The sequence below is a fragment of the Equus przewalskii genome, chromosome 25 (assembly GCF_037783145.1).
Source record: "Equus przewalskii isolate Varuska chromosome 25, EquPr2, whole genome shotgun sequence".
Classification (NCBI taxonomy): Eukaryota; Metazoa; Chordata; class Mammalia; order Perissodactyla; family Equidae; genus Equus; species Equus przewalskii.
Genome location: NC_091855.1, coordinates 7,633,656 through 7,876,985, shown reverse-complemented (window position 1 = coordinate 7,876,985; position 243,330 = coordinate 7,633,656). Strand labels below are relative to the sequence as shown.

Below are 243,330 nucleotides of genomic sequence, written 5' to 3'. Positions count from 1 at the left end.
ATGCCTTCAGAAGCCAGGCAAGTAATGTAAATAGAGGAAGGCAATAAATGGTAAGAAGTGTAGGCAAGTAATGAATTGAAGGCCTCAATCCTTTCCTAAAGGCACTTAAAATTGTTTTGAAACTCAACCCAAACTTTCCTCTGCAAGGCCTTGGGTCTAATTCAGCCAGGGATTGCTAGTTTAAAACTTCAAATCTTCTTCCCCTCCCTCCCCTCCAAGTGAGGAGTAGGCCGGTCAGGGGTCAGCAAACTCTCTTGAAAGGGCCAGATAGTATTTTAGGCTTCGCGAGCCATAAGGTCTCTGTTGCTTCTCAACTCCACTCCAATGTAGTAGCCCAAAAGCAGCCATGAACTATACATAAACACTGTTCCAAAAAAACTGTATTTATGGACACAAATTTTAATTGCATACGCTTTTCACGTGTTAAAAAGTCTATTATTGTGGCTTTTTTCAACCTTAAAAAAACATAGACACCAATCAGCTCATGGAGCATACAAAAACAGGCAGCAGCTGGATTTGGCCAGGGGTCCATAGTTTGCCTTCGCCTGATCTAGGTAAAGAGAATTAATTTGCAAGTAGGAATAGAATTTTTCCTAGTACTGTACATTGATGTGCTAGGTTATGAATATTAAGTGGGGGTATAAATGTTCTTATAAATGATATTCACACAGATAAAGTGGTAAGATTGTTGCCTCCATTTAGTCATCCCTTAGACAAAATATGCAGTATATATAATTGTAAAGAAAAGAGAATCTTTAAAAGCTTCTATTAACATTTTAGCCCCTCCCCCCTTTTCCCTCAGAGTACTTAAGTGAACATGTCTTATTAGATTACACATGGTCCCGGACTTAGAATGATTCCACTTAGGATTTTTCGACTTTACGTGATGCAAAAGCAATATGCAGACAGTAGAAACCGTACTTCGAATTTTAAATTGTGATCTTTTCCTGGGCTAGCGATGTGCGGGCCGATCCTCTCCCTGATGCTGGGCAGCAACAGCGAGCGCAGCTCCTAGTCAGCCATGCGATCGCCAGGGCGAACAACCGAGACACTTACAACCAGTCTGTTTTGTCACTTTCAGTACAGTATTCAGTAAATTACATGAGATATTCAGCACTTTATTATAAAATAGGTTTTGTGTCATTTGATTTTGCCCAAATGTAGGCTAATGTAAGTGTCCTGAGCACATTTAAGATAGGCGAGGCTAAGCTGTGATGTTCTGTAGGTTAGGTGTATTAAATGCATTTGTGAGTTACGACATTTTCAATTTACGACAGATTTTTTTGGGATTTAACCCCATTGTAAGTCAAGGAAGATTTGTATTTAAATCTAGGCCCTCTCTAAACTTTTTCATGTGATACCTGGTAAGTGAACTCTTGATGAATCTATTAGAAAATGATAGCTAGAAAGCTCATTAGATACAATTTTTTGGTTTTGTTAACTTTTTGTCAAGGTTTCTGCCACCTTAATTGGATTTTGAAATGATTTTCCGACCACCTATTGACAGCTTAAAGATAACTTGAAGAGAAGCTTAGATCAACTATGTATTGAATGAAATTAAGGAATACTAAGTAATAATGCATCCTAACTACGATGTAAATGTATTCAATACCATTAATAGCTGTTCAAATCATGTTCTACATGTGAATTTCTGAGAACTTCTCTCAAGGATATCAACAAGGTTATTTAGTTGATGTCATTTATATCCCATAAAAGAACTAGATACTTGATCTGTAAAGTTCCCTGGGAATCTTAAGGAGTTTGACTCCTCGGACTTGGTTTTCCAAGCTGTTGTGTGTAAGTTTACAGTTTGACGGTCGTCTCTAGAGCATGGACTCTGGAGTTTGACCCTGTGGGTTCAAATCTAAATTGCTATTTTTAAGTTATTTGTGGGTCATTCTAGTTGTGGCATGTGGGACGCCGCCTCTGCATGGCTTGATGAGCGGTGCCAGTCTGCGCCCAGGATCCCAACAGGCGAAACCCCGGGCTGCTGAGGGAGCGCACAAACTTAACCACTCAGCCACGGGGCTGGCCCCTGCTTTTTTTTTAAAGACTAAATACCTTACTTTAGCAGTTGAGTACAGCAAAGCCTTAACCATAAATTCAATGTTCTCACTATTCTTTGAACAGGTTTATTGATTGTACTTAAAACACTAAACCTCAACTGGGAATACTAATAGATATGAGAAATAGGATGCAGCCTGGTAGAATACAGGTAGAACTAGACTTAGATAAGAAACCTGTATTCTAATTCTGGCTTTTTACTAACTTGGTATATCATCTTGGCCTACTCAATTATTTGATGCCTTGGTTTTCTCAATTATCAAAGCTGGTTGGAAGTATTGTAAAGAAGAACATGTACCCCTGAAATTAATACCTCCTTAGTCAAATAAGATGGAGTTGTTACATATGAATATTTCACCCTAATGTAACCACAAATCTTGTTTCACATAACTTTCCACCCATAAAAATAACATCTGTTATAATAGAGATATGATACGAAATCCTTTAATTTCCTTGAGAAACTATGTCCCATATCCAGTGATCTATGTAACAGACTCGTAAAAGGTTGAGATGCTACAAACATCCAAACTCTCTCTCTTTTTCGTTTTCTGGGGTTTTTTTGCTGAGGAAGATTCGCCCTGAGCTCACATCTGTGTCCCTCTTCCTGTTTTGTATGTGGGTCGCCGCCACAGCATGGCCACTGACGAGTGGTCTAGGTCCACACCCAGGAATAGAACCCAGTGCCAAAGCAGAGCACTCCAAACTAAACCACTAGGCCATGGGGCCGGCCCCCACACCCAAACTCTTTAAGCAAAATCCTGGGTATACTAAAAGCCTTTGAAGTTTCAATGGAAACTACACAAGAGTCTGCAATTACTCATAGGGAAATTTCATTTAAAATGTATCCATTCCAGTCTCCAAGGTTTCATCATAAAATGAGCTCACATTTGAGGTGAAAGGTGCCATTTAAGTATTAAATTTTATTAACTTACTTCTTTGAATTTGTCATTAAAGCAGGTTAATACTCTGCTCTGGCTTATCCTGAGTGTAGCTCACAGCTGGGAACTGTAACACCTGGATCAAGGCTTGTCTCACTTTCCACTGCTCAAAACAGGCGCTGAGTCCTTAAAATTGAGACAGTGACACTACCACAGGTCAGGCTTTACTTGCCACAATCTGTTGGTAGAAGGAAATATATCCACTTGTCTGGACTAGTATTAAGATGATATTGGGAAAAAAAGGAACATTTTATGAGAAGAAATAATAGACTTGGATATTAATACTAAACGTCGTATTCAAAATGGCATTTTAAAATGTGTTCAAGTAAAACACTGTAATAAGAGAAAAACCACAAAACTTAATATAAAGTCTAGCTTTATTTTTAAAAAGATTTTACAAGTCTGTCAACCTCAAACATACATAGGTGAATTATTCATATCTTCTAACAGATGAGGCTTACAGCTTCAATCCCTCTCAGAAAAATATAAGTAAAAAATAAATCTTTTTCGCAAAATTTATCCACTATATTACTCAGCTTAGTTCTGAAATTTTCTCTTTATAAATACTTTAACACAGCTGCTAGTCATAGTACTGTTGTTGTGCAGCTGCATCTGGCTATCATTTTACAAGTCTGCTTTACTTTGCTAGCTCCTTGGTTCGTCTCCAAGGTCCAAATCTTACACAGGAGAAATAAAGGTTAACTGGGCTGCCAGAAAAGCCCACTGAATGCATCCTGTAGTGCTCGGTGACAAGCCAGAGAAGAAGTATAGCCTCCAGCAAGGTCCTGTGGAGAGGCGGCTCTGACATGGCTTAAGTACCTAAAGCAAAACAGAAAGTGCGCAGTGAGAGAGAAAGCACGTATAACTTGGTAACATTTTAAAAAGCAATAGTAAAACATTCAAATTTTAAAGAGGAATTCTCTTTAAAAGAAATTGAAATTTTCAGACATTTCCGACATTGAAATGTTCAGACTTTATAAATGGATTTTTACCTTTTAAAAGGAAACATACCAACTGTACACAGGGTGCCTAAACTAGTACTAAATTATAAAGCAAATGACATTAAGATCTAAAAACAACTCTGAAAAAGGTTTCAAAATAATACTTGCTATTAAAATGTTCACTTCCCAATTTTCAGAACTAATTTGTTTTGTTGGCTGTTGTTTGGGTACCCAACTGCCGCTCTCCTTCCTGGCATACTTTTTTTTTTCCCCCCAAGAAGATTAGCCCTGAGCTAACATCTGCTGCCCATCTTCCTCTTTTTGCTGAGGAAGGCTGGCCCTGAGCTAACATCCGTGCCCATCTTCCTCTATTTCATATGTGGGATGCCAACCACAGCATGGCTTAACAAGTGGTGCCATGTCTGCACCCGGGATCCGAACCAGCGAACCCTGGGCCACCGAAGCAGAACATGCGCACTTAACCTCTGCGGGCCAGCCCCTGGCATACTCTTGATAAATAAATACACAATATCATAAGACTACTGTATGACTAATATTTTATATAAATATTGAATATTTTACATCAATATGTTTTGAAACAAATACCTAAACAAATGGAGAAAGCGAGAGAACATACTAGTTACTTCACAATTACTTCACTATTACAAAAATGTATTGTCTCCTTCCTTATAGGAAAGGAAACCTTAGAAAACTACATGTCCAAGAAATCTCTGAGACTGGGCCTGAGTTCAAATGAATGTTCCAATTAATAGATACAGAAGAGTCTTTCAAACTGATCTCAAAAGACAGCATGACAGACACTATTTTCCTTCAATCAACACCTATCATTTAGCAATTAAAACTTTCTACTTTGACAAAGATAGACAAACAGGCCTAAAAAATGAGAAAATCCTAAGAGGGGGCAACTTGTTAACATGACTACCAGCACTACTGGAAAACAAATACCCAGCTTTGCTTTAATGCCTACTTTAAGAAACCGCATTGTTCCTTCAGGCCTCAGGAAGCAAAGGAGCTTCACCCGCCTTAGAATTATGGGTATGGCAAATGAATAAATCAGGGACCAGAACATTTTAATAACCTGGAAACTTTTCTACTCATTCATTCAAACTTCCTGTGTGTCAAAGTCTTGATGCATGAGCAACTTATTATTTCTAACATAATAACAAGTCTGTTTTTCATTTGTATCCATGTTTAATAAGCTTGTGTGATTAAAAAATATATGGCAATATAAGAGGCCAAATAGAAAAAAACGGTCACAGTAAGACACAGCGTAAGCTCCTGGAATTGACTATAATTTATTCACCTTGCCACAAATCAAGGTGTTAACTCAACTCTTTGCTTCTCTGCCAAAGGTGAAAGGGGAAAGTAGAAGGAGAAAGGAAATTAATATTTATTGAGCAAGGATCTCCAAACTTTTTTCATAGTCTATTTATAGCAGTAAAAAATATTTGAGCATGCATCTCCAAAATTTGTATACTTATTTAAAGGTTTTATACATATAGTATTACTGTATTATATACTGCTTTATAATATATAATTTTATGTAATATACTAATATAGTAAGCATATTATAAAATATATATCGATAGACATATTTAAAGAATGAGATAAAAATATTTAAACAAAAGTTCTCATATTTTCTCCCTACATCCCATCTTACATACCTTGGTGGGTTCTATCTGACTTCGGAGACTACTGTTATTAGTCATTGTCAAACGCCTGATAGAACCTTAGGTCCTACAGGAATTAAGAAGGGATTCACCAAACCTACCTCATGACCATACAGGTACCTGCTTATTACCTCCCAGGACATGATAAAATGTCCACTGGTAAGACTCTGATGCACGATAAATGAGGTAAGTGATAAATCACCTCGGAAAGGCTAAAAATCAACTGGGAACAGCATAAAACCAGTTCCCTTTCACAGAGAACTCAATAACTATCACACAAATAATAAGTAATATTTTTACCAGATATCTTAGAAATGAAATGTTCCACTCCTGAGACAAGTTTCTAGCTAATTTTTATCTATACGCTAGATAATGTTCTATCACCCTTTTTCCTTTTCTCAGACCCTCAAAAGAAAAGCATAGTCTTAGCTCCAATGGCTCTTCACTCATGGCAAAATTCTAGTACCACAAGAGAATGTCTGTCAACCTTAAGAAGCCAACTATCATAAATGAGAATTGGTTTTCATAGCTGTAATACAAACCACTGTGCAACTAGCTGTTTTGATCCATCACATTTTCGTACTGCTTGCTTCTGGGAAAGTTGAGTCATACCATCCCTGGCTTGGCAATTCAAGCATAAACTTGCAATGTACATATAGATTTTTATATGTTATCCTGAGAAACCTGAAACAGCTGCACTGCTGGCAGGAAAACAGAGGACCACCAGTAAAATATCTAAAACAGTTGCATCTTTTAATTTATGACTGCGCACTGTTTCCATAAAGAGTATATAAAACAGTTCAACTTTTTATAGGTAAAATGTAATAAACAGTCATACTCATTGATGCCATAAATGTGTAAAAAAAAAGTTTATTTAAAATGATTAATTAGTGTTTGAAAATAGTATTTCTTGAACACAGTTATAATCCAGAGCAATGAGCAAATATTTTTAAATTTGAGTTATTAATGCTAAGTTGTAGATTCTCACTGCCAAAATCAAGTCAATTAACATTTCTTTGCATAGCATGGAAGAAAATGCATTTCCCTTCAAGCAATCATTTACATTAAACACGTCTGTGAGTATGCTGCTTTAAGGAGTCCTGCTTATTTACATTGCTGTTTTTGATCTCTAGGGCTGCACAAAACAGTTACTGTTAAATATTTCAACCTACCTTCACCATGGCAACCTACATTAATTCCAATTTTAAAAAAATAAAACATAGTTCATTTTGTTATTTAACTGTGGGCTTTTATTTTCTAGGTATCTTAACGTAACGTTCTTAAACTCTTTAATTATTGTGGTACACCAAAGTATTTTAAAGGATCTGCCACACTGAAACCACACAATGAGAATTTAGTGTTTTGCCTACTTTTTCACATTAATCCACATCTGTGTTGTTTTAATTCTTTCATGACCGTTACAAGTACATTACTGAATAGGATTCCTGGGGTTTCTGGCAGAGGTCAGTATCATTTCATGCACACCTTTATACAACAGAATGAGGAAGAAGTCTTAGCCAAATTTACTTCCAAAAGTCAAGCTCAGTTGGATTTTGGAGCCTGGAGGTAATTGCTGTATTTAGCCAATCCCAGGACAGTATTTCTGTTTTTCATGGGTTTATTTTAAATACCTGTAAATCTTATAAGCAGAAACCAGGAAAGAAAAAAAGAGGTTTGCTTATTTTGGTAACTATACCTTATTTTTACTGAAAGCAGACTAAACTCTAAGATTTAAAAATCATACCTTTGATTATTTTCTTAATAAAGCTAAAAAAAAAGTATGTTTTCAAAAGCGTGTCTAAGATAATTCCTGTACAAAGGGCATCTTACACCCTAACTTAAACTCTGTCTAAAATTGCCTTCCTTTGTCATTACCAATCAAAATCTCTTTCAAAAAGACTTTGGAGAAGGAGGAGGGAAAGGAGGCAATGGATCCTGAGAGTGGAGTAAGAGAGGGTGAAGCATTAGAAAACCACACTTGAAAGTTTGTTCCTGAACTTTGATTTCCTACACTGTCATTTTCTTCTGTTACATTTAGCAGCTTTTGCTCCCAAAGAAGGTGGTATAATTTACACTTAGCTTCAGAAAGGCTTCATTTTCTCAGTTCTTTAACATAAGAGAGTTCCTCTGAGATTACTCTTTTACTATTTCCCTTCCGTTAAAAGCCCTATATTGACCATCTGGCCGGAGTCTTAGACTCAGCTCTCTTTAGTGCTATTCCACAATGCTTTGCGTTCTCAGCGAGGGGCAGAGGCCAGGGGTTGTCACTCAAGACCAGGAGGCAGCAGCGCTCTTCCCCTCCAGTCATAACCTCTTCATGATAACTGGGAAACATTTTTGGTTCCAGAGAATCAAAGAATCTCAGAGTTTAAGATGTAAGGAAAATGTGAAGTTCATATTAATTTCCTTCACCTCAAATTACCAGGCCCTATGGAGAGTTAAAAAAAAAAAAAAATCAGTCCAGGTTTTTTACTCCAGTTTTAAACCTGGACTGGTTCAAACTAAGAAAGAGAATGAACTCTAGAGACTAAGCCTTTCTTTTTACAAGGTGGCCCATTTTTAAAGTCTGCTTTTAAAGCCATCATGCATTAAACAGACCAGTTCCAAGTAGTTCTGCCTCCTAGCCTACAAAATTCAAATCTAAGTGTCATTAAAGAGAGATCAGCCAGCTGATCTCAGCTGTCAAGACCAAAAGCTCTTGTAAGAAATTCAGCCAAAGCTATAAAAGATTTACATTAACAACCTGAAGTCTGTCTCAATGAGATTTAAAAACAATCAGAGCAATAGTGTGCTCAGACAATTATCACTAAAAAGCAGAAACATTCTGAAAACTGAGGTTGGTGCTTAGGTGTCCTACTCTAATCACGGTGACAGAATAATAGAAAAATTGTCTACAGAGGGGAAGCGATGATCAAATATTTTAAGATAAATGGTGAAAGCACTACAAGTCAGAACTACTGTCCATAATTTGGAGGGCAGTTTGGTTATAAAAACGTATGGCTTCATGAACTCCAAACAAAAATATAACAAACCTCCACATAGTCATGATGTTACTCTTCACTTTATTATCTGGCCAGCAAGTGAGAACACAATTTGAATATTAAAGCTGATTTCAGATTTATACTAACACCTTGGGAATTGAGTGAGCAATTATTCCAAACGTTTAGACCATCCAAACACCAAAGCTCAGGTTTGGAAATTAAAAGCCACATGGTACCCAAGTGTAAAGCTGAATACAGACTGCTCAGATAAGCCTTTCTGAATTACAACTTAACTATGCAAATTTATTGCTATGGAAGAATACATAGGCATTTCAGGACAGGGTAGCTATTACTGAAAGTTAGTGTAACTACACAGGGAAAAGAACACTTCTTTGATCTGACTGTGAACTACTGAACACAGAGAAGACAGAGCTACTCGAGTGTCACATTTTCTGTGAACAATTATTGGAGTTCTGGCTATCTCAACTGACAGACCTCTAAGGATAGATTCCATCTATATGATACAGACAAATAAGGAATATCTCAGGAATCAGGTGCTATGAGAGAAATTTGAATGCAGCCATGACAACAGATAATAAACAGATCAAATGATTTTTTATAAATCTTAAATGCACTTCTCAAGATTAGACAATGTTTATCTCAGCAACAATTATTACGTTTGACTAATTTCAGTATCGTTCTTATATGCTTAGGAAGAGATTAAGCAGGAAAATGGTATAAATAATGTTTTTACTTATCAATTCTTAAAACATTATGATACTTATTCCTATGAATTTATTCAAGATAATAACCAGGGAGAGAGGAGAAGGCACAGTTTCACGAAAAATCAAAAATAACAAGTCATATCAGAGTAATATAAAAATAGAAAATCATATTTTTTTTTGTATATCACAGCAAGGGACAAGTGTCACTTCTGTGGTGGAAATACAGTAGATGTTATAAAAATAAATATCCTAGTTTCTGAATTTCTTAAATAAAGTTCCTAAAAGGTCTAGTGCTTATTCTGGTCTGTCCAGCACATTTTTTACTATGAATTCCATGCTAATAACAGATGTATGCCAGAAGTTTCATCAAATCTTTATAAAGGCAGGATGAGTGATTTTTCCACAAGGGTGGGACAGGCAAAATGCAGAAGTTCATATGTATGCAACTCATTTACTCCTCAAAAAATTTTTTAAAATATTACTGAGTGCCTACTATGTGCCAGGTATTGAAGCATAAATGAAACAGAGAACAAAGACTCCATGTTCTCATGGACCTTATAATTCAGCAGAGAAAAAAGATGTTAAATAATGAATATTATGAATGAGAAAATCAGGGCTCTATCAGTGTGGATAAAAAGGGAAGCCAACAGGAACAAGTTCAAGAAAGGGCTGCCTATGGAAATGACAGTTAAGCTTAGACCCAAAGGATGAGAAAGAGTTAGTCAGCAAGGCAAGGGAAGCAGAGCAGTGACCCAGCAGACATAAGAGCATATGTGAAGCGGCAAGGAGCCACAGCGCATATTGAGAATGTAGGGGAAAGGTGGTCCAGCTCAGAATGACACTAGAGATGTAGGCAGGAAGTATCCAAAAGATACTTATATCTTATAAGGAAATGTTAAGAACTGTGAATTTTATTCAAAGGGCAATGGGAAGCCACTGAAAAGTTATTGTTAGGAACATGATAATTTAAATAGGCCACTTTGGCTGCACAATGGATTGGAGAAAAGCAGGAGTTGATTATAGAGAGACTCCTCATGAGAATGTTTCTCTATTTCAGGCTTAAGACAATGGTGCCTGGATTAGGGTGGGGGCAATGGAAATAAAGAAAAGTATAGGTTGAAGAGATATTTAAGGACCAACTGAGTGAGTGGATATGGGGATGGGAAGGGAAGAAGAAAGTAGTGTTGAGGTCAACTTCTAGCTATCTAGTCATGTGGAACAGGGAAGATGCCCTCACAGAGATAATGGAAAACTGGAGGAGGAGCAAACTGGGGTGGGGCAGAAGAGAAGGGAAAGATGATGAGTTTAATTTTGGACTTGAATCTGAAGTGATTATAGAAGAGACATATGAGTGGGCATGCAGAGTGGCAGCTGGATATATGGTGTCTCTGGGAGAGAGAAGCATTTGAATTGATGAGCTGAGTAAAACGGGTGGCCCTCCCCAGTGTGGGTGGGTATTATCCAATCTGCTGAGGGCCTGAGAATAACAGAAAGGTGGAGGAAGTTTGAATTCACTTTGCCTGACTGAGCTGGAACATCAATCTTCTCCTGCCCTTGGTACTCCAGACTGGCGTCTAGACTTGGACTGTCATCTACACCACTGGTTCTCCCTCAAGCCTTCAAACTACACCACCGGCTTTCCGGGGTCTCCAGCTTGCAGACGGCAGACTGCGGGAATTCTCAGCCTCCATAATCGCATGAGCCAATACCTTATAATAAATCTCTTTCTCCCTATCCATCTATCTGTCTCTCTGTGTACCTTTCCTACTGGTTCTGTTTCTCTGGACAACCTTGACCAATACAGAAGCTAAGATATTTTGAGGTGTTCAGGTGTGGTAAATGCTGCTATCCCCTGCCAAGACCTCATACACGCTCTTCCCCTAGATTTCCAAGGGAGGTATAAGCCACTTGGAAAGGAGTCAGAACCTGCTTCTTGTGCCTGACCCCTTCTTGTAATTTTACGGAGATGACAATCGCAGAGTCGGCGACAGGAAACCTATCAGACTTCTCCATCTAAGGGCTCCAAGGGGCTATTTATGGTATTTATAGCAGTAGTATTTCTTATAGCAAAAGAACAAGAGAAACAACCCAAATTTCCACTGACAAGAGAATGGACAAATAAACTGTTATCACTTATACAGCACAATATTATACAGTGGTGAAAACAAAGGAGCTACAGCTACATGCACGCATCAACATTGCTGAATCTCATAAACAATACTGAGTAAAAAATAACAACAAAAAACTAGTTATAGAACATATGTAGAGCACAGTCCATTTATATAAAGTTCTAAATATGCAAAACTAAACATGGAATATATAATATGACCAAACTGTAAAGAAAAGCAAGGGAATGCTAATCACCATTTTCGGGTGACTGAATCTCTGATGTGAGATGGGACCACAGTGAGGGGAAGAGGAATGTACGCAGGGGGCTTCACAGCATTGGTTGTGCTCCGTTCGCCTAAGTTAATGAGTGGAATTCGAAATACAGGACTTGAAGGAATAGAGGAAGGAAAAGCAATGAGAATGGAAACAATTCAGCAATTGTCTTATTATTATTCTTTGTAAAATATATATTCTCTATATATTTTCTATGTAGGAAATATTTCATTTAAAAAAAAAAGTAGGGCCAGCCTCAGTGACCTACTGGTTAAGTTCAGCACCTTCTGCTTTGGCAGCCCAGGTTTGGTTCCTGGGTGCCAAGTTGCACCACTCATCTGTTGGTGGCCATGCTGTGGTGGCGGCTCACACAGAAAATAGAGGAAAATTGACAATAGATGTTAGCTCAGGGCAAATCTTCCTCAGGGGGGGAGAAAAAAAGGTAATGCATAGTCACAGCTATAGCTGTCATTAATCCAGTCAACAATCTGCATGGAAACACTGTTTGAACCATTCTTAGTTAGCCTTGGTTTCACCAAATATTACTATAGTTACTTTGATTCCATTTGCAATATTCATGTTAATTATAGTAATTCATCTTAAAGTGTATTTAATACTAAAATACGATACATTCATACTGTTCTTTCCGTTTTAGAGGACTCCCTGGTTTCCATGTAGGGTCAACACGTTAATTTAAGATGGGAAAAGTTAGTAAAATCAGATTTATTTGAAAAGAACCCTTTGAAGATTACACATCTAAATAGCAAGACTAAGTACTGATCAGTAGTCAAAAAGCTGATCCACCGAAGTAGCAAAAAACAAAGTAGGAGATGCAATCAGTTAAGCGGTCAATGAGACCTCAGCCACAGCCCCGATAATCTGGAATTTTTCCCCATGATAATGCTGCAAGTTTCTATTTCTTTATCAAAATGAAACATACTGAGCTCTCTGTGGCTAAGATTAAGGTAACAGCCTAGATAGAGAAACAAAGTCAATGCCTCTCTCCATCCAAGGCAGTTATTAAGCACCCTCCTCCGTTTGCAGAAGGAAAACTCAACCCCTTGGTGTGATTTTCTGCTGACTGTGGACTCTCTAAATTAAGTATAAACAACCTCAGTCTTCTCCCCTGTACCATTTCCCTTTTGTTCCCTGTACCACGTAAATATATACAGACTTCATGATTTAATGGAAAGGACAAAGATTTTAAAAACAGATACATTTTGGGGCTAGCCCCGTGGCTGAGTGGTTAAGTTCGCGTGCTCTGCTTCCATGGCCCAAGGTTTCGCTGGTTTGGATCCTGGGTGCGGACATGGCACCGCTTATCAGGCCATGCTGGGGCAGCGTCCCACATGCCACAACTAGAAGGACCCACAACTAAAATATGCAACGATGTACTGGGGGGCTTTGGGGGAAACAGCAGAAAAAAAGATTGGTAACAGTTGTTAGCTCAGGTGCCAATCTTTAAAAAGAAATTTAAAAAAAAACCAAACAGATACATCCGTCCTTGGACAGTTACTAACATTATGATTTGGAAACTGCTTTTATTTTTCAAGCCTCAGTTTCCTTATCTGTAAAAGGGAGACAACACTATCTCATAGTATTTTTTAGAGGATTAAACGAGAAAAAGTATGTGAAGTGTGTGGCACAAAACAGACATTCGATAAAGTGCAGTGTCCTGTCCACCCTACATATTCTCTTTGATACTATTAATACAAAGTATGCTTTCACAAGGGATATGCCTTTCATAGCTCAAATTTCCAAAGTGCTTTACCTTCTGCTAATTAGTATGTACCTCTCCTTTCCCAGCTCTGTGACCTTCCTGTCTATTCCCACATCTATTCCAACAATAATAATGCTGCCCTCTCTCTCCCCCCTCTCACACTATCCCAATTATGAAGATCTAAGTTAAGGTTTTGTTTTGGTTTTTTAAAATGAGATAAAAGATAAGGAGTAGTCCTGCTTGTTAGTCTTTGATCATAGGGTAATAGAGTATTCCAAGGATGCCAATACCTATATATTATAAACAAACAGGAAAAATTTATACACATATGTACATATATATAATACATTATAAATACACACATGTATAGATCTATACTGCACAAAAACTATGCACATCCTAGTTTTATTTCAAAAGTTGAATTGCTACATTTTTCCACTCTCACTGATTTTCCTTCCTCTTTTTCCTCATATCTTGTATTTTGATTCTTATCACCCTTAAATGGCCATTTCTCTGTCCTTGTCCTCCTCAACATCTTCCTGACCTCTCTAAATCTGGAGACAGCCTCTGGCTTCCATAACAATGCCTATAATTTGGGCCACACTCCTACTGCTTTGATACATGATTCCCCAAATTTCTCTTCTTCCACCTGTTTCCTAATTACTACTAGTTTTCTTCTTGGCTCACCTCCTCCTCTCCTAGTCTTGACTCTATCTCTGCAACAGATGGCTTCATTTAGCACCTCTGTTCCACTAAACCATATAGTTCTATCTTTTGCCTTTCTTTCTTAGTTATAGCCCAGCATTTTTATCTGCTTGGGAGCCCTTTGCACTTGGGTGTCCCACTGGCACTACAAATTGGTATTTTCATAACTGAATTCATCTTCCTTTACAATCCTACCCCTTTGTCTACATCTCTTAATTTCTCTCAATAGTTTCAACGTAACTCCTCAGCGTCATCTTGGAATCTTCTTTCTCCTGCATACCAATGAGAAAGCTATATCACAGTATCTCTCTACAAACATCTATTTGCCTTTCATATAATCTTCATGGCCACTACTGTTACCTAATTTCAGCTTCTATTACCTCTTTGATGGACTAGTTAATAGTCCTAACTAGTTTCCATATTTAAGGTATGCTCTTTCCATTCTAACCTATTGATGGTTACCAAATTAATCTTCCTAGGGCAAAGCTTTGCATCACTCTCATACAAATACATTCACTGGCTCCCTGCTGTATGTAGAATAAAGTCCAAATTCCTTCTAACTCAAGTACTAACTTGCTTCCAACCCACCTTTCCAATCATACTGCCCATTAATCATCTCCACATACCCCGAACTTAGGCCCAAGTCAACCATGAGGTTTTCAGTTATTCCCTATGAAAGCCTCATAACTATTCACTCCATATCTTTGCTCACACTGTTTCATTATCTTGGAATGCCCTCACCATTGCCTGTCTTACAAAGCCTTGGTTCAAATGTCAACCCCTCAATGCTGAACAGAGACATGAGAAGCTTCCCTATGCAACACAGAAATATTACATATACTATAACAAATAAAACTAATAAAATAAACAACTAAGCTTTAAAAGCGGGAAAAGAATTCCCCACAAGGCAGCAACTTACAAGCCACCGCCAGGCCTACGGACTCTGGCCAAGTCCCAGACGAGGCAAGGGGCTCCCAGAGATCCCGTGAGAGTAAAGTGGGGCAGAGTAGAGCTCCAGTGAAATGACTACGTAGCCCAGGGGGGAACTCCAGGTTCCTACAGCAGCCTCAGCAAAAGCCTCTGCACAGCACTAGTGGAGAGGATCCGACTGGCAATCGCAAGATGGGAAGGCCCTGGGGCAAAAGCAGCACAGCTAAGTGAGCTAATGACACACTGAACAAGATACCCATAGCTCTGCTGGGACCTATAGTGGACAAGAGTGATCTGGTGGGCTCTGTTAGGGACAAAGCGGAGATTATAGGTGATCCTGCTCCTGGCTGATGGGAAAGCCCACAACACAGCTGCAGACCACAAGGAGGGAGCGCGTCTAGGTGGGCTGCAACAGTAGGCACCAGCAGCCTGAGGTCCCCTTGCGACAGCCCTCACAACCGACGAGGGACCCCACAGGACCACTGTGGCTACGAGGAGGGGTCCAGACCCAGTCAGTAACAGCTGACAGGGTTCCTGGTTGGGGCAGTCTAAACAGCTGCCCCCACACACACACCAGTCGCAAGAAGTGGAAGCAGCGACTAAACGTTATCTCTATGCGGAGGCACAAACCCACGCCATCAAGCAGTATGAAAAAATATATTAAATCTCCAGAACAGAAGGAAAATGATAAGCATCCAGAAAACAATCCCAAAGACAATGAAATCAACAACCTGAATGACGATGATTTCAAAACTGCCATTATGAAAAAACTCAAGACCTAAAAGAGAATTCAGATAGACAACTCAATGAGTTCAGGAGCTATGTCACAAAAAAGCTTAACACCATAAAGAAGAACCAATTAGAAATACTGGAGATGAAGAACACAATGGAGGAGATTAAGAAAAATCTGGACTCTCTGAACAGTAGGGTCGATAATATGGAGGACAGAATTAGCAATTTGGAGGATAGGAATATAGAAATGCTGCAGGCAGAGGAGGAGAGAGAATTAAGACTAAAAATAAATGGAGAAACTCTCCGAGAATTATCCAACTCAATTAGGAGATACAACATAAGGATTATAGGTATACCAGAGGGAGAAGAGAAGGAGAAGAGGGCAGAAGGCCTGTTACAAGAAATAATAGCTGAGAACTTTACAAACTTGGGAAGAGAGACGGAACTTCATGTCACAGAAGCCAATAGATCTCCAGACTTTATTAATGCAAGAAGACCAACCCCAAGACATATAGTAGTGAAACTACCAAAAGCCAACGACAAAGAGAAAATACTAAGGGCAGCCATGCAGAAGAAAATAACTTACAAAGGAAACCCCATAAGGCTATCAGCAGATTTCTCAGGAGAGACCTTACAGGCTAGAAGAGATTGGAATGAAATACTCAAAACTCTGAAGGACAAAAACCTGCAGCCATGAATACTCTACCCAGCGAAAATATCCTTCAAATATGAAGGAGAAATAAAAACTTTCCCAGATAAACAAAAGTTAAGGGAGTTCATCACCACAAAACCTCCTCTTCAAGAAGTGCCCAGGAAGAACCTCATTCCTGAAAAATCAAAAAAAGGAAAGGGGTTAAAAAATCCAGAACAAAGGAAATAAGCAGAAGGACAATAACACAAAGTAACAGCTCTCCACCAGGACAAAATGCAAAAGAACCGGAAAACCAGTGATAAAATGGCAACAGTAGGCCCCGACGTTTCAATAATCACACTAAACGTGAATGGATTGAATCCTCCAATCAAAAGGCACAGAGTGGCAGGATGGATCAAACAACAAGATCCAACAATATGCTGCCTCCAGGAAACACACCTCAGCCCCAAAGACAAACACAGACTCAAAGTGAAGCAATGGAAGACAATACTCCAAGCTAATAATGAACAAGAGAAGGCAGGTGTTGCCATACTTACATCATACAAAGTAGAGTTCAAAGCAAAACAGGTAACGAAAGACAAAGAGGGGCAGTATATAATGATAAAAGGGACGCTCCACCAAGATGACATAACACTCATAAATATATACACACCTAACATAGGAGCACCAAAATTCGTGAAGAAACTCTTAACAAAACTAAAAGGAGACATCAACAGTAATACAATAATAGTAGGGGACCGCAACACCCCATTAACACCAATGGACAGATCATCCAGACAGAAAATCAACAAGGAAATTATACACTTAAATGAAAAATTAGATCAGATGGACCTAATAGATATATATAGGACACTTCATGCAAAAACAGCAGGTTACACATTCTTCTCAAGCGCGCATGGAACATTCTCAAGGGTAGACCATATCTTGGGAAACAAAGCAAGCATCAATAAGTTCAAGAGGGTTGAAATAATATCAAGCATCTTTTCTGATTACAATGCTATGAAACTAGAAATCAACTACAAGAATAAACCTGGGAAAGGGCCAAAAATGTGGAGACTAAACAACATGCTACTGAACAAACAATGGATTATTGAAGAAATTAAAGAAGAAATCAAATATTACCAGGAGACAAATGAAAATGAAAACACACCGTACCAAATTATTTGGGACACAGCAAAGGCAGTCCTAAGAGGAATATTCATTGCAATACAGGCTCACCTCAATAAGCAAGAAAAATCTTACATAAACAACGTCAAAGGACACCTAACGGAATTAGAAAAACAAGAACAAACAAAGCCCAAAGTCAGTAGAAGGAGGGAAATAATAAGAATTACAGCAGAAATAAATGACATTGAAACAAAAAAGACACTAGAAAGGATCAATGAAACAAAGAGTCGGTTCTTCAAAAAGATTAACAAAATCGACAAACCCTTAGCCAGACTCACTAAAAAAAGAAGAGAGAAGTCTCAAATAAATAAAATTAGAAACGAGAGAGGAGAAATCACAACAGATACCAAAGAAATACAAAGGATCATAAGAGAATACTATGAAAAACTATATGCCAACAAATTGCACAACCTACAAGAAATGGATAAATTCCTAGACTCATACAACCTACCCAAACTGAATCAGGAAGAAATAGAGAATCTGAACAGACCAATCACAAGTAAAGAAACAGAAACAGTAATCAAAAACCTCCCCAAAAATAAGAGTCCAGGACCAGACGGCTTCACTGGAGAATTCTGCCAAACATTCAATACCTATCCTTCTCAAACTGTTCCAGAAAACAGAGGAAGATGGAGCACTCCCTAATACATTCTATGAAGCCAACATCACCCTGAGCCCCAAACCTGACAAGGACAACACAAAGAAGGAAAACTACAGGCCGAAATCACTGATGAACATAGATCCAAAAATCCTCAACAAAATTTTGGCAAACCAAATACAGCAATACATCAAAAAGATTATACACCATGATCAAGTCGGATTTATACCAGGGACACAGGGATGGTTCAACATCCGCAGGTCAATCAACGTGATTCACTACATTAACAATATGAGAAACAAAAACCACATGATCATCTCAATAGATGCAGAGAAAGCATTCGACAAGATCCAAGATCCATTTATGATAAAAACCCTCAATAAAATGGGTATAGAAGGAAAGTACCTCAACATAATAAAGGCCATATATGACAAACCCACAGCCAACATCATACTCAATGGACAAAAACTGAAACCCATCCCTCTCAGAACAGGAACAAGACAAGGGTGCCCACTTTCACCACTCCTATTCAACACAGTACTGGAGGTGTTGGCCAGAGCTAGTCGGCAGGAAAAAGAAATAAAAGGAATCCAAATAGGCAACGAAGAAGTAAAACTCTCGCTGTTTGCAGACGACATGATCTTATATATAGAAAACCCCAAAGAATCCATAGAAAAACTATTAGAAACAATCAACAACTACAGCAAAGTTGCAGGGTATAAAATCAACATACATAAATCAGTAGCATTTCTATATGCTAACAATGAACTAACAGAAAAAGATCTCAAGAACTCAATCCCATTCACGATCGCAACAAAAAGAATAAAATACCTTGGGATAAATTTAACCAAGGAAGTGAAAGATCTATACAACGAAAACTACAAGACCTTCTTGAAAGAAATCGATGACGCCATAAAGAGATGGAAAGACATTCCATGCACATGGATTGGAAGAATAAACATAGTTAAAATGTCCATACTACCTAAAGCAATCTACAGATTCAACACTATCCCAATCAGAATTCCAATGTCATTCTTTACAGAAATCGAACAAAGAATCCAAAAATTCATATGGGGCAACAAAAGACCCCGAATTGCTAAAGCAATCCTGAGAAAGAAGAACAAAGCTGGAAGGATCACAATCCCTGACTTCAAAACATACTACAAAGCCACAGTAATCAAAACACCATGGTACTGCTACAAAAACAGATGCACAGATCAATGGAACAGAATTGAAAGCCCAGAAATAAAACCACAAATCTATGGACAGCTAATCTTCGACAAAGGAGCTGAGGGCCTACAATGGAGGAAAGAAAGTCTCTTCAACAAACGGTGCTGGGAAAACTGGACAGCCACATGTAAAAGAATGAAAATCAACCATTCTTTTTCACCGTTTACTAAAATAAACTCAAAATGGATCAAAGACCTAAAGCTTACGCCTGAAACAATAAGTCTTCCAGAAGAGAATATCGGCAGCATACTCTTTGACATCAGCTTCAAAAGAATCTTTTCGGACACCATAACCCCTCACATGAGGGAAACAATAGAAAGAATAAACAAATGGGACTTCATCAGGCTAAAGAGCTTCTTCAAGGCAAGGGAAAACAGGATTGAAACCAAAAAACAGCCCACTAATTCGGAAAAAATATTCACAAGTTATTTATCCGACAAAGGGTTAATCTCCATAATATACAAAGAACTCACACAACTCAACAATAAAAAGTCAAATAACCCAATTACAAAATGGGCAGGGGACATGAACAGACATTTCTCCAAAGAAGATATACAGATGGCCAACAGACACATGAAAAGGTGCTCATCATCACTAATCATCAGGGAAATGCAAATCAAAACTACACTAAGATATCACCTTACACCTGTCAGAATGGCAAAAATATCCAAAACCAAGAGTGACAGATGTTGGAGAGGCTGTGGAGAAAGGGGAACCCTCATACACTGTTGGTGGGAATGCAAACTGGTGCAGCCACTATGGAAAACAGTATGGAGATTCCTCAAAAAGTTAAGAATAGAAATACCTTATGACCCAGCCATCCCACTACTGGGTATCTATCCTAAGAACCTGAAATCAGCAATTCCAAAAGTTCCATGCACCTCTATGTTCATCGCAGCATTGTTCACAATAGCCAAGTCATGGAACCAACCTAAGTGCCCAGCAACTGATGACTGGATAAAGAAGTTGTGGTATATATATACAATGGAATACTACTCAGCCATTAAAAAGGACAAAGTCGTCCCATTCACAACAACATGGATAGACCTTGAGGGTATTATGTTGAGTGAAATAAGCCAGACAGAGAAAGACGAACTCTGTATGACTCCACTCATAGGTGGTAGTTAACATATGGACAAAGAGAACTGATCGGTGGTTGCCAGGGGAAGGGGGGTGAGGGCACTAGGGGTGAAGTGGTGTACCTACAACATGACTAATAATAATGTGCAACTGTAATTTCACAAGGATGTTAACTTTTATAACCTTAATAAAAAAAAAGATTAAAAAAAAAAAAGCAGGAAAAGAAAACTCGCAGGTGCCAGAAATTATACAGGAACTCAAAATCAGAGAATGAGCAAGGGCTGAAATTCAGGAAGATGTTGGGTACCAGTGATTCAACACCCATATGGAGCAGGAGACAGGCCTCAGTCCTGTCTGAGGTAGGAAGCCGGAACTGGGCTTGGCCCTCTGCATATAATCTGGATCTACAAAATGCTGTCCCATCTGTAAAACAACTTATAGGAAAATTTTGCTCACTTTCCTGGGGATAGTCACAAGAAAATCATACGAAAATGCAGAGACATGGGTAGAAAAGAAATCATACATAAGAAATCACAATACCCAAGCCTATTCCACCCCAAGAAATTAAGAATAACAACTGGTCCAGATTCAGAAAAGCCATCAGGAGTTTGGCAGAAGCATATGTGAATGTCTGTTCAGTATGCCTTCACAATCCAAGGATCACGAGAAAACAACTCCCACTAAAAAGGAGTTCATAGCTAAAAAAAAAATGAAACGAACCTCACTTACAACAGAGTCAGAAGACAGAACCAATGGCAGGACTAACACAAACCTAGAGATAAGAGAATTTGAAAGAAACGTTAAAAGAAGTATTTTTTATGCTAAAAGAGATGAAGAAAGAAACAGATGCCATACACAAAAACAGACATGGAGATCAATGGAACAGAATTAAGAACCCAGAAATAAAACCACACATCTATGGACAGCTAATTTTCAACAAGGTAGCCAAGAGCATTCAATGGAGAAAGGAGAATCTCTTCAATAAATGGAGTTGAGAAAACTGGATAGCCACATGCAAACGAATGAAAGGAGACCATTATCTTACACCATACACAAAAATTAACTCAAAATGGATTAAAGACTTGAATGTAAGACCTAAAACCATTAAACTTCTAGAAGAAAACATAGGCAGTACACTCTCCGACTCAGTCTTAGCAGCATATTTTCTTTTTTTTTTTAAGATTGGCCCCTGAACTAACAACTGTTACCAATCTTTTTTTTTTCTTCTGCTTTTTCTCTCCAAATTCCCCCAGTACATAGTTGTATGTTTTAGTTGTGGGTCCTTCTAGTTGTGGCATTTGGGATGCCACCTCAGCGTGGCCTGATCAGCAGTGCCATGTCCGAACCCAGGATCCAAACCAGTGAAATCCTGGGCCACCGAAGCAGAGCGCTCAAACTTAACCACTCGGCCATGGAGCCGGCCCCTTAGCAGCATATTTTCAAGTACCATGTCTGACTGGGCAATGGAAACAACCGAAAAAATAAACAAATAAGACTATATCAAACTAAACAGCTTCTGCACAGCAAAGGAAAACATCAACAAAAAGAAAAGAACAACCATACAACTGGGAGAAGATATTTGCAAACCATGTATCTAATAAGGAGTTAATATCCAAAATATACAAAGAAATCATACATCTCAACAAAAAAAAACCCACTAACAACTCAATTAAAAAATGAGTAAAACATGTGAACAGACATTTCTCCAAAGAAGATATACAGATGGCCAACAGGCACATGAAACATTGTTCAACATCATTAACTATCAAGGAAATGCAAATCAAAACTACAATGAGATATCACCCTCATGCCCATCAGAATGGCTATAATTAACGAGATAGGAAACAACTGTTGGAGAGGATGTGGAGCAAAGGGAACCCTCATACACTGCGGGTGGGAGTACAAACTGGTACAGCCACTATGGAAAACAATATGGAAATTCCTAAAAAATTAAGACTAGAACTACCACATGATCCAGCTATTCCACTATTGGGTATGTATCCAAAGAATATGAAAACACGAATGTGTAACGATATATGCACCCCTATGTTCATCGCAGCATTATTCACAATAGCCAAGACTTGGAAGCAACCTCGGTGCCCATCAAGGGAAAAATGGATAAAGAAGATGTGGTATATGGACACAACAGAATACTACTCAGCCATAAGAAACGATGAAATCGGGCCATGTGTGACAACATGGATGGACCTTGAGGGTATTATGTTAAGTGAAAATAAGTCAGAGGGAGAAAGTCAAATACCATATGATCTCACTCATAAGTAGAAGATAAAAACGACAAACAAACATGTAGAAACAGAGAGTGGATTGGTGATGACTGGGGGAAGGGGGAAGGGAGGAGGACAAAAAGGGTGACTAAGCACACATATGTGGGGATGGACTGTAATTAGTCTTTGGGTGGGGAACATGATATAATCTACACAGAAATTGCAATATAATGATGTACACCTGAAATTTATATTACGTTATAAACCAATGTTACTGCAATAGAAAAAAAAAGAACAGACTCCATAAAGAAAAAGACAACATGAAAAACAAAACATTTTCTTAAAAAAAAAATAAAACAGCAATTCTTGGAATAAAAATCTCAATGGACAGGTTAAGCGGTTGATTATCCACAGATGGAGAGAAAATTAGTGAATTGGAAGATATGTCTGAGGAAAATACAAAGAATTTAGCAGAGCTAAAAAGACAGAAAATGTAGGGGCCAGCCCCGTGGCATATGGTTAAGTTTTGCATGCTCCACTTCGGCAGCCCAGGTTCACGGGTTCAGGTCCCAGGTGTGGACCTAAACACTCGTCAGCCACGCTGTGGCAGTGACCCACATACAAAATAGATGAAGAATGCCACAGATGTTAGCTCAGGGCTAATCTTCCTCAAGCAAAAAAAGAGGAAGATTGGCAACAGATGTTAGTTCAGGACAAATCTTCCTCAGCAAAAAAATAAATAAATAAATACAGAAAATGTGAAGAACCACTAAAGGAGATATTACAGCAAGAAGGAAATTAAACCCCAATGGGAAGAACAGGATACAAGGTGCAAAGATGGACCAGAAACACTACCACCACCAAAAACTATTTCGGTAACAAAAACAGCAAGGAAAAAAGAAGCAGAAGTCTAAGGTTAAGCATTCTACGGCTTTTGTTTTGTTCAGAAAGTGGAGAAATGTTACCTTTAGATTTCTCAAAATAACATTTGTTAATTCTGGGTGGCAGAATTATAATATTTCTTTACTATTTTACTCTCTATACTTCTCTCTGTTTGAAATATTTAACAACTTTTTTAGATGCCATCTCCTCTGGACTGCCCAGGTAAAATTACTTCTTTCCTCCTTTGAAATTGCACAGCATTTTATGTCTCTCTGTCTCATAAGTACCATGGCTATTTATAAATGTTATACATTCTCTATTAGATAACTTTCTTGATAGCAAGATAAATATCTATTCACTAAATAGCTATCACTTGAAAAAAATCACCCTAACTTGTTAGCAGAGAATATAAAATTTTTTAAATTAAATCAAGATTCCAGCTAGTTAAGATATAGATCTAAAGAATGGTCATAACAATAGATGGCAAACAAAAATACAGACGATATGAAAAGAGTTATCACCACAAATTATGAAGCTGTGGAGGAAGATGGCAGAGGACTGAGACCGTACATCAGTCACTAAGGAGACCAAGAAGGTTTCCTGGCAATTAGAAGATGCCTATAGCAATGACAGAGAGCCGGGGTATACTGGATAGTGTAAAATGGCTTTATTTAAAATATAAATATTTGTATTTTCTTAAAAAGGTATATTTGAAAATTGCTTTGAGATTTTATCATCCTCTGTCTCATACGCTGAACTCTCAGTGTGTTAACTAATTTTATACTCAAAGGTATATACTATAATGGAATACAGCTATGAATGCAAAGAAAAACAAAAAATTCAAACAGAACTAGACACACCCAAAGCTAGATATTTTGTAAGATATTTATTTTTCTATTCAAAGCACCTTCTCAAAAGTTCTATTTTATACACTGGAATCAGAATCATGTCAACAACTTAGGTAAATCTCTAAAGCAAACAATAACAAGCAGAGACAAAGTCAAGAGGATAAAATAACTGATGTTTTCTCTTAATTATGGAAACTTCTATTTTCCAGCAAGTAAAAACAGGTTTATAAAATATCTACACAAGGGACTAGTGACTATAAGCAGGAAAATATGAAAAAGTCCCAAGAGTTCTGCTTTAATGTATAACAATTTCAAGTTTTTAAGAAGCATTTTTAATACTTAAGCTCACAGAAAACTTGCACTCTCTTCCAAAAGCAAAACCACAGCATCACTTTGGGAAAAAAATAATCTATGCCCATTATCATAAGTAATGCGCTAATGCAATCAATTTTACCCAAAATGAAGCTTTTCTGGAATAGAATGCTTCAATAGACTAGTCAGTTAGTTGGTTAAATATCATTTGGACCAAAAACTTCATGTGTAAAGAAAATATTTTCCTCTTATTTAAAAAATTATGGCATCATTTTCAGTATTCTGTTTTGCTTCCAGACTACATTTTTTGGCAATGTGTTATGACTCTGCACATGCGGGTATAATATTTTAAATAAAAACACATTCTAATCAGTTACATATGACTTGTTTTGAAAATCATAAGTTTTAAAAGTTTAATTTTACAGAACCTACTTGAATACATTATAAAAATTCTTTATAGTTAAAAAAAGCCTAGATTTCTTATTTCATTACTTTAAAAGGTTAAAAGAAAGAAAAAAAGTCCCACTGTTTTCTTGAATTCTACCTTTTTGGAGAAAAATTATTTCCACCTGTCATTCCAGAGTGCAGAAAATAAGCCACAAAGTTTTCTTATCTCTAGATCATGCTTTAGGGTGGAAGTGCCAAATGGGTCAATAGAAAATGAAAAAGCAGCACAATCCAACCTAAGATTATTCTTGATATATTTTGTTCCTAATTGGCCTCCATTTGTAAAAGCTAATGTTTATGGAACTAAAGACAAAATAATTGTATGTGAAAAGACATAAAATAAATACCAAGGGGATCAAATCCCATTCTTTAAAGAGGCACTTAAGATTAATCCTACATATGGTTACTGAAAATAAATTTTAAATGCTCTGCAAAATAAATGAGAAGAACAGTAAGTATAGACACTACAGTAAGGGAAGTAACACAGAATCCTAAAACTGGAAGGGAATATTAGAAATCATCTTATCCCACTGCCTCATTAACAGATGAAGCAGCTGACACCCAGATAGATTAAAAATCTTATCTTCTTTGAAATAATCCATTTATTCAATGAACATATCTTGAACATTTACTATGGACCAGTAGTGTCCTAGGTGCTGGATAAGAAGACAGTCCTTGTTCCCAAGGAGCTTAAAGTCTAGTGTGATGAAAATAAACAATTCTAAAATATAAGAGAACAGCCTGAAGAAGTCAGGAGAGTGTTTGCAGAAAACATAATGCATAAGTGATATAGGAAGAGAGAATGATAATTTCCCAGGTAGATAAACAGGCAAGGGAGGGTATTCTAGAAACGAGAGTATACAATGGCTGGTGGCCTGAGAGAACACGTTGTATTCTGAGTGTCAAATTTGAAGGGCCTTGTATACCTTGAATATTTTTTAAAATAGATAATGGGGATCTATGAACAACGTTAGTAAGTGAGTAATGCAATCTGACCTGAATTTTAGAAGTCTTCATATGAAAGACAGAGTGAGAAAAGAGAGGGTGAAAAAGGAGGCAAAGTATGGGCCGGCAGAGTGGCGCAGTGGTTAAGTTGGCACGTTCTGCTTTTCAGCGGCCTGGAGTTTGCTGGTTCGGATCCCGGGTGTGGACATGGCACCGCTTGGCAAAAGCCATGCTCTGGTAGGCGTCCCATATATAAAGCAGAGGAAGATGGGCATGGATGTTTGCTCAGGGCCAGTCTTCCTAAGCAAAAAGAGGAGGATTGGCAGCAGTTAGCTCAGGGCTAATCTTCCATTAAAAAAAAAAAAAAAAAAAAAACTAGCCAAGAGCAGGTAAAAAAAAGAAGAAGGAGGAGGCAAAATAAATGATTATGAGCTCCTCAAGGGGCTATGACCCCAAGGACCTTAATTGTCCAATTATATGTAAGAGAGAAGCAAGAAGAAATCTTTAATAACTCTCAAGTCTTGGGCATAGAAGATTGACTGGGCTGGGAAGTTTCACCATAACAGGATGTACAACAGTTAGAATAGGTTTCGCAAAGAAGATAAGTTCCATTTGGGACATAAAGAACTGAGGTATTTGTCAGATGTGCAGGTAGGAAGAAATGTCGAGGATCCAGCTGGAAATCTAAGTTTAAACTAAAGAAAATAAATACAGGCGTGAGATTTAATATAAATCCCTATACCTTTTAAACTGGCTTTCCCAGTGTTTCAGGATCTGAGGAAGTGCCTTTAGGATACCATGAGGTCAGAATGGGAAGGAGGGCCAAGCTGGACCTGTCACTCCCACTGTTAACGGAGTAGTTCTGCTTTCATCTGTTTTATATTTTGGGGTCCTAGTAAGATTTTTTTTAAAAACTATTCTGTTTCTTTAAAAAGTCTGAAAACTGTGGCCTGCCTGGTGGTGTAGTGGTTAAGTTCATGTGCTCCGCTTTGGTAGCCCAGAATTCACCGGTTCGGATCAGGGGCACAGACCTACAAACCACTCATCAAGCCATGCTGTGGCAGGTGTCCCACACATAAAGTAGAGGAAGAATGACACAGATGTTGGCTCAGGGACCATCTTCCTCAAGCAAAAAGAGGATGATTGGTAACAGATGTTAGCTCAGGGCCAATCTTCCTCACACACATACAAAAAAGTTTGAAAACTATTACAGCTTTAGAATCAAACAGATTTGGTATTAAATCCTGACTACCTCCTTAGTAGTGAACTCACAAAGTTACACGGCTGTTCAGGGTTCTTATAAATTGTCAGGAACGATGTACAAGAAGTGCCTAGGACAGAACTCAGCACATAGTAAGTACTCAATAGCAAATGAGACCAAAAGATCAAGGAAGGACCTTGCACAGTAACAACTTTAGCAGAGGAAGAGAGGTGGCCAAAAAAGATTTAGAAGGGAAGTCAGAGAGGATGAGAGAAAACTAAAAGCAAGTAATGTTGAAAAGCAGAGGAAAGACACAGTTTGAGAAAAAAGACAGTGATTTAACAGAAAAGTAAATAAGATAAGGACTACAAAATAACCCACCAAATTTTGTGATTGGGAAGTCACTGGTGAATTAGCAAAATCAAATTCTAAGTAAAAGCCAAATTGCACTAAGTTTGGGGAAAGAATCAGAAATAAGGAAGTGGAGATAGCAACCATAAAAACTTCTCTCAATAGTTTGTTGTTGAGTTTAGGAGAAAGGGCAGTAGTTAGAGGAAGATTCAGCGTTGATGAAGTATGTTGTTTCAAGATGAAATCTGAATACATATGTTCATGTGGTAAATTAAAGTTCCAGTGGAAAAGAGAAGATCTGAAAGAGGGGTGGAGGCCAACCTGATGGTGTAACATCCCTGAACTGAAGGGCAAAGTAGACCACAGAACACAGGACGATGGTTAGCCTCAGGTGCAGGACAGGCCCCCGTGCCTCTAGGGATAGACAGAAGGAGTTAACAACGGGTGAAAACACAGAAAGCTTACAGTTACAGTGTGGCTTTTGAGGGAACAACTTAATACCTATATTTTCTCTGCGTAGTGAGTTGAAAGGTTAGGTGCTGAGTGTGAAAGAGCGAAGGTGGGAGAGACTAGGGACAGTGGTAATCTGGGAAAGCCATTGTGGGAAAAGAAAGAGGCCAACGATGGGCATTGTGCAAAATGATTCCTGAGCGGCAGCAATCTGCTCAGTTGTATGATTTTCTACAGCTATATTCCGCAGAACTAATTTAACAATAATTCATCTATTTAAAAAAATACTTCCAATTACTTTTTGTATATAAATGTCATACTATCACAATATAATTAAAACACTAAAAATACTTGTGTGATCTTGATTCATAAAGAATAAAACATATGCTTATAAAGGAATTCTAGAAAGTACCCCAATGGTCTACACCCTTCTTGTAAAATGTTTCTTGTAAGAAACCTATTTTGTATTCAAATTTATTCCAAATAAAAACAAAGAATATACCTACTGTTAGAATTCCTTCATATAAAGATCCTCTATCTTTTTCCTTACAAAGAACTCTAGACAGGGGTCAAATTACCTGACTCTTCTCTTGCATAATAAGTTTCTCATGACACATTATTGACTCAGAAAATGGATTTTAAAAAAGTGAAAGTACTACCTGTGTCTCAAGAAAACATTTCTGAGCACAGGAGGAGGCTATAGATTTAGAAATATCCTTACTCCTAAAGAAGTTTACCCTGAACAAGAGAGTACACTGCGGAGACTTGAGTGAAAAGCACTTGAGCCTACATGATGATAGTAAGCGGTACTTAGTAGCTCTGAAACTCTGATTCATGTCATCATATTAGCTGCTTAATTGCACTGACTGAATATTTCATTAGCTGATCAAATACTATTTTATTGGCTTTGGGAAACTGTTATAATCATATTTACAGTAAGAATTTTCTAAACACTTATTTCCCTACAGTGAACAAAGACTTAACACTCTTTAACAGCTGTTTGCATGATAACTCCTCGAGTCCTCATTATTTATTTTTCTATGAATAGTTAAACAATAAAATGGTCCTGAGTACGAGCCAGAAAACCAGACATAATTTCTCATAGAAAATTATTAGTTCTAGAAACCAAAATTGAACTGCCTGGCTTATCAAACTTTGTAGTTTTACAATTCTCATTGAATTTAGTAATTCTTAAGGAATCAAGAGGAAATGAGCTTTTATGCTGGTATAAACCAATATATCCAACAAACTTAAAAATCAGTCATATGAGTATACAATGAAAACTATAAGACATTACTGAAAGAAATCGATGATGACATAAAGAAATGGGAAGATATTCCATGCGCATGGATTGGAAGAATAAACATAATTAAAATGTCCATACTACCTAAAGCAATCTACAGATTCAATGCAATCCCAATCAGAATCCCAATGACATTCTTCACATAAACAGAACAAAGAATCCTAAAATTCATATGGGGGCAAGAGAAGACCCCAAATAGCTAAAGCAATCCTGAGAAAAAAGAATAAAGCTGGAGGCATCACCATCCCTGACTTCAAAATATACTGCAAAGCTATAGTAATCAAAACAGCATGGTACTGGTACAAAAACAGGCACACAGATCAATGGAACAGAATTGAAAGCCCAGAAACAAAACCACACATTTAAGGACAGCTAATCTTTGACAGACGAGCCAAGAGCATACAACGGAGAAAGGAGAGTCTCTTCAATAAATGGTGTTGTGAAAACTGGACAGCCACATGTAAAAGAATGAAAGTAGACTGTTATCTTTCACCATATACAAAAATAAACTCAAAATGGATCAAAGACCTGAAGGCAAGACCTGAAACCATAAAACTCCTAGAAGAAAACATAGGCAGTACACTTTTTGACATTGGTCTTAGAAGGATCTTTTCGAATACCAGGTCTACTCAGGCAAACAAACAAAAAAATAACAAGTGGGACTTCATCAGACTAAAGAGCTTCTGCAAGGCAAAGGAAACCAGGAACAAAACAAAAGACAACTCACCAGCTGGGAGAAAACATTTGCAATTCATATATTCGACAAGGGATTAATCTCCAAAATATATAAAGAACTCACAAAACTCAAGAACAACAAAACAAACAACCCAATCAAAGAATGGGCAGAGGATATGAACAGATTTTTCAAAAGAAGATATACAGATGGCCAATAGGCACATGAAAAGATGTTCAACATCACTAATCATCAGGGAAATGCAAATCAAAACTATACTAAGATACCACCTTACACCCGTTACAATGGCTATAATCACCAAGACAAAAAACGACAAATGTTGGACTGGATGTGGAGAAAAGGGAACCCTCATAGACTGCTGGTGGATTGCAAACTAGTGCAGCCACTATGGAAAACAGTTTGGAGATTTCTCAAAAAATTAAAAATACAAATACCATATGACCCAGCTATAATACTACTGGGTATTTATCCAAAGAACTTGAAATCAACAATTGAAAGAGACTTATGCACCCCTATGTTCACTGCAGCATTATTCACGGTAGCCAAGACATGGAAGCAACCCAAGTTCCCATCAATTGATGATGTGGATAAAGAAGATGTGGTGTATATATATAATGGAATACTACTCAGCCAGAAAAAAGACAAAATCGTCCCATTCTCAACAACATGGATTGACCTTGAGATTATTATATTAAGCAAAATAAGCCAGAGAAAGACAAACACTGCATGATTTCACTTATATGTGGAAGATAAACTAACACATGGACAAAGAGAACAGATTACTGGTTACCAGAGGGGAAGGGGGCTGGAGGGTGGGTCTAAGGGGTGAAGGGGACATTTATATGGTGACGGACAAATAATAACGTATAACTGAAATTTCACATTGGTATAAACTATTATGACCTCAATAAAATAAAATAAACTATAAAAAAAGGGGGTCACATGTTGGCTAATTTGGGCAAACATTTTAGATATTACCTAAATATGAAACTAAAGCTCTCACATTTAATACTTTAAAAATAGCATAGCATGCTCAAATCAACAATTCTCATATAATGGAGTATATAGAAATGTGCTCATGTGTTACAAGTAAATATATATGAAACTCAAATATTTAATTAGCTATACTACATTAACGCATGGGTGAGGGGAATCCTGCAAGAGGATGGCAAATCACTTAACATACATTAGAAACAGTCAGAGACTGAATATGGTAAAGTATGTCTACGAAATAATTCTGTTATTTCTACATAAAATAACATTATATAAAACAATCAAGACCATAACATGTGAAATATTAAAGTACTGAAATAATTATGTACTAGGGATGTTTTAACATTGCCCAATAATAACAGACAGTACATTAAGTAGAACTTAAAAGGAATGCAAGGATATACTTTTTCCCATAAAGTACATTATACCTTTAATTTTCATATAAAAGCAGTCTTTTAAATAACAAAAAGCAGTAATGTACTATAATAGCAAAGCTGATTTTATACAAATATGTCAAAGCCTATCTCCTCATTCCTATTGCATGTTTTTCTCTAAGAGGATAATACTTTCAAATGGTTGACAGAATGTCTTGGGGTGTTGTGTCAAGAAAATGGAAATTTATACAACTATAAAGAAAACAGAAGATTAAGAATGATCCCTAAGACACAGAAAACTGAGTACAGGTTTTTAATCAATCTATGTTTTAATACTCCAGGTAATTGGAAATGTTTAAACTCAAATTTGATTACAAAAGATTGAAAGAAGTTTGATGATGTGAGATCTCCCCTAATTTGCTTCCTTTTCATTCTTTGCTCAAGGGTAAGCATTTAAGTCTGCAGTGATCCAAAAAATATGCATGTTCTGCTGTAACCATGATTTGCTGACAAAATATGTGGGACAGAGAAGAGATTCACAGAACTCCCTGTTTAACTTACTTCTACTTAATTGTTCTTGAATACTCATATTTCAATGACAAAAGAAAATAAGCCATTGATAAGGTTCCATATCAACAGATTATATAATCAGATTAATTTTACAAAAATATTTTCATGTTCATTTTCTTCTTGAGTCTTCATAAGAACCCAGTGAGGGAGGAAGTAGGGGAGGAAAGAAAACTATCCTCAATTTGTAACAACAAGTCAAGGCTCAGAGAAGTTAAATTTGCCCAACATAACAAATACTGTCACTTCTGTCTACCAGGAGAGAGTAATAGAAACATGAACAAGACTATTTAGAAAGTGACTACATAATCGTGGTCAAGGAGACATAAATGAATTATAGAAGTGAATAGGGGGAGGGTCCCCTGCCCCATGGCATAGTGGTAAGTTCAGCATGCTCCGCTTTAGCGGCCTAGGGTTTGCAGGTTCAGATCTTGGGCACAGACCTACACCACTCATCAGCCATGCTGTGGCAGCATCCCACACACATCAATAGAGGAAGACTGTCACAGATGTTAGCTCACAGCGAATTTTCCTCAGCAAAAAAAAAATTAAAAATAAAAATGAGGGGCCAGGACATTAGGAGAATGGAGGAACAGGCAGCTCCGAGCTCCCATCTTGCCACAGAAACACTGAAAACAAGCAAAAAGTGTCAGAACCAACTTTGTCAGAACTTTGGAAAATAGCTAAAGGTTTATAGCAACTAAGGGAATGCTGAATCAAGAAACAGGCAACTGACCTATCAGGAAACATCTGACTACACTGGCTTGGGTTTTGGATCATGTAACACTTAGGATTCCAACTAAAACAAATGGCACAGTCTACTTAGGATAACCTGAGGAAGGTTTATTTACAAAAGGACTATTTACGAAGTCAAGATGTAGAGAAATACAAGGGATAGTTCAGTAATCCAGGAAAGCAGCAGAGACACTGCCACTCTAAGTGTAGTTCTAAGAGCCCAAAAAAGAGAGAATGGTCTAGAAAGGGCTGTCTTGAATACAGTGGTGACTTTTTGTTGAAGGACACAGCCAGTGTACAACAATCTGGTATGGAATAAGCACCTCTGTCTCACTCCCCTCCCTCTCTGATTTCCTGCTGAAGCTGCCTATTGCCCTCCCCACCCCCATCACCCCCTTCTGCTCCAACCTGGAAACCAAAAGGCACAGGAGCCACTGATATAGTCCATACACGTCAGTATCCTGGGGCATAGAGCAGGGTACAGATGGGAGAAGAATGGATCTAAAGGAGCTAACAAAAGATATCCATCATGAAAAGTATTCCCAAGTCCTATGTCCCATTCCCAGATCTCCAACCAAGAATCCTAAGCCATTAACCCAGTTCCAGAAGGACTAAGATATCAATTCTACATACCTTGGATAGTGGGTGAATGTCAATCTTAGAAGAAGTAAATTAAAACTACGGTAGTGATACTTTTGTGTAAACTGTGATTACATGGATATATACATAGGTTCTGTATTTTTTTTAATAAGCTGTATTGTATATACTGATCTTCTTTTTAAAATGTTTGAACCACTTAAGGTAATTTGATTTACTTAATTTTTAAGTCATTTATTCCATAGACAAGAGTTGTTTTGGGTTCTTGGAAGATTTTGTTAGATTCGTAAATCAGCTTTATTAGCAGTTTGATGTGCTTTAAAGAATCAGACTTTTAAAATTTGTAGTTAGAGTTTGAATTAAACTTGAGTTAATTGAACATTAAGGAAAAATGATGTTTTTAATATAAAAATCACTTGATTCGTAAGTAAAATAAAATCTCTAAGTTAAGATTAAAAGCTTAAGAACAGTTAGGTTTATATTTATAGTTTTAATAAATTGTATAGTAATTTACACATAAGTGAATGTGTAAATTCCTTCTAATGCATAACAAAGGCAATGCATATTCCATTTACAAGTGATATAAAATAAAACCACACAGAAAAGAAGAAATTGAAAGGATTTCTTAAAATCTCACACATATGCAAATACTAACAAGAAAGAAAGCTGGTTTAAGATATTGCTAATAGTCTATGAATTTCTTTTCTTTTCTTTTTTTTGAGGAAGATTAGCCTTGAGCTAACTACTGCCAGTCCTCCTCTTTTTGCTGAGGAAGCCTGGCCCCGAGCTAACATCCGTGCCCAACTTCCTCTACTTTATATGTGGGACGCCTACCACAGCATGGTGTGCAAAGCAGTGCCATGTCTGCACCTGGGATCCGAATCGGGGAACCCCAGGCCACCGAGAAGCAGAACGTGAGAATTTACCCGCTGCGCCCCTAGTCTACGAATTTAAAACACAAGCCATTATTAATAGGAATAGATAGGGAATCTCCACAGTAATAAAAGGAGCAATCCTCTAAGAAGATTTAATAAATTTATATGCACCCAAAAAGTAGTCCTAAGTATATAAAGAAAAACATCTGTAATATCTCTATACATATACTAATTCTTTTACAGTAAATAAGACAAACTTGCTTTAGATAACAAGTCACTTATAAAATGTGACTTTTTATGAAAACTGTAAAATAGTGAGGTTTTAAATTTTTTAATTTACTTTTATGTTTTTTATTTTTTAAATTTTTTTAAAGATTGGCACCTGAGCTAACAACTGTTGCCAATCTTCTTTTTTTTTTCTGCTTTTTCTCCCCAAATCTCCCTAGCACATAGTTGTAGATTTTAGCTGTGGGTCCTTCTAGTTGTGGCATGTGGGACACTGCATCAGCGTGACCTGATGAGCGATGCCATGTCCACGCCCAGGATCCGAACCGGCAAAACCCTGGGCCGCCAGAGCGGAGCACAAGAACTTAACCACTCAGCCACGGAGCCAGCCCCCTTAATTACTTTTAAAGCAGAAAACATAGTAGATAATCTCTTTCTCTTACATGTCATGGTATTACCTTCTAAACGTGTTCGGAGATAAACTTCCCATAAATATCAATGATTAGTAAACTAGTCTCCCTTGCCTTCAGTTTTGCCACCCACACCAATCCAGGTCCCTGACATCCACACAGTGCTACACTAGTTATCTGTCTACAAAAGTATTTGATCGTGTCACTTCCCTGCTTAACACCTTTTAGTTTCCCATCACGTATATAATAAAATCCTAACTCTTCAGCAGGAAACAGATTAACCTGGCTTGTCTGTTTCTTCAATTTCATCTCCCAATGTCTCTCCTCTCTGCTGCTCCACCTTCCCCAATATTTTCTAGTATAGCAGTAGCAAAGAACTTGTAATTCCTGAAACACAATCTTGTGGGTCAGGCTTCTGAGCCTTCACCTATGCTTTTCTTTCCCCTAGAATGTCTTTCTCCTTCTAAGAGTCAGGTAAATATCTAGTCATCTTTTACACTGTACTTAAGCATCACTTCTTGCAAAAGTTTTCCCAGATCTGATTTCTACTCTCCTTCCAAAACAAACATCAACGATTGCCTCTTATATACTGTTTCTGATTTTTATCCCACTTTTAACATAATTCTATTTCTGCATTTATCATATTTTAAAGGGTCTGTAAAATAAGCTTGTTTTTTCCTGCTTTATCTCCCCAAATCCCCCCGATACCTAGTTGTATATCTTAGTTGCACATCCTTCTAGTTGTGTTAAAATAAGCTTTTGATGTGAAAATCCTTCTATCAGCTTCTATTTTCTATTTCGTTTCTAACATAAAATGCTTAAGACTTGCTTTAGCTATGAAACAATGAACAAGAAAAAAGAAAAGAAATAAAGAGGTAAAAAAAAACAAATAGTTTTAAGACTGGATATGAAGAAAACAATCCCAGTGTGGCATACTTATTAAATAATGACAGAACATATTTTGATAGAAAGGAGGGCTTTATTTACTGAGTGGCCAAAAAGGTAAAGCTGAATACTTCTTACATAAATGATTTATGACACTTTTTTAAATGAATAAACATGTTTTCTAGTATATTCTACTTTTTACATGTCTATCCATTTTAGAAATGAACATTTAAAATATACTCTTTCTGATAAACAGAAACCCTTTTATTAATCAATTTCAAGTGAAGCATAATTAGACGATAACGTGGATATTTTATTAAATTTATTATCTTTTTCTAAGCTACTTATTTTTAAAGTATGTTAAAGTTTAAATATAAAAATATAATCTCCCTATAATATGCAACAAGAAAACAGCCTTCAATGTTGTTTTTAAATACCAGAAGCAGGTGCTTTTCTTGCAATAGATTTCTTGCACAATATAATTAGTAATGTAAAATTAATTCTTAAAATTTCTAAAATTCTTATTTCTAAGAAATCTATGTCATGGTAAATTCTTCTTTTATCTACAAATGACTTCCATACTGCAGAACTGTATAAATGGAAAGTCTTTGATGAGCAAGGGCACCTGGCTGACCATTTGTCATTTTCTTTAGGATAAGAGCCAGTTAACTGTCTACCTTCTCAACACTACAATACTGCCTCCCTCAGTAGTTAATACATTCTGCTTCACTCAAATTTCTAGGACCAAATCACCAGATGTACTAAATCATGAGCTAATCATAGAAATGCCAGGAACAACTGTAAGTAAGCATTTTAACACCCTTGCATAGCTTCACAAAGAGCAAGGACACTGCAGTCCCAGCTGGAGATCAGTAAGAGCTCATTCTATGTGCATAACCTGTATGCATAACATTTGGAATTCGATGATACTGCAGCTACATTTAGTCCATGACTAAGACATGCTTAGTTTATAATTAACCCTGGAAAATTCACTGTTTGAAAAGACACAGCTCCACACAGATTTGACCCTGTTTTAAAACATTTAACAGTCTTCTTCCCCCTCCCCACCCAGCATAAATTTGGAAACTTAAAAAGCTACTAATTAGCTGTAGGTGCCCCAGCAATCAGCAACATGGAGGGCAGAACATAACGCATTTATCTGCTTTGGATAATTTTATATCTCTTGTAGAAATGTTAGAAATAAAAAACAACTCCTTCCTCCCCTCCCCATCTCCCACTGCCCAATAGCTGGACATATAATTGATCCTAATGAGAAGAGAGGAAAAACAAAAACAAACAGTTCAAAGATTAGGCAGAAGGTGACATCCTAATTCTGTTGCCTATAGGCCACATGGCATGAAGCAAATGTCTTTGCTGTAGTTTCTCCACATGCAAAATGGATGTGACAACAATTAATCTTGCCCTGCTTATCTCCCAGGATTGTAGTTCAGAATCAAATGTGATGATGTGCTTTGAATTGCGAAGTGCTCTGAAATTACATAACATTGTTAGTATTAGTGAAGGCACATTTACTCAGTTAATTTACAATTATTTCCAGTAGCAGTTTATATAGTAACTCACAGATCCATAGTAGTTAAACTTGAAAGGTGAATAATATATTCAACATGCATCAGAAGAATCACATGTGCTTTACAAACCAAACACACAGGATTCTAATTCAATTAATAGAAATTTATGGAAACTCAAGTGACAAAACAACTAAGAGATTACCAGCAGATTAAAAATACATCTGTAAATAAAGCACCTCAGGACTTAATTCTACTGAAAAGAGCATTGCGTCAATCAGGACAGGCTCAGTTTTGTGGTAGTAATGAATAATCCCAAAATTTCAGTGGCTTAATCTAAAAGAGATTTATTTCTTGCTCACATGGTCTGTCTAACGTAGGTCAGGAAGGGAACTACCACTCATTGTAATCATTCAGGGACCCAGGCTGATGGAGACTCTACCTCACCTGTTTCCATGATCACTGAGCCAGGAGAAAGAGAATGTCTTCCAGTCAGGAAAGCTTTTGCTCTGAAAAGCTCACGTTTCATTGGCTAAAGCAAGTCATGTGGCAAACTTCAAAGGGGACAGGGAAGAGAAATTCTATGTGTGTCCAAACAGGGTATTCTAAGTTGCCCTATGGCTACCACAGATATCAAATATTAATTCATTAAAAAAACACACACACATGGTTTTCATATGTTTTCCTTTTTCCCTTTGCTCTATATAGTGAAAGATTATAATAATAATATACCCTTCTGAATTATAATTTCAATTTAAAACATATGCTACTTACTTGCCATTTAGTATTTCTATTGCCATTTTTTATTTTTCCAGGGAAGGAATTTTTACTAGTACTTATATTAAAGGCTTAAAACATATTAATAACATAAAATCAAGTTTCACTTCTTTGCAGGAAGTACTTGAAGAGTACATTTGGAGAAAGCATTTCCCAATCTCATCAAATTTTTACTATTTTGAATCTTTATAATATTCAACATATGGAAGAGAGAGAGACTATATTTAAATGGATTTCACTGTTCTTATAAAAGTGTCAAATTTGTCATTTGGAATAGTAGGAACCAAAAGAGTCAACAAGCACAATTATCGGAATTAACTTTTTTAATGAAATCAGAGGCATCTCACCGAGTGCACCCTGGGATAATCAGGCTATTAAATTTCTGGTTAAAAAATCACTAACAAAAACCTATTCCTAGCATCTCATTTATAACCACATTATATGTCTGGTACTAAGATCTTGAAAACCTAACTATCTTTAATATAAATAAAGTAGAAAGATAAATGTTGAATACTGATAATCAGGATTTAAATTTCAGGAATGGGTGAAAGTTGGAATATTTGGGATTATGAAAAACTAATGAATATTCAGACCTCTACAACAGCAATGACCGATCTTCAGTTGGGATTATTTTTGGGGAAAAGCACCAATATTTACCCCTGTCCCTGACTCCTACATGTGGAAGACGTGCCAATAAAGCAGGTAGAGGGAGAGAGGCCTCGCTGCTGCTGTGACCCCTGCTTGCGGGGACCCTCCTCCCCTGACACTGGCTCTACGAAAAGAACCGAGGCTCTCTCCTCTCTGTTCCTTTAAGGATTTGAAAAAAACCCTCCATTATTAACACGAGGAGAATAAATACATCATAATTATTTGGCTTATTTTTTCTATTTAAGGAGACTGAAAGATAGCATGTGCTTATTTATTTTTGATGATGTTTTACGATGTGGACAGTGCAATTTTATCTGCTTCAGAAAGCTCATTTCAATTATGACTTTGATATATTTTTCCCCTTGATATAACATATGTTTTTGAAATCATGATTTAAATTCAACTCATTTTTTAAAATTCCACTTAACATAAATAATCACTACAACAAAAGAGGCCCAAATGAGACACACTTAAGCATTCAAAGTCAAGCAAAGAAAACCTTATTATTTTGATAGTTGTCACAGGCTGCCTTAGGCAGTACTGGCGGAAAAGCAAACGTCAGTACTGCAGGACTACTTTTTGAATATTACTTATTCTAAAGAAGACCGGAAGAGTCCAAGTTAAGAAAAAAGGGGGAGGTGGGTGAGGAATGAGGAATAGTATCAAGGCCCTGCTTCCTAAGACTGTGCAACTCTTCAGGTCAACGTCTGATTTTGGCATTGAAGATAAAGCTTACAGAGCCTCAGGAAGTTAGCATTTCGCTTCTGGGCACTGCTTGAGAACAAGATAGAAAAAGTGCAGAATAACAAGTTTTCCTATACTATGACTAGTGGAGTAAGAATAAGAAACAATTGTTGAATGAATACAGATGTACTGTTTTGGTTGAACTCTCTAAGAAAGGCAATTAATGACAAAGATTTCAATCACAGACACCATTCCATTTATGAGTCTGTTTCCCTAAAAGTGCTTTCATCAGCTTAAAAACTTTTTAGTATCATGTAGAAAGAAGATTTGAACTAACCACTCCTGACCTTTGAATACAGGAGCAGTCTTCATTTATTGACTTTTAATAATATGCCTGTTCTTCAAACTCAACTAAGTGAGCAATTAAATAATACACATAATGTGTTTATACCTTATCAGAATCTATTTTTTAACAATAGAAATCTTTAAGGGGAACAAAGTTTTGTTTCCTCATTCTAGCTACAAAAATGTAACCTTACATTTTAAATTATTTTACTGAGAGCATCCTAGTCAGTTGTATTGCCCATTCATTAATACAAGTTTCTAAATCACAGGGACTAAGAGATCCAGGGAAAAATGAACTAGACAGAGAAATATTTTCAGATGAGATATAAAGCAATTATACAACTGAACAAATTTTTGATTTGTTCAATTCTTCATTGTTTATTAAACATCACATAAAATAATCACACTAAGAACTACATACTATAAAAACTAGAAATAAAGCAAAGCTTCTATACACTATAAAATTAACTGGAAGTTAGTTAGTTGTTTTATCAACATAAACAACATGCAACAATAGCATCCAGTGTTCTGTGTGCTTGTCTCTGCTTTGCTGCTTCCCCTCCACGCTGTAACATACCTGCAGAGCGGGCACTTGGGAATTAGCAAAGTGCTGGTGATAATACAAGATTTAATTAAACAAATTTACATCTTCTTCCTAGATTGCTTTCCGGAAAAAATCAATGAATAAAACCTCATATCAAAATACACATATATTAACTTTTCAGATTAGCAAGTAAAGCAGATTATAGAATGCCTGCTTTAATCTGATTAACTTTTTTCTTAAAATGCCATTTTCTTGACCTTTCTCACTTATTTTTAAAACTCTTTCTTTATCCTAATCAAAGAATTTTAAATTATTCTTCATATTTTTGTTCTTACCTTTGGATACGACTTTAATTCATTACACTGTATGACTTCAACAAATCATAATCCTTTGGGACTTCAATTTCTTCATCTCTAAAATAAGGATGATGATGATGATGTCTAAAGGATGAGGGAGATGATGTCTAAAGTCCCTTTTTTCTTTAAAATTCTATGATTCACTCCTTGCCTCACTGTACTCTCTAAATCTTCTCCTAAGCAGTATGAAATAAATCGAGGATGTCTCACCTCAAATTATAAAATAGTGCAAATCAAAAATGAAAGTACTGGGCCAGTTCAGTGGCATAGCAGTTAAGTTCACATGCTCCACTTTGGTGGCCTGGGGTTCACTGGTTTGGATCCACGGTGCGGACCTATGCACCACTTATCAAGCCATGCAGTGGCAGGCATCCCACATATAAAATACAGGAAAATAGGCACAGATGTTAGCTCAGGACCAATCTTCCTCAAAAAAAGAGAAAGAAAAGAAAGTACTTCACAAAATTGTGAGTATTCCAATGACTCCTGAAGAAAGTTCAAATTCCTCAACTTGATACAATCTAACTCCAACCTTTGTCTATCTTATCTTCCACTATTCCCTTTTCTGCAACCAATTCTGCACCCAAGATTCAATAGCATTATTTGCCATATATGCTCTTTTGCTTTACCCTAAATCCTTGCCTGCTCATGCTCTGTAACAGGAAGGTCGTTCTTCATTTTTGCATACCAAAATCCTACCTATCCCCAGCTGAAATTCCTGAAAAACTTCTAAGCTTACCTGGATCTCTTCCAAAGAGTAAAAAGAATATACACTTTTGAGTCAGACAGTTCTAGGTTTAAAGCTTATTTCCAAAGCTCCGTGACTTTGAAAAGTTATTTAGCCTCTTTAAGCCCAGTCTCCTTATCTATAAAATGGTGATGATTTACCTACAGATCATACGGTTGGTGTGAAATGAATTAAGGTAATAGAAGTGCTTAATACAGTGTCTGGCAGAGAGTGGGTATGTTCAGTATTCCATGTCAGGAACTAGGACTGTATATGCTCAAAATTAGTTTCCCTTCTTTATTCCCTCCTCTGAACCCCAACAGTACACTATATCTACTTTGCTATGGTTCTCATCACCTTCTACTTTGTAGTTACTTATTTATATGACTAGTCTATAAGCTCCGAGAGCAGAAGCCACATCTAATGTATCTTTGAATTTCTCACAACGTCAAATACATTGCGTACGCACAATGCACTCTAGTATTTGCTAAATGAACTAAAAATACTGGAAAATAAGAGAAGATACTACTTCATAATTAAAGGGAATAACAGCAACACGTCTGGAAGTTAACACAAAATAGTTTGCATTTCCTTAAACTAATGGATAATGAGTATCAGTAAGAATCAGAATGCCAAGTTTTCATCAATGCCATATCTAAGTACATTCTTGTATTTTAATAAAGTATTTCAATATCAACTATGTTTTTAAAAAAGGCAGTTGCCTGTTAAGTAGCCACTAACTATTTACATAACATAACACAAATGATCCTTCCTCTTCAGGAGACTATTTTTTACTAGATACAGTGGCCCTAATTGACAAAAAAAAAAAAAAAAAAAAAAAGAAGAAGAAGAAGAAAAAAAGGAAAACAACATTTACCTAGATGATTTCTGAGGTTCATTTAAAACTCAATTAAATTTTTTACAATATACATGACAAACTGTAAGACTATAATAAACATCGAAGTGACAAACCAGAAAAACATTATTCAATTTGGCTTTTTCCAAATCAATACTATACATTCTCATTACATCATAATCTAAGATTGTTTGGCACATATATTTTTTGTTGGTATCAATGAGTAGACTGTTAAAGCATTTACCAGACATGTCTCCTTTTAAAGAAGATGACTAACTACAGCGGGTGTGGCAATAGGTGGTGGTGGTGATAACAGCAAGAGAAGTTACTGTTTAATAAGGGCTTACTACACGTCCAGTATTGTGCTAGGCCCCTTTACACTTTATCTCATTTGTTACACACAACAGCCCTACAAAGTAGGCATTATATTTCTCATTTTAGATGCGAGGAAACTAAGGCTTAGAGAGGTTAAGCCACTTACGAAATGTTATACAACTCATAGGTGATGGAGTGAGGTTTAGAACCTACTAAGCATGTCAACTCCACTGTCTCCCCCAAATTTATGCCTTGATTTTCTTACAATCTAAAATACAGAGGAGGAGAAATAACTAATAAACAAACATAAATACAAATGTACTAAGATACAGAAAATTTTACTTTACCAAAATTCCTTTCAGGCATGATTTGTTTGGAAGAAAACCCTTGATAAACTAGGGAAGAAGGTGACCCAAACTGACCCTGAGGGCAGTTTCTCCATGAGGTAAGGGAAGGAATTTCTTTACGTTAGAGAGAGAAAAGAAAAAGGGTGAACTCAACAAAGTAACACAAGATTATAGTTGCAGGTAGGTGATATGATCCCTCCTTTTGTAACCCTTAAATCTTGAGGAAAATGTGAGTAGATTTTTGGGGGCATCCACAGAAGTGACACAGTTCTGTATCCAAGGTACCACAGGGTCGGACAGTGCCTCTTACAGGAGTACCACAGCCCAGAACCAGAGCAGGGAGGTAACAAGGGAAAGCAACATGACTGCACTTAGGAGGAGGGCTTCAGACTGTCAACAGCTATGGAACTGTTGAGATCCACATTTTAGATGTGATTATATTTTTTATTTATGTAACAAACATGGGCATATTATTTCCTCCTTTGACAACTAAAACTGTCTTTAAGGCAATAAGTGGGGAATTAGTCAATCAAGCCCCTACTCTTTTTCTTCATATTGTTCCTTAAACTCTTACCTGTGATTTTCCCATGGTTTTGTTAGGAGTACAAATGAAATCACTGGGACAAAACTTCTTACCTGCTACTTTGTCAATTTCAAAACATAGAAAACCATTACAGTTTTCCTCAGAGATAAACTAAATTTTTACTTCAATAACTAGAAAACAAATGCTTACACTTAACTAAATGCCAAAACTATAAGGAAGAATGGCAATACAACCATTTATCACTGAGTTGACATCTAATTGATCAAATTAGGGAGGAGAAAAAAGGAGAGAAAGGAAACATAAGAAAATTCAATAGACCTAAAAACAGTATAATACAAATAGATTCTAAGAGACTAGACTTTCCATACTGTACTTTCATATTCTACCAGTCAGTATTCTAAGGCCTTACTTATATTTCATTTAGGACTCAAAACAACCCTATAAGATAGGTGCTATTATCTCTGTTTTATAAAGGAAGAAATAAAGACACAGAATGATTAAGTAACTTGCCCAGGATTATAAACCAAGTAAGGACACAGTCAGGATTTAAACCCAAGCAATGTAACTCCAAAAACCCTTCACACAACTTCATACTGTACTGCATCATTATTTTTTACAAAGTCATTTATATGTCTTTAAAGATTTGTTTTTAAGATTACTATTTACCAAATCAAATTTTCTGAAAATACATTACAACAGTGTATGAAACTATAGTGCAAAATCACTAATATTTAGCTATTCAGAAATGAGCATGACCTCTGACACATGGCTTTAAAAAATGACAAATGCTAGAGCACAGGATAAGAAATAGTTAAACAACAACTGTATGGTTTGCCTAACTGCCTTGGTAATTAATGTCCATAGTGCAGACTAAGATTCTTATGTAAGTGACATTAAATATGGGTATTATATATAGTTAACCCCTTAAAAGTAATGTTCTAAAGGGGTAAACTAAAATGTATTTAACGTTTAATGAAGAATGAAAAGTAAAAAACAAATAGCTGAATACCTGCACACTTCCCCTGTGGTGTTTCCTTGAGCCATATTAATCATTATTTAACCATATCTCTAAGTAAGGAAAAGAAACCTCCAAATTATCTAAAACTGATAACCTCTTCTTAAAAATGAAATGGAATGCTATACTAAGTGGAATTACATTTCTGGGACCCACGTCAATTTATAATGAACCAACACTGAACGCCTATGGCATAATTTAAGGTTGCTGTATTTTTGCAAGAAAAAGGAAAACCAAATAATATTCTCTTAAAAAGTGTTTTACAAAAAATGAAACACACTTCAAGAAATAGGAATAAGAAATTAATTTATCAGCCTAATTTCAGATTTCACTTAAGAAAAAAGGTAATAGGACTTTAATAAAACTTGTTTGAGAGAAATCATTTCCCAAAAGTTAAGGACATAATAGTAAATTTCTGATGTCACTGGGCGGCAAAGTATTAGTACTAAAAGAAAATGCCTGAATGCTTTTGATAAGAAAACCTCATTTTTCCCATCTGCAACTAGAACCAATATCATGCCAATTTGAAAGTATCTGTCTTTTATAAGGCTACAAAGCAAGAAGCAGAAATGAAAAATGCAGTTGAGTCTATAAAATGAAAAGGATTCTCTATCATTTTTTTCTATTTGATATTTATTATCAAATAAGTTATAGAAAATAAAACAGTAAAATAAAAAGTGAATGGCAATCAACCTACTGATCATCAGAAAAGTAACACTAACATAATGGCATAACTAATACTGAGAGGTTCAACTTGTTTTTAAAAAATGAAGCTGTGATTTTTAAAGACTAAAGCAAGCTTATACAGGTAGAAATACATCACATGATTGAAAGAGATCATTCCATGTATAAACATGATGGGGACTGGCTCTGGTTACCCAAGGAAGATATTACTGTTCTCCACCAATTAGGAAAACAGAAGCAGAAGGGTAGAGGGCAGGTGGGGAATGTCAATCTGATAAGAATAAAATATTTTGTGCCACTGACTGTATATTTTACAAAAATGACATGCTTGTGCCTTAGATTACCAACAAGCATAACCAAATAGAAGGATAAACTCAAAGACAGTCTTTGAGAAAGCTTTTTTTCTCCTCAGACAGATCATGAGCTGCAGAATAAAGAACAAAATAAAGAGACAAAGCAAAAATTAAAATTAAAAAAGAACTACATTTCTAGACAAGAAAGCCCAAAGAGCTTGTACAAAGCAAAAATAAAGACATATACTACAAGGGAAAATAATTGATAATTAAATACAAAATGGATGAAAAGTAGATACTAGTATTCACTCACACTGACTAAATCACGAATATTAAGAGTTACAGCATATTAAATGAACAATTCAAGTCTAAGATATATATCTACAGAAAGATTTTTTAAATAAAAGACGTCAAGACAAAAGTTGAAGAAAATATTATGAGTACAAAATTTTAAGTTACATCCAATGCAGCAATAGGCTAATATTAGGACAGAAGCTTTCACAGTCTACCTACACTTCAGCCCAGCCCAGCAGCTGTTACAAGTGGTGGTGGTGAAGGAGGAAGTGGCAGCTGCACATACTCTCTGGCAGCAGAATAAATGCAGTCCCTGTCCCCCACCAGGGAGACTGCTCTCCCTGGTCCTCCCTTGACACAGCAGGCAACAAGAGTGAGCAGTGACCAAAAAAAGCCTGAAGCAGCTGCCTTAATCATTCAGATGCTTGTTGTAGCTCTCACACACACAGACTTGTGTCCAAGTCTCATATTGTGTAAGCCATGCACAGCTCTGAAGGAGGCCTTCTCTCTATGAAAGTCATCACAGAACCAGCCAGACACTCAAGCCAAAAACCTTGGCATTTTCCTTGACTATTCCTTACTCTCCACATGAAGTCAACTGCCAAGTCCTACTAATTCTCTCTCTTAAATCTCTTGAACTCATTCTTTTAACTCCATCCTCACTTTTTAGACCTTTCTATTTTTGGATCTCTACTTTTTTATTTCAGCCTACTCAAATATATCCTCCACACTGCTGCCCTCAGAAGTATTTTTCTAAAGTATAAATGCGAATATGTCACCTATTAAAAGTTCTTCAACAGCTCCCTACCACCAAAAGTGTATGGGCCAGAGCCCAGCTATAGAGATAACAGTTTTTCAACCTTGATTTAAGACACACAGAAATACAAACGAGAAAACATATATCATCCAAAATACTTAATATGGCAAATACGACTCTTCATGATCCAGATCCCAACTTGTAACTCTCTGTTACAAACCTTGTGCTCTAGTCAGAATGAACTGCTCCTATTTCTGTCAGAAGCACCATGCTCTTTCAATTCTCTCTCCCTCTCCTCTAACAGAATGGTCTACGCATGCTACTGGCAGACTCAAATTTATCCTTTAAAATGGAGCTGAAGGCTTCCTTGACTCTCTCCCATATAGGAGCAAGCTCGTTTACACAACAGTCTCTATTTTCAGATGCCAGCTCTTGAGGGAGGAACCATGGATGATTGGTATCCATAATTTTAGCACCCAGCATGATTACACTTAATATATTTCAAAAGGAAGAAGAGTTTTGACACTTGGCACTATCATATCTTTTTCTTCTGTACCTTTTAAATTCTCTTCAGTGTAAAAAGTCACTTCAGAAACAGTTGTGCCTTCAGGGCACTGTGGGATGAGATGTGATGGAGTGGAGAGAGGTGGAGAAACAAAAATGAATTAAGAGATGTTCCCAGATTTAGAAGAATTTACACTCGAGAGGAAAACAGACTTAAAAAGATAACAAAGGAAGATGAATCTTTAGTACTAAGAATTTTGAAGGAGGACGTCTTCCTAAGCAAACACTCTAGAATGAACTCTAGAATTAAGTGTTTGTAACACAGCTGAAACTAAACACTGCCTCAACGACCTCTAAGTTTTGACCTGGAAAAGTAATTAAGGAAGCCAGTTTTGCTTTACTAAGGCATGTTATTTTTCTGACCTCTGAATGCAAACATTTTGAGTTTGAAGACGGAAACAAAATTTAGACCTTTTGGCATTAGAAGGTTAGGTGTTTGAGGATGGTTCCTGTCAAAATGTTTCCTGACTTAAGAATCAGAGACCCTACTGGATCTAAAACAGCAGTAATATTTATTTCAAGATTTAATTATAAATTGACAGGAAAGATGTGAAATGTTTCCTGAGATTTTTCACATTTAAAATTAAACATTCCTCAAATTTAATACACACTTCTGTCTCTCTCCAGATAGGCCCAAAGCTAAAAATCTAATTCAGAAAAAGAAAAGACAGTATTCCTCAAGAAAAAGTTCAGGACTCAATAATCACAGAGCTTTGCTTATAGTAAGAATTACTGAGAATGACATGCAAGACACATGGTTTTAAAGGGAATTCAACAGGGAAAAAATATTCTTTTTAACAAATGGTATTGAGACAAATGGGTCTCTGTGTACAAAAAGATGAACCTGGACCTGTATCTCACACCCATACACAAAAATTAACTCAACATAGATCAGAGGGCTAAATGCAAGAGCTAAAACTACAAAACTTTCAGAGGAAAACATAGGAGGAAATCTTCATGGTCTTTGGTTAGGCACAGCTATCTCAGATATGACACCAAAAGCATGATCTGTGAAAAAAAAAAAATTGGTAAGCTGTACTTCATCAAAATTCAGTATGTTGATCTAGCCCTAATGGCCTAGCAGTTAAAAGTTCAGCGCTCTCCGCTTCGGCAGCCCAGGTTCAGTTCCCAGGCACAGAACCACACCACTTGTCTGTCAGTAGCCATGCTGTGGCAGCAGTTCACAAAGAAGAACCAGAAGAACTTGAAACTATATACAACCATGTACTGGGGCTTTTGGGGCGTGGGGGGTGAGGAGGATTGGCAACAGATGTTAACTTAGGGTAAATCTTCCCCTGGAAAAAAAAATTCAATATGTTTATGCTTCAAAAGACACGATTAAAAAATGAAAAGGAAAACCACACTCTGGGAGAAAATACTGACAAGTTATACATCTAATAAAGAATTGGTATCCAAAATATATGAACTCTTGTAACTTAGTAAGACAAATGACCAAATTTTAAAATAGGCAAAAGATCTGAATAGACATTTCAACAAAGAAGATATTTGAATGGTTGATAAGAATACCAAAAGATGCTCAATATCATGAGTCATTAGGGAAAAGCAAATTAAATCTTCAATTAAATACCACTTTTCACTCACTAGAATGGTTATTACAACTAAAATGACATGGACCATGCACATACCTAGGCAAAAGGGCAACAGTTTCTCAGAAATTTATTCTACTTTGGGGATAGGAAAAGTTTTGCATCTTTTCAAAAGCTAAACAGAAGCTCACCCACCTCTTCCTGACTCCTACCCCTACCCTCTACACACGTTTAAAAAGAAAAAAATGACAAGGAATAAATATTGCCAAGGATGTGAAAAAATGGGAAACTTCATGCTGGTGGTGGGTATGTTAAATGGTACAGCCACGTTGGAAAAATAGTTCCTAAACCTATTCCTAGGTACACACCCCAAAGAAATGAAAACATATGTCCACACAAGGACTCACATGTGAATGTTCACAGCAGCATTATTCATAACACCCAAAATGTGGAAATAACCCAGAGGCCCATCAACTGATAAATAAGTTAAATAACAGTTAGATAAAATGTAGTATATCCAAACTATGGAACATTATTCAGCAACAAAAAGAAATGAAATACTGACATATGCTACTACAACATGAACCTCAAAAACATGAAAGAAGCCAGACACGAAAGACCACATATTCTATGATTACATTTATATCAAAGGTATAAATAGGCAAATCTATAGAGACAAAAAGGAGATAAAAATGGCTGCCCAGGTCTGGGGATGAGAAATGGGGATTAATTGTAAATTGGCATGACAGATCTTTTTGGGGGTGACGGAAAAGTTCTAAAACTGGATTGCAGTCAGGCTCAGTACAAAATAAAAATGTCCAAAAAGCAGGTTTTTTTTCCTTTCTTCTGTGATTTCTCTAGACCTGTCATGGTACATTGTCTTTGCTATTTAATGTTGTGCTCCCTTAGGCATGAGAATACGCACTGGATGAGTGCAAACTCTCACAGGCATGCAGGCCACATACATCTAGTCCTGATCTTCCCTGTGTCCACAGCCCTGTTGCAGGTGGCAGCAGCAGCAATGACTGAGCAAGGGCAAAGAGCGGATGGCCAAGAACTTGCGCGGGTCCAAGTGACCCCAAGCTCCTAAAGTATGCTCCACTGTCCTATCAGACTTTACTTACAAAACACAAATTCAAAGATAAAATTATTATGAATTTCAAGACGATGACCACAGAGCATTATACTCCAAGCACAGAGCCCGCTTTTGAGCACAAGGCCCTGTGAGACTGCACTGGTCAGACACACATGAAACAAGACTTGATTGTGGTGATGACTGCACAACATCGCAAATTTACCAAAATTCACTGAATCCTATACTTAAAATGGATGAACTCTATGGTATGTAAACTATACCTCAGTAAAGTGTTGTGGGGTTCTTTAATGGCTTTACGTCTTTGGTGGCAGCACACTAAAATTTACCAAATGAGTAAAGTATCAGAATGCATGTGTCTCTACTTCACATCTAGGCCTAAGTGTGTATCCCAACCCGAGGGACTTTTCCAGAGCCAAATAAGCAAAAGGTCCCCTCTGATAAATGAACTGTATCTCAGAAAGCCCTACACCAGGTCAGAAGACATAGTTCTCGTTTTGAAGGTGTAAATCGACAACTCTGTAGGTAGAATAAGGGTGATTCCCGAGCTAATGAGTTCATCTCATAACTGAAGATCTTTTAAATGCTACAGGTTTGTAACCAGAGAGTAGGGCCAAGTGAGCAGCATTGTGATTAAAGTCCACAATGAAGACTTAATCTCCATCAAAAGATCTCCTCTTACACATCTCCTCAGCCTCTTTGAGTACTTCCAACTGCTAAATTGTTTCTGACTGAGCCTACTCTGATTGAGTGAACCACGGGCCTATCCTCTATGTTGCCATTTCTGTGATAACATGATATAAGTGTTCTTGAAAGATCTCACCTTCTGCAAAAATGCATACTGAAAAATTATGGGTAAAATAGGATTGAGGCAGTCCACACAAAACTTAAGTAAACTTCATAATCAGGGCACTAACAAAAACATTAATAATCCTCCCAAAAGTATTAGCGGAGTTTATTTTAAAAGGTTGGTTACATTCCAAATACATAGATAATACAGTAAATATAAGTTTCATTATAAAGGAAGAAAAAAGTGAATGCAATTTGATGAGAAGGAGTTGTAAGGAAGAGGTAAAGTTCCCATGTTATGAAAACCAGGGCAAAATGCACAAAAATAGGGGAGAATTCCAAAAATAGCATTTCCAAGAGACAGTGCATGGCAAAACTAAGCCAAAAGGAAGAGCATGACAAGAATGGACATTCTGTAAGTACTCTATTCATTCTTTTGTGGTTTGCTGCATTCAGCTGTGTTAATGTATCTGTATCTCTGAGTTCAGCAGCTATTTCTCAGTAAAGCAACACATTCACCTACTGGGGAAAATCATGTGCAAGCCAAAATGACTTTCACATTATATAGATATCATTCCCCTATTTACCATTCACATACGAGCTAATTCGTGTAACGGATATGTGCCCTAGAAACAGGCAATGTAACACGTCAGACTACATTTGCTCTACTGCCTGCTAATTTGTGTCCCAGTTGTTTCCCTCATCCATTCCCAGGCTTGCTGTACCCAAGATCCCCAATGTTGGACACCTTTCAGTGATCATATTTGTGGAATTCTCGCTCACATTATTTTTCTCTGTATGGATTTAGCATTTTATTTTGAGAGTCAGGGAGGTAAAGACAGTGTTTGTCGGGATGGTTTTATAATACAGTAGATATATTCCCTATTTCTTAATTCTAAAACTGTATGAATGAATATTTCATTTTTTTCTCAAATTCAAGAACGTCTGAACTTAATTTTTCTTACTATAGCTCCAGACAGAAAAAACATTTCCCCATATTAATCTATACCACAGTTTTGCTATTTCCAAGGCATGAAGTACAATTTTTTCTACTGAGGTTATGATAGATTACAAGATTGTGAAATTTCAGCTGTACATTATTATTTGTCAGTCACCTTATAGGTGTGCCCCTTCATCCTTTGTGCCCAGCCCCCACCACCCACCCCCTGGTAACCACCAATCTGTTTTCTTTGTCCATGTGTTTTTTAATCTTCCACATATGAGTAAAATCATACAGTGTTTGTCTTTCTTTATCTGGCTTATTTCACTTAACATAGTACCCTCAAGGTCCATCCACGTTGTTGTGAATGGGAGAGTTGTGTCATTTCTTATGGGTGAGTAGTATTCCATTATTTATATATACCATATCTTCTTTATCCAATGATCAGTTGATGGGCACTTAGGCTGCTTCCACATCTTGGCTATTGTGAATACTGCTGTAATGAAAATAGGAGTTCATAGATCTCTTTGGATGGCTGATTTCAAGTTCTTTGGATAGACCCCCCATAGTGGGATAGTTGGGTCATATGGTATTTCTATTTTTAGTTTTTTGAGGAATCTCCATACTGGTTTCCATAGTGGCTGAACGAGTTTGCATTCCCACCAGCAGTGCATGAGGGTTCTCTTTTCTCCACAGCCTCTCCAGCATTTGTTTATTTTTATCTTGGTTATTCTAACAGGTGTAAGGTGATATCTTAGTGTAGTGTTGATTTGTATTTCCCTGATGATCAGTGATGTTAAGCATTTTTTCCTGTGCCTATTTGCCATCTGTATATCTTCTTTGGAGAAAAGTCTGTTCATATCCTCTGCTCATTTTTTTTAATCAGGTTGTTTGATTTGTTGTTGTTGAGCTGTGCGAGTTCTTTATATATTATGGAGATTAACCCTTTGTGGGATATACGATTTGAAAATATTTTTTCCCAGTTGGTGGGTTGTCTTTTTGTTTCAATCTTGATTTCCCTTGCCTTCTAGAAGCTCTTGAGGCTGATGAAGTTCTATTTGTTTATTTTTTCTTTTGTTTCCCTTGTCCGAGAAGATCTGGTGTCTGAAAAGATCCTTTTAAGACCGAAGTCAAAGAGTGTACTGCCTATATTTTCTTCTAAAAGTTTTATGGTTTCAGATCTTACCTTCAAGTCTTTGATCCATTTTGAGTTTATTTTTGTCAATAGTGTAAGAGAAGGGTCTATTTTCATTCTTCTACATGTGGCTGTCCAGTTTTCACAACACCATTTATTGAAGAGACTCTCCTTTCTCCGTTGTATGCTCTTAGCTCCTTTGTCAAAGATTAGTTGTTCTTAGATGTGTGGTTTTATTTCTGGGCTTTCAATTCTGTTCCATTGATCTGTGTGCCTGTTTTTGTACCAGTTCCATGCTGCTTTGATTACTATCGCTTGGCAGTATATTTTCAAGTCAGGGATTGTGATGCCTCCAGTTTTGTTCTTTTTTCTCAGGATTGCTTTAGCTGTTCAGGGTCTTCTGTTGCCCCATATGAATTTTAGGATTCTTTGTTCTATTTCTATAAAGAATGTCATTGGGATTCTGATTGGGATTGCATTGAATCTGTAGATTGCTTTACGTAGCATGGACATTGTAACTATGTTTATTCTTCCAATCCACGTGCATGGAATGTCTTTCCATTTCTTTATGTCATCATCGATTTCTTTCAGTGAAGTCTTACAGTTTTCACTGTATAGGTCTTTCACTTCCTTGGTTAAATTTATTCCAAGATATTTTATTCTTCTTGTTGCAATTGTGAATGGGATTGCGTTTTTGAGTTCTCTTTTTGTTAATCTGTTATTCGAGTATAAAAATGCAATTGATTTTTGTAAGTTGATTTTGTACCCGGCAACTTTGCTGTAATTGTTGATCATTTCTAATAGCTTTCTGATGGGTTCTTTAGGGTTTTCTATATATAAAATCATGTTGTGTGCAACATGTCCTTGTTTGGCTTTGGTATCAGGGTAATGTCGGCCTCATAGAAGTGTTAGGAAGTGTTCCATCTTCCTCTATTTTCTGGAATAGTTTGAGAAGGATAGGTATTAAGTTTTCTTTGAACATTTCATGGAATTCTCCAGAGAAGCTGTCTGCTCCTGGACTTTTATTTTTGGGGAGGTTTTTGATTACTGTTTCAATCTCTTTACTTGTGATTGGTCTATTCAGATTCTCTATTTCTTCTTGATTCAGTTTTGGGAGGCTGTAAGAGTCTAGGAATTTATCCTTTCTTCTAGGTTGTCCAATTTGTGGGCATATAGTTTTTCATAGTATTCTATTATAATCTTCTGTATTTCTGTGATATCCATTGTAATTTCTCCTCTTTCATTTCTAATTTTATTTATTTGAGTCTTCTCTCTTTTTTCCTTAGTGAGCCTGGCTAAGGGACTGTCAATTTTGTTTGTCTTTTCAAAGAACCAGTTCTTTGTTTCATTGATCCTTTCTACTGTCTTTTTTGTTTCAATTTCATTTATTTCTGCTCTTTTATTATTTCCCTCCTCCTACTGACTTTGGGCTTTGTTTGTTCTTCTTTTTCTAGTTCTTTTAGGTGCAATTTGAGATTGCTTATTTGAGATTTTTCTTGTTTGTTGAGGTGAGCCTGTATTGCAATGAATTTCCCTCTTAAGGACCGCTTTTGCTGCATGCCAAATGAGTTGGTATGGTGTGTTTTCATTTTCACTTGTCTCCAGATAATATCTGATTTCTCCTTTGATTTCTTCAATGATCCACTGGTCGTTCACTAGCATGTTGTTCAATCCCCACATCTTTGCCCCTTCCCCAGCTTTTTTCTTGTAATTGATTTCTAGTTCCATAGCATTATGGTCAGAAAAGATGTTTCATATTATTTCAATCATCTTAAATTTATTGAGGCTTGCTTTGTTTCCCAACATATGGTCTATCCTCGAGAATGTTTCATGTGCCTTGAGAAGAGTGTGTAACCTGCTGTTTTTGGATGGAGTGTTCTATACATATCTATTAAATCCATCTGGTTTAGTTTTTCATTTAATACTACAATTTCCTTGTTGACTTCTGTCTGGATGATGTATCCATTGGTGTAAGTTGGGTGTTGAGGTCCCTTACTATTATTGTATTGTTGTTAATATCTCCTTTTAGGTTTGTTAATAGTTGCTTTATGTACTTTGGTGCTCCTGTGTTAGATGCATATATGTTTATAAATGTTACGTCTTCTTGGTGGAGTGCCCCTTTTATCATTATAAACTGCTCCTCTTTGTCTCTCTTTAACTGTTTTGTCTTGAAATCTACTTTGTCTGATACAGGTATGGCGACACTTGCTTTCTTTTGTTTGTCTTTAGCTTGGAGTATCGTCTTCCATCCCTTCACTCTGAGTCTGTGTTTGTCTTTGGGGCTGAGAAGTGTTTCCTGGAGGCACCATATAGTTGAGTCTTGTTTTTTAATCCATCCTGCCATTCTGTGTCTTTTGATGGGAGAATTCGATCCATTTACATCTAGAGTGATTACTGGTCTATAAGGGCCTAATGCTGCCATTTTATCGCTCATTTTCTGGTTCTCCTGAATTTCCTTTGTTTCTCGTCCCATGTATTTCGGACTACCAGTTCAGTTGGGTAGTTTTCTATGCTGGTTTTCTTAGTTTTCTCCTTATTTATAATTTGTGTCTTTGTTCTAATTATTTATTTAGTGGTTACCATGTAGCTCATATAAAAAAATCTCATAAATTAGATAGTCCATTTTCTGATGGACTCTTATTTCCTTAGACTAAGCTGGTTCCATCCCTTTCCTCTTCCCCTTCTAAGTTGTCACTGCCACATCTTATTTCATCTTGTGTTGTGAGTTTGAAGTATAATTTTTTTTAAAAAACAGTAGTCACTGAATTTAAATAGCTCTTTAATCCTGGTATAAACTTAGTAATACAAATTTTTGTGCATATTGTAAACTCTATGTGTACATGACATACCAATAGTGTAATATGGCAACTATCTCCCCCCAATTTTTTTTAAAAAGCTATTACTCTCCAGAAATTTCATTATAGTTACACAGATGGAAATAAATGTTTTTAATTTAGAAAAATCTACTGGTCAAACAGGTTTTCACCATTAAAAAGATGCAAGCTATTGAGCCAATGAGAGGTAAAACACTTGTTTCATGCAACAAGTTTTATTTTACTTTTAAAATTTCTTTTAAAATTTTAAAATTTACTTTTACAATTTACTTTTTAAAATTTAATTTACTTTTAAAATTTCCTCTGTCTCTTTTAAAGTGGTGGTCATTATATTTATTAGTGTTCAAGGGCCAGATGTCAAAAGTCATTTAGCCTCAAATGGGCCTTAGAGACATGTCTATCCTTCAATCCAGGGACTTTGCTAATGAAATAATTGAAAGATTTCACAAAAATTTAGTAACAATCAATTTATAAAAACAAACATATAAAACAATCTAAACGTCTAACAGAGAACTGGCTAAATAAATTATAATATGGAATACTTTTAAACGATGCTATTGATAAATATGGAAAGACAGTCAAAATATGTTAGTAAAAAGAGGTAACAAAATAACATAACATGAACGTTCTCGTAAAATGTACATTATACATGAAAACAGGTAAAGGTCTAGAAGTCTATTTACCAAGGCTAAACCAGTGGTTCTCGGAGTGCAGTCCCCAATCAACAGCAAGAGCATCACTTAGGAACTTGTTAAAAATGAACATTCTGGGGCCCTACTCCAGTCCTACTGAATCGGAAACCCTGGAGGCAGGACCCAGCAATCTGTGTTTTAGCAAACTCTCCGAGTGATTCTGATGTATGCCAAAGTTTGAGAACTATTACTCTACATCCTTTATTGGGATCAAGATATCTTTGAGACTGATGAAAATTGTGAACTTTCTCCCAGAAAACTGCACATTTGGACAAATGCTCAATTTTACATATTTTTCAAAAACAAACATAAGGCAGAGGGTATTTGCAGTACAATACTATTCCCAAATGGAACATATCTACTGAGCCCTAGGACTCTTTATCTACAACAAATAATGCATACTTATTGCATGTAAGCTGCCAAAATTAAATTGAGAAAAATGAAAAAACCAGAAAATTGTAAACCAATCCCTCAAGTCTAGCACATCAATGTTTCTTCTGGTTTGTCTTCACTTACTCAGATTCCAAAGCTGACACAAAATCTCCCGGGTTTAACTTTCCAAACTTCTGAACTTTACTGAGTTTATAGGTTGAACCTGTGGCCTTTGCAATGGAGAATGCTTACATGATCACTATTGCATTTGACTATCAATCTGTACTTCCTTGCCCTAAGAGAAAAACTTTCTGGAGAAGTTAAAAAAATTTTTTTTTTAATTTTTGAACAATCTGAATGTTTTAGAAAGAATGGGGCATAGAACTCACATGTCGTCCGATTTAATCAGATCCCTGATTTCCTTTTAGCTTATAGTAAGAACTAAGTTCAAACTATAGAGACTTCAAGTTATAGCTCCATAGAAAAAGAAAGGCTAAAAGTTAAAAGATTTGATTAGGCAGTTGGTAGTCATCTCCTAATTTTATTTTTCCAAATCAATTGCAGGTTTCTGTGGTAACATCTGCATCTCCTCTGATAATGAATTTTAACCATATAAAAACAATGTTATTTTAAGAAAAATATTCCAACTCTTTTTTTAAAAACTCTATATGCACACCTGCTATTCTCCTATCAATCCAAGCAGGAAACCATTTCTCCTCTACATCATGAGCAATAGAAAAGTACTTATTAAAACATTAATCACAGCCCATTATATTCTGACTCACTGCCAAAAGTTCCCATTACATCACTGAAAATATCTATTAACCAAAACCTGCTTCTGACAAGTTACAGGAGGGTAGTGTTTAGCATTTAGTAACGTAAAAGTCAGTTTAAAAAGAACAGTTACACAATTGATTTTGCAGTGGCAGCAAAAACAATTAATTTTTTTCCAACATTTATTACCACAAGGTTGATTTAACTGGTGTTTCTACTGTAAAATTATTTAAAAATTATTTCAAATTTCACCCAGCATTATTAAACACATTTACTATGAAAGTATTAAACACAGATGACTGGTTAAAGAATTTCAAAATGTGCTGAATACACACACCACTGTATGGAAAACTACACTGTCTTGTGTAAATATGGGCCTTGTTTACAGCCATGTCTCACAGGAAATTGTAGCAAATGAAAACCATCCCCATTTTTCCACTCCCACTCTTTAGGATTTATGTTTTTATATTTAAAACCAGTTATGAGAGAAACAAAAAAAACACGCCAACATTACCTTTGAATCAGAATAATGACTACTTTGGGAATTCTTATCATGTTAAAAGCAGTGAATATTATTAGAAGCAAAGCTTAAATATATTTTGATTCTGTACCAGCAGAACCAACTCTCTAGTTTTCGCTTGTTGGATGTTTGAGGAGTGGTAACACTGGCTTCTTCCAAACCAAGAGGAAAGAGGTTGACATTTAAGTAATAACGCACTAAGAAAAAAGGGGATACGGGTAGTTATTTGATTTTGAATACTGAAAAATAACAATAACTCAATAGTAGAAATGTGGGTAATTTTTCTTCTGTTTACTTACATTTTCAAAATTTTTCTATAATGAACATGTTACCTTTATAACGGGGCAAACTCAATGAACGTATTTAAGAGAAGCTCTTAAGAAAGCTACATACGACTCCAAGAAGATTGGGGGAGACTCTTAGAAAAGAAAAAGCTAACTTGTCTTAATGCATTAAATTGTATGTATTTTCTTTCAAATTTAAATTTTCATAATCTCTATTCTTTCTGAAAATAGGAGTGAATGACAATTTCTAATAACTTGTATAAAAATCTAGTGTTTCTTATGCTCGATGCTTAATTTAGTTGGAAAATTCATGGTAGAAGGATTTAGAGAAATTAAAAGCATGAATTATATCTTAGTTAATAAGAAAACAGAAAAAGAAAACAGACCTGGGTCACAATCACAGAACTTGATAACTATAAATTAGCAGTGTTCTTTAACCCTAGAACCAGTATGTTTTTCATTTGAAAGGTTAAAAGAGTCACCAAGCTACACATGTCTAATAATTTCCTAACAACTCAATCTCCAGATTATTTTTCCTTTTTTTTGAACTTTAGTCTCTTTAAGCGGAAATAAAATTTCTACATACCTAAAGAAAATATACTTATGTTTACTTAAAAGTGGTTGTTAAGAGAATATGAATCTTTCAGGGCACATCTCAAAATAGTCACCTGAATCCTAGTTCTCACCAAGGAAATGAAGAATTCATACGTGACTGCATACTTTACAGTATCTTCAATTAATGGGTTAACCAACAATTAAAAGAGATTCTTTTCTTGCTGATGTTTTTAAAGACCCTCACTTCATACAAGCACAGACATATTATCCCCAATGTGAATATAAATCTTCAAGCGGTTAATCTTTGTTCTACATTTTACTACTAAAATCATTATTTACAAAACTCGAAACTGCCTCTAAAAACACTTAACATTTTCCATTAAGTCTTCTTTAGAACAACTACAAGCAAAGATCAATGACAAAGACCTACTAGCATAATCATCTCACTTACTTCTTCCTTATCTGTTTAATCTTTTAACACGCATTCCTGGCTTACTATGTCTGTTATACAACACTGACTAGGGAATAATTCTCCTTAGTATGATATGTGTAAATTATGTATTTTCATATTTGTCTATAAATTTCGATAGAAAACAAACTACAGGGTACAATTATTCTTAATAGGTCTTTAAAAATCATAACATTTAACAAAAAGTAGAGATTATAGAAGTAGAAAGAGTACTTAGATTAAAAATAAAACAATTTTGAAAAAGAATCAAATTCATATAAATCACACAGGACAATTAAATGACCCAGGCTACATAATTTGACATTGTTTTCATATTAAAGTAACTTTGACCCAAAACTGCAATTTGATAATCATAATGAGAAAACAAAATCAATTAACAAAGTTAAACTGAATTTAAACTTTAAAAATAAGTTTAAGTTCAATAGTCAAAGAGCTCACTACATATTAGCAATATCCCCTGTAACAAATGTTAACTCCAATGGTAGCATTTGCTACTCAAATAGCTAACGATTATATAGCGCTTACCATGTGTCAGATATTATTCTAAGGGGTTATATCATTTATTAACTCATTTAATCCTGAAAAGTCTATGAGATAGTTAGTACTAATATTACGCACAGTTTGAAATTGAGGAAACTGAGACACAGAGAGATTAGTAAAGTGCCCAGTGTATTAAAACTAGTTAATGAAAAACCCATATTCAAACCCAAGCAGTCTAGCTCCAGAGTATGTTCTCTTAATCTCTACACTAAAAGGTTAACGTGATAATAAACCTTTAATAGTTTGGTATTGTTGCCATCTTCTATTTTATAAATTGACAGAGGAATAGACGACATTATTCCCACAGATAATTTATCATCCTGGTGATACTGATTAATCACACTGATTTTTCATTAGGTGGAGGCAGTATGTTATCCCAACTACTACAGAGCATTCCTTTTGTCTATGTTAACTAGCCCCCAATCTTGGCCAATCAAAATTAGACTCATTTAACCAGTGTCCACCTCCATGAACCCTTTCCCTTGCCTCTAAAGCCAGATGCGACCTCTACATCTTCCTTACTCCATAAAATCTTCTTTACTATTAAAACAACAACAGGTAACATTTATTAAATATTTTCTAAGTATTAAAAGTACTATGCCTTAAGTGCTACAAATTAAGTTATACAATCAAAACAATCCTGAGAGAGAGATTCTATTATCATCTCCATTTTACAAATAAGAAAAATGAGGTTCAGAGAGGATAAGTTCTCATAGCTAAGGAACAGAGCTTGGATTTGAAGCCAGGTATGTTTAACATTAGAATCTATGCTGCTTAACCCTGTGCGAGGCACAGTGACACTATGGGAACAAGAATCTCATACTGCATTGTATACTATTTCTTTATAAACTATCATACCCCTCAACTCTATATCAAGAATTCTTTGATATAAATCATGCTCTTTGACCAAAACCATGTCTTACATACTTTTATTTCCTATAAATAAATTGGGCTTAATAAACACCTCATGAATAAATGAATGAGTAAACAGAAGATAACTACAAAAGCTGTATATCTAATGAAAAATATATATAGCAAATTAGCAATTCTCAAACTTTTTGGCCTTAGGACTTTTTCACATTCTTAAAAATTACTGAGGACTTCCAAAAAGCTTTTGCTTAGGTGGGTTATATCTACCCATATTTTCCACATTAAAAATTACAACTAAAAAATTAGAAAATACTTATTAATTCATTTAAAAATAACAATTAAAGCCCATTACATATTAACATAAATAAGATACCATGTTAACACTAGTCAAAAGGACACTGGAATGGCTATTTTAATATGAAACTAATAGATTTCATAGCAAAGAATATTACCAGGAATAAAGAGGATCATTTCATAAATATAAAAAGGTCAAGAAATTAAGAGGCTATAACAATCATAAATGTTTATGTTCCTAATAAAAGAGCACTTGCAGATGACATGATTATTTACAGAAAAAATCCAATGGGCTCTACAAAAAACTACTGGAACTAACAAATGAGTTTTGCAAAGATGCAGGCTATAACAACTAGAAGGGCCCACAACTAAAATATACAACTATGTACTGGGGGGATTTGGGGAGAAAAGCAGAAAGAAAAAAGAAAACCAAAACAACAACAACAACAACAAAAAACAAGAGGTTAAAGTTGCAGGCTATAAGATCAACACACAAAATTTTATAACTATATCCCTTCATTCCAGAAATAAGCAATCATAAGGTGAAATTTTTTTAAAGAATACCATTTATAATAACATTAAAATGTGAAATACTTAGGGATAAAACAGACAAAATATATGCAAGACCTGCACGCTAAAACTGTACATTGATGAGAGAAATTAAATAAGACTTAAATAAATGGAAAAATATACCTTATTCATGAATCAGAAGATTCTACTTTTAAGACAGAGACAATTCACTCCAAAGTGATCTACAGATTCAATATAATCCCAATGAAAATTTTGGCAGATCTTAGGAGCAGTGATAGCAACAAGCATACCTACAGCACAGACACTGTTTTCTACTACTATTCTCCAACAAAAGAAACCAGGGCTTCTTAAGAGAAATGGCCGATTGTGGAAGTGGGTCAGGAAATATATATATGATGAACTTGGAGCATCTTGTAGTGCCAGAAAGTAAAGAAGTACTTTAAAAAAAGAAAAAAGAAAAAAAGCACGATGATGGGGAATGGCAAATGGGCACCAGAGCCAACTAAAACACCTACAATGGCTGAAACTGGATTGTAACATTCCTGAGTCCTTAGTGATAGAAAAAAAATGATTGAATAAATAAACAGACAGTGTAGAAGAGACAAATCTCCCATGTAGAAGAATTCCAAATAATTTATGTAGATACCACACCCTCAAGAAAGTTAAGCATAACTCCTCACTCCTTAAGTGTGGTCTGTGCATAGTGATGTCTTCCAAAGAGTGCAATAAAGAAGGGGAGGATAAGAGTAACTTTATAGTGGAGAAACCTGACAAACACTACCTCAGCCAGGTGATCAAGGCTAACACCAACAATGGTAAGACATGTTGATAGCAGGCACCTTTGATATGAAGTGAAAAAGTGGCACTTTACCTCTGTGGTCTTCCCTGAAAGAGCATATAATCCCAGTCTAATCACGAGAAAAACATTAGACAAATTACAATAGACCTATAAAATATCTGACCACTACTCAAAACTGTCAAGGTCATCAAAAACAAGGAGAATCTGAGAAACTGTCACAGCCAAGAGGAGCCTCAGGAGACGTTGACTACTAAACGTAATGTGGTGTCCTGGATGGAATTCGGGAACAGAGAAAGGACATTAGGGGAAAACTGAGGAAACCAGAATGAACTATGGACTTTAGTTAATAAAAATATATCAATATCAGTTCATAATTGTAACAAATCTATCATACAAATGTTAGGTGTTAATAACAGCAGAAAGCATGTGGGGTATATATAAACTCTCTATACTATCTTTGCAATTTTTCTATAAATCCAAAGCTATTCTAAAATAAAAAGTTCATTTTAAAAAAAATCCCAAGAGGCTTTTAAAATTTACATGGAAATGCAAAGAACCTAGAACAGCCAAAACAACTTTATAAAAAAAGAATAAACTGGAGGACTGATGTTCAGACTTATTACAAAGCTAAACTAATCAGGACAATATAATTTTGGTAACAAGATCAACAAATAAATCATCGGAACTGAATAGAGCTGAGAAACAGATTCACATATATATGGAGAACTTATTTTTGACAAAGGTAAAAAGGCAAGTCATTGGAGAAATAATAGTCTCTTCAACAAATGGTGCAGAAACAACTCAATATTCATAAACAAAAAACAAAACACTTCAAATTATACCTTTTGCAATATACAAAAATGAACTACAAACAGACCACAGACCTAAATGATATTAGCCTCCAAAATATAGAACTTCTAGAAGAAGACACAAGAGAAATTATTTAGACCTTGGGTTAGGAAAAATTTCTTAGACATAACACCAAAAGTATGATTGATAAAAGGAAATAAAATTGATAACTGGACTTCATCAAAATTAAAACTTCTGCTCTTCCAAAGACACTGTTAAGAGATTGAAAAGATAAGTTACAGACTGGGAAAATATATTTGTAAATCACATACCTGATAAACACAATATATAAAAATTTGAATCCAGAATATATAAAAAGCCCTCAAAACTCAATAAGAAAACAAACCCAGTAAACAAATGGGGACAAGATTTCAAAAGACACTTCATGTAAGAAGATATATGGATTGCAAATAAACTCAGGAAGATTCTCAACATCATTAATCACTAGAGAAATGAAAACCAAAACAATACACTACTACACATCTATTAGAATGAGTAAAATTAAAAGGCTGGGGATTCCAAGTATTGGTGAGGACGTGAAGCAACTCAAACTTTCATACACTGCTGGTAGGGATGTAAAATGGCACATCCTCTTTGAGAAACAATTTGTGAGTTTCTTAAAAACTTAAAACATACATCTACATATGATACAGCCAATCCACTCTTAGGTATTTACCCAAGAATAAAAGAAAGTATATGCCCATATACAGACCTGTACATGAATGTTCATATTAGCTCTATCATAACCAAAAACTAGAAAAAACTGGAAAAAACCTAAATATCCAACAACAGAAAAATGGATAAGGAAATTGTGGTATACACATTCAATGGAACATTACTCAGCAATAACAAGGAATGAACCTTTGATACACACTACAACATGGATGAATCTCAAAATAATTACTCTGAGTGAAAGAAGCCAAACAAAAAGGGACAGATCTTACATAAGTCCTGAATTATACAACTAAAAAAAAAAAAGGGACACATCTGATTCCATTTATATAAAACTCTGAAAAATGCAAACTAATCTATAGTTATAGAAAGTGCACGAGTAGTTTCTTGGTTGGGGGCTGAGATATGTGAAGGGGAAATTACAAAGTGACACCAACAAACTTTTGGGGATGATGGATTTGTTCATTATCTTGATTGTGGAGACGATTTCATGGTTGTATACATATTTCAAAGCTTGTCAAAACATACATTTTAAATAAGTGCTGTTTATTGTATGTCAATTATACCTCACCAAAGCTGTTTAAAAACAGAATAAAATTAATTCTAAATTGCCATAATTAAATTACCAAATAGGTCCATTGGACTCTTTTATTTTTTTTTTTTTTTTTTTGCGTGACATCATTTATTTATTTATTTATTTATTTATTTATTTATTTATTTTTTTTATTAATGTTATGATAGATTACAACCTTGTGAGATTTCAGTTGTACATTTTTGTTAGTCATGTTGTGGGTACACCACTTCCCCCTCCGTACCCTCCCCCCACCCCCCCTTTTCCCTGGTAACCACCAATCAGATCTCCTTCTCAATATACTAATTTCCACCTATGAGTGGAGTCATGTAGAGTTCGTCTTTCTCTGACTGACTTATTTCGCTTAACATAATACCCTCGAGGTCCATCCACATTGTTGTGAATGGGCCAATTTCGTCTTTTTTTATGGCTGAGTAGTATTCCATTGTGTATATATACCACATCTTCTTTATCCAATCATTAGTTTCTGGGCATGTAGGCTGGTTCCACGTCTTGGCTATTGTAAATAATGCTGCAATGAACATAGGGGTGCAACAGACTCTTGAGATATCTGATATCAGGTTCTTAGGATAGATACCCAGTAATGGGATGGCTGGGTCATAGGGTATTTCTATTTTTAACTTTTTGAGAAATCTCCATACTGTTTTCCATAGTGGCTGTACCAGTTTGCATTCCCACCAACAGTGTATGAGGGTTCCTCTTTCTCCACAACCTCTCCAACATTTGTCGTTCTTGGTTTTGGATGTTTTTGCCAATCTAACGGGGGTAAGGTGATATCTTAGTGTAGTTTTGATTTGCATTTCCCTGATGATTAGCGATGATGAACATCTTTTCATGTGTCTATTGGCCATATTCATATCTTCTTTTGAGAAATGTCTGTTCAGTATTGGACTCTTTTATTAATGTAGATATATTACAGGATCTTAGTGACTTTATTTTTAGTATAGCTTGAAACATGTTAATGTTTTACCATCCCAGGAACTCTTTCAATTATTCCCTACAATGCTAAGAAAAAAAATTTAAAATAATAAGAAGCAAAAGAATGATCACCTGAAGAAGGACACAATAGTTAAATAAATCACAATTATTATACCAACCTTCAGTTTTCTTACTGCATTGCCTAAATTATTGCATCTTTCTTTTGCATCATCTCTTAAGAAAATATGACAACATCCTAGATGAATTATCTCAAATTCAAAGATCAATGAGTTACCAATATATTCTTAAGTGTACAATTCAACGATATTTAGTAAATTTACAGATTGTGCAGCCATCGGCACAATCCAATTTTAGAACATTTTCATCACCCAAAACAGATCCCTGATGCCCGTGTGCAGTCACTCAAGTGTGCATTTTTAAGGAGAAAAAGGAAACGTATTCTCATCTAGTCAGGATTAAACAGGACAGATTTCATTCTACAATAATATAGGACAAGAACTTTGACCAACCATTTTGCTGAAAGAATGTGTGTCAAAATTTTTTTATTTTTCATGATGTTTGTGTATCATAATGTACTGGCTATAGTTTTGAAGCATATAAATGCTATAGGCAGGTGCATATACAAAGCTTTTGGAAGTTAGGAGATAATGTAGAAATGAATAATTAATTGGATTGGTTATTCTAACTGGTGTTTATAAATCTAAAAATAAGAACCTTTTGTAATTATATGGCAAAAAAAGATGGTGGTCCTCTCTTCAACCAAATTACAAGGCATCAAAGTTTCCAAAACTAATTTTGACAATGCAAATGCAAAAAAAACAAGAGATAATAGTAAGCTTATTGTTGATGTTTTTGCATTTGGATGATACAAATGTAAGTGGAACCAGAAGTAGCGATAAGCCAGAATTTATTAGAGATGCATTTGAAATACTGACAATATTTACAAGATGGCTATGTTCCATGTTTATGCATGACCATTGATCAGTGGTTAGCTGCACTCAAAGGATGTTGTATACTGCCTAAACCAACAACATACAGAATAAAAAAACTGACTGTGCTATGTTTAAATATCTAATACATTTTCTAATAAAGTTGTTTTCCACTATTAATTTATTCTTACATCTGCAAATTATTCATAAAATAACTTAAAATTATAAAACAAATAAAGAGTCCATTCAACCTAGATGATAAATGGGGATGACTATTTTCTCTGATAAAAAGAGTCAGAAACATGAAATTCCAAAAAGCATTATGATAAAAGAAAATCAGAGGCTATGCCCACCTATGCCTGTACATAATTTCCCTTGACCTCAAACGTATGTTTCCTAGACTTCAGAAACAATTTGAGTAGTGACTTTAACTACTGTGTGTTCTGTGTTTAAAGCAGCATTTCTCAAACTTTTCTTACCATAATTAGTAAATATACTCTATGTGAAAACCAACTACAAACGTGCAAACACACACACATATAACTGAAATGGGAGTTTCACAAAACAACACATTTACCAAGTACAATGCCCTTGGCTAGTTTACTTTCTATTTTATTCCATTTTTCAAAATACTGGACATAATCTGCAATCTGAAAACACTAATAATATAGCCCTTCAATATCATTTTTAAACTTTAAGTTGAGAGTTAAGATAGTACTGGATAAATGATCTATAATAAATAAATAAATAAACACCTAGACCAGTAGGCAAGCTATCAGGCTATACATGTTAACTTCAACCAAATGAGAGGATAAAGGCTAAAGGTAAGAGCTAAGCCTTCCTAAGAAAGAATGCCGGCTTCATGGAAAAGTCACCAGAGAGTTCCAAGAAATACCCTCCTGCTGCTGACACTGGGAGCCAGAGCTGTCCAAACACGTCTTACAACTGGAAAGACTCCTGTCTCTCACTATCAAGTCCAACCCATTGAATCTTTCTTCCTTTTCTTCTCTAGGAGGGAGGAAGGGAATAGGAAAATGAAATAAATATTACTGCTCCTGCCTCTCTAACTTTCAATTCTTTCTAAACTAAGTTTGAGGTAAAACTCAAGGAAAGAGATCTAAAGGTTGAAGCAATTTTCTCTAAATCTAAAGACAGCTAATCACTTGTTGGCAGAATATTTTTAAAAGACTTAGAAAGCAGCAATCTCAGAAGCCCTGATGTTATCCATCACAAATTAGCAGAGCAGATAAACTGCATGCCTATAACACAAGGCAAACATAAGGACAGGAGAGACTGAGCTATTAACAAAAACAGCACTGAAGTGCTGTCTACACTGGATAAGGAGGTTAAAAGAAAACAGAAGGTGATAAATGGTAAGATTCTATTTTGTTTTCATATCCATTAGCCCTAGAAAGCGTAAGATGATTTTAGGGTTTGATGAGGTAAGCAGATGCTGATTAAATCTAAAGGGAAAATTTGAAGACAAAAAATAAAATAAAAAGCAAGGCAATCATTATGAAAAATCTAAAGAAACACAATCATTGTACAAAATGGCTCAGCTGAAAATAATATTTACATAGTCTCCTTGGAAATAGTGAATATTGATTCAATTTAAAAAGTGTGATATAACCATATTGGGAGATAACAGAGGAAGGAAGATAAGGATAGGGAAGGAATTTTAGATGGCTAAATCCTGATCTCTCACACTAAGATGTCAAGAGGCATCTAACATTGGAAATCAAGAAACTGCAGTATAATTGTTTTATTTAGAAACATAAAAATAAACAGTACGACAAAAAGTGAAAATTTAGGAGCTGAGCAGAGGCAAAAAAGTTATGTTGAGGCATGCAGAATCCAAGAATGGCAATAGGCTTTGAAAAAGTACCTAAAATAGCATCTTGTTCTCAGTCAAATAAATACCAAAACTACATAGAACCAATCAGCATCTTCTCCCACAATGAAATTTCAGCATGAAGAGCCAACCCTGGCTGGTCATCTGATCTACATTTTACCATCTTATTGGCAACTTTCCTTTCAAAAACAGTATCCCTTCAAAATTCCTTCACAAACTAAAAAATGATTAACCAACCATGTTCATTCTGCTTTCCCAAAGCAGAGCCATTTCTTTTCCAGATTCAACAATCACAATTCTTTTAATCTAATTAAGATCTAATTCCTTACCATTACTTATTTTTATTGCTCATTTTTCTTCAAATCTCTCTAAGTCTCCACATTCTTCAGGAAGCAGTATGGCCAAATATGATGGAGAATTTATTTTTATGATTAAATTGACAAGATGTTTTGGTGGTATAGAAACCTATGACACAGGATCCCATATTTAGGGCCAACTCTTAGGAGGCAGTTGCACACCCAGCATGTTGGACAGCCAAAGTAGAACATTTTTTACCACACCTGATCCTCTATACAACAAAATTTTCAGTAATAATCATGAAATGAAAAATAGTAACAATGCAGAAAAGACACACAGATAGTGAGATTTTCTTTTACTGGACTTTGTACACATAATTATGCCAGTAAAAAAGTTTTAATGTAAAATTAAAATAAAATTTATATCATGAAAGAAGAAAGTAACAAATTAAAATACTCATTAATTACATTAATTTAACTTCTGAAAACAGGAAAGTATTTATAAGTACCTAATAGATGGGGCACATTATAGTTTCTGTTTTGAGTTTTGACTTCTTCAAATCTGTCAATGAATTCATTCAAATTTATCTTTGAATATTCATATTCAATAGGTTAATAAAGCCAGATTTGTCAATTTATCATTGTTCATAATCAGCTGAAGTATATTTTTTGTTATTTTTAATTTCAAGTTTCTTTCCTGAAGCAACAGATACCCAAGTAGCTAGGCAATAACTTAATGATGAGTTTGACAGAGTTTCATAAAACACCTATTTCACAATAAATTCCAGAAATTGCAATATGGTTCAAGTCTTTGTTTCTATAGAATTGATTCTAGCAACTTTCACATGTCCCCCAGTTGAAAAGCTTTAGACACAAATAAATGCTCCAAGAACTTAAGTTCTATTCTTTATCTTTACAATCACTGGGGCTATCACTGTTTTCTTCAAATCTACTACTTAAACTCAGGAATACACAGTGCCACAGAAAAGACGGAAATGGAAATTTGCCAGAAACGAGAGAGGAGGTCCAAAACCTCACAAACTCACTCTTGAGTGAGGTTAAATGTAGCTGATTTCATAGGTGTTGGGGGAGTAGGTGGAGCTGGGGCTGACTATAAAACTAGCAGTTCTCTGAATCGACTTCTGTGTACCATATAGTGCTATTAAAGAACAAAAAATAAAGATGTGCTAATTGGAAACTTACATATATACTATTAAATTCAAAAGTAACAACAGCAATTGTTTAGAACTTGGACCAACAAAAGATTTTTTCAGGAAGGACTATTTGAAAACCAACACTGTTTAGAACTTCTAGTACATGGTGGTAAAAAAAACAAATTTTAATTACTTTTATTATTTTTTTCTAATTCTCTCTTGACAGTGCAACCCTTTATTGCCTGCACCTGGGATAGACCATGCCTGGCACCTGCCCTTGCTACACTTCTGCTATCAGGTCACCTCTACTTATGCTCCAACCCAAAAGCTTGTGAGTCACTATGCCCAACTCAATCCTATTTTCCTCACCAAAAAAAAAAACACAGAATGGAGATGGAGAACTTGGCTCATGCTAAGAGTCAATAATTTTATTTACATTTTTTTTAAGAATATAAATAAGGAAGTTGTTTCATAATTTGAATTCATTGCCCTTAAATATACTATCTGAAAGCATAATAATCTAAAAACATAAAAATAAAGCTCTGTATATGGCAAGACCATATGGTACAGCAGAGAAAAAGTACCCTAAGGGCCTAAGAATCCAGTCCTAGTTCTGCACAAACCAGAGAAGTGACAATGAACATGAGTTTTCCTCTCTGTCCTCTCCTATAGGGAACTCATGACAGTTCACTCTCCCATAAAAGAGGAGAGTTGCACAGAGTATCTCTAAGGTTTTTCCCAGCTCTTGCAGTCTCTTTAGAAACATATTTTTAACAATAATATTTGATAAATAACATAAAGCAACCGACATAACAACGCTGTCTCAAAGAACCCCTCCCCATCACAGTAAATAGCAACTCTGTTGCTCAGATATAACCCTGAGAGGAACTTTTTAGTACTCCTCACATCCAATGCAGCAAAAATTCTCTACTCTCAGCTATCAAGATGAGATCCCTAATCTGACCACTTTCTCAGCAACTACACTGCTACCCTCTTAGTATAAGCCACTAACATCTTGACCAGGACTGCAGCAAGTTTTCTTTTTTCACCCTACTGTCAATTCTCCTATAACAAACCTTTCTAAATACAAGTCATATGACACACTGTTCAAAATTCTTCTATGACTTCCCATCTCCTTCAAAGTAAAAGCCCAAGCCTTGACCATCAACTAAAAGACCCTACCTTATCTGATTGGGCCCAGTCTGCCTCCTTACTTAAAAACTTGCTACCACTCTGACCTCATCTTCCACTATTCCCCAGTTCACTCTGCTTCAGACACTGACTTCCTTTCTCTTCCTCACTCACACTCCCACCTCAGGGCCTTTGCACTTACAGTTCCTTCTCACTTTCCCCATGATATCACATGATTAGCTTCTTTGCTTAATTCACGTCTATTCAAATATCATCCTACAAAAGATTCCTCCACCACCTATGTAAAAATAGCACTCTACCCCAATCACTATATATCCCTTTATCCTGTGGTATTTGTCTTCAAAGTACTAGTTATCATCCAACAGACTCATCAGTGTATTTTTATTGTTCATTTCACCCCAGTAGAATGTAAGCTTCATAACATGTGTTTTCTGTTTTGCTCACTACTATTTTCTCAGCACCTAGAACAGTAACTGGCAGAGAGCAGGTACTTCATGACTGAATGAATAACAACAGTAAAGGAGCTGCTAAATAATCAATTGTTTTCTCAATTAACATGAGCTAAATACGATGAAGTTTCATTTCCCAATGGAGACAATTACGTATAGATACAGAGTCTACTGAATCTTATAGTGATTTTTGGGAAAAACTGATCAGATTCCAATAATAAATTTAACTTGCTTTTTTTAGGGTCCTGTATAAATGTGAATTAAAACTATATTTCATTGTAATAATTTATAATTATAATTTTATTATTAAACTAAATAATTTAGTGTATTTAGTGCTACTTTTCTGAGATTAATTTTGGAATATATATTTTTTAATTAATATTATGATTTAATACTCTTAAAGTCGCTACTACAAAAGCCTATTCTGGAATCAAGTGCATAATTGCATTTCCTCAGTGACCTTGTAATCTCGTGAGCATTTACTCTAGACTAAACAGCCTCATTCAGCTGCCCTGTGTCTGACTGTTGATGAAAGAAGCTTGTTTGACAACTGCTTCAAGCAGAAACATATTTTTTTCCGTGACTGCATAAAAAACATTTAAAACTTACCAGACTAGAGCCAGACTAGAACTTGAAGCACAAAGGTTCGTGTTAGATGTGTAAGCTGATTTCTAATTCAAATGCCAATGAATACAGATACTAAAGACATTTTGCCATCATGGCTAACAAAATAAGTTAATTTAGTAACGCTTTGATAATTATAACAAAGTATAATATAGATTACATGGATACACATACTGTAATCTTCTTTGTGACTTTCGTATTTTTCCATATTCTTTGATTTTCTGGGGCCCCTGAGACTTTTTCTGAAACTAACATACAAACTTAAGTAGAGAGTATCAAAAACAAAACAAACACCTTTTCTCCATTCTTAGGCAATCCCTGTATAAGAAGTCAATAGGCAAAGACCTTGACCAAAAATATAGAAATTTCTTCAAGGGGATTTAAAAGGATACTTAATTCAAAATGGTAAGAAAAACCACTCAAACAAACAGCAAACACAATAATGATGAAACACTTGAAACATTCACCAAAAAAATCAGCAACAAGAAACTGCAGTTACCAGAATTGTGTAACACCAGATCAAGAAGTTCTAGCCAAATGCAATAAAATATGAAACTGAAGTCAGAGATAAAGCATTTAAAAAGAAAAAATTCATTTTTTCAGATGACTGACTTCCAAATAAAACCCCAGGCATTCACCTAATAGAACAATTAAAATTATTAGAGTTCAATAAAGCAGCTGGTATAAACCAAAAATATACTTAAGCAAAAACTAGTTAGAAAGCATAATGAAAACAATTTTACAACAGCATCACAAGTATGATATAACAAAAATTAATTTCGAAGAAATGTGTGAGACATAAAAACTCAGTAAGTTTTAAATGCTCATTCTTTTCTAATCAGTTTATAAGTTTAAAGCAATTCCAAATAAAATCCCACAGGCAGTGGTGTTTGGTTGTTTTCCAGGGGGCAACAGGGCTGGCTGTATCTTAAGTCAGCTGTTGGTGGGTTTTGGTCTGTTTCGTTTGATTACTAGTTTCACGATATTTCATTATGAAAATTTTCAAACATACAGAAAACTTGAAAGAATTATAGAGTGCTTTGTTGCTCTTTGGTGAACAAAGTTTAGTTGGAAGAATAAATGTACAAAAATGCTAAGAATACTCTGAAAAGGATAAGTGGCAATCGAAGACTTGCCCCATCTGTGGTAGGAAGAATCCTGAGACGGCCCCCAAGATTCCAACCCCCTGTGTGCTTCCTTGCATAATTCTTTCCTCACGGACATGATGGATTTCACTCCTGAAATTATATTATATGGCAAAAGAGATTTTGCAAAAGTAATTAAGATCTCAAATTGGTTGATTGTGAGGAAATAAAAAGCACCAGGCTTAATCAGGTAGGAGACCTTAAAAGGAAGAGATTCGAAGAGATTTTCTCCTGCTGGCACTGAAGAAGATGAAAGCCACTGCGACTTCTACATCTGCAAGGAAACCAATTCTGCCAGTAACATGAACGAGCTTGGAAGACGACTCCCAAGCCTCGCTTACATGGAACCACAGCACCTGCTGACACTTTAACTGCAGCCATGTGCAACCTGAGTAGAGGATCCAGGTAACCACGCCCAGACCACGGACTCAGATACTGATAACAAATGAAATAAAGATGGATGTTGTTTTAAGCTGCTTAAATTTGTGGTAATTTGATACACAGCAATAGAAAATAAATACATGACAATATCAAAACATATCATGTACTTAAATAAATAATAAAGTGATACTGTTAAAGAAACTGAAAGACAGATTAATGAAAAAGGAAGGGCAGTGGAGAAAAAGTCCTAGTATATCACACATCAATGGAGAAAAGGGTTATTGAACAAACTATTCTAGGCCAAGTGATTTATGTTGAAAAAACAGAATAAAGATTTTTTTTACAGCTCATTACAACAAAATAAATTCCAGACGGATTAAGTGACTAAATGTAAAAATTGAAGCTACATAAAAATTTAGAATATAAATAAAAACAAAGTTTTGTGTTAGTTTAGAACATCCTAAGTAGAAGAACAATGGAAAATTAACAGGACATCATCAATATATCTTACTGCTCAGAGATTAAAACTACTTCACATCATAAACAATATAAGAATAAAAAAAATAAAACTAAAATTTCAAGACTTAATAGTCTTACTATACAGCTGACTCATATAAATAAATAAGGAAAACAAAACCACCCCAATAGAAAATAGGGCAAACAGCAAAAACAGACAATGCACGCATAGGGAGGAAAAAAGAGAAAGAACTTACTGGGGGGACTGTGCCACAAATATAAAGGCCAAGAGCTTCCTAAGGAAACGAAACAGCACATGCAATGGCACAAAAATCTGAGAGACACCACGAGGTTCTTAAAAACCACCAAGTATGAGAAGGGCAGGATCTATGGCCATAAGGTAGATGGGGTCAGATTATGTAGGTGATGATGAGCCACTGAAGGATATTAATGATAGAGAGACATAACCAGATTGACAAATTAGAAAGTTTTCTCTGGGGGCCGGCCCCATAGCCGAGTAATGGTTAAGTCAGCACGCTCTACTTCGGCGGCCCAGTGTTTCACCAGTTCGAATCCTGGGTGCGGACATGGCACCGCTCATCAAGCCACGCTGAAGCGGCATCCCACATGCCACAACTAGATGGACCCACAACTGAAAATACACAACTATGTACCGGGGGTCTTTGGGAGAAAAAGGAAAAATAAAATCTTTAAAAAAAAGTTTTCTCTGGCAACAGTAAGGAAGGGCTTAAGACAGGAGACAAAGACAGCGTTACAATAAAACATTTGTTAGAGTGCATTCAACATCTCCTCTCAAATTCTTGGCAGATAAAGTTCCAATTTACCGACTTTTTAAGAACAAAAAAATGGTCATGAAAAGTGTCTCCAAGGTTACTGTGAAGGTGCATCTTCTATTTTGGGAGGACTATACCCTACCCTATTCCCTCAAAAATGAACACTATTAATTGCTTTGCCACAGGTCAGTTACTTTCGCTATAACCAGTCAGTTACTTTTGCTCAGCAGATTGGTTTTTGCCAACCTAGTCTACGACCACACAAGAAAACAAAACTGACAGGTGCTGATGGAGATCAAACAAGAGACTTTCTTCTGATTATCATCAGGTTCTAGTTGCTGAGTTAATTCAATACTATCACTACTACCACAATTTTTTTCATTACTGATTCTTAGCATCTAGTGAGGAAGGACTCAAAATATTAAACCATCATAGTTTAAAGCTATTTTCCAAAGCTAGCATAATTAATAGCACAGAACTTATATCAGTTAACAGAAGAGACAGAAATGAACATGTCAATTTGGCTACAGCACTCCACCACAAAGAAACATACAGAAATGTTCTACAGGAAATGAAGATTAAAATTTTATTCTACAGAATTTTTGTAGCAAATGGCTTCATTTAAATTCATAAATAAGGATAACTGAAAAACATGCATTTTGCTTAAAGATCATATTTTATCTTATAAAACAACAGTTTTTCCTTATTCCTACAATGGGCTCACAAATGAACAGTTCATATTAAATAAATCACTTTTATCTATTTAAATAGATGAATATTGAGATTGATGAATAAAACTAATAAATGCTCATAATTCATATCAGTTAAAGGAATAACTCTTCTTTGGGTGGAAGGTAGTAAAATATTAACTAGAAAGCCAGTTGATTATTAAAAAGACAGTCTCATGGTGCCAATCAACGAGACTTTACTAGATTAACCACTAAAGCCGTAGTCTGGGGAATTTCAATTAGCAGTTAAGTTTTCCCAATGCTTGCTCCCACTGGCACAGAATTAATAAAACATGTTTACATATTGCCTTGAGAAGGTTACTGCCAGTGCCACTTGAACTACAATAATATATTCATAATTACCCTCCTGAATGAGAAATTTTCATTTATTCTTCATCCACTTCTCAAGTTTAACTAAATTTAGAAAAGATTTCAGTAAAAACCACCTAAAATCTCATGGCAATGTACTTTTGATATCATCCTTTATCAAAATACATAACGACAAAATGTAGTTCTTTGGAGACACAATACCTCCAAAACCTTATGGCATCCACTCCCAAAAATATATAATTAAAATTATTTTGAAAGTGCCTGCATCCACAGTTTTGCACCAACTAAAGTGAATATATAAAGTGTACTATTCTTAACCTCATTATGTCATATAGATTTCAAAGCAGAAATAAGAGACTGGAAACGAGAAACTTAGTCTCTATTTGCCTCTAGAGAACCTGAACTTGTTCCTCTGTAGGGTAACATAATATAAAATAGAAATTTTATTGTAATAGAAAAAGAAAAGAGAGAAGACTAGAAGCTAGAGGACTGGGGGAAGGGGGACAGCCAATTGTAAAGGGATAACTGGGGCTTATTAGATGCAATCTTCCAGAAAGATGTAGACAATTCTTAGGACAGATGTGTAACTATTATACCTTCAGTCAACTGAAGTTTATATTCCCTGTACCTCAAGAGCAGCACCTTCGAGAATATCAAATCATTCTTTGAAAAGTCACTTCACAGAGCAACTTCTTCAGTTTCTCTCTAAATGTTTCTGAAAATTAGATTAGGTAAAAATATATTCTTAGATCTAGAGTAATAAGAAAAAAATAGGAAAGCATATAGTTACAAATAATAATTTCAGAGAATAAAATGAACTAGTAGCATAAGAATTCAATTTAGGATTTATTTTGGCAAATGTTTAAGGATGTGGTCGTAACATATCACCAAAGAGACCACTTGGAGCTAATCTCAGCTCCAAAATGTAAAAGCATCTGTAAGGAATTCAATCCCTTTCTCAAGGTAGAAGGCTGAAGAGAAGGAAAGTGTGAGGTATGTTCTATTTCAGTAGATAAATAGTTCTACATCAAGAAAAAGTCAATGTTTCTTTAGCAATTCTGATGTCATCATTGATGATCTAGAAATTCCTCCACTACTTAGCCACAGATGGCTAAAAGAAACTATTGCGGTCAAGGTCTATTGCTTGAAATACATACAGATTTATCTGTAATCAGAACAATTTGCCTTCTTAACTGTTGTGGATGTAGAACGTATGAACAGTCTTTGTTGAGAGAGACAAAAGTCTACTTCTAGACTTCTGGAACTAACTGTATTCTAGATAGTCAATGATTAATGAAAGCTCTCCAGCCGCTGCCCACCTGCATCCTAAAGTAGGAGACAGAAGGTGTCTTCCTCTGGGAAAGAGACAGGTACACTGAGAAAGCACCACCCTGAGACTCCAGCACACACAACCTCCTAAGACTAAGGCTGGAACAGGAGAACTAAGAAACCCCTTGAACCCACCACACAACTTATTTCAAGTAAAAAGCAAGAGCAGTTTACTGCTTGTGAGGGGTACCAAGAGAGAACCCTCTGTGCAACCCCCTTGCAGACCCTGCTGAAAGCTGAGGGTAGACCTAGAAGACTAAGAAAATCCCTCCAGCACTCCAGGCCTCTTACTAGGCGCAAGTGGCAACAGACCATGACTGGAAGAACCAGAGCAACAACAAAACCCAAACTGAGATCAAACCACATGCTTAATACTAAACTCCCTACACTAATGACCTGACAGAAAAGGGACATAAATATTTCTGGGCATAAATATTATTTACCTCAGTCACTACAGTTCTGTTGCACAGAACATCCAATATTCAAACAATAATTACGATCAACACAAGAAAGCAAGAAAAACAAATCTACCATTAAGACATAAAATAGTCAACAGAACCAGACTCAGAGAGGTTGGAACTATCAAAGAGGCACTTTAAAATAAGATGATCAATAAATTAAAGGATCTAGTGGAAAAGATGGATAACGTATAAACAGGAAATTGCAGCAGAGATGAAAATTACAAAAGGGAGTGAAATGGAAATGTTAGATACAAAAACACAATATCACAAAGAATTTCTTTGATGGGCTTAGCAGCAGAAGGGACACAAAGAAGAATAAGTGAACTTGAAGATAGAACAAGAGAAATTTTCCAACTTTGGAAACACAAATTTAAGAAAAGACTGAAAAACACAAAACAGAGCATCCAAGAACTGTAAAACAACACCAAAAAGTCTAACATATGTGAAATCAGAGTCTTAGAGTGAAAACAGAGAGAAAAGGGGGGAGAATAAATCTGTGAAGAGATAATGGTTGAGATATTTACAAAATAAAAACAACAAATCAAAGGGGCCGGCCCTGTGGCCCAGTGGTTAAGTTCGCACCCTCCGCTTTGGCCACCCAGGGTTTTGCTGGTTTGGATCCTGGGTGTGGACATGGTGCCGCTCATCAGGCCATGTTGAGGTGGTGTCCCACACAGCAGAACCAGAAGGACCTACAACTAGAATATACAACTATGTACTGGGGAGTTTTGGGCGAAAAGAAGTGGAAAAAAGATTGGCAACAGATGTTAGCTCAGGTACCAATCTTTAAAACAAACAATGAATTATAGATCCAAGAAGTTTAGAGAAACTTTTAAAGCTCAGAGAAATTATATCTTTATATATAATGCCAGATCCTTGTAGAAAACATATAGTATAAATCTTGCTTTTTAAATCCAATCTGGCAATCTCCGCCTATTATTTAGAGTATTGAGAACTGTGCTATCCAATACGGCAGCCACTAGCCATATGTGGTTATTTAAATTAAACTGAATAAAATTTAAATTTCAATTCTTGAACTGCATTAGGCACATTCAAGTGCTCAGTAGAAACATGTAACTGGTAGCTACTACATTGGACAGCACAGACATAGAATATTTCCATCATTTCAGAAAGTTTTATTGGATAGTGCTGGTTTAGAACATTTACATTTAATATAATTACCAAAATAGTTAAGATTAAACCTACCAACATGCTACTTGTTTCCTAATTATCCCATTTCTTTATTTTTTGCCTCCCTCTTTTCCCGTCCTTTTCATTAATGGATTGTTTTTTATGATCTCATTATTTTCTCCCCCCATTGACTTCTTGACTATCCCTCTTTGTTTTACATTTTTAGTAGTTGCTCTAAGGTTTATACTAAACCTGTCTTTAACTTATCACAGCCTATCTCCAGATATTTTTATAACACTTCATGTCTAGTGTAAGAATATTATAGTAGCACAGTTTTTTCCCTCTTCCTATTCTTTGTACTAATTATTGTCTTACATTTTACTTGTGCATTGTTATTATGTATGGCCATTTCCATGATCTTTCTAATGTAATTTTGATGACAAAATTATTGGAAAATGCTAAACTCTACAAGAAAGGAGTACTATTTTAAATACTTTGCCTTTGTTGACATTAAAAGCAAAGATTTTAAGAAAATGCATTTTAGAGATACAAAATTCTGGCTCTTGCTAACCCAGTAAGAGATAAGAAATCAAAATGTCTATATCACTTATAACTTTTTATATCATAAAACCCAATATTGCCTTTCTTCTCAAGCTTTAATTTTAGCATTTAGACCAATTATTTAATAAATTTTTCTCTCAAACTCAAAAGAGGTTTTAGGCTTTGTTTCACATCCCCACAGCTTCATGCTTGGAGGTTGTAGGACTTTAAGAGAATATAGAACTAAAGAAAATCTTAAGATCTACCAAATAGCAGATAAGTAAATGATCTATCATTTTAATAGTAATTTGACCTGGGAGCCTTCATGTTCATATGTAAAATACTATACATCGTGTTCAAGATTTTGGTTTTGGTTTTGAAGATGCATGTAAGTTTTATTATCTGTTTCATCGATCTTATTTTTGCTGTTGTGGTCTTTTTTTTATTACTTTTTAATTACTTAGTCTCACTGTACCCATTATTTTCTTTTCATGTTATATTCTTTACACTATTTTATTGTGTTAATAAACAAGGGTTTCTGCATCATCTTTTCATTCAATAGTTTTGATTGAGGCACCAGATCAAAATATGATTTGCTCCATCCAACAAAGTCTTTGCCTTCAAGTATACAAATATCCACTTATGCCCGAGACAGACTATGATCATCTGCATCACTCACAAAAGCCAAGATCCCAGGTTAATTTCCAAAATTGACACATATAATATGGCTTTTGAGCCACTGGGCCAACCTACATTATACCTTTTGACAAAATATATTTTGTGGCTCATTTCTCATAAATACAGTTTCACTATAGACAGCAGTGAGTAAATCTCTTCTTTTTCATGGCAAAGAGCTCAACTCTCATATTTTTACTGGTTTACTACTGACTAAATTAAGCCTCTATTTCTAAAAACACACACAGTGAGCTGAAAATGAACAGCTACTTCAGTAAGGCTGCCAAGGACAGCCTTAGAAGGGAAATAATACAATCCAGTCTCAATCTCAGAAGACCTAACAAGACCATAGAAAAAATAATTCATCAACTTAGTATTAAACACCATTCATTTATTACAAAAGAACAAAGTTCTATAAACTCAAAATCTAAGAATGCTAATGTGTCAGTTAAAAACAGTACCAACAAAGCCCTAAACATCAGCTCCTCAATGAGAAGTTCTTTTGGGCACTTACCCAAGTCGTCCTAGCATCTCAAGCTCAGGAACTTGTGGTCCACATGTCTCTATTTGCAGTGGTTGGTATTCATAGAGAGCTTCTTCAAGCTTTTGAATAGGTGCTAATGAAATATGTTGTCCCTGTTAGAAAAAGGAAGGAAAGCAATACCTTTTAATATTACTTTCATATTACTACTTATTTGTAGTGATTTTAAAGATGGACTAAATTCCTCACATTAAAAACATTATCCATTATGTCTGCTATTCCATGGGTACAATTTATTATATCACTGAAACTCACATTATATAATCAACATATAGTCACTGACACATGATTTAAAGGAGGAAAACCAAATCAATCATTAAATTCAAATTTGGCCTTAAGAAGCATAGCTGTTTGATGCCAATGGTAGAATTCAGCAAATATATAAGAATAGTCTATCCTCACATTTTCCTATTCTTATTATACAACTTTGACAGTTTTGGTAATCAGTGTTTTCTTGAAAGTCTAATTGGGGAAGAACACTAATGAAATTATTCTCTGCAAAGTTTTGCCACATAAATGTCTGTTCTCTTAAGTCTTTACAATTGAATTAAACTTACTTACCAAACGTGTGTATATGATGTCTACTTACACACACACAATGAGAAAATTTTATGCTAAAAATTAAGTTGAATGAAATATCCACGAATTTTTCTAAAAAGAAAGAACTACTGGACAACTAAAATAAAATAACCATATTTGATCACAAGTATACAAAACAAAATGCCACTCAGCCATATAGCATCATCACATTGAGATTTACATATTTATCATACATCTGAGCATAGAATTCTAATTTTAAAAATCCCTATTTTTGATATGGTCCATGTTTTCTGATTCTAACTCTAGTTCTGTTATTTTTCTTGCTCTAGTTCTTGACAACTTCCCTATTTCTTAACTTTTTAATAAAAACCAGTTCTTGCAATTATTTATTCTACCATTTTCTAGTTTATAAATTATTTCTGTTGTTACCTCCCTTAGCTCCCTTTACTTTTTTCCCTAATTCACTAAGTTGGATACATAGCACATTTGTTATCTCTTTTATTTTAAAAAAAGGAAAAACCCACGACTTAAAAGTGATAAAGTGCAACTGAGGCAGTGAGAGACAACCATACAAGATGTCCACATCTGACTTGTGGTTTTTCTTGTCAACAAGTTTAATCCCATCTAGCATGATCCTAGTTAGTTTACCATCATATTAATAGCTTCTCTGACACCATCACTCAAAAGGTCTTCACCAAACAGGGGCAAAGGACTTGAACAGACATTTCTCCAAAGACATACAAATGGCCAATAAGTACATGAAAAGATGCTTAACATCACCAGTCATTAGGGGAACCCAAATCAAAACCACGATGAGATACCAGCTAACCCATGGCTATTTAGGATGGCCATTATCCAAATAAGAACAAACAACAAAGAAAATAGCAAGTGTTGACAAGATTGTGGAGAAATCAGAATTGTTGTACACTGCTGGTGGAAATGTAAAATGGTGCAGCCACTATGAGAAATAGGATGGCAAGTCCTCAAAAAATTAAATATAGAATTATCCTGTGAGCCCGTAATTCCACTTCTGGGTATATATCCAAAAGTAGTGAAACCAGGAACTCGAATAGATATTTGTATAACCATGTTCATAGCAGCATTATTCACAATAGCCAAAAGGCAGAAGCAACCCATATGTCCATCAATGGACGAATGAATAAACAAAATGTGGTAAACAAACACAATGAAATTTTATTTAGCCTTAAAAAGGAAGGAAATTTTGACACATGCTAAAACGTGGATGAACCATGGAGATATCATGCTAATAAGTGAAATAAACCAGTCACAAAAGGATGAATATTGAATGATCCCAATTACATGAGGTTCCCAGTGTTAAGAAAGAAAAAACAGGCCCAAAATGGAGTCATTTGTGCTAAACCCCACATCAGCAAACCAAGACTTAATACCCAACCTAACTGCAGTTTTAATCTCTCCCAGGAATGTGACCTTTAACCAGTCAATCAGGAATTATCTGGTCAGCAATAGTGAGGTAATCTGCCTGACAGACCCCACCTTCCCCCAAAGGAAGGTGACCCTGCCTGAAACAATCTACTTTTTGAACTTCCTCGCCCCACCTCCCCCTGCCTATAAAAGTCTTCCATTTTGTACAGCTCTTTGGAGCTCCTTTCTACTTGCTAGAAGGGATGCTGCTTGACTCGTGAATTATTGAATAATGCCAATTTGATCTTCAAATTTACTCAATTAAATTTCATTTTTTACAAGATTTGGTGGCAGCGACAGGACCAAAAGAGACTTCTGACGACTTCGGAGACAACAAGAAACACAGACATGGTACCCATGAGCCCTTTGAGTTCCCTATCTTTCTCAGCATTTCCAAAGGGTGTAGGTAAGTTCCTCTCAGTTCTGAGCTCCGTCCTCTTCGTGTCAAGCTCCTTTTGGGAAGTGTTAGTAGTTCAGACCCCAGTTCCCCCATTTAAGTGGAAAACCCCAACCCTTGGTTCTGTCCCCAGATTCCACTTTGGGAACTGCTGGTATTCCACTCTAGAGTTTCCCATTGTGTGGAACTCCAGTCCAGAGTCCACATTTGTGGGGTTCTGCTGATTCAATCCTTTACCCACTCCCAGGTTCCATGCTGGGAACTCCTGGTGATATATCCAGGGCCTTCTCTTGGCCAGGCCACAGTGATATCTCTTAGTTACTACTGGTGTGTTAAGGTGCTCATGTTTGTCTGTCTTGTTTTGTGTAGATAAAGGCTATTACTAATGGGAATGTCAGAAGCCAAAAAGCCATAAAAGTTGGTGGGCACAGATCAAGCATTTTAAAAGCTGTTAGAATGCTCACCACCTAACCCAAAGACTCCCATAAGTTGGTTACGGAATGAGTTAGATTGACAATAGGGCACCCACCAACCTCAATAAAATTTCCACACAATGAGGTACAGTGTAAAACCTCACACAATTCCAAACCTATTGGTACATCTCTTTTAGGTATTAGTTTGGCTCTGAGAAACCAAAGGCCTTAGCCAAAAGATAAATAAATAAAACAAAAAATTATAAATGAATGAATAAATAAATAAATCCTTAAATTCCAAAGAACTGAGCACACCACCTTCCAGCACACCTGCTTACTTTCTCTCTAAGAACTGCATTCCCAGAAGCTATACATATCTAGAAAAACGGCAAAATCTTACTAAAAACAACCGAGAATTATAATGGCCATCATGGAGAATGTTCCAATTAGACAAGATCACTTATTTAAGAAGTGTACTTAAAAACAAAAGTTCCCAAATCAAAGAAACAGAATGGGATACCTATTTTAATTGGTATATAGAAGCTTCCAAAAGGTTTCAAGATTCCAAAACAGCTTCATTGAAAGTTTTGTTACAAACGACTAGTGAAAAATTAAAGACACAAAAGGTATCTAGAAGAACACCTAGGCCTCCCCTATTACACCTCCTAGGGGTCCATCATCAAAACGCTGGCCCAGGGATCAATGTCTCAATTGTAATCAACTGGGACACTGGAAAAGAGATTATCCTCAAAGGCCCTAAGCAAATTCTTCAACAGCAACTCAAATGCCCTCATTTGTACTCTCATGAGGGATCCCATATGGGCCCCTCCCGGAGTTGACAAGATTCTGAAGTATCTTCTAATAAACTGTTATGCTATTCCTTTAAACAGCTAAAGGAAACTAAAGTTAAAATTAATGAAAAACCTTGCCAAATTCTGTCAGATTCAAGAACCTGTAGAGGGGATCCTGGGAAAACTGGCAAAGGCTAGTGAAGGATGAGAATTCTTACCAGAGTCAACTCTCTAAAATCTCTACTGGTAGCGCACAGCCAAGAGAAGAAAACAAAATTTCATACTGTTCCTTCCTTTTCAAATCCAGACCCACTAGTTATTGATCCATTCTCTCTCAGGGATAGCCACTGCCTTCTTGCTTGACTTGTTTTGTGTTTTATGAACTTAGCTTGGCTTTCTGCCTGCCTAGGACACACACGTTGTCAGTTCTTTTTTTGGGCTATCTTTGGGAGTATGAGAGACTGGAATTGGCCACCCCAAAATACCTCTCTTTGGCATGAAGATTATTTTGGGCTGGTTACTTTTAAAAACTGCAGACATGAGAGAAACTCTGAAAAGTAGAATTAGTTATCCTTTGTTAAGAGACATTTACATTTGTAAAGGACATCTCCATCTGTAAAGGTGTCTCCCTCTCTATACCAGGAAGAAGGGGAGATGACCTTATCCTTAGAAACTCTTATCAATGGAGAAGGCAAGGACTTAAACCTGCATAATAATCTTACTCATTTACTTTGCTTTTCTGGTGATCTCCCATAACTCACTCCCCCTACCCCCAACATCCTCTTTTGTCTTTAGCTGAGGGTGGTATTTAAGGTGAGAGCTTCCGCCATTTTGGCAAGTAGCTCAGTTTTCCTTAGCCTCTCCCATGTATACATGTTATAAAGCTTTGTTTAATTTTCTCCTGTTATTCTGTCTCATTTGAATTTAATTTGTTGTTCGGCCAGAGGGATCCAGAGTGGGTAGAGGAAATGTGTTCTTCCCCTACAGGAGTGACACTGGATCTTGGGGAGGTAGTATTCCTTGCACGCTCTTTGGAGATTGCTCTTATATCCAATGGGGGCTGTTCAATATTGCCAGAAAGATCTGTTGTTTGCTCTGGCTGAAAACTGCACAGCATGATAGGAAAAAGAAAAATTTCTAAGGCCATCTGCCCTAAGGTAAAATAAAATATCTACCAAGAGGGAAAGAAAAACCTTTTAAAATCTTTGTGGAAGCATTTACTAAAACATTCCAAAGACAAACAGCTCTAAATTCAAAACATAAAAATCTTTTGATTTCCATCTTAGTTGGAAATCTTCTCCCTGACACAAAAAAGGAAACTGAAGATAATGTGGTTGGATGGGTGGGTCACACTATGATATCATTTAGTTTGCAACTCAATTTTGTGAGGAATTAAAAGCAACTATCCTTATCTTACAAATCTTTGCAAAACCAGAAATGCAGCTCTAGAAACTCATCAGTTCTTTTTTACCAATCCCAAAACCTCCCCTATTAATCTCAACAGACTTGTAGGTATTGTAAAAATTCTGGCATTAGGAAACACTTCAAAGTCCTTCTTGGAGGAACTTGCATTCTTTCTCTGTAAATGTTCTACTTGGTCTTCTCCAGAAACTCTTATCTAGCCCATCTGTTTGAAATGCAAACTTCAGGGAGGTAATTCTTACCAGAAGGAAAACAAAAGGGGAAAGGTTATTTGAAACTTAAGCAAATGACAAAAACATTAATTGTCTTCAGAAATTTTAGTAAAAAGCTTTAGCAATCTGAGTTGGTCACCTTAACTTATTCCATCTGCCAGAAACACAATTTAGATCCAATTTCTTTTATAAGTAGTGAGTTTTGTATTATTGTACCTGATACATGGCTAAAATTTTAGAAGCTATAATAAGCTCTCTGTTTGCATCTGTGTGTTGATACGTGTACATATGTATATGTGTGTGTGTGAATGTGCAAATTTGTAGATGTGTGGGATTTTTCTACCTCTACATGGTACTGCCAAAATTAACTTGTAAAGAGCTCTATTTAATTGGCTTAAAGAAAATTAAGCACTTACACGAATTAAAGATTCCTAAAATTTTTAGAAATATAAAAACAACCCAAATGTTTTTTCAAGTTCATCTGACCTAAGATGAACCTTAAGTAAATGAAGAATAGCTTAAAGTTGTGGGCTTAATTAAAACAGGCATGTCTTTAAAGTAATCAGCATTAAATATAATACTTTTATCTAACTGAGTTTACTAATCAACTAAATTCATGTTATTTCTATTACAAAATTTGTCAGCCAGAAAAATAACTTAGGATGATGACTGACTTTGATTAAAGTCTAATGAAGTTTTTATAGGTAATCTAAACATAATTGTTAAGAACAAATGATTTAAATAGATGTAAAGGGACTAAGAGTTTCTAGGTGAACTTTCCAGCAAAAATTTCCAAAATCTTTTGGTTACATGAAACCTTAAAGTTTTACCAAGTTAAGTTAAATAAGGTTAAGCTAAATTCATTAACTATCTAGATCATCTCCAAACAAAATAAAAATAAAATACTGAAACATTACCAAAGATAGGTTTATCTCTTTTTGGCTTCCTTTACAGAGGAACTAAAGGTATTCGGGTCTATTGGTAAACATGTGTTTTGTGCACACTGGAAATTTTACTAGGAGAAAAATATACTTTTAGGAATTATGAAATGTATTCATAAATTTGCCAGTAATAGACCATTCACAATTGTTTAAAGCTACTAGAAATAATAAGGGAAATATCTCTATATGCAAGGAAAGTAGGATACGTGTTTCTGGTAAGAGAAGCTATGAGGGATAGAGATGCATATAGTTGAAAGAAAAGAAAGAAATTTTGTCCTAAAATGATGCTGGTTATTTCAGAATGGGAAAGAGGAAAAACAGAGGACAAAATCTGAAAGTAAAAAAGAAGGTTGTAGAAGGTTTGTGAAAAAGGAATCTTGGAGAAGGAATTTTGCATGTGATCAAGCTGGCTAAGATTAAAATAAATTTATATATGTAAAACAAAAATGAGCTTTAATGTCAAAAGTAAGCTGGTGCAAAACTAGAATTTGATTTTCTCTCTGTTAAAAGGACAAAGTTTTCTTGGACTACTGGTCTGCTCTTGATAAGATATTGTGAAAAGTTTTCCTTTACCTTTTAAGTAATCTGCTTGGATAGCAGAGGTTTTGTGTCTTACCAAAATGATTTGCTCTGCTTCACTTTATATTTATCAACAGGGTCTAATCTCTTAAGAAAACAGGAGTCTTCTCTATTAAAAGAGATAAGGTTTCTTTCTTTCTTACTTTTTCCTTTACAACTGCTTAACATTCTTTACTTGCCTGCAAAGTCTCTAATTTATAGTTAAACAGACAACCAAGTATTGTTTCACAGTGACCTATGATCCTAATTGACCAAATGTTTTTAAGATCTTTTCATATCTTTGACAAACTTCACCGCCCCCCAAAAGAATCGAATTCCAAATAAAGTCTTTTTTTTTAAAGATTTTTTTTTTTTCCTTTTTCTCCCAAAGCCCCCCAGTACATAGTTGTGTATTTTTAGTTGTAGGTCCTTCTAGTTGTGGCATGTGGGATGCCACCTCAGCATGGTTTGATGAGCAGTGCCATGTCCGCACCTAGGATGTGAACCGGCGAAACCGTGGGCCGCCGAAGCAGAGCACTCGAACTTAACCACTCAGCCATGGGGCCGGCCCCTTAAATGGAGTCTTTTTGACCTTGAAATAACTTTGGGATTTTCCAGAGAGCCCTTGGAAAATCACAAACGAATTATTCTCTCTACCTATAAAAAGAGAGATGTTATACTCATTAAATTTATTTAATATGTTAAATTACATGGGAAGCATTGTCAAACAAGAAGTAATATTAAGCCTTCTTTTTGTTATATTTGTGTAGATATATGTTTTAAGTGTTCCAGAAATTGTGTGAAATCTGATTTCTGGAAATATGATATGTCTTGGTATAACAGTTATCTTAAAATGTTGTGTCATAGAAATAACCAAATTTCTTTGTCAATTCCACTATAATGAACCCTCATCAGACACTTAACCATGGCCATTTTTAAGTCTTTGTCACTCACAGAGAGTTACTGTTTGATGCTCCTGCAAAAGCATTCCTGCAAAAATGCTTCATCTTTGAAGGAGATTCATGGAAAGGACTTTGACAAGTACAGGTCAATGATAACTGTAAGATTATAAAACTGATACTGATAAGAATTTCTAGAACTAATGGAAAAATTGGATTCAAGCAGAACAAGTATTTCTTCTGAACAAATATTAACCACATAGGACTAAATGAACTGAAGAGAATCATTATAATTTGTATAACTTTTTGTCTGAAACATTGCTGGTTCCTTAATATTTTGTTTTTCCAGATTTAAGGAAATCTTTTCTCTTAAGCTATCTATAATTTACAGCAATTTGGTAAAGATGAAATATTTAATTTTTCTCCCTCCCCAATCCTTACAAAATTCAGAAACTTTTGTGTTATTTTCATGACAGTTCTTTGCATCAGTTCAATAGGAATTCGGTTCTTCTTGTAATAAGACAAAATTGGAAACAGTGGATATATTACCAAGGCTTTGGCTGACAGGAATTCACCTAAACTACAGGTATCGCAGGCAAAATCTGATGGCGAGTCCTTAGCTTGGCTTCCTGGCCTCAAGAAGTTTTTAAAAGTTTAATCTGAAATACCTTATGAAAAGTTCCAGCAAAGCAGTCTTAAAAAGAGCTTATATGGTCAATCACTATTCTTACTGAACTTAGGGAAATAATCAGGACAAGTTTAATGGAAATAAAATAGTTTTACTGTGATTACCTTTGGTAAAAAATGGGAGTAATTATAGAAAAGTTATGTTTGCACCTTTGTAGATATTGGATTCTAATCCTGTTAATTGTCTCTGAGTTTTTGTTATATACCTGTAAACTGCACTAGATCCTGAATTCTTCTAGTTTCCTCAAACATCTGGCTACGACTCTCCAAACCAATGTTTCCAGTTTTCTCCTACCCTTCTGATTTGGAATCACTAGGAACAAAGATCGACCTGCACCTCCTTGGAAGGAGGTATACCAGGTCCTCCTTACTACCCAGATGGAAGCTAAACTTTAGGGACATGAACCTTGGGTATGCATCTACAGCTACAGAAGGATCCACCTGACATCTGGTCCTATTCAGACACTGGAGACCTCCAAATCAAATTAATGAGGAACAGAAATAGGAGACATGAATGTAGACTGCTTCCACCCAAGATCAAGATCAATCAAGACTTCCTACTTTAATTAAATATCTCCTTTTTTTTCTTTCCTTTACTGGTTCAGCATGGCTTGATGAGTGGCATGTAGGTCCGCACCCAGAATCTGAGCCGGCAAACCCTGGGCCACTCAAGCAGAGCACACCAACCTAACCACTAGACCACCACGCTGGGCCCCCACACTGCCTTTTAATATCCTATTTTTAGAGAATATAATCATGGTACCTCAATTTCAAAGACTGATGTTAATAAGTAAATCCCAGATGGTTTAAAACACATTTTTATACAAATTCCAATAACTTAGATATGACTAAAATATCATAGGCTTAAAAAGGAATATTTTTTCTTAATTATGATATTGAGAGAAAAATAAACATTACTCAGTGGTAATTCAGCTCACCTTGAGAATGATAAAACAAAGCTCATAAATGATGCATAACCTGGACTTGTAACATTCAATCTATCTTTCCCAGAAAAAACTGGTATGAGATAGATTCCAAGTTTCTCAAATCGAAAGCTGGGGAAGAACTTACAAGGCAGATCATTGATATAATTAAGATTTAAAAAAACACACACACACCAAGGGCTGGGCTAGTGGCATAGTGGTTAAGTCCACGCACTCTACTTCAGCAGCCCAGGGTTCGCCAATTGGGACCCAGGGTGCAGACCTACACACCACTTATCAAGCCATGCTGTGGCAGGTGCCCCACATATAAAGTAAAGGATGATGGGCACAGATGTTAGCTCAGGGCCAATCTTCCTCAGCAAAAAGAGGGGGATTGGTGGCAGATGTTAGCTCAGGGCTAACCTTCCTCAAAAGAAAAAAACACCAGAAGACCAGAGGTCTTAACAAGTCCTATGAGGAAAGTGTTAGGAGTTTTAACTGACTGGAGACAAAAGGGTGTTTAAAAGTCGCTGGATGCAAAATGGTGATTGAATGTGATATTTACACCAAAATAAGTGTGATTTTATTCTAAATTATCAGAAAAATGAGGAGTCAGTTTGAGGAAGTCAAACGTATGATGCACTAGTGATATAGCACATCTGAATTAGATTTGACTTGGTGCCAACAATATGGTATAGATTGAAGGGTTATAGAAAATCAAAAGAGAGGAAGTATCAATAAAAGGTGGAAGAATGAAACAGTGGAATTTGTGCTAGACCTCAGAGGGTAGACAAAGTCTACGAAAGCAATGCAATGAGAAGGATATCAATATTACCAGAGCAGTAGATTGTTGTCTTGAGACAATAAGAAATAAACATGAGTAGAGAATGGTACAGCTTAAACTACAGGCAGAAAACACTTCAAGACTAATTTGAACTAATGTGGTAAAAAAAATCAGACCCCTTGGGGCTGGCCCCGTGGCCGAGTGGTTAAGTTTGCGCGCTCTGCTGCAGGCGGCCCAGTGTTTCGTTAGTTCGAATCCTGGGCGCGGACATGGCACTGCTCATCAGACCACGCTGAGGCAGCGTCCCACATGCCACAACTAGAAGAACCCACAACGAAGAATACACAACTATGTACCGGGGGGCTTTGGGGAGAAAAAGGAAAAAAAATAAAATCTTAAAAAAAAAAAAAATCAGACCCTTCAAAACAATGTTGAAATATCTCCATCAAATTAGCAAATAAATGATAAAACAAATGAATATTTACAACATGACAAGAGAGTATGGAGAAAGATGTTTTCATACACTGCTGACAGGAGAGAAAATTATGAAACTGCTTTCTTTATGAAAAGCAATTTAGTAAACCTTTAAAATATTCATATATCTTGACCCAGAAATTCCACTTGTAAGAATTTATAAGAAAAAAATCAGAAATATAATCAAATCTTTGTTCAAAAGACTGCTCATCATAGTTTAATTTATAATTGAGAAAGACCAACAGGAATGTAAATGTCCAGTAATATTGGGAAATTTAGGTAAACATGAGTTCAACTGTAACAGTACGTATGCCATTTAAAATTATGCTCAAAGAGAAATTAATAAAACATTAATTACATAATCAGGATGATCTAAACTATTTTTTAAGTCTGTATAATGAAAAATACCAAAATGTTAACTGTAGTTATCACCAGATGATGAGATTATGAACTATTTATATTTTTATCTTTAAGCAGTATTTTCTAAATTGGCCAAAATGGGTATACTTTACACTTAAAGCAATGAAAAGGATAATAAAAATATATTAGGAAATATATTGAACAACATCATAGGGGAAAAATCAGAAAAATTATATTATACAACTGGCCTGGTCTCTTCAATAGGTCAATGTTATGAGAAACACCAAAAACAAAAACTGTAGGGTGGGATGGGAGCTGTTCTGGATCAAAAGACAATTGAAAGGTGGAATAAATAGAACAAGAGTCATTAGCTTGGTACTGATTTGGAAAGGAAAAAAACAGTAATAAGACAATAGGGAAATATGAATATGGACTGGATATTAGGTTACCCTAGAGAACGTTTATTAATTTTATTAGGTGTGATTATGGCATTATGGTTATATATAACAATGCCCTATGCCAGCGCAGGTCTAAGGGAGATGCAGACTGAAGAATTTAAAGGTAAAGTTTCACAACGACTGCAATTTACTTTGAAATGATTAAGAAAAAAATACATATATATGAACCCACACATATACGGACAGCTAATTTTCGACAAGGGAGCCAAGAGCATACAATGGAGAAAGGAGAGTCTCTTCCATAAATGGTGTTGGGAAAACTGGACAGCCCCATGCAAAAGAATGAAAGTAGACCATTACCTTACACCACGCACAAAACTCAACTCAAAATGGATTGAAGACTTTAATGTAAGATCCGAAACCATGAAACTTCTAGAAGAAAACATAGGCAGTACGCTCTTTGACACTGGTGTTAGTAGCATATTTTCAAGTACCATATGTGACCGTGCAAGGGAAACAAAAGAAAAAATGAACAAATGGGACTACATCAAACTAAAAAGCTTCTGCACAGCAAAGGAAACCATCAACAAAATGAAAAGACAACCTAACAATTGGGAGAAGATTATTTGCATGACATATATCAGATAAGGGGTTAATATCCAGAAGATACAAAGAACTCATACATCTCAATAACAAAAAACCAACAATCCAGTTAAAAAATGGGCAAAAGATCTCAACAGAGATTTCTCCAAAGAAGATATATGGATGGCCAACAGGCAAATGAAAAGATATTCAACATCATTAGCTATCAGGGAAATGCAAATCAAAACTACAATGAGATATCACCTCACTCCGGTCAGAATGGTTATAATTAACAAGACAGGAAACAACAAGTGTTGGAGAGGATGTGGAGAGAAGGGAACCCTCATAGACTGCTGGTGGGAGTGCAAACTGGAGCAGCCACCATGGAAAGCAGTATGGAGCATCCTCAGAAAATTAAGAATAGATCTACCATACGATGCAGCTATCCCACTGCTGGGTATTTATCCAAAGAATTTGAAAACACAAATGCACAAAGATACACTCACCCCTATGTTCACTGCAGCATTATTCACAATAGCCAAGACTTGGAAGCAACCTAGGTGCCCATCAAGGGACGAATGGATAAAGAAGATGTGGTATATATACACAATGGAATACTAGTCAGCCGTAAGAAATTATGAAATCCAGTCATTTGTGACAACATGGATGGACCTTGAGAGTATTATGAGAAGTGAAGTTAAGTCAGAGGGAGAAAGTCAAATACCGTATGATCTCACTCATAAGTAGAAGATAAAAACAATGACAAACACACACAAAGCAACGGAGACTGGATTGGTGGTTACCATAGAGGGAGGGGGAAAAGCAAAAGGGGTGATGAGGCTCACATGTGAGGTGATGGACTATAATTAGTTTTTGGGTGGTGAACATGATGAAATCTACACAGAATTCGAAATATATTACGATGCACACCTGAAAGCTATATAATGTTATAATCCAATGTTACTGCAATAAAATAAATAAAAACAGAAAACACACTTTTTGTAATAAAAATAATAGCAACAGAAATAGTCAATTAATAATTAATAGTATATAGGTTGCTGAAATAAGCAATAAAAATACTAAAAATGAAAACATTCTTCCCTATATGATTTTCTGTTAAGTACCATAGAAGAGATTGTAATTGATAAAGTATTAGCAATTTAGGGTGACAGGTTAAATGATCTGAAAATCGTTTAACACAATTTTAGGATTCAGAACTCAATTTTTGTCTTGCTTAAATGACTTATTCACCAGACTAGCTTCATCTTCAACATAATTGCTAATAAGCCCTGTAAGCTTGTTAAACTTTGTATAATTATCTGTTTAACATCTGTCTCCCCCAATAGACCATAAGGCTCTGTGCTCACTGCCATGCCTTTCAGCACAGTGCCTGGCACAAAAGAGCTTCTCAGTACTTTACTGAATGAATCAATAATATCAAAGGATATGTGAACAGTCATCTGGTATAGTAGTATGAACACCAGGAAAACTGTAAGTTGGAGAGTCAGGTTTCCAAATTCTATAAATTTAAGAACGCTCTCACAAAGCATAAACAATTGGATTTTTTTAAGATTTTATTTTTTTCCTTTTTCTCCCCAAAGCCCCCCCCGCTACATAGTTGTATATTCTTCGTTGTGGGTCCCTCTAGTTGTGGCATGTGGGACGCTGCCTCAGCGTGGTTTGATGAGCAATGCCATGTCCGCACCCAGGATTTGAACCAACAAAACAGTGGGCAGCCTGCAGTGGAGCGTGCGAACTTAACCAATCAGCCACGGGGCCCGCCCCCAACAATTGGAATTTTGTTAATCTCATGTACTATGAGAGTACATAAGGAATACATCTCCACCTTCCCACACTTTAATACTGTTGTCTTTCACATATTCATTGCCAGGAGTCAGTGGATGGTTTTTATCCCTAGGCTGGAAATGTGCTCTCTAGCCACTTAAAGGCTCATTTTAACAAAATTTCAGTTAACAAAGCATTGTGGTTATTCTGTTACAATCATTACCCCTTCACATAACAAATATTAAACACTGACTATATGCCAAGAACTAAAAAGTACAGCAGTGAAGAAAAGAGATAACAGCTGCCTTGAGGGAGCTTATCTTCTAAAGTGAGTCACTTTTCAATGAGATTGTGCCTTCTACTTTTATTTCTTAGAATTATCCAAATACAAAACAAATAAGCAAAAAAGAAAACGATAGTGGTGGCTGTTTTCATAAACTGGATCCTCTCATATGTTAAATTTATCAAATTCTATAGAATGTGTCAAACTGCTAAAGGGAATTAGAAACCTGACTGTTTCACTGTTCTCAGGGCACTAAACTACTATAATTCTAGAGACTACTTCCAGGAAAAAAACTCTAAAAAAGACATCTTAGAAAATCAATTGTTATTTCTGAAATACTGTTTCTATGTTAGTAAATGTCCTTATTATTTAAATATGTGTGCACATACGTACATGTGTTTTCTATTTGTGCATATGTATGCATCTGTACATGGATGTGGATATATTTTTTTTAATTGTGTGTGTGTGTGTGTGTGTACTCGCATAATTTTTTAATGAGACAGAGAACACTTAAAGACTATATCTGGCACTGCCTTCAAGCTGATCATTCTAAGTAACTTTTTTTTTTGTAATTCAGTTGTTTTCAATTTATTTTAGGAGCAAGCAGAGCAATTTTTATACTATGCTGCTCTGGTCACTCTTAGGGTGATATCCACCTGTCATCACTGTAACAGCTGCATGGAAATAACTTCCTGGTAGCACATAATTTCATGGTTAGTACAATTCATTTCTCCCACTAGAAATGGCTTTCTCTAATTTCTTTCAAAGTTTACAGTAAACAGCAAAGACAAATGAGGGACAAGACCCTTCATGGTAAGAGGTAACTATATAGTTACGTTGGCACTGCCTCTAAACTAAAATGAACAGAGGTCATACAATTTCTCTAAGCTTCATTTTCATCATTTACAACGGGGAGTTGGGGGCGAGATGGGAGGCTGACTAAATGTTCTTCCAGGTCTAACCTGCTAAGATTTCACGACTACTAAGTGGAAATAAGCCACTACCTCATAATGTATCACAAAAATGAAAAGGATTTTCCCTAATTTAATGTAAAATAGTTTGATTCTGTGTATACTAGAGAAACAGTCAGTGGGAAAACAAGCACTAATCCCCAGATCTCCAGCTTCCTACTAGAATCATCAGACTACACTCCCTTTTTGAATGCATGTTTTAGAATGAGTGGAATATAAGTTTTTTAAAAAACTACTATGGTTGGCTCTTTGAAGCATTCTAACTGACTTATTCCCACAAATTAGCCTTTATGAGCATTCTTTGTCCTTCAACATATGGTACCTAATAGTTGGATTACCAATATTTCCCCCCAATTTTTCTTCTCAAAAAAAGAGCAGACTTTCCAGAATATGAAAAAGGTTTCATCCTGAATACGCCAGGTATAGCAGCCTATTTTTCTAGCTCTTTAGTGATGATCAGTTCCATTCAAATATGTAAGATATGCTTTAAAACATCAAAGAAGCATTTCTGTAACTATGTAGCTGGACTTAAGCTTCTTGTTCATTAGAAATCAAATTGTCCTCACTTGGCCAAGCCAAGTTTCCAAACCATTTCTATCAAATTTGCCCAGAAAACTGCATCAAAATCTATTTACTACAGTGGACTTACTTCAAGGCTTTGTTAACTAAATCCATTTGCGATCCTCTCCCTGCAACAGACACCATTTAGTGGTCACATTACCACACAGAAAAACATTCTTTAGTAATATATCAACTCTATTTTAGAACTGTTATTGTTACACCAATATAAACTATTCCTTGAGAAAGAACTTCAAAAATAAAATATAACAGATTTTACAACTGAAATCTCACATTGATGTAAAGTATTATGAACTCAATAATAAATAAATAAATAAATAAATAAAATATAACAGATTTAGAAACGTAAAATTTTGGGGAAAATTAGGAAATAATATCTACTAAAAAGATTAATATCATTAAAGCATCTCAAATATAATTACAATCAAATCCTGCATATTTTTACAAAGCATTTCTATAAATTCCTTTGTATTAGTATAGAACCATGATGGTTCACACAGAAACAAAATTCAACAATATATTTGTGGACACATACAATTAGTTTTCAGACAGCCAAGGATCTCAAACTATAAGTAAACACTAAATATAAAAGGAAAAGCATTTTCTCCCTCTGCTTTAATCTGTTTTGATTATATTTGTACTCATTAGGAACTAATGAGTTCCTCAAAACGAACTAAGCTAATCTTCTCTGCCTCAGATAGTGTTTTACCTAAAACAGCCAAGAGAGACCCAAATGTGATCCAGAAGGCTCCTAAGTGATGTGGCTAGCTTAAGTTCAACACGGCTTTAACAGTGAGTTACATCTTGCACAGGAGTTAGGTTCCAAAGTCAGAGTGAGGCAAAAACTGGTCAAAATAACTCCTCAAAAATCCCTAAATAGCCCATAAAGTTTACTATACATTGTTCTGTGCATATTGTAATCTCTTTATTTGAATCTGACTCACCTAGCTTTTCTTCCAGCAGTGGAAAAGATTACTGTTTCTTCTGTGGAAAACTAGGTAGTTGGCTTGCTTTTGGCAACGATGTGTTTCAAAAACATTTTTTACTAGGGAAGAGAGGAATTCTTTGCTATTTTTTCCCCCAGAATGATGTTGTTGTCAACCTTAGTTGAATTCAAATAACTTAAATGTACATATGATATGACTCCGCTGAACACAAGTATCTGAATGTTCATTCAATTGAATTCATGGAAAAAATGACATTTGAGACGGGCTATAGAAGCTGAATGGGGCTGAAATGGAGGGGAAGAAAGAGCATTTCTAGTGATGGAATTTCAATACCAAGAGTAGTCTTAATACAGTACTGAAAATAGGAGCCAGAATATAAATGATAGAAGAAAGAATGGGAGTTGATGAAGTAGAAACACTGAGCAAACTTTATTATTATTTTCATCAAATTATAAGATAAAATGAAAACATGGAGATATCTCAGTAGCTTGAAGAAAAATTAGGATCCAAGGAAGAAATTGTGTTTGTTTTGTTTTTGTTGTTCTAGGTTTTACCTTTCCTTGAGCAGTGATAAATGAAGATGTGTTGGAAAGTACTAATTTTACATTCTTTCTCTGATGCTTGTCTTGCTACTAAACTACCATTTGTTGCCAACAGGACAGAGTGTCCAGCAAATCCTATCTGTTTCTATAAAAAGATCAGAAAAGAAAAACATCAAGGAGACTATTTAGTGAGGCAAAACCTGTCTCCTAAAAGAGTCTGCATTAATTTTAAGAAAAACAGTATTTGCCAGAAATTTTAAAAACAAACTTTTCAGGCATATAGCATTTTAGTTCACTTACTTTTAGTAATTACAAAAATAGTTTCCAAGAAAGAATTCTTACTTTGACACTTAAGTAAACTTTTAGTTAACCAACAATAAAGACAACTTATACATAAGTCTAAATTTCCGAATGTGATAAAATACGAAAATTGCTTTATATAAAGTTCCCTACGAATGTTACTATTACTATATAAGCAAAACAAAAAATATCACATAAGATCAGTGGTCTTCTGAAGCAGAAATATTTTGCAGTGAAAAAGTAGCAGAAAGCTTCTCTAAACCATAATAGAGAGTGAATAATTCAAGAAATCATATTTTATTTAAATCTAAAACATCCTCTGTGCCTAGTACAGTGTTTGGTACATATTAGGAATGTTTGTTTCACGAATGAATAAATGTTTTGTAATGATCCACAGTATCCCATTCTATTCAAACCCCCACTCCAAGCTCTCCCCTCCAAAAAATACGTAACAAATCTTTTGGTTCTATCTGAGGTCATTTAGCACAGAGTGAGTAGTTATCGTGCCATTTCCATTGTAGAAAATAAGTAAACAGCTAAGCCAAGCTGTAAATGACTTTATCCTTCTGTCCTAAAAGGAAACAACAAATACTATCAAAACCCTAACTCCCCAACCTGTCTTCCCAACACACATCATCACCACCACCACCACTACCTTCACAAAACCACCATGCAATTAGATTTAAGACTTTAAATGCAGAATTAAATGGAACATTTAGGATTCTTTGATTCCCTTTTCACTTGCAATTTCACATAAATTGTCTTTTACTAAAGTCATGCAGATATGGAATGTGATTACTAACAGTGGGGTTCCATGCAAGGGACACAGAACTATTTATTGAACATCTACTATATGCCATGCACCGTGCTAGGCACTATATATACATTTGAGGTAAGTATGATTTTGCCTACTTTACAGGAAAAGAAACTGAAGTTCTCCAAGGCCAAGTAAACTACCCAGGCTTTAAACCCTATACTGCCAGAATCTACCAAGCACTTTTCTGTTATAGGACTACATATGAAAATTCATTTATTTAAACATTTAGTGGATGTTAGGCACTGTGAAGGTATGACAGAAAGGATATACCACCAGAACTGACTCTATTTTCAAGCACTTAATAATATATATTTACATTTATGAAACATAAATTAGAAAGTACTCATTTGTTTTAAAAATATTATATAAGTGGTTTTTAAATGAAAGTTACCCTAGTTCATTAAAACATATAATTCAATTTATTTTTAGAAAATTCACATTCAACTTTTCCATAGTACATTTTGAATCATGTAAATTTCACCTATACTAAGATATGTGCTTCATCCTTTTCAGATACTCTCTCTCAGTTCAGTCTTCTTTTCATAACAAGCAAAAATATTATCCTCCCTCAAACAATATACAAATTGACGGCTTATCTATGAATCCATGTAAACTGAATATATTTTGAAATATGAACCAGAAAGACTATTTCAACTAGAAAGAATAATTTCTAGCAATGTAGAAGTTAACTACCTTCCTACAAAGTTAACTATAATCACCAATCCTTTAAATCACATTTTACTATACTTGTAACAGATCATTTGTCATAATTGACAATTATGTTTTATGTTCATAATATGAGTTATAAAAGCAATGGACAGAAATCACAAAGTTGGTAAATTTTTCACCTGGGAACATTACATGTTCACTGAGCATAAATGGTGGTTCCACAAATACAGGAGTATACACACTATCACGTAATTCATTTTAGCCTTTTTTCTTTAATTTAAAAAACTAACTTTATCTTATAACCTTCATAAATAAATACATAAATACATACATAAATAAACAGAAACAGAGGTACGTTTTGTAAAACAGTGCCCTGGAGGACAAAGAAAGTAGATAGTATGAGAGACTTCAATGAACACAGCTTTGAAGCCCTTCTGGAAATTACAGGCTTGATAAAAGCACTAACATTCTGCCAGTTGCTGAAACAGGTGCTACTGCGAATCAGCTGCATTTGCTGAAGCATATTCTGAGGATTACTAATTAATCTCTATACTGAAATCAATGGCTGCCTGCCATTTTGATCACCACTTAAAAACAAAAGAAAAGAAACAGTCACTCTGTGACCAAATACAACTCTAGATAAGACACAACTCTAGGTAAGTTCTGCATCCCCTTAATTACGTAGTTATCCCATTTTCTGGTGATCTTTTTACTAAATCCAAAGCTTCTATTGGCTGGATTCATGGGTCTTAGAGTCTCTCCACCTGCTCTTTCTGAGCTATTTCTATTTACCACAAATATAGGAAAGTATTTGTGAGATACTTGGGGAAAGAGAGTCATATAAATAAAAGATAGCATTTTCTTTGTTGTTAATTTTGAAACTTTCAACCATAAGCTCAGGAGAAACAGGATTCTTGGAGGCATTCTCCTTTAGATCACATCTACCTTTTCATTAGAACTTACCCACACACCCCTACTCCCACCCCTACACACACATATCCCTCTATACTTTGTTCTATCACCATCATATCCTACATTTATTTTATGAACTCTGTTCAGAGCACTGCTCAGAATTTAACAAACCTTAAAATAGTCAGTTTCCAAGTCTTGGAAATTATTATAAAAGTGATTCTGAAGTTCTTTTAAAATATGTTGGGCAAAGAAGTTGTTTTAAATCCATCCGAAAACATAAATATACATAAAGTGAAAAACCTACAAGGTTTCTTTTTATGATTTTCCAACCCTTTAATGTTTTAAGCTAACATTGACTCTTGAATCTTAAGTAAGACTATCCGTTCTACCATGTTTTTAAACTTGCTTGCATTCAACTGTACATGCCTGTGACCTCCAGAATGACCTCTACAAAAGCAGTTGTGCACTTTACTGTGGTGCAAATCCTCACAGACAAGTTGAACCTGTTCTTTTTGGCACTGAGCCCTTGTGCTGAACACACAGCTGAGATTTATTATAAAAGGGGAACTAAGGGGCATTATTGCACAACATTTATCCTTCACATATAGCCAAGTATAATCTTTTACAACCTTTGAGAGCTCTTAAACAAACAAATCTTCTCTTAATTACACAAAGAGTTTCTTATTTGTCACCAATCATATGGCATATTCATTTTACATTAGGAAAAAGCTAGCACACAAAGCACATGTACTAAGATGTGTTAGTCTCTTAATATTTAGTCTTAAATAATAATACTTTTAATCCTCAGACCTAAGAATAACTACCTGCCTTGCTGTCTGGCAAGGTCAATGCAATGAAGTGATTAATAAATATCTGTCTTTAAAATCTATATTTTAATAGGTTTAAAAAATCTTCCTATAGGAAGACTCTTATAGGTTTTCCAAAAACATTTCAGAGAAAACATTAACCTTTATTTTTATACTGTTTTGTGTTTTCTTTTTAATTTTAAAGTTCAGTTTTAATTAGTTTTCCCATAGCATTTTAAAAACACTTTCCATTCTGAACAGTTTTGAATCGAGCTCTGACACAGAAGACTGCTACCAGGTTGCTTCCTCAATTCAACAGTAGATGTGACAGCCTGGGGAAAGGAGGCATTTCAGCAGTTCTAGGAAGTCTCTCTCACAACAGGAATTACTATACCATTTACATTAGTTCTTCAAGATTTGCTAATTGATCTATCATCAAGACTTGTCTTGTTGAAAACAAAGAAACTAATATAACCTCAAAAGCATTCTATCCTGAAAGTCAGGTCCAAACTAGCTTACCAGCTAATTGCTCAATATAAAGGAAACTAAAATATGTTGATTCAGGTGAATATTTCCTTCCTCTAAATTCTTCCAATTTTTTTCATTACTATCAAGTGTACAAACAATTGAAAAGAAAATGCCTGTAGACCTATGGATAGTATTGTTTAATGGCTATAGAATTTCAGTTTTTTTAAAGAGTTCTGGCGATTGAGAGTGGTAATGGTTATACAACAATATGAATGTATTTAATACCACTGAACTGTACACTTAAAAAATGGTTAAGATGGCAAATTTTATGCTATGTGTATTTTGCCAGAGTAAAAAAATTTTTAATTTAAAAAATAAAATTAGGGGCTGGCCCTGTGGCCGAGTGGTTAAGTTCGTGCACTCCGCTGCAGGTGGCCCAGTGTTTCGTTGGTTCAAATCCTGGGCGCGGACATGGCACTGCTCATCAAATCACGCTGAGGCAGCGTCCCACATGCCACAACTAGAACGATTCACAACCAAGAATATACAACTATGTCCTGGGGGCTTTGGGGAGAAAAAGGAAAAAAATAAAATCTTTAAAAAAAAAAGTTTAAAAAAATAAAAATTAAATTAAAAAATGTTTAAAACATTGACTACTGAACTTATTTTTTTTATGGTGAAAAAATATAATGATACATTTTTAGGAATTAGGGGTTCAAGACTGAACAAAACAGACATGTTCACAGACGGCACCAAATATACTCTGTAAAGACAAAACAACTAAATAGTTAAATAAGAAATTTCTTGCATTAAAGTTTATCATTTTAAGCAATACATTCATACTGTTCCAGTTCTAAGGAAAGATGTTTTAAATAATTTATATCCCTAATACTTTCCCCCTCTGCCTAGGGAATACAAGTAGAAGTTTATGAGTTTGGACTTTTTTATTCATCACTAAAACAGAAAATATTTTTCTTGAAATATATAGTCTTTCAGGAAAAACTAATCATATTAAATTTTAAAAGCTTTTCAGACATTACATCTTTAAATAGATATAATTAGCATGCAAGAAAATTACTAACGAGTTTTACTCATAATATTAATCTATACTACATAAGGCAACATAAAAATTGATGGGAATAACTATGAAACACGGATCAAATATGTAGAAAATGCATCAAGACCTGATCTTACATTATGTTCTAACACTATGTCAACACTGGTGCTATTTTTTAAAGGCATAAGCCCTCTAACTCATTTTGAAATGCACGTACTTCAAGATTTCCATAATATTCAAAACTACTCTTGATGAAGTCATAACTATAATTAAAAATAACATCCAAAGAACCCATAGTTGCAATGTCAAGCAGGTTAACCCAGGTTAACTTCCAAATAACTTAAAGCAGCTGTAAGAACAATCCCAGTCTTCATTTGTTTTGGTTCTTCACACCACAACAGCTTTCCCATTTCTCTCTCTTCTTTCCAGAAAGAATGCAAACATATGCTCTATCTGCCTTTAACTCCCTATTCTTTTAAATTCTCCATATTATATGTCCCCTTAGAATAATACAATGTTAAAAACACAAGCTTTGGAGTCCAAAGAGTCAAATCCCAGCTCTACCTTGAGCAACTTTTAACAACTCTCAGTTTCACCCGTAAAATTATTTTAAAACATAAAATAAAACAAAATATATTTAAAAGGACATAGCAGAGTCAAGAGTCTACAAATGCTACCAAGAATAATTATTACCGTCTCATCAGGAGGAGGGAGGAATATTTTGCACCATCTCCACAGACCTCTCTAAGTCACTAACACAGATAGTCACCACAGGCAATCATCAGCATACGAGTGATCACCTTTAAAAGCCCGCTTGTAAGTAACTTAGAGCTCAAAACATCTTCCTGCCGAAACAAAGTTTTGAATGATGGTACAATCCTAGGTTAACAATACACAAAACACATTAATTATCTTAAATTTAGTCTAGAGCCCAGGGAACAATAACAGGAGAGAAAACAAAGAAAAGTTTGCTTTCTCTTTCCTGCGCACAACTCTGGTCTTAGACAAAAATTTTAAGTATCTGAAATTTTAGCTTTCTCTCATTTCGCCTTTTGCATTCCTATCCAGCACCTAGCACCTTTCTCAGGCATTATATGTTCCCACAATGCTATAATACTACGCTTCTAATTGGAAACACTCCACTCAAACCTACCAGCTCACAATGTGCTCCCTGAGTCACCAACCTGGATCTCACCACAATCAAAACTTCCTGATATCACTAAGGTGTTAGGAGGAAAGAAATTGCATTGCATGATTTTGCTTAGTGGACATCTGGTTTTCATTAGATTATTACTGCTTTTAAAAAGAACATACGTAAAACATTTTTTTCTGGAACAAAATACAATGCAGTAGTTGCCTTTTAAAAGCATAGGCCAAGATGTATTCACTGATCATTTTATATCTTCCTTAATGTTTTTGTATTTTTAATAAGTGTCAACAAATTATCTGAGTCAAATTTTTTCATTTCACATTATTCTCAAAAAGCTTAACATTTTTCACAATGACTCAGAGTAACATCAGGAATTTCATAATGAGGACTAGGAGGTGTACAGAAACTCTGGGTAAAATTTTAGTATCGATAAAAAATGAAATTCAGAAAATCTCAGAATAGCCAATGGATTTTTGAATCCTTTTCCTCAATATCCCTATGTATGGCTAAACACTTCACAACTCGCCAAGACAGGCCAAAACACCAAAATAGAGATATGCCTGAGTGCACAAATACATGCATAAAAGTACACACCTAACCAAATGAAGGAGAGATGAAATCTGTACGATACAGACAAAATTCTACATATATATTAATGTACACAAACCACAGTATTTATCTTACGAAAGTTGAACTAGAACTTTTCTTCTTTTCAGTTTGTCTCATAAACTTGCTAGAATACATGATTCTTACTAAAGAGAGATGTGTTCTTGCTGAGAAAAACACATTGACATTAATCACCACGGTAATACAAAACACAAATTTATAAATACTTAGGAAGCTTCTTTAATTACACTATTTTAATCCAGAAAGCACTAGATTGTTTCTTAACTGAGTTCATCCAAGGCTTTGATTTACTCTGCATTCGTGGTTTCTGGTTCATATGACGGCCAGATCAATGTTTGTTTTATCACATATTCACCAGACAATAGCTGCTCAATAGAAATTCCCATAAAATGTGAACCCAATAAAGAATGGAGTTACTTCTAGGGTTCCCATTATCTGCAAAACGAAATGATCCTTTAAGTCATCCTTTAATGACTTAAAAACTCATTAATGCTTTTTAACAGACTATATCATTATTTCCTATTAGCCTATTTATAACTTAGAACATCAGTTCTCCCTCTGTCTTTAGACTGCTTACAATTTGGGGAGATTCTACATCCAGTTTGAAGATTTACCTTACCTCTGGAGTTAAGCACTTAGTTACTCTCTTCTTTTTACTTTGTTGTTGTTAGCTTCTCAACTTTTTAAAAAAATGTATCTACTATGTTATCTATGGAAAAACTAATAAGTAAAATCTGGACAACAATGTATCTTTGTAATTACACTATCTAAGAAAAATCATTCAAAGAATCTTCTCTGAGCTTGTTTTCATTTCATTTCATTTTATTCTCACAAATACCATGCTTCCAAGGTATAATCCAAAGAATAAGGCTGATATTATTCCAAATGAATAAGGTTATTTGCCCACGTCCCATAAGCATTAACTCACAGAGCCAGAATTTGAACCTACTCAGTCTGATATTAAAGGCCTTATCTGTCCCTAATCACACTGCTATCCTTTCTTTTGTAAAAAGGCAAGAAAAAATGTCTCTTGGTTGTGCCATTAAACAGAATGACAGAAGGCTACAATTACTCCCCATTACTTCTCATTCTCAACTCAAAACACTCCCCTTAGAAAAGTACAAGCTGCTACTATATAGAACACAGGGAAAATAGCTTGATAACCTTTGATAAAACGCAGTGGAACTTTGCTGGAATTGGTGACAGCAATGAAAAGGTAGGCAACGTTATTATTCACTTCAAAGATAAGAGGCCTTGCACCAGATATAGGTAACTACATTTACAGATCTAATTTCTAAAACTAAACTTAATAACATAAAAATAAAAAGACTATTTTACAGAGCGATATCATTATCAATAATCCTCATTCAAGAAACTAAGTATACACAAGGGCAATGTAGGATCTCCTACCATTGATAATATGGTTGGTTCAAGGTCTAACATTACTTCCTACATCAAATTCATTTTCCTCCTTTCATTTCCGTCTTTACCCATCTCTCTCTTACTTTGCATGTTTAACTCAAGAGACACTATGGTATAATGGAAAAAGAACTGAACTAAGAATCTGAAGACTTACACTCTCAGTCTGACTTCCATTTTCCTGCTACATTTAGAGAACAAATCAGTAAAAAGAAAAAGGGGGGGGCGGGGCACAGGATTAATAATAACCACACTGCATATTCACACGTAAGTGCATCCAACAGTATACAATACTCTGCAATCACATGATCTTATTAATATGATTACAAAGAATTCCAGCACCACAGGCATTTCAAAACAACTCACTATACTGACTTTAGGTGTATCCGGCAAAGTCCAGTCTGATTAGTAACATTCATTTTCAGAGCAGAATATAACTTAACAAAAATGTAACTACTCAGGAAGTTCTGAATGAATGTTAGTAATTTATTTGCATTAGCACTATTGACTTTAAACTTATATTTATAATCCTCCAAATATATTGTTAAAATATGATTTGAAAGAATCCTGTTATTTATCTTATGAAAAAGTAAGCCCAAAAAATCACAAGTTCCAGCAAAATAATCTATAATTGTATTTATATTACATGAACGATTTGCTGTTTCTCAAAAATAGCATGTAGGAAGTCAGTAATTCTCAACTGTGCAAAGTATTTCCATGTGCTTAGCAAGCAAACTATCTAAAACAAACAATGCATTAAAAAAGGTTTTATTATTTTTACTTCCCTGCCATCTGTTTTAGTCTTTTTTTTCTTGGTCCCACTCACCTTCTTCCTTTCTGTTCCCTGCCTATTGCTCATAGTAACACTTCTAAAAGAATAAGGCAGCAAAATTAGATACTCAGTTGGGAACTGTAGCCCCAGATGTTTCTCGTCAATGACACAGTCCAGAGCTACACATTTATGAACATCAACTCCTAAAGAGACAAATACATGCTTCAATACAAATACTACAAACACTATGGTGTCTTTTACCAAGTCTTAAAGATTAGCGTTCAATATTCATCAAAAGGAAAATATATTAAGCTAAAATCATATATTCGTTAAGAAAAATCAGTATCTTTGATTCTAAGTCTTATTTTTATATATGTCTTTTTATCTGACAAATATATAGAAAATAGGTATGTATGAGCATTTGTGTATAAAACCTTCACGAGTCAGGAGAAAAACCTAAAGCAACAGTATATAATGCCACAGTATGAAATAAAACTAAAGTACTATTACCATTTCTCACTACCAAAAATGTTTACGTATCCCCTCCTCAAAGAAGTATTACTGAATTACAGGTCTATGAAAACTTGAGGAAAAGGCAAACATATAAGAAATAAGTTTAGGCTACAAGTATTTTCAAAACACAATGAAAATCTGTGGAATTTTCCTTTAAAACTTACGTGTTTATATGAAACCCCAAAGAGGGTAACAAAATTAGAGAAGTTGAAGCCCTAATCAGCCCTAAAAATGCAGAAAGACATAGAGAAAATCTTGAAAGTAACGGAAGAAAAACAGCTCCTCACATACATGGGAACCCCAATAAGATTAACGACTGACATCTCATCAGAAACCACAGAAGTTGAATTGTACTGGGATGATAAATTCAAAGAGGTGAAAGAAAAATACTGTCAACCAAGAATTCTTTATGCAACTAAACTATCCAACAAAAGAGAGACAAAATAAAGACATTCTCGAGCCGTACTCAGCTGCACTCCTAAGAGAACTGACATCAGCCTTGTGGGCCTCAGGCCTATCACAATTGTATGCCCCTGAGACTAGCAACCAGCTACACTGGGTACCAACCCAATAAGAGGACAATTGCAGTAAGAGTGTGCTAACAGGTGGGACCAAGAAGGCGGAGTGAGTGGTCTTCTTCGTCTCTCCCCCATCGAATCTACAACTAATTGGACATTCACCGATTAACAAAGGATATCCAGATAGCATCTCAAGATGCCTAAGAGTCTCGTTGCTACTATACATCAGAAGGCAGACAGACTTCCCCCCGGGAGGAGGTGGAAATAGGTGAAAACTCTCCAACCCCCCCCGACCCTGGGACAGCCTAGTTCCTGCAGGAGGCTCTCTTCCAGCGGACTCGCCCATAGCATCGCCACACACCAAGGGTGGGAGTGTGCACTCACCAGCGAAGCGATGGTGGAAACAGGTGACAACAACCCTACTCAAGCCCCCCATGATTGCACCTAAGCCCAGGGGGAATCCCCAGGGTCCCGCACCCACTGGCAGGGAAGGCCTCCGCTGAGCATTAGCAGGGAAGCTCCGCCCAGAATCCAGAACAAAGGGAAGCTCCTGGCGGGCAGATTCCCTGGCACACCTCCCCAGCAGGGAAAGCCTCTGCTTGCCATTAGCAGGGAGGCCCCGCCCAGAATCCAGAACAAAGTGAAGCTCCCAGTGAGCGGATTCCCCGGCACGGCACCAGACCGCAAGCTGCTGCGGGGCCAAGGGTCTCCAGCACACGGGTCGGTGCAGGGGGCGCCCAGACTTCCCGTAGACATGCTTGGGGAGACGGTTGGAGCCCAAGCGCCCAGCTCTGCGGCCTGGGGGGGAGGCTCTGGGGTCCTGCACTTCCCAGGCAGGGAAAGCATCTGCTTGCCATTAGCAGGGAGGCCACGGGCAGAATCCAGGACAAAGGGAAGCTCCCAGCGGGCAGATTCCCTGGCACGGCACCAGACCACAAGCTGCTGCTGGGCCCACACTCTCCAGGGCACGGGTCGGTGCAGGGGGCGCCTGGACTTCCCGTAGACGTGCTTGGGGACAGGGTTGGAGCTCCAGCGCCTGGCTCTGCGGCTTGGGGGGAGGCTCTGGGGTCCCGCACTCCCCCAGCAGGGAAAGCCTCTGCTCGCCATTAGCTGGGAGGCCCAGCCCAGACTCCAGAACAAAGAGAAGCTCCTGGCGGGCGGACTGCCTGGCACTGAACCAGACCACCAGCTGCTGCTGGGCCCATGGTCTCCAGCGCACGGGTCGGTGCAGGGGGTGCCCGGACTTCCTGTGGACATGCTTGGGGACTGGGTGGAGCTCCAACACACAGCTCGGCGGCCCGGGGGGATGCTTCAGGGTCCCGCAACGCCCCAGCTGGGAGGGCCTCTGCTCGCAATTGGCAGGGAGGCCCCGCCCAGCATTCGGAACACAAGGAAGCTCCCTAGAGCAGAATTCCCCACAAGGCAGCAGCTTACAAGCCACCGCCAGTCACACGGACTCTGGCCATGTCCCAGACGAGGCAAGGGGCTCCCAGAGATCCCGTGAGAGTGTAGTGGGAAAGAGTGGAGCTCCAGGGAAACGGCTACATAGCCTAGGGGGAACTCCAGGTTCCTACAGCAGCCTCGGTGAAAGCCTCTGCACAGCACTAGTGGAGAGGTCCCGACTGGCAATCAGAAGGCAGGAATGCCCTGGGGCAAAAGTAGCACAGCTAGGTGACCTAATGACACACTGCAGAAGATACCCATAGCTCTGCTGGGACCTATAGTGGACAAGTGTGATCTGGTGGGCTGTTAGGGACAAAGAGCCAATTATAGGTGCTCCTGCTCCTGGCTGATGGGAAAGCCCACAACACAGCTGCAGACCACAAGGAGGGAGCACGTCTAAGTGGGCTGCAACAGTAGGCACCAGCAGTCTGAGGCCCCCTTGCGATTGCCTCCACAACCAACGAGGGACTCCACAGGACCACTGTGACTACAAGGAGGTGTCCAGGTCCAGTCAGTAACAGCTGACAGGGTTCCTGGTTGGGGCAGTCTAAACAGCTGCCCAGTCCACATCAGTCGCAACAATTGGAAGCAGCAAATAAACTCTATCTCTATGTGGAGGCACAAATCAACGCCATAAAGCAGTATGAAAAAATATATTAAATCTGCAGAACAGAAGGAAAATGATAAGTACACAGAAAACAATCCCAAAGACAATGAAATCTACAACCTAAATGACGATGATTTCAAAACTGCCATTACGAAAAAAGTCAACGAGTTAAAAGAGAATTCAGATAGACAACTCAATGAGTTCAGAGCTATGTCACAAAAGAGCTTGACACCATAAAGAAGAACCAATTAGAAATACTGGAGATGAAGAACACAATGGAGGAGATTAAGAAAAATCTGGACTCTCTGAACAGTAGGGTCGATAATATGGAGGACAGAATTAGCAATTTGGAGGATAGGAATACAGAAATGCCGCAGACAGAGGAGGAGAGAAAATTAAGACTAAAAAGAAATGAAGAAACTCTCCAAGATTCATCTGATTCAATTAGGAGATGAAACATAAGGATTATAGGTATACCAGAGGGAGAAGAGAAGGAGAAGGGGGCAGAAGGCCTGTTCAAAGAAATAATAGCTGAGAAATTTCCAAGCTTGGGAAGACAGATGGAACTCAATGCGACAGAAGCGAATAGATCTCCAAATTTTATTAACACAAGAAGACCAACCCCAAGGCATATATTAGTGAAACTAGCAAAAGTCAATGACAAAGAGAAAATACTAAGGGCAGCCATGCAGAAGAAAATAACTTACAAAGGAAACCCCATAAGGCTATCAGCAGATTTCTCAGGAGAGACCTTACAGGCTAGAAGAGATTGGAAGGAAATATTCAAAACTCTGAAGGACAAAAACCTGCAGCCAAGAATACTCCACCCAGCGAAAATATCCTTCAAATATGATGGAGAAATAAAAAATTTCCCAGATAAACAGAAGTTAAGGGAGTTCATTGCCACAAAACCTCCTCTTCAAGAATTGCTCAGGAAGAAGCTCATTCCTGAAAAATCAAAAAAAGGAAAGGGGTTCAAAAATCCAGAACAAAGGAGATAAGTAGAAGGACAATAACACAAAGTAACAGCTCTCCACCAGGACAAAATGCAAAAGAACCGGAAAACCAGTGATAAAATGGCAAGAGTAGGCCCCCATGTTTCAATAATCACACTAAACGTGAATGGATTGAACTCTCAAATCAAAAGGCACAGACTGGCAGGATGGATCAAAAAACAAGATCCAACAATATGCTGCCTCCAGGAAACACACCTCAGCCCCAAAGACAAACACAGACTCAAAGTGAAGGGATGGAAGACAATACTCCAAGCTAATAATGAACAAAAGAAAGCAGGTGTTGCCATATTTATATCAGACAAAGCAGACTTCAAAGCAAAACAGATAAAGAGAGACAAGGGGACAGTATACAATGATAAGAGGGATGCTCCACCAAGATGACATAACACTGATAAATATATACGCACCTAACACAGGAGCACCAAAATTTGTAAAGAAACTATTAACAAAACTAAAAGGAGACATCAACAGCAATACAATAATAGTAGGGGACCTCAACACCCCATTAACACCAATGGACAGATCATCCAGACAGAAAATCAACAAGGAAATTATACAAATAAATGAAAAATTAGATCAGATGGACCTAATAGGTATATAAAGGACACTTCATGCAAAAACAGCAGGTTACACATTCTTCTCAAGGGCGCATGGAACATTCTCAAGGATAGACCATATCTTGGGAAACAAAGCAAGCAACAATAAGTTCAAGAGGGTTGAAATAATAGTAAGCATCTTTTCTGATCACAATGCTATGAAACTAGAAATCAACTACAAGAATAAACCTGGGAAAGGGCCAAAAATGTGGAGACTAAACAACATGCTACTGAACAAACAATGGATTATTAAAGAAATTAAAGTAGAAATCAAAATTTACTGGGACACAAAGGAAAATGAAAACACACCGTACGAAATTATTTGGGACTCAGCAAAGGCAGTCATAAGATGGAAATTCATTGCAGTACAAGCTCACCTCAATAAGCAAGAAAAATCTTACATAAACAACCTCAAACGACACCTAACGGAATTAGAAAAACAAGAACAAACAAAGCCAAAGTCAGTAGAAGGAGGGAAATAATAAGAATTATATCAGAAATAAATGACAATGAAACAAAAAAGACAGTAGAAAGGATCAATGAAACAAAGAGTTGGTTCTTCAAAAAAATTAACAAAATCGACAAACCCTTAGCCAGACTCACTAAAAAAAGAAGAGAGAAGTCTCAAATAAATAAAATTAGAAACGAGAGAGGAGAAATCACAACAGATACCAAAGAAATACAAAGCATCATAAGAGAATACTATGAAAAACTATATGTCAACAAATTGAACAACCTAGAAGAAATGGATAAATTCCTAGACTCAAACAACCTACCCAAACTGAATCAGGAAGAAAGAGAGAATCTGAATAGACCAATCACAAGTAAAGAAATAGAAACAGTAATCAAAAACCTCCCCAAAAATAAGAGTCCAGGACCAGAAGGCTTCTCTGGAGAATTCTACCAAACATTCAAAGAAGATTTAATACCAATCCTTCTCGAACTATTCCAGAAAATAGAGGAAGATGGAGCAGTCCCTAATACATTCTATGAAGCCAACATCACCCTGAGCCCCAAACCTGACAAGGACAACACAAAGAAGGAAAACTACAGGCCGAAATCACTGATGAACATAGATCCAAAAATCCTCAACAAAATTTTGGCAAACCAAATACAGCAATACATCAAAAAGATTATACACCATGATCAAGTCGGATTTATACCAGGGACACAGGGATGGTTCAACATCCGCAGATCAATCAACGTGATTCACTACATTAACAATATGAGAAACAAAAACCACATGATCATCTCAATAGATGCAGAGAAAGCATTCGACAAGATCCAAGATCCATTTATGATAAAAACCCTCAATAAAATGGGTATAGAAGGAAAGTACCTCAACATAATAAAGGCCATATATGACAAACCCACAGCCAACATCATACTCAATGGACAAAAACTGAAACCCATCCCTCTCAGAACAGGAACAAGACAACGGTGCCGACTTTCACCACTCCTATTCAACACAGTACTGGAGGTGTTGGCCAGAGCTAGTCGGCAGGAAAAAGAAATAAAAGGAATCCAAATAGGCAACGAAGAAGTAAAACTCTCGCTGTTTGCAGACGACATGATCTTATATATAGAAAACCCCAAAGAATCCATAGAAAAACTATTAGAAACAATTAACAACTACAGCAATGTTGCAGGGTATAAAATCAATATACATAAATCAGTAGCATTTCTATATGCTAACAATGAACTAAAAGAAAAAGATCTCAAGAACTCAATCCCTTTCACGATCGCAACAAAAAGAATAAAATACCTTGGGATAAATTTAACCAAGGAAGTGAAAGATCTATACAATAGCCAAGTCATGGAACCAACCTAAGTGCCCAGCAACTGATGATTGGATAAAGAAGATGTGGTATATATATACAATGGAATACTACTCAGCCATAAAAAAGGACAAAGTCGTCCCATTCACAACAACATGGATAGACCTTGAGGGTATTATGTTGAGTGAAATAAGCCAGACAAAGACGAACTCTGTATGACTCCACTCATAGGTGGTAGTTAACATATGGACAAAGAGAAATTATCGGTGGTTGCCAGGGGAAAGGGGGGTAGGGGGAGGGTGCTAGGGGTGAAGTGGTGTACCTACAACATGACTAATAATGATGTACAACTGTAATTTCACAAGGATGTTAACTTTCATAACCTTAATAAAAAAAATAAATAAAATAAAGACATTCTTACATAAACAAAGACTGAGTAATCTGTGGCTAGCAGACAAGCAATACAAAAAAAAGAACGAAACCGCAACTAAAGAAGTCCTTCAGGATAAAAGGAAATGACAGCAGGCAGTAACTGAAATTTTCACAAAGAAATAAAGAAATCTAATAAGATAATTATAAAGGTAAATATAAAAGACTCAATGAAAACATTTCTTTCTTCACTTAACTGATTTTAAAACTAACAGCAAAACAATAGTAAAACTGTATGGCTGGGCTTATAACACAAATAAATATGACAATAATAACATGCAAGAGGGAAAGGAAATGGAGCTAATCTGGATCAAAGATTCTGTATTACTGGTATTAAATTAGTATTAATATTAATTACTTTGTAATAAGTTATAACACATATTGTAACCCTTAAAAAAAACAAAAAATAGGGGCTGGCCCCGTGGCCGAGTGGTTAAGTTCACGCACTCCGCTGCAGGCAGCCAGTGTTTCGTTGGTTCGAATCTTGGGCATGGACATGGCACTGCTCATCAGACCACGCTGAGGCAGCGTCCCACATGCCACAACTAGAAGGACCCACAACGAAGAATATACAACTATGTACCGGGGGGCTTTGGGGAGAAAAAGGAAAAAATAAAATCTTTAAAAAAAAATATATATATATACATAGTTAAAAAAGAAATTAAAATGTGCACCAGAAAAATGTCTATTTAACACAAAAAAGGCAATAAACAAGGAGGAGAGGAACAAAAAGGACCATGAGAGGTATAGAAAACAAATACGAAAATGGTTGATGTAAATCAAACCATATCAATAATTACATTAAGTATAAATGGGTTAAATACGCCAATCAAAAGGCAAAGACTGTCACACTGGAAAAACAAGATCCAACTATATGGTGTCACAAGAGACACACATTAGAATCTAAGGTATAAAATAGATTGAAAGCAAAATTGTAAAACAAGATAAACTATGCAAACAATAACTGTGAGAGAGCTAGAGTGCCTATACTAAGACAAAAGAGTCACAAAAAACATCACAAGAGACAAAGAAAAACACTTAGTAATGATAAAAGGGTCAATTCATCAGGAAACTGTAACAATTATCAACACAAACACATCTAACAAAAGAGCCCAAAAAATACATAAAACAAAAATGGACGTAAAGGAAAAGAGAAATAGACAATTCCAAAATAACAGTTAGAGATTTCAATACTCTCTTCTCAATAATTGATAGACAAACTAGACAGAAAATCGCTAAGGATATAAAAGATTTAAACAACACTATCAATCAATCAACATTATGTAACTAACATCTAACATACTACTCAACAACAGCAGAATACACATTAGTTTCAAGTGCACATGGAACATTCTCCACAACAGAGACTATACTGGACCATAAAATAAGCATCAATAAATTTAAAATGATTGGCTCATACAATCCATGTTCTCCAACAACAAGAGACTTAAATTAGAAATCAACAGAAAAAATTTGGAAAAATCCACAAATATTTGGAAATTAAGCAACACACCTCTAAATAACCCACAGTCAAAGAAGAAATCACAAGGAAAATTAGAAAATATTTTCAACTGTGTAAAAATGGAAATGTAACATATTAGTGCAACTAAAGCAGTACATAGAGGGATTTATAGCTTTAAATGCTCATATTATGAACATTTTTCCAAAGAAGATATACAGATGGGCAACAGGCGCATGAAAAGATGTGCAACATCATTAATCATCAGGGACATGCACATCAAAACCACTACTTGCACCTGTTAGAATGGCTATATTTACCAAGACAAAAAACAGCAAATGTTAGAGAGGATATGGAGAAGAGAGAATCCTCATACACTGTTGTTGGCAAACTGGTGCAGAAACTATGGAAAATAGTATGGAGACTTCTCAAAAAATTAAAAATACAAATACTGTATGATCCAGCTATCCCACTACTAGGTATTTATCCGAAGAACATGAAATCAACAATTCAAAGAGATGTAAACCCCTATGTTCACTGCAGCATTATTCACAGTAGCCAAGACGTGGAAGCAACCCAAGTTCCCATCAGCTGATGAATGGATAAAGAAGATGTGGTATATATACACACAATGAAATGGTATATATATATACACTCAGCCATAAAAAAAGACAAAATCGTTCCATTTGCAACAACATGGATAGATATTGGGGACGTTACGTTAAGCGAAATAAGCCAAACAGAGAAAGATAAACAGCACATGATTTTACTCATGTGGAAGATAAACAAACATATGGATAAAGAGAACAGATTAGTGGTGACCAGAAGGGAAGGGGGTTGGGGGGTGGGCAAAAGAGGTAAAAGGGCAGATATATATGGTGACAGATAAACATTAGACTATTACTGGTGAGCATGATGCAGTATATACAAAAGTTGATAAATAACAAGGTACACCTGAAATTACACAATGTTGTAAACCATTATGACCTCAATAAAATAAATGAAAATAAATAAAGACCAAAAATAAATGGCAATATTAGAAAAGAAGAAAGAGCTCAAAATCAATAACCCACGTTTCCACCCCAAGAAACTAGAGAAAAAGAGCAAAGTAAACCCAAAGTAAGCAGAAGGAAGGATATAATAAATATTAGAATGGAAATCAATAAAGTAGAAATTAGAAAAACAATAGAAAAAATATATCAATAAAACCAACACTCTTCTTCGAAAAGATGAACAAAACTGCCACGCCATTAGCTTGACTGATCAAGGGAAATAGAAAGAAAAAACAAACTACCAAAATAAGAAATGAAAGAGGTGACATCCCTCTTGACCCTATAGAAATTCAACTTAGATGAAAGTGACCAATTCCTAAGATGGCTCAAATTAATTAAGGAAGAGAAGGAGAGAGTAAGAGAAGAAGGCAGGGAGGGAGAGGGAAACAGAAAGGAAAAAGAAAAGAAAAGGTCTGAATAGACCTATACCAAATACAGAAATTGAAACAGTATTTGGAAATCCTCCCATTAAGAAAAGCCAGTCAGATAGCCTCACTGGTGAAATCTATAAAACATTTAATGAAGGAATAATACCAATCCTTTATGAACTCTTCCAGAAAACACAGAAGGAAATATTTTCCAACTCATTCTATGAGGTCACTATTACCCTGCCACTAAAGCCAGACAAAGCCATGCTATAACATGGATGAAGTAGAAAAACATTATTCTAAGATACGGAAGCTAGACTCAAAAGACTACATATTGTACAATTCCATTTATAAAAATGAGCAAAAAAGGGCAACTTTATAGAAACAGAAAGCAGATGAGGGTTACCCGGAGCTGGGAGAGGGAGCAGGAATTAACTGCAAATTGTCACGGGAATACTTTCAGGGTGATGAAATATTCTTAAATTAGACTGTAGTTACATATCTCTTCAATATCACTAAAAATCATTAAATTGTACACAATACAGGTGGATTTTTTTCTATGTAAATTATACTTCAATAATCCTGTTTAAAAAAACATTGGCTCATTGACTAAATCAACAACCTTTAGCAAACTGATCTAAATAAAAGAGAGAGAACTGGGAACTTTAAAATGATTATCACTGTAACTCTTACAGACATTAAAAGAATTTTCAATGAACATTATAAAGAACATTATGTACAAATGTAACTTAGATGAAATTCCAAAATTTCTTGAAAAATACAATCTGTAAGAAAAAAATGTATAGAAAACCTGAATAGCTTATATCTATTTTAAAAATTGAGTTTAGGGGCTGGCCCAGTGGTGTAGTGATTAAGTTCATGTGCTCCACTTCGGCAGGCTAGGGTTTGCAGGTTCAGATCCCGGGCACAGATCTACACACTGCTTGTCAGGCCATGCTGTGGCAGTGTTCCTCATATAAAATAGAGGAAGACTGACACAGATGTTAGCTCAGGGGCAATCTTCTTCAAGCAAAAAGAGGAAAATTGGCAACAGATGTTAGCTCAGGGCCAATCTTCCTCACCAAAAAAGGGGTGAAAAATTGAGTTTACCAAAAACCTACACATGAACAAAACACGAGTCCCAGATGGTTTCAGTAGTGAATTCTATAAACATTTCAGGAAGAAATAACACCATTTTCATACAAACTCTTTCAAAAAATAGGGTAAGAGACCCTACTTCCAAATGAGGCCAAATACCTTGACAAAACCATTGTGGACATTCCTGGTAACAACATTACCAGTATTACCCTGATACCCCAGACAAAGACATATAAACATGAAGAAAACTGCAGACCAATATCCTTCATGAATACAGACACAAAAATTCTTAATAAAAATATTAGCAAATTTAATACACATAGATCATGACCATGTAGGATTTATCACAGGCATGCAAAGTTAATTTAACATTTAAAAATGAACCTATTTAATTTACCCACATTAGCAATGTAAAAAAGAAAAGTCACACTCAACAGATGTAGTAAAAAGCCTTTCACAAAATTCACTATTTTTAAAATGGCAGTACACTGAAAATAGAAGGAACTTTCTTAGTCTAATTGAAGGCACACATGAAAATTCTACAGCTAACATGATATCTAGTGTTGAAAGACTAAATGATTTTCCCCTTAGATGGGAATAAGGCATTGCAATATGACAAGAAACAAAAAAGAAGACAGAACGAAGTAAAACTGTTTCTACATGCAGATGACATAATTGCCAAAAAAATCTGAAAGCAACTACTAAAACTAATAAGTAAGCAAGTGCACAAGATATAAGGCCATTATAAAAAATATACACTAGAAGTAAATGGGAAAATGAAATTTTAAACAATTATTTCCTTGAAAATAACATCAAAAAATACAAAATGCTTAGAAGCAAATTTGACAATAAGTGCAATATCAACCACTAAAGGGGCTGGCCCAGTGGCGCAGCAGTTAAATGTGCATGTTCCGCTTCTCGGCGGCCCGGGGTTCACTGGTTCGGATCCCAGGTGCAGACATGGCACCACTTGGCAAAAGCCATGCTGTGGTAGGTGTCCCATGTATAAAGCAGAGGAAGACAGGCATGGATGTTAGCTCAGGGCCAGTCTTCCTCATCAAAAAGAGGAGGATTGATAGTAGTTAGCTCAGGGCTAATCTTCCTCAAAAAAATAAAATCAAATAAATAAGAAATAAAATAAAAAGATCAACCACTAAAAACTACAAAGCACTGCTGTGATAAATTAAAGAGGCCTTAAATAAATGAAGAGGTATACCATGTTCATGGATTGAAAGACTCAATATTGTTAAGATCTCAATTCTCACAAACTGCTCTACAGATCCAACAGCATCTCAATCATAATCTCACCAAGGTTTTTTGTAAAATTTAGCAAACTGATTCTAAAGTTTTGAAGAATATGCAGAAAACAATCTTAAAAAAATAAAACTAGAATATTTACACAACCTGACTTCAAGAACTGCTCTTATGCTAGGTTACCAAAACAGTGAGTTATTGGAATTGAGTAGAGAGAACAGAAATAGACCCACACTTATATACAGTCAATTAATTCTAAACAAAGGCACCAAATGTATGCAAGAAATGCAATGGAGAAAAGAAAGTCTTTTCAACAAATAGCACTGGAACAATTGGACATCCATGTGCAAAAAAAGAACCCAAACATGTAGTTTACACCATACATAAAAATTAATCCAAGATGGATCAGTGACCTCTCTGTAAAAGCAAAAACTATAAAGCTTTTAAACCAGAGAATATCTTTGTGACTTTAGGGAAGTAAAAGTTTCCTTATATAGGACACAAAAAGAAATAACCTTAAAAGAAAAAGAAAAATCTATAAATTAGACATCATCAAAATTAAAAATTTCAGTTCCTTAAAAGATACCACTAAGGGTTTGCGCACTCCACTTCGGCGGCCCAGGATTTCCCCGGTTCGGATCCTGGGTGTGGACATGGCACCACTCATTAGGTCATGCTGTGGCGGCACAGGACAACCAGAGGTACTCACAACTAGAATACACAACTATGTACTGGGGGACATTGGGGAGAATAAAAAAAAAAACCAAAAAGGTACCACTAAGAAAATGAAAACATGAGCTGTAGACTGGGAGAAATTATTCATAAAACACACTACAAAAGACTTGTATGCAATACATTTTAAAACCTTTTAAAAACCAATAATAAAAGGACAAACACCCCAATTTTTTTAATGGACAAAAAATTTAAAGGGACATCACAAAGAGAGATAAAAAAGGCAAATGAACAAATGGAAAAAATGCTCAAAATCATTAGTTCTCAAGGAAATACAAATGAAAATTACAATAAAATACCATTAAGAACCCACCAAAATAGCTAAAATTAAAAATTATGACAGCACTAAAAGATAAAAAGAGAAGCTATCAAAACTCTCATATTAACAGTGAGAGTATAAAACTATGCAACTGTTATGGGAAAAAAGACTGAAATTTTCTTCTAAAATTAAATAAATAACTACCCTATAAACAAGCAATTCCACTCATATATTTACCGAAGAGAATTTAAAACATGGGTTCACAAAATAACTTACACGAGAAAGTTCACAGCAGCTTTATATAACAGTCCAAAACTACAAACATCTCAGGTGTTCACCAATGAGAGAATCTCTAAACAAACTGATATATTCAAACAAATACAATATTACATGGAAATAAGACATAACTAATGCCTGATACACAAAGTAACACAAATGAATCTCAAAATATTACACTGCTTCTCCTGCACACGACCATTTTATAATAACAAAGATTGGATGGACCATTCCCCACCTTAAGGAATTTTTCCAGAAAACTGAAAAAGAAAAATATAAGAATCAATTGTTTTCAGAAATTTAATATCAGCCAATACAGTACTGTGATTCCCCAAGGGAAGGAAAACAAATGAGGTAAGCCCTACATTGCCCCAGCTTACAGCATGGAGGCCATTTCCAGGCCATGATACGTAGACGGGGACTCCAAAGAAAGCCTGGGAGTGAAGGAGACTGAGATCAGACTCCAGGGCTGTCAGGGTAGCTATAATTTGCAGCATAGATTACCGGACAGGAAAACGCTACAGAAAGAAAACTCTAAAGCAAGAGTCAGCAAATGTTTTCTGTAAAGGGCAGATATGTATTTTAGGCTTTGCAGGTCATATGATCTCTCAACCCATAACTACTCAACCCTGCCATTAAAACAGGAAAACAACAAAGACAATACATAAATGAACAAGTATGGCTTGTTCCAATAAAACTTCAGTTACAATAATAGGTGGTAGGTGGGACTTGGCCTGCAAGTTGTAATCTGCCCACCTCTGCTCTGGAGATCTGCAGTGGTGCCTTAACTTTTCCCTGGGTAATGATCTGCACATGAGAGAGTGTAAACTACTCAAAGTACAGAAAATACCCTGGAAAGCAAAAAGGTCAATCAATTCCCAAAGCTCACACAGGACTAGAACAGTTCACATTCTCAATAAACAAGGTAAAAAGGCTTCTCAATACATGGGAGGCATCAGGTAGAGTCCTCAAAATGGTATCACCTTGAAAGTGGAGCCAAACTAGCCTAACGTTCAAGTCTGCTTTTATAAGCCGTAACAATGCTTGAAAGCAATCCTTGTAAGGATCTAACAGATTATAGGTAACTATATCCCAAAAGTCTGAAAACATTTAATGGAATACCATAAATTTCCAGATATTTAAAAACAAGGCAGAAATATATGACCCACATCAGGAGAAAAAAAATCAGTCAATAGAAGCAGACAGAAATGAACAGAGGTGACAAAATTAGCAGACAATGATGTTAAAACTATGCTGTTATAAATATGCTCCACATGTTCAAGACAGAGAATAACATATAAACACGATGAGAAGAGAAACAGAAGATGTGAAAAAGACCCAAATGGAATATGTAGAGATTTAAAACACATACTACCTGAAATGAAAAATATAACAAGACGGATAAACAGCAGATTAAACATAAGTGAAGTAAAGATCAGTAAACTTGAAGGCATAGCAATGGTAGCTACCCAAAGCACAAAGAAAATAAGACCAGAAAAATAATAAAGCATTGACATACTGTGTAACAATATCAAAGAGTAAAACCTAGATGTTTCAATTACAAATTGAAGCACTCCTTCATTTTATTATTTTTAGTAGTCACTTTCAGATCTTTTCAGCCAATCATATCATCTACATATAGAGACAGTTTAACTTCTTCCTTTCTGCCTTTTCTTTCTTTTTCTAGCCATACTGCAATGCCTTGTTCCCCACCACAGGGGGAAATCATTTAGTCTTTCAACACTATATATCTGGTTATTTTCTTGGCCTTGATTTCAATTATCCAAGAGGAAGGTGGGAGGAGGGGGAAAGAACAAAAAAATATATGAAGAAATAATGGCCAAAATTTTTCCAAATTTGATGAAGGTAAATTTAAACCCAACCATAACAATAATTACCTTAAAACAATAAATAAAAGGAAGCCTGTCAGATTTATTGAAAAAGCAAGATTCAATTGTATATATACTGTCTTTAAGAAAGCAACTCATACCATGAAAACACTAATCAAAAAAGCTGGAGTAGGGGCTGGCCCCGTGGCCAAGTGGTTAAGTTCACGCGCTCCACTTTGGCAGCCCAGGGTTTTGCTGGTTCAAATCCTGGGCGTGGAGATGGCACCATTCATCAAGCCATGCTGAGGCGGCATCTCACATGCCACAACTAGAAGGACCCACAACTAAAAATACACAACTATGTACTGGGGGGCTTTGGGGAGAAAAAGGAAAAATAAAAGAAAAAATCTTAAAGAAAAAAGCTAAAGTAGTTATATTAACATCAGAAAAAGCAGTAGAACAAAGAATATTACCAAGAATAAAGACGGATATTTCATAATAACAAAGATGTCAAAGTATCAAAAGCATAAAACAATTCTACATGTCTATGCAACTAAAAACAGAGCTTAAAAATATATAGTACAAAACTGATTTTTAAAAATCCACACTGACACTGGAATATTTCAACACTGTTCTATCAGTAACTGAAAGAATGAAGAAAAAAATCAGTAAGGAAACAGAAGACTTAATATCAATTAACTTGACCTAATTCACAGTCTCAGAACACTCTACCCTAAGCAGAATACAAATTCTTTCCAAGTTCACAAAAACTTACCAAGACAGACCATTCTCTGGGCAAGAGAAGCAGTCCCAATACATCAAAGATGTTTGAAATCATACAAGTATATTCTAACTACAATGGAATTAAACTAGAAACCAATAGCAACAAGGATTTGGAAAATTTGGAAATTAAATAACACTTTTCTAAATAACCCGTGGGTCAAGCAAGAAATCAAAAACAAAAGTACACAACAATTTGAATTAAATGAAAATGCACACACACCTGTGATGGCCAGATGAATGCACCCATCAGCTCTCCAGCTGCAGAAGCGTAATTGACCAAGAATCCCAGCAGCTGCACTCTGAAATCCATCTCCACATTTGCACCAAAACCATGCTTTCCATGGGCTCCTTCTAGCCAATGACTGAGTGAGGCAGGAATACCATGGCAGTTCCATACTTAAGAGATGCAAGACTCCTCTAGAAAACTTTGCCACAAAGATTCCCCATTTGCCTTGCCAAACTTTCCTTAGAGACATACTGTAGTCTGAGACACTCCTGCCCAACCTTTCTTCTTTCTTCACTGGGAGTCAAACCTACGTCCTAAGTCGGATGACTCCCTCAGCCTCCTAGAGCTGCCTCCTAATTTTCTCTCACAGGCATTTTCCTTAATACATTTCTTGTACATTTAAACCCATCTTGGTAACTACCTCTCAGAGGACTCAAACCATCAAAACAACACATCAAAATGTGTGAGATGCAACTAAAGAAATGGTTAAAAGAATATTTATACCATTAAGTGCCAATAATGAAAAATCAGAAAGGTCTAAAATTAATAATCTAAGCTTATACCTTTAGAAACTAGAAAAGCAGAGCAAATTACATCCCAGAGAGTGAAGGAAATAAAAAAGAGCAAATATCACTGGAATGGAAGACAGAAAAACAATAGAAAAATAAATCATTAAATTCAAAAATTAGTTCTTTGAACAGATCAAGAAAAATTGATAAACTTCTAGCCACACTGATCACAGAAAAGAAGTGACAAGATATATATTACCAATATCAGGAATGAAAGGGGGAATAATACTAGAGATCCTAAAGGATTTCTCAGCTTATAAAGAAATGTTCCTTGCATATGTTTGCTAGTAAATCCACCACTTATAAATCTTGATCCCAGGAGCAAGGTTACAATGCTTTGCTAATCCACAGAATCTTACTTAAACTATAACATAGCTGAAAGCCCTTGGTCTCTTTAAGAATATTTAACCCCTAATATTCAACCTAATTTTCTAGGAGTTATGAACCCAACACCACCCTGAGACCAGAATAGGGGCTGGGTAGGGGCTCCAAGACTACCATGTAGCGTCTGGAAACGCTCTGATGAGAAGGAGCAGAAGAAAGCAGGAATATGTTCTTAGTTCTGTCTACCATTGGGATGGAGGCTGAGAGGTGCCAGAAGCATTCTCAACAAAAAAGAGAAGGGTTAGAAATGAACAAATTCCTGGACTCTTGCAACCTCCCCAAACTGAACCAGGAAGAAATGGAGAATCTGAATAGGCCAATCACAAGTAAAGAAATAGAAACGGTAATCAAAAACCTCCCCAAAAATAAGAGTCCAGGACCAGACAGCTTCTCTGGAGAATTCTACCAAACATTCAAAGAAGATTTAATACCTATCCTTCTCAAACTATTCCAGAAAATTGAGGAAGATGGAGTACTCCCTAACACATTCTATGGAGCCAACATCACTCTGATCCCCAAACCTGACAAGGACAACACAAAGAAGGAGAACTACAGGCCGATATCACTGATGAACATAGATGTAAAAATCCTCAACAAAATTCTGGCAAACCGAATAGAGCAATACATCAAAAAGATTATACACCATGATCAAGTGGGATTTATACCACGGACAAAGGGATGGTTCAACATCCGCAAGTCAATCAACGTGATACACTACATCAACAAAATGAAAAACAAAAACCACATGATCATCTCAATAGATGCAGAGAAAGATTCAACAAGATCCAACACCCATTTATGATAAAAACTCTCAATAAAATGGGTATAGAAGGAAGTACCTCAACATAATAAAGGCCATATATGACAAACCCACAGCCAACATCATACTCAATGGGCAAAAACTGAAACCCATCCCTCTGAGGACAGGAACAAGACAACGGTGCCCACTTTCACCACTCCTATTCAACATAGTACTGGAGGTGTTGGCCAGAGCTATTCGGCAGGAAAAAAAAATAAAAGGAATCCAAACAGGCAATGAAGAAGTAAAACTCTCGCTGTTTGCAGACAACATGATCTTATATAAGGAAAACCCCAAAGAATCCATAGGAAAACTATTAGAAACAATCAACAGCTACAGCAAAGTTGCAGGGTATAAAATCAATATACATAAATCAGTAGCATTTCTATACACTAACAATGAACCAACAGGAAAAGAACTCAAGAACTCAATCCCATTCAAAATCGCAACAAAAAGAATAAAATACCTTGGGATAAATTTAACCAAGGAAGTGAAAGATTTATATAATGAAAACTACAAGACTTTCCTGAAAGAAATTGATGATGACATAAAGAGATGGAAAGACATTCCATGCACAGGGATTGGAAGAACAAACATAGTTAAAATGTCCATACTACCTAAAGCAATCTACAGATTCAACGCTATCCCAATCACAATCCCAAGGACATTCTTTACAGAAATTGAACAAAGAATCCTAAAATTCATATGGGGCAGCAAAAGACCCCGAATTGCTAAAGCAATCCTGAGTAAGAAAAACAAAGCTGGAAGGATCACAATCCCTGATTTCAAAACATACTACAAAGCTACAGTGATCAAAACAGCATGGTACTGGTACAAAAACAGGTCCACAGATCAATGGAACAGAATTGAAAGCCCAGAGATAAAACCACACATCTATGGACAGCTAATTTCAACAAAGGAGCTGAGGGCCTACAATGGAGAAAAGAAAGTCTCTTCAACAAATGGTGCTGGGAAAACTGGACAGCCACATGTAAAAGAATGAAAATCGACCATTCTTTTTCACCGTTCACAAAAATAAACTCAAAATGGATCAAAGACCTAAAGATTAGGCCTGAAACAATAAGTCTTCTAGAGGAGAATATAGGCAGTGCACCTTTGACATCAGTTTCAAAAGAATCTTTTCGGACACTATAACTCCTCAGATGAGGGAAACAATAGAAAGAATAAACAAATGGGACTTCATCAGACTAAAGAGATCCTTCAAGGCAAGGGAAAACAGGATTGAAAGAAAAAAACAGCCCACTAATTGGGAAAAAATATTTACAAGCTACTTATCCAACAAGGGATTAATATCCATAATATACAAAGAACTCACACAGCTTAACAACAAAAACACAAACAACCCGATCAAAAAATGGGCAGAGGACATGAACAGACATTTCTCCAAAGCAGATATAAGTATGGCCAATAGACACATGAAAAGATGTTCATCATCACTAATCATCAGGGAAATGCAAATCAAAACTACACTAAGATATCACCTTTCACCCGTTAGATTGGCAAAAATATCCAAAACCAAAAGTGACAAATGTTGGAGAGGATGTGGAGAAAAAGGAACCCTCATACAATGTTGGTGGGAATGCAAACTAGTGCAGCCACTATGGAAAACAGTATGGAGATTTCTCAAAAAGTTAAAAATAGAAATACCCTATGACCCAGCTATCCCACTACTGGGTATCTATCCTAAGAACCTGAAATCAGCAATCCCAAGAATCCCATGCACCCCTGTGTTCATTGCAGCATTATTTACAATAGCCAAGACGTGGAACCAACCTAAATGCCCAGAAACTGACAACTGGATAAAGAAGATGTGGTATATATACACAATGGAATACTACTCAGCAATAAAAAAGGACCAAATTGTTCCATTCGCATCAACATGGATGGACCTTGAGGGTATTATGCTAAGCGAAATAAGCCAGACAGAGAAAGACGAACTCTATATGACCCCACTTACAGGTGGAAGTTACCATATAGACATGGAGAACCGACCGGTGGTTACCAGGGAAAAGGGGGGATGGGGAGAGGGCACAAAGGGTGAAGTGGTGTACCCACAACATTACTAACAATAATGTACAACTGAAATCTCACAAGGTTGTAATCTATCATAATCTTAATAAAAAAATAAAAATAAATTAAAAAAAAAGACAAGGGTTTCTAGTGCAGAAAAATGTTAATAGGAGACAGGGCACTGATAGAAAGGGACATAGAAGTTAGCCACTAATTGCATATGCTTAAGAAAGTTAAAGATTGTCCAGAAATAACTGAATATAACCCTTGGTTTTCAAACTTAGCCACAGCCCCAGAAGGTGTGGCAAATTATATTCTAACATAAAAGAATCTGTGATAGAAATGAATTGGAAATGAACAAAATAATAAGCAAAACTATATGAAGAATTACATGAGAACAAAATGACCAACAAAAAAAACCAATACATTTCCTACTATAGGCCTAATAGTAATATTTCTACAAATATTATCAGAAGAACAGTAATTTAAGGGTGCCAGCCCCGTGGCCGAGTGGTTAGTTTGCACACTCCGCTTCGGCGGCCCAGGGTTTCACCGGTTCGGATCCTGGGCGCAGACATGGCACCGCTCATCAAGCCACGCTGAGGTGGCATCCCACATGCCACAACTAGAAGGACCCACAACTAAAAATATACAACTATGTACCGAGGGGCTTTGGGGAGAAAAAGGAAAAATAAAATCTTTAAAAAGAAAGAAAGAAAGAAAGAAGAACAGTAACTTGAAAACTACAATTAACTCAAGACAATACTCTTGGTGCACTGATAAAACTACAAAGGAAAAATAGGTCTGCTTAGCTAAAAAATTCAAGTATCACACTGACAAACACTGCAGGAATTATCTGGTCACACACATGTGCAGATGTAGCCTTCTAAGACTGCCAAATATTTGTGGCAGCCAGACTTCTCAGGAAAATACTGAATCATAGTCCTAAGCAAACACAAAAAATGAGTTTATTTCAGCATTTGCAAATATCGATTTTAGAAACTTTTAACTTACTCAATAGATTACTAGTAAAAAGCTCTTACAGACACATGAAAATGAATCTAGGTATTTGAATTTCATACCATAACCTCTTAGGAATCAAAGAAAAAATCTGCATTTTGAAATTAGTGTGCAAGTTCACTAGAAGAAAATTCCTGGCTAGGAACTATGACATGAACTTTGCTAAATTCACTCCTTCCATACTTTTGCTCACAGTGCTCCCACATATCCTTTTTAAATATGGAATGCCTTCCTTCTTCCCTTCCATCTTTCTTAAAGTTTACTTTTCTCAAGCCTTAATTCAAGTTTTTCATATTGCACAAGGATTTATTTAATTGGTAGAAAGTCTCACTGTACTTAAAATCAATACCATATAGTTACTTTATACATGTTAGTTTTTCCTTCCCACTTAGAAAATCACCTTCTGGAGGTCAAGACCATACAGGTATAGAGTAGCAGAAAATACCTGGAATCTGCCAGACTTACCTGAGTCTAAATCTCAGCTCTCTCACTTAGCAGAATTATTAGTCTGGGAAACATTTAATCTGAGTCATTATGCTTCCCCATAAGTGGTAATACCACTATCAATCTTGCAGGATAGTTGTGAGGATTAAGTGAGATAATGTTCAGAGACTGCTTTAATCACACCTTTCTTTCTCCCACTTGCAAAGTCACCATATCTTCAACAGCAACAGCTAACACTGCCTTACAAATGTGACAGGTACTTGATAAAACTTTACTGTAATAAACTGATTGGTACCTGATAAAAATATCTGTAAGACTGGAAAATGTGTCTCACTACACAAAGCAACACAGAATAAAGTGCGTAGAACACTTTGTAGAAAAACGTTTGTTGAATAAGTTAATTTAAGCAGGAAACTATTATTTCTGCATTCCACACTAAGAATACCTCCACATTTTCAAATATCTAGAAAGTCCTCCTGAAGGGACTAAACGGGTCAAAGCTTCCAACTATTCATAGCATACTGATTTTAATTTGTTCCCATCACAACCAAGGTAACTGATAAAACTCACAACTCTCTGTCTCATTACTTCTGCCTATGTCCAAATCATCAGACAAGATTTCCTGGAATAAATTCAACCACTGCAATAAATTCTGTAGTTAACAGTTTGAGCATTAATTACTTTTTCCTCCATCATGGTAAGGTATGGGAAAGAATATGACATAAAGCTCATAGTATACAATTAGTTATTTGTAAATTTCCCCAACTATGGACATGAAATATTTCAGTTTCTTTACTTATATAGTCATAGTATAACTGAAATCTTATCTAGAAATATGGATATATATATTAAAAAGTTTCTAAAGGCATTTGGGAGTCTGTAAGTAAAATAGCTAGTTAAAAATAAATAGTATAGGGGCTGGCCCCGTGGCCGAGTGGTTAAGTTCGCGCGCTCCGCTGCAGGCGGCCCAGTGTTTCGTTGGTTCGAATCCTGGGCGCGGACATGGCACTGCTCGTCAGACCACGCTGAGGCAGCGTCCCACATGCCACCACTAGAAGAACCCACAACGAAGAATACACAACTATGTACTGGGGGTCTTTGGGGAGAAAAAGGAAAAAATAAAAATCTTTAAAAAAAATAAAAAATAAAAAATAATAAAATAAATAAATAAATAGTATAAAATAAATATGAGTCACAAACTCTGCCTGCAATCAGAATTCACTGGTCTGTTATAGTTTTTATTTATATCTATACTCATTATACTTAGAATAATCTTTATAATAGGCCGTTAATTAAACAATGTGGTGTAACAGACAATGAGTTTCAGTGTTGTTCTTTATATGTGATCTAACCTCTCTGAGATTCAGTTTTTATATCTGCAAAAATAGGAATACCATCTATTTCATGGAGACATAAAAACAAAACATGACACTTTTTATTAAAAAACAACTATCAAAGGTCACAAAGTCTTCTGTAATGTTGATATCCTTACCAACATCTGTTCAGTGAAATCAACCCCTGGCATAAATAGGTACTCCATAAATGTTACTTTTCATCCTGAATTTGAGGATTGATTTTTCCAAAGAGTACAAAGATATTAACCTTATAAACTTAGATTTTCATCTATATTATGTCAGTCTCCATATTCAGTAATATTAATAAATCCACATAAAAACTGTGTCATTTTATGTATGCAATTGTATGCAAATATTTCCAGCAGCTTTATTCATAACCATAAAAAAAAGGCAAAAATCCAAATGCCCTTCTACTGATGAATGGATAAAGAAACTGGTATATCCATACAATAGTATATTACTCAACAAAAAGGAACAACTATTGATACATGGATGATCTCAAATGCATGTTGCTAAGTTAAAGCTAGACCTAAAAGGCTAGACACTGTATGATTCCACTTATATGACATTCTGGAAAAGCAAAAACAACAAGGACAAAGAAGAGAGAGATCCCTAGTTGCCGGGGGGTTTTGGGTTCAGGGTTGACTATGACAGGGTAGCACACGAGAATTTTGAGGCACGATAGAACTGCTTTATATTATGATTGTGGTGGTAGACATGCAACTCTGCATTCGTGAAGACCCTATACATTACAAAGAATGATCTTTACTATATGTGAATTAAAAAATACAATTTAAGGGCCTAGTGGCACACTCCACTTCAGCGGCCCAGGTTCAGTTCCCAAGTACTGACCTGTGTAGGTCTGCATCTGGGATCTGAAACTGCAAACCCCAGGCCACCGAAGCAGAGCACATGAACTTAACCACTACGTCACCAGGCCAGCCCCACACTTGGTCTAGCATTTTATATATACATTTTAACCCTCTGAACAACCACATAAAGTTAAAATTATTATCTCAAATTTACCAATGAGGAAACAAACTCATGAAGAGCAAAGTAATATCTTACCCGTGGATACACATCTACTAAATGGTGAAGTTGGGGTTTAATCTCATTGTATCTGAGTCTTTCCATGCCCATTTTCTTGCCTCTATACTATACTGCCTCCTAATTCAAAAGCTTTGGTAATTCCTTAATGAGTAATTTTTTTTCATTATTTGAAGATGTTAATACTTTCTACGTCTTTAAGTTTAAAACTGATCATCAATATTTTATATTATTCAGGTATCCACATACGCATAATCATATAAAATGAAGTTAAAATATGCAGCCTCTGCCCTCGAGATGTTTATAATCTAATAGCCAGCACACACACAACAAACCAGGTAGGCAATTTTAAAACTCAGAAAAAAGTAGCTGAATGAGCAGTTGGGGAGAGAAACACAGGTAGTGCGACTACCTTATGATAATAAAATAATTCTGCTTCCTCCCGTCCCTTGTATTATCATTGTCATTCATTTCACTTAGATATTAGCATGCATGCGTGTGTATCTGCACATATATACGCACACAAAAGCAAACGTAGTCAAATACAGTATTGCTATTATTTTAAACAAACTGTTATGTGTTAGGTCAATGGAGAACAAGAAAAACCAAAGTTTTTATTTTATCTTTACTTATTTCTTCTCTGATACTCTTCCTTTCTTTGTGCAGATCTGAATTTCCAACTTACATTATTTTCTTTGTCTCTAAAGAACGTTTTTTATAACACTTCTCATACGGAAGGTCTAGTGCAGAACATTTCCTCAACTTTAGCTCGTCTGACAACCTTTATTTCTCCTTCACTTCCAAAGAATAATTTTGCACGGTGCATTATTTTAGGTTGGCAGCTTTTTTCTCTCAATACCTTAACTCTCTCATCCACTCTCTTCTTGCTCGCCTCATTTCTGAGAAGAAGCCAGATATACTTCTTATCAGTGCTCCTCTATAGGTAAGGTGTTTTCTTCCCTCTGGCTTCTTCAGGATTTTTTCTTTATCTTCAATTTTCTGTAATTTGAAAATGAGATGCCTAGATGTAGTCTTTTTTGGCATATATCCTACTGGGTGTTCTCTGAGCTCCCTGGATCTTTGGTTTGGTATCTGATGTTAATTTGGGGAAAATTCTCAGTTGTTATTGTTTCAAATCTATCTTTTGTTCATCTCTCTCCTTCTCCTTCTGGTATTCCCATTGCACATACATTACACCTTTTGTAGCTGTCCCAGAGTTCTTGGATATTCTGTTCTGTTTCTTGTTCCTCCCAGTCTTCTTCTCTTTGGTTTTCAGTTTTCAAGAATTCTGTTGATAAATCCTCTTGCTCAAAGATTCTTTTCTCGGCCATGTCTAGTCTACTAATAAGCCCATCAAAGTCATCTTCATTTCTGTTACAACGGGTTTTTTCTCTATTATTTCTTTTTGGTTCTTTCTGAGCATTTCCATCTCTCAAGATTGCCCCTCTGTTCTTGCATGTTGTCTACTTTATCCAATCATACCCTTAACATACTAATCATAGCTGTCTTAAATTCCTGGTCTGATAATTCAAACATCCCTGCACGTTGGGTGAGCCTGTTTCTGATGCTCACTCTGTCTCTTCCAACTGTGTCTTCTACCTTTTAGTATGTCTTGTAATTTTTTCTTGGTAACCAGGCATGATGCACTGGGTAAAAGGAGCTGCTATAAATAGGTCTTAGTAATGTGGTGGCAAGGTTTGGGGGGGAGGGGTTGAGCTGTACAGTCCTATATTAGGTCTCAGTCTTTTAGACAGCCTCTACTTCTAGATTGTGAACTTCACAAATGCTTCTCAGTCCATCTCCCTCCCTCCTCTTGGAGGATGGTTAGAGTGGGCTGAAGTTGTGTATTTCCCTCTTCCCACATGGAAGGCTTGAGTGGCTGGAGCTGGGTATTTCCCTTCCCCCACGTCAGGCTCTGATAAAACTAGAGAAGGTTAGGCTCTGGTAAAACAGCTTCTCCTGAGGGCAGGCCTTCTTAAGAAGAACAGAATGCTCTGGCACATTTCAAAATGGTTCCTTTTCCCTTCTGCTGCCAGAAGCACAAGGAGATTTTTCTTTGATATTCACTGAGAGAACCTGGCAGAGATGCAAGAGGTAAAACTCACAAAAATTTGGAGGCCCTCCAAAGGCCGATTGCTGCTGGAGTTTTCACCTCCAGAGTTGTCCACATTGAGCCTCCAGCAATCTGTCAATTACAATTCGGGTTTCCCTACACCAGCACTGGCTCCCAGCAAGGTTGCTGCTCTGGTAAGTTGTGATTCTCCACATTCTCTGTCCATCTCTCCAACTTTAAGGGCAGCGGTTTGCCTTTTGACCTCTCTCCATTTACGGATCTAAGGAATGTTGTTCAGTTTTCACTGTGTTCAGCTTTTTACTTGTTAGAATGGAGTGGCAACTTCCAACTTTCTTACATGCCATATGAGGAACTGGAAGTCTGCATTTTCTTTTAAGAAACATTGTTTTCCTATACTACAAGCTTAAAAATTTATGTAGAATAAGAAAACACATACAAACCCAATATCCTACACAACAAAACTGTGCTGTGTACTTTGAAAATCATTACTTTTCACTTTCCTCTTACACTACACATATTCATATTTCTAGACATCCAGCTGAGATCACTGTTCTTAAACATCCGAACCTTTCAGTTTATCTCCAGAAATCAATATAAAAATATGAAGTATAATCCTTGAAATATATCTTTCAGAGAAGCAATTAAAATAAAGCTTACCATTTTGATACCTGTAGAAAACGTCACTGGTTTTACAGGTTTAGGTTTCTCAAGCTGCATTTCCAATTGGGTGGATCTGTCTTTATGCTGAGCCAAAAGTAGAGCAACAGGGAGATCAGAACTTTCCTAGGAGAAAAGTTACAGTGAAAAATGAAAGTTAAAAAGGAAAAACTAAAAAGGAGCAAGTCTTTTATTTTAAATTATGCCTTTCTATATGCATTTGATGTCAACTTAAATATTCACTTTATGGACAACACTTTACAAAAAATGTTAACATTCCATAATAAACAAAAGGCTGTTTTTGACTCATAAATCAAAATAACTTGCAAAAAAGTATTTTTATAAACTCCATATTAAAGACATTATAATAAGGTCTTATTTCATCTAGTAAAGCCAACCACATTTATTAAAATAAAAAAATTAGAAGCTAATCACAAAAAGAGTAGTACAAAGTACTATAACTTAGATCAGATGTTTATCTAAAGACACATTCGTTTTACCAGTGAGTTCAGATCAGTTTGAAATTGTTTCCCATTAGATTTCACCTGAGGCCGTTTGGATATGATTCTTGTTCTGTTTTGCATAATGGAACGATTGTCAAGTACAACCAAAAGTATATTTTCTCCTTAACTTATTTTTAGAAAGTAAGTCTAAATTTTTTAATTGACAAAATGATAGTAAACATTTTTAATCTCTCATATTAATAGTAAATCAGGGCCACTATTTACACAAATCTATGCACACAAATATTAATAACACAAGCAAATAACTAACTAATTCTTATATGTAGACGACTGTTATTCAATTCTGTTTAATATGAAGTCTTCTTACATGTTTAAAGTGCTGTGGAGCTAAGGTCTAAACTAAATGATATCCAGACTTTTTCCTTTCTGAGTTGTTAGTTAAATAAGAACATAGAAACATATGCAGAGGAAGGCCAGAAGAGAAGGAGATCATACATATACATACACCCAGTACTTTCTATATCTATAAACAAAAATTAAAGTACAAACACATTTGTATCTCCTATACCAAGGTTACCTATGAAAACACACATATACTTCAAATGGCCTACTGATTTTTAAAATAGTAACTACACAGAATTTAATCGTGAAAAAAACTATAGTAACATTTTATAATATGAAAGCAAATATATAGCAGAATCTAATTTTCTTTTGAAATCTAACAGCTTATTAACAGTTTTAGGCACAAATGTGGCTAATTAATATATTTAAAGGAATTCCTTTTAAGGTTATAGTACAAAAGTCATACAAATAACAAGCAATGTATTTCAACAGAATTATCCTAAAACAAATTTGTACTTCAAGATTTTGTAATAGAAGTGCCTCGCAAGAGCAATGTTACAAAGGTTAAAACTTTTAAAAGTAAATGGAAGAACATAAATTTTATTTACAAAATAGACCCTTATTAAGGAACAAAATCTTTTTGACTTGGCTTTAGCAATAATGAAGGAAAATAAATGAAATATACTATGAGAATATACTTCGATACCTTTCATATTCTACAACAAAGTATTACCAGTGCATTAGTAATGGAATTGCAGTGAATTCCTGCAGCTTTTCTAGCTTCCCATTAAGAACTTTATAATAAAATATAAAATTAAAGGACATTTTAAATGTGCTGTAGCCCAAAATATCTTTTAAAAGCTATTACTATCTTTTCATATGTAAAAACTAAAGAAGAAAAATAAATTTCCTTGGCTAAAAAATTAAAGCAATGCTTCCCAATTTATACTCTAAGTTAATTTAAATGTTCTTCCATACCTGGTATTTACTCTAAAAAAGTAAAAGTTCTTATGTAAAAGCAAAGCAACGTGTTCATTTACAAAAAAAGTTGCTAATCACTACTTTGGCTTGTTTTAATCCTGGATTCACTTTCACATAAAAGGACCTGAATATTAAAATGTCTTGGTAAAACAGCTGAAATTTAATAAAAATAAACATTGTAGGAATCTACGACTAATTTTGATACTAAGTCATACAATTTATTTGAAATATGCTTTATTCCACGTTAGCACTCAAAACTTTGGAGCCTGAAAATCTTTGTAAATGTTAAAGTTGAATTAAGTAGGAGCTCTAACAACAACAACAAATCTAGAGAGTAAAATAAACTATGAGAAACACACACGCTCTTAGGAATACATAAAATGCAGATCAGCCTTTCAAGTTATTTCAGTCTTCTTAGCTTTCCATTTTACCTTGGAAGGTTAACTAACCTACATTAATTGCCTGAAGGTACACTGTTTAATATTTACAGAAATTTTAATAAGACTGCCTGTAATACTCATTAAAATCTTTATAATGACCATTTTTTAAAGATTATTTTAAGTGACTTTAAGCAAGCCATCTGGCAAAAAATATTTCTAATAAAAATCAGCTACTGCATTTGACAACAATATTAGCCCATACAAAATTTAAGACATAAGCTGAAGAGAATTTTCAAACAGGAATGTAAAAACATTTAATAAGTCAAGACCTATATAAAAGTGTTTTTCCAAACTGTTAAAAAAATTAATTTACAGTTAGGATTAAATAAATGGACTTTTTAGGCAACATTATGGTAAATGCTAAGCCATAAACATTAAGACCATAACATTAAAATCCTATCACATACACTATAATGTAATGCTAATGCTTTTTAAAAGGTTAAACACTGACTTTTAGCACAAGGACCAAACCTAAACACAGGAGAAAAGAATTCTAATAAGTAGTACTTGTTGCCTAAATTAGATCCAGAAAATATTTCTACGATTTAAGCTTCTAAACCTATTTACAAATGTCAATGGTATCTTTTTTACAAAATCTAACACAAGAACATACATAGAAAAAGAAATACAATGTATTCTTCTACTTAATAAGGATTCAAGAGGATAAAAGGAAATTTAATGAATTCTTTCAATTAGTTAATAAGGACTAAAGGTTTATGTTAACATTTCAACAAAAAAATTTTTAATAAATATTCAAAAATTAAAGTAACAAAGAATTTTTTAAAATAAATTTTAAAATGAAAACAAGAAATTCAAACTGTAGTGGTATTCTAACCCAATCTGCAGGAATTAACTGTTGGAATGAATACAGTAAATTGCTAAGGATTATTTAACCACCATGTTACATGATCTAAACAGCGAAGAAAGTATGTGCAGTAATGACTTGCAGGTGAAGAAAACAGGAAGTTGGGGGGCGGGGCTGTCTCACAAAAACCAATATTAACTCCAGGTTATACACAATGTCCAACACTGGCAGTTTCACATCTTGCTTCATGCCCCACTGAATTGAAGGGGAGCTCCACGCCAAGAGCAGCTCAATGATGCAGCAAAACTTAGTATTTTGATGACTAAAAGAATATGCAAGAATAATTACTATGCACAGCTAGCTAACCTCAAAATAAACTCTAAAAACTCTGTGTATCACATGGAACATTTTTCAAATGTTTTCATCTTACGTTAAAAAGTTTCATCATAAGTGTTACATTTTATATCTGAGTTCTATATTTCGAATCAATTCAATTAATTGTATAGAGGAGAAGCATTACCAAAGAAAAAATGTGTTCCTCTTTGTATAAAATAAGAAAAAGAACATTCAATAAAACAATTATAACATCAATATTTACTAATTCATCCTTTAAGGTTTTTAATTTCTCACAAAATATATGCCTATGAAAAAAGTAAAACACAACACGTGTCATTTCAACTATTACAGTCGTACCTGCGATGTAATAGTTTCAAGAAAAATAAATGGAGTTTTCTAGGGAAAACACCATATCCTACTTTATATGCCGCTGTCCTCATTTTTAAGACCAAATCTACTTTTCACTCACACAAAGTAGACAGGGTGTCTGATAAGCATTTTCTGTCTAAACCTCATTAATGCCCTTACCATTACTTTTCCTTTACTTTGTCACCTACTTCTTTTCCACCTACTTCTAATTTAAGCAATCTTCCTTTTTCTTTTTATTCCAGGTTAGCTGCCTTTTGGCAAAAGTACAGCAGAAAAATAGACACATAGGTATTTCCCCAATCACACAATAATATCTTACAGCATATCAACTAGACCAAGGAGTTAACTGTGTTAACACCACATGGAAATCACTTACATGAACAGAAAGGGAAAGGAAAAAAATGCAAAAAGACTTTCCTGAAGAAGATGATTTTCTAGTTATGAGTTCATCAATATCACACCGGGTTATAAGCATCACACAATATATTGTCAGATCTATGAAACACTTCATAAACCTTAGTTATTATTACTGCTATTATCTAACAATGCTGACTACTTGGGGAGCTAACTGGTGTAAGACACCAATAACTTGCAAAATACTGCCATTTCTTTCAAGTATATTCTTTTTTAGGCAAAAATACAGAACATAGTTCTCATAGAGTAACCAGAGTCACTATAAACTTGAGCATGGAGCCAAAATAAAAATGAGCTAGTTATTAGAAAACCAGTATTAATCAGGAGACAAATGCATTGAAAACAATGTGTTTTCAGTAAACTTAGAAACATATAAAGAATCCATTAATAATACACTGGCTACGTCAGTTATAAGAAGACTCTCTCATCTGAAAATAAAGTGGATATTGACAATAGGTTTTTATAATTATTTTATTAAGGTCATAATAGTTTATAAACATTGTGAAGTTTCAGTTGTACATTATTAGTTGTCAGTCACCATATAAATGTGCCCCTTTACCCCTTATGCCCAATCCCTCAACCCCCAACCCCTTTTGGAACCACTAATTTGTTCTCCTTGCCCATGTGTTTCTTTACCTTCCACATATAAGTGAAATCATGCAGTGTTTGTCTTCCTCTGTCTAGTTTATTTTGCCTAACATAATACCCTCAAGCTTCATCCACACTGTTGCAAATGCGACGATTTTGACTTTTTCTATGGCTGAGTAGTATTTCATTGTATATATATATATATACCACATCTTTGTTATGCATTCATGAGTCAGTGGGCACCTGGGTTGTTTCCACATCTTGGCTATCGTGAATAATGCTGCAATGAACACAGGGGTGCATAAGTCTCTTTGAATTGCAGACTTCAAGTTCTTTGGATAAATGCCCAGTAGTGGGATAGCTAGGTCATATGGTATTTCTATTTTTAATTTCTTGAGAAATCTCCATACTGTTTTCCATGGTGGCTGCACAACTTTGCATTCCCACCAGTAATGTATGAGGCTTCCCTTTTCTCCACATCCTCTCCAACATTTGCTATTTTTTGTCTTGATAATTACACTCATTCTAACAGGTGTAAGGTGATATCTCACTGTAGTTTTGATTTGCATTTCCCTAATGATTACTGATGCTGAACATCTTTTGAAGTGTCTGTTGGGATCTGTATATCTTCTTTGGAAGAATGTCTGTTCCAAATGTCTCTGCCCATTTTTTGATGGAGTCATTTGTTATTTGAGGTAGAACTGTATGAGTTCTTTATATATTTTGGAGATTAATCCCTTGTTGGATTTATGATTTGCAAATATTTTCTACAAGTTGGCGGGTTGTCTTTTCATTTTGTTCTTGGTTTCCTTTGCCTTGCAGAAGCTCTTCAGTCTGATGAAGTTCCACTTGCTTACTTTTTCTTTTGTTTCCCTTGCACGAGTAGACATGGTATTCAAAAATATGCTTGTAAGACCGATGTGAAAAGATGTACAGCCTATATTTTCTTCTAGGAGTTTTATGATTTCACATCTTACCTTCCTTAATCCATTTTCAGTTAATTTTTCTGTATGGTAGAAGATAACAGTCTACTTTCATTCTTTTGCATGTGGCTGTCCAGTTTTCCCAACACCATTTATTGAAGAGACTTTCCTTTCTTCATTGTATGTTCTTGGATCCTTTGTCAAAGATTAGCTGTCCATACCTGTGTGATTTTATTTCTGGGCTTTCAATTCTGTTCCATTGATCTATGTGTGTGTTTTTGCACCAATACCACAGAATTTTGATTACTATACCCTTGTAGTATATTTTGAAGTCAGGGATTATGATGCCTCCAGCTTTGTTCTTTTTTCTCAGGATTGCTTTAGCTATTCGGGGTCTTTTATTGCCACATATGAATTTTAGGATTCTTTGTTCTATTCCTGTGAAGAATGTTTTTTTTTTTTTTTAAGGAAGATTAGCCCTGAGCTAACATCTGCTGTCAATCCTCCTCTTTTTGCTGGGGAAGACTGGCCCTGAGCTAACATCCATGCCCATCTTCCTCTATTTTATATGTGGGACACCTGCCACAGGACAGCTAGACAAGCGGTGCACAGGTCCGCACATGGGATCCAAACCAGTGAACACCGAGCCGCCAAAATGGAACATGTGAACTTAACCACTGTGCCACCGGGGTGGCACCTTACTATGTTTATTCTTGCAATTCACCTGCATGGACTGTCTTTCCAATTATTTACATCATCATCAATTTCTTTCAATAATGTCTTACAGTTTTCAGTGTATAGGTCTTTTACATCCTTGGTTAAATTTATTTCTAGATATTTTATTCTTTTGTTGTGATCGTAAATGGTATTGTATTCTTGAGTTCTCTTTCTGTTAGTTCATAGGGTACAGAAATGCAACTGATGTTTTAAGTTTGATTTTCTACCCTGCAACTCTGCTGTGGTTATTGTTTACTTCTAATAGTTTTCTGATAGATTCTTTAGGATTTTCTATAATGATGTCATCTGCAAACAGTGAGAGTTTCACTTCTTCCTTGCCAATTTGGATACCTTTTGTTTCTTTTTCTTGCCTAATCGCTCTGGCCTAAACCTCCAGTACTACGTTGAATAGGAGTGGAAAGAATGAGCACCCTTGTCTTGTTCCTGTTCTCAGAGGGATGGCTTTCAGTCTTTCACCACTGAGTATGATGTTGGCTGTGGGTTTGTCATATATAGCCTTTATTATGTTGAGGTACTTTCCTTCTATACCCATTTCATTGAGAGATTTTAACATAAATGGATGTTGGATCCTGTCAAATGCTTTCTCTACATCTACATTTTTATTCCTCATTCTGTTAAGGTGGTGTATCACATTTATTGATTTGCAGATGTTGAACCATCATGCATCTCTGGCATAAATCCCACTTGACCCTGGTGTATGAGCCTTTTAATGTATTGCTGTATTCAATTTGCCAACATTTTGTTGAGGATTTCCACATCTGTGTTCATCAACAATACCGGCCTATAATTTTTCTTCTTTGTGTTGTCCATGTCTGGCTTTTGGATCAGGGTGATGTTGCCCTCACAGAATGAGTTAGGAAGTGTTCTGTCATCTTCAACTTTTTCGAATACTCTGAAAATCACAGGTATTAAATCTTCTTTAAATGTTTGATAGAATTCTCCAGAGAAGCCATCTGCTTCTGGACTTTCATTTTTGGGGAGGTTTTCAATTACCTTTTCAATCTTTTTACTTGTGATTGGTCTATTCAGATTCTCCATTTCTTCTTGACTCAGTTTTGGGAGGTTGTATGAGTCTAAGAATTTATCCATTTCTTCTAGATTGTCCAGTTTGTTGGCATATAGGTTTTTCATAGCACTATAGCACTCTCATATAGTCATTTGTATTTCTGTGGTATCTGTTGTAAACTTCTCCTCTTTCATTTCTAATTTTATTTATTTGAGCCTTCTCTCTTTTTGTTCTTAGTGAGTCTGACTATGGGTTTGTCAATTTTATTTCTCTTCTCCAAGAACCAGATCCTAGTTTTGCTGACACTTTCTACCGTTTTTTGGGTTTCTATTTCATTGATTTCTGCTCTAATTTTTATTACTTCCCTCCTGCTGACTTTGGGCTTTTTTTGTTCTTCTTTTTCTAGTTCTGTTAGTTGTAGTTTAAGATTCCTTATTTGAGAATTTTCTTGTTAGTTAAGGTGGGCCTGTATTGCTACGAAATTCCCTCTTAGGACTGCTTTTGCTGCAACCCATATGAGTTGGTATGGTGAATTTTCATTGGTCTCCAGATATTTTTTGGTTTATCCTTTAATTTCTTCAATAATTCATTGCTTGTTCAGTATCCTGCTCTTTAGTCTCCACGTGTCTGTGACTTTCCCAGCATTTTACTTGTAATTGATTTCTAGTTTCATAGGATGATGGTTGGAAAAATGGTTGATATGATTTCTATCTTCTTAAATTTGTTGAGGCTTGCCTTGTTTCCCAACATATGGTCTATGTGCACTTGAGAAGAATGTATATTCTGCTGAGTTTGGACGGAGTGTTCTACATATATCTGTTAAGTCCAACTGGTTTACTGTTTCATTTAATTCCAATATTTCTATGCTGACTTTCTATCTGGATGATTTATCCATTGATGTAAGTGGGGCGCTGAGGTCCCCTACTATAATTGTGTTGCTGTTAATTTCTCCTTTTACGCCTGTTAATAGTTGCTTTATGTACTTTGGTGCTATGTTAGGTGCATATATATTTATAAGTGTTATGTCCTCTTGGTGGAGTGTCTTTTATTAGTAATATGCTGCCCCTCTTTGTCTCTCGAAAGACAGACTTTTTTATCTTGAAGTCTACTTTGTCTGATATAAGCATGGCAATACCTGCTTTTTTTGTTTGCCATTAGCTTGAAGTATTGTATTCCATCCCTTTACTCTGAACCTGTGTTTCTCTTTAGCTGTGTTTCCTGGAGGCAGCATATTGTTGAGACTTGTTTTTTAAACCATAAAGCCACTCTATGTCTTTTGATTGGAGAATTCAATCCATTTACATTTAGAGTGATTATTGATATATGAGGGTTTAATACTGCCATTTTATCACTTGTTTTCCAGTTGTTATGTATTTCCCATGTTTCTCATCCTGTGTATTTCCAACTGCCAATTCAGTTTGGTGATTCTCTATGATGGTTTTCTCACTTTTCTCTTTATTTATTATTTGTGTCTCTGTTCTGATTTTTTGTTTAGTGGTTACCACAAGGTTTGTATAAAAGATCTCACAGATGAGATACTCCACATTTTGATAGCCTCTTATCTTCTTAATCTAAGCAAGTTCCACCCCTTTCTTCTTCCCTGTCTAGGTTATTGTTGTCACAACTCATCCTGTTTTGTGTTGTGAGTTTGTGATTAAAATGTAGTGAATACAGTTATTTTTGATGCTTTCCTTCCCTTTATCTCTAATGCTATAATTGAGTGTTTGCTCACTGTTCTGATAGAGAGATGCAACGTTCTGATTTTGCCTATTTATTTCCCTGCTCAAGGCTTTGTAAAACCTTTTGTTTTTTTTATTTTCATGTATGATGACCGTCTTGATCATTTCTTGTGGAGGGGGGGGTAGTAAGGAGGGGGCAGGGGTCTTGTGGCGATTAACTCCCTCAGCTTTTGTTTATCTGGGAAAGTTTTTATAGCTTCATTGTACCTGAAGGATAGTTTCAGTGGATAGAGTATTCCTGGTTGAAAGTTTTTGTCTTTCAGTATTTTGAATATATCATTCCATTCTCTCCTATCCTGTAAGGTTTCTGTTGAGAAATGTGCTGAAAGCCTGATAGGGGTTCCATTGTAGGTTATTTTCCTCGGCCTTGCTGCCCTTAATATGTTTTCTCGTCACTTTTCTGGTTTTACTAATATATGCCTCAGAGAAGATCTTTTTACATTAGAGTAATTAGGAGTTCTATTAGCTTCATTTACAAGTAATTTCAGTTTCTTCTCCATGTTTGGGAAGTTCTCAGTTATTATTTCTTTGAACAAGCTCTCTGCTCCTTTTTCCCCCTGGAATACCTATAATCCTTACGTTGCATTTGATAATTAAGATATTTCTCAGAGAATCTCTTCATTTCTTTTTAGTCTTAGTTCTCTCTCCTCCTCCACCTGAAGCATTGCTATATTTCAGTCCCCTAAATTATTAATTCTGTCCTCTATAAGATCAGCTCTGTTTTTTAAGGATTCCAGATTTTGAAAAAATTTCATTCAGTGTGTTCTTCATCTCTAACATTTCTGATTAGGTTTTTTAAATAGTTTCAATCTCTTTTGTGAAGAATTTCCTCTCCTCACTAATTTTATTCCTGAGTTCACTGACTGTCTTTCTGAGTTTTCTTGTAACTCATTGAGTTTCTTTTGTTTTTAAAGATTGGCACCTGAGCTTACAACTGATGCCAATCTTCTTTTTTTTTTTTTCTTTTTCTCCCCAAATCCCCCCAGTACATAGTTGTATATTTTAGTTGTGGGTCCTTCTAGTTGTGGCATGTGGGATGCTACCTCAACATGGCCTGATGAGCGGTGCCATGTCCATGCCCAGGATCCAAACTGGCAAAACCCTGGGCCACCGAAGCGGAGCATGTGAACCTAACCACTCAGTCATGGGCAGGCCCCTCATTGAGTTTCTTTATGATAACTATTTTGAATACCCGGTCATTTAGATTGTAAACTTCTGTGACTTCAGGATTCATTCTTGGGTACTTGTCATTTTCCTTCTCGTCTGTAGTGTTAATATATTTCTTCATGCTATTTGATGGGGAGGACTTTTGCTGTCACATAGTGGCGGTATCTGGTCACAGATTCCACCTGCCACCACTGGGTGGGGCACAGTCTGTGTTTTCTGAGCCCATCATGACCTCTGGCAGTTGTTCCTGTCCGTTGGAAGCTCTGCCAAAAGGGCTCTCTGCATGTGGCCACTCCTGCTTTACACACATAGGCACAGGTGCTTTGGTGAGGATCCCCTGCCCTGGCTGATGGCAGAGATGATGCACCAGGTGGAATGAGGGGGAGGGGGCACATTCTTTCCTGCCCACATTCCTGCTCTGCACTACTGCTCCACACTCACTGGCTGCACACTTGGGTCTGCTCAACTTTTTGGGACACCCTCTCAGTTGCTTAGCTGCCTTGGAGTGGAGCATTCCCAGGGACTGGGAGGCAACTCTGAGAGTGAAAGTGTTCCCACAGAAGGCTGTCTTTTCCTCTTTCTTCTCTCAGTCATGCGTCAGCCACCACCCAAGGTCCCACGCCCTAGATTGCTGCCAATGGTGGAGGTAGAAGAGATCTACTTACCTCCTTCTATTGCCTTCCAGGGGGTCCAGCACTCCCACCTTCAGACATATATCTGTGTGGATCTCTCAGACATCTGTTGTGTTGTGTGGGTGGGTGTCGTCTGTTGCTTTATGGATGTCACTTTCGTTGTATATTAGGGCGGAGAGACTAAGGGAAGAGCTCACTCCACAACGATGCTGACATCACTCTCCTCTTTTTCTCTTCCTTTCAAACTTTTTTTTACCTTGAAAACCTGCAGTGCAGAGGCTGGGCACACCTCTGAAGTGACAGCAACTTCTTTTCCAAAGAGGAACTGGGACTAACTAGCTATCAGGATCCTTTCCAATTCACAGGCTCTTCACTCAGTAGGAAGGTTCCCTCATAGATCAGCTTCCCCAGAGGAGTGGAGCTTCAAGAACTCTGCTCTTAGCATCTCCTCCTCTCTACTTCCACCCACTTCTAGAACACATAGCCCATTCTCAACAAGTTTTTAAAAAAACAAAGGCACAGAAGTTGAATACATCAGCACAAACTATAGAAATGCCATTTAAATATCATTATCCAGCATAATAAATAGGAAAGCTAAACCCTGAAAACTACTGATTTTTTAATCACAATTAGCATTAATACGTACCAGTTCATCTAAAAAAGCCTGCTTATTCTTCCTTTTTAGAATCTGCTGCAGTTGTTCTTCCTTTTGTATAAATAGTCTTCTTTGTTCATTTTCCTGTCGTTCTACCTCTAAAGCTTCTTCCAATTCCTCCTGTTCCCGAGTCTAAAACAGAAACATTTATATATAGCACAGTATAAATTCAATAACCAAAATCAACCCTCACTCTCTGATACTTTCTTTCTTGGAAGCATAAAACACACATCACTTATTGTTTAATAGTGCAGCAATTTCACTTTGAAGGAACCAGAATCCATTTTATACCATGTGGATATGTTACTATTGGAGAATGTCATCTAGGACTAAACACCTAAACAAAGAATGCTGAGCCCAGCTGTGGACCTATAGGAACTGTGCTCAGTAATGGGTTTATTTATTTATAATTATTACAGACAGTTTCAAGCCATTCATTTTAGGAGATTTAATAAGGAAAACAAAACAAAAAACCCAACAACAATAACAGACAGACAATCTCCACACAGAACTATTGATTGAAATACTCCATTTAAAAGTCTGGCTTATTTAATAGAAAAAACTTCCAGAACATATAAGATAATGAAAATTTATCACAGTACTTAGTTATTTTTCCCAAGCTAAAATAAATCTTCATGATGCTAGAGTTCCAAATAGCATTCACTCAGGGTAAATTTTGAAAAATTGAAGTTATTTTCTAACACAAGCATTTAAATTTCAAGAGTCCTCTTTGTGGACTGAAAAATTCAAAGTTCAAAGCTACACGCAGACAGAATGAACTAGAGATCTACTCATTCCCCTTTTATGAAGTTCCTCAGAAATATTAAATGCTTTCAGGCTTTGAAATTTATTCCAACTCTAATTCATACTTAAAATAAATAGTCTGTGCTCTCTAAGTCTTATTAATGAGAAATACAGTAAAATCTGAATGGTTTTATTTTAAAATCTTGACTGTTGCTCTTGAAAACGTTGTAGTATTTTTTTTTTAATTCAACAGAACATTGAGAATTTATGGCACTTCAATGTGAATATAGAATGGGGAAGAGAGCATAACAGGTTTGAGGATCACTAGCATAACGTATGAATTAACAGAGACCTGGGAGAAAAGTATATTTTTTATGTAAAATAATATTTTAAAACCTATTTGATTTTTTCAACTCAGACCTTAGATAAACCCCTCAAAAAACAAGGTTCTCAGACAAAAATGTCTCACTTAGAATTTAAACTCAGTATATATAAAATTAAGCTTAGCATCTGTTCTTGTAAAGCTGATTATGCTTCTATATTCCTTATTTCTGCTAACCTATACTACGTCTCAGTCAACTTAAGCTGAAACCTCAAAGTTATCTTTGTTTACTCCCTCTTCCCTCCCCAAGCCCCTTAAACTAGTTGCTAAGTCCTATTAAAATCTCTATCTATTATTTTACAAATTTTTCCTCCTCTGTTACTTAGTGAGGTTGCTACTCTGACTCAGGCCTCCAGTGGAGAAGCGAATTCAAACTTGATCCAAAATGATTAGTAAGAATAAATATAAAAACTGAGGGGCTGTGATACGAGGGTGGAAAAGTGAACTACTTGATAGGAGGCCCATAAGCAGAAAAGGATGAGCCTAAAACAGTGACATATAAGCAATATGTAAATCCTCCTGGCAATGATAAAGGACAGCCAGAGTCAGAAAAGACTTCATATAGAGTGTCATGGGGTTGAATGTGTACCCAAAAATATATGTTGAAATCTTAACCCCTGGTACCTGTAAATGTAACCTTATTTGGAAATTGGGTCTTTGCAGATGTACTCAAATTAAGATGATGTCATACTGGAAATTCAGATACAGACAGACATGGGAGAAGGCCATGTGAAGACAGAGGCAAAGATTGGAGTGGTGCCAAAGGTTGCTGGCAAACATCAGAAACCAGAAGCAGCAAGGAAAGATTCTTCCCTAGAGCTTTCAGAGAGAACATGGCCTTGATGACACCTTGACTTCAGATTTCAGACTTCTAGCCTCTAGAATTATGAGAGAATAAATTTCTGTTATTATAAGCCAGCCCTAGGAAACTAAAACATGGAGGTTGAGCTAAGATTTCAAACAGTAGGTATTTCTCCCCTTTGGAGAGTGTAACAGTCATTTAGGCAGACTAAACCGAGGTACAAAGACATGAATCAAGCAGGAATGCTTGGTATGACCAAGTCATGAAGTATTGGGGTATGAAGTCATGAAGTACAGAAGAAGGCTCTAGACAAAGCTGAACAGGCAAGCAAAGGGCAGATCATGAGGGTCTATCCTACCATACTAAGAGAATCTGTGCCACACTAAGGCAATCAGGAAGACATTTGAAGACATTCAGGAAATGCATTTAGAAAGATGACTAGAAACAGTAAAGTATACAGATCAATGGGATTCAAGACTGAAGACAAGAAGACTAGTTAGAAGAATATTTCAACAATCCAGGTAAGAAGTGATGAGAGCTCTAAATAAGGCAAAAATAATAAAACTTAGAGGAGGAACCAGGTTTGAAAAATGATAAGGAAAGATTATCAACAGTACGTGAAGACTGTCCAGATAAGAGTTGAACATTTGGAGAAAGAACATATGAGAAATAGGTGTGAGAGAGAAGATTAAAAAAGGTTCAGCTGTCAAATGCTGAATTACAAGTGCCTATAATACATCCAGAAAGAACATATTATAGATAAATAATATGTATCTACCATATAGATATAGTGATATAGTATATAATGTAATTCTAGGAGCTCAGGAGAAACACAATGGGCTGCAGAAACATTTCAGAGCAATCAGCATAAAGGGGTAGCTCATAAAGAGAAGCACTGAGAGGAACCTGTGCTTACGAGACAGGAAAGAGGGGGCCAGCCCAGTGGCATAGTGGTTAAGTTCACACACCCTGCCTCGAAGGCCTGGAGGTCACAGGTTTTATTCCTGGGTGCGGACCTACACAGTGCTCATCAAGCCATGCTGTGGCAGCATCCCACATATAAAACAGAGCAAGACTGGCACAGATGTTAGCTCAGCAACAATCTTCCTCAAGCAAAAAGAGGAAGATTGGCAACACACGTTAGCTCAGGGCCAATCTTACTCACAAAAAAAAAGAGAGAGAGAGACAGGAAAGAAAGATATGCCTCCTAAGAGGATGAAAGAGGAAGGAGAGAGCAGCAGCATGAGGAGGAGAATGGAGTAGCCCCACAAAAGTTAAGGAAGTTTCAACACCAAGAGAGAAGCCTGCACTAAGCACTGCCTACAGGCCAAATGAGATTCAGACTAATAAAGAGTTTATTGGCTTTGGCAATGAAGAACCGGGAGCCTCAATTTTCTCACTGAAATAGAACATATGAGTATTTTGTACAAAGCAGGCCTCAGTAAATATTGGTTTCCTAGTTATTTGACTGAATAAGTGGGAAAATAACCATCATTAAAAATCAAACATTGACGGAACAATGAAGAAGGTTTTGGACTGAGAGAAAGAAAGCTGGTTAAAAGATTAAACATCTCTGTGTTCTTCCTAACAGCACTGCCTTACCCAATCAACTCCCTTTGCCTTCAATTGCCACTTCTAATCCATCCCCAAGACTTGCTATTTTAAACTCAAAATATTTCCCTAATTCATCCATAGTGCTCCATTCCTTGTTTAAGGCACCTCTTAACTCACCTACATGACTGCAATAACCTCCCACTAGTCTCCTGAACTCCAAGCTTGATGCTCTCAAATTCAACCTCCATAAAACCACTAAATCTATTCTAATAAGGGCAATACCTTCTTATTTCCTTGCTTAAAACCCTTCAATGATAATCATCAACAGCAAGGTTTTTATAACATTACTCTAAGGAATCCTGAGAATTCCCTAATAAGATGCCTTAAGGTACACTGAGCAGATGAGAATCCAGCCTATCCTCCCATTATCACTTCAACCAAAGTATTCTGAGCAAGCTTTCATTTGAAGATAAGATTCACCTGCTAAAATATAAAAGTAACCGGTCTAAAATATCACATGATTTCACTCATATGTGGAAGATAAACAAACACATTCATATAGAGAATAGACTGGTAGTTACCAGAGGGGAAGGGAGGTGGGGGGAGGGTAAGAGGGATAAAAGGGCACATGTGGCTGGTGATGGATGGCAACTAGACTGTTGGAGGTGAACACAATGTAGTCTACACGGAGGTCAAAATATAATGATGCACACCTGAAATTTATGTAATGTTTTAAACCAATATTACCTCAATTAAAAAAAAGAAAAAAACTGTTCTACAGAAGTCCAAAATACTTTTTACAATACATAAGGTCACCCTGGGCCTTTTCTACTTCTCCAACTTCAACTCTCTCTATTGAACTTTGGCAATATAGAATTACTTACAATTCTCACAACTCTACATGAGTATCCATGCCTTCTTGCCTTTGCTCATGATTTTTTTCTGCCTGGAATGTTCTTTTGCAGCCCTCCAACCCCCACCTATGCCCAATCTTCTTCACCTTGGTAACTTCTACTTGTCCTTCAAGGCTCACCTGGAATGCCTTTCCCAACCTTCCCAGGATGGATTAGCTATCCCTCCTCTGTACCCCCATAGTAATAAGCACATAGCACTTTCCATGTGCTTATGACTGTATTGAAATTACCTGGTCCCTAGAAACCAGGGTTCTTATTCATCTTTCTATACTATATGCTTATTTAGCAGATGTTCAACAAATGTTTACTGAACTGAATTATTTTTTTCTAAATTGATAGACATTCTACACAGCAATCTGCTGCTCATGAGAATCCAGAAAAATAAACATTAAAATTAAGCTATTCTTCACTGAGACTCTATTTCAAGATTAGATCACCTTTATTCGGTTTCCCCATGACACACTGATAGATGTTAGGTGCCAGCTCCATGAAATAAATAAGATCTCCTTAGCAAACACCTTAGTAATAGTTTCTCTATGTCAGAAATGGGTCATGTGACATGCGATAATCATCCAACAGACTGCTTTTTCCTCTTTTTCTTCCATACAACTCTGATTTTTTTGGAACAATATGACTTCAACATTCACAGAGACACTAAAGGCAAGTTGCTACCTCAGGTTAGTAAAAAGACATCAGTCATGTAAGCTAGTCCATGCTCCATGGACCACTTGAGGGCTGTACCCAATACCTCATACTGATATATGTTAACTAGCACTATCTTAAAAATGTGTCCTATGTCTGTATGCTTATGTCAATACCAAATACCCAGGTAAAAATCACTAATAGGTATAATGCTCTGCACAAAATGGTCAATTAATAAATGATAATGAATTATTGACCAAAATACTTAGCTATAACATATACAGGTGCTGAACATTAATCTGAAGAATAAAAGCAGTCCAAATAATCTCACTGTAACATGAATGAAATAAAGTATTTGTTTTATTCAGTAACCTATCATTATAAAGTTTTCAGATAATTAGAAATTCCTACTTTAAAATAATATAACCAGCCTAAAATTAGATTATTCTTTCATTGCAACTCTATTTACTTCCTAGCTTAAAACTATGAATGAAAAACACACTCATTTGCAAGGAACAACCTTCCATTATTAAGTTAAATAGGGCTAATGCAACAAGTTACCTAGGCATACCTATTTTGCATGTATTTTCTGATGTACCCAAGGAAGGCTACTGGGCAAAGAGAGTAATTTATGGCACAACAACGCTCTCAGAAATGAGACAGCTTTCCAAGGAGGCCAGTTTGAGTATGAATGGAATAAGAATGTAGTGTCAATTCCTTGAGAGCTTTATGGCAGGAAAGAGGTGCCTAAAGGAAACACTCTAAGACCATAAGGAAGAAGTCCTTCTAAACACAAGATGAAAATACAAGCTATGTAATCCAAATATACTTGTATCATTTTTACCAACAATTACAAATTCCTGGTAAAATACCTCAAAAATAATTATCTCTGCTTTCCCCCAAAACTAGAAAGCCACGTTGTACTAAAGAAACAACAGCTAGGAGGGAATTCCAAGATGGCGCCGTGAGTAGTCCTCTTTGTCTCTCGCCCTTCGAGTCTACAATTATTTGGACACTTATCGCTTGACAAAGGATATCCAGACAGCATCTCAGGACGTCTGAGACACCCACGCGACTATACATCGGAAGGCGGACGGACTTTCCTCCGGGAGGATGTGGAAATAGGTGAAAACTCTCCGACCCCGACGGGCAGCCTAGTACCCGCAAGCGGCTTTCTTCCAACGGACGCCCCCAGAGGATCCACACACATCTAGGGCAGGAGCGAGAACACAACAGAGGAGCGACGGTGGAAACAGGTGACCAGAACCCTACCTAAACCCCCCGCAATTACTCCTAAACGCAGAGGGAAACTTTGGAGTTACACACCTGAGCCCGCGGGGAGAGTCTCTCCCCGCCATTGGCGGGGAGACCCAGCCTGGTGCTCGGGGCGCCCGGAGGGTCCCAGAGAGACGCCCGCCCCGGGGGACTAGGGATTGCCAGAGATCTCGGAGAGGACCGGGGCGGGGGAACTTTCAAAGGCGGGTCCGGCGACCCGGTGGGGAAGCGCCGGAGCTCCGCCAGGCAGCAGACAAAACTTTCTGTCTGCCGGTAGCAGAGGGGCCACGCTGAGCACTCAGGGCTCCCGGCAGAGGCCCGGAGAGAAGCCCAGAGGGCAGGGCGCCCCCCAGCTGCCGTTGCCCGCCCCGGGGGAATAGGGATTGCCGGAGATCTCGGAGAGGACCGGGGCGGGGGAACTTTCAAAGGCGGGTCCGGCGACCCGGAGGGGAAGCGCCGGAGCTCCGCCAGGCAGCAGACAAAACTCTCTGTCTGCCATTAGCAGAGGGGCCACGCCCAGCATTCAGGGCTCCCGGCAGAGGCTCGGACAGAAGCCCAGAGGGCGGGGCGTCCCCCAGCTGCCGTTGCCCGCCCCGTGGGACTAGGGATTGCCGGAGATCTCGGAGAGGACCGGGGCGGGGGAACTTTCAAAGGCGGGTCCGGCGACCCGGAGGGGAAGCGCCGGAGCTCCGCCAGGCAGCAGACAAAACTCTCTGTCTGCCGGTAGCAGAGGGGCCACGCTGAGCATTCAGAGCTCCCGGCAGAGGCCCGGAGAGAAGCCCAGAGGACGGGGCGACCCCCAGCTGCCGTTGCCCACCCGGTGAGGCTAGGGATTGCCGGAGATCTCGGAGAGGACTGGGGCTGGAGAGAGTTCCAGAGACCCAGCTTAGTAGCCTAGGGGGAAACCCTACAGGCTCACAGAAGCCTTAGGGAAAGCCTCTGCACAGCACCAGTAGAAGGCACCCAGCCGCCAGCCACAAGGCTGGAAGACCCCAGGGCAAAAGCAGCATAGCTAGGTGTACTAACCACAGACTGTAGAAGATGCCAATAGCTCTCCTGCGACCCATAGAGGACAAGTGAGATTTGGTGGGTGCCGACAGCAACGGAGCGACAAATATAAGTGATCCCACCCCTGGCCGCTGGAAAAGCCCATAACACCGTTGCAGACCCCAAGGAGAGAGCGCATCTAGGTGGGCAACAACAGTAGGCACGTGCAGCCTGAAGCCCCCCGTGACGGCCCCCACGGCAGAGGAGGGAATCCAAAGGGCCACTGTGGCTACGAAGAGGGGCCCAGGCCCAGTTAGCAACTACGGACAGGGTTCCTGGTTGGTGAAGTATAAACAGCTGCTCCCCCCACCGCAGCAGCTGAAACAAGTGAAAGGAGCAACTAAACTCTATCTCCATGCGGAGGCACAAATCAACATCATCAAGCAATATGAAAAAATACATTAAATCTCCAGAACAGAAAGAAAGTAACAAATACACAGAAAACAATCCCAAAGAAAATGAGATATATAACCTAAATGATGATGACTTCAAAACAGCCATCATTAAAATACTCACTGAGTTAAGAGAGAATTCTGACCGACAACTCAACGAGTTCAGGAGCTATGTCACAAAAGAGTTTGATACGATAAAGAAGAACCAAACAGAAATATTGGAAATGAAGAACACAATAGAGGAGATTAAGAAAAATCTAGATGCTCTGAACAGTAGGGCCGATAATATGGAGGAAAGAATTAGCAATTTGGAAGATGGCAATATAGAATTGTTGCAGGCAGAGGAGGAGAGAGAAGCAAGACTTAAAAGAAATGAAGAAACGCTCCGAGAATTATCAGACACAATTAGGAGATGCAACGTAAGGATTATAGGTATACCAGAGGGAGAAGAGAAGGAGAAAGGGGCAGAAAACCTATTCAAAGAAATAATGGCTGAGAACTTCCCAAATCTGGTGAGGGAGATGGATCTTCAGGTGACAGAAGCCAATAGATCTCCAAACTTTATCAATGCAAGAAGACCAACTCCACGGCATATAGTAGTGAAGCTAGCAAAAGTCAACGACAAGGAGAAAATATTAAGGACAGCCAGGCAAAAGAAACTAACCTACAAAGGAACCCCCATCAGGCTATCAGCAGATTTCTCAGCAGAAACTTTACAGGCTAGAAGAGAGTGGAATGATATATTCAAAAATCTGAAGGACAAAAACCTACAGCCGAGAATTCTCTACCCAGCGAAAATATCCTTCAAATACGATGGAGAAATAAAAACTTTCCCAGATAAACAAAAATTAAGGGAGTTCATTGCCACAAAACCTCCTCTTCAGGAAATCCTCAGGAAAACCCTCATTCCTGAAAAATCCAAAAAAGGAAAGGGGCTACAAAACCAAGAGCAGAGGAGATAAGTAGAAGGACAACAACAGAGAGTAGCAGCTCTACATCAGAACAGATTAAACCATGGGACGAGAAACAAAGGAAACTGAAGAAAACCGGAAAACAAGACACAAAATGGTAGTGGTAGGCCCCCACGTCTCAATAATCACTCTAAATGTAAACGGATTGAACTCCCCAATCAAAAGACACAGAGTGGCAGGATGGATCAAAGAACAAGATCCAACAATATGCTGCCTCCAGGAAACACACCTCAGCCCCAAAGACAAACACAGACTCAGAGTGAAGGGATGGAGAACAATACTCCAAGCTAATAATGAACAAAAGAAAGCAGGTGTCGCTATACTAATATCAGACAAGGTAGATTTCAAAGCAAAACAGATAAAGAAAGACAAAGAGGGACAGTATATAATGATAAAAGGGACTCTCCACCAAGAAGACATAACACTTATAAATATATACGCACCCAACACAGGAGCACCAAAATTTGTAAAGCAACTCTTAATAGAACTAAAAGAAGACATCAACAACAATACAATAATAGTAGGGGACCTCAACACACCATTAACACCAATGGACAGAACATCCAGACAGAAAATCAACAAGGAAATAATAGAATTAAATGAAAAATTAGACCAGATGGACTTAATAGATATATATAGAACACTTCATCCAAAAACAGCAGGTTACACATTCTTCTCAAGTGCACATGGAACATTCTCAAGGATTGACCATATTTTGGGAACCAAAGCAAACATCAATAAATACAAGAGAGTTGAAATAATATCAAGCATCTTTTCTGATCATAACGCTATTAAACTAGAAATCAACTACAAGAAATAAGCAGAGAAAGGTGCAAAAATGTGGAGACTAAACAACACGCTTCTCAACAAACAATGGATCATTGAAGAAATTAAAGAAGAAATCAAATATTATCTGGAGACAAATGAAAATGAGAACACGACATACCAAATCATTTGGGATGCAGCAAAAGCAGTCCTAAGAGGGAAATTCATCGCAATACAGGCTCACCTCACTAAACAAGAAAAAGCTCACGTAAGCAACCTCAAACGACACCTAACAGAACTAGAAAAAGAAGAACAAACAAGGCCCAGAGTCAGTAGAAGGAGGGAAATAATAAAAATAAGAGCAGAAATAAACGATATTGAAACAAAAAAGACAATAGAAAGGATCAATGAAACAAAGAGTTGGTTCTTCGAAAGAATTAACAAAATTGACAAACCCCTAGCCAGACTCACCAAGAAAAGAAGAGAGAAATCGCAAATTAATAAAATCAGGAATGACAGAGGAGAAATCACAACAGATACCAATGAAATACAAGAGATCATAAGAGAATACTATGAAAAACTATATGCCAACAAATTGAACAACCTGGAAGAAATGGACAAATTCCTAGACTCCTACAATCTCCCCAAACTGAATCAGGAAGAAATGGAGAATCTGAATAGACCAATCACAAGTAAGGAAATAGAAACGGTAATCAAAAACCTCCCCAAAAACAAGAGTCCAGGACCAGACGGCTTCTCTGGAGAATTCTACCAAACATTCAAAGAAGACTTAATACCTATTCTCCTCAAACTGTTCCAGAAAATTGAGAAAGATGGAGAACTCCCTAACACATTCTATGAAGCCAACATCACTCTGATCCCCAAACCTGACAAGGACAACACAAAGAAGGAGAACTACAGGCCGATATCACTGATGAACATAGATGCAAAAATCCTCAACAAAATTTTGGCAAACCGATTACAGCAATACATCAAAAAGATTATACACCATGATCAAGTGGGATTTATACCAGGGACACAGGGATGGTTCAACATCCGCAAGTCAATCAACGTGATACACTACATCAACAAAATGAAAACCAAAAACCACATGATCATCTCAATAGATGCAGAGAAAGCATTCGACAAGATCCAACACCCATTTATGATAAAAACCCTCAGTAAAATGGGTATAGAAGGAAAGTACCTCAACATAATAAAGGCCATATATGATAGACCCACAGCCAACATCATACTCAATGGACAAAAGCTGAAAGCCATCCCTCTGAGGACAGGAACAAGACAAGGGTGCCCACTTTCACCACTCCTATTCAACATAGTTCTGGAGGTGCTGGCCAGAGCAATTCGGCAGGAAAAAGAAATAAAAGGAATCCAAATAGGTAACGAAGAAGTAAAACTCTCGTTGTTTGCAGATGACATGATCTTATACATAGAAAACCCCAAAGAATCCACAGAAAAACTATTAGAAATAATCAACAACTACAGCAAAGTAGCAGGGTATAAAATTAACGTGCATAAATCAGTAGCATTTCTATACACTAACAGAAAAAGAACTCAAGAACTCTATCCCATTCACAATCGCAACGAAAAGAATAAAATACCTTGGGATAAACTTAACCAAGGAAGTGAAGGATCTATACAATGAAAACTACAAGACTTTCTTGAAAGAAATAGGCGATGACATAAAGAGATGGAAAAACATTCCTTGCACATGGATTGGAAGAATAAACATAGTTAAAATGTCCATACTACCTAAAGCAATATACAGATTCAATGCTATCCCAATCAGAATCCCAAGAACATTCTTCACAGAAATTGAACAAACAATCCTAAAATTCATATGGGGCAACAAAAGACCGCGAATTGCTAAAGCAATCCTGAGCAAGAAAAACAAAGCCGGCGGAATCACAATCCCCGATTTCAAAACATACTACAAAGCTACAGTGATCAAAACAGCATGGTACTGGTACAAAAACAGGTCCACAGATCAATGGAACAGAATTGAAAGCCCAGAGATAAAACCACACATCTATGGACAGCTAATCTTCGACAAAGGAGCAGAGGGCCTACAATGGAGAAAAGAAAGTCTCTTCAACAAATGGTGCTGGGAAAACTGGACAGCCACATGCAAAAGATTGAAAATTGACCATTCTTTTTCACCACACACCAAAATAAACTCAAAATGGATCAAAGACCTAAAGATTAGGCCTGAGACAATAAGTCTTTTGGAAGAGAATATAGGCAGTACACTCTTTGACATCAGTTTCAAAAGAATCTTTTCGGACACTGTAACTCCTCAGTTGAGGGAAACAATAGAAAGAATAAACAAATGGGACTTCATCAGACTAAAGAGCTTCTTCAAGGCAAGGGAAAACAGGATTGAAACAAAAAAACAGCTCACTAATTGGGAAAAAATATTTACAAGCCACTTATCCGACAAAGGGTTAATCTCCATAATATACAAAGAACTCACACTGCTTAACAACAAAAAAACAAACAACCCGATCAAAAAATGGGCAGAGGACATGAACAGACATTTCTCAAAAGAAGATATGAATATGGCCAATAGACACATGAAAAGATGTTCATCATCGCTAATCATCAGGGAAATGCAAATCAAAACTACACTAAGATATCACCTTACCCCCGTTAGATTGGCAAAAACATCCAAAACCAAGAACGACAAATGTTGGAGAGGTTGTGGAGAAAGAGGAACCCTCATACACTGTTGGTGGGAATGCAAACTGGTACAGCCACTATGGAAAACAGTATGGAGATTTCTCAAAAAGTTAAAAATAGAAATACCCTATGACCCAGCCATCCCATTACTGGGTATCTATCCTAAGAACCTGATATCAGATATCTCAAGAGTCCATTGCACCCCTATGTTCATCGCAGCATTATTTACAATAGCCAAGACGTGGAACCAGCCTACATGCCCAGAAACTGATGATTGGATAAAGAAGATGTGGTATATATACACAATGGAATACTACTCAGCCATAAAAAAAGACGAAATTGGCCCATTCACAACAATGTGGATGGACCTCGAGGGCATTATGTTAAGCGAAATAAGTCAGTCAGAGAAAGACGAACTCTATATGACTCCACTCATAGGTGGAAATTAGCATATTGATAAGGAGATCTGATCGGTGGTTACCAGGGAAAAGGGGGGGTGGGGGGAGGGTAAGGAGGGGGAAGTGGTGTACCCACAACATGACTAACAAAAATGTACAACTGAAATCTCACAAGGTTGTAATCTATCATAACATTAATAAAAAAAAAAAAAAAAGAAACAACAGCTAAATTAAGGTAGACAATTAAATTTCTGCATGTATACAATTTTTTTTCTTCTATAGAACACATTTTAATAATGTTGTCAAAGTTGATTTTGCTACAGTAACGTGTGCCTCCTACCTACATCTGGCCTAAATTTCAATTAAATTCTTTGCACTAGTTTTAGAAGAAGATAGCTTTTTAAAGGATCGTGTGGAAGCAGTCGTTTCTAATACAAAAGAAGAAGAAGACAATACTTAGCAACCAACCAGCTTCAACTTATTTTTCTGAATAACATCTTTGTTTTCCTTTTGGTATATCTCCATTTTCTTTTTGGTGTTGTCCAAATCCACATTGTTGGTCAAGTTGAAAACTGTGTTGGAAAGGAAACAATGACATGAAATAGTTTTAACATAAACCTTACATAAATAATAAAAACAAAATATTCATCACAGTGACTTCTTAATTCATCAGGTTGTCATTCCTTACAGCTCTATTTGTGTCCTTTAACCTACCACTATTTTAGAGACTAGGTCTAGTTCAGCAACTATGTTTTCTGAGACAAATATAAGGAAAGACTCTCAGACTATCACACAGAATATCTAAATATCTCAATCACCCCAGAAAACCTAGGAAATGTGCTTGCTATAATCACATTAGATTTTATTTTTATAGTCCTCACTCTAACTTTAAAAGCATATAAAATATTGCTTAAATTTTTTAAAGAAAAAGAGTCAGTCTGGGATCTACTACACTGGTCAGAATCAATACTGAAAAGAATCTGTGCTCCAGAAACATTAGAACTATCCAAAACGAAAAATATCATATACTTGTATAAATTTATATCAAACAAAAACAGGTTTTATTCACATTCCAATGGTCTCCAACATGGCTAGATATAAGCTTGAATTATTTCCCACACAGTCTAGATATGGAAAAGGATGAAATAGATAAGAGTCGAAACTCAAGAGAGAAAATAAAGGATAAAACGGCACCTAAACTTAAAACCGAAATAATTTCACAAGAGAAGCCACAGAGACGTGGTCAGATAGGTGATGAATTTTCAGTGAGTTACAGCTGCAAAACAGAACAAAATCATTCCATTTGCAATAACATGGATGGACCTTGAGAGAATTATGTTAAGTGAAATAAGCCAGTGAGAGAAGGATAATCTGTGTATGACTCCACTCATATGAGGAATTTAAAACTATGGACTAAGAACAGTTTAGTGGATACCAGGGGAAAGGTGGGGTGGGGGGTGGGCACAAAGGATGAAGTGGTGCACCTACAACATGACTGACAAACATTAATGTACAACTGAAATTTCACAAGATTGTAACCTATCAATAACTCAATAAAAAATAAACAAATTTTCAGTGAGTTAGAACTGTGTTTTTATTATTCCAACTCAAAATAATTTGAATTATAGCTGCCATACTCCCTTCTAAGTTTACATTTACAAATCGAAAAGTTGCTATAACACTCTGGGGGAAAAACCAACACTTTGGGTATATATAAGTTCTTATTATCAAGTACCACCCCACTACCCCACCCCTTACAGTGTTTGCATCAACCTGTCTAAAGAAGGATCCGTATCATTAAGACTCTCCCGTTACATAATTCGATTCAGACCCCCTTTGGCTTCCCATGTAATCTTTCTCCATCCATCATTAGCCCTTCTACCCCTTCTCCAATTACTTACCACTGCTTCCTGCTGCTTGTCCTGTAAACAAGTTTGATCTACCCTAAATAACTCTGCTCTACTCCGTGTTTTGACAGATTCCTTCTCCATTTCACTCCTTCCTTTAACTAACAACCATCACAAATAGTTCCTGGACTTCTAGATTATGGAGGCCCATAACAGTTGAAAAGTAATACTGGAGGCCCAACACAGGCTTACCTGTTTTGTTGGCTAAGGCCATCAAACATACTCAAAAGACCAATCTGATTCATAATTTCATTTTTATCTCCTCAAAAGGCTAACTTATTTCAGAACATCAACTTACCATAATCATTACTGAAAATCCAGACTCATTAAGGTACTCAGAAAAAATGGAAGTAATCCTCAATTCCATTACATGCAATTTTAAAACTCTGGGAGAAATGAGAAAGAATGAGAAACAAACACCCTCTAGCTATTTCTCCAGATTTTTTACCACAAAGTAGAAAAGAAAACAGTTGTGCTCAAAAATCAGGGAATCTGGCTAGGATGCAATGTAGGGCATTCTCCATAAGTCACACTATGGCCCAGACACAAAACAGTCAGAGAAGGAGGCTCCAAACTAGCAATGGCCCACAGAAAAGCAACTGTGATCCATTAGTTAATATGGTCTGATTCCACTATTTTTGCCAACCACTCACAGCCCAGTCCTTGTACTTAACAGGCCGTTGGCTGAGCCACCGAATCCAATAATCTTTCACAACCTCCACCATCCTCAACATCTATGCCCACTTAACAATGTAGGTCACTTTTTTTCCTCAGGCAGTTCCTTCTCTTGACTAATTTGTTAATATATTCTCCTACTACTCCAACAATTCATTCTTGTTTCTATCTCTGACTGTTCTTGGTCTCTAAGTAATCTGTATGATTCTGTCTTTGCCCTCTTTCCTCCCTCTATGTTCCTTGATCAATCTCATCAGTTCCCATACTTTCAACCAAACAAATGCCAGGAAAAGCTGAAGCTATCTCATATGCATTTTAGAAACCATCTCCGTATTTGGCACATATGAATATGTACCACATAATCATACAACTATCATGCTAAGACATCAAGATTTAACACCTCATTTCATCTGACCCACTCTCCTTTGCATTCCATAAGCACCAGCTGCCAAATCCTACAGATCCTAGCACCAAAACTGCCTTAAAAACTGCCCTTATTTTATACCACGAAAAAAGAGAACTACAGGCCAATATCACTGATGAACATCGACGCAAAAATTCTAATCAAAATTCTGGCCACCAGAATTCAGCAATTCATCAAAAGGATCATACATCATGATCAAGTGGGATTCATACCAGGGACACAGGGATGGTTCAACATCTGCAAATCAATCAACGTGATACACCACATCAACAAACTGAGGAATAAAAACCACATGATCATCTCAACAGATGCAGAGAAAGCATTTGACAAGATCCAACAGTCACTTATGATAAAAACTCTGAACAAATTGGGCATAGAAGGAAAGTACCTCAACATAATAAAGGCCATATATGACAAACCCACAGCCAACATCATACTCAATGGGCAAAAACTGAGCGCCATCCCCCTGAAAACAGGAACGAGACAAGGATGCCCTCTATCACCACTCTTATTTAACATAGTACTGGAGGTCCTGGCCAGAGCAATCAGGCAAGAAAAAGGAATAAGAGGAATCCAAATAGGGAGGGAAGAAGTGAAACTCTTGCTGTTTGCAGACAACATGATCTTATATATAGAAAACCCCAAAGAATCCATTGGAAAACTCTTAGAAGTAATCAATAACTACAGCAACGTTGCAGGGTATAAGATTAATTTACATAAATCAGTAGCACTTCTATACTCTAATAACGAACTAACAGAAAAAGAACTCAAGAACACAATACCTTTCACAATCGCTACAAAAAGAATAAAATACCTTGGGGTGAATTTAAGGAAGTGAAAGACCTATACAACGAAAATTACAAGGCCTTTCTGAGAGAATTGGATGATGACATAAGGAGATGGAAAAAGATTCCATGTACATGGATTGGAAGAATAAACATAGTTAAAATGTCCATTCTACCTAAAGCAATTTACAGATTCAGTGCTATCCCAATCAGAATCCCAATGACATTCTTTACAGAATTAGAACAAAGAATCCTAAAATTCATATGGGGCAGCAAAAGACCCCGAATTGCTAAAGCAATCCTGAGAAAAAAGAACAAAACGGGAGGCATCACAATTCCTGACTTCAAAACATACTACAAAGCTACAGTAATCAAAACAGCATGGTACTGGTACAAAAACAGGTCCACAGATCAATGGAACAGAACTGGAAGCCCAGAAATAAAACCACACATCTATGGACAGCTTATCTTCAACAAAGGAGCTGAGGGCATACTATGGAGAAAAGAAAGTCTTTTCAACAAATGGTGCTGGGAAAACTGGAAAGCCATATGTAAAACAATGAAAATTAACCATTCTTTCTCACCATTCACCAAAAGAAACTCAAAATGGATCAAAGACCTAAAGGTGAGACCTGAAACCATAAGGCTTCAAGAAGAAAACGTAGGCAGTACACTCTTTGACATCAGTATTACAAGGATCTTTTCGGACACCATGTCTTCTCAGAGAAGGGAAACAATAGAAAGAATAAACAAATGGGACTGACAAACAATAATGTACTACTGAAATTTCACAAGATTGTAACCTATCATTAAGTCAATAAAAAAAAAAAACTGCCCTTATTTTCAACGTACCCTGCCAACACACCAAGTCGAGATTTTATTTCTCTCTGGATAATTTATAATAATCTCTGACTAAACTTTCTATCTCCAGCATTTTTGCATCGTATCCTACACACTAACCCTATCCATAATATACAGTGCTGCCAGACTAATATTTCTGAAGCATACCTCAAATCACCTTCCACCTCCACCATCCTATAGTTCTGTTTCACCCCCTCTGCCTTCCTCCCTTTTAATACAGAAAAATCAAACACTTTTAGAATTCAGAACCCTTCGTAATCTGGCTATAACTACTTTTATGTCCCCTTAATAAAGACCTCTCTTGAAACTAGACAGCTCTGCATTTTCCAAATGTCCCCCACACTTCCTGCTCCAGTTCCTTTGATCATACCATTCTGCCTAGAATGCCTGATCCCCCTTTCTTACTATTGAAAATATACCCAATCTTTGTCTAGTACAATACTACCTTTTCCATGAAGTTCTCTGTGATTCCCCTAATTAGAAATAACCTCCTTCTCTTACAAATGTTGAAAAGACTATTTACAGCTCATATAAAAATCCCTTTCTAGAGGCCGGCCCCATGGTCAAGTTGTTCAGTGGCCCAGGGTTTCGCCGGTTCGGATCCTGGGTGCAAATATTGTACCACTCATCAGGCCATGCTAAGGTGGCATCCCACATAGCACAACCAGAGGCACTCACAACTAGAATATACAATTGTGTACTTGGTAGGCAGGAAAAAGAAGGGAAAAAAAGAAAAAGAAAAAAGAAGATTGGCAACAGATGTTAGCTCAGATGCCAATCTTTAAAAAATCACTTTCTACTTTACATGATATGTATGCACATACACAGCATACTTTACTTTGCACTCCATTTTGCACTCAAAGATCATATTTTATATGATCTCTATATCATTCAGACATAAGGGAAAGACAGAAGAAAAGGAGAAAGGAATTTAATGGCTATCCATCAGGTTCCCAACACCATGGTGTTGTGGGCATACAAAAGAACTTCCTGTTTCCAAAGACTAACACTTTCATTAGGGAGATCATCCTTACACACATACAATTGAAGTAATAAGACAAGAAACTATATGCTAAGTGACAACAGGGAAAAACTAAAAGTATCCTTGCTTCATTAAATATTATTTACCACTGTACTAGTTGTTGAATAAACGTTTACTAAAGGAATAAACTATCCTTCCTTGTAATGGAATCGGCTACCAACTGATCCTTCTAAAACAAAAAAGTTCTGATTATGTCATTCAGTCATGAGTCACTCAGTTCACTCTCTGCTTTTGTATCCATAATGCCTTGAAAGAAATCCAACCTTATCTCTCTTACATTACTTTTCCCTCTCTGCTTTGAGTTCTAGAGATTCCTCAAAGCCTTTCAAGAAGCAAAAGAAAGATTGAGCAATTCCAACCAGAGTGGCTTTCCCTCATTTGTTTCCTTGAAGTGATCTTCTCAAAGTTTTGATTGAAGAATACACTCCAGAGAGAGAGAGAGTGTGTGTGTGTGTCTGTGTATGTATGTAATATACATATACCTCAATCAATCATCTATGAAATACAAATGACAGGCACTATGTCCAGCATTTGACCTAATTACACCACTTAATCCTCCTAATAACCTAATGAGATGGGTACTACTATTATTCACACTTTACAGATAAGGTTAAAGATATTACATAACTATGTCCAAGATATACAGCTGGTAAATGTTAGAACCAGGATTTTAACCTAAGCTATTTGATTCCAAAGCCTGAACTTTTATCTCCACCGCTAGTTGTACTGCTTCTCTCAACGCCTAAAAATCACTGCTAGCCCAGTCTGGCTATTTCTCTGCATCTGTACAGGCCCCACACTTTCCTATCTCCATACGTGTGATCAAACTGCTCCCAGAGGGCCTATGTTAGTACCAACTTCAACCTAGAACATTGTGGATATCCATATCTGGCCCACCCTTCTATATCCAGCTTAATTACCAGCTCTTCCTTATAACTCACTTTGCAGGTACAATCTCTTCATCCCTGAATAGCCACGATACGTTACCTAATATCATTCTGGTGTCACTTATCTACTTTCTACCCTGTACAATTATTTTCAATGTTCAAATCTATTTGATCTAATAAAGTGTTCCCTGAGGGCAGATTCTAGGTGTGATTTATCTTTATCACGCCTAGCACTTAAATAAAAAACTTCTGTTACACATCCATTAGAATGGCCAAAATCCAACACAGTGACAACACCAAATGCTGACAAGGGTGTGGAACAACAGGAATTCTCACTCAGTTTGACAGTTCCTTACAAAACTAAATTTACCATACAATCTAGCAATTGCACTCCTCGGCATTTCTCCAAAAGAGTAGAAAACTATGTCCACACAAAAACCTGCCTAGAGATGTTTATAGCAACTTTATTTATAATTGCCAAAACACAGAAGCAACCAAGATGTCCTTCGGTAGGTGAGTGGATAAACTGTGGTACACCGAGACAACAGAATATTATTCAGCACTAAAAAGAAATGAGCTAACAAATCACAAAAAGACATTGAGGAACCTTAAATGCATATTACTAAGTGAAAGAAGCCCATTTGAGAAGGCTACATACTATATGATTCTAACTATATGACACTCTGGAAAAGGCAAAACTATGGAGACAGTAAAAAGATCAGTGGTTGCCAGGGGTTAGGAGAAAAGGAGGGACAAACAGGGAGAACACAAAAGATTTTTACAGAAGTGAAACTATTCTGTATGATACTATAATGGTAGATACATGCCATCATACATTTGCCCAAACCCACAGAACGTACAACGCCAAGAGTAAACCCTAATGTAAGCTAAGAATTTTGGGCAATAATGTCAACGTAGGTTCACCAATTATAACAAATTTACCACTTTGATGGGGGATGCTGACAGTGGGGGAGTCTGTGCATGTGTGGCATAAGGGGTATATGGAAACTCTCTGTACTTACCACTTACTTTGCTGTGAATCTAAAATTGCCCTAAAAAGTAAAGTCTATTTAAAAAAAAAAAAGGAATTTCTCATCTGGTAAGAGCTCAAAAACTACCTGTTGAATTATCCAGAAGGAAAATAAATAAATAAACCAACGCTAACATCTATAATTATTTCTTTTTTGTTTTGTTTTGTTTTGTTTTGCTGAGGAAAATTTTGCCCTGCGCTAACATCTGTTGCCAATCTTCCTCTATTTTTTATAGGTGGGCTGCCACCACAGCATGGCTGACCAAGTGGTCTAGGTCCACACCCAGGATCCGAACCTGCGAACGTGGACCACTGAAGCAGAGTGCACCAAACGACCTTTATGGTTACAGAACTGAATTATACGGAATGGCAACATAAGCAGATGCAAAACTACAGGAACAAATAATCTTTGTTTATTATGGTACAAATCTACTGAGAAGTAAAGGTAATCAAACTGCTATCCTATGTTGAACTCTACTACAACATTTAGAGCAATATAAGAAAAAAAATCACAGTTTATCAGCAAGCTAGACAGTGGACTACTGATTTAAACTTTCCATTAAACAGAACCCAGAAATAAAGTTAAATTCTAAGTAAAATATATCTGTTTATATACAATTACTTTCTTTATGCTTATTAAAAACTTTATGATAAATTCTAACGAAACTAAAATAATCAACTTGCTTATTTCATTTTTTAATTTAGAAAATAAAGGTAATAGCAATATAATAGATACAAATCATAATCACAATACAAATCTCTTCCTTTAAAAAGAAGCAAAAAATCATAAATTTGTATTACTATTTTAAAACTTTTCAGATGAAACAAGTCTCATTCACGCCACAATGAATCAAGTTGGTATAATAGCCTTGAAGAAAAAGGAATAGAAGATAATTTTCTATAACAATCATTTGGCCCTTTATCTAGTTACTGGTTTGGCTCTGATGTTGGCTGCCTTTAGTCAAGTATTAAAAGCCAACAAAAAACCTATTGTATCTTCTGAAAGATTTAATGTTATTTAATGTACAATTTTGAAGTCTTTCAGACATCCAAAATTTATAATTAAAGCCCTTAGGACTTTCTCACCCTTTTAAAATAAGCATACCCTGAACCAAAAGAATAATCTGTTTATTATGAAACTAAGAACAAACCTTTGAGATAACCCCTAGGGCCAAAAAGAACAAGAATTTTTATGTTTAGATTGTCATAACCACAGAAAAGAGCCCATTGTTAATGCTATAAGAGAGTTCATCTTCATGTGTGTCCCTTCTATTGTAATTTTTTATGCCCATTATTCAAAATTCTAATATTTTTAAATTTTTATATTTGTGACATTCAAAGAATTCGTAAAGAAATTTATATAACAAAATGACCAATTCCCAATTTAGAAATCCTCAAACACTGACTCTTCAGCCACCCTACCAACTCTATTCCTCTCAATCTAGGCCTAGGAATCTCCAAATTCTTTAAGAGTCTTCAAAATATGGCCCCAACTTATTTTTTTTCCTCTCATCTCCCACAGTTTCTGCAATCAGCACCACATGTTCTAGACCTGGACTACTAAACTACCCTTTGAGACTACCAAGCACTTTCATGGGCTCTGAAAGTCAGAAAAAAACTTATGTTCAAAATTTGGCTCCATTATTATTTACTAGCAAAGTGATCTTGGGCACAATACTTAAGACCTTTGTGCCTCTTCTCCATAAGGAAAGTAAGGATAAAAATGCCGCTCTCTAAGAGACTTGACAAAAGTATATGAGATGTAAGTATAGCTAAGTCAGGCATTAACATGTTACACTTCTGATTAACACAGAGATAGCCAATACAGATATCACAAATATCTAACTAATCATCTTTAAAAACATAAATAAAATACAAGGTAAATAGCTATTGAAACAAGATTTTAAAAAGAAGTTTTATTTATACCATACCAATAAGAACAATGGCACAACTAAGTAGAGGAGCCATACCCTAACAAAAACTTAAAAGGGCTCAAACGAGTCTTGCCCTCATTTTTACACTCTCCACCCAAAAAAACAAAACAATAAAAAATACTGCCTGCTCTCCAGCTTTTATTTTCTTGATTAACACCATACAACTGCTCAAGGTGAGAATATTTTAATTCATCCCTGCCTGCTCTATCTCACTTCCTACATCAAATTACTCACTTGACTATTCTCTCTCTAAAATATCCCCTTTATCTGTTCCCCCCCCACTCTCTTCCCCCTCATCTCCCCCACCCCCAACTATCTACTCCATACTCCAAGCCCTTGTTATTTCTCATCCAAATTGCTGTAACAGTCCCTTAAAATGGTTTCCCAGCATCTCTGTCAATATTCAACATCACTACCACACTATCCCGCTGGCTCATTATTGGCCATAGAATAAAATCCTACCCTGACAGCCTAGCTTACAAAGCCCTCAATAACCTAGGTCCAGTTTGTTTTTCAAGGCTCATTTCTAGTCATTCTCCATACCTACAGATAGATAGTCATTCTATCTACCTATAACAGATTACTCACTCATTCTCCAACATGCTCAACACCCTTGTATCTCCATGACTTTGTCTTTTGCTACAAATGTCCTTTCATTCTCTTTCTACCTGGTAAACTCTTATTCATCTTTTAAAACCAAAATGACCTCTTGTCTGAACTTCACCAAACTATACCTCTATTTCCTAATACTGAAATAATTGTTTTATTATCTGTATTCCTATATTCCCATATAGGAATTCCCATAAATTCTCATTTACAAAAAATAGCTATACATTTTCACATTATAGTTACTAGTTTACATAATTTCTCCCCTTTTAGAGTCTGAACTTACTGATGGCAAAGATCACACATCGCCAGCAAGTAAAGCAGTTCATATAGAACAACTAATAGTTGCTGAATTAGCTGAAGTTCAGAAAATAAACTCTAAGTCCGTGAGGACAACAGAACTGCTCTTTCTCCAACATGATCAGCATTAGTAGTCTATTACTTAGAAAAATCTGTTAAAGAAGGGAAACACACATACAGACTCCTTAAACACTTTAACTTAAAACATATATAGTAAATGCACAGTCATTCTCTAACATAATGACATATAGCCAAGGTCTCATCTTTAATTGGAGTTCTGCTTGTTTCTTGTATAAACCATACCTGCCGTCTATGTTTTGAGTTTCTGTTTTTTTTTAAAGTAGACCAAGAATTTGAGAAGCAGAATCCTTCTAGAGTTTTGCAATTTTTTCCCAACCTTATAAACTACTTAATTAAATTACATAATTACAATAACATGTACAACTGACATAAGGTTTGGTTATCAATGCAACCAACTCTTGGTATACAACTGAACTAGTAAGAGAAGTATAGAGGTATACTTGAGGACATCTTCTAACAGACAGGATTCATCATGCATTCACTATGCTTTAGGCATCAGTCAGTACATTTTACCAAAGGACTGGGAAATGTCAGTTACTCCAATGAGTCAATTAAGTGGAGGCTGATGAAGGGAGCGTCGACATAGTGTAACTGAAGATAATCCTTCATGAATATATATAACAGCAGAATCACTTTCAAATTAAATGCTCTGAGCCACAGTTTGCTTACCTGGTAAAGAAAGAATTACATATTGCATAGACCTAATATCCAGACCTGCTCTTACCTGTCAATCCTAGCTCCCACTTCTGGACATGAAATTGGTTTTACCTATGGGTCTCCAGTTCTTCATATATTCAAATTAATTCATCTCATAGCAAAAAACATATATTTTTAAAAATCATCGCTCAACCAGAACCTTGTTCCAGAATCAAGATCCCCTCTTCACCACCTTCTTTGTCCATCAGTTTCTTTTAATTATCCTGCCTGCCAGCTTGGACTTGTGCCCATGTATTCAGCTTGCTCTGTGACATCACTGATCCCCTTTCCCTTTATTGCCTGATGAGATTTTTGACTAAACACATCGCCTTTAGAATAAATGTAAGCTGGGTTTCTTCCTGATTGCTATCCAACTGCTTATCCTATACTTAATATCTATGTATAACCAGATGTCTACATACCTCATACCTGCCCAGTTCTTGCAGATATCTTATTGGCTTATCTTCTCAGTCTATATTCCTAACTTTTTTACTTTGCCTTGGCACTGCCAATTCTACCATCTTTTCAGCTAAAATCCACAGCCATTCGTGGTTGCTAAGATTACATACAAAATGCAATGAAGACAATTAGAATGAAAAAGCAATGGCTCCAAGGCACTAAAAGATCCCAGAAAAAGTCTAAATTATGTTCTCTACATGCTGTTTGCTATTTGCTATGACAGAGAAGGAGTAGAACAGTGAAACGGAGATATTTTAGAAGAGTTTCAATAATAGTTGAAATAAAAAGATTTTCTGGGATTTTCTCAGTTAATAAAGAAATTAAAGGAATTAGAATACTCCACTACTCAGGAATTTGAAACTTCTAAAAATTTACTACACATAAACCTTCTAAAAAATGATCAGTTTTATTATAATCATATTTTACATAAGAAATAATGTGAGTATAGCTTGGCTCTCAGGTCTAAGAAAAGAATAAAAAGATGATTCTTTGATTCTCTTAAGTCTCATTCTAATTTTCAGTCTAATTTTTGTGTCATTTCCAAACCTATATTGAGTAAGAATAATTAAAACTTTTAAAAAAACAATTTTTTAATTGATGTATAACAACTTCTAAACTTTAACACCTCTAAAATCTTATTTAAGAAAATAGAAACAGTACTTTTTTATGAAAGCATCCTTTTGACTAATCACAATAGAAACAAAAGGCACTAAGATTACTCTAACCTCTGATTCTAGAATAACACTGAGTAATAGAATGCCATTTCAATGGTCAACTGCTTCAAAGTATTTTCAAACTACTGTATGCACAGAAGCATAAATGATGATAAACAACACATGGCTTTAGTCATCATGGAAATTTTCAAGTTAACGGAAATCCTATTTTTTAAAAATATGGATGTTCTTTCTTTTTGTTTACTAGAATACATCATCAACATACAGATGACATACACAGATACAGCTTTCCTTCCCAGCTATAAAGTGGTAGTACCTCTATTCATCATTATTTTCCCTAAGACAAAATCTTTATTACTTAAGTATGTCCTTTACTTAAGTAGGCCTCAGATTTAACAAACATGATTCAAGTGCAACAGAAAGTAATTAAGTAAACACCAACCATCACAATAAAACTTGCTAGAGATTTTTATGCGAGATGCTCTCCTAGGCATCTAAAAGATAAAAGCACACAGGCTAGCACACCAAAAGTACAAGCATTAAAAACATACCAATTTCTTCCACTTCTTCCAGGAAATCATTATATTCTCTCAGACTAGGAAAGTCTTCCTCTCTTTTATTGTATCTTTAAGAGAAGAAAAAAATCAAAATATTATGTATCACTTGCTTTCAATATTATCTAACTGGTTTGTTTGTTCTTACCTAATTCATACACGATACATAGAAAAGGACTGCTTACTGCATAAAATACTGTTTTCTTTCTTTCTTTTTTTTGTTTGAGGAAGATTAGCCCTGAGCTAACTGCCGCCAATCCTCCTCCTTTTGCTGAGGAAGGCTGGCCCTTAGCTAACATCCGTGCCCATCTTCCTCTTAAAACACCGTTTTCTTGACATCATCAGGTTTGTACTAAACCAAGAACGCTGTTCTTAAATTCTTATGACTACAGAGAAGGAGTAGAATCAGGAGAGAATGGTACAATATGTAAAATCCTTCTAAGACTTAAGGAAAAGAAAAAGAAATTAGGACGCTGAAGAAATGGAAAATGAGCTTAAACAAGATCTATCATTGGAAATTATGACAATGTTTACTTCTTATAAATAGATTCACTAATTTCCAGAAAGCTAAAAGTTAATTCAAAAGAGACCTTCTTCTTTTTCATGACAGTTATAGTCCAAAGAAAGCTTGATCAGGAAAATCTGTAAATACCGTAATGTACCTGTGCAGAATTCAAAATCCACAGGGGTTAATAATCAAAGATAAAAATCTAAGAAAGACTATCTCCCAGAAGTAATCCAAATAATAAAAGAGCAGCGTGGGCACTGATAAAGTAACCTGATTAAGTACCTAGAAAGACGCTGCTACCAGCAAGGTTGCAATGACCAAGGCTGAAATATATACCACCAAAAAGTAATAATAATAATAAATTAAATATTCATTAATTCTTTAAAGGTCAAAAACAAAAAACTGGCTTATAACAAAAGGACAGATAAAATGAAACCCAAAACTATCAACAAAGAGTAAAACCTAAATTATAAATGAAAAAGACAGAATATTAACAATAAATATATACGTACACAGAGAGACATATATCAAAATAAATTATAGCTAACACACAATTTTCTTTAATAGCCTTCAAATCTCACCCTAAATGTTCCCTCCTCACGCCTGACCTGACATCATTGATGTCACTAGCTTCACAGCATTTTTCTCAATTTATAATCACATATTTATTTTGTTCGCCTGTTTCACTGTCTATCTCTATGCTACGCTACTATGAGCCTTATTAGGGCAAGTGCATGGCTGTTTCACTCATTTCATACCCAGTGCCTAATATGCATAACAGTCTTTGCACAGTAGGTACTCAATACATATTTGTTAATCAAATTAAAGATTTAATAGCAAATAAGTAAATTCCATCAATCAAGAAGCTCTATTCTTCTCTAACAAAGCTTAGATAATTAATATTACTGAGTTCTCTAAGAACTTAAGAAATTTTCGATGAACAAACACATAGATGAATTTATACATATGCACCTACCAAACTGTCCACATTTCTTTCTTTTTTTTTTTTAAAGATTTTATTTTTTTCCTTTTTTTTCTCCCCAAAGCCCCCTGGTACATAGTTGCATATTCCTCGCTGTGGGTCCTTCTAGTTGTGGCATGTGGGACGCTGCCTCAGCGTGGTTTGATGAGCAGTGCCATGTCTGCGCCTAGGATTCGAACCAACGAAACACTGGGCTGCCTGCAGTGGAGCGTGCGAACTTAACCACTCAGCCCCCCGGGCCAGCCCCCTGTCCACATTTCTAACAGCAAATAATGATATCAATAATTGAAATAACTGTTAAAGTCCTCTTTGTGGACTGAATCATTCAAGCAATAATACTTACATCTTTAGTACTTTTTTCCTAATCTCAACCTCCTTGTCAACAGTAGGATCTTCAAAGAGTTGTACCCTGAAGTTGCTCTTTCTAAGTGGGGTGCCACACTCAGGACAGTTTCCAGCTCCTCTCACAAACAGCAAATCCACACAACTTTCACACCTGTAAGGAGAAAAATACAACATAATTTTTAAAATAATATTCAAATCTGCAACAAGTATGTACAAAGTTTGCCCTTTTTTGGTTTTCGGTGGTTTTTTATTTGGGTGGGGTTTTTTTGTGGCATCAGGAAAATTAGTTATTCTTACTTAAAATCTTACAAAAAAACCTTTTGGAAAAAATTTTCATTTTGATTTGGAGCTTACTTTTCAGACATAGGATTATCCCAAGGGACACCAGCTTAGTTTTAGAGGTTAAACAGAAGTACAAATTAAAACGAGCTGAATTGGGGACTAAGAGGTAGCAGGATAGGGAGAAGTCACAGAGGCACGTAAAAGAGTGGTCTCGGGTCTCCTCCATGCTCAGTCCAGTATCACAGTAGACCTGGGCAAAAAAGCCTCTGCCGTGGGGCCTGCACCTCAGAGAGCCATGCACGCCACAATCACTAAAACAAAGACTTTTTTCCCTTTCAGCCTTGTAAGGAAGTTTTTTGAAAGTTCAGTAAGTAACTGAAAAAACTGGAATTATAAGGGAGAAGTGCTAGCTGAGGGAGGCCCCCCAGGCCAGAGGATAGAGAACTGAGAGCGTCCCAGAATGTGTGGAGAAAGAAAACTACCACAGCTTCTATCCTGAGAAATCCTAGAAAGAGTGGCTACTTTTTTATAAAAGCTTTATCAGTTAAAGTTGGCCACCCCAAAATCCACCAAAGTGACTGCCTAGGCAAGCCAGGTTTCCCTGACATCTGCATACCCTCTCTCTTCCCTTCTTGGGCAGTGTGATTTGGGGAAAAGCTTAGAACTTCCTGGAAGTCTTGAATTGGAAAAGCAATGAGCTGGAGAGGTGGTACGTTTCCCCTAATCTTCGTGGTTAAAGGAAATTAAATCCAACTACAGAAATTGAAAATGAGCACGCTTTATAACTACACTAACTAAAGATATTTATAGGTAAGGAGCCATTTGAAATACTCAAAACAATCAAGCCACAAATAATATTCTATATTTCAAGCTCTTGGAGAGTAGTCAATAATTCTGTTTATAAGGTAATATAAAACATTTTAATATTCTAAGTCATATTGTATACATATTGGACATAATGTTTATTTCCACAATCAGTTCTACATCTCCACTTTTTAAAAATCTGCCTTAAATCATAAGGATTTCAACATTAAAGAATTTTTTAAATAATTTATTTTCCTGAAACTTTTTCCCTTTCTGATTTTTAACTGCTAAAAGAACAACTCTTTTCTTAAAGCTCAAATATAGAAGTATATAGAGAAAAAACTGAAAGTTCTACTTCACTCTGTTCTATCTCACTTCCCACATGTAACATACTCTTGTTAAGTTTAGTGTTTATGTGGCCAGATCTTTTTCTACGTATTTATAAAATATATATTTACAAATTATATACATGAAACCTAGTCACATAAAAAAAGAACAGAAGAAAAGTTGATAATTGCTAGTTCACTTCATCTGGCAACACAGCAAACAAAACAGCAGTATGTGGGCAATCTTTTGCCTCCAAGAGTACTAGGAAGTTTTTCAAACAAAATCTTATATTCTGTAGAAAACAGGAAAACTTGCTGAAAACTCCCAAATTCTCAGTCATTACCCATTCCCAAAGATATTTTTATGGTCTTCATTTTTAAAAACCAGAATAGTGCCCACCCTCTTTTCTCTCTGAACAACTTTTTAGATTTTTTTCTTCTATCAAGAACATTTAACTGCTTATATTCTTTTGTCAAGATTTTTCATCAACTTATTTGCTTTACTTTTTCAAGAGCAAGCAAGTTGATGAATAATCTTGACATAGACTAGATATAAAAAACTGACAGCTAATATCATACTTGATGATGAGCAACTAGAAGTTTTCCCACTAAGATCAGATAAGAAGCAAGAATGTCCCTTCTCACTACTCTCTTTCAACATGATACTGGAAGTCTATGCTAATGCAGTAAGGCAAAAAAAGGAAATAAAAGATATACAGATTGGGAAGGAAGACAGAACTGTCTTTGTTCACAGAAGACACGATCATCTATGTAAAAAATCTGAAAGAATCAACCAAAAAACTCCTAGAACTAATAAATGATTATAGCAAGGATGCAGGATACAAGGTAATACACAAAAATCTATCGCTTTCCTATATACCAGCAATGAACAAGTGTAATTTGAAATAAAAAACACAATAGCATTTATGTTAGCACCAACAAAATGAACGCTTAGTTATAAATCTAACAAAATATGTGTAAGATCTATATGAGGAAAACTACAAAATTCATATGAATAAAATTTTTTAAAAACTAAATAAATGGAGAGATATTCCACATTCAAGGATAGGAAAAGTTCATGGATAAGAAAATTCAATATTTTGAGTTGTCAGTTTTTCCCATCTTTATAGATTCAATGCAATCCCAGTCAAATTCCCAGTAAGTTATCGTATAGATATCAACAAAGTGATTCTAAAACTTATATAGAGAGGCAAAAGGCCCAGAATAGCCACCACAACGTTGAAGGAGAAGAACAAAGTTGGAGGACTGATGCTACCTGACTTCAAGATTCACCATAAAGCTACAGTAATCAAGACAGCATGGCATCGGTAAAAGAGCAGACAAACAGACCAATGGAACAAAATAGAGAACCCAGAAATAGACCCACAAATGGTCAAGTGATCTTGACAAAAGAGCAAAAGCAACACAATGGAGCGGAGATGGTCTCCTCAACAAATGGTACTGAAACAAATGGACATCCACATGGAAAAAAAAGAATCCACACTTGGACCTTACACCTTCCAAAAAGTTAACTGAAAATGGATCATAGACCTAAATGCAAAATGTGAAACTATAAAACTCCTAGAGTACAATGTGAGAGCAAACCTACACGATTTGGGGTATGGCAATGACTTTTTCAATAAAACACCAAAGACGTGATCCATGAAAGAAATAACTGATGAGCTGGACTTCTTTAAAATTAAAACTTTCTGCTCTGCTAAAGACAATGTCAAGAGAATGAGAAGACAAGCCACAGACTGGGAGAAAATATTTGCAAAAGACACATCTGATAAAGGACTGTTATCTAAAATATACAAAAAAAACTCTTAAAACCCAACAATAAGAAAACAAATATTCTGCTTAAAAAGCAGGCCAAAGACCTTAACAGATACCTCATCAAAGAAGATAGAAATCTTGCTCAACTTACAGCGGGGTTACATCCCAATAAACCCATCCTAAGTTGAAAATATCGTCAGTCAAAAATGCATTTAGGGGGACCGGCCCAGTGGCCAAGTGGTTAAGTTTGTCCACTCCACTTCAGCAGCCCAGGGTTTTGCCAGTTCAGATCCTAGGCATGGACCTAGCACCATTCATCAAGTCATGCTGAGGTGGCGTCCCACATAGCAGAGTCAGAAGGACCTACAACTAGGATGTACGACCATGTACTGGGGCACTTTAGGGAGAAGAAGAAAAAAAAAAAGACTGGCAACAGCTGCTAGCTCAGGTGCCAATCTTTAAAAAAGAAAAAAATGCATTTAGGGGCCACCCCATGGCACAGTGGTTAAGTTCACATGCTCCACTTTGGCAGCCTGGGGTTCACAGGTTTGGATCCTTGGCACAGACCTACACACTGCTCATCGAGCCATGCTGTGGCAGTCTCCCACATACAAAATAGAAGAAGATTGGCAACTATGTTAGCTCAGCAACAATCTTCCTCAAGCAAAAAGAGGAAGATTGGCAACAGCTGTTAGCTCAGGGCCAATCTTCCTTGCCAAAAAAAAATTTAATAAACCTAACCTACCGAAGATTATAGCATAGGCTAGCCTACCTTAAATGTGCTCAGGACACTTACATTAACCTACAGATGGGCAAAACCATCTAACACAAAGCCTATTTCATAATAAAGTGTCAAACAGCTCATGTAATTTATTGAATACTATACTATATATATATTGAATGCTATACTGAAAATGAAAAACAGACTCATTGTATGGGTACAGAATGGTTGTATCAGTATGTGTTGTTTACCCTCGTGATGGTGTGGCTGACTAGGAGCCATGGCTAACTGCTGCTGCCTAGCATCAGGAGACAGTATTGTACCAAACATCACTAGCCCAGGAAAAGACCAAAATTCAAAATCTGAAGTATGGTTTCTACTGAATGCATATAGCTTTCCCACCATCCTAAGTCAGGAACAGTCTGTATGCAGATGGCAAATAAGCATATGAAAAGATGCTCCATATCATACATCATCAGGGAAATGCAAATTAAAACAAGATATACTACACACCTATTAGAATGCTCAAAATCCAATACACTGACTACATCAAATGCTGGCAAAGATGTGGAGCAACAGGAACTCTCATACACTGCTGGTGGGAATGCAAATTGGTACAGCCACTTTGGAAAACACTTTGGTAGTTATATGTGAAATAAAGCATACTCTTACCACACGATCCAGAAATTAAGCTCTTTGTTATTTATCCAAAGGAGGTAAAAACTTACGTCCACACAAAAGCTGGCAGACAAATATTTATAGCAGCTTTATTCATAATTTTGCCAAAACTTGGAAGCAACAAAATATCCTCCAGTAGGTGAATGGATACACAAACTGTGGTATAGCCAGACAATGGAATATCATTCAGAACTAAAAAGAAATGAGCTAACAAGCATAAAAAGACAGGGAGAAGACTTGAATGCATATTACTAAGTGAAAGAAACCAATCTAAACAGCCTACATAGTATAAGATGCCAAGTATACGACATTCTAGAAAAGGCAAAACTATGGAAACAATAAAAAGATCAGGGCTGCAGTGGGTAGAGGGAGAAATAGGCCGAGCACAGAGGCTTTTTAGAGGAGTGAAAATACTCTGTATGATATTATAATGATGGGTATATATCATTATACTTTTGTCCAAACCCAAAGAATGTACAACACCAAGAATGAACCCGAAGGTAAACTATGGACCTTGGGTGATAATGATGTGTTAGCGTAGGTTCATCCTTAGTGAAAAATGTACCATTCTAGTGAATGATGGTGATAATGGGTATGTGAGAAATCTCTGTACCGTCCTCTCAATTTTGTTGTAAATCTAAAACTGCTCTTGAAAAATAAAATCATAAAAAAAAGTCATTTTTTGTTTCCTGAAAGCAAAGTATGTCTAGGTTTGCTCAATATTATATTAACATTTTAAGCTAATCATTTTAAATATCCAATAAATATTAGGGAAAATCAATTAATAAAATAATAAACAAGCTTGAAACCTGGTTCCCAGATTGTTTTAAAACCTAAGCTATATTTTAAATTTGTAATTTTTTAAAATTGTTTTAATGGTAGGGACAATTATTTTTTAATTCCACTAATAAAGACAGAAAACACAAACCTTTTAACAAATCAAATGGCCATCCAATAATCAAGTAAACAAGTTACTACATATAAAAGAACTTAAACCAGTGTCTGGCACAAAGTAAATGTTCAATAATTGTTAGCTGTATCTCTACATTTATCAAGTCCTTTCCACCCGATCAAGTAATTCTTAAATTGTCCGGAGACTAACTATAAGAAAGAATATTTTCCACTTATCATTTAAATATTCAACAACCTCCAACATCCTGAATTCTGGTATTTTTACAGAATTAATGCATATTTTTTCCATTTTTATTGACACCAACAGCACATTCTAAAAAAAGTATATATTTCTCAAAAACCAATAAAAGTAAAGCTAAAAACAATTACCTCTAGAAAAGAATTTAAAATCTTAAATGCTAATAAACAGTACTTCTGATAAGAGTTCTTGACTTGTTAGAATATGAGAGAGTGAGTTTACTAACTCCATTAATAAAAGTCAGCTAATAAAATTTAATAAAAGTGATTTGGTTAATAACTCAAACATATGTGGGGACAAAACTTAAGGAAAAAAAATTTTCAAAGGCCTAGACTGTGGATGGAAATATCTAAGTAGTTAGAACTCTGAAGAAGAAAATCTCAGTAAGGTCATAGCTGATACGTGGTTTATATTATCAAAACTTTGAATAAAGATTTGTTTCTTTCAAAAAGACACCATAGCTAAGCAAAACTACTGTTTATCTTCAAGAATTTAAGATAAAATGAACTATTTCTTTATACTCGCTCATTGCTGTTTTGAAATTAATTCCAAAGATAATCTGTATATTAACAATGGCTCTTTTATCATCAAAAATGAAGCATTATTTTTATGACAAAGTACAAAACAGCTTTGTGAAAGATGTCCTGTACACTTTCTTAAAGTGAAGCAAAACTTACTGCTTGTTCTACAAGAAACAGCCCTTAATATATGCTATCATATGCAATGTTCTTATCATTGAATCCTCCACTAATAATCTATTACATCTAATTTTACAGACAAAATAATTATAGTGGTGAACATGATGCAGTCTACACAGAAACTGAAATATAATATATGCCTGAAATTTATACAATGTTATAAGCCAACATGACCTCAAAAAAATTTAAAAATCATAAATTCCACAAATTATAATTGTACATTTGTAAAAAGTATATAGCAGACAAATCTGCAGAAAATTTACAACCATAAAAATATTAATTCATTATTTTAAAAATCAAAGTTATATCCACATGCAAAAGAATGAAGTTGGAGAAATAGAAACGGTAATCAAAAACCTCCCCAAAAATAAGAGTCCAGGACCAGACGGCTTCTCTGGAGAATTCTACCAAACATTCAAAGAAGACTTAATACCTATTCTCCTCAAACTGTTCCAGAAAATTGAGAAAGATGGAGAACTCCCTAACACATTCTATGAAGCCAACATCACTCTGATCCCCAAACCTGACAAGGACAACACAAAGAAGGAGAACTACAGGCCGATATCACTGATGAACATAGATGCAAAAATCCTCAACAAAATTTTGGCAAACCGATTACAGCAAAACATCAAAAAGATTATACACCATGATCAAGTGGGATTTATACCAGGGACACAGGGATGGTTCAACATCCGCAAGTCAATCAACGTGATACACTACATCAACAAAATGAAAACCAAAAACCACATGATCATCTCAATAGATGCAGAGAAAGCATTCGACAAGATCCAACACCCATTTATGATAAAAACCCTCAGCAAAATGGGTATAGAAGGAAAGTACCTCAACATAATAAAGGCCATATATGATAGACCCACAGCCAACATCATACTCAATGGACAAAAGCTGAAAGCCATCCCTCTGAGGACAGGAACAAGACAAGGGTGCCCACTTTCACCACTCCTATTCAACATAGTACTGGAGGTGCTGGCCAGAGCAATTCGGCAGGAAAAAGAAATAAAAGGAATCCAAATAGGTAACGAAGAAGTAAAACTCTCGTTGTTTGCAGACGACATGATCTTATACATAGAAAACCCCAAAGAATCCACAGAAAAACTATTAGAAATAATCAACAACTACAGCAAAGTAGCAGGGTATAAAATTAACGTGCATAAATCAGTAGCATTTCTATACACTAACAATAGACTAACAGAAAAAGAACTCAAGAACTCTATCCCATTCACAATCGCAACGAAAAGAATAAAATACCTTGGGATAAACTTAACCAAGGAAGTGAAGGATCTATACAATGAAAACTACAAGACTTTCTTGAAAGAAATAGGCGATGACATAAAGAGATGGAAAAACATTCCTTGCACATGGATTGGAAGAATAAACATAGTTAAAATGTCCATACTACCTAAAGCAATATACAGATTCAATGCTATCCCAATCAGAATCCCAAGAACATTCTTCACAGAAATTGAACAAACAATCCTAAAATTCATATGGGGCAACAAAAGACCGCGAATTGCTAAAGCAATCCTGAGCAAGAAAAACAAAGCCGGCGGAATCACAATCCCCGATTTCAAAACATACTACAAAGCTACAGTGATCAAAACAGCATGGTACTGGTACAAAAACAGGTCCACAGATCAATGGAACAGAATTGAAAGCCCAGAGATAAAACCACACATCTATGGACAGCTAATCTTCGACAAAGGAGCAGAGGGCCTACAATGGAGAAAAGAAAGTCTCTTCAACAAATGGTGCTGGGAAAACTGGACAGCCACATGCAAAAGATTGAAAATTGACCATTCTTTTTCACCACACACCAAAATAAACTCAAAATGGATCAAAGACCTAAAGATTAGGCCTGAGACAATAAGTCTTTTGGAAGAGAATATAGGCAGTACACTCTTTGACATCAGTTTCAAAAGAATCTTTTCGGACACTGTAACTCCTCAGTTGAGGGAAACAATAGAAAGAATAAACAAATGGGACTTCATCAGACTAAAGAGCTTCTTCAAGGCAAGGGAAAACAGGATTGAAACAAAAAAACAGCTCACTAATTGGGAAAAAATATTTACAAGCCACTTATCCGACAAAGGGTTAATCTCCATAATATACAAAGAACTCACACTGCTTAACAACAAAAAAACAAACAACCCGATCAAAAAATGGGCAGAGGACATGAACAGACATTTCTCAAAAGAAGATATGAATATGGCCAATAGACACATGAAAAGATGTTCATCATCGCTAATCATCAGGGAAATGCAAATCAAAACTACACTAAGATATCACCTTACCCCCGTTAGATTGGCAAAAACATCCAAAACCAAGAACGACAAATGTTGGAGAGGTTGTGGAGAAAGAGGAACCCTCATACACTGTTGGTGGGAATGCAAACTGGTACAGCCACTATGGAAAACAGTATGGAGATTTCTCAAAAAGTTAAAAATAGAAATACCCTATGACCCAGCCATCCCATTACTGGGTATCTATCCTAAGAACCTGATAACAGATATCTCAAGAGTCCGTTGCACCCCTATGTTCATCGCAGCATTATTTACAATAGCCAAGACGTGGAACCAGCCTACATGCCCAGAAACTGATGATTGGATAAAGAAGATGTGGTATATATACACAATGGAATACTACTCAGCCATAAAAATAGACGAAATTGGCCCATTCACAACAACGTGGATGGACCTCGAGGGCATTATGTTAAGCGAAATAAGTCAGTCAGAGAATGACGATCTCTATATGACTCCACTCATAGGTGGAAATTAGTATATTGAGAAGGAGATCTGATCGGTGGTTACCAGGGAAAAGGGGGGGTGGGGGGAGGGTACGGAGGGGGAAGTGGTGTACCCACAACATGACTAACAAAAATGTACAACTGAAATCTCACAAGCTTGTAATCTATCATAACATTAATTAAAATAAATAAATAAATAAATAAATAAATAAATAAAATAAAAAATAAATTAAAAAATAAAAAAATAAAAAGAAATGATGAAATCCAGCCATTTGTGACAACATGGATGGACCTTGAGGGTATTATGCTAAGTGAAATAAGTCAGAGGGGGGAAGTCAAATACCATATAATCTCACTCATAAGCAGAAGATAAAAATGACAAACACACATATAGAAACAGAGATTGGATTAGTGCTTACCAGAGGGGAAGAGGGGAGGCAGGAGGGCAAAAGGGGTGATTAGGCTCATGTGTGTGGTGATGGACTGTAATGAGTCTTTGGGTGGTGAACATGATGTAATCTACGCAGAAATCAAAATATATAACAATGTACACCTGAAATTGATATAATGTTATAAACCAATGTTATCATAATAAAAAAATAAAAATAATAAAAATATAAATAAATAAATATTTGTTCTGCTCCAAAAAAAAAAAAAAAGAATGAAGTTGGACCCCGACCTCAAAACATATACAAAAATTAACTCAAAATGGATTAATGACCTAAATATAACAGCTAAACCCATAAAACTTGGAAGAAAATCTGGGGGTAAATCTTCATGACTTTGGATTTGGCAATGGTTTCTTAGATATGACACGAAAAGCACAAAACAAAACAAAAAATAGATACATTGGACTTGACTAAAATTAAAAAATTTAATGCGTCAAACACAATATCAAAAAAGTAAAAAGACAACATACAGAATGAAAAAAATATTTACAAAGTATCTATCTGATAAGTTTCTAGTATCCAGGATATGTAAAGAACTCTTACAACTCAACAACAAAAAAGACAAAAAAATTCTGTTGAATAATGAGCAAAAGATACAAATAGAAATTTCTCCAGCAAAGACATAAAAATGGCAAATGAGTACATGGAAAGATGCTCAGTGTCATTAATCACTAGGGAATGCAAGTTAAACTACCTTGCAACATCATGCCACACCAACTAGAATGGCTATAAAAAAAAATGAACAGCAACAAGTTTTGATGAGGATGTGGAGAAACTGGAAGCTTTGCACATTGCTGGTGGGAATTAAAAATGATTCAGCTACTGTGGAAAACATTTTGATAGTTCCCCAAAATCTTAAACACAGAATTGCCATATGACACAGCAGTTCCACTCCTAGGTATATACTAAAAAGATCTGAAAACAGGTACTCAAACAAATACATGTACAAGTATGTTCATAGCAGCACTATTCACAACAACCAAAAGAAGGAAAGAATTCAGATGTGCACCAACATATGAATGGAGGAACAAATTGTGGTATATAGATATAATGGAATTATTTATCTATAAAAAGGAATGAAGTATTGATACATGCTACAACATGGATGAACCTCGAAAACATTATGCTAAGTGAAAGGAGCCAGACACAAAAGGTCACATATTGTATGATTCCATTTATATGAAATATCCAGAATAGGTAAATCCATAAAGATAGAAAGCAGATTGGTGGTTCCCAGGTGCTGGGGGGTGGGGGGTGGTAAAAGGGGAGTAACTGCTTAACAGGTATAGGATTTCCTTTTGTGGTGATGAAAACGTTTTGGAACTAGATAGAGGTGGTAGTTGCACAACATCATAAACATACAAAATGCCACTGAATTGTTCACGTTAAAATGGTTAATTTGGGGCTGGCCCCGTGGCCCAGGGGTTAACTTCAAGTGCTCTGCTTCAGTGACCCAGGGTTTCGCCAGTTTGGATCCTGCACACGGATCTAGCACCACTCATCAAGCCATGCTGAGGCAGGGACCCACATAGTAGAGCTCGAAGGACCTACAACTAGAATATACACCTATGTACTCGGGGTCTTTGGGGAGAAGGGAAAAAAAAAGATTGGAAACAGATGTTAGCTCAGATGCCAATCTAAAAAGAAAAAAGTGGTTAATTTTATGTAATATGAATTTCACATCAATAAAACATTTTAAAAAGAAAAGTTAGGGGCTGGCCCTTGGAGCAGTGGTTAAGTTTGGCATGCTCCACTGTGGCGGCCCAGGTTCACAGGTATGGATGCTGGGTGCAGACCTATACCACTCATGAGCCATGCTGTGGCAGCAACCCACATATAAAGTGGAGGAAGACTGGCACAGATGTTAGCTCAGGGCTAATCTTCCTCAGCAAAAAAAAAAAAAAAAAAAAAAAAGCAAAGTTATATATTTTTAGTATAAGACCTCAAGTTTTATGTATTCATTTATGATTTTCAACAAAGAACAAAAAACCCGCTTTTTTTTTTTTTCCTTTTTCTCCCCAAAGCCCCCCAGTACATAGTTGTGTATATTTTCAGTTATGGGTCATTCTAGTTGTGGCATGTGGGATGCCACTTCAGCATGGCCTGATGAGCGGTACCATGTCTGCACCCAGGATTAGAAGTGGCGAAACCCTGGGCAGCTGAAGTGGAGCGCGTGAACTTAACCACTCGGCCGCAGGGCCAGCCCCAAAACCTGGATTCTTACTCTAACATTAGCTTGCTGTAAGGGATATCTTTTGTTTGCCTCTCCAGTTATCCAGGCAACCCTTCTCCTGTTATAAACTAACATGACTGTGAATTTCCCAGTCATACAAGTTGGGTGAGTTTGATCCCACTCCCAAATCAAGAGGTGGTCACTAACTGGCTTAAACCAATCAGTGAATGCCATCCTCCTTAACACCATGGTTGGTTCAGAGATAAGCAAGCAACTCAATATGCCCAGTGAGATATGAGGAAATATATGCTGGGACCATCTGGGAAAAAAGCTTCCTGTGATTCCCTTTATGCCTATAAGAGAAAGCATCCATTTTGTTTATCTAGAAGCACCTCTAGCACCTCAAACTCAGAAAGAAGATAGCACTATGAAGAGAAACCAGAAGCCAAAAAATAGAAAGAAAATGAAACAATAACATTATTGAGCTGGTGGATTAAGCCTCACGTAAAGATCACCCTATCCATGGCTGTACTTTTCAGTAATGGATCAAAAAATTCTTTAAGATAGTTTGAGTTGAGTTTCCTATTATTTGCAAGCAAAAGCATCTAAAATTATATACTACCCTAAATGACCTTTAGAAAACAATAAAGTTTCTGTCTTCAATTGTCTTACCCATGAAAACAATAACAATCTCTAAATTAACTGTCTTCCAGAAATGTTATTCAAATGAGAGGATATATGTGAAAGCACTGTGAAAAACTATCTACATGTCCTAAGATCATGCCATAGAAGTTTTTTATTCTAGAATGCATTTCCTTAAATAATAAATCCAGCATTTACCATGTAAAAGTTAGTTTTCTTACCAAAGACAACTCTTTTACTCTAGAATATATCTGTTTAAAAAGATAAAGCTGTCACCGACCACATAAAAGTTACTTACTAAAATCACTCACTAAAGATATGATGATATAACTAAACTCTACGTTAGTAATCAGAAGACCTAGGTTGCCATTCTAGCTCTGTCTCTTACCATACGGACAACTCTGAGGAAGTCAAATTCTCATTTATAAAACACCTAAGGTTTCCTCCAAGTTTGATAATTCTAGATACCTTCAGTTGTTACACAAGTTGTTAGTTTTTCTTTTTCCAAATAGGAATAAATAAATATATTTTCTTTCAGTATAAATGATGTTTATCAGTTTCACTTTTCCATATTGGCTATAATTACAAACTTTACATATGGTACAAACATTTCGTTAATACTTAATCCCATTGAGAATATTATAACATATAATATTATATTATAGGGATATGATATAGAAGGCTCTGTGACAGATGGAGTTAGTAATACAAAGTACTAAGACATGGTCTCCCAGGATCTCCTCAAAAGTTTATATAATACAGTAATTTTGCCCAGTGAAAATACATTATTTTCAGCATTTTAAAAAATTAGTATAATGCTTTTAAAAACATATATTCAAAAATATGTATATTTAAACATATATACATACAAACACACATACGTATACACACAGATATATAGTTATATAGGAGAGGTTCCTTTAGAAGAAAACATACATTTTGCTAAGAACTTTGCTTCTTAATCTTAAATTTCTCATATTAAAAATGAAATAAAGCACAGGTATGCTGATAATACATTCTTTTGAATTTGTACCAACATAATGGTATGTAAGTTATTATAACAAAGTATGAGAACACAATACTACTTGGAAGCATACTTTTCTTTTGAAAAGCTTAAAAGTCTACACAAAGACCATGATTAAAAAATAAAGGCGGAAAAATAAATAAATAAATAAAGGCGGAGTTACATATTATTTTCCCCTTTCTACAAATGCTAAAACAAAATGAGATGTCAAAGATCATAGTTTAAGTTCAGGCCAGAAATCTACCTCACTTGATTTCTAGGAATCATTCTGTCAACTGAATGCTCCAAATCTAGCCAAACCCCACAGCTTCAGAACCAGGGAATCTCACAGTGTTATCTGTGGTGCTGAGCATCCAAACCATCAGATAACTACTTAGTATCAGAAGGTTTACATCCATTTGACAATGAGTTATAAGGTTTATGTTACTCTATTGCAAGTCTAAGGGTCAAACTGAATTCACTAACATTATCTACAAATATCTACTGGGCACTTATTATACACAGCGGATCTACCTAAAGAAGTATAAAATATAAAGCCACACTGTAAAGAAGTATAAGATTTTTTTCCCTATCTTCAGGGATGTACTATGTAGTTAGGCAAGAAGATACACTCATAAAACAAGAGGACAAGGTTATGTCTGCTAAGTATCAAAATAGTAGTAGATTCATTCCCTGAGCATTACTTATTGAGCAACTGAGAGGGAGGAGGGCTTGGTGGTTAAGGGCACAGATTCTGGAGCCATTTTGCCTCCTTTTCATTAGTCATTTACTAGGCCTGCAACCCTAGACAAATTAGCAACCCTCACTGTGCCTCAATTTCCTTGTGAAAAAGAATAATAGTATCTTCCAGGAGAGGGAGGGTGGCAATCTGCCTCATAGAGTTGATGAGACTTATATCAATTAATACAGGTAAAATGTTTACAAATATACCAGGCGCATAGTACCTTCTCAATAAATAGTACTTACAGCAAGGAATGACCAATAAGGACCAGAGTTCAAAGAAGCCAGTATCAAGGATTACAGCTGGGGAAAAGACTCAGGAAATGGGTTGAACAGAGTTGGGCCTTGAAGAATTTGATGGCTTTGAAATACAAAAGAAGGATGATTCCAGTCAGAAATCACAGCAAGAACAAAGGTATCAATACAACTTATACGTGGAACAGTAAATAAAACACTTTGACCAAAATAAAGAGTTCATGTAAGGATGTAAGCAGTCCTCACCCTGTCCCACCAAAGTAGTCTTAAATGGCAGAGAAAAATGTACCTCCTGGAAGACTGGGGATATAGTTTCAAACGGTCTCCCATAAAGTCAACATTTCTTCAAATTACCACATTTTATCTTAAACATTCATTAAAAAGGGGCCAGCCCCACGGCCTAGTGGTTAAGTTTGGTGCGCTCTGCTTCGGCAGCCAGAGTTCAGTTCCCAGGTGCAGACCTACACCACTCATTGGTGGCCATGCTGTGGTAGTGACCCCTATACAAAAAGGAAGATTAGCACAGATGTTAGCTCAGGGTGAATCTTCCTCATGCAAAGAGAGGAAGATTGGCAACAGATGTTAGCTCAGGGCGAATCTTCTTCAGAAACAGAAAAAAAAGTCTTAGGGGCCGGCCCCCTGGCCAAGTGATTAAGTTCACGTGCTCCACTATGGCAGCCCAGGGTTTCACTGGTTCGGATCCTGGGCACGGACATAGCACCACTCAGCAGGCCACAGTGAGGTGGTGTCCCACGTGCCACAACTAGAAGAACCCACAACTAAAAATACACAACTATGTACTGGGGGATTTGGGGAGAAAAAGCAAAGAAAAAGAAAAGATTGGCAACAGTTGTTAGCTCAGGTGCCAATCTTTAAAAAAAAAGAAATTATAGAAGAATATAATTATGACATCAGGACAGGGATTTCCTAAAGGTAATTAAAATACTTTAAATCACGTAAAGGAGAATGATAAATTTCATTTTATCAAAACTAAAAATTTCTATATGGGGGGAGACACAGAATACGACTAACAAGCTCACCACAGATGAGGAAATAGCTTTTGCGTCATACATAAAAGATCATATCCAGACTATATAAAGAAGTTCTACAAACCAACAGAACAAACAATGCTAGAGAAAAATGGGAGGATTACACGAACAAGTAAATTACACCATACAAATCCACTTGCTTTTTAGAGTAAGTTCACCCTAGTTGGGAATAGCTTCTTAAGGATTCTACTTATTTTGTTTCCATGCGAAACCTTCAGAGAAGGGGACAAACTACAGTCCCAATGCTGCCGTTGATTTCCTAGCCATAACTGTCCTCATCGTTGCACTCTACTTTCTCCTCACCCTCCACTAGCACCTCTACTAGTCTGGCCAGCTTGCCTTATCTCTAAGAGGTCTGAACCCCTGCTTACCATTCTCTTTTTCAGGTTGTGGCTGCTATACTCATAAACTTATTGTAATAATGGGCTTGGGAGCACCAAGAGATGTCCTAGTGGATCCCTTGAGTGCCAGACATATTCTTCCCTGCATCCACGGGGATGACAATCAGAGTCAATTACTCTTGCCAGCATGGTGACTCCTTTTCTTCTCTGGTGACCTTTCGGCACAAGAAACTCAAAGTGACCAGGCAGCAGCCATGATTTAAAGTTTAACGTACTCTTACTGTGTCGCCAAGTAGGACATTTTCACCTCTGGAAACAAGGACCTCTAAGCACACAGAACCTAAAGTTACATGGATAGAGAGGACAAATTCCTCAGGTAACGACTGGGGGAAACAGTAAGTGAAGCCACTCCTACTTCCATCCCTTGGCTCTAAGACCCATATATTTTACCTATTGGAGATAACCAATATAATGGTCATATCCATATAATGGTTGAATATTTAGGGTACAGAAAGCATCCTGGAGGATAGTGCCCATTCTTGCAGAGTATCACCTTCAATGTGCCCCTCAACCACATCATTATGAACGCATTACAACTGCTCTATCAATCCAGAGGAGTACAGGTGGAGCAGTATGAGCAAGGACCAATGGATTCATGAACTTGGGCCCACTGTCACATATCCTTTCCTGTAAAGCGAGACTCTCGGTAAGAGATGATGCTACTCAAGATACCATATTGATGCACTAAACACTGTGTTAAATCCTAGTGGTGATGGATGCAGCCATATGAGCAGAAAAAGCAAACCTGTACTCAGAATATGTGTTAATCCCAAACTAGATGAATTGCTGCCCCTTCCAGGATGGGGAAAGGTACAGTTTTAGAAGCATCCATTTGACCTTTGCCACTATGACAGCCCTTACTCCACTGGTCAAGGAACCAATCTGAGAGTTCTGCCAAATACCATATATGTCCATTCCAATTACACATCTGGGAACCAAGAAAATGACTACCAACTGAGAAGAACACAGACCCAGTGTGAGCTGGATCTGGGCCAAGACTCTATTAATACCTGACTCTCATACAACCCCATCCTAACAAGGGGGAGGTAGTAGCACTTTGGATCCCTAGGTTTCTATGTCAATTCACACTCTATGGCCAATAATCTTTCATAGGTTTGCAGCCAAAACTGAATCACTGAAGTTATTAGGCAGAACAAGCATGAAGCAATAACTACGCTGAATAGTGACTCAGGATCTTATAAAGAATCAAAACAAACCCAGTATCACCAGGTTAGCCCCAGTAAAGACCTTGATGCCTATCTGGCAATCTTTGGGCTGTTGCCAATAGAAAGAATTCTCAGACTTCTCTGGTCTGGTCCTGAACCCAGCTCACTAAGTTCAGCAGACTAAGCACAATCATCTAACCATTCACATGGATGTTACATCTATAAATTTCTCATCCTAATCTTTCCACTAGAATATGCTTCTACAGATACCGTGCATTCTTAATGCAATGTTTTATTTCAGATAGACATTTTGATGGCACAAGAACAGACTGTACAGTCAATCAGATGTAAACATAAAAGCTATTGGTACAGAGGTAACCATAATCTTTTCCTAATATTTATTATGTAATGAGAATGGGAGAAAAAACAAGAAGAGGGTCTCACCAGGTGAACCATACAAGCAATAAAAGATTCCTTCATAAAAGGTAAAGAATAACAGTCATAAATAAAAGTCTTTAAAGTATGCAGAAAATACATGACATTAAATCAAATACCTTTATTTGATCACTTGGACTCCATCAAAATAAAAAATATCTCCAAGCAACTGGCATAGCTACCTCTAAAAAACATAATCTTATATATAATTGAGTATCAAAATTGGGATTATATAAAGAGAGAAAGAACAAATCTTACCTAGAGAGCTAATTTCCTAAAGCTATATAAGCACATTCCCACTTCCTCGACTACCCAAATTAAAAAAAAAAAAAAGAAATTAAAGATTTTATTTTTTCCTTTTTCTCCCCAAAGCCTCCGATACATAGTTGTATATTTTTAGTTGTGGGTCCTTCCAGTTGTGGCATGTAGGATGCCGCCTCAGCATGGCTTGATGAGTGGTGCCACATCAGCGCCCAGGATCTGAACCAGCGAAACCCTGGGCCGCAGAAGCAGAGAGAGCGAACTTAACCACTTGGCCACGGGCCAGCCCTCAAATTAATTTCTTATAACACTATACAACTCCCAAACTGTCTCAAATGTAGTACATCTTTTTTTTTTTCTGTCATGATCACTCTCACTGTATTCTCATGTCCTCCACATGACCCTCTGTACCAACTTATGGTGAATATGATCCATGGTATTCCCAATATGTATTCTTATTGTCCAGACATTTCAACCAATGCCATACTAGTTGTGAATCTCACCATCTTTACCCTCAGTTATGGACTCCCCTAACAGTATTCATTCCCTTCTCTCTAAAACAGTTTTCTGTACATGGCTTATGGTCTTCCTATTCATCACTATTCCTATCATCATTTTTAGCAACTTGCATATCCTCATAAATGAGCCAGCCATTATCCTAGGCACATAATTCCTTGACTCGGCTAACCTCAATAATCTCTTGTCCCATCCCACTTTAGTCACCAACCCTCATACTTTCAGCCCTCAAGCTTGTCTTATCAGTAGATATATCTCCTCTGGATTCTCTACTTCTAGCATCCCACTCTCTGAACACCTCTTCCTTTCCTTTCAGATGACGTGCACTAAGTACCATCAGTACTCTATCCTTCGACCACCCCCCCGGAAGGACTTCCCATCCACTGACCCTACTACTCTTCCCCATTCATCACCCACCTCAAAGTCCTAACTTACACAAACTTAGATTTCAGCATCTATTATCATAACCAATCCTTTGCAAGTACACAACTCACTTGCCCCTCTCTCCACTACTATACCCCCTAATCCACCTGTGATTGAACTCATCTATCCACCAGTTCATGCCTGTATCTGAGCTGCTGAATTTTGCTGAAGAAAGCATCTCATAACCTTATGGACTGAATTCACTTTCAAATTATCATCACAGATCTCAGATAAGCACTCAACACTGCCAGACATTCCTCCTACACTTTCTAGGTAAATTCATTTTCCCAATCTCTGAGAGACTACTTTCTCCTCGCTAATCAGACTTCCAACACTTCCTATTCTCACCTCAATCACAGCTGGTGACCCAGCGTCATACTATATTAATATGGGATGCAGTCAGACAAAAATCATCTCATTTCTGAACACCAATTCCATCAACTTAACTGCTTTTATAACCATATTAACTGTATTCCTTTATGTTAAAATGAAAAAAGCATCTCTGCGCTTATCCAGGGCCAACCTCTCCCATATAAATGTGCTCTGAATCCCATTCCTGAATCTCTACTCAAGTAATTGAGTTCTGCAATTTTCCCCTTTCTTTCTTAAAACACACACACACAAATTTGACTACATTCCTTTCTAGCGACCACCCAATTTCTCTGCTCATTTCACAGCAAAATTCCTGAAGAAAGAGTTGTGTAATTCTGTCTTCACTGCCTCACCTCCCATTCTCTCTTTAACTCATTCCAATCCATCTTTTATTCCTCATTTTCCACTGAAACAATTCTCAAGAATTTCATCAATGTCCTCAATCTCTTCAAAGCAATAGTTAATTAACAAAAAAATTCTCTGTCCTCATCCTCTACCGCCTCTTAGCAGCATTAACACAACTGACCACTTCCTCCGTCTGGGAACACTATATTCTCTAGGTTTTTGTGACCTCACAACTCATTTGGTTTTCCTCTTACCTGCCTGCTCTTTTTCTATTTCTTTTGCTAGTTCCTTCTCCTCTGTAAGACATCTAGAATTTGGAAGTGCCCAGAATCCTGGGCATTCTTCTCCCTCTGTAAATGATCACATCTAGTAGAAATGGCTTTAAATATTACTCTCAGAACTAGACTAAAGCCCTGATCTCATTCCCAAGCTCCAGACTCTAGCTCAACCACCTAGTCAAAAACTCCACTCAGATGTACACTCAGATATTACAAGTCCAAAACAGAATTTTTTATTCTTTCCTCCTGTACTACCTGCTCTTCCCCCAAGTATTCCTATTTTAATAAATGTCGCCACTAGGGGCTGGCCCCGTGGCCGAGTGGTTAAGTCCGTGCGCTCCGCTGCAGGCGGCCCAGTGTTTCGTTGGTTTGAATCCTGGGCACGGACATGGCACTGCTCATCAAGCCACGCTGAGGCAGCGTCCCACATGCTACAACTAGAAGGACCCACAACGAAGAATATACAACTATGTACTGGGGGACTTTGGGGAGAAAAAGGAAAAAATAAAATCTTTTAAAAAAAAAAAAAAAAAAAAAAAATAAATGTCGCCACTATTCACCCAGTTGCTCAATCCAAAAATGTAGAAGCCTTCCTTGATTTCTCTCTTCCTAATTCCTTACATCTCATTTATATCAAGACCAACTAACTCCACATCTAAAATACATCCACTTTTGGCCATCTCTACTGCTATGAGCCATTGTCACTTATTATATGAAGTACTGCTGAAGCTTCCCCAACTGCTCTCCTTGCTTCCACTACTGCTCCCAACCCTCACTCACCTCCTTGCTCCCAATTTATCTTCTATAGAAACAGCCAAAATAATCTCTTTAAATTGGAATTTAGCTCATTTCACTCCCTTGTTCATGACCCAATGGTGTCTCATGTTAAACAGTATAAAATCCAAATGGGTTACCAGAGTCTTGACGACCCTACATGACCTGGCCCCTACCTAACTCTCCAGCTTCATTTCCTATCAATCTATTCCTGTTTTCTTTTTGTCCTTCCACCATGCCAAGGTCATTCAAGTCTCAGGGCAACTGCACTCGTCTTCTCTGCTGGAAATCTCGTCTCCTCAATCTTCCTATGGCTGTCTCCTCTCCTCACTCAAGTCTCAAACCAAATGTCATCTGTTCAGAAAGATTCTTACAGAAAAATTGTCCCAACTCCTATCTAAGGCTAGGTCCTCTACTTCTGCCATAAAACAGCCAAAATTCTTGTTATAAATTGATTTCCCCATCTTTTAAAAGATCTTATCCATCAGATAACATCTCATCTTTACAGAAGACTTCTTTACCACTCACTCTACAGTTGGTAACCCTGTTATTTTCGGTCATAGTTAACTGTGGCAGATTGTCTCATGGCAACTCAACACCATTTCATCATTCTATGCTCTTCCCAGGGACTAGAAATCTGAGAACTACATTTTCCAAAATCTCTGACAGCAAGACTCCAGTTTTGATTCCACTCTTGAAAAGCAACTGCAAAAGATCTGGAAGACAAAAGGACAGTAGAAGTGTTATTGCTCCTCAGCAGCAACGGACAGGCATGTGGGCATCAGCAGAAGACAGACGAGGTTTCACTCACAGGTTTCAGGTGTTCTGGGAATCACCCTCTTGAACCATATGGACAACTGGGATCAGCAACAGCAGGCTTTGTTACCATTCCTGCTCTTCCTGACTTCCTGAATGTAGCAGTTTCCCTTTCCTTTCTGCTCCCGTCCTTCTTCTAAAAGGTTTCTAAGTCTGTAATGCCTGTATTAATTCCTAATGACTTAAAATATCTAAGGCGGTTCTTGTTTTTCTAACTAAACCCCAATTGATACACATCCTGCTCTTTATAGGCCACTTATCAAAATCAGTAATTTTATTTTTGTGAATTTTTCTGTTTAATATCTGTCTTTCCTACCAGATTATTCAACAAGCACAGGAATCACGTTAGCTCATTACTGTATCCAACCCGTGTTTCAAGACAAATATTAGGTGAAAGAATGTAACCCCTTGTAAAATAGAGTTCCACTCACTACATCAAACATAACAGCTTCAACTCTCAAAGTTTCTCTATCGTCTACCACAATTTCTACTCACAACAGTTCCTGCACTGTGCCTTCCTCTCTTCATTTGCTTATTCAGCCACCTTAGAGCCTTGAAATTACTCTTCATTTCTACCCAGCATCCTGGCACTCCACATCCTGCACTAGAACACAACTAAGAACTCTCAATCAGGCTTTTTACTTTCAGACCCATGAGATTGTCTCATTTGTGATTAACATGAAATGAGGTTATCTTTGTGATAACATTAATAATGCAATCCAAGTTTCTGATCTAAACATCTAATTTTGATCTTACCTTAAAATCATCTAGTGCTCATCCTGTTATAAAAGGCATATGAGCAAAAGTAATATTAGATCCCTTAAAAATGTGCTCTTGTTGGGGCTGGCCGAGTGGCATAGTGGGTAAGTCCACACGCTCCACTTCAGCAGCCAGGGGTCTGCAGGTTCAGATCCCAGGTGTGGACCTACACACTGCTCATCAAGCCATTCTGTGGCGGTGTCCCACATGCAAAATTGAGGAAGACTGGCATAGATATTAGCTCAGGGCCAATCTTACACACACAAAAAAGTGCTCTTTAATTCATCTAAACAGGTATTCACCAAGGGAAAATGAAACTTTCCAGTATAACTGAAAGCAAGGCTAAAACTGCCTTTCCATTATTGTTTAGTTTTACACAAAATTCCTATTTATTCAGATAACTAAAATGCTTTTGAGGAAAATCTACACACCATAGAAAATGCGCATTTATTTAGTTGCCAAATTCAAATTCATTTAATAAATATTCATTAATTGCCTACTACATAACAGGCACTGCTGGAAGTACTGGGGATGCCACAGTGAGCAAAAAGTGAAAGATCCCTGCCCTCAGGGAACCTACAGAGAGGCTGACAAAGATCATGTAAGACAGAAGGGAGGCTGTAGGGACTCTGGCTCTCACTGTACATGAAACAGAAAGTTATTGCAGAATTTAGAGTAGAGAAATGACAGGACATAAATTACTTATTTAAAGGATCACTCTGGCTGCTTGTAGAAAACAGACTATAGGGGCATGAGCAAAAGCAGGTAAACTAAGTCATGAACTACTATCATCATCAAGCAAGAGAAGAAGGTACTCAAAGCAAGGCAACAGCAGTGAAGTTAGAGCGGAAAGTGGTCCGATTCTCACCTTATACAGGCATTAACAGAAGAGGAACCAGAAACTAGCAAGAAGCATGAAAAGATGAACAATTGGGGAAATAGATTTTATAACCATGGTAAAATATCATTTCACATCTGAAAATTTTTAAAAATTTCAAAGTCTGACAATACCAAACGTTAGCAAAGATGTAGAAAACCAAATTTTCACACTGCTGATTGAAGACTGTACAACCTGTCTGGAGAACAATCTGGCATTTCCTAGTAAAATTAAACATGCACATGCCTTATGACATGACAATTCTATGCTAGGCATATATCCTAGAGAAATCCTGATCCATGTGCTCCTGGAGGCATGTACAAGAATGTTATGCAAGTACTTCCTACAGCAAAAACAAATTTGGAAACAACCCATATGTCCATTAACAGTAGAATGAATACACAAAATGCAATATAGTTATGCAGTGGAATACTATACAGCAGTGTAAATGAACAAATTACAACTGTATGTATCAACATGGATGAATCTCAAAACTATAACTCAAAAACACAATGCTGAATGAACAAAGCTGGAAAAGAACACATACATAAGTTGGAACCCTTGTACACTGCTGGTGGGGGTGTAAAGTGGTACGGCTACTATGGAAAACAGTATGACAGTTCCTCAAAAGATTAAAAATTACCATACGATCCAGCAATCCCACTTCTGGCTATATACCCAAAAGAACTGAAACCAGGATCTCAAAGAAATATCTGCACTCCCATGTTCATTGTAGTATTATTCACAGCAGCCAAAATATGGAAACAACCTAAATGTCCATCAATGGCTAACAGATAAAATGTAGTGTGCGTGTGCGTGTGTGTGTGTGTGTGTGTGTGTGTGTGTGTGTGTATATACATACATACAATGGAATTCAGGCTTAAAAAAAAAGAGGGAAATTCTGCCATATGCAACAAAACAGGTGAATCTTAAGGATATTATGCTAAGTGAAATAAGCCAATCATGAAAGGACAAATACTGTATGATTCCCCTTACATGAAGTATCTAAAGTAGCCAAAATCAGAGAAACAGAAAATAGAAAAGTGGTTGACTGGGAAGTGGGAGTGTATGAATCGTGTTATGAGCACAGAGTTTCAGTTTTGCAAGATGAAAAAGTTCTAGAGATCTCTTGCACAACAATGTGAATATAGTCATCATTACCGAATACTTAAAAATGGTTAAGATGATAAATTTAATGTTCTGTTTTTTAACACAATAAAAAAATCTTTCAAAAAAGAAAACATATATATAATACATATAAATACATAAAATTCAAACCTAAATAATATACTGCTTAGAGATCCAGCAATATGTAGAGAATCTATAAAGAAAAGAAAAAAAAAGAATGATAAACACAAAATTCAGTGTAGTAATCATCTCCACAGGAAAAGAAGGGAATATGATAGAGAAAGGACAGAGGCTTCAAAGTTATCGATAATATCCTATTGTTTAATCTAGGTGGTAAGTACACAGGTGTTTGATTTATTATTATTATTTATTAAGCTATACATGTTATATACATACTTTTGTATGCACAAAAAGAATTTAAAAATGTAAACTCAACATAACCTTGGGGACTAGGGTAACTTTTTGAAAATGCACATGGCCTTGCCATCACACCCACTCTGATACAGAGGAGAAAGACAAAAAGGGTGGGAAGTGAATTATAGCACAGTGATTTAGAAGCAGACGTTTGTCATCAATTAGACCCAGCTGAATCCAGGCTCAGCCATTTACCAGTTTTGTTACCTTAGGCAAGTTACTTAAAGTCTCTAAGCCTCAATTCCCCAATCCATAAAAAGAGGATATTAACAGTACCTACCAATTAGAGCTATTATAAAGATTAAATAAAACAATGAATAAAGAGCATTCAGTATTATGCCTAGGACACATTAAGCATTTCTGTAGGAGTAGTGGTACTCTTTAAAACCTTCCTAGGTTATTCTAACCCTCCTCTTGCCCTACCTCCATTTTAAAGATTTTGTTGTTATCCTGACAGAAAGGTTAGAAAAATCCTGTTCAGACACCTAACTCTAAAACCCATTAGAATTTTTCCTTGTGTTTCTGTGGGCCATATCATTTACAAAGACCAAAAAAAAAATTTTAAAGGTCAACCAAGACTTTTAAATTTTAAAAGTCAACCAAGGAGCCGGCCCCGCGGCTGAGTGGTTAAGTTTGCGCGCTCCACTGCAGGCGGCCCAGTGTTTCGGCAGTTCGAATCCTGGGAGCGGACATGGTACGGCTCATCAAGCCACGCTGAGGCGGTGCCCACATACCACAACTAGAAGGACCCACAACTAAGAATATACAACTATGTACAGGGGGACTTTGGGGAGAAAAAGGAAAAAAAATAAAATAAAATCTTTAAAAGTCAACCAAGAAGAAAGTTATGAAACATGCAACTCTTCAAAATTACAAATACCATTAAGGACAACCATCCTATTTTTAGGCAGCTATATTCTGGAGCTCTTACTACATGGGTAATATAATAATACTATATACTAAACCTCAAGCAGGAATAAAGTTAGCCATAATCCAAAACTGAATGCTTCTTGCCTCCTTGATCATCAGGAAACCCAGAAGGGTCTGATAGATATAATTACCATTTGAATTTTTTTTTTTTTTTGCATCCTCCAACCATTCTCTTTGCTTTATGTGTCTTAAGTCCCTTAGAAGTAGGCCCCAAAATTGGCCTCAATTCTCCCAAAAGTAAGGGTATCCAAGAAAAGTCCCAGAGGGATGAACTGTTGTAAAAAGAAATACTGGGCCAGACCCAACGGTAAGCTGGCCAGACAGAGCAAGGTGTGTTAGACTCCAGGTTTGTGGGGGAGTAATTTGCATGTACCAGAAACTCACAAAACCATAAGTCACAAATCCACAAAGCACAAGGGTTTCTTGTACACATTACCATTGAAATGCTCCTCCATTCACCTTCTAGAATGTAGTTTAGGTTTATATTGCATTCCCAATCCAAAAGTGCATTGTTAACACCTCAAGACGCATATGGAAACCATTTCCCTGATCTGTTCTTATATTAAAAATGTTTACTATAAGAGAAACAGATCTCTGAACCCAAACCTTAACAACTTATTAAAACAGAAACTCTCAAACTTGATTTACCCACAAACATTAGTTTTTATTATTGAACTATAATTCCCCAAACTTTCTTCATATTATCTAAAAACACTTCCTATTTCTTAAAGAACATTATTCTCTCATTTTTTTATTGTTTCAAATTTCAACTGTAATATATTTGAGGTTCTAACAAGTATCTACCGAATACATTTTGTTTTTAATAAATTACAAAACTATATTAATAAGCCTCTGCAAAATGAGATCTAAATACTCATATAATAAATGGTATTAACTATTCAGCAATTTATTATTTGTCCATCTGAAAGTTTCTTAAACAAATTTTGAAAAATAAGATGGGTGCCCAAAAAAGGAGGGAAGGAGTAGTCTGTATTAATTCAACACACGCAATCCTTTTACATTGACTTAGGACGTGGGCACGGATGTTGGCTCAGGGCCAGTCTTCCTCAGCAAAAATGGGAGGATTGGCAGCAGATGTTGGCTCAGGGCTAATCTTCCTCAAAAAAAATCATTTTCAAGTTATATTTCTACTTTTGTATGTGAAGATTTAAAAAAAAAAAATATATATATATATATATATAACATTACAGGTTTTAAATTGCATAAAGTCAGAAAAGGATTCTACACTTAGGAGAAAGCTACATCGAACTTCTGCTAAAATCAGTCATACTACAAACAAAGTTCAAAATTTAACATAACACAGTATATCTTAGGTTAGCTAGAGAATAAGATTTTTATATTCAATTTAACTGTAAATAGAAGGCATCAGCAATAAACTATTCTGGTTATGCCTGTTTTCCAATGAACATCTTAATTTTAAGAATGCTCTAATTTTTAATCTTTTAAACATTTTTTGTCTGCTGTTTTAGCTTTCTTGCCACTAGCTTTTCCAGCACTGGACACAGTAACAACCTGTTTAGTTATATTCCAAACTCTGGCCAAAACCTACCAGCTCTCAATCCCTCATTACCTGCATTGCACACCTTGATCTCACCCAGACTTCCAATCCTCTGATACTTCCTTTTTCTCCTAATTACAGCTTACTCCTTGTGACATTACCTTTCATAATCAGCCTAGACCCCGAGACCCACCGTTTCAGCTATTATCACTTGCTAATTTATTCACCTGTTTATTTACTGATACATTTCCTGCCTTGTTCCAGAAAGAATTTCACTGAACCTTCAAAATTCCATTCTTCACCTAATCATCAAAATCGCAGATGTGAGAATTATCTTAGACTACTCCTTCTTACCCTTGTAGCCAACAGAATCACCAAATCCTTCAACTTACCTCCTAAATCTGTCTCAAATCTTGCCTTTCTTTAATTCAAAGCTAAAGCCTTAGTTAACGTCCTCTTCACATTCCTTAATTCAACATAAAACAAGAGGCTAAAAGTACGGGTTCTAAAACCAAATAGCCCATTAAGTTGTAACCGTTTGTGATAAGCTTTATCTATTTATTAGACTATTTAAGAGCTAGTAAGCAGTACAAAGTCAAAAGACAATTAGCTTCATTATCTGATAAACAGACAAGAGAAGCTTCCTTAGCAATCAGTCACTGTTATTGCAGGCATAAATAGTCATAAACAAGGGAAAAGGAAGAACTAAACACAAACAGATCCTCCAGAAAAAAAGGGCTACAAAAGTATTGCACAATTTAAGTGTATAAATGTATAAACTTGTATGTTTATTTTCTATTTTTAAATTTTACATTATTGCAGTAAATACCATGTCCACATAAACTTTTCATTTTACATATATACAGTAGTTTACATATATACAGTAGTCTAACAGATATACCACTAACACCTCTTTCATAACACTATAAGGACAGAATAATTAAGTCAGGTTTAACTGCATTAAAAAGTGAACATTAAAAGACAGTACTGTGTATAGCTAGCAAAACCAATCATTTTCTGTGCTGGGCAATGAGTCAAGAATCTCAAACTGTCACCAGCACCTGCATTAAACATAAACCCAGACAATAAACAATTGTCATTGAAAGATAAATCCATGTGACTATACCTCTGGAGCTTAAGTAAAACTAGTTTACATGAAGCAAAACAGCTTATTAAATAACCATATCTAAAGCAGTTCTCTGTTTCGACAACAAGCAATTTAATCATTTTTTCCATCACTGTGGATCTAAAAGGTATGTTAAAATGTTATACTCTGCCAGGTAGATTAATATGGATGTATTAAACTATGCTTACATTAACACGCTTCCTGGTCATTATAATTCTAAATTACAGATAATTACAGGTTTAGAGAAATGATTCTGCTCAATTACTACTCACCATAAATTCTGAGTTTTCATTGCTTGGTAACTTACACTAAGTCAGAAAGCAGATGATACAACACATTCATAAACTGGAATTTAACCAAGTGAAAGTTCAAGTGAGATAGCACTGAAGTCTCTAACCTTACTAAATCACAGTGGAGGCAAGCATACCAAATGCTTTACAGTCATGGAAGATAAGACAAATCATTCAACCGATTTTACCCTAGTTTATTCATCTATAAAATAACATTGTGGACTAGATGCTCTCTGAGATCTCTTCCACCATAGTCTATGATTCTAAGAAATTAACATATATGCACATGTGGGAAAATAAGAAGCCATTCCTCTTCAATTATTCATTTAAAATGTACAGGTTGCTTAAATGGGAGCAGATCCCCTAGTGCCCAGGTCTTGCCTTTAACTCTGAAGAAAAGCGCTAGATTGCTGTCTAACTCCAGCTTGTTGTGATCTGATGCAAACCTGAGAGGTCAAACAAGTGGGCATTGTTCTATGTCAGAAAATAAAAAACAGCATTTTTTGTGGGTAAAAAGAAGATAAATAGAATGATACAGGCTATAGCTGTTGCATTCACTAAAATGTAAAGTACTAACCAGCAATATAGCAATGGCCATTTCTTCCATAAATTAACAATTAAAGATGAGTGATAGAGATAAGTATGCCCATTTGAATCTCAGTAAGAAATTTTCATTAGCAGCAGTTAGAATTGTGTTAACTCTTTTAGATTTATTTTTTTAACTTCACTAATTAGTTTAACTGAGGAAAAGGCCAATCTGAAGTTTGCAAAGTTTCAAAGCTGGAATAGCTTTAAAAGAAAAATCTATTCTCTCGTCCATCAAAATCAAGAAATTGTACTAGATGATTTATAAGGTTCTCTTTAGCTTTAAAAAGTCTATACATGAAAATAAGCTATCTCTGCACTGCAACTGATAAACTGAACTGCAAATTGGGCTAGAAGAAACAAGTTTAGTTTTCTTTTTCTTTTTTGGAGGGAAGATTGGCCCTGAGCTAACATCTGTTGCCAATCTTCCTCTTTTTTTGCTTGAGGAAGACTGTCACTGAGCTAAGATCTGCACCAATCTTCCTCTATTTTATGTGGGATGCCACCACAGCACGGCTTGAACAGCAGTGCTAGGTCCATGCCTGGGATCTGAACTCATGAACTCCGAGCCACCGAAGCAGAGCGCGCCAACTTAACCACTACACACCACTGAGCCAGCCCTAGTCTTCTTGTTTTATTTTGCTTATATACAATACCACAGTTCCGTAAAAATTTCTAACCAAGTGGTACTCACAATTTATTTTTTGGTGAAGCATACATAAAACTCATAGAAAAACCACTGAAAGAATACCATAATGTAGACACATTTTACCATAGAATGTCTTAATAATTTCCAACATTCACTCTCTCAATAATCTATTTGAAACCAACTACAATCCATTACAAGGTATTGGAGTAAAGAACTACAACTTTTCTCACGAAGATGAGACTTGCCCAGAAAATAGAGTAATTACATCGAAGAATTCTATAGGGTTTTTTCTCCTGAGAATTAAACATGAGATTTCTAACAAAGATTATGGTCTCCCAGGTGACACGCTACAAACTTCAAGTCACTGACTCAAATTGAAGCAGCAATTTGCTATGTGATAAGAGAGCAGATGATTTATATAATAGGAAAAGGAGGAAAAAAATTGAAGACAAATAGAATCAGTAAAATACAGGGAAAAAAGAAAATATGAATAGGTGATTTGGAAGAGCAACAACAACAAAATGCTGCAACACATAAAGTACCAGAATTACAACTGATCAACTCACAGATTTAGATAGTTTGATTCCATGATTAGCCAGGACATTAATTTATACATGCAAAAAATTGTCAACCCAGACAAAAGAAAGGTTAAATAACACATTTAAACTAAACTATTATTTACAAAACAAGATATGAGGAAAAGCAACTCATAAAACCTTTAATTAGAGTTACTTTCAATAACCAAAAAACCCTAATAACCAGGGCAAAAGATAATATCATTCTGTAACTATGAATATGCTTGGCACATAGTAGTACTCAGCATTTGTTGAATGAAGGAAGCAATGAAGACTTTGAAAGGAAAATATAAGCTTAAAAAGAAATGTATCCAAAAAAGGAAATATAACCTAAATAAAGTTTCATTGCAACTGTCTGAAATATTTACTAAACATCGACATAAAATAAACCTACAGTGCTATAATAGTTTAAGCTCCTACCTTCATGCTAATAATTGAAAAATAACTTGCAAATCTGAAAAAAAGGTAACCATAAATTCTAAAGTAGCAGGTACTTTCTTTTCCTCGATTACTAAGGTCTCAGGTAGATTATAGTTTCCACTCAGAAATCTGTTCAAAGAGTTCTTACATTAACATTACTCCAAAATGTCTGCCTTAGTTAAAACCCAAAATGCATTTTACTATCATGACTTAAGGGCCAAGTGAATATCAAATAATTGGTAATCCCAGACAACTATCTGAATTTGACTATTCCTAGAATCTGGGACATGGATAACCTTCTGTAACAGGGAATCCTTCTCACCCTAACTTAACCCAGTTTAACCAGGGCATGAAAAAGAACTGTACGTCAATATACTTTGCTTCATGTTCTAAATTAAACAAATAGAGCATGATACACAATCCAGCCAAAAGAAAGGAAGCTATATACATTACAGACATTTTTGAAAGGAGTCACAGCTCATAAGCATCTAGCAAGAAAAGAAAAAGTACAATGGCCAAAAGAGTTGAGGAAATTCATTTCCTTGCACGCAAAATGCGAAAATTTCTGGTTACTTTCTTTGCGCTCTTTTGGAGAATTTCCTAAAGCTGCTGTTGAATGAGAGCACCTAGACTGCCATCATGAAAATCAATAATGCACCTGGTAAGAACACAAAAGACTGACTCACCTGTGTGGAATCCATTATCCTTTGAAAAAAGCCCAAGTCTGGTACTAGAGGGCATAATGTACTTTTTACTGGACAAGAGGAGAATGATTTTTTCCTTCTCCTGCTTCCCAGCTGCCCAAAGAATAGACCTCATACTAATTGTAACATGACTCTTTTACAGAAATATGAGGTGGATAAAGTGCTTACAAACAATAGCTATTTCATACTATTGTACTTCTAAATGTTCTTTCAGACTTTTGTTACTCAGAAAGTTAAATGATTTTAAACTAAAATTTCAACCTGATTATTTGCTTAAAGCACAAACAGCAAGGGAAAAAACACCTTATGTCCATATTCTTACAATCATATTGGAGACTTGCCGCTAAATACAAATACGAAACACAATAGTACTGCCTGGAAGAGAAAAAAAATCTAAAACCCAGGGAAGGCATGAACAGCTTCTCCTATTTCATACTCTCTGTTCCTAACTCTTTTTCTCTACATATTCTGGGGGTGAGGATAGAAAGAGAACCTCTGGGACTCACCACCAAAATTTCTAAGACAGATAACAAGGGTGTAAAAATTTGGAACATATTAAATAAAACCCAACTGCAGTCTGTCTCCTATATTCTGAACTGACAAACCATCACTTCTGCCTATTCTACTGGTCACACAAGCAACTCTGATAGAATTTGGGAAGAAATTACATAAGGGCGTGAAAACCAGGAGACAAGGATCACTGGGAGCCCTCTTGGATTTGGGCTATAACAGTGACAACATACAGATATATTGTTGATGTGGTTTTAAATTATGTCCACAAATGCTTTGGTACCTCTCTCATCAAAAGGTGAAGCCTGGGGCCAGCCCCGTGGCCGAGTGGTTAAGTTCGTGCGCTCCGCTGCAGGCGGCCCAGCGTTTCGTTGGTTAGAATCCTGGGCGCAGACATGGCACTGCTCATCAAGCCACAGTGAGGCAGCGTCCCACATGCCACAACTAAAGGGACCCACAACTAAGAATACACAACTATGTACTGGGAGGCTTTGGGAAGAAAAAGGAAAAAATAAAATCTTAAAAAAAAAGTGAAGCCTAATTCCCCTCCACCCTGAATGTGGACTGTACCCAGGACGCTAACAAACAGGATGCGGCAGAAATGAGTGTTGGACTTCCAAAGCTAGTTTATAAGACATTGTGGCCTCTGCCTCTCTCTTGAATCATTCACTCTAGGGAAAAAAAGCTACCATGTTAAGACAACACTGAAGAAACCCTTAGGAGAGGCTCATGTAGCAAAGGACTGAGGCCTCTAGCCAACAAACAGTAAAGAACTGAGGACCCCTCACAAAGCCACATGAACCAGCTTAGAAGTGTGTACCCTACAGCCTGTCAAGCCTTCGGATGATGCCAGTTCATGCAAGTAAGTTTGGAAGCTTACCCATCCCCAGTAGAGTCTAGAGATGACTGCAGCACCAGCCCGTACCTTGCCTGCAGCCTTGTGAGACACTGAGCCAGAACCTTCCAGCTAAGCCACTATCAAATTCTTAACTCACAGAAACTGTGAGATAATGTTTGTGCTTCCATTGAAAATTTTGAAATAATTGTTAAAGAAATAGGTAGCTAATACACAATACAACTGGTTTTATGAATCCAGAGTAATTCTAATACTAAGATCTAACAAAATCATTACAAAAAAAATAGATTTACAGGATATCCAAGCAAAGATCCTTAACAAAATATGAGTAAACCAAATCTAACAGTATATAATAATAATAATACATCATGACACGTTACAGTTAAGGCCAGGAACCCAGTACTGATATAACATTCAAAGATCAATCAATGTAATTCACCATATTATCAGAATAAAGAAGAAAAACCATATGATCACTTCAATAGATTCAGAAAGGGTGTTGTCAGAATTAAAAACCAATTCATGACCTAAAGAGGAAAAAAAAAACCTCTCAGCAAATTGGGAACAGTGAGGAATTTCCTCAAACTGATAAAGGGCATCTTTGAAATACCTACAACTTATATCATATTTAACAGTGAAAGACTGAATTTCATCCTTCCAAGACCAAGAACAAGGCAAGAATGCCCATTTTCACCACTTCTGTTCAGCATTACCATCTATAGAGGCTCCAGCACTGCATTAAGGCTAAATAAATGAATAACTAAACAAAGATTGGAACGAAAGAAGTAAAATGGCCCTATTTACAGATATAATTGCTTACAGAGAAAATCCCATGGAACCTACAAACAAACTACTAGAATAAATGAATTTGGCAAGATTGCAGGATATAAAGAATACACAAAAAATCAGTTGTATTTTTACATATTAGTAGCAAAGGACCAAAAAGTGAAATTTTTTTTAAAACACCATAAATAGTAGAACCAAAAGACAGAAATTACCTAAGAATAAATATAATTAAAGTTGTCAGAGACCTCTACCTTGGAAACTACAAAAACATTACTGAGTGAAATTAAAGACAAATAAACGAAAAGCTGTATCGTGTTCATTGATTGGAATACTCAATATTGTCAAGATGGCAATTCTCTCCAAATTTAAAGTAATCCCAATCAGTATTCCAGCAGGCAGTTTTACAAAAGTTGACAGACTTATCCTAAAATTTAAACAGAAATGCAAAGACCTACAACACCAAAGCAATTTTTAAAATTAAAAACAAAGTTGGAGTTACACTACCTGATTTTAAGACTCACCACAAAGCTGCAGCAATTCAAACAGTTGGGTTGCATTGACACAGATATGTAAAAATCAATGCAAAACTGGGGTTCAGACACGGATCCACACTTCTTCAGTCAGCAGATCTGACAAAAATGCTAAGGTAATCCAATGAAAATGAAAAAAGGAAAGGCATTTCAACAAATGGTGCTAGACTAATTAGATATCCTTGTAAGAAAAAAAAAAGTCTTACCTCACACCATACACAAAAGTTAACTCAAAATATTAAAAGTTAAACATACATCTATCACATAATTCAGCCAGGCCACTCTTAGGTAGTTATCCAAGAGAAACAAAAACATATGTTTACACAAAGACTTTTACATGAAAGTTTATAGCAGCTCTTTTGTAATACTAACAACTGGAAACAAGCCAACAGTCCATTAACTGGTTAATGGATAAACAAACTAGCATATCTATTACAACGAAATAGTACTCAGTAATAAAGAGGAATGAACCACTGATACACACAACATGGATGAATCTCAAAATAAGTAAGTTGAGTGAAAGAAACTAGGCAAAAAAAGAATACAGACTATATGATTCCATGTAAAATTATAGCAAAAGTAAATTACTTTATGATAAGAACAAACACATCAGTTGTTGCCTGGGGATGAGAGCAGAGGGAAGAACAGATCACAAAAGGCATAAAGAATTTTTGGGAGTGATAGACATATTTGTTATCTTAATTATGGTGATGGTTTCATGGGTGTATAAATATGTTAAAACTTATTACATTACACACTTCAAATATGTGTGGTTTAGTGAATGTCAATTCTACCCCAATAAAGTTGAAAAAAGCAAAACAAATAAAAAGAAAAAAATGTGGTACCATCTACCAAAATTTTAAATGCAACACTCTGCTGTTAGAAATTTATCCCACAGATATACTTGCACATACACAAAGAAAAGGATGTGCCTGAAAAATTATAATATTAAACATCTGGAAACAAGCAAAACTTCCATTAATATATGATAGGCTAGATAAATTAATGCATTTTCAAAAGATACAATACTCTGCAACCACTAAAAGAAAATGCATACATCTCTATGTTCAAAATGGGAAGTTATCCAAGATAAATGATAAATGAATGAACTAAGTTGCAGAGAAATTCATATAGCATAATCCCATTTGTGTTTAATTTTTTAAAAAGGACATGCATATGCATAGAAATTGCTAGTTGTAATTACATCTGGCAGACCAGTACCCTTAATGCACATAAAATTCTCTATTATTGCAAATATTTTATAATTTTTCATAAAGAAACACTACATAACAGTTAAGATTGACACCACCACTCTTAGTAATAATAATAGTAAGTGCCCAATAGACGTGAGCTGCTATGTGCCAGGCATAGTATGCCAAGCACTTTGTACAAACTGCCATTTATTTAATCTTCACAACAAACCTGTAAAGTAGGTAGATTTAGAGATTTTACAGATTTAGGAAGCTGGAAGTCACAAAAGTCTTTGCTGAAGGTCACACAACTAGTAGTGGTAGCACACGGATTTAACCTAAGTTTCTTTGATTCCAAAGTTGATGCTTTTAACCACTGCACCAAAATGTCTCTCTGTAAGAATACCTAGAAACCAAAAACCATAAATGAATACAGCAATTGGGAAGACACTGTTAGTAAAGCAAATATAATCAAAAAGCACAGGTTTAATTTATGGTTCTACCTTTTGACAAGCAAAAGAAAACCTTGGTATTTACATATGTATGTAATTGCCTCTCTGAAGTATTTTATTAATCAATTCACTTTAGCCACATGTTTTCAGTAATTTCTAGTTTGTTACATTCTAACTTCTATATATAATATTTTAGTTTCTATTCTAATTCCAAATAATATAAACCCAAAATACATAAAACAAACAGGAGACAGAAATAATGTATTTCCCAAGGGGGAATTACAAGCACTAAACTTACACTAGCTATTTTATTATTATTGACACCATTCCTACTGTAAATTGTATGTTTTTGCATTTAGTTGCAGCACATTACACAGATTGCTTTTTGCAATTAACCTCCAAAAGGAATTAAACATTAATGAGTGTGCCAGATACAATTATGAGAAATAAGACATTCATAATCTGAATAATACAGAAAGAAACATCTATTGCAACATATTACATTTTAGACCTTAGAAATATAAATTACCTTAAAAGTAAGAATTTTTTATCTTTAAATTTTGCTTATCAACCTCAGCCTTCTACAGAAACTCACTCCCTCTGCTATCAATTGATTGGGCATACAGAAAAGATGGATAAAGAATTTTAATCTGCTAACACCTTACTTTACTAAATTTTAAGTATCAATTACATATTCATTTGACTGACAATATTAGCATTTTTAGAAAATAAAGTAATACGTAGCTCAGTAAATTCCTGTTCCATAAAAAAGACACATTATATAAAACTGATTTCTGTCTAACTGTTCATTTGTGTGCACACACAAGAATCAGAAGGTACAAATTAAAATAAATGCTCTGTAAAAGTACTATGTCCAACTTTTTCTGTTGTGACTTTTTTAATATCATTTTTTCAATAAAAATAACAATATAGACATCTTAAAAGTATTTTAAAATAAAACTAAAAATAAATGTAAAGATTAAAGATTATATTCCTAAAGCCAAAGAATATAGAAATAGACCCTTAAATGGCCCTCATGTACGTTGTGGTAGATCTCAAAAATAAACATCTGCTATGTCATACTACACAATTCTATTACTTTCTCAAGTTTTTTCCCCCATATTTTCTACTGCAACTCCACAGATCAGTAGCAAGAAAAAGATCAAATAAAACATGTTTTGGTGACATTATCAGAAAAAGCACTAAAAACTGATGCTCTGTTTAAAGACAAGTTACTTATAGCCAGAAAGTAAACACTGTAGAATTATTTATGAGGGAATTATATTTAACATTGGTAAATTTCAAGACATTCATATTTTAATGGAATGAATTCCTTGTAAGTAAATCAGAGTTAGTGCTAGATGCAGTTTGCTTCAGTTACCTGAAATGAGAATAGCAGGCTCATTAAATATACATAAACCAGTGATGCAGAGGCGCTGCACCATATTGATGGAGCCCTCATTAATTTTCAATGATATAGCCACTATCATATTTGTGTTCTAAAAAAAATTAAGTGAGGTATACAACCATTTCTCTTCATCTCAAAATTCTGTTTTTTACATATTCTAACTTAGTAAATGAAAGGAAACGTAATACTCCAAAACATTTTAAATAAGTCCATTAAATTTTACATTTTCTTGGGTTTTTTTTATAGGGAATACAGATATTCCTTTGCACGTGTACATAATAAAATGTTTTTTGATACACAATATCAAAAAGTAAAATATGCACAACAAAAATACTATAAGTTATCCTTATGAAGTGGTTGATATAATCTTTTTAGACACTTGAATATAACAAGTCTAAATTATGGATTTTTCAGAGATATTGTACGATCTTTTGTTCTCTAAAGAAACTAAATAATAATGGGGAAAAAAGGAAGTAAAATTTGCATCTGATAAAAAAAACTTATCCTCCAAATCATTTCATCACACAAACAATACATTTAGGCTTCTCAATTTGCATATGATTTTACTTCAAAAAACAAATGCTATGACATTGCTTATACGTTATCAATCAAAGAAAAAGATATAGTGAAACACAGGATTAGTGGAAAAATCATTATTGAATGTTTAAAGTTTTTTTTTAATTTTAAGCTAGCATCCTGGAAACTAAAATATAAAGAGAAAATTGTTCTGAGCATATCAAATTGAATTTGATAAAATTGTAATATTTTCATTTTATACATAAAATGGGTTTGATTTGCAATCGGGGTACATTACATTAATAAAAATTTTATTTAGCAAAAAATGTGATCAAAATTTAACTGAGTAATTCTTAACTGGGATTTTCACAGAAAGAAGAAAATTAAGCTGGCCAGGTGGGCAATGCAACCATATAACCTTTCTTAAGCTTCAGTTTCCCCATCTGCTAAAAAAAGGGGGACAGGTGTAGAATAAAACTAAAAAGATGATTGCTAAGCTCCTTCCAATTTTAAATTAACTGAGTCAGCCAACTTCCTCTCAATTCTTTTGACAAAACAAATAGCACTCTGTAGCATGTACTGTTGCACAGGCTCCCATCCTCAGCCTGAGAGCCAAATCAGACATCACATTCCACTTTGCTAAGGGACTCATATTTACATCTATCCTTTTCAGTGGCTGCTCCACAAAAACATTTAAGCATTTGGAAGCACCTAAACATTTTTGTTTTCTTGATACTAATCTTGCAAAAATTCATAAGTTTAGGATATACCCAACAAGGCCGTTTTTCTAAATCAGCAGGTTTAGGTTTCAGGATTTTGGATCTCCATTTCTTTAACAGTACTTTCTTAACAAACAGTTTGTTCAACAAATAGCATAAAGCCTACTTTCACACCTGAACTACAAAGAATATTTTTATAACTCCAAAATTCTCTTTTCTTCCTTGTAAAGAAGAGAGAAAAACTAATTTCCTTTGAATGACTCGAAAGAAGAGCTGAAACACTAAAACTAACAGAGGCAGTAACCATGTCTGCCACATCCACTGTTGTATACCCAGCAGCGTTTTCCAAAACTGCTTGAGCACAAGACTCTCCAAATAGCTAGCATAAAATACAGGTCCCTCCCTGAAAAGATCAATGGTAGAGCCCAGAAGCGTGTATTTCAAGTAGGCACCCAAGATGATTCTTAGGATGAGGCGAGTTTGCAAATCAGTAGCCTGGGTAATTTATTGAGTGCACAAAAAAGGACCACAAACTTGTATTCCTTAGTAAACACCAACAACTAATAAATTACTGTTGAGTCTTATTTTTTCCTTTGAAAATAGGCTTAACATATTTGAAACTTGAAGAAAACCATTAAAATCTCTAGGTTAAATTTTCATTCATTTATTCTCCTTCTATTTACTGTCTCAGGGAGTAGATGCTAAAGAAACAGTAAATTGCCAAAAAAAGATACCTGAAACTTAACCTAAAAACTGTATTTCTTTGCACTCAGAATACTGAAAATAACTCCTTATAATTGACTACAGAGTAAGTTTACTCTTAAATTTACCTGAATTCTTAAGCTTACTTGAACTGTGACTCATCTAATTCTCACAGTAACCCTGTGAGGTATATGCTACTGGTACATCCACTGTACAGATGAGGAAATAAAGGTTTAAAGAAAATAACTAATTTTCCCCTAAATCACACAGCTAAGAATAAGCAGTAAACCTAGGATTCAAACTCAGGCAGACTATCATTACATATTTGTTAGACATAACATTTATGCCCACAGCAGAAAAAAGGCAATGAGAAAATAAATTAATTCTGTCTCTGTTGATACTTATATCCCAAAAGGAAACTAATGTGCTACTGTTTCAGGTTTCTGCAGAATAAAATAATTTGCATTTTAACAAATAAGTCTGAACATCTAATAGCTTCATGTTATCTGTTTGAATCTTGGAACACAAATTTGATAATATAACTTCCAGGGAAAGAGATCCTAAACGGTGTCCATCCATGAAGCCAAAGTTCCTATGAAACCTTCTGATACCTATAGGCAAAACCTCACTAAAGGGTTCCTGCAAGACAGGGGGGGAAAAAATATATATATATATATTTTTTTAATATTTATTTATTTATTTATTTAAAACTAGTCAGTAGATAAAAAGAATCTTAAAAAAGGATTCCCAGCGTAGAAGAAAAGAGAAGAGCTCCATGGGGATAGGGCTATGTATACACATACAAAGAGAAACATTACAAATAACATAATGATTAGATATTTAGTAACCACAGTTTTAAAGAATGATAACATTAAGTTACACTCGATAAAAAAAGGAACTAAAATGATTATTGTAGCACACGCTGCATCTCAAAAACTAAAGCGCACTAATAGTAGTTATTTCTGGTCAAACCAAAAAATATGTATTATAGCCATAAAATAACCAATTCACCGTGAAGTATTCATATTCTGTAAACAGAGTGATCAGCACTCTCCCACATATTGGAAAAGAACAATTACAGCTAACAAAAATAACCAAAATTTTAACATCTTATGAAAAAACTTTATTGATAGCATAAGATCAAAGAAAGACTAAAGCTACTGCCTACAATTATTTTCTAATTAGCCATTAATTAAACTACCCAAATTTTAAGAGATTGAAGGGGGCTAAAAATTGTCTATTCTAAACAAATGAACAAATCAAAGTTAAATGGCTGGCCTAAAACTGGCCAGTCTATGGCAAAACTAGAACCTAGATTTTCTAACTTGTGATTCCACGTTCTTTCTATTTCTCAATGGATTTTGATTATTAAAATACATGAGACACCAATTCTTATAAATATAGGGAAAGCAAAAACCAGCTCTGTCAGGAGAATAATCTTGAAATCTTCATTGTACTTACCATTCAGAAGGTAAGAGATTAATTCTCTAGAGCTATTCCACAGTACTGTATACTAATGAACTTCAGAACACTCACTCCATTAGGAAAAAAAAAAAGAATGCTTAAAGTATTAGGGAAGAAGTCAAAGTGGTAAAAAAACAAAATCAGAAACTACAAAAGAAATGTTAAAGGGGCACAAGCAATTGCCAATTTTGAGGTAAAGAATATAAACCTGCACACATAGAACTGAGACTACAAGGAGTAAATGCCTCAATAAGGCCAGCTTTTCCTAACAAACATGATGGAGTTACTGATGCCAGGCTAGCATTCCCACCATGAGCAACCATAACACAAATAAAATGTATTAGACAATTGTTTACAGGCATTAGACAACAGGCAGCAGAAAGACTATAATTCCATAGAGGGGGGAATCTCACAAAGTGAGGCCTACAATCACCTCAGCCTTCTACCTGGGGACAATTTCCATGACCACGGGCCAGCAAGCAAGACTTTAAGAACAGCTCAGTGGTTGTGCTACGCTGAACAGGCAGAGATCAGAATTCAGTGCAACTGGTATTTTTGAAATCTGCAAGTCAGAGGGTCCAGAAGTGTGTGTGGAGAGCAACATAAGTCCCTGGCCAAGGAACAGCCTGCACAGGTGCAGATAAAAACCAATCAAGACCTAAAAGATAGTGGCTGAGAGAGGAATAGAGGGAAGTTAAAGAGTGCTGGGCATACTTTGGAGTTCCCTCCCAGCCAGAGTAGAGAAACCACCTTGTTAATACCTTATTAATACCTCAGACATCCAGCTGAGATACCAAAAAGATCTCAATTAAGAGTAAGGACCAAATCCTAGAATAAGACTTATTCTAGATCCACCCCAACAAAGCCTAAAATCAAGCCCCAACAAGTTTTGCACAGGATTAAAAGTTTGGAGGTTGAGTTGCACTAAAGTAAGGAAACACATCAGGCTCTCCACAGATCCATCCCAGCAAAGATTAAAACCAAGCCTACAAAGTTCAAGGTGATCAGCCAGTAATTGAACTACCTACAAGAACAAAAAACAAAACAGAACAAAGAACCACTCTTCACAGAAAGCTAACAAAATCCAGTAGCTCTAAAATGTACCTCCACATGATCCAGTGTACAAATGAAAAACGTACTAAACATGGAAACAAAAAAGAAAGAAAGAAAAATGTGACCTATAGTCAAAAAAAGAGCATTTAAAAGAAACCATCCCTGACACAGTCAAGATGTTGGATCTAGCATACAGAAACTTGAAGATCAGCTATGACAGTCATATGCCGCATAGTAACGTTTTGGTCAACGACTGACTGCATGTATGACAGTGGCCCCATAAGATTGGTAGCATATAGCCTATGTGTGCAGTAGGTTATACCATCCAGGCTTGTGTAAGTACACTCTATGACATTTGCACAATGACAAAATTGCCTAATGACGCATTTCTCAGAACAAATCCCATAGTTAAGTGACACATGACTATACAAACGTTTTTAAACAATTAACACAAAATACGTTCAAAGAATTAAAGGAAAACACATTAAAAGAACTAAAGGCAAATAAGGAAATCCAGTCAGAGATGTGAAAACTAAAAAAAGAACAAGATGAAAACTCTAGAACAAGAAGTACAATAACAAGAGAAAAATCCACCAAATGGGCTTAACAAAATATTAGAAATGGAAGATAGGGAGTCAGTGAACTTGAAAATAGATCAATAGAAAGTATCTAATCTGAAGAACAGAGAGAAAAAAAGAATGAAAAAAAATGAATAGTACCTCACGAACTTATAGAACACTATCTAAGAGCCTAAAGTACATATAATTGGAGTTCCAAAATGAGAAGAGTAAAAATAGCGCAGAAAGAATCACAGAAATTTTCCAAATATGATGAGAAACATTGACTTAGAGATCCAAGCTCACCAAACCTCAACTAGGATGAATATAAAGAAGACCACACCTAGATTTTATCATACTCAAACTGCTAGAAACCAAAGATAAAGAGAAAATCTTGAAAGCAGTCCCAAAATATTTTTATATAAAGGGGACCAAAGATATGAGTAACAGGGGCCAGCCCCATGGAGTAGTGGTTAAAGTTCGGCATACTAGGCTTCAGCAGCCCAGGTTTGTGGGTTCGGATCTTGGGCATGGACCTACATCACTCATCAACCATGCTGTGGTGACCACCCCCATATAAACTGGAAGAAGACCAACACAGATGTTAGCTCAGGGCTAATCTTCTTCAAGCAAAAAAAAGAGGAAGATTGGCAACAGATGTTAGCTCAGGGTTAATCTTCCTCAGCAATAAAAAAAAGAGAGAGAGAGAGATGAGTAACAACTAACTTCCCATCACAAACAATGGAGACCAGAAAACAATGAAATAATATCTTTCAAGTGGTGAAATGCCAACCTATAATTTCATATTCAGCAAAAATATCCTTCAAACAGTAGCTTGAAATAAAAACGCTTTCAGATAAAATCTGCAAGAATTCTTCACCAACAGAACTGCACTACAAGAAATGCTAAGAATGCCCTTCAGGGAGAAGAAAATCAATACAATTGTAAAATCAGATCCAAAGGAAGGAAGAAGGACACCAAACATGATAAATAAGTAGGTGAATATACAAGACTACATTTCACCACTTTACATCCACTAGGATGGCTATAATCAAAAAGACAGATAATAACAAGTGTTAGAAAAGATGTAGAGAAACTGGAACCCTCATACGCTGATGGTGGGAATGTAAAATGGTGCAGCCACTTTGGAAAAAAACCTTACTGTTCCTCAAATGGTTCCTCAAATGGTTAAATATAGAGTTACCGTATGATCCAACAACTATACTCCTAAGCACATACCCAAAAGAAACAAAATAATTTGTCCACACAAAAACTTGTACATAAATGTTCATAGCAGCATTATTCATAATAGCCAAAAAGTGGAAACAACCTAAATGTCCATCAACTAATGAATGGATAAATAAAATGTGGTATATCCAGACAATGGAATACTATTCAGCAACAAAAAGAACTGAAGTCATGATACGTGCTACAACATGGATGATACTTGAAAACATTACACTAAGTAAAAGCAAATCACAGAGGACCATATATTGTATGATTTCACTTATACGAAATGTCCAGAATAAGCAAACCATAAAGACAGAAAGTAGATTAGTGGTTGCCCAGGGGAATGGGGGGAGGTGGGGGTGGCTAAGGGGTGAAGTGTTTCTTTGTGGAGTAACAAAAACATTCTAAAATTTATTGTGGTGATGGATGCATATCTGAGAATATACTAAAAGTCACTGAACTCTACACTTTAAATGAGTGAATTTTACAGTATGTGAATTATGGTGTTTTTTTAAAAAGACTACTTTCTACATTTCCTTAAAGACAATTGACTGTTTAATGCAAAAATAACAATAGTGAATCATATACAGAAGTAAAAGACATTATTAGCATAAAGGATGAGCGGGGTGAGTAAATGGAATTATATTGTTTACATTTATGAGGTATTGAAATAAGAAGTGAAAAATGGGGAGTATCAAATACAGTGATAAAGATGCACATTTTAATACCTAGAGAAACCACTAAAAAATAATAACAATAAAGAGCTACTGCTAATAGGCCAATGCTTTAAAATATCCAATTAGTCCAAAATAAAGCAAGAAAGGGAGAACAAAAAACAAAAGGGACAAATGGAAAACAAATATTTAAACACAATGATATTAACAACTACATTTAAAATTTAAAGTGATTAGGGGCTGGCCCAGTGGCATAATGGTTAAGTTCACACACTCCACTTCAGCAGCCCAGGGTTCACTGGTTTGGATTCCAGGCATGGACCTACTTACCACTCATCAAGCCATGCTGTGGCAGGCATCCAACATATAAAATAGAGGAAGATGGGCATAGATGTTATCTCAGGGCCAATCTTCCTTAGGAAAAAGAGGATTGGCAGCGGATGTTAGCTCAGGGCTAATCTTCCTCAAAAGAATAAATAAATAAATAATAAAGGGATTAACGCACCAATTAAAAAGTAGAGATTGTTGGACCAGATAACAAAGCAAGACCCAACTATGTACTGTCTACAAGATATAAAACACACATTGGCTGCAAACAAAAAGATGGAAAAAGATATACCATCAAACAGCAAGCATAAGAAAGCTGACATGACTATATCAACATCAGACAAAAACTTCAGGACAAAAACTATTACAAGAGACAAAAAGGGACATTTCACAATGGCAAAAGAAGAAATTCATCACTAAAGCATAGCAATTCTAAGTATCTATGTAACTAACAAGAGAGCTTCAAAATACATGAAGCACGACAGAACTAAAAGGAGAAACTCACAAATCCACAATCTAGTTGGAGCAATTGATAAAATAAATTAGTAAGGATACAGAAGATCTGAGTAACACTATCAACGAAGTTGACCTGATTGACATTTATAATACACTACACCCAACAGCCACAGATTACGCCTTCTTTTCAAATGTACATTGACTGCTCACCAAGATAGACCATATGCTGGACCATAAATAAGTTTTCAGAAAACTTCAAAAGATTGAAATTTAATAGAGTATGTTCTCTTACCACTCAGAATAAAATTAGAAATTAACAATATATCTAGAAAGTTCCTTTTTTCTACTTCTACCCAGAATGAGTGTCTTTTCCTAATTTTTCTGCCCAGAGGAGGTATTGTTTCCTAATTTGCACAAAAGTACTCTATGAGCCCAGCATATTAGTTAAAACAAATTAATTAATACCACTTATGAATTATTCTTTCCAACAGTACACTGAAACTTAATCTGATAAAGCTTCTAAATATAACAAATGATTTAGAGAAAATACAGAGGAACATATTAAATAATACCAGAAAGATGCAATCAGCAAAATTCAGATTGGTACTTCTTCAGGACAAACTACCCAGTAGTACCAGTAAACAAGAGACAGAGAGGGCTGGCCTGGTGGCGCAGAGGTTAAGTGCACACATTCTGCTTCGGTGCCCGGGGTTGGCAAGTTTGGATCCCGGGGGTGGACATGGCACTGCTTGGCAAGCCATGCTGTGGTAGGCGTCCCACACATAAAGTAGAGGAAGATGGGCACGGATGTTAGCTCAGGGCCAGCCTTCCTCAGCAAAAAGAGGAGGATTGGCAGCAGATGTTAGCTCAGGGCTCATCTTCCTCAAAAAAAAAGAGAGACAAAGAGGGACAGAGAAAAAAGGAAGAAAGAGACTGAAAGAGAAAGATCTTAAGTAAACCTGGCAAAATATTGACTTTTATATATCAGGACATATTTTTGTTTATTCTACTACTTTGTGTCTTACGTGTCTTTAAAATGAAAAAAGTAGATTTAGTAAAATCAAATACATGTAAAGTTTCCAGAGACAAGTTTTGTCAAGAATGGTTGAGGCAGAAATTAAATTATTAAAGACTGTACTTAAATGAGAATTAGATATAACTGACTCCATCTAATTCAATATTCCTTCAGTATTCTATGAAAGAATTCTATGAAAGGCACATTTCTTAAAATATACAGGCTTGATAAACAAAGAAAAAATTACTTTTTTTGTAATTAAGACAAAGTTCATTCTTGAATTATTTAAAAACAAAACATGGAATCCAATCTTCTTTGAAGTGCATGCAATCAATTCATTTAAGTGTTTGCTGGACTGAAGTGACAGATAAGGGAATATGCTTCCTCAGCTGCTAGCAGTCAAGGAAAAAAAGTATTTTCATAATGTTTCCCCTCTTTTCTCCTTTCTGCTCCTGTATTTTCTCCCATAAATAGTACTCCAATCATTCCTTTTCTATAATCTATACTTCCTATCTTTTGCGAAGCACTACTCCTACTTACTCTAGGCAAGAAAGGCTTTTTTCTTTTTTTGCTGAGGAAGACTGGCCCTGAGCTAACATCTGCACCCATCTTCCTCTATTTTATATGTGGAATGCCTGCCACAGGATGGCTTGATAAGCGGTGCGTAGTTCCACACCTGGGATCCGAACCTGAGAACCCCAGGCCAATGAAGCGGAGCATGCCAACTTAACTGCTGCACCACCAGGCCAGCCCAAGAAAGGGATTTCTGGCCTCCTGAAATGCCTTTGCTACTTGAAAATATGAACAAAAAATCAAGTGAGTAAAATCGTGAGCAGCCAGCATCAAGACGGCCCTGTGACCCCTGCCTCATGGTATTCACACTCTTGAGTGTAAATACCCTCCCAGGCTGAAACAGGGTTGTTTCAGAGTTAACAAATAAAATATAGAAGTGACAGTAATGTCACTTTCATAGTTAGATTATAAGAGGTCCTTCAGCTTCTGGTTCTCCCTCTCATCACTAACTCCGGGAAAAGTCACGTCGTCAGTAGCCCTATGGAGGGTCTACCAGGAGGAACTGAAGCATCCTACCAAGAGCCACATGAATGACCTTGGAAATAGATACTCCAGTCCCAGACAATGGCTTCAGGGAACCTCACGAGAGACCACGAGCTAGAATCACTCAGCTAAGCCACTCTCAGATTCCTGACCCTCAGAAGCTATGTAAGATGTTTCCTGTTTTAAGCCACTAAGTCTGGGATACACAGTAATAGATAACGAGTACAAATAGTAATGCTAAATAATAATATCTCTTCCTCTTGGACTAACAGGTGTATTATAAAAATGCCCAAGTTCAATCCCATGAAATTCATGCTGTACAAACTCAACATACTATCAAATCAGAAGCATTTCATACAAAAATCCATAGTATTTATTACCTATCAGATAGCAAGATTTAAAAAGTAATAATGCCCAATATCAGCAAAGATGTGTGGCAATAAGAATTCCCATACATAGTTGTTGGGAGCATAATCAATACAATCTTTTTTGAGACAAATTGGGCAATATTTATCAAAATTTCAAAGTCACTTACAAGGCCTCTCCTAGGCATTTACCCTATGGTTTGCCTGTTACATCTTATGATATACCTGCATAAGTGCTCAAAGAGACAGACAGACAGATACACAGGTAGATAGATGGATGGATGGTTACTATATTGAAAATCTGGAAATCTAAATATTCATCAAAAAATTTTGGTTACATCAATTATAACTGAAGAGTGGACTACCCTCCAACTGTTAAAAATAAAGAGGAAGACGTATACATACTGATTCAGAAAAGATACCCAAGATACACACAATGAAAAGAGGATGCATTTATAATCCGATTTCCATGAGAGAACAGGATAACGAGTTCATGTTAAGAAAATTACAATAGAGTCACCATAATTAAAGCTCTATTTTCACATCTTATGGTCTCTTGAAGTCACTTAAAGATAATCATTATTGTGCAAGTCTTTTATAGCTAGCCAAATAAATCCTGTCTTAATCTCATTTTTGCTTAGCACCCATACCATCCACAAATAATGATAATATGATAGCTAATATATACTGAGCAAATACTGTGACAAAAACTCTACTAAACAACTCCAAATATTTTACAGACTGCATTTACTCCTCAAACACTGTAACACAGAGCACTGCTACCTCTACTGCACAGATAAGAAAGACGCGGCACAAGCAGTTAGTTATTTGCCCAAAGCTACAGAGCCTAAAAGTGTAAAGAATTCAAAACCAGAAATGTGTTCTCTTAGCCAATACCCTATAGTTTATTATCCGTTTTCTTCATATTTCAAGTCAAAAAAGGACTATAAAATGCTGTCTATATCTAACAGATTAGCAAATAAACCAAAATAAATGCAATACCAGAATGATTTAAACAATTCTTAACTCTTATGAGAAAACAAAAAGGACTGAAGATACAACAAAAGCAATTTCTATTTAAAAATAAGTATTTTATAATTGTCTAATAAAAATACCATTTATTCTACTGAAATCATATAATCTTCCCTGACTGGCTAATTTCTACTAGGCAGAAATTTCTAGTAATCTCTTCCAGTAAATTACATCTAATATCCTTCCAAAAAAGCAAATTTCCTTTCCTTGAGCACCAACTGTAACAAACCTGATACAGGAAAATGAAGAGAAAGTGAACAAAATCTCTCTAAAAACCTAAGAGTCTATATACAATGTTCGACTCACTTCCCTTTTCCATGTATTCTACTTGATTACTTTTACCTTATTCCTAATCTTAAACCATTCAATCACAGCTCTACTGTATTTCCTTTGCTGGATAAAGCAAGGAAAAATAAAGTAAGTTAAATAAATCCCATTATAATCATTATAACTACAACTAATCATAAAATTTACGCTTTTCCAAAGACCTTTTCTACCATACTGTAGATCATCCATCATTTTGTCTCTCTAAGAAACCCCAGAGAAACTACAGGAATATAATACATGCTCACCACAATATAGCACCTTACATCCAAAGTGCTGTATAGAACCACCCTCAGTGAACCACATCTGACCATAAAAATGTGGCAAGAAAAACTAGGACCAATTTCTGCACTTATTCTTCAAAATACACAAACTCAACTGCCCTCTTTCCCCTCCCCCCCCCCCCAAAATGGACGTTCTCGACTCAGACATCCTGTGTTCCAATTCTAGCAGGGCCCACTTAATAAGCGACTACGCAGTCTCGGTTTCCTTCCCTGTGAAATGGGAATGATACTAGGTCCTACTTCCTGGGACCGTTGTGAGAATGAAGAGAGAGAATTCATGGTAAGTCCCTTAGAACAGTGCCTGGCACATAATGTGCTCTCGATAAATGCCAGCCATTATTATATCTCCAAAATTAACTGCCTAGAGTCTGGATTTCTCCCTTTTAGTGATGAGAATCTAACCAAACTCAATCAGAACAAGTGGGCATATAGATGGCGTTTTCAAATTAATTCATACAATAAACAGCAGCAGTATATACTCGAGTAATTTGTTTTCATAGCACTTCTCGTTCTTTTTAATAAAAATATTTCGCGTGAAATTAAACACTCCGATCCCCCACGCTTTTAACCAGCGACACGTCTGGACCCCAGCTGACAAGACAGCCTGGAAAGACAGCCCAGATTTTCATCAGCTATGGAGGAGGAAACCTGACAAACTGCTGGGTACCACATCTGGGAACCAGGAGTCCGAAGCAGGCCAGAGCGGCCACAGTCCGTTTACAGAAACAACCTTACCCTGTCCCATTTTCCTCCCCAGTGTCGAAACCAACAACGCGCTTTTCTGCCCCGGGCCGAGGCCAAGTATGTCCCGGCCCTCTCCTCCACCCTGCGCGTCTCACCCCCATGAACCCAGCCTCCCGACTCACAGAGTGTGTCCGCACACATTCACCATCAGCTTCAAGGAGGGGTTCCGGTATTTGGTGGTCTTACACCGGGGGCAGCCCTGATCGTCCATGGCGCCTTCTCTCTGTCCTAGGGACTCTCTCTGAGGCTCGCTGCAGCCGCAGCAGCAACCGCAGCCACTCCAAGCCCTCTCAGAATCGACGCCAAGCAAGTTCCTACCAACAGGCACTTGGCTGGGCCGGTCCCTTTGCGAATGAGCACCGGCCGGGGGACGAGGCGCTGCAGCACAAACGTTCCGGCAGCGAGTTTTCCGGTCTCGCCGCTGGGACTCAGTTTTAGCTTCTGTAGGCGGGCGCTATACGTTGGATTTCGGGGGAGGGCTTTTACAAAGGGAAGCTGTACACAAAGCCTCAACTCTAGGCTCCTAGCTGTACTTTTCAAGTAACTGTGTCACAATTAGGAACATAGATTCCATCTTGTTCTGTCTGGAAACATTCCCATGGTTTCAAACATTTACGGCCTTTGTACATATTCGATAATTCAGACTAGTATTTTCTTTTGAACAATTTGATAGCCTGTGCTTTATACTTCTCCTTTATAATTGTGCAGTCATGCAAGCACAGAAAACACTATGCATTCGCAGATATAAAGTTTGGAAAAGTTATCTAGAATGAGAGTCTACAAACAACCCTAAATATTACAAATTCTCACTGAATGTCAGAATACTTTTATAAATAATATCTGGCATCTGCTCGCTTTCTTCAAAACTGTCAAGTGTGCTCAATAGTGTCACCTGGCCCTAATACCTCTTACTACTCCCCATTAAAGACAATATTTATTTCCCCAAATATTGGAGTATCACACAAGAATATACACTTTGTTTCAGCAATTCTAAGATCTGAGAGCCTGAATCTCTTTGGAAATTGTAAGCCACATTCACTACATTTATCAAGGCTGCAAAGTGAAGTCTGTAACCAGCTCTATTAGACAAACTCCCACTGTAAGGGATACATCTTATTCATCTCCATAGCCAGGATTTGTTGATACTTATTGAATAAGTAAATAAAGAATGAATGGATGACCATCAAAGTGGTGTAATGTGAAAATTTTTTATGCCAAGCATTATCTTGTAATCTGACCCAAACTCCATCAGAAGTGGGCATGCAAAGTTCTTCTAATTAAGCCATCCAATGGATACCAGCTGTATACTCTTAGTAATTTTAAGTTTTTATAGCACTTTTGTTCTTTTCGATAAAAACATAAAAAAAGAACATTCCAGCTCCCCGCTTTTTTAAACAGTGAACACTGGGCAACCCACAGTGTGGAAATACAGTTGGGATTTCCATGGGTTACACAGAGGGAACCTGACAAATAGCTGGATACCACATCTGGGAACCAGCAGACCAAAGCAGACTACAACAGTGCAGGACCTTATATTAGTATATAGACATCAGGGAGTCACCTAATAAATAATTAATGTCATCTTCTTGATCATAATATTGTTCATTACAGGAGCTAACCAAATGTAAATTTACTAAAACAGGCAACACCAAATGCTGTGATGACCTGGAGACTTACTGAAAGCGACCCTTCCAAACCAGTCCCATGACTCACAGAGAAGCTCTCTAACAATAAAGGCAACTTTTAGGATCTTTATATTTTAACAGAACAAGAAATTTTGATGAAAGAATGAATGTGGTCAGTGAGAAAATAAAATTTTTAGCCAATACTACATTGAGAAGTCACCCATTAACTTGGCATTATTATTACCAGCAGGACACTTTTAATCATGTCTTTGAAAAGGAGACTCCAACCACTTTGAGAAGTGAATTGCTTTGCCTTTCTTCCAAACCTTGAGATCAAGGCAAAGAAAGCACTGAAGGTTGTGAAAGGAAACACTGCTACCAGCTTTATCCTTTTCTCAGGTTGGAAACTACTATCAGAGATGCATAGTAACAACAGCTGATTTGGAACTCTATCCGATAAGCCCTGATAGAGCTAGAGGCGGTAGAAAATATCACTTATAGATTTGGCCGCTGGCACCAAGAGAGCTGGATTCAAGTGCTGGCTTCATCATTTGCTAGCTACATGACCTCCAGCCTCAGTTTTCCCAACTATACATTAAGGATAATATTGGTAAAGATTAAATGAGATATTTCATTTAAAGTGCTTAACACAGTACCTAGCACAGAGTATGAGCTCAATAACTGTCAGCCATTATTAACAGTAGTATGAGTATTATTAGCAGTAGTAGCCTCTCAGAGGCAGTGTAATGTAATAGGAAGAACCTGGCCTTTTAAATCAGACAGACCTGTTTTTGAGCCAAATGTCTTAGCCTCCCTTACCTCAGCTTCCTTCCTCCGGATAATACACTTCACAGGGTTGTTGTAAAGATTAAATTACATAACATGGGCATATATAGAGGCCCCACTACAATGCTTCATCCATAATAGAAACTCTGACATGTACACCATTATTATTGGTGGGGTTCACTAACATACCACGGTCAGAAAGCTTTGAGGAGGAAAGCACTGACAGCACCAGACTTCTAATTCAAATGGAACCTTAGCCTTTGTAAAAACCACCTAACTATCAAATTTCCTACATTTCTGAAGACAGCTGCATCCCAACAGTGGACCAATTGAGCCCATTATTTCTCTTCCCAAATCTGCTCCTTCCCATCTGAGTTAACAGCAGATTCTACTTCCCTGGGGCAATGTTTCTCAAATGCAGACCCTCCTTTCCAGCCCCAAGGCTATGGACCCAGGCTGGGCTTTCCTCATCCGCAGGGAAGATTTACTGTTTTGTCCCTTGAGGAAGGAGAGCGTCCCTCCCCCTTCTTATGGAAAACAGCTCCTGCCCCACAGGCCTACGGTTCTAATGGGCCTGCCAATCACAATGCTGGCCCTCTCGCCTAGGGGTTGACGTCCAACCCTTACTGAACCAATCAGAGATCTTCTCTAGAATTTTTCAAATTGGCAGTCAGGGAAAAGCAGCAGAGCCTCTTTAATGAAGCTAGAAAATGTAAGCTGGGAACTACTGGGAGCCATGTGTCAAGGTTCTGGGGAAAGCCCCCTTTTAAAGACTAAAACCAACTCGATGAGAGGCAGAGGGGAGTGAAATGGGACAAGAGGTCTTCAAGTCCAACCAGCTGCATTCCTGTTCTTCACATTGTTTGCTATCATGATCCAATAAATTCATCTTTACATCTAGGCCAGTTCAAGTGCGGTTTCTGTCTCCTGGGGAAATTCATATCACTACAAAAAAGCAAGAATGCTGCTACACCTTGGAGACGACCAGAACCTGATGGTTCTGGTTCGCTCAGTCTCTGCTAGGATCTTTTCCCTCCACTGTCACCCATGAGACTCACTCATTGGGTCGCCTTCCCTCACACCTGCTGCTCATCAGCGTCCTCCCCGAACAGATAGCCTCATCACTGAGAACTCCCAAGCATTACATCTAAGGCTTCTTCTACCACTCTTACCTCTTTCTGCAAGTTTGAAAAACCCCAGAAAAGCCGGTCCGGTGGTGCAGAGGTCAAGTTCACACATTCAGCTTCGGTGGTCAGGGGTGCGCTGGCCCAGATACCGAGTGCAGACCTATACACCACTCATCAAGCCATGCTGTGGCCGGCGTCCCACATATAAAATAGAGGAAGTTGGGCATGGATGTTAGCTCAGAGCAATCTTCCTCAGCAAAAAGAGGAGGATTGGCAGCAGATGTTAGCTCAGAGCTAATCTTCCTCAAAAAAAAAAAAAAAAAAACAAAGAAAAACCCCAGAAAAGAATTCTGATTGTTTTGCTTTGTGGTAAGTGCCCATCCCTGGACCAACTGACTGCGGCCATGATTATTACACACAGATAAAGCCACAGTACAGGGACCACTGTGTCTACCACACCACAGCAAACAGAGCATTTCATTCAAAGTCCTTCATAATTTGTCCCCAACATGCCTTTTAAGTTAATCTCCCACGACATACCTACGTAACACCCACACTCCAGACACACTGAATTACTCGATATATTCAGAAATATACCACACACCTTCATGGCTCCATGCTTTACTCATTTTGTTCCCTCTGCCTCTAATAAACTCTATCCTTGTCCTCTTAAAATTCTTGTCCTTAAAGGCCCAGCTAAAAATCCACCCCCCATTGTTCTCCTCATCTCAAAATTAGTCTCTTTATCCTCACTATTCTCATACTCCATGTTGTATTTACTTGTGAATATGTCTTATCTCCCCCACCACATTTTAAGCTCCTCAGGGTCAGAGACCCCAATATATTCATCTTTCTATCCTTCAGTACCTAATGGAATACTCTGTACTTAATCAGGACTCAATAAATGTTTGGAAATGAATGATCCTTCAGAAATGTTGACTACCTATCATCAACCATTGGTCAGTAAATAACAAGGGAACACCTCCTCGACCTGGGAGATTACTTTAGAACTCAACTTCCTTAATAGTACCAGTATATAAGCTTTCTGAAATAGAACCCACCAAGATACAATTACATGGCCTTCCCTCTGTGTTTTAGACAGCTAGTCAGCCTTCAAAAAGGAAATCTCCATTCTCGGTAGCAACACCATTAAATATATTCAAGCAAAGTATAACATTTTGTGCTGAAGCAGATTTTCTTCAATACAGTAAAATGGCAAAAGAGTTCCATAGACTCCCATCACTATCTTCAGGCAGGAAGGAAAAGATACAGAAACAAGCAGCTCAGTTTTCACTCTCACACAAATCCAGCATCAACTCTGTTTTCTCAAATCACAACACAACCTTAAACTGCATATCAGCACAGCTGACTCAGTGTTCACAGCATGGCACACATAGGAAGAAGAAGCAGGTATTCACCAATTTTACAAATCATTTGGCAAAACTAGTGGTCTGAGATTAATTCCACACACCCTCAAGTCTGGTGTTCCATTCCAATGTAGCTGACCATGTTTGAACTGAGGACTTCTAGTCCTCTTTGAACTGCTGCCAGAATGAGCGAGGTACAGCCTGCTAAAGGAATCCGGAGTCTGGTGTTAGATTTCATTTCTGGTCCTACAGGAATCTCATCCTGGAGCTATAGAACACCAGTGTAGCTACAGGCTAGAGATATCATAAAAAGCCACTGCTGCTTCCATATAATCTGTTGAACTTGGTGCTCTGAAGGGAAATATACAGAAGACATGCTGAAATCCAATACATGGTTTTCCAAGTCAATGCACTAAATTTGACTGATAATAAGCCTGAAGAAGACTCCTATGACCTGAGCTTGGATAGCCCTATAATATGCCAAATGAATTTTCATTAGATATATACAACTGAAAAGTTTCCCACTTTGCACTATCAGGAGGAAGATGATAAACATTTAACAAAGATTAATTATGTGTCAGGTGCTTTTTGGCACATCTTATCTCATTCAATCCTCACAACAATCCTGTCCACTTTTTATAGTCAACTGGCTAATAAACAGCAGAGCTAGGATTAAACCTATGTCTAGCTAGCTGATCCCCAAATCCACATCCTTTCTACTAAACCCCGCTACTTCCTGTCCACTTTGCTCTGATAAAAAGCTTAAAAATTCAAGGAACTAAATGCAATGTGATATCCTGGATTGGATCACGGAAGAAAGGACACACATTAGTGGAAAAACTGATGAGTCCAAATAAAGTCTATAGAGTTTAGCTAATAATACTGCACCAATGCTAACTTGTTTGCACAAATGTATCTTTATAATGTCAGATGTTAACATTAGGTAAAACTAGGTAAAGAGCAGTTGGGAACTCTCTGTACTCTTTCTGTGACTTATTTGTAAGTCAAAATTATTCTAAAATTAAAAGCATATTTTTAAAAATTCAAGGAAGTTATGACTCTCAAATATTGTCCTAAAGCTCAATACCTAACTAGGCATTTCCAATAAGGTGGAAAACACAAGGTCTTTTCAAAGATTATTAATTGTAAAAAAAAAAAGAGTCGTCAGTGCTGGTTTCAATAGGGTAGTACAAAAGCAAGTTAAGTCCCAAATCAAATGACATCTTGGTTGACCAGCAATAAAACGCAGCCTGTCCACGAAAAAGAAAACCTCACTAAGCTGATCGTGAGGGCAGGTGACCTAAACAGCTGCTTTATAATATGCTGAAGTAGGCAGTTGTGGGTAATTGGGAAGCAGAAACAATACAAGGCCACCAGAAGTAAAGGTCAGGATGATGTCATTCAAATGCTGGATTTTAAGAAAGAGCAGCAGCAGGCGAAGGAGACAAGACGGGTTCATCCTCTTTTGAGTTAAGACCTCATGCAAACCACAAGGAAAAAGAGAAAACTGCCAACAGCAGCAGACTCCACCCCCAGGCACTTCACCTCAAACCAAAGGGCAGTCTTCTCTCTTGTCTATGCTGTGGGAAGGGCTGTCCATCCTGCAGTGAACTCTTCCAAGACACTTGTACATGGAGATGGTGTTTCGACAAAGAATATCATCTCCAAAGAACTATTCATACACTTACATAAAAAATGACCATATAGAAGACTTACATTTCCATACTGTTCTTGTAATCTAAAGCTTAGATCTCTTCTACCCTACTCACCCAGGGTAAACCTATGGTTATATATTCCATATGCTTAGTGGCATCATTTTCAACGCAGGCTGCCAGCCCTCCTGGTGACTTCAGGTTAAACAGGCGTTTTGAAGGCTTCTTGTGTCTGTCTTCTCAGTGAGCTGTTTATGCTGCTCATTTTAAGGTTTTCAAGCATTTTTCTCCCTTTGGAATTTTAATTTACTGTAAATGCTTCCCCCTTAGAACATTCCCTAGTGCCATTCCGTTCTTGACTCTTTTCAATACAAAATCCTTGATAAAGACATTGGAAAGGGGGGCAAAGGGGGAGATATCAGGAACCTTCTGAATTGTCTTTGAAATTTCGTCATCTGGATGCTGAGGGTGGATTCTTTGTTAAGAGTTTAGCATCCAGACCTTAAGGCCACACAATTAATATTCCCTCTGGAATGCACGGACTCTCTTTGAAAGAGTCTGTTGTCCAGTTTTCAGGCCACCCTGGGTAATTTCCCGCCTAGGAGCACGGCCTGAAAAGAATGTCGGTGTTTTCCTTCAGGTATAGGTGCCTGGGGGTCAGGGGGAGAGGGAACGGCAAGGGGTGGAGTGGGAGGCGGGTGATCGACAGGGATAGAAACGGTGTCTCCTCCTCCCTCTGAACGCGAAATAGCCAATGAGGTGGCGCGGCCGGGCCGGCCGGGCCGCCGGTGCCATATAGTATGCAGCAACCCGAGGAGTCACGTTGGGGGAACGGCAGAAAGCAGCTATCCTTTTACACTACTTTGCTCTAGCAGCTATCTTAATGGTGACTGCGTGGCCGGGGGGAAACCTGATCGGCCAGATCCAGCCGAAACCAGGAGGGAGGGAGTGGGCTTTCCGGAGGGGGGGAGGGGGGAGGGAGACGAAGAAGGAGGAGTAACAGAGGGGGAAAGAAAGAGGAAAAGAGTGCGAGGGAGTGAGGGAGGGAGGAAAATAAACAACAAAAAATGTCCTCTTCCTCCCCCACCGGGCAGATTGCAAGTGCGGCGGACATCAAGCAGGAGAATGGGATGGAAAGCGCCTCGGAAGGGCAGGAGGCGCCCCGAGAAGTGGCGGGGGGCGCGGCGGCGGGGCTGAGCCCCCCGGCTCCAGCCCCTTTCCCCCTGGAGCCGGGGGACGCCGCGGCCGCCGCCGCCAGGGTGAGTCGAGAGGAAGGGGTGGTGGCGGCGGCGGCCGGAGCGACGGCGGATCAGGTACAACTCCACTCGGAACTTCTGGGCAGGCACCACCATGCCGCGGCCGCCGCCGCCGCCGCCGCGCAGACCCCACTGGCCTTCTCGCCCGACCATGTCGCCTGCGTCTGCGAGGCGCTGCAGCAGGGGGGTAACCTGGACCGCCTGGCCAGGTTCCTGTGGTCCCTGCCCCAGAGCGACCTGCTACGTGGCAACGAGAGCCTGCTGAAGGCGCGGGCGCTGGTGGCCTTCCACCAGGGCATCTACCCCGAGCTCTACAGCATCCTCGAGAGCCACAGCTTCGAGTCGGCCAACCACCCTCTGCTGCAGCAGCTCTGGTACAAGGCGCGCTACACCGAGGCCGAGCGCGCCCGCGGCCGGCCGCTGGGCGCCGTGGACAAGTACAGGCTGCGCAGGAAATTCCCCCTGCCCCGCACCATCTGGGACGGCGAGGAGACGGTGTATTGTTTCAAGGAGAAGTCGCGCAACGCGCTCAAGGAGCTCTACAAGCAGAATCGCTACCCTTCGCCCGCCGAGAAGCGGCACCTGGCCAAGATCACCGGCCTCTCCCTCACCCAGGTCAGCAACTGGTTCAAGAACCGCCGGCAGCGCGATCGGAACCCCTCGGAGACCCAGTCCAAAAGGTGAGCGCCAACTTTCCTCCTCCTCCCCCTTCCTCTCCCCCACCCCCTTCCCAGCTTTCTTTTCCTCCAAGTGCTCGCAAACATGGCGCTTACCTTCCCCACCAGCCTGGTCCGGCTGCCCACCTCTCCCCGCCCCCCACCTCTCTCCCCGGTCGGGGTGGGGGGGGCAGCAGTGGTGAGGGGCGGGGGAGCCTGCCTCCTTACCCTCCCCCTCCTCCCCCCAGAAGTTTCTCGTCGCCCGCCCTGGTCTCAGTCCCCGCCCCCACCTCGGCTGGTCACTGCTGCCCGGTTTCCCACCCCCATCCCGCTGGCTTTGAAGCTGCCACTCTCTCCCGGGTTCTGGCGGGTTGAAGGAGCGTGCAGAGGCGCCGGGAAGGCCGCTCTCGCTGCCGCCCGAGGCCGGCGGAGGTTGCCAGCGCCGGCCGGGGGCTGCAGCGCCGCGGGGTCCCACCGGCCCGGGCGCGCACGCGCTGCCCGACCCGCAGGGTTCGGCTGCCCCGGGGCCCGCGCAGGAGGTCGCCCTGGCCGCTCTGGAGGGAGGAGAGTGTTGGTGGGGGCGGGCGGCGCAGAAGGGGGTCCGGGGACGTCGAGGTTTTATATGACAGAGTTAATCATTCACCGTGCCCGCTGTGCGTCCCTGCGCGGCCGCGGCAACGTGGGGTGTTGGTGCGGCTCGGCTCTGCCGTGTTTTGAAACCTGATTCTGAACTCCTTCGGGTCGGATTTCAGCGCGGCTGGGGTAGCGGGGCTGGAGGGCTGCTTCCTCGGCCCCCGAACACGGCGTGGCTCCCTGCGGGTACCGGGGGGAGGCGAGGGGGAGGGACACAGGCTGGCAGAAGGCGGACAGCAGGAAAGGAGTGATGGCGCTATCAACTCCGCATCTCCTGGAGCGCCCACCCTGGCGGGTCTGAACTTTTTGACTGGCAGGTTTATTTCCCCAACTGGTCGAAAATATCGGGTTTTTTCCACCTCTTTTGTGCGTCCTCCCGCGTCAGACACCTGGGCTGTGTGTGTGTCTGTGTGTATTGTTGGGCAAAGTAAAGTAAGGAGAAGGTCGCCTAAAGAGATGGTGTCTCCTGCCCCGCGGGGATAGGAGAGAAAGAATCCGAAAGCAGCTCGAAGGTTCTGCTCAGGGAAGGAATCTAGGAGCCGGGGAGCCCGCCCGGGCCAGTGAAGGTGATCGCTGGGCGCATTCCAGAGCCGGCTGTGGCCCGCCCCTGCCGCTCCTGCCCCTGCGCTCCTGCTGGGGCCCGACGGCTCCGGCGTGCCTCGCCCAGAACAGCGAGGGAAGAGCTGTGCCAGAGCCGGGCCCCGCGGTAACCAAAACAGACGCGCCCTGCGACCTGCCTGCACCTTCCCGCTGACTTGCGGGGACACCCAGAGGGGGCGCATTGGTAACGCCAGGCCACCTGCCCCCGCGCCCGCTTGTGGCCTCCGATCCCGTCGCTCGGAGCCCGGACGGAATCCGCGGGGCAGAGGGCAGAGTGGGGAGTGGGCGCGGCGCGCAGGCCAGCTGCCCTGCAGCCTCCGCTCCCCAGCCAGGCGCGTCCCCCGGGGCTCCCTCGCCACACTCTGCCTGCTTCTCCCCCCTCGACTCCACACCCCCCGCCCCCAGCCCAGTTGCCTGGTCTAGGCCCCTCTCCGGATCTACCTCCCACCCGCACCCCCGGTGAGTCACCCTCGCAGACGGCGACGGCGGTTCAGCCTCAGCTCGTAAATCAAAGTGCTTTCTGCGCTCCTGGCCCTGCAGCCCAAAGCCCGGGTAATCCCCTCCCCTCGGCATGAAAGCAATCCGACCGCCGGGCACTGCGGGGATGTCGGATCCTCTTCTGGGCCGAGTCCCGCCGCGCTTCCAAACTGCCTCTGTCCTACTCCCCTTTCTCCCTGCCCGGCCCCAGACCAAATGGGAAACCCCCACCACTGCTCCTCCCCGGATTTGGTGTTTCCCCCTGAGTCCGCGAGCTGAGGAACGCAGGCCAGCGGAAGGACCGAGGGTGCTGGGGAAGGAGCCCGACAGTTACAAGGCCGCTGAGTGACCCCCACCCTTTCCCTCCCACCTCCCCAGGGCACTGGATGGAGTGTGTTAAATAGGCCCCTATGGCTTCCTTTGGATTCAAAGGCGACTGCACATAACAGTTCTTGGGTTGAAAGTGCCTTTCCTACATCAAGGACAGCCACTTTGTTGAATGAGAGAGTTGTCAGGCTGGTGAAGTAGAAGTTTGGGAGCAGGTGAGAAAATGATCTCTTGTTAACTAACTGGCAAAGAAAACTGAAGACCTCCCGCCTCCTGCTCCTTTGGCAGTTTCATTTACCTCCAAAATCACACTAAACTGAATTGGTTAGAGGGGAGGAGAGGCGTTCCTAAACATGAAAGACTGACCACCTCATTTAATGAGTTTTTGTCTATGCTACAGGCAGCAGCATATTTAACAGTAAGGAAATAACTTCAAAGTTATAAAAACATATATACAGTTCTCCTGTAAGTCCTATTAGCTGAGTTTACGTCTCTCAGATCTCTGGACTTGCCCTGAATTTGTTAGTAGTAAAAATGATTGGGATACGAGAGTTCCTCTTCCCAGATTCTCTCTCCCGTCAGAATCTGCTGAAGGGCCTCATAGCTTAAATAGGACTAGAAGACTTCCTGCTGTGCTTTCCTTAAATACTGCCCTTAGTGGGGTTAGAGGCTGGTTTTCCAAACAAATGGCACTGTGTAGAATGTCATCCCCCTGACCTGACTGTTGATTTCCCTCTTTATACAGTGAGTCAGATGGCAATCCCAGCACTGAAGATGAATCCAGCAAGGGCCATGAGGATTTGTCTCCTCATCCACTCTCCGGTTCTTCCGATGGTGTCACCAACCTCAGCCTTTCCAGTCACATGGAGCCAGTTTATATGCAACAAATTGGAAATGCTAAGATATCATTAAGCTCTTCTGGAGTTTTGTTGAATGGAAGCTTGGTACCTGCAAGTACTTCACCTGTCTTCCTTAATGGTAATTCTTTCATTCAGGGACCTAATGGAGTTATCCTTAATGGATTGAATGTGGGAAATACACAGACAGTGTCATTGAACCCACCAAAAATGGCATCCAACATTGTGAGCAATGGTATATCCATGACTGACATACTGGGGTCTACCTCCCAGGATGTGAAGGAGTTCAAAGTCCTCCAGAGTTCTTCAGCTAACTCAGCAGCCACCACCTCCTACAGCCCCAGTGCCCCTGCGTCCTTCCCAGGGCTGATACCCAGCACTGAGGTAAAAAGAGAAGGCATTCAAACAGTGGCTTCCCAGGACGGAGGCTCTGTAGTGACTTTTACTACACCCGTGCAGATTAACCAGTATGGCATTGTCCAGATCCCCAATTCCGGAGCAAACAGCCAGTTCCTTAATGGGAGCATTGGATTCTCTCCACTGCACCTGCCTCCTGTTTCAGTGGCAGCTTCACAAGGTAAAAGTCATTTAGTACCATAATGCACCAGTGAATGTTTTAGCCAGCTGCTGTAAATGACGCATTTGGTGAGAGCTGTAGATTGATGTTACTGTTCAGGGAACGTATTGGCTGCCACAGCTGCAGAATAGCCGTGATTTGTTTCTCCTTCTTCACAACACCCATGTAATATCCACCTTGCTTGGTTCCCTGGCATCATAGGAATGGGCTTTTATTTTCCTAACAACTGTATGGAAAAATACAAGTCTTGCCAGTTCTACAATTATAGAAATATGATAAGTCAATTGGTGCTTACAAAATAACCCATTGCTTGACATTTTAAAATTAAAAATTAATAGTATTGCTAAGAACACAAAATTAGTCGAACAATTGGTAAGAATGTGTACACTTTACCAAAGCATTATTTATTTGACCAAAAAGTTTTAGAAGAGCAAGCTAAAACGACTGGATCAATTGTGTTTGATTTGTGTTCCTCCTATAATTAAGACTAACAGACCTAAAGGAAAATCAGGAATATATGATTGGGTGTCTATTGCTCTGCATGTATACTGGTCCCCTAAATGTGTGGGTTTATTTGTAAAGGCAACTGTAAGCCTTATTTTATATGTTCGTGGCTTTACTAAAGGTGATCTACCAAAGAAAGCAGTCTGAAATTCAGGAAAGCTGCGGCTGACGTGCCAGTTCTTCACTGACTTGAAGCCAGTCTGGATGGCTCTGTGTCGTTTTCTCTATATAGAAGCAGGAATGGTTAGAATGGCAGTGGAGGTCGCATAGGCCTTCGAATTCAGAAGTGGGAGATGTTAATCCATGTTTGCCTTCCTGTAAGCAAATCTAAGTCTAGATTTTTACCAAAACAAAGTAACTAATTGTTTGCCTTAAAGATCAGCTTCCTGTACAATGGTTTTTATCAAAAGAAAAAAATATCAATATATGCACAACTCTTTTGGGTCTGCAGCTATGGTCAGCTTCAGCCTGTTTGAGGCATTAAGGGAAAAATTGTGGAGTAAGTTTCGTTCTGTACATTTGTTTCTTTTTAGGTAAAGTGGTAGTAAAACCATTGCAGGACAAATAGTCCTGCAGCGTTTATTTCTTCATTGATTCAGATTATGGAAAAGATTAAGCTAAGTCACTATCCGACATAGGGCAAAAATATGAAAACCACAAGGAAAGCCAGAGTACTTAGTTTTATAATAATTTAGTGTGGATCTATCCCCTTTTCTCTCTTTGGGAAATTTCTAAACAGAAGGTAACATTTTAAAGACAACAAATGTGAGCAAAAACCGTGGTATAAACTTTGGGGGAGGAGAAAAGCAGAAATACTTTTCTCACATGTAACCTAGAAAAGTGCTACCGTAGAAAATTATGACAAACTAATAGTTAATTTTTTTCCCCTAGAGTTCTTTTTTGTAATAGCTAATTTTTAAAAGGGGACATTTAATATGAATAAGAATAGCATTTTTGTTAAAATAGCTAAGATCAAATGACACAGCTGTCAATCCTTAGACTGTCTGGGTGAGTTGAAGGCATAAGTTTAACCAGATGGGTCCAGGAAGCAACGTTCCTTTATGGTAATTGTATGTTGCAGCTCTCAGTAAAGCATTTGGGGATTCAGCCTTTCTTAAAAATGTCTAGACAACGTAGAATATCTTTCTATAGTTGGAATTTACATGGAAAAGCAGAATATCTACATCTTTTACTTACTTTACAACCTGAGAAAATAAGGGATTTTTCTTACCATCATTATAAAGTTATACTTTGCACCTGTACTATTTTCCAGTTGGTTTTGAAATTGTGACTGACTATATATAATTATTATGACTATATATAATTTCTACAAATTCAGAAATATTTTATGTTCAATAGCACTTGGGGAAAATGTCACATCTATTATGTTGTTTATGACTCTATCAAAAAATAGCTAATCATTTTGTTCGAATATACACTGGCAAACAATTTCACAAACATACACACAACAAAACAAACATCTATTTTAGATATTTTTTGCTACACTTTAGCAGCCAGCAGGAATTTTAAAGCATACCTTTAAAGTTGAAGGCAAACGTTTTCAAATAAAAGCCTTTTTCATGTGTTTGGCCTGGAACAAACATTTATGTTAGCGAAGGGCCCAAACATACATAGAAGTGTTTTTCTTAACACCAATAGTTCCATGATGAGTGCTTTCTAGTGGTTAAATTTTTTTAAAGATCAAATATAGCATTTTCCTTTAAAGACATTCCTTTGCATTTACGGTGCTTAAAAATGTTTGGAAGACATAAATAGCACAGTGACATTTATCGATACAAGTGGTAATATAATCACATTTATTCTAATAATTCAAGAATGGAAATGTTTTAGGTGAATTACCTTTAACCTTGGGCTGTTTTCTCAAAATAATAAAGAGTTTACTGGACAACTAATTCAAGATCAGGGTGAACAGTCTGTCTGAGTTATTCTGTCACAAAACTCCCCCGTGTCCACCTTTCCTTCAATGGCAAGATAATTGCCATCATTTCACTGTGCCTATGTAAAGACTCCAAAAGAAGAGTTTTATCTGATATTGGGAATGCTGGGGGGTGGGGAGGAACCGGGGGTGTCCAATTTATCTACATTGTCTGAGTTACCTGATTGGAACATCTCAGCTTTCTACTTATGTTTCTTTTTCTACTTCTGGTCTCTACAGACCATTATAATGAGAGCCTCAAAAGATACAAACCTTTTAGAGACGCATTAGCTCTGGTTCTTTATGTTAATCTGTATTTTAAAAAGCACAATTCATTGTTATTAATTCTTCCTATCATTACAACACTGAAAATTCAGAACTGGCGCAACAAAAGAAAAAAAATGTATTGAATGTTTTGTTGACTTGACATTACTTTATGGTTAGTTTGGTAAAAGTTTACAACTTGTCTGTACATGTTTACATGGTTAACTTTAAGCCCCAGGGCAACTCATTTTATGTGGTATTTTCTCCATTTCCATTTATATTTTATGTCGCTTACTGAGCTTGTCCTGAACAAAGGCATTTTATTTGCATATGTGTATTCTAGTTCTAACTGGCAGAGCTAGCAGTAACTATCAACTGATTGAGAGTTATCAAGTGAGTAATAATGAACTAGAAACTGGACTGAAATTAGAACTTGGAAAAGGGTTTTTTTTTTCACGCTTGGTTTCTAAATCAGTAGTTTTAACTCCCACTTGATCATCAGAATTACTCGAGGAGTTAAAAATACGCCTGTTCTAGGACTCACTGAGTCAGATTCTCAGGAGTGGAGCCTGGGAATCTGTATTGTAAGTGCTCAAGGTGAAGATTCTGCTGAACCTGAGAAAAATCATGTGTGCAAAATAGTAACTTTTTTCTTTCCTCATCAATTCTATCAATGATAATCTGTACTTTATTTTTTTTTAGGTAATATTTCAGTAAATTCAAGCACTTCAGATGGGAGCACATTTACAAGTGAGTCCAGCACAGTCCAGCAAGGAAAGGTTTTCTTGAGCTCTCTTGCTCCCAGTGCAGTGGTATACACTGTTCCTAATTCAGGCCAAACTGTAGGGTCTGTTAAACAAGAGGGCTTGGAGAGGAGCCTGGTATTTTCTCAGTTGATGCCCGTCAATCAGAATGCACAAGTAAATGAAAACCTGTCTTCGGAAAATATCTCCGGGAGTAGCCTCCATCCACTGGCCTCCTCGTTAGTTAATGTATCCCCAGCTCAAAATTTTTCCCTGACTCCCCCTGCCCTCCTAAATCCTGCCGAGCTGAACACTGACATTGCTGATAGCCAGCCAATGTCTGCCCCTGTGGCTAGCAAACCTACTGTGACGTCTGTCAGCAGCACCAACTATACAACTCTTCAGAACTGTTCCCTTATTACTGGTCAAGATCTGTTGTCAGTCCCCATGACCCAGGCTGCCCTTGGAGAAATCGTTCCTACGGCTGAAGACCAGGTGGGTCACCCCTCCCCAGCAGTACACCAGGATTTTGTCAGAGAACATCGTTTGGTTCTGCAGTCAGTAGCTAACATAAAAGAGAATTTCTTAACAAATTCTGAGAGCAAAGCAGCAAGTAACTTACTGATGCTGGACTCCAAATCCAAGTATGTCCTAGAGGGCATGGTCGAGACTGTCTGTGAAGACCTGGAAACAGACAAAAAAGAGCTTGCCAAGCTCCAAACTGTCCAGTTGGATGAAGATATGCAAGACTTATAAACTTTATTTCTCATTTTTCTTCTTGTTTTTGTTTTTCTGGTATCAAGGGGCAAATCTTTTCATGAAGCCCTGAGGACATAAAGCGTTTGCCCATTGAAAGGGAAACACTAGTTTTGCAAGTAAATGCATCAAGAGACTTTGGATTGATCTGCCCGAAGATCGCAGTTAAATATACAGGAGGAGAACTGCATTACTGCAGCCTTTTGGTTCATGTATGTTCTCTTTTAAATAGATGGAGACAAAAGAACAAGATGAAGTATGTCAAGTCAAAGTGTATCATTTGGTTGACTTACTATGATTCTAAGGTCAAATGGAACTTGATAGTTTTTTCAGTTAAAAATGTATACACCTAACATAGAAAATTAAAAATTGCTACAGAGCATTAGAAACAATACAATTTTTTTTGTTTACTTTTACTCCATGGGCATTGATAAGATTAAGAAGCATAAACGGTACTCCACACTATTCTAAGGGTATATTTTTTTGAATATATGCATTTGTTTTTCAACATTTTTGTGAAAGTCTTAGTTTGTCTACACATTTCCAAATGTGATTGCTTATAATTCAGTGTGGCTGAGAAAGTTTGCAACTCCACTAAAAACTCTGAAATAAACTTCAGTATGAGTGTAAATATATTAGTTCCACAACCAAGGATTTGAGTAATTACAGTGAATTTTATTTATGATGTATATGTTTCTCTTATACTTCAGACACTATGAACTGAAAAGAAAAATGTCTTCTTACTGTTTAATTTATTTTTATTGTTTGAACAGGAAGTGAACATAGTTATTTCCAACAAAGTTTTACTTTTTGTAGGATTTTAAAAGTAATGATTTTTATCAGGAATTATTAAGGTCAATATTAATAACACTGAAACAGGAAATCTAACTCCCAATATTGGAATTTTGGTACTTTTTTTCACCTCCTTGCTCTTTATTTAGCAACTCTCTGATTCATTTAAATATGGTTTCTATAGAATTCTATGTGCCTTTTTACCTTGTGGCCTTTTTATTATTCTTACTAAGGTACAGAAGTGTCAACAGAAGCACTGATGGCTCTTTTCTACTATCTAACAGGGTTAATTTCACCACAGAATTGCTTTAAATCCAAAGAACTTAAGTTTTACTTCTATTATTATGTATAATGTTTATGATGCAAATGGATGAACAACTAATTGTTGTTGATGCTTTTCCTTACAATGAAAATAACAATAATTACAGACTACCATCAATTCTGTAGGCTATGAAAACAACCATTTTAAAGTAAACAAAGTGTATGTAAATTCTGTTGAGCAAAATTCTGTCCTTTTTAATCTTAGTTCTAAATATTTTGATACATTATGACATATGACTGTTTGCACTATATTATCATGTTCTTTAAAAGTAAATCTTTGGGTTTCTGTAAGAGGCTTGTTTGATAATGTTGTGAGCTGTGGTTATATTTTCTATCGGGACTCTGAACACAAGATGTAATAATGCAAATACATTAATGTAGTGAGTAAAGTCTCTGGTCTCTGCAAAGTGAGAGAATGATCTCTTCAGAGAGGACTTGAAGTTGTTGAACATAAAGATGTTACCACATCTTGCTTTCTTTGTGATCAGAACAAAGGGTCCACCAAGATCTCTGCATGCCCATCACCAAGCATGTTGACTAAGGGCCATAGAGGATTTAACTTTTATTGTTATTACAAATGGAACTTGCAGGCATAGATAAAGAACCCTGTGAAGAATTCCTCTCCCATCGTTTTGGCAAAGAACTTAGATCCCATTTTCCGTGGAATTAGTGAATGTTCCTAAACTGCTGCAACTACATGTTTTTTGTTTCGTTTTTAACCAAGGCAGGCATTTTAGAGCTCTCTTCTGCTCCACCACTGCTTGGACAGCTTGTTTTTTCTTTGGGTTTGTACTGATCATGTGACTGAGATTAATCACATGGTTCTATAGTGTAGTTCACGTGAAAATGATGTTTTCCACTTGATTGCTACAAATATCAAGAGTTTGTTAGTTATTTAAAAATACTCATCCAGTAAGTGAGATGGGAAGGTTTAAAAAGTTATGTATGTTATATATATAACTAGAAAAGTTTTATATGTCTTCCAAAAATATGATAAGCCTCTCTTTTATTCACAGTTCTTCCTCTTTTCTCCCTTAAGAAAAAGAAAAGATAGCACAAAACTTAAGACGTACCTAGGAAACCCAGTCATAGTCCCAACATGATGTAGCTATACCCCTACAGTTACTCCAGGTAGCTACACAATATACCAGGTAACAATCAATGCACATTATAAAGAACTTATTGTTCTTTTCTATTCCTTCAGTAAAATGAGGGCCAGATGGTATGTAGCCCATATATATGTGAATGAAATAAGATAAACCCCGTGATCTCCTTGCACAGAATTGCAAATTTTTTTTGCAGTAGCAAGGGCCGGACTCAGAACTCTTGGAGTTCGTGTGGCAGAATTTCTCTTACATAAACCAATGCTTGAAGATGCTGCAAATGATCCTCTAATGATCCCCAAAGAGGAATCAGAATAGGGTTAAATAACTCTCCCTTCAAACCCCAACCTCTGCTGCTGGCTGTGGGATTTTTGGTGTGAGCCTATCTATGCACTCTATCAGCCAGAATCTGGCATTTAGCTCTTAGTTACATCTAGTAAAGGACAGTCTATTGTTTAAAGAGAAGGTGCATTTGTTCCTCAATCAAGCAAGAGCACCTGTGTTGTACTGCTTTATAGCTCATGTATATTTATAGTAATGAAAAGACTGACTTGTACACATTTCAGTGCCTTTCCTGTGTTATGAAAGGCAGGTAGATGTTATAGCCATAGATAAAAACCCGTAGTTAAATTGCACACTGACCTTAAATCTCCTTGTATATGCCCTTGCATCTTGCATGTTAAAAGTTGGATTACTGGGCATGTGTGCAGCCTGCCCTGCTACATGTTAGAGAAGTGTGCATTAGTTCTTCATTCTTTACAATGTTTGACAGATCATCTCATAAAAATAAATAATTCAGGAAAACAGAGGGGGAAAGAATTAGGTTTTACAAAAGATGTTTCAAAGTCTTCCTGGAACTTAGATGATAGAGTCTAACAGTTACTTTGTATCTAATTGATACATTTCATGTTAATTTAATATTACCACCATACATTTATTAATCAAAATTGTATAGCACGTAACTCTTTTGGCTTTCAGGGTTCTCAAAAAATTTTTATTCTTTTGTTGCATGTACTGTATGTTTAGACCAGTTATATACTCAATATGGTTTTACTGTGCCTTACACAAAGAGGAAATATACAGAATGTATATCATGAGGTGGGATAACAGAGTCTTTACTGCACTGTTAGGTGATGGCACATGGAGCATGTCCCAGAACATTTCTGTGCTGAATTACCCAACCAAAGAGATCTCAAGTATGTATGTTGTACTGTAATAGGGGTTTATGCCTGGACAATTAAGTGTTTTATTTGTTTTCTGAAATGATGTGAACTTATTTTTCTAAACACTATGCTAAATAAACTTTATATTTATACATATCTTGTATAACAAAATCGTTTATCCCTGGAAAAGCAGAGAAAAGTAAGGAAAAAGAAAAACAAAAAGCCACACACAAACATTTCGTAGGCTGGCAAATATAAAGACAATAGGAGTCATTTTGGAAAAATAAGTTCTGTTGGTTTTTGTACAAAATTATACAATTAACTATACTGCATACTCAGAGCTAAATGATTAGATTTCATCCTCCTTATCGGAAAGAAATGTGTCTTATTCATGTAGGTGTTCCAAAATCTGAATCTAGTACTCTATAAGGTTTAATGGAATTAAAGTGAAAGATCCAAAGACCTTTCCATTCCCAACCTTATGAAGAAAGCTCAGTATAACCCATCTTTGAAGCACTCCCATTAGCCAAAGTCTCATTAAACCACAGTTGGGTCCACCGGTGGTTTGACTTAGGGACAGAGCTGCATTGCTGAGTGTAGAAGCCTCAGCCTTGGGACAGTTTGGTCCTAACTTTAAAATTATATGACATCTGTTTTTCCGCGCCTCCACCACTGAGATGAAGAGATTAGATAACAAAGTAGATTTGGACCCAATTGTACAATTCTATCACAAAACAAGTTAAAGCCATCAAATTAATTTCAGCTATTACATCTAGACTTTATATTCTTGTCATTCAGTTCATTTATTTAGCAATTTTCTGTGTAGTTAAGCCAGTAAAAGTGAACAGCGTCTCAGTAAGTGAGTTTAGGGTCAGAGTATTGTGGAGTGATTACATTTTATAACATTTAACCAAACGTTTAAACATTTGACACGGTCACTGACCTTCAAGCATTTTTGTGGCTCATTGGAAACTAGAAAATTAAATAAAACCCTTCAGTGAGAATTCAAGACCTTCAGCTATATGATTCCATCCCACTTTTCCAGTTTCCCTTAAAAAGTAATTGTGGAAATTTACCTTTGCATATCACCATTTCCAAAACAGTAGATAAGCAAGATAGGTTCAGATAATGGTCAGTGCTATAAAGTAAATAACAGGGTAGTGGGATTGAGAAGGGGGAATGGTAGAGGGGGACATACGTTAGACTGGTCAAGAAAGGTCTCTGAAGAAGTAACATTCAGCAGAGCGGCTTGAATGATGAAAGGGAGCCAGCCAGGGAGACGTAGAAAAGGGCATTCCAGACGGAGGCAACAGCAGGTTCCCGAGGGCAGAGTGGAGTGGCTGGATCACAGGGTTAATTCCAAAGGTCGTGCAATAGGAGATCCTGTCAGAGAGAGAGGCAGGGACCAGAGCACAGGTAGAGCTTTGCTGGGATCTGCCAAAGAGTTTGGATTTGAATCTGAGAAGTAAAGAAGGATGTAACATGATTTACAGTTTGAAATCTCACTGTGCCTATTCTTTGGAGAATGGTGTTGTAGAAGGCAAGAGTGAGGGCAGGAATTAGGAAACTACGTCATGTTGTCCTAAGCTGTTGGGCAGGAAATACCTCAGGAGCTGTTGAAGCATGCACGGCAGTTTGTCCCCAAATGTCTCCAGAATTCTGTGCTCTGCAAGCCTTCTGTCTGCTATGCCTCCTGCTGTTAGCCAGAGCTGCCAACTTCCTGCTGTGTCTGTCCTGACCTGAACCTGTGCTGTCAACTCCAGGCTGGTAGATCCAGTTCCCTAATGGATATTCTCAGAATGTCCCAGTCACCTATGACTCTGTACATGAAAATTTAAACTATTATCTTCACCCCAAGCCTGCTCCCCGCTCCATGTTCCTCATTTCAGTAGCATCCATTCACCCATTGCTAAATAAAAAATCTGGGATTCCCTGTGGAGTCTTCTCTGCCTTTCCTCCCACCTCCTCTACCAGCTCACTATGTCTATCCATGTCTGTGTTTTTCCTGTCCCTTGAATCAGGTCATTCCCCTCCATCTCTAGGGTCACTGCTGTAGTTGAGGCACTTATTTCTCGACTGATTTGTTGCAACTGCCTCCTACCTGCTATCGCAGTGTCTGCTCCTTGTTCCAGGCTACGTTACAACTATATTCAGATGGAACTTTCAGAATTCAAGACTTATCCCGGCCTTGCTTTCCAGTTTAAACCCTTCAATGGCTCTCCATTGCCCATGAAATACCATTGTAACTCCTTAACATACAAAGCCCCCAAGACCCAGCCCCTACCTCTCTGTATAGTCACATCTCTAGCCACATGGAACAGTTCCCCAAAGGGACCAGGTTCTTTCTTACCTACCCAGTCTCCATGACTCATTAGATGTCACACGCTCCAGGAAGCGCTCTCTCACCCTCATAAGCAGAATCGTGCATGGCCCATTCTGTGATTAGACAGGGGTTTATGCCTTCCTTTAGTGTAGCTCTTACCACATCACCTCTTATACATCTGCCTCTCTAATACTTTCAAATTTGTCTCTCTGGCAGTTAGTATGGTAGAGCATAGTAGGCACTTCATAATTATTTGTTCAGGGGCCAGCCCCGTGGCCAAGTGGTTAAGTTCGT

At 36.9% G+C, this 243,330-nt stretch overlaps 2 protein-coding genes across 5 annotated transcripts; one reads left to right on the top strand and one right to left on the bottom strand.

Moving 5' to 3' along the window:
• Positions 1–3,361: 3,361 nt before the first annotated feature.
• MNAT1 (MNAT1 component of CDK activating kinase) lies at positions 3,362–221,733 on the bottom strand. The gene is made up of 8 exons (XM_070593141.1): positions 221,314–221,733; positions 171,666–171,818; positions 169,830–169,903; positions 157,386–157,489; positions 144,323–144,463; positions 132,733–132,858; positions 80,162–80,283; positions 3,362–3,821 (listed from the first exon to the last, which is right to left on the bottom strand). The coding sequence occupies exons 1-8, from the start codon at positions 221,400–221,402 to the stop codon at positions 3,701–3,703; spliced, it is 930 nt and encodes a 309-aa protein (XP_070449242.1). The 5' UTR covers positions 221,403–221,733; the 3' UTR covers positions 3,362–3,700.
• A 6,790-nt stretch (positions 221,734–228,523) lies between these two features.
• On the top strand, positions 228,524–240,869 carry SIX4 (SIX homeobox 4). Of its 4 annotated transcripts, XR_011532750.1 has the most exons (5): positions 228,525–228,634; positions 228,843–229,684; positions 231,749–231,912; positions 232,443–233,131; positions 236,538–240,869. XR_011532750.1 is itself a non-coding variant. In XM_008539153.2 (4 exons), exons 1-4 carry the CDS (start codon positions 228,632–228,634, stop codon positions 237,332–237,334), a joined length of 2,331 nt encoding a protein of 776 aa, XP_008537375.1. In that variant the 5' UTR covers positions 228,524–228,631; the 3' UTR covers positions 237,335–240,869. The 4 variants fall into 4 exon arrangements, 2 of the variants coding, with proteins under 2 accessions (XP_008537375.1, XP_008537374.1); XM_008539153.2 differs by lacking the exon at positions 231,749–231,912 and having other exon boundaries at positions 228,524–228,634; XR_011532749.1 differs by lacking the exon at positions 228,525–228,634 and having other exon boundaries at positions 228,710–229,684.
• The last annotated feature ends 2,461 nt before the right edge of the window (positions 240,870–243,330 follow it).

What these genes read in the sequence shown, in the direction of transcription:
- MNAT1 (XM_070593141.1), bottom strand. Translation starts at nt 221,402, where the DNA reads ATGGACGATCAGGGCTGCCCCCGGTGTAAGACCACCAAATACCGGAAC. An exon ending in AGGAAAAAAGTACTAAAGAT is followed by an intron (nt 169,904 to 171,665) that starts GTAAGTATTATT and finishes CTTCTCTTAAAG; the next exon opens with ATACAATAAAAGAGAGGAAG. An exon ending in GAGATGCTAGGACGACTTGG is followed by an intron (nt 3,822 to 80,161) that starts GTAAGTGCCCAA and finishes GTTTTGCTTTAG; the next exon opens with GTACTTAAGCCATGTCAGAG.
- SIX4 (XM_008539152.2), top strand. Translation starts at nt 228,816, where the DNA reads ATGTCCTCTTCCTCCCCCACCGGGCAGATTGCAAGTGCGGCGGACATC. An exon ending in TCGGAGACCCAGTCCAAAAG is followed by an intron (nt 229,685 to 232,442) that starts GTGAGCGCCAAC and finishes CTCTTTATACAG; the next exon opens with TGAGTCAGATGGCAATCCCA. An exon ending in TTCAGTGGCAGCTTCACAAG is followed by an intron (nt 233,132 to 236,537) that starts GTAAAAGTCATT and finishes ATTTTTTTTTAG; the next exon opens with GTAATATTTCAGTAAATTCA.